Source organism: Amblyraja radiata, chromosome 15 (assembly GCF_010909765.2).
Source record: "Amblyraja radiata isolate CabotCenter1 chromosome 15, sAmbRad1.1.pri, whole genome shotgun sequence".
Taxonomy (NCBI): Eukaryota; Metazoa; Chordata; class Chondrichthyes; order Rajiformes; family Rajidae; genus Amblyraja; species Amblyraja radiata.
Genome location: NC_045970.1, coordinates 48650812 through 48902561, shown reverse-complemented (window position 1 = coordinate 48902561; position 251750 = coordinate 48650812). Strand labels below are relative to the sequence as shown.

Genomic DNA, 251750 nt, shown 5'->3' with positions numbered 1-251750 from the left:
CCCGGGTGGAAAAAGAAGCTTTCACTGCCGGCCCGCGGCCATCTTCTACCGCGGGTGCGGCATGGACTTACCATCTCCCCTGGAGGGGAGCTTCGACCGCCGGCCCTGCAGACTGCGGTGCTTCCGGCTGCGGCACGGCAGGTACTTTAAAACTTTGACCGCCGGCCTGCGGCCTTCACCAGCCTGAAGCCGCGGTCTCTGGTTGGGAAGAGCCGATCCTGGACTCACCTTGACTTTGACTTTGTCCCTTACCATCTGGACTCCCGCAGCAACGGCTGTGGAGGGTGGAGGTCCCGACCACGGGGGGAAATGGAGGAGGACTGGCCAAGCTCTGTGCCTTCCACCACAGTGATGAATGCTGTGGTGGATGTTTGTGTAAATTTTTTATTGTGGTTGTGTTCTTTATTACTGTACCGCTGCTGGCAACCCAAATTCCACCGACCTTGGTTGTGTGGCAATTAAATTATATCTATCTATCTATCTATATCTTCCAGCAGGACAACGACCCTAAACATACAGCCAGAGCTACAATGGAATGGTTTAGATCAAAGCATATTCATGTGTTAGAATGACCCAGTCAAAGTCCAGACCTAAATCCAATTGAGAATCTCTGGCAAGACTTGAAAATTGCTGTTCACAGACGCTCTCCATCCAATCTGACTGAGCTTGAGCTATTTTGCAAAGAAGAATGGGCAAAAATTTCTGTCTCTAGATGTGCAAAGCTGGTAGAGACATACCCCAAAAGACTTGCAGCTGTAATTGCAGTGAAAGGTGGTTCTACAAAGTATTGACTCAGGGGGGCTGAATACTTTTTCACGCCACACTTTTCAGTTTTTTATTTGTAAAAAAATGTGAAAACCATGTATCATTTTCCTTCCACTTCACAATTATGCACCACTATGTGTTGGTCTACCACATAAATCCCAATAAAATACATTTACGTTTGTGGTTGTAACGTAACAAAATGTGGAAAAGTTCAAGGGGTATGAATACTTTTGCAAGCCACTGTATATCTCTCGTTTCCCTTTCCCCGAACTCTGTCTGAAGAAGGGTCTCGGCACGAATCACCACCGAGTCCATTTCTCCAGAGATGCTGCCTGACCCGCTGAGTTGCTCCAGCTCTTTGTGTCAATCTTCACTCTAAATTCGAAGTTCTTTGTTTCTAGTTTGGTTACCCATTTGGTCTGGAACAGATGAGTTTGGCCCGAAGGGACCCTTTCTGTGTCCGAATTAGAGAAATGAGCGGCACGGTGGCTCAGCGGTAGAGCTGCTGCCTTACAGCGTCAGAGACCCGGGTTCGATCCTGACTACGGGTGCTTGTCTGTACGGAGTTTGTACGTTCTCCCCGTGACCTGTGTGGGTGTTTTCTCTGAGATCTTCGGTTTCCTCCCACACTCCAAAGACGTATAGGTTTGTAGATTAATTGATATTAAAAAAAGTAAATTGTCCCCAGTGTGTGTAGGATTGTGTTGATGCGCGGAGATGGGTGGTTGGCACGTACTCGGTGGGCCGAAGGGCCTGTTTACATGCTGCATCTCCAAACCTATCTAACCACTATTAGAGAGCACTTGTTCAATCAGGATCAATAATTGGGAGTGGGGCGCCATCTAGTGTTTGGAAAGTTTCCGTCCATGGACACCAGCCAGTTTCAAATGAAGAAGCCATTTGAAGATGGGTCTCGACCCGAAACGTCACCTATTCCTTCGCTCCATAGATGCTGCCTCGCCCGCTGAGTTTCTCCAGCATTTTTGTCTACAAGCCATTTATATTAATCTGTGAAGAAATTCGTGGGTGTAGCATTAAAAAATGTGATTCCCCCTTTCATAGTTATAGAACACTGTACAAGTCTGAAGAAGGGTTTCGGCCCGAAACGTCGCCTATTTCCTTCGCTCCATAGATGCTGCTGTACCCGCTGAGTTTCCCCAGCAATTTTGTGTACCTACTGTACAATTCAAGTTTAGTTTAGTGTGCTGTTGCGTTCTAACTTCGGCTCTTTAAAAGCTCTTATGAGCTTGTAAGTAACTTTCAAGCTGCAATCATTTTTTAAGGACATGTTAACCCATGTGAATTTTCGGTTACATATAACCATTTAGTTCACTATTGACACGGTTCAGTGTTTGCACTGTTCAGTTATGCCAAAGTTGATTTTCAGTCTTCATAGCCATATTTTTTTGGGGGCTATTTGGATAAGCCAAAATGTTATTATAGAGGTGCTTAAATGTATTTTCTAGTACATAATGTAGCGGCAGATTTTTCATTTCTTTTAGGTAATTAGCACCCTAGCCGCTAATTGAATGAGAATGGATAAGGGGAATATCTTCGGTACGCATGCAAGCTGCCGCAGAGACCTTCAGAGCTTCTCCATTAATAAAGCTTCAACACACAGTTGAAAATGCTACTTTTATAACAACTAAACAGGTTCGCTTCTTAATAAACAGACAACACACAAACTGTTTGGTAGGCCAGTTCAAAACTTTACTTATTATCGGCCGATGGAAGGGAGGGAGAACTCCAGTCAAGTGACCAATGTAGACACTTCACCGTCCTCATCCACTTCTCTGAACAACAGAATTACATTGCATTATATAGTGTTTTTTTGTCACCTTAGCACATTCCACAGACATTAGTCATGGTCAGAGGTACAGGAAAAGGCATCACATCAAAGGCATTTTGTCACAATCCCTTAGATCAGTCTAGCTTCTCCTCTCTTGTCACCTCCTCCCTCATAAACATAGGACACTTGGTTTACGACATCTTACATCCAATACATTAAAGAGATGTAGCTAGCTCCTCTGCTTCCTCTCTCGTCACTTGGTCCCTCATAAACATAGGACACTTGGTTTACGACATCTTACTTCAAAGAGATGACTCTAGCTCTTTCTCTCTTCCTCTCTGTCACCTCCCTCGTCACTTGGGAGACAATGTTATAGTATTTATTATCTCACACACCGCAACCTGAGGCAAGCCTAATTTGACACTAAATATGAGCTGTAAGCTAGCCCAGAAACCAATTTTAATATCTTCTTATTTTTGTAACTTTATTCGGCTTCATCACAGTCTTTTGATGAATATTTTCTTTATTGTAGATAGAAAACAGTAAGATAGATCCAAGGTTTTTCCGACTTGTTACGGCAATCTTCTTCAAACTCCAGCTTATTACTTTAGATATTAGAAAGCTCCTCGTGTCTCCGTAACAATGACATGGTCGAAGAATTTACCTTCTCCATCGTCTGTCCAAACTAATCTGAAAACTAAACTTCTGCGCAAGCAGTTAAGCTGCAAACACACTCAAAAACACGTCATAAATCCCACCCACATTTTTTTTTTTTTTTTTTTTTTTTTTTAACGTTTATTTAACCAGGAGAAGTCTCATTGAGATTAAAAATCTTTTTACAAGAGAGTCCTGGCCAAGACAGGCAGCAGCACAGTTCCACAGTTACAGACAATAATTTAAAAAAAACAACAGAGAACATATAAATAGAGTCACAGTCAGAACATCATCAAACAAAGCATGTACAGACAGAAGAGCCCGCTTCAACATCATTAAGAAGGGATTTAAATCTGTTTATAGAAACCAGCTCCTTAAGTTTCAGTTCATTCTGCAGCTGGTTCCATGCGAAGGGTGCAGCATAACTAAATGCCCTTTTCCCCAGTTCAGTACGGACTTTAGGTACAGTTAGTAAGAACAAGTCCTCAGAGCGAAGCTGATAAGTTCCTGTGCTTTTTTGAATTACATACTTCTGCAGGTATGAAGAAAGAACACCGAGGATAGTCTTATAAATAAGGATATGCCAATGATGGAGTCTGCGGGTGGACAGGGCAAACCATCCAACTTGAGCATACAAAGTGCAGTGGTGCGTGAGGGTTTTAAAATTAGTAACAAATCTCAGTGCTCCGTGGTAGACCGTGTCCAAAGACTGTAGGCATTTTGAAGATGCATTCATATATTATAACGGGCAGTCTAAAATTTAAAGGCACATGCCATCCACAATGACATGCAAAACAGGCCAAATGGCCACTACACATAATACTGGAGAAATAGTTCAGCATTAGACAGGAAGATTTTACTTCGGATTCACGTGAGTGACTACGTGAAGAAGGCCCGTCCAGGCGCATGCTCGTCGTATCGTCAGACGCATAGCGTTGGAAGGAACAGAGCCCTCTCCAAGCGGTGAGTGAAAGAAACCTGAAGGTATGTATTTTACTTTCACTTCAGGTCATTTTCTTCCGTAGAGACTCTGTACTGACAGGCAAGTCTAAAAAATACAGAGAAAAAATGGAAATAAGGGAAGCGCACCGCAGCTAAAAACTCAAGGACTGAATGTTTAAGAGTAGCGGGCGCTCCATTAAAGTCGGCTGGAGAAAACAGCGACTATAAAAAACGGTAGAAAAATACCATTTAAAAACGTATAAGGTATAAGGAACGTAAAGAAAATAGTTCTATAGATTAAACGGATGAGTCGGACCCGGAGATAACATATCAAATCGGATATTCCTCATAGAAAATGAATTTAAAAAGGCACACTCCAAGAAGGAGTACAGTTACCGCGGGCCTAACAGGAGAGCCAGCACCATGGAACACCCAGGAGAGGTCCTGGGAAACGTTGGCCTACAAGTGAGCCAGCACCAGTAATGCCTTAAGAAAAACAATATATGTGTTGGCCTAGCAGAGAGCCCGCACCAGAAAGGTCTGAATAAAGACTATACACGCATTGGTCTACAAGAGACCCAGCGTTAGCAGCAACCTAAAAGGGCTGCCAGAGTATGGCTTCTATGAAGAACCTGTGAGAGGAATACCCGATAAAGGGTTTACTAAGCGTAGGCCTATAGAGAGCCAGCGCAGGAAACACCTGAAGAGAAATACCAGGTGAACCCCACTATGAGGAGGAGGAATATCCAGAAGATTCTGATAATGAACATATGAGGACCTAAGCCAATAATAAAGCCCAAATTACCAGGTCTGGTCCAAATTATTCTCAGGTCCCAGATTGAAGGGACAATCATTGGCAGAAGAAATAGTATTAACTATATTATTGTTTCCCATCAGCTGTAAGAATTGACTATGGATGAGACTATGGATGTGAGATAAGACTTTGCCTTCCATCACAGTGAGGAGGAGATTCACTGTGATGGATGTTCGTGTAAATTGTGTTGTGTCTTGGTTCTTCTTCTTGTTTGTATGACTGCAGAAACCAAATTTCGTTTGAATCTCTGGGTTCAAATGACAACAAATAAATTGTATTGTATTGTATTGTTAAAAAATATGAAATCCCGCAGAATTACGCACTGCTAGCAGTCCCACCAGTAAAATAATGTAATATGGGGCTATTTGGTTACCGCAGTACGTGCTCAAGAAATGAGTTTATAGCGGGTGCTGAGATCAATTGGATCAAGTATTAAAAAATATTAAATGGTTTTTGCCAGAGACCTGGGAGACGAACATGTAATAGGTCACAACAGGATGTTTTGGCACTAATGTGTAATGCACACTTTGAAATAAAATGTATTGTAAAACTGTTATAATACCTAATATACATCCTAAGTTTGCAGGGCTTTGTAAACCATCAAATATATAATTGCCGAACTTACTCTTTGGGAGAAACTCTAGCCAAATTGGTGAAATACCTGAAGGATGAAGCAAAAACCGTGGGGATGATTATATCAACGGTGTTTGGCAGATCAGTTCAAAGGCAATATCCATACCGAAGGGGGGGGGCAAGATACAACATTTGACACCCGTAAACCCTGAGGTAGGTGGGCTGGTCCTGGAAGAAATATTATATGTTCACATTTATAAATTGAGGGGAAGGTTACAATTCTTCCTAAAAGGAATAATGGAAAATACATTTATACTGTACAGTATTATGGGATTTAGAATTGAATTCTATCCACATTTCAATCCTACTCTACATGTTCCAAAGCGAACGCATGTTTCTTTAAAAAAGAGAATAGAAACATTCAAACAGGGCTTGAAATATGAAGTAGGAAAGGGGTTATTGAAAAGACAGTTTATCAAATATCACCAAATTGTATCTAGCAATTCTAGAGCAAATAAGGATGTTGGCTGTAGAATCATTTGTCTAACTAGTCTTAAAAAATGTTGTACAGTGTAAGTATTTCAAAATGGAGACATTACCCATGCTATGCAGCTAATTTCAAAAGAATGCCATATCACCAGCATAGATCTGCAAGATGCATATTACTTTGTGGCTGTGCATGGTAAAAAATTGAAGATATTTAAATCTTAAACTGGACAGAGTGGCTTATTTGGTTGATATATTAATTGTGGGTGACACTCAAGCTACAACAGAAGCATCAGTATCAGAAGTAAGCTAAAAACTTTTCTAAGGCTGGCATTTGTAACATCCAGATAAATCTATATTGTCTCCAAAAATAAAACAATTAATTAATTGGGGTTCACGATTAATTCAGAACACATGATAGTGACTTTACCCAAGGATATAAGCTGCAGTCAATTGAGGGTTGTAGCAAACGCATTACAGAGCATCAACCATCAATTAGACAATTAGAAAAATTAATTTCCCAGGGTTGCGTACTCAAGGTTGCGTCCTCAGCCCCTATTGTACTCCCTGTACACACATGACTGTGTGGCTAGGTTCAGCTCCAACTCAATAATTAAGTTTGCTGATGACACTGTGGTGGTGGGCCTGATCTCAGACAACGACGAGAAGACCTACCGGGAGGAGGTGGCTGATCTAGCACTCTGGTGCCACGATAACAGCCTTCTCTTGAACATCAAAAAAACGAAGGAGCTGATCATGGACTTTAGGAGGGCACATCATCCGAGGACGTACACTCCATTGAGGATAAATGGGGATCCTGTGGATAGGGTGAACTGTTTTTAATATCTGGGAGTCCACATCTCCGAGGATGTGACATGGGCATCACACGCCTCAGCACTCGTGAGTAAAGCAAGGCAGCGCCTTTACCACATCAGGCAATTGAGGAAATTCAGAGTGTCTCCGAGGATCCTCCAGTGCTTCTACGCAGCGGCGGTGGAAAGCATCTTGTCCGGGAACATTACCATCTGGTTTGGGAATTGCTCTGCCAAGAACAAGAAGGTTCTGCAGAGAGTAGTGCGTTCGGCCGAATGCACTATGGGAACTTCACTCGCCCCCCTGCAGGAACTATACAACAGGAGGTGCAACTCCAGAGCAAATAAAATCATGGGAGACCCCTTCCACCCCTGCAACGGACTGTTCCAGCTGCTACGATCAGGCAAACGCCTCCGTTGCCATGCGGTGAGAACGGAGAGGTTGAGAAGGAGTTTCTTCCCAGAGGCCATTCGGACTGTAAACGCCTATCTCACCAGGGACTAACTCTACTGAACGTTTTTCCTTCCATTATTTATTATGTAAAAGAATATGTGTGTTATGATTGTGTTTATAGTTTGTTTGGTTGTTTGGTTGTTTGTCTTTTGCACAAAAGTCCGCGAGCATTGCCACTTTCATTTCACTGCACATCTCGTATGTGTATGTGACAAATAAACTTGACTTGACTTGACTTGACTAATTGCTTCATTTCCAGCTGTATAGTTTGGTCCACTGCATTGTGAGGTTATCCATTTTGGTGGCAAAAACAGGAAAGCAGACTATTATCTAAATGGTGGCCGACTAGGAAAAGGGGAGATGCAGCGAGACCTGGGTGTCATGGTACACCAGTCATTGAAAGTGGACATGCAGGTGCAGCAGGCAGTGAAGAAAGCGAATGGTATGTTAGCTTTCATAGCAAAAGGATTTGAGTATAGGAGCAGGGAGGTTCTACTGCAGTTGTACAGGGTCTTGGTGAGACCACACTTGGAGTATTGCGTACAGTTTTGGTCTCCAAATCTGAGGAAGGACATTATTGCCATAGAGGGAGTGCAGAGAAGGTTCACCAGACTGATTCCTGGGATGTCAGGACTGTCTTATGAAGAAAGACTGGATAGACTTGGTTTATACTCTCTAGAATTTAGGAGATTGAGAGGGGATCTTATAGAAACTTACAAAATTCTTAAGGGGTTGGACAGGCTAGATGCAGGAAGATTGCTCCCGATGTTGGGGAAGTCGAGGACAAGGGGTCACAGCTTAAGGATAAGGGGGAAATCCTTTAAAACTGAGATGAGAAGAACTTTTTTCACACAGAGAGTGGTGAATCTCTGGAACTCCCTGCCACAGAGGGTAGTCGAGGCCAGTTCATTGGCTATATTTAAGAGGGAGTTAGATGTGGCCCTTGTGGCTAAGGGGATCAGAGGGTATGGAGAGAAGGCAGGTACGGGATACTGAGTTGGATGATCAGCCATGATCATATTGAATGGCGGTGCAGGCTCGAAGGGCCGAATGGCCTACTCCTGCACCTAATTTCTATGTTTCTATGTTTCTATTATCAACAACTGCAGCAAGCAAGCAAGCAAAGGAAAATTCTGGTTTAATGACCACCTATACAATTCTACAGACTGATGCAAGTGCGCTAGGTTCAGGCACTACTGATACCATTACCAGTTGTGGAAGTAGATGGATGTGAAGAAGTACCTTTGCTAGCAGCACATGGAATTAACTACCTTGAATTGTTAAGTACATTTCAAATACGGGGCTTAAAGCTTTGCTCTAATGTGCAAAATCTGCATGTGCAGGTTCAGATTGACAATACTATTGCGGTAGCATATGTAAATCACATGGTTGGAATCAAGTCAGAGTCTTGTGACAGATTGGCAAACGTTATCTGGCACTCGGTGGGCGGCGCGACTTTCGTCAGCAGCGGCCTCTGCAGTCCGTCTGTCTTTTAATTATTTTTGTCTCGTTTTTATGTAGTTTTTATTCTTTTTTTTGTCGGGGTATGTGTGTGTGTGGGGGGGGGTTGGGGGTGGGGGGGGGAACTTTAAAATCTTTCCCCTGCACGGGAGACCCGACCTTTTCTTTGTTGGGTCTCCGTTGTCGTTGGGGCTGAGCAACGTGGAGCGGCCTCCAACAGGAACGACCTAGGGCTCCAGTCGCGGAGCTGCGGTCCTACTCACCTTCGTGGAGCTGGCCGAGTCCGAGCGGGTGGAGCTGTGGTGGCGCGCTGCTGCGACCCGACCCCCGGAGATTCGGAGGCTGCAGCTGCGGGTCTGGCGGACGGCAACACCGGGAGCCCGCGGGTCCCTGGTGGGAGACCGCTTTTCGGGGCTTCCGCAGCGGCGACTTCTCCCGCCCGAGTTGCGGGAGAAGTCTGAGCACCTGGAGCGGTGCCTTACATCACCGCCCCGCGCGGCTTGGAATGGCCGCGGGACTTTGGGAGCGCACGCCGGGGCCACCAACACCAAGACCCGGTGTGCTACCTTGCATCTCCCGGCGTGGCTTTAATGGCCGCGGGACAATCGCCATCGCCAGCCGGGGGGCTTTGACTTTGACTCTGACATCGGGGGGGAGTGCAGGGGAGAGATAATTTGTTTTGCCTTCCATCACAGCGATGTGATGGATGTATGTGTAAACTGTGTTGTGTCTCGGGTCTTTTTCATTTTGTAATGTATGGCTGCAGAAACAACATTTCGTTTGGACCTCACGGGGTCCAAATGACAAATAAATTGTATTGTATGTGTTGTATTGTATTGTATTGTATTGTATTCAAAACAGTTGACTTTCAACAATCAACAGTCACTATATACAGTGGAATTGTACACTATCTTGATGGCAGTTCGGTGGATGGAACAGATGCAACCATGTAAAGTATTAATATGTAGCAACTCATTATCTGCAATCCAGAGTATTGGGTCTGGTGCATCCCATAGGCGGCCTGACTTAGTGTATGAAATCCTGCTACTATTAAGCCAAGTGACAAGGAGGGGCAGTGACGTGACTTTGTTGTGGGTCCCAGCACACATTGGTGTTATAGGGAATGAAAAGGTGGATAAATTAGCAAAGGAGGCTGTAAAAAAAAGAAACATAGAGGTAAACTTACAACTATCCAAATCTGAAGGAAAACACATTGTGTGGAAGAAAATAAATCAGGAATGGCAACAATACTGGGAACAGGAGACAAAGGGGAGACACCTCTATTCGCTACAAAACAGAGTGGGCATTACAGCAAGAAGAGGGGGGGGGACAGGAGGGAACAGGTAGTTTAAAACAAGATTGAGGATAGGACACACTCACCTGAACAGCACATTAAAAATATTGGGAAAACACCCTACTGGGCTGTGTGAGGAATGCCATCAGCCGGAAACAGTTCAGCATGCCCTAATTGCATGTAGGAGATATGAGACAGAAAGAGGATTTATGATCATTGAAATGAGGAAAATTGGATTGACAGAAATATCAGTAAAGAACATTCTAGAGTGTGGAGGGAAAGGAAAAGGAATAAAGTTGTTGTTTGATTTCTTGAGGGCCTCTGGGCTTATAAAAAAGATATAATGTAAAGACATGAGTACTGTGGAATGAAGCCAGTAGGTGGCAGCAATGCAACATTGCCGAAAGCCGGCTGCCGTAAAACTCCAAAGAAGAAGAAGCAGTAGAAACATAGAAACATAGAAATTAGGTGCAGGAGTAGGCCATTCGGCCCTTCGAGCCTGCACCGCCATTCAATATGATCATGGCTGATCATCCAACTCAGTATCCCGTACCTGCCTTCTCTCCATACCCTCTGATCCCCTTAGCCACAAGGGCCACATCTAACTCCCTCTTAAATATAGCCAATGAACTGGCCTCGACTACCCTCTGTGGCAGAGAGTTCCAGAGATTCACCACTCTCTGTGTGAAAAAAGTTCTTCTCATCTCGGTTTTAAAGGATTTCCCCCTTATCCTTAAGCTGTGACCCCTTGTCCTGGACTTCCCCAACATCGGGAGCAATCTTCCTGCATCTAGCCTGTCCAACCCCTTAAGAATTTTGTAAGTTTCTATAAGATCCCCTCTCATTCTCCTAAACACAGATGGATGTTAAATCATGACATTTTTATAAAATTGTTGCAAAATATGGAATGCCAGAAATTGACTTGTTTGCATCTAGACTGAACCACCTATTGTGCATTCTCTCTAAATTGCGTTGGAATGTTTTATATGCATTTCCTCCACCTTATTAGTAGTATTAGTAGGTGTCTACAAAAGATCAAGCCGGATGCTGCTTCAGGATTGTTGGTGGTCCCAGATGGGCCTACCAACCATGGTACCCACTAGTGCTAGAAAATGGTCACAGAACCTCGTATGGGTATTCTAAGACAAGAAAACCTACTTGTGCACCGTGTATCGGGTGATTTCATCCTTTACATGATTTTATTGATTTGTAGATTCCAAATGACCATATACCATAGGTAAGGGGGCGCTGTCCTGTGCACGTCTGCCCAGCCAGCAGCTGTCTGTCTTTTCATCGTTTTATTTTTATTTTTAGTTAGTTAAAGTGTTTTGTTTGGAGGTCTAGACTTCTTTATGTGGGGGGTGGGGGGGGGGGAAGGGGGAAACTACCTTTCAGGGTCCCTACCTGGTCGGAGAGGCAGCTTTTCTCCGGGCTGCAGCTTCGACCCGTCCTCGCGGCCTACCAGCGGGCCTGGAGCGGTGTTTCCTGTCGGGGACCGCCCAGAACCTCGGCTTTTGCGGCGGCACCGCGCTGGAGCGCTATCGTGGAGCGGAGCGGGCGATGCCTTGCCCGGGTCGCCGCGCTGGAGCTCCGGTGAGCTGGGACCGCCGGGAATAACATCGCGGAGCTGCGGGACTGTCGAGCGACCAGCTGCGGGCGGCAGCGCCGAACTTTACACCGGGAGCCTGGGATCTCGCGACGAGATCGCCAGTAGTGGAGCTCCAACCGGCGCGGCCTTGTCGGCTTCGGAAGCCGCGGCCTCCAGTAAGGAGGCGGCCGTTCCAGGGTTCCCAGGCCGCTGTGAGGACTCTGCCGATGCCGGAACAACATCACCCGGCGAGAACGGCCAGGAACATCGGGCCTCCGTAGAGGCAACTGTGGAGGCCTCAATAGGCCCGACTATGGGTGAACTGGGGTTGGCGACTGGACTTTGTGCCTTCCCTCATGGTGGGAGCCATTGTGGGGGGATGTTCTTTGTGTTTAAGACTCTCATTGGTGTTATGTCTGTATTCTCTTTTTTTGCGTGCTGCAAAATGACAAAAAGCATTTCACCTCATTACATCTGGGTGTATGTGAATGTGACTAATAAAATACCTTTCATACCTTACCTTTCATACCTCTGAATAGAACTATCAGATCGCACTATGGATGTAATTGCAGGAGCCTGGAGGGATAATAACCAGAAGCAGTACATTTCTTAGATTAAGAAATGGGAAGTGTTTTACTCAAGGCAGGATATTTCATACCACACTGTAGACATATTAGATGTTTAGAATTTCTGTTTACACTGCATTTTATGTCAATTTAAGTTATAGTGCGATCAATACTGCAAGGAGTGCCCTATCTACATATTTTAAGGGCATCAGAACAACAGGTTCTAGGATCACACCAAAGGGGGTTTGTAAGTACATGAAAGGTATTTCAACACCAAACCGCCTAGACCAAGATATACAGAAATCTGGGATGTAAGGTATGTGCTAATGATACTTCAGGAACGGAGTCCCGTTTCAAATTTGTCTTCAGACAAAACTACCATAAGGTAGTCATGCTAATGGCATTGTTTCAGCACAAAGAGTACAGACATCACATAAAGTACGTATAGGTAGAATGGTTATCACAGCGAATGCAATCACATTCTATGTCTATGATTTACTCAAACAGAGCAGACCAGGAGGCACGGGGTGTAAATTGGTTCTTACAGCATAGCCTACGGATCCAAGACTATGTGTAGTCGCACATTTAAAAATGTTACATTTGAAACCACCAAGGACTTAAGAGGTGCAGAATCAACATTATTTATCAGCCATAAAAAACAATCGAGGTGGCTGAAGAAGGAGCTGGTTGATGCAGGAATTAATACTGACAAATTTAAATCTCATTTCCACCAGGGAGGCAGCAACATCGGCGGCCTAGGATTTGGACGTTCCAATAGACCATATCCTCGCGGCCGCAGAAATGGGGAAGTGAACGGATGTTTCACAAGTATTACCATAAACAGATTGCAGACCCTGGTGTATTTAGTGGTACTGTTTTGGATTCAGTATTAAATATTCCCTGGTGATAAAAAAGGGGCCCAAAATGTTTGGTTATGATAAAGATAAACCAGTAACTAATTACATTAATGTTATGGTTGTATATCACTCATTTAGAGTCAATCAATGCAGTGAGACGCCATGGATTGAATCTACGGCATGAAATCACAGAATCTTTAAAATCTTCACGTAGTCACTCGCGTGACTCCGAAGTAAAATAGTAAGATTAAACGAGAACTTACCAGTTTGAAGTTTGATCTTTATTTTATGAGGAGTTACGTTGAAGGACCACGTGCCCTCCGCTCCCACCCTCATAAAGATCAACTGTAAGTTTAACTTTGTTTCACGTAGCTTACTATTATGCTTCGGTAATTATCATCTGTGATTTCGCGCCGCTGCTTTAAAGATTGACGAGCATGCGCCTGGACGGGTCTTCTTCACGTGGTCCCTCAACGTAACTCCTCATAAAATAAAGATCAAACTTCAAACTGGTAAGTTCTCATTTAATCTTAGTATTAGATTTGTAAAATGTATGTTTGGAAGAGCTTGCTGCATTTTTCTATAGCAGCTTTCTTGGGTGGGGAGGGGGGGTTATGTCACTGCCAGTAACATTTTAGCAATTTATATAAAGACATCATTACACACTAGACCCATTGCTTTGTTTTCAGCCTGGCATTTGGTTCATTGTATTTACATTACAACTTAATGTTTTTCTTTATTATGCATAGATCAACACATAAAGCTAGTGAGCTGGAATGTCAAAGGTTTAAACCATCCTGTTAAAAGAAGAAAGGTTTTTTCGCATCTTAAACAACGCAAAACAGAAATAGCCTTCGTGCAAGAAACTCATATCCGTTGCTCAGACAACAGACGTCTCTTGTCAGGTTGGGTGGGGCAGGTGGATCATTGTTCCTTTCAGGTTAAAGCCAGAGGAGTTTCAATCCTTAACAGCCAGAATATTTCCTTTGAGCCATATCATGTGATCTCTGACAAGTTTGGTCGGTATGTAGTTGTGACTGGAAAATTATACAATACACTGGTAGTATTTGTCAATGTGTATGTCCCTAATGTAGACGATGTAGGTTTTTTCGAGCGGTTATTTTCATTGCTTCCAGACCTGGACACATACTCTCTTATAATCGGTGGTGATTTCAATTGTTGGTTAGATCCTCTTTTAGACCGATCCTCTACTAACCCCAGTACAGTAAGTAAATCAGTTTGCTTCATCCAAGCCTTTCTCTCCCATTACGGTGTCTGCGATGTGTGGCGCTCTTTACATCCACAGGATAAGGAATACTCATTTTTCTCACATATGCATCATACGTATTCTAGAATTGACTATTTCTTTCTTGATAACCAAACTTGTACCCCTGGTTCATTCCTGTGCCTATGAGAGTATTGTCATTTCTGACCATGCCCCTATTGCTCTGGCCTTGTCCCTCCAGATCTTCCTCAAAAGAGTAGGCAGTGGCGATTCAATAAAGAGCATTTAGATCTTACTCATCAAATTGGAGAAATTGACAAGCAATATGCGCAAACTCAAAAATCCAACTCTTTATCAAAGACGATTGAAACTCAAAACCAAATTTGACCTACTCACTTCTCACTCAATTGAATACATACTTTAAAAAAATAAAGCCATGTTTTATACATATGGAGATAAAACTGACAAATTACTTGAAAATCAACTTAAAAGTGCTAAAGCGAGACAGAATATTTCTAAAATTCGCACGCCTAATGGCCAGTCCACTTCGGATCACTTGCAAAATTAACGAAGCTTTCGGAGACCTTTATTCTCAGCTTTATACTTCAGAATCTCATCTGGATCATAAGGTAATGCATGACTTTCTGAGCAGTCTAAATATTCCCAAACTCTCATTAGATTTTAGGGAAAGATTGGATGAACCCATATCACAGGCAGAAATAGCTTCAGCCATTTCCTCAACGCAATCAGGCCCCTGACGGCTTCCCGGCAGAGTTTTTAAAAAAGTTCTCTCTACTCCTTTCCCCACAGTTGTGTTCCATTCTATCGTACAATCCTACAGACAAGGTTCTCGTCCTCCATCCTTTGCCGAAGCCCCTATTACTCTTATCGCCAAAAAAGGTAAAGATCCAACCGAATGCGCCTCTTATAGACCCTTCTAAACACAGATGCTAAAATTTTAGCCAAGGTTTTAGCTCGTAGACTAGAGAATGCCCTCCCTGCTGTTATATCTGAGGACCAAACCGGCTTTGTTAAGAGCAGACATTCCTTCTTTAACATCCGTCGATTATTAGATATTGTCTATTCTGCTTCTCAGGATGTACCTGAGTGTGTCGCATCTATTGATGCAGAAAAAGCATTTGAGTGGGTCTCTCTATGGGCTGTTCTAGACAAATTTGGTTTTGGAACGAACTTTATTTCATGGATCAAGTTACTGTACTCTCATCCCACAGCCTCAGTTCGGACTAATTCCCAGCTGTCAAAGTTGGCGATCGCTTCGCCAAACACCTTCACTCGGTTCGGATTAACCAACCTGATCTCCTGGTGGCTCAGCACTTCAACTCCCCCTCCCATTCCGAATCCGACCTTTCTGTCCTGGGTCTCCTCCATGGCCAGAGTGAGGCCTACTCCTGCACCTATTTTCTATGTTTCTATGTATGAAACATAGAATATAGAAAATAGGTGCAGGAGTAGGCCATTCGGCCCTTCAAGCCTGCACCGTCATTCGATATGATCATGGCTGATCATCCAACTCAGTATCCTGTACCTGCCTTCTCTCCATACCCCCTGATTCCTTTAGCCACAAGGGCCACATCTAACTCCCTCTTAAATATAGCCAATGAAGTGGCCTCAACTACCTTCTGTGGCAGAGAATTCCAGAGATTCACCACTCTCTGTGTGAAAAATGTTTTTCTCATCTCGGTCCTAAAAGATTTCCCCCTTATCCTTAAACTGTGACCACTTGTTCTGGACTCCCCCAACATCGGGAACAATCTTCCTGCATCAAGCCTGTCCAACCCCTTAAGAATTTTGTACGTTTCTATAAGATCCTCCCTCAATCTTCTAAATTCTAGCGAGTACAAGCCGAGTCTATCCAGTCTTTCTTCATATGAAAGTCCTGACATCCCAGGAATCAGTCTGGTGAACCTTCTCTGTACTCCCTATATGGCAAGAATGTCTTTCCTCAGATTAGGTGTATGAGGTGGTTGAGCGGGGGAGGGGTGGTTGAGCGGGGGAGGGGTGGTTGAGAGGGGGAGGAGGTGGGGTGGGGGAGACAAGAGAGGGGACATGGGTGGGTGGGGGGGGGGGTGGTGGTGAGATGGTCGGGGCGGCAGAAGGGCGTTAGCAGCCGGGGGGGGGACAAGGATGATAGACACAAAAATGCTGTAGTAACTCAGCGGGCCAGGCAGCATCACTGGAGAGAAGGAATGGGTGACGTTCCTAGTCGAGACCCTTCTTCAGAGTCTTCTCCTTCTCTCCAGAGATGCTGTGTGTCCCGCTGAGTTACTCCGGCATTTTGTGCCCATCTGCGGTGTGAACCCTCACCTGCAGTTCACGGAGGGAGAGTGGGCAACTCACGTGCAGCGACAGGACAACTGCAGCGCCAAGTCGACTAATACTTTACCAGCGGCGACAGGGTGATGGTTGAATTCCTTTGGGGGATGCACATTGTAAAATGGGCAGTGATAATATGGGCGGTTCCTGCAACACGCCGTCTACCTAAACCCTCCACCGGCCCGCACTGAAAATCTCAACCAGGATTCCATTCTTTCATGGAGTATTGCGTACAGTATTGGTCTCCTAATCTGAGGAAAGACATTCTTGCCATAGAGGGAGTAGAGAAGGTTCACCAGACTGATTCCTGGGATGGCAGGACTTTCATATGAAGAAAGACTGGATAGACTCGGCTTGTACATGCTAGAATTTAGAAGTGAGGAGGGATCTTATTAGAAACTTACAAATTTCTTAAGGAGTTGGACAGGCTAGATGCAGGAAGATTATTCCCGCTGTTGGGGAAGTCCAGAACTAGGGGTCACAGTTTAAGGATAAGAGGGAAGTCTTTTAGGACCGAGATGAGAAAATCATTTTTTACACAGTGGTGAATCGGTGGAATTCTCTGCCACAGAAGGTAGTTGAGGCCAGTTCATGGGCTATATTTAAGAGGGAGTTAGATGTGGCCCTTGTTGCTAAAGGGATCAGGGGGTATGGAGAGAAGGCAGGTACAGGATACTGAGTTGGATGAACAGCCATGATCATATCGAATGGCGGTGCAGGCTCGAAGGGCCGAATGGCCTACTCCTGCACCTATTTTCTATGTTTCATCCGAAACACTCACTCACTGCTCCTCTCCCGCCCTTCACAATTACCATTGTGTATTGGTAATTTTCTCTTTGCTCTACCTGTTAGAAACATGCAAAATAGGTGCAGGAGTAGGCCATTCGGCATGGTGGGATAGTAGGCAACTCATCTGCAGTGACAGGGAAAATGCCCAAATTAGCTTCCTGCTACACAAGGCGACTCACTCTATGCAAATCACAGTGGATCTCCCTCTCTCTCTGGGGGTGGGGGGGGGGGAGAGGTGTTTGAGGTGTTTGAGGGGGAGGGTGTGGGGAGAGGTGGGGTGGGGGTCAAGAGGAGGAGTGCGTGAGGTGGGCAGGGCGGCAGTTTGTCACTATCTCTGTACACATGCAGCAATGAACCAACACCTGATTACACCAGGCAGAGGCTGACATGATGGCAGCAGGTGTTAAATTAAATCTGATTTAATATGTACAAAGTGCATGTTACAATTTCATCATTATTTGTTCAAAAACGTGCAGAACAAACATCCATTGCATCAACAGTCAGACTTTGCATAAATAACAGTTTCCCAAAGAGCAACAGATGCAACAATAGTCAATGGGGATCGGATAGATGTTGTATACATAGACTTTGGCAAAGTTTACGACAAGATCCTTATAAAACATAGAAACGTGTCAAGTGTGTGGTGTATTTATCTAGTCCCTTGTTTTTCCATTATCTTGTTGTGTTGTTCTTTTGGTCTCACTGGTAATTGTCCAATTCTCCATATCTCAGGTGACCAGCACTCTAGACTCTTCAGGTGTTCTGTTCAGTTTTATGAAGACTTTGCAGTTTGCCGTCCATGTAGATTGAATCTTCCTCTGCTTTCTCAGCAAGCGTGCCTTTCTGGCAATGTCCACATTCTTTTTGTCAGATGTTCCTTCAACTAGACATCTGATCCCTTCAGTTTTTTTTCTTGCCGTCACAGTGCGGTTTTATGCTTTCTGTCCGCAAGACTTAAATTACTACGATGGCCGGTTTGTCACTCTTGTTTTCCTGAGGGGGAGGGTGACATGCCTCGATGTTGTTATTGCCCTCTTCAATTCCGTTAGCCTGGAGGAAGGCAATCTGTTGTTGCTCCACAGAGTTGGAGTCCAACTCACTATGACTATGAACTGAGGACTTGACGTTGCGGAAACTCGCGACAAATTGCATGGTTTTCTGCTTCAATACTCGCCAGCGATGCAGCGAGAAAGCGAGAATCAGCACTACAACAGGAATGAGCACAACAGCAGCGATCATCCAACCAGTCCACGACCCTGGACAAGAAAAAGTCAGACTAGTCATTAGTGATAGGAGCAGAATTAGGCCACTCGGCCCATCAAGTCTACTCCGCCATTCAATCATGGCTGATCCATCTCTCCCTCCTAACCCCATTCTCCTGCCCTCTCCCCATAACCCCCAACACCCGTATCAAGAATCTCTCAATCTCCACTTTAAAGAACCCAATGACTTTGCCTCCACCGCCGTCTGTGACAATGAACTCTGCAGATTGACCTCCCTCTGACTAAATACATTCCTCATCTCAGTAGTGAACCCTGAGTTCGGAGCTAGAGATGCAGCGTGAAGCCAAGCCATTTGGCCATCGAGTCCATGACGACCAGTGACCACCCTGTACATGAGCTCTAGCCTACACACCGGGGACGATTTACAGAAGCCAATGTCATAGGTAGACAAAAATACTGGAGGAACTCAGCGGGTGAGGCAGCAGCTATGGAGCGAAGGAAACAGACAACGTTTCGGGATGAGACCCTTCTTCAGACTGATGTGAGTGGGGGGGGGGGGGGGCGGGAAGAATGGGGTTAGGAGTGGAATGGTAGGAGTGGTAGCGGTGTGGAATGAGCTTCCAGTGGAAGTGGTGGCGGCAGGTTCGTTGGTATCATTTAAGAATAAATTGGATAGGCATATGGATGAGAAGGGAATGGAGGGTTATGGTATGAGTGCAGGCAGGTGGGACTAAGGGAAAAAAATTGTTCGGCGCGGACTTGTAGGGCCGAGATGGCCTGTTTCCGTGCTGTAATTGTTATATGGTTATATGGTTAAGAAGAAAGGAAGAAGCAGAGACAGTGGGCTGAGACAGAGCTGAGAAGGGGAGGAGAAAGCAGGGACTACCTGAAATGAGAGAAGTCAACGTTCATTCCGCTGGGGTGTAAACTGCCCAAGCGAAATATGAGGTGCTGCTCCTCCAATTTATGGTGGTCCTCACTCTGGCCATGGAGGAGGCCCAGAAAGGTCGGATTCGGAATGGGAGGGGGAGTTGAAGTGCTGAGCCACCAGGAGATCAGGTAGGATAATGCGAACCGAGTGGAGGTGTTTGGCGAAGCGATCGCCAAGCCTACGCTTGGTCTCACCGATGTAGAGCAGCTGACACCTAGAGCAGCGGATGCAATAGATGAGGTTGGAGGAGGTGCAGGTGAACCTCTGCCGCACCTGGAAAGTCTGCTTTGGTCCTTGAATGGAGTCAAGGGGGGAGGTAAAGCGACAAGTGTAACATTTCCTGCGGTTGTGAGGGAAAGTGCCAGGAGAGGGGATGGTTTGGGCGGGAAGGGACAAATTGACCAAGGATTTACGAAGGGAGCGGTCTCTGCGGAAAGCCAAAAGGGGAGGAGATGGGAAAATGTGGCCAGTGGTGGAATCCCGTTGGAGGTGGCAAAAATGTTGGAGGATTATTTGTTGTACGTGACGGCTGGTAGGGTGGAAGATGAGGACAAGGGGGACTCTGCCCTTGTTACGAGTGGGGGGATGGTGAGTGAGAGTAGAGTCACGGGGTATGGAAGAGATCCTGGTGAGAGCCTCATCTATAGTAGAAGAGGGGAACCCCCGTTTCCTGAAGAATGAGGACATCTCCGATGCCCTGGTGTGGAACATCTCATCCTGCGGCAGATGCGGCATAGACGGAGGAATTGGGAATAGGGGATGGAGTCCTTACAGGAAGCAGGATGGGAAGAAGTGTAGTCCAGATAGCCATGGGAGTCAGTGGGTTTATGGTGGATGTCGGTCAGTAGTCTATCACCTGCGATGGAGATAGTGAGGTCTAGAAATGGTAGGGAAATGTCGGAAATGGTCCAGGTGTATTTGAGTGCCAATGTCATGGTCAGACTCCTCCTGAAACTGGAGCCAGGCTCAGTCCCACTCCTTCATCTGACCCACTCACCTCCGAGCGGGGTGTGGCAGAGCAGCTTTGCAGTGACTGCGTGGCTGCTGCAGCAATCTTCTGCGATGCAGGTGTTGTTGTGCTGACCCGTGTTCAGCAGGCGCATAATGGCTCTGGGGAAGGTGGCGTTCCCCACGCCGGGATCCTGCGATCGCCGCTCCCACTGGTAGGTGACGGAGCAGCCGCTGACGGTGAAGCAGTTCAGCGTGAGATGCGACGAGTTGCAGCTGACCCCCACGGTCGGTGTGGACATCGGCTCTGCAAGGCAGCACATTGCAGTCAATATCAGTGTGGGGAGAAGTGCAAAGCCACCTCATGGGTTGGCTGGAGGATCCAAGTTGGCTAATTGAGCAACTAATAAAAAGGCATGGTGTAGCAGAGTGCCCTACGGGGAGCGACCCTGGGTTTAGTTTAGTTTACTGCCACAGTGAAACGATTTTGTTGCATGCTATCCAGTCAGCGGAAAGACTAGACAATAGGTGCGGGAGTAGGCCATTCGGCCCTTCGGGCCAGCACCGCCATTCAATGTGATCATGGCTGATCATCCCCAATCAGTAACCCATTCCTGCCTTCTCCCCATATCCCCTGATTCCACATTCTTTAAGAGCCTATCTAGCTATCTTTTGAAAGCATCCAGAGAACCCGCCTCCACCGCCCTCTGAGGCAGAGAATTCCACAGACTCGCCACTCTCTGTGAGAAAAAGTGTTTCCTCATCTCCGTTCTAAATGGCTTACTCCTTATTCTTAAACTGTGGCCCCTGGTTCTGGACCCTCAACATCGGGAACATGTTTCCTGCCTCTAGCATGTCCAAGCCCTTAACAATCTTATATGTTTCAATGAGATCCCGTCTCATCCTTCTAAACTCCAGAGTGTACAAGCCCAGCTGCTCCATTAACTCAACATGTGACAGTCACGCCATCCCGTGACTTAACCTTTTAAATCTATGCTGCACTCCCTCAGTAGCAAGAATGTCCTTTCTCAAATTAGGGGACCAAAACTGCACACAATACTTCAGCTGTGGTCTCACTAGGGCTCTGTACAACTGCAAAAGGACCTCTTTGCTCCGATATTCGATTCCTCATGTTATAAAAGCCAACATGCCATTCGTTTCTTCACTGCCTGCTGTACCTGCATGCTTACTTTCATAGACTGATGTACAAGGACCCCCCAGATCCCGTTGTACTTCCCCTTTTCCCAACTTGACGCCATTTAGATAGTAATCTGCCATCCTGTTTTTGCTACCAAAGTGGATAATGTCACATTGATCCGCATTAAACTTCATCTGCCATGCATCTGCCCAGTCCCCCAACCTGTGCAAGTCACCCTGCATTCTCATAGCATCCTCCTCACAGTTCACACTGCCACCCAGGTTTGTGTCATCTGCAAATTTGCTAATGTTACTTTGAATCCCTTCATCTAAATCATTGATGTATATTGTAAATAGCTGCGGTCCCAGCACCGAGCCTTGCGGTACCCCACTAGTCACTGCCTGCCATTCTGAAAGGGACCCGTTAAACCCTACTCTTTGTTTCCTGTCTGCCAACCACTTCACAACCATTTAGCCCACTAATCTCCTATGTGGGACCTTATCAAAAGATTTCTGAAACACTACATCCAGGAGCCGGGTAGAGGGGGTCAGGAGATAAAGATACAGTCTGCTGCAGTCTTCATTGATCAGCCCTTAAGGACCAGCTATCCTATTCACTTTAGAATAGTCATGGATAAAGTCAGGGTGGGCCCACTAGTGTAAATTCTGAATTAAGGACATGTGGATATATGGAAGGGTTGAGAGGGATATGGGCCATTGTCCATGTTCACTGGGTCAGCATGGACAATGTGGGCCGAAGGGCCAGTCTGGGTTCTGTACCACTCTCCACGACGCTACTCACCAACTACACGCAGCTCAAAGAGGTCACGGTCGAACAGCTTCCTGCCATAGTAGCTTATCTCGTACGTCCCCTGGTCACCCGGCCCCACGTCCCGCAGCTCGATGAAAGCGTCCCGTCGGAAGATGATCCTGTCCTTGTAGGACGAGATGACAATGTGCGGATACTCTGGGCTGCTAGACTTCCAGCCCAGGATTCCAATATTGGGATTGAGCCGACTCATCACCAACTTCTCCTGGCTGTCATGTCGGAGGGGAAACCTCACCGCCTTACACCGGGTGGTGATGGAGCCCCTGGTGGCTGTCGTTCCTGCTCTGCACAACGCCACAGTGTAGAGGCCTGCAACACAACATGGTCACTGTACCTGCCTGCTTCACCACCGCATGAAAACATTGCCCCTCACATACCTATTGAACCTGGCCCCTCTCACCTTAAACCCACGCCCACTTGTTTAAGTGTTGGAAGGAACTGCAGATGCTGACATTATTCCCTTATCATGTGTCTGTACACTGTAAATGGCTTGAGTGTAATCATGTATTGTCTTTCCACTGACTGGTTAGCACACAACAAAATCTTTTCACTGTACCTCGGCACATGTGACAATAAACTAAACTCAACTGAACTGGTTTAAACCAAAGATACACACAACATTTGGAGTAACTCAGCAGGTCAGGCAGCATCTCTTGAGAAAAGGAATGGGCGACGTTTCGGGTTGAGACACGTTTTCGACCTATTCCTTCTCCCCAGAGATGCTGTCTGTTTCACCGAGTTACTCCAGCTTTTTGTATCTATCTTCAGTTTAAACCAGCATCTGCAGTTCCTTCTTCCACCTATCACTTCACCGGCACCAACCCCCCCCCCCCCCCCCCATCCCTGTGTGTTCCGGCTTTCTCTCCCTTCCCCTCTCTCCCCCATCAGTCTGAAGGGTCGCCTGTCCATTCCCTCCACAGATGCTGCCCGACCCGCTGAGTTCCTCCAGCACTTGGTGTTTTGTGTTGACAAATGTCCACACCCGACCCCGCGGACAGCAGGACCCGCGGGCCGAGTGGCCTCTCTCTGTCTCTGTACCTGCCAGCAGCCGCAGCAGACCCACGGCCTTGCAGTCAGAGGGTCGCATCCTCGCGGTGTCCCGGTCCCGGCCGCTCAACGGGCGCCGACTCCAGGCTGTGGGGATCACCCTAGATTCAAGCCACAAACTGGGATGGAGGAGAAAGAGGGAGATGTCGGACTGAGTGAAAGGCAGCGGTTAGAAACAGTGGGAAAATAGGTGCAGGAGGAGGCCGTTCGGCCCTTCTAGCCAGCACCGCCATTCACTATGATCATGGCTGATCATCCATAATCGGTACTAAGTTCCTGCCTTCTCCCCACATCCCCCGACTCCTTTAGCCCCAAGATTTTTATCGCCGTTTAGAGGGGGGTGAGTTTAAAACGCGATTTTCCCTAGGCTGTTCAAATCGAGGATGTTCAGCCTAGTTAATTATTAACGAAAAATCGCTGGAAGATTCCGTCGCTTTAGCTATTATTACTTTTAAGGGCTTTATCTAATTGTTATAGTAGTTTAAAAATTAACCTCTAAACCCGCGACCGCCGGCAATCGGCCGGATCTCATACAGGGGACAATAGAAGGTAGGCTGTTTATTTTTACATCAAAAAGGGCTTCTTAAGATCCCTATATACAAAGTTGCGAGTAGCTAATTTGGGCCCCATTATATCCCGCAGTATTTTTCTGGACATTTGAGGGCACAAATCTACCGCAATGTGAACGTTCTAAACCAGTGCGTTCACAGGATCCCACTAGAAAGCTGATTTAAATGGACTTTAATTTACAGCAATTGAACACTAAATTCCTTCCATTTGGCCTATAAATGAATGTAAATGAGATTTTTAAATCATGTTTTATTGTGAATTATTTGTGAATATTATTTGGACACTTAGGCTATTTAAAAATGTTAATCATTTATTAAGAAATGGATAGATGTTTAGATCTAGTAATTGAAGTTTGAAATTAGCTACAAGTTCAAGTTCAAGTGAGTTTATTGTCATGTGTCCCTGTATAGGACAATGAAATTCTTACTTTGCTTAAGCACACAGAAAATAGTAGGCATTTACTACAAAACAGATAAATGTGTCCATATACCATGATATAAATATATACACACATGAATAAATAAACTGGTAGTGCAAATAACAGAAAGTGGTTGCTAATAATCAGAGTTTTGTCCGAGCCAGGTTTAATAACCTGATGGCTGAGGGGAAGTAGCTATTCCTGAACCTGGTTGTTGCAGTCTTCAGGCTCCTGTACCTTCTACCTGAAGGTAGCAGGGAGATCAGTGTGTGGCCAGGATGGTGTGGGTCTTTGATGATACTGCCAGCCTTTTTGAGGCAGCGACTGCGATAAATCCCCTCGATGGAAGGAAGGTCAGAGCCGATGATGGACTGGGCAGTGTTTACTACTTTTTGTAATCTTTTCCTCTCCAGGGCGCTCAAATTTCCGAACCAAGCCACGATGCAACCGGTCAGTATGCTCTCGACTGTGCACCTGTAGAAGTTAGAGAGAGTCTTCCTTGACAATCCGACTCTCCGTAATCTTCTTGGGTAACTAACTAATTATATGCTTTAATTTCAGGTCATCCAAGTAAGATTATTTTATATTTGTTTCAGAATGCTTCAATCTATGATAACTGAAAATTTCATTCAGTTCTCTTAATTTTTAAGAAAGTTATGGGCTTTTGACTGTCCACGATCACAGCTTTTTTGTTATGTCCATAGAAAATCAATAGGGAACAAGATGCTAAGTTCAGAGTATGAAAATGGCCATAACTTTTTAAATACTTGAGATATGAAAGTGAATTAGGTGTCAAATTAAACTTCTTTTTATGCTTTATCTGATGGGATAAATTGCAGACTTGATTTTTAAAATCTCAAAATTTTGTAACATTGCTACATCCAGTGCCGTCTGTGGCAGAGAATTCCACAGAGAAACACATGGTGAGGCGATCGGGGCGGCAAGAGGGTCGCTGGCGGCCGGGAGGGGAACCAGGGAAGATAGACACAAAAGACAGCATCCCTGGAGATGGAGAAGTCCCGCCGAGTTTCTCCAGCATTTTGTGTCTATCTTCCCTGTTTCCCCTCCCCCCCCCCCCGGCCGACAACGTCCCCTCCTGCCGCCCTGACCACCTCACCCCCACCCCCTTGTCCATCCATCCACCCCCCCACCCCCCTCCCTCTTGACCCCCCCACCCCCCTCCCTCTTGACCCCCCTCCTCTATTGACCCCACTCTCTCAACCACCTGGCCCACCTCACCCTCAGTGTGAACCCTTTCGTGCAGTTCCATCCGACACGGAGGGACAGTGGGAAACTCACCGGCAGCAACCGGGCAAAAGACAGGAGAGCGCTGAGTTTATTTTTCCCTCTCTCGCATTTAAAAATTGACAACCCGGCTTCTTGCGTTCTGTAACGCCCTAAGTCCAGAATGCAAAGCTGCACTGTTGTTGTCGCGGACTGGAGGGTGACTGGAGGATGACAGCGTTGTTGTGCTGGTTTCAGCCAGGTGAGTTCATTGCTCAGATTTGAAAGAGTAGTGAAATGTAAGAGAAGGTTAAACATAGGAAAGGAGGGGGGACTGATTACTGCAACTCCCTTTACACTGGCATCAGCCAATCTGCCCTGTCCCGCCCAAAGATCCTATACGATCTTTGGTCCCTCCTGCAACTGGTCCAAAACGCAGCAGCTAGACTACTGACGGAAAAGGGACCACATCACCCCGATCCTGGCCTCTCTCCACTGGCTCCCTGTGATCCTCCACCATGTCTACAAAGCCCTCAATGGGCTTGCCCCCACCTACATAAAAAGTCTTCTCACCCACCACTCCACCTCCAGGCCCCTCAGATCGGCCGACTTGGGGTTGCTGAATATCCCACCGTCTAGGCATAAGCTCAGGGGCGACCGCACCTTTGCGGTTGCAGCCCCTAGACTGTGGAACAGCATCCCCTTTCCCATCAGAACTGCCCCCTCCATCGACTCTTTTAAGTCAAGACTAAAGACGTATCTATACTCCCAAGCCTTTCCTGACGTCCTCTGAGTGAGGGCTACATGTATATATGTATGTAGTCTGTTTTGTTGTGCTATTCTTATAACAAATGTAAAGCACTTTGGCCAACGAGAGTTGTTTTTTAAATGTGCTATATAAATAAATGTGACGAGGGGGGAGGGTGGGCTTGGGCAGATGGGTGAAGGGACAAATAGACACTGATGAAAGCCCTGTCACACTGTGCGAGCTGACCCACGAGGTACCCCGAACGAAAGGCTCGTGGTTGTGTACGAGATTCCAAGTGTATGAGCAAGAGTTTAACCGAGTTCCCATGGGTTTGACTAAGTTTGCCGTTTATTTGTAATTTCTGCGATGTTCCAAGTTCGGCTCCCGAGTTACTAAGTTCCTCTCCCGAGTTACTCATGAGTAACTACCAGGGTAGCGGGAGATGGTGGCAGAAATATTGAATGGAACACAAGCCTTGCTGTACTGTAGACTCTGCAGAACCCTGGTGGGTATGAGAGGTTTACAACCACCAAACTTACAAAATTCTTAAGGGGTTGGACAGGCTAGATGCAGGAAGATTATTCCCGATGTTGGGGAAGTCCAGAACTAGGGGTCACAGTTTAAGGATAAGAGGGAAGTCTTTTAGGACTGAGATGAGAAAATCATTTTTTACACAGAGTGTGGTGAATCTGTGGAATTCTCTGCCACAGAAGGTAGTTGAGGCCAGTTCATTGGCTATATTTAAGAGGAAGTTAGATGTGGCCCTTGTGGCTAAAGGGATCAGGGGGTATGGAGAGAAGGCAGGGAAGGGATACTGAGTTGGATGATCAGCCATGATCATATCGAATGGTGGTGCAGGCTCGAAGGGCCGAATGGCCTACTCCTGCACCTATTTTCTATGTTTCATGCGAAACACTCACTCACTGCTCCTCTCCCGCCCTTCACTTTATTCTGCATTGGTAATTTTCTCTTTGCTCTACCTGTTAGAAACATGCAAAATAGGTGCAGGAGTAGGCCATTCGGCATGGTGGGATAGTAGGCAACTCATCTGCAGTGACGGGGAAAATGCCCAAATTAGCTTCCTGCTACACAAGGCGACTCACTCTATGCAAATCACAGTGGATCTCCCTCTCTCTCTCTCTGGGGGGGGGGGGGGGGGGGGGGGGGGGGGGGGGGGAGATGTTTGAGGGGGAGGGTGTGGGGAGAGGTGGGGTGGGGGTCAAGAGGAGGGGTGTGTGAGGTAGTTGAGGCCAGTTCATTGGCTATATTTAAGAGGGAGTTAGATGTGGCCCTTGTGGCTAAAGGGATCAGGGGGTATGGAGAGAAGGCAGGGATGGGATACTGAGTTGGATGATCAGCCATGATCATATTGAATGGCGGTGCAGGCTTGAAGGGCCGAATGGCCTACTCCTGCACCTATTTTCTATGTTTCTAGAGGGATAGAGGCCAAATGTGAGACAAGGTCATCCCTCAGCTTCCTGCACTGCAAAGGAAAAAAAACTCAAACCTATCCGCCTTTTTCTTGCAACCCTAGCCCTCCAGGAAGGACCTAGCTTGGCATTAACAAGTTGGACCGAGGGGGCGGCAAATTCGCCGCGAAATCCATTTATTTATTTATTTATTTTATTATTTATTTCGAACAGAATAAAAGAATAAAAAGCAAGTGTGAAACAGCATACAAAAAACAAAACAAAAATATTTATAAAGTGTCATAAACAATATCTATAATTAAATGAAATCGTATGTGTCCGAAAAGGAGCAGGAAGAAGCCAAAGCTTATTAATTCCCACCCCTTATTCAACTGCTTGTAATGATCATATACAAATTTAGCAGCTATATGTACACCATATGTACACCAGCCACTATATGTACACCAAATTATTTACATTTGAACACTAATCAAGTATTTACAAAGCCATACAAAAAAGAAAAAAAGACAAAGAAAAGAAAAAACCCTCATATACTATACAGTATCTTAGTCATATATACAACCCATCACTCTATAATCACCCTTCCCAATACAATCAGTATAACAAATATCCCACTCACAATCACCTATCCTCATCCCAATATCCTTTTAAACAAGTGTTTTTGTACATCTTTTTAAACTGAATTATGTTTGTGCTAAGTTTTATCTCCTGTTCCAGACCATTCCACAAATTCACACCACAGATTGCTATGCACATACTTTTAAGAGTTGTTCTGACATTGAGTTTTTTTAATTATGTTCCCCTCTCAAATTATACCCACCCTGTCTTTCCATAAACAGTTTTTGTATATTTCTTGGAAGTAAATTATTTCTTGCTTTGTACATGATTTGCGCAGTCTTAAATTTAACCAGATCAGTGAACTTCAGTGTATGTGACTTTAAGAATAATAAATTGGTATGTTCAAGATATCCAACGTTATCGATAATTCTTACTGCTCTTTTTTATAATGTGCATAACGGCTGTAGGTTTGTTTTGTAGGTGTTACCCCATATCTCCACACAGTAACTCAGATATGGCAATATGAGTGTATTATACAGAGTATGTAATGATTTGTGGTCCAGAATGTGTCTTGATTTTCCCAATATTGCTATAGACTTTGCCAGTTTTGCTTTGACGTGGTTTATATGTGGTTTCCAGCAGAATTTGTGGTCTAAGATCACACCAAGAAATTTATTTTCATATACTCTTTCTATACTTATGTTATCTATTTTCAATTGTGCTTGAATTCGATTTAATAACAACCGCAAGTTTTTGAATGGGAAGCTTGCGCATTTTAGTTACGCGTTTTCAACAAGGAAAAGTCGTACAATTACCTCCAGAAATTGAAATTCATGTCTTGACTTAGACAGGAGTTTGAAAATAAATTGGAGATTTTTGGAGAAGATTATTGGCTGCAACCTTCCCTCCATAGATGAACTGTACACTGCAAGGGCCAGGAAGCGAGCGGGCAAGGTCATCTCTGACCCCTCTCACCCTGGCCACAAACTCTTTGAATCACTTCCCTCTGGAAGGCGACTCCGGATTGTCAAAGCTGCCACAGCCAGACATAAAAACAGTTTTTATCCACGAGTAGTTGCTCTACTCAACAGCCAAAAATCTGTTTCCTCCGTATTGATCTGGTATTTTGGTGGTTCACATGCTTGATCAATGGTGTTTCATCATTAATGTTTTATTATTATTAATGTTTAGTCTTTTCTGAGTCATTCGTAACTGTCACTGTATGTCATGTTGTTACTTGTGGGCGGAGCACCAAGGCAAATTCCTTGTATGTGAATACTTGCCCAGTAAACTTACTTACTTACTTACCTCTTCAATATGATCTTGTAGAATACTGATTTTTTTCACAAATATCATTGTTCCCGGCATCCACTCTTGTTTCTAACTTTCCAGCTGAGTGGACAGCTGGGAAAGCTGCTTATTCAAAATCTCACCAAAGTCCTTTGCCATAGCTTGTCTTAAAGATTGTTCTTGTTCTTTTACTTTTCCTTCCATAGTAGCAATAAATCTTTGTCCATCAGATTCCTCCTCAGATTCTTCAGGGGTTGTTTTCTCTGACTCTTGAGCAACCCGCAGTCTGGTTTTTGATCTTGTCTGAGGTACCGTCGGTTTTTGCATTTAAAAGTACCGGTATCCCGTCAATTTGCGGCGAGTTCACACTACAAACCAACTGACTCACATGGCTATCTGGACTACACGTCTTCCCACCCTGCCCCCTGTAAAGACTCCATCCCCTACTCCCAATTCCTCCGCCTACGCCGCATCTGTTCCCAGGATGAGACGTTCCACACCAGGGCATCGGACATGTCCTCGTTCTTCAGGGAACGGGGATTCCCCTCCGCCACCATAGATGAGGCTCGCACCAGGGTCTCATCCATACCCCGCAACACTGCTCTCTCTCCCCATCCCCGCACTCGCAACAAGGGCAGAGTCCCCCTAGTCCTCACCTTTCACCCCACCAGCCGGCAAATACAACACATAATCCTCCGCCATTTCCGCCACCTCCAACGTGACCCCACCACTCGCCACATCTTCCCATCTCCCCCTATGTCTGCCTTCCGCAAAGACCGCTCCCTCCGCAACTCCCTTGTCAATTCTTCCCTTCCCTCCCGTACCACCCCCTCCCCGGGCACTTTCCGTTGCAACCGCAAGAAATGCAACACCTGTCCCTTCACCTCCCCCCTCGACTCCATTCAAGGACCCAAGCAGTCGTTCCAGGTGCGACAAAGGTTCTCCTGTATCTCCTCCAACCTCATCTACTGCATCCGCTGCTCTAGATGTCAGCTGATTTACATCGGGGAGACTAAGCGGAGGTTGGGCGATCGTTTCGCCGAACACCTCCGCTCAGTCCGCAAAAACCTACCTGAACTCCCGGTGGCTCAGCACTTCAACTCCCCCTCCCATTCCCAATCCGACCTCTCTGTCCTGGGTCTCCTCCATTGCCAGAGTGAGCAACACCGGAAATTGGAGGAACAGCACCTCATATTCCGCCTGGGTTGCCTGCGTCCGGATGGCATGAACGTTGAATTCTCCCAATTTTGCTAGCCCTTGCTGTCTCCTCCCCTTCCTTAACCCTCGAGCTGTCTCCTCCCATCCCCCCGCCCTCGGGCTCCTCCTCCTCCCTTTTTCCTTCCTTCTCCCCCCCACCCCCCATCAGTCTGAAGAAGGGTTTCGACCCGAAACGTCGCCTATTTCCTTCACTCCATAGATGCTGCTGCACCCGCTGAATTTCTCCAGCATTTTTGTGTACCTCCTAGCATCTGTGGAGAACATGGATAGGTGACGTTTCACAGAGTGTTGGAGTAACTCAGCGGGTCAGGCAGCATCTGTGGAGAACATGGATAGGTGACGTTTCACAGAGTGCTGGAGTAACTCAGCGGATCAGGCAGCATCTGTGAGGTGGTCGGGGCAGCAAGAGGGGCATTAGTGGCCTGGGGGACGGAAAACAGGGAAGGTAGACACAAAATGCTGGAGTAACTCAGCGAGTCAGGCAGCATCTCTGGATAAAAGGTATAGATGATATTTCGGGTCAAGACCGTTCTTCAGTAATATTCATGATGTGGCATACATAGACATTCCTGAATGTTACCCAAACCATCGTGAGCTACTTTGTTACGGTGCTTGCCCTCTCCTATAACATCTCTGCTGCCTTGGGTGATGCAGGACAGGACACAAGCTTTGGGACACGGTGTGAAACTGTTGCAGTCTGTCCCAGCCTGGTAAAAGCCTGGATGGAGTGGATTTGGAGAGGATGTTTCCACTAGTGGGTGAGTCTAGGACCAGTGGCCAGAATTAAAAGACATTCCTTTTGGAAGGAGATGAGCAGGAATTTCTTAAGTCAGAGTGTGGTGAACTGTGGAATTCATTGCCACAGACAGCTGTGGAGGCCAAGCCAATGGACATTTGTCAGGAGGAGATTGATAGATTCTTGATTGATACGGGTGTCAGAGGTAATTGCGAGATGGCAGGAGAATGGGTTTGAGAGGGAAAGATAGAGTCATAGAGTGATACAGTGTGGAAACAGGCCCTTCAGCCCAGCATGTCCCATCTACACTAGTCCCACCTGCTCACGTTTGATCCATATCCCTCCAAACCTGTCCTATCCATGTACCTGTCTAACTGTTTCTTAAACGTTGCATAGTCCCAGCCTCAACCACCACCTCTGGCAGCTTGTTCCATACACACACCACCCTTTGTGTGAAAAAGATACCCCTCAGATTCCTATTAAATCTTTTCCCCTTCACCTTGAACCTATATCCTCTGGTCCTCGATTCCCCAACTCTGGACAAGAGACTCTGTGCATCTACCAGATCTATTCTTCTCATGATTTTATACACCTCTATTAGATCACCCCTCATCCTCCTGCGCTCCATGGAATAGAGACCCAGCCTACTCAACCTCTTCCTGTAGCTCACACCCTCTAGTCCTGGCGACATCCTTGTAAATCTTCTCTGTACCCTTTCCAGTTTGATGACATCTTTCCTATAACGTGGTGCCCAGAATTGAACACAATATTCTATATGCGGCCTCACCAACTTCTTATACAACTGCAACATGACCTCCCAACTTCGATACTCACCCTGACCCGCTGAGTTACTCCAGCACTCTGTGAAACGTCACAGAAAAGGGCGAGATTAGCAAGTTTGCTGCTGATACAAAAGTAAGTGGTTTTGCAGATAGTGAAGATGGTTGTGAAAGATTGCAGCAGGATCTTGATCGATTGGCCAGGTGGACAGAGGAATGGTTGATGGGATTTAAAACAGAGAAGTGTGAGATGTTGCATTTTGAGACGTCGAACAAAGACAGGACCTACCCAGTGAATGGTAGGCCTCTGGGTAGTGTTGTAGAGCAGAGGCATCTAGGAGTACAGGTGCATGGTCCCTTGAAGGTCGAGTCGCAAGTAGATCAGGTGGTCAAAAAGTATTTTGGCACTTTGGCCTTCATCAGTCCGAGTATTGAGAAGTTGGGAGGTCATGTTGCAGTTGTATAAGACGTCGGTGAGACCGCATTTAGAATATTGTGTTCTGCTCTGGGCATCAAGTTACAGGAGATATATTGTCAAGCTTGAAAGCATGCAGAGAAGATTTACGAGGATGTTGCCAGGACTAGAGGGTGTGAGCTATAGGGAGAGGTTGAGTAGGCTGGGTCTCCATTCCGGGGGAGGGGAACCTTATCATGTTGGAACGCTGGATTAGGTTAGCTGTAATCTAACAAGGCCGCATCCAAGAAACTTCAATTAGATATACTTCAAAATGTGCATTATTTTGTAAAAATTTCACTGCTATGTACTAACTTTAAGAAAATGAAATAAAAAATGTTAATTCTAACGTTAACTAACCTTTTAATGACTTTGTTGTGACTGCTATTTTATGGGAAAGCATTTGAATATTTGGTTGCAACATGGAGGTACGCAGTTTTGGCTAATCTTCTAGATGGGTATCTGCCATTTGTGACCTTAAGGGCGTCTTGATTTGGGTTAGGTAGGAGAACTAATTCGTAATTAGGTAGGAGATTCTACAGTTGCACCATCGAGAGTCTGCTGACGGGCTGCATCACAGTCTGGTACGGGAACTGTTCTGCCCACAGCCGCAAATCTCTACAGAGAGTGTTGAAGGCGGCACACAACACATCACTAGCAACGGTCTCCCGGCCATTCAGGACATTTTCCACCAGTGGTGCCTGTGTCAGGCACACAGCATCATCGAGGACCACAGCCACCCAGCACGCAGACTCTTGTCCTTGTTAGCGTCAGGCAGACGACCCAGGAGCATGGCTGCACGTACCACCAGACTTAAGACCAGTTTTTACCATCATTCCATCAGGCTTCTGAACTCATAGACACATCATAAATGTTGGTTATTTTATTTATTGTTGTCTTTTACCTACCATTGTCACTTTTATCTTATTTTATCTTATTTTTATTCCTGTAATATCATTGCTGAGGTGACCCATTGTCTTGTCAAACACATTTCATTGTCCCGTTGACCCTGTGTTAACTTACATATGACAAATAAAACTGAACTGAACTGAATGTAGATTTGCAGGGATAAATGGTTGAAAAGCAAGAAAGCATTTTTCATGCATGTTGCCGAAGGCGTGGATATTCTACTGCATTTTTCCATATTTCAATCGGATCTTTCTCGGCGTCAAATAAGGACTTTAAAATGTCATCTTCTGAGAGCTCAATTCCATCTGTAGTTCTATAGGAGCCTTGGAGCCAACAACTTGGCAAGGTTGCAATTCCAATTTGAATGCTTAGAAAATGCTAATTTTGTTCAATCTTCTTTTACTCTGGTATTTTAAATACTTTCATTTTAAGATTAAAATTAAAATAATAAGACGAACAAATACATATTTAATTTAAATCTTTTTATTCAAATTTTGAATTTAACAGCAATTTGCATACATACAATGATAACAGACAGTGATAGTCAGGACATAATTGTATGTAAACGACCCTCAAAACCCTTACCCTTACCCACCCTCACCACCCGAATCAGGTCGGGACCAAACGGGGACAAACAACACTCACATACGTACACATTCACACAAATACGATAAGATAAACAAAAAACAAAACAAAAAAAACCAACAACAACAAAAGAAGTGTGGGGGGGGGGGGGTTGAGGGGATAGCAGCTGCAATAAGACAGAGCAGTACATATTAATAAATACATATTAATAAAATAAAAGGATTTATTCTACAAAATATGGATTCATTCATAAGGCCGCATTTAATGGCCTAGAAGGCCGCATGCGGTTCCCCGCCCCTGCTCTATTCCATGGAGCACAGGATATCCTGTATGTTACTGGTTCCCATCGATGGAATGTATGACTTGTTTTCCCTCGTAAATACACTGGTCCTCCCACACTCCAAAGACAGGTCTGTAGGTTAATTGGCTTGGTGTAAAGGTAAGAATGTATAAAGGAAAATGTGTGGATGCAGGGATTGCTGCTCAGTGCGGACTCAGAGGTAGTTGAGGCAGGGACTATTGCAACTTTTGAGAAACAGTTAGACAGGCACATGGATAGGACGGATTTGGAGGGATATGGGCCAAACGCGGGCAGGTGGGACCAGGGACATGTGGGCAAGTTGGGGCTGAACGGCCTGTTTCCGCACCGTATCACTTTCTGACTCTATGTCTCAATGTATATCCAAACTAAACTAAACTAAAGTCTGAAGATCAGTCCTCCAACTTTGCTGACTGATACGAGACAAGAAATTGAAGAACATCTCTTAGCTGCCCAACACACTGAACCTTTGGTTTATCATTGCTCAATGTTCTTCCAGTATGAATTTTGCCCTGAAGTTACTATTTTAAGACGTGCCACAGTGTCAGACACAACTTTAATTATATTAGTTGATACTGAAATCTAATCTCTTTGTAGGTTAGCTTCATGCTACAGTGGCAAAGAACAGAGCAAGGACACTAATGCCCCTGTCCCACTTAGGAAACCTGAACGGAAACCTCTGGAGACTTTGCGCCCCACCCAAGGTATCCGTGCGGTTCCCGGAGGTTTTTGTAAGTCTCCCTACCTGCTTCCACTACCTGCAAGCTCCGGCAACCACCTGCAACCTCCGGGAACCGCACGGAAACCTTGGGTCGCCTGAAAGAGGGACAGGCCCATTAGACCAAACCAATTAACCTACAAACCTGTACATCTTTGGAGGGTGGGAGGAAACCGAAGATCTCGGAGAAAACCCACGCAGGTCACGGGGAGAACTCCAAACATACAGCACCCGTAGTTGGGATTGAACCCTGGTCTCCGGCGCTGCAAGCGCTGTAAGGTAGTAACTCTACCGCTGTGCCACCATGATCGCCCGTAGGTTTAGTGGGAAATGGGCCAGTGTAGATGGGGCACCTGTAACCTATGTCCTCTGGTTCCCGATTCCCCTACTCTGGGCAAGAGACTCTCTGTGCATAATTTTGTACAGCTCTATAAGATCACCCTAAACCTGCGCTCCAAGGAATAAAGTCCTAGCCTGCTCCACCTTTCCCTATAGCTCAGGCCCTCGAGTCCTGGCAACATCCTCGTAAAACTTCTCTGTACCCTTTCCAGCTTGACAACATCTTTCCTCTAACATGGTGCCCAGAACTGAACACAATACTCTAACTTCTAAGTGGAGCAGACAGATTGTGCAGGAAGGAACTGCAGATGTTGGTTGAAACCGAAGATAGACACAAAAAGCTAGAGTAACTGTATCCATATCTCTCATTTCCCTTTCCCCGAACTCTCAGTCTGAAGAAGGGTCTCGGCACGAATCATCACCGAGTCCATTTCTCCAGAGATGCTGCCTGACCCGCTGAGTTGCTCCAGCTCTTTGTGTCAATCTTCACTCTAAATTCGAAGTTCTTTGTTTCTAGTTTGGTTACCCATTTGGTCTGGAACAGATGAGTTTGGCCCGAAGGGCCCCTTTCTGGGTCTTAATAGAGCTGTGTAACACTGTTAGACTTGGCGGCACGGTGGCGCAGCGGTAGAGCTGCTGCCTTACATCGCCAGAGACCCGGGTTCGATCCTGACTACAGGTGTCTGTACGGAGTTTGTACGTTCTCCCCGTGACCTGTGTGGGTCTTTCTCTGAGAACTTCGGTTTCCTCCCACACTCCAAAGACGTATAGGTTTGTAGATTAATTGATATTTAAAAAAGTAAATTGTCCCCAGTGTGTGTAGGATAGTGTTGATGCGCGAGGATCGGTGGTTGGCACGTACTCGGTGGGCTGAAGGGCCTGTTTACATGCTGCATCTCCAAACCTATCTAACCACTATTAGAGAGCACTTGTTCAATCGGGATCAATACTTGGGAGTGGGGCGCCATCTAGTGTTTGGAAAGTTTCCGTCCATGGACACCAGCCAGTTTCAAATGAAGAAGCCATTTGAAGATGGGTCTCGACCCGAAACGTCACCTATTCCTTCGCTCCGTAGATGCTGCCTCGCCCGCTGAGTTTCTCCAGCATTTTTGTCTGCAAGCCATTTAAATTCATCTGTGAAGAAATCCGTGGGTGTAGCATTAAAAAATATGATTCCCCCTTTCATTGTTACAGAACACTGTACAATTCAAGTTTAGTTTAGTTTATTGTCACGTGTACACTTGAGACTTTACTTTATTCTTTGGAGATACAGCGCGGAAACAGGTCCTTCGACGCTGATCAGCGATCACCCCGCACACTAGCACTATCCTACACACACTAGGGATCATTTATAATTTTACCAAAGCCAATTCATCGACAAACCTGTACGTCTTTGGAGTGTGGGAGGAAACTGGGGCACCAGGAGTAAACCCACGCGGTCACGAGGAGAACGTACAAACTCCATCCACTGATCAGTGTAGGCAACTGAACCATCCTGTCAACAACTAGAGAGCGGTCCTGACCGAGCATCTGGTCCTGACTTGAAACATCACTCATCCTTTTTCTCCAGAGATGCTGCCTGACCCGCTGAGTTACTCCAGCGCGTTATGTCTATCTACCACCTACCTAATTGGAGACCCTTGGACTATCTTTAATCGGACCCTATCTTGTCATTCACGTTATCCTATACCTGTACACAGTGGACGGCTTGATTGTAATCAGGTATAGTCTTTTTGCTGACTGGATAGCAAGCAACAAAATAGCTTTTCACTGTACCTCGGTACACATCTTCTTCTTATCGAGTCCACGCACAAGATTAGAAGTTGTTCAGCCAGAGCTGAACACACTTCTCAGCATCTGCATACAATGGTGTCTGTCTTGTCCCTTCTTGTGCGTGGTGGTGGAAAGATTGGTGGAAAAGGGCCGCTCTTTTCTTGACCCCCCACCTCGGTACACATGACAATAATGAACTAAACTAAACTACACTAAACCCTAAGATAGACACAAAGTGCTGGTGGAACTCAACGGATCAGGCAGCATCTCTGGTGAAAAAGGATGGGTGACGTTTCGGGTCAGGTCCCTTCTTCAATAGACAATAGGTGCAGGAGTAGGCCATTCGGCCCTTCGAGCCAGCGCAGTCGTCTTTCTTACAGTTTGGCTTTCTTCCCAACCAATTGTTCAAGCGCTTTTGATTGCAACATGCGCCTTAATTTAGTTCAACAAAGAAACTGACAAGTTACTAAAGAACCGCCATTCAATGTGATCATTCTTCAGATTTCAGCCTTCTTCAGACTTCAGAACTACACCCCACCTGCTTCCTTGGAATCAGCCGGACTGTGATTTCCACATAACTAACGACCAACTTAAGGGAAACAAGAGGCCACAACCAGACCAAGATATAGTCGCACGTGAACTTTCCAACAGTGAAACAGGAATGTCGCAATGTTGGCTTAAAAGGGGAAATTGGGGTTTAGAATGCAGCAAAACATGGAAGGCATTGCAGGAACGTGCATCCACAGCAGATATCCTGCATAAATTTCTAAAAGGCCTTTGAATTTATAGAAATAAGGAACTGCAGACGCTGGTTAATACACAAAAGGACGCACAAAGTGCTGGAGTAACTCGGCGGGTCAGGCGGCATCTCTGGAGGACATTCACAGGTGACATTACGGGTTGGAACCCTTTACCACTCCGTGTTCTCCAGAGATTTAGGGTGGCATGGTGAAGCAGCGGTAGAGTTGCTGCCTTACAGCGTCGAGACACAGGTTTGATCCTGACTACGGGCGCTGTCTGTACGGATGTTTGTAGGTTCTCCATGTGGCTGCGTGGGTTTTCTCTGGGTGCTCCGGCTTCCACCCACACTCCAAAGACATAGAAACATAGAAATTAGGTGCAGGAGTAGGCCATTCGGCCCTTCGAGCCTGCACCGCCATTCAATATGATCATGGCTGATCATCCAACTCAGTATCCCGTACCTGCCTTCTCTCCATACCCTCTGATCCCCTTAGCCACAAGGGCCACATCTAACTCCCTCTTAAATATAGCCAATGAACTGGCCTCAACTACCCTCTGTGGCAGAGAGTTCCAGAGATTCACCACTCTCTGTGTGAAAAAAGTTTTTCTCATCTCGGTTTTAAAGGATTTCCCCCTTATCTTTAAGCTGTGACCCCTTGTCCTGGACTTCCCCAACATCAGGAACAATCTTCCTGCATCTAGCCTGTCCAACCCCTTAAGAATTTTGTAAGTTTCTATAAGATCCCCTCTCAATCTCTTAAATTCTAGAGAGTATAAACCAAGTCTATCCAGTCTTTCTTCATAAGACAGTCCTGACATCCCAGAAATCAGTCTGGTGAACCTTCTCTGCACTCCCTCTATGGCAATAATGTCCTTCCTCAGATTTGGATACCAAAACTGTACGCAATACTCCAGGTGTGGTCTCACCAAGACCCTGTACAACTGCAGTAGAACCTCCCTGCTCCTATACTCAAATCCTTTTGCTATGAAAGCTAACATACCATTCGCTTTCTTCATTGCCTGCTGCACCTGCATGCCTACTTTCAATGACTGGTGTACCATGACACCCAGGTCTCGCTGCATCTCCCCTTTTCCTAATCGGCCACCATTTAGATAATAGTCTGCTTTCCTGTTTTTGCCACCAAAATAGATAACCTCACATTTATCCACATTATACTGCATCTGCCAAACATTTGCCCACTCACCCAGCCTATCCAAGTCACCTTGCAGTCTCCTAGCATCCTCCTCACAGCTAACACTGCCCCCCAGATGTACAAGTTTCTAGGTTAATTGACCTTGGTAAAAATTGTAAATTGTCCCTAGTGTGTAGGCTAGTGCTAGTGTATGGGATGATCGCTGGTTGGAGCGGACTCAGTAGGCTGAAGGGCCTGTTTCCACACTGTATCTCGAATGTAAAGTCTAAAGGTGCTGCCTGACCCACTGAGGAGGTAGTTGAGGCAGGTACTATCGCAACGACTTTACGAAACATGTAGACTGGTACATGGATAGGACAGTTTTAGCGGGATATGGGTCAAATGCAGGTGTGACCTAGTGTGGATGGGTCATGTTGGTCGGTGTGTGCAAGTTGGGCCGAAGGGCCTGTTTCCACACTGTATCGTTGTATCACGGAGTACAGAGAAGGTTCACCAGACTGATTCCTGGGATGTCAGGACTTTCATATGAAGAAAGACTGGATAGACTCGGCTTGTACTCACTAGAATTTAGAAGATTGAGGGGGGATCTTAGAGAAACTTACAAAATTCTTAAGGGGTTGGACAGGCTAGATGCAGGAAGATTGTTCCTGATGTTGGGGAAGTCCAGAACAAGGGGTCACAGTTTAAGGATAAGGGGGAAATCTTTTAGGACCGAGATGAGAAAAACATTTTTCACACAGAGAGTGGTGAATCTCTGGAATTCTCTGCCACAGAAGGTAGTTGCGGCCAGTTCACTGGCAATATTTAAGAGGGAGTTAGATGTGGACCTTGTGGCTAAAGGGATCAGGGGGTATGGAGAGAAGGCAGGTACAGGATACTGAGTTGGATGATCAGCCATGATCATATTGAATGGCGGTGCAGGCTCGAAGGGCCGAATGGCCTACTCCTGCACCTATTTTCTATGTTTCTATTGACTGATCGGAGAAGCGGAGAGGAGGACGGAGGGGGCCGGTGATGGTGGATCCAAGGGCAAGGGCCGGTGAGAGAGTGATCCGGGATCTAACCTTCCGCCCCCATCGAGGTCATCTGTGGGAAGCGACCCCGGGGCACAAAGCCTGAAGTTGACCGTGCGAGGAGAGGGATGATCTGGATGGAGGCGACGGCTGGAGGCCCGGCAGCAGCCTGGGGCTCGCCTGAATCGGGCTCCGCTCCAGAAGACTTAAAATATGGGACCGGACAGGACTCTGAAAACGGCGCCAAAACCTGGCGAATTTTGCATGCGGTCTCGGTGGACTATTTCTACGCACTTTGTACTAATGGGCTATTGTACTTGGGTACGGTGATACTTTACTGAAGTGTTTGCAAAAATAATTTCACTGCACATCTGTGCATGTGTTAATAAAAACCATAGACCATTGATGAGGAGGAATGTTGGAGTCAGGAGAAGATGTCAACACAGGGAGACGAGTACTCCTTGCCAGATTAACTCCCATCTGACGAAGACTCCTGACCCGAAATGTCACCCATTGAATCTGGAGTGAACAAGTCACGACGTAAAACGTCACTTATTGAATCTGTAGAAGGTTCCTGACCCAATATGTCACCTCTCCGTGTTTAGATTAGAGATACAGCACGGAAACAGGCCCTTCGGCCCACCGAGTCCGCACCGACCAGCGATCCCGGCTAACACCAACACTACCCTACACACACTGGGGACAATTTACAATTATACCAAGCCGATTAACCTACAAGCCTGGCAATCTTTGGTGTGTGGGAGGAAACCGAAGATCACGGAGAAAACCCACGCAGGTCACGGGGAGAACGTACAAACTCCGTACAGATGAGCACCCGCGGTCGGGATCGAACCCGGGACCCGGGGCTCTGGCGCCGTGAGGCAGCAACTCTACCGCTGCGCCACCGTGCTGCATCAAGCTCTCCAGAGATGCTACCTATGATTTCAAGAGAGAGCTAGATAGGGCTCTTGAAAATAGCGGAGTCAGGGGATATGGGGAGAAGGCAGGAACGGGGTACTGATTGGGGATGATCAGCCATGATCACATTGAATGGTGGTCCTGGCTTGAAGGGCTGAATGGCCTACTCCTGCACCTATTGTCTATTGACCTGCTGAGTTACTTCAGCACACGGAATCTTTGGTTGTGGTATTCATCTTGCTTATTCATCCCAGGATATTCCCCATTTGGAGTATTTCCAATGGGCAAAGCAACAAAGATTTGCTGGGTAAAATCGACAACGGCAGCAACACATTGTACTGTGGACACAGGAGAAACCGAGATTATGTTTCAGTCCGAAGAGTTGCACAACCAGTTATACCAGTAATTCACTTGTTATTATTTCAGATTTCCAGCCTCTTCCATTTTGAGTTGCTTCTCACTCCAGTTGTTAAGTAAGAATGTTCTCAGCCAGAGACACAAGGAACTGGAGATGCTGGAGTCTTGAACAAAACACAAAGTGCTGGAGTGACCAGCTGAGCAAACTGAGAGAGAGGGTTGAAAAGCATTGCTCAATTTGTCCCAAGATTGCACCAGCGACTGCGGAAGGCTCGGGAGGCCCCGACGATGGGTGAACAACAAAAAGGAGGATGACTGAACTGTTTAAGAAGGAACTGCAGATGCTGGAAAAATCGAAGGTAGACAAAAATGCTGGAGATACTCATCGGGTGAGGCAGCATCTATGGAGTGAAGGAAATAGGCAAAGTTTTGGGTCGAAACCTTTCTTCAGACTGAACTTTGGTGCCTTCCCTCACAGTGGGAAACGTTGATTCCGCTGTGTGGGGATGTTCATGTTAAAGCCTGTCATAGAAACGTAGAAAATAGGTGCAGGAGTAGGCCATTCGGCCCTTCGAGCCTGCACCGCCATTCAATATGATCATGGCTGATCATCCAACTCAGTATCCCGTACCTGCCTTCTCTCCATACCCCCATCGTGTGTTGTGTTCTTTTTTATTCGTGTGGCTGTAAGGTGACCCAAATTTCACCGTACTAATTGGTGCATGTGACAATAAATGTAACTTGAACTTGAACTTGATATATATATATATACACACTTACACGCACATATTCATACACACAAATAAACCCGATAATAGTGCAATAATAACAAAAATAGTCTATGCACGTGCGGTTCAGAGCTTATTTGGTGGTTGTGGTGTTTAATAGCTGAATGGCTGTAGGGAAGAAGCTGTTCCTGAACCTGGACGTTACAGTTTTCAGGCTCCTGTATCTTCTTCCCAATGGCAGGAGTGAAATGAGAGCCTGGCCAGGGCGGTGTGGGTCTCTGACGATGCCGGCTGCCTTTTTGAGGCAGCGACTCCTGTAGATCCCTTCGATGGTGGGGAGGTCAGAGCCGGTGATGGACTGGGCAGTGGTCACAACCTATTTGCAGTCTTTTCTGCTCCTGGACATTCAAGTTGCCGAACCAGGCTGTGATACAACCAGTCAACATGTTGGAGAAAGTTCAGGGGGCGCATGTCGCTAGGATGTAAAGAAATGGCGAAAGCATTTATGTTCAGTGTCCTTGAAGTGTGTTTTTATTCTATTTATCCACGAGTAGTTGCTCTATTCAACAGCCAAAAATCAATAGCCTCCCTTTGATCTGGTACTTTGTTGGTTCACATGCTTGATCAATGGTGTTTTATCATTAATGTTTTATTATTATTCAATGTTTAGTGTTTTCTGAGTCATTCATAACTGTCACTGTATGTCATGTTGTTACTTGTGGGCGGAGCACCAAGGCAAATTCCTTGTATGTGAATACTTGGCCAATAAACTTACTTACTTACTTCTGATATTCATATGGATTATCTGCCTTAAGATGAGAGTTGATCTTAGTTTAGTCTAGTTTATTATTGTCACCTGCACTGAGGTAAAGTGAAAAGCATTTTGTGTTGCTTGCTATCCAGTCAGCAGAAAGACTATAGGGCCCTTGCACGGCAGGCGAGGTCAGGACACCTAACCCGTACTGTTGCCACGCAACGCCCTCTGGAGTACAAGCGGTGAACTTCAGGTAAGTGATAGGTATGGGCAGGGCATGAGCAGAACCCAATTCAAAAGAGATTATTACTTTTCCCGGTGGCTCAGCACTTCAACTCCCCCTCCCATTCCGAATCTGACCTCTCTGTCCTGTGCCTCCTCCATGGCCAGAGTGAGCACCACCGGAAATTGGAGGAGCAGCACCTCATATTCCGCTTGGGCAGTCTGCACCCTAGCGCCATAAACATAGAATTCTCCAATTTCCGGTAGCCCTTGCTGTCTCCTCCCCTTCTCAGCTCTCCCTCAGCCCTCGGGCTCCTCCTCTTCCCTTTTCCTTTCTTCTTCCCACCCTACATCAGTCTGAAGAAGGGTTTCGGCCCGAAACGTTGCCTATTTCCTTCGCTCCATAGATGCTGCCGCACCCGCTGAGTTTCTCCAGCACTTTTGTCTACCTTCTTATTACTTTTCCAGGCAGGCAGAAGTTAACAAGATTAACTTTCCACGGTGCTGTCAGGTTGGAACCCAAACTTCATCTAAAAAATTCCCCTGCTGCAGTGTAAAAGCACCTTCAGGCTGACTTTAAATCATTGTTGGTGCATTGAACTTTCAACCCATTCCAGGAGGCACTGCAACTTAATAAAATATTCATCAGTAATTTTACAGAGAAGAACCTTCAGTCAAACAGTTGCCACAATTGTGCTAGTTGTCATCTCTGATTCACGCACATTGCAAATGTCTAATAAACCGTCTAATGAAACCCAATAATGAAACAAAGAGGGCATTTAATTGAACACCATTTGAGAACACAATTTAATTCCCGAGCAATGACAGACATTGTTTTGGAAGAAAGGACACAAATTCAAGCATTTACCGGAGACCACTTCATTCATTTATGTCGTAACACAGCAAAGGTCCGAGTATGTGTGTGTGTTTAAGAAAGAACTGCAGATGCTGGGAAAATCGAAGGTAGACAAAAAATACTGGAGAAACTCAGCGGGTGAGGCAGCATCTATGGAGCGTAGGAATAGGTGACGTTTCGGGTCGAGACCCTTCTTCAGACTTGAGTATGTGTGTGTGCATCATTTTCTACTATACAATTATAGAACCTACGATTTCATTACCAGAAATGAATGCTTTAATTTTCATAATTAGATAATTCTCACTATTTTTTCCATCTTGATATCTGCACGGCCAATGTTCGCCAACCACGTTAGCTGTTGTTGTCCCTTCGGCTCTCGCTTCTCTCCACCATCATTTCTCCTCACTGTTGTAATTCTGAAGTATGATAAATATCTCTCATGGTTACTGCTACTTCACCAATTTTTTACAGCGCAAAAATTGACCATTTTGGCTTTTTTGTTTACCGGTTAAGAACGTACGTGTTTCATATGTTACTAGTTTATGCCGGAAGCTGCCTTGTACTCCGGAAGGATTGAGCTACTCCGTGCGTCACACCCTTTGACCTTATGACATTCCGTGCAACCCCGCCCTCCACCCCCCCATACAGGATTACAATTGAGCCTTCTTCTTCTTGGTATGGCGTGCACAGCCTAAAGGGCCTGTCCCACTTGGGTGTCATTTGCGCGTCAATTACGCAACATAATTTACGCGTCACGACGCACGCGTGGTGACGTGCACGTGATGTGCGCATAGTGTGCATTACCCGTGCATGGTGCACACTACGCGCGCATGGTGCACATTATCCGTGCATGGTGCGTGGTGATGTAGGCAGTGACGTGCGATCACGCACGGCGCCCCAGGAGTTTGAGATGTACAAAATCTTCGCGCGCCATCTGCGTTACGCGCAAACAACACCCAAGTGGGACAGGCGCTTAAAGTTGTAGGGCAACTTGTTCTATTTGATCTTATTTGATTGTACAATCAAGCCGTCCACATTGCACAGATACAGAATCAAGGCGGATAACATTTAGTGCAAGACAAAGTCCAGTAGAGACCATTGCTGGAGTAACTCAGCGGGTCAGGCAGCATCTGTGGGGAAGCAGCTGCAGGACTGCTTCGACAGGACCAACTGGGATGTGTTTGAACACCGGGACCTGGAGGTGTTCACAGACAGTGTACTGTGTTACATTAAAAACTGCATGGACACGGTCACAGTGGACAAACGCATCCGGGTCTACCCCAACCAGAAGCCCTGGATGACCCGGGAGGTCCAGCAGCTGTTAAAAGAGAGGAACACCGCTTTTAGGTCTGGCGATAGGGCTTTATACAGCACGGCCCGAGCTAACCTGAAGAGAGGCATCAGAGAGGCCAAATCAGACTACAGGAGGAAGATAGAGGACCACCTGGACAGCAACAACAGCAGGCAGGTGTGGCAGGGGATCCAGTACCTCACCAACTACAAGACCAACCTTGGAGCTGCTGAAGGTGACGCCTCGTTGGCAGAGGAGCTGAACCTCTTCTTTGCTCGCTTTGAAGTGGAGCCACCCGAGACAGCCACATCACACCACATGGTCCACAGCAGCCTAACCCTCAAGATAGAGGAGCATGAGGTGAGGCACACGCTGCGGGCCATCAATCCAAGGAAGGCTACTGGACCCGACGGCGTCTCTGGACGCGTGCTGAAGGACTGCGCTGACCAGCTGGCTGGAGTCTGTACGAGGATTTTCAACCAGTCTCTGGCCCAGTCCACTGTTCCACCCTGTCTGAAGTCCGCAACCATAGTCCCCTTGCCCAAAAAAACCCACATTTCCAGCCTCAACGACTACCGGCCAGTCGCACTCACACCAGTGGTGATGAAGTGTTTTGAAAAACTGGTCCGGGGTCACATCACATCACTCCTGCCCCGAAGCTTTGACCCCCACCAGTTTGCGTACAGAGCGAATAGATCTACAGAGGACGCTGTAGCCACAGCTCTCCATGCTGCACTGTCCCACCTGGAGCAGCGGGGGAGCTACGTGCGGATGCTCTTTGTGGACTACAGCTCTGCCTTTAATACCATCCTTCCCCACAAACTGGTGGACAAACTGGGGGACTTGGGACTTCCACACTCCACCTGCATGTGGATAAATAGCTTCCTGTCGGGTCGCAGCCAGAGAGTCAGAGTGGGCCATCACACATCCACGGCCCTCAGCCTCAGTACCGGCTCTCCACAGGGCTGCGTGCTGAGCCCCCTGCTCTACACCATCTACACACATGACTGCATCCCCGCCCACCACAGCAACACCATTGTCAAATTTGCGGATGACACTACGGTGGTGGGACTCATCTCCAGGGGGGACGAGTACGCCTACCGGGATGAGGTGGAGCAGCTGACAGTGTGGTGTGGAGAAAATAACCTGCTCCTTAACACCTTAAAGACCAAGGAGATAATAATAGACTTCAGGAAGAATAAAACGGACATGGTACCATTAGTTATCAGAGGGGACTGTGTGGAGAGGGTGGCGGATTTCCGCTTCCTGGGAATCCATATTGAGGAGGACCTGACGTGGAGCGTGAACACCTCTGCGCTGCTGAAAAAGGTCCAGCAGAGACTGCACTTCCTGAGGGTGCTCAGGAAGAATAACATCACTCAGAGACTGCTGCTGTCCTTTTATCGGTGCTCCATTGAGAGCCTCCTAACATACTGTGTATGCGTATGGTACACCAGCTGCACAGCGGCTCAGAGGAAAGCGCTCCAGAGGGCCATTGACAACGCCCAGAGGATTGTCGGATGCCCTCTCCTTACCTTGGAGGACTTACACAGTTCCCGCTGCATCAAAAAATCCCAGAGTATTATAAAGGACATTTCCCACCCCGGACACTCCCTGTTTGAACTGTTACCGTCAGGCAGACGGTACAGATCTACAAGGACAAACAGACTTAAAAACAGTTTTTACCCCACTGCTATAAAGGCACTAAATGTAGCCGCCAAGGAACGCAGGGGCGATACATACATACATGAAATCGACACAAGGATGTAGGGCTGGGTGTTTATGCGTGCTATTTTTATGATATTTATTTTAGTTGTTTATCTTTTTAAATATTTTACCTTGTATGTATCGTTAGCTTTTAGAAATGTTTGAATGGTGCACTGACTGGCTGACATTTTACAATTTCGTTGTACATGGTTCATGTTACAATGACAATAAAGAAACTATTCTATTCTATTCTAACATGGATAGGTGACGTTTCGGCTCGGGTCTGTTTAGAAGATAGACACTAAATGCTGGAATAACTCAGCGGGACAGGCGACATTGCTGGAGAGAAGGACTGGGTGACTTTTCGGGTCGAGGCAGTTCGGTTTTTAGTTTTTGGAACTAGTACTGCGTGGAAATTCTGCTCTTGTAACTTCGAGAGCAAGAGGAATATATATCAAGGGCGAGGTTTTTTTGTGGTCCGGGAGAGGGGAACTTTGCAATAAGTGGTTTTTGCGAGTGTTTAATTTTGGGGGGGGGTGTAAAATCAGCATCTGCAGTTGCCTGGCGCTCGTTTGTGAGTGAGTTGGCTGCGAGGAGCTGTTGAACAGAAACGTATTTGCCAACCTGCACTTGCTCCAGCCTGCAACTCACATACCAAAGCCCCAGGTCTGTGTGAGTGCGCTGCGCTCGCTGTATAATCCACCCTAACCTCGTCCGATTGGCATGATGTTGCAAAGTTAGAGACAGACACTCCCTGTTTTTTTTTTTTTGCGTGTGTGTGTGTGTGTTGCGGCCACTTTCACAGTCGGAAGGACAGGTTTTTTTTGGTGAAACTTTGAAGGGAGCCCCGGTCAAAGTGCGGAATTGGAATAGTTGTGTTGGAATTGGGCGAGGAAAGTGCAAGTGTACCACTACGACCACCACAAGAAGTGCCTGTGGAGAGGAGGCTACGACCCCTCAAACACCTCTGTTCGCCGTCCTCACTTTGTGAATCCGATGGGAATCCTTTACTCCGAGGTAGGAACACCCATGAACTGGTTATTATTCAAAGGCAGGAGGGCGAGGAGCAATCAATATACGCCTGCTCATGTGAAAATACAAGTACTGGAGAGGCCTCTAGAAAATTATGGGGAAAAGATACATTTATTTACACTTCTAACACAAGGGGGGGGGGGGGGGGTTAGTTGTAACGTTGGAAAGGTAGTTGAAAATAAGTCTTAACGTGTGTAAGAAGGAACTGCAGATGCTGGTTTACACCGAAGATAGACACAAAATGCTGGAGTAACTCAGCTGGTCAGGCAGTATCTCTGCAGAGAAGGATTGGGTTAAAAAACGTATAAACGTCACCTATTCAGGGTATCTCAATGGATACTTTTTTAAGGCAGAGATGGAGAGATTCTTGATTAGTACGGGTGATTAGATGGGTTCTGGGAGAATGGGGTGAGGAGGGAGAGAGAGCAGCCATGATTGAATGGTGGAGTAGACATGATGGGCCGAATGGCCTAATTCTGGTCTCGTATCACTTATGAACATGAACTATCCTTTGTCTCCAGAGATGCTGCCAGACCCGCTGTTACTCCAGCATTTTGTGTCTTATCAGAAGTTTTTTGTGCGTTTGATTTAAGGAGCATAATTAGGCCATTCGGCCCATTGAGTCCACTCCGTCATTCAATCATGGCTGATCGATCTCTCCCTCTCAACCCCTTTCTCCTGCCTTCTCCCCACAAACCCCTGACACCCCGTATTAATCAAGAATCTGTCTATTTCAGTCTAAATCATAGAGTCACACAGCGTGGAGACGGGCCCTTCGGCCCAACTTGGCCACACCGACCAACATGTCCCATCTACACAAGTCCCAACTGCCCGTGTTTAGCCCATTTCATCCATAATGTGTAGGATGAAACTGCAGATGCTGGTTTAAACTGAAGATCGACACAAAATGCTGGAGTCCCCGCTCGGTGCTGGGACCGCAGCTATTTACAATATACATCAATGATTTGGATGAAGGGATTCAAAGTAACATTAGCAAATTTGCAGATGACACAATGCTGGGTGGCAGCGTGAACTGTGAGGAGGTTGCTATGAGAATGCAGGGTGACGTGGACAGGTTGGGGGAGTGGGCAGATGCATGGCAGATGAAGTTTAATGTGGATAAATGTGAGGTTATCTACTTTGGTAGGAAAAAAAAGGGGGGGGGGGAAATTACTATCTAAATGGCGTCAAGTTGGGAAAAGGGGAAGTACGCCGGGATCTGGGGGTCCTTGTACATCAGTCTATGAAAGTAAGCACGCAGGTACAGCAGGCAGTGAATAAAGCAAATGGCATGTTGGCCTTTATAACAAGAGGAATCGAATATAGGAGCAAAGAGGTCCTTCTGCCCTAGTGAGACCACACCTGGAGTATTGTGTGCAGTTTTGGTCCCTAATTTGAAGAAGGACATTCTTGCTATTGAGGGAGTGCAGCGTAGGGAGGCAGGAAACATGTTCCCAATGTTGGGGGAGTCCAGAAACAGGGGCCACAGTTTAAGAATAAGGAGTAAATCATTTAGAATGAAGGCGAGGAAACACTTTTTCTCACAGAGAGTGGTGAATCTGTGGAATTATCTGCCTCGGAGGGCGGTGGAGGCAGCTCCTCTGGATGCTTTCAAGAGAGAGCTAGATAGGACTCTTAAAAATAGCGGAGTCAGGGGATATGGGGAGAAGGCAGGAACGGGGTACTGATTGGGGATGATCAGCCATGATCACATTGAATGGCGGTGCTGGCTCGAAGGGCCAAATGGCCTACTCCTGCACCTATTGTCTATTGTCTATTGTAACTCAGCGGGACAGGCAGCATCTCTGGAGAGAAGGAATGGGTGACGTTTCGGGTCGAGCTTTTTGTGTCTATCTTCCCTCTACACCTAAGACAGATGCAAAATGTTGGAGTAACTCAGCGGGACAGGCAGCATCTCTGGACAAAAGATGGTGTTTGTCCCTGAATCTGAAGGTGTTCGTTTTCACACATCTACACCTTTTGCCCGAAGGGGGAGGGGAGAAGAGGGAGTGGTCAGGGTGCAACGTCTTTTTTTTTAAACGTGCTAGTACCTGCAATCTCTTTACTCTTTTAAAATCAAACTTTTCAAGTGTTAAGAGTATTTAATTGTCATATGTGACAACATGGGAGCAGTACAATTCTGACGCAGCAACATAACAGGCCTGTAAACTCAGTACACACAGATAACAATATAAGCAAATATTCAATAAGTGTAATTATTTAATTTCCCTACTAATTGTGCTGGATTTTGACTGCAATAAAACAAAACTTCTGCACTTTGGGTTCTTCCCGCTTTTTAATGATAAAAATCGTTTGGAAGAAAACTAAATCTAGGTGTTGGTTCTTTATGGCTAAGTGGTTTAGTTTAGTTTAGAGATACAGCATAAAAACAGGCCCCTCGGCCCACCGAGTCTGCACCGACCAGCGATCCCCGCAAATTAAGTGGCCTGTCCCACCTTCACGACCTAATTCACAACCTTTGCCGAGTTTGCCCTTGACTCATACTCACGACATGGTCGTAGGTAGGTCGTAGGTAGGTCGTAGGTAGGTCGTGATGCTAATCGTAGGTACTTGTGGCATCAACATAGAAACATAGAAACATAGAAATTAGGTGCAGGAGTAGGCCATTCGGCCCTTCGAGCCTGCACCGCCATTCAATATGATCATGGCTGATCATCCAACTCAGTATCCCGTACCTGCCTTCTCTCCATACCCTCTGTTCCCATTAGCCACAAGGGCCACATCTAACTCCCTCTTAAATATAGCCAATGAACTGGCCTCGACTACCCTCTGTGGCAGAGAGTTCCAGAGATTCACCACTCTCTGTGTGAAAAAAAGTTCTTCTCATCTCGGTTTTAAAGGATTTCCCCCTTAAGCTGTGATCCCTTGTCCTGGACTTCCCCAACATCGGGAGCAATCTTCCTGCATCTAGCCTGTCCAACCCCTAAGAATTTTATAAGTTTCCATAAGATCCCCTCTCAATCTCCTAAATTCTAGAGAGTATAAACCAAGTCTATCCAGTCTTTCTTCATAAGACAGTCCTGACATCCCAGGAATCAGTCTGGTGAACCTTCTCTGCACTCCCTCTAGGGCAATAATGTCCTTCCTCAGATTTGGAGACCAAAACTGTACGCAATACTCCAGGTGTGGTCTCACCAAGACTCTGTACAACTGCAGTAGAACCTCCCTGCTCCTATACTCAAATCCTTTTGCTATGAAAGCTAACATACCATTCGCTTTCTTCACTGCCTGCTGCACCTGCATGCCTACTTTCAATGACTGGTGTACCATGACACCCAGGTCTCGCTGCATCTCCCCTTTTCCTAGTCGGCCACCATTTAGATAATAGTCTGCTTTCCTGTTTTTGCCACCAAAATGGATAACCTCACATTTATCCACATTATACTGCATCTGCCAAACATTTGCCCACTCACCCAGCCTATCCAAGTCACCTTGCAGTCTCCTAGCATCCTCCTCACAGCTAACACTGCCCCCCAGCTTAGTGTCATCCGCAAACGTGGAGATATTGCCTTCAATTCCCTCATCCAGATCATTAATATATATTGTAAATAGTTGGGGTCCCAGCACTGAGCCTTGCGGTACTAGTCACTGCCTGCCATTGTGAAAAGGACCCGTTTACTCCTACTCTTTGCTTCCTGTTTGCCAGCCAGTTCTCTATCCACATCAATACTGAACCCCCAATGCCGTGTGCTTTAAGTTTGTATACTAATCTCTTATGTGGGACCTTGTCGAAAGCCTTCTGGAAGTCCAGATACACCACATCCACTGGTTCTCCCCTATCCACGCTACTAGTTACATCCTCGAAAAATTCTATAAGATTCGTCAGACATGATTTACCTTTTGTAAATCCATGCTGACTTTGTCCAATGATTTCACCACTTTCCAAATGTGCTGCTATCCCATCTTTAATAACTGACTCTAGTAGTTTCCTCACTACCGATGTTAGACTAACTGGTCTGTAATTCCCCGTTTTCACTCTCCCTCCCTTCTTAAAAAGTGGGGTTACGTTTGCTACCCGCCAATCCTCAGGAACTACTCCAGAATCTAAAGAGTTTTGAAAGATTATTACTAATGCATCCACTATTTCTGGAGCTACTTCCTTAAGTACTCTGGGATGCAGCCTATCTGGCCCTGGGGATTTATCGGCCTTTAATCCATTCAATTTACCCAACACCACTTACCGGCTAACCTGGATTTCACTCAATTCCTCCAACTCCTTTGACCCGCGGTCCCCTGCTATTTCCGGCAGATTATTTATGTCTTCCTTAGTGAAGACAGAACCAAAGTAGTTATTCAATTGGTCCGCCATATCCTTGTTCCCCATGATCAACTCACCTGTTTCTGACTGCAAGGGACCTACATTTGTTTTAACTAATCTCTTTCTTTTCACATATCTATAAAAACGTTTGCAGTCAGTTTTTATGTTCCCTGCCAGTTTTCTTTCATAATCTATTTTTCCTTTCCTAATTAAGCCCTTTGTCCTCCTCTGCTGGTCTCTGAATTTCTCCCAGTCCTCCGGTATGCTGCTTTTTCTGGCTAATTTGTACGCATCATCCTTCGCTTTGATACTATCCCTGATTTCCCTTGTTATCCACAGATGTACTACCTTCCCTGATTTATTCTTTTGCCAAACTGGGATGAACAATTTTTGTAGTTCATCCATGCAGTCTTTAAATGTCTTCCATTGCATATCCACCGTCAACCCTTTTAGAATTAATTGCCAGTCAATCTTGGCCAATTCACGTTTCATACCCTCAAAGTCACCTTTCTTTAAGTTCAGAACCATTGTTTCTGAATTAACAATGTCACTCTCCATCCTAATGAAGAACTCAACCATATTATGGTCACTCTTGCCCAAGGGGGCACGTACAACAAGACTGCTAACTAACCCTTCCTCATTACTCAATACCCAGTCTAAAATAGCCTGCTCTCTCGTTGGTTCCTCTACATGTTGATTTAGATAACTATCCCGCATACATTCCAAGAAATCCTCTTCCTCAGCACCCCTGCCAATTTGATTCACCCAATCTATATGTAGATTGAAGTGACCCATTATAACGGTTTTGCCTTTGTCGCACACATTTCTAATTTCCTGTTTGATACCATCTCCAACTTCACTACTACTGTTAGGTGGCCTGTACACAACACCCACCAGCGTTTTCTGCCCCTTAGTGTTTCGCAGCTCTACCCATACCGATTCCACATCCTCCAAACTAATGTCCCTCCTTTCCATTGCCTTAATCTCCTCTCTAATCAGCAACGCTACCCCACCTCCTTTTCCTTTCTCTCTGACAATAAAGGTATTCAATTCTATCCCTCCTGAATATTGAATATCCCTGGATGTTCAGCTCCCAGCCTTGGTCACCCTGGAGCCATGTCTCCGTGATCCCAACTATATCATAGTCATTAATAGCTATCTGCACATTCAACTCATCCACCTTATTACGAATGCTCCTTGCATTGAGACACAAAGCCTTCAGGCTTGTTTTTATAACACTCTTACCCCTTATACAATTATGTTGAAAAGTGGCCCTTTTTGATTTTTGCCCTGGTTTTGTCTGCCTGCCACTTTTACTTTTCACCTTGCTACCTATTGCTTCTACCCTCATTTTACACCCCTCTGTCTCTACGCTCACACATTTAAGAAACCCTTTCCCTTTAACTCCATCCTCCACTATCCCATTCCACACCCCACCCCCCTTATTCAGTTTAAAACCACCCGTGTAGCAGTGGCAAACCTGCCTGCCAGAATGCTGGTCCCACACCTGTTAAGATGCAATCCGTCCCTTTTGTACAGTTCCCCCTTACCCCAAAACAGATCCCAGTGATCTAAGAATCTAAATCCCTGCCCCGTGCACCAGTTCCTCAGCCACACGTTCAGGTCCCGTATCTCCCTGTTCCTGCTCTCGCCAGCACGAGGAACTGGAAGCAAACCGGAGATAACAACCCTGGAAGTCCTGCTTTTCAGCATTTTTCCGAGCTCTCTAAAGTCACGCTGCAGAATATTCATCCCCTTCTTTCCGACATCGTTTGTGCCGACATGCACTACCACTTCCGGATGTTCACCTTCGCCCTTGAGGATTTTCTGCACTCTGTCCGTGACATCCTGGATCCTGGCACCAGGAAGGCAGCACACCATCCTCGCATCCCGTCTGTTGCCGCAGAAACCCCTGTCCGTACCTCTCACAATGGAATCTCCCACTACAATGGCGTTGCCTGCCTTAGGCCTTTTTGGTTTTGGCTCAACAGCCCTATTCGCATCACAAGCCAGTCCGCCGCCCAGTGTAAACACCTCTTCTGTCCCGACAGCTTCTAAGTGGGTGAACCTGTTCACAAGAGGTACAACACCCGGGGAAGTTGGCATTCCATGCTTCCCTCCCGTTCTCACTGTCTCCCACCTTCTCTCTTCCAGTACCTTAGGTGTAACAATCTTACTGTAGGACTTGTCGAGGAACGACTCCGTTTCTCGGACGAACCGGAGGTCATCCACTTGCTTCTCAAGTTCCCCAACACGGCCCTTCAGGAGCTCTACCTGGATGCATTTCTCGCATTTGTAGCAGCCAGAGGCACCAGCGGTGTCCTTGACCTCCCACATACTGCAAGTATGTTGGGGCGTTTTTCTAGCCTGATGAAAAATGTCCACGAGTAAAAAAGGTCGTGAATTAGGTCGTGAAAGTGGGACAGGCCCATAACACTACCCTACACACAACTAGGGACAATTTACAATTATACCAAGCCAATTCACCTGCAAACCTGTACGTCTTCGGAGTGTGGGAGGAAACCGAAGATCTCGGTGAAAACCCTCGCTGGTCACGGGGAGAAGGTACTAACTCCATACAGAGGAGCATCCGTGGCTGGGATCGAACCTGGGTCTCCGGCGCTGTGAGGCAGCAGAGCTACCACTGCGCCACCGTGCTGTGTGGTATGTGCGGATAAGTTCGGAACGAGGTGAGAAATAAGGTGTGTCAAGCTCCTGGACTACGGGAGCCAAAGCTATTCCGTGGCGACATCCACACTGCAGGGGTTCAGAATGTAAGTGAACCCACTCTGTTGTAAAGGAGGTGTTGGGAGAAGACCGGCAAATCGTTCAGCAGTAAATTGTCCCGTTCCTTCTCTCCAGACATGCTACCTGTCCCGCTGAGTTACTCCAGCACTTTGAGGCTATCTTTGGTGAAAGGCAGCATCTGCAGTTCCTTCCTGCATAGCAAATCATCTCACCTAGTCACGCCCGATAGAAATCTTCCCCTCCCCCCCCCCCCCCCCCCGCACGCTCACCACCATCAAATACCTCTCGTCCAAAATCTGCTGAGTTAAAAAAAAAATCACGAGGGAGGGAGGGGGGAGGAGTGGATGGAGGGGGGGGGGGGGGGGACAGAAGGGAGGAGTGAGGGAGAGAGGAGGGAGAGAGGAGGATGGGCCATGGAACATAGGACAGAGAATAGTACAGCATAGGTACAGGCCCTTCGGCCCACACTGCCTGTGCCGAACATGATGCCAAGTCAAACTGGTCTCATCTGCCTGCACTTGATCCACAACATTCCCTGCATATCCATGTCTACTTTTATTTAGTTTAGTTTCGAGATAAACCGGCCCACCGCGCCCGTGCCGACCAGCGATCACCCCGTACATTAGCACTATCCCACACACACACTTTACAATCTTTACTAAAGCTAATTAACCTACAAACCTGTGCGTCTTTAGAGTGTGGGAGGAAGCCGGATCACCCCGGGGGAAACCCAGGCAGTCACAGGGAGAACGTGCAAACTCCGCACAGACAGCACCCATAGTCGGGATCGGACCTGGGTCTCCAGTGCTGCAAGTGCTGTCAGGCAGCACCTCTACCGCTGCACCACCGTGATACCTTGTGGGTCATAAATTCCATAGGTGGCGCTACGGTGGCTTTGGATCTGACCATTAAAACATCAGTATTCCAACAATGTCAAATCCCTACTTCACCCTCCGTAACTCTTGCAGAGAATGGTGCAGAAGACACAGAGTGCTGGAGTAATTCAGCGGGTCAGGCAGCATCCCTGGAGAACATGGATAGGTTCAGGGCCCTTCTTCAGGCTCCAACATGCTTTTTGAAATGCCTCGGGCCAACTAGAGAATACTCAAGGAAGCTGCTGTTCTTCCATTGGCGCAGGGAGGGGCAGAGTGGCGCAGCGGGCAGAGTCGCTGCCTCATGGCAACTCAGAGGCCAGGGTTCGATTCCGACCCTGGGTGCTGCCCATGCGGAGTTTGCACGTTCCCCCTGTGACCGCGTGGGATTCCTCCGGATGCTCCGGTTTCCTCCCACATTCCAGAGACGTGCGGGTTTGTAGGTTAGTTGGCCCTCTGTAGCCTGGCCCTGGTGTGTAGGGAGTGGATGTGAGAGGGGGATAATGTGGAACTAGTGTGAGCGGGTGATCGATGGTCGGCGTGGACTCGGTGGGCCGAAGGGCCTGTTTCCGTGCTGTATCAGTAAAACAAAACAAAGCTTTGCACCGAGCTGCCTTCACCTTTCCTACTTACGTACTGCTTTTTTTCACAACTTGATTTTGGTTCTGTAATGCAGCTTTAAGTCTGGTATGTGTAGGAAGGAACTGCAGATGCTGCTTTAAACCGAAGAAAGAGTCAAAAAGTCACCAGGTGCGACAAAGGTTCACCTGTATCTCCTCCAACCTCATCTACTGCATCCGCTGCTCTAGATGTCAGCTGATTTACATCGGGGAGACTAAGCGGAGGTTGGGCGATCGTTTCGCCGAACACCTCCGCTCAGTCCGCAATAACCTACCTGAACTCCCGGTGGCTCAGCACTTCAACTTCCCCTCCCATTCCCAATCCGACCTCTCTGTCCTGGGTCTCCTCCATTGCCAGAGTGAGCAACAGCGGAAATTGGAGGAACAGCACCTCATATTCCGTCTGGGGACCTTGCGTCCAGATGGCATTAACATTGAATTCTCCCAATTTTGCTAGCCCTTGCTGTTTCCTCCCCTTCCTTAACCCTCTAGCTGTCTCCTCCCATCCGCCCGCCCTCGGGCTCCTCCTCCTCCTCCCCTTTTCCTTCCTTCTCCCACCCCCCATCAGCCTGAAGAAGGGTTTCGGCCCGAAACGTCGCCTATTTCCTTCGCTCCATAGATGCTGCTGCACCCGCTGAGTTTCTCCAGCAATTTTGTGTACCGCCAAAAAGTCACCGGTGTTTTACGAAGCATTGTTGTTTAGTTTAGTGTAGAGAAACAACGTGGAAACAGGCCCTTCGGCCCATCGACCTTCCACATCGACCAGCTATCCCCGCACATTAACACTACCCTACGCACACCAGGGACAATTTTTACACCTACACCAAGCCAATTACACCACACCTGTACCTCTTTGGAGTGTGGGAGGAAACCGGAGATCTCAAAGAAAACCCACGCGGGTCATGGGGAGAAGGTACAAACTCCGTACAGACAAGCACCCGTGGTCAGGATCGAACCGGGGTCTCAGTCGCTGCAAGCGCTGTAAGGCAGCAACTCTACCGCTGCGCCACCATGGCCAGCCCGGTTGTGAGAGCACAAATTAATCTGGGACACGGACTGCTGGAGTGACACAACAGGTCAGGCAGCATCTCTGGAGAAGGTTTATTTTAGTTTAGTTTAGTTTGGAGGCACAACGCAGAAACAGGCCCTTCGGCCCATCAAGTCCGTGCCTACCAGCCATCTCCACACACTAACACTGTAGGGACAATTAACAATTTTTGCCATGCCAATTAAACTACAGACCTGTACGTCTTTGGATCTGTAGGAGGAAACCGGAGAAAACGCACAGGGGTCACGGGGGGGGAAGTAGAAACTCCGTACAGACAGCACCCTTAGTCAGGATCGAACCCGGGTCACTGGCGCTGTGAGGCAGCAACTCTACCGCTGCACCTGTTTGGTTCTGCATTCTGAATTTATTTTATCTACGCTGCTCGCCATTTAACAGGTGGTGTGTAATTCAAGTTTGAAACGTGTGGCTTGTTTCCTTCAGAAACGAGAATAATGCAATTAATATGGGGAACAACTGTAGTAATACTGTGCTCGTAAGGATGTGGAAATGGTTAACGGGAACCAAAGTTTAAAAAATGGACAAAATGTTTGAAAACTCTCGTCTCTTGACTTTTGTGACCCTGTGACCTTAAAGTGAAAGCGAAGTTTGGGTTAGTTCAACGATATCGCGTGGATTCAGATCATATTCAGATTCAGGTGGGTGACAGGCAATCACCAAGGTGCAGAGTTAAGTAGTGTAACTTTATAGGATGTTATCTTGCATTATCTCGTGGCCTTGTCGGCTTCGGAAGCCACGGTCTCCGGTAAGGAAGCGGCCGTTCCAGGTGTCCCTAGCCGCTGAGAGGACTCTCCCGACACCAGACCAACATCACCCGGTGAGAACGGCCTGGAACATCGGGCCTCTGTAGAGGCAACTGTGGAGGCCTCAATAGGCCCGACTATGGGTGAACTGGGGTTGGGGACTGGACATTGTGCCTTCCCTCATAATGGTAACCATTGTGGGGGGATGTTTCTATGTTAAATGATTCTTAATTTGTTCCGTTTCCAAGATGGCTGCCGGAAGGGAGAGTGAACGCTGGCGCAATTAGCTGCCGCTGCTCTCTCTTTGAATTGTGTCTTTGAATTGTGTATTGTTGATGTCTTTATTATTATTATTTATTTATTTTTGTCGTTATTTTTTGTTTTGTTTCATTCTGCTTACATGTTTTTTATTCTGTTACTAAATTTTGTAAGGTGTCCTTGAGACTCTCTGAAAGGCGCCCATAAATAAAATTTATTATTATTATTATTAAATGTTGCACCATTTGTCCTTTACCTGTACACCGTGGATCGTAATCATGTATAGTCTTCTTTGACTGGAAAGCACAATAAAACGCTTTTCACTCACTGTAACCGCTGTGTACATGTCCCAATGCTTTATCTTCTCACTCACCCCTGTCCCTCTGCACTGTTCTATGTTCCATTACAAGTCAAGACAGGTCAAGAGTGTTTTATTGTCATATGTCCCGGACGGGACAATGAAATTCTTACTTGCTGCAGCACAACAGAATATGTGACTATGTAAACATTGTATATAATGGGGGGGAAAAAAGAAAAAGTTCAATAAATAACAAATATAGTGCAAATAACAAATAATTATATAGTCTTTTGCGGTTCAGAGCTCATAGCTTATTTGTTGTGTTTAATAGCCTGATGGCTGTGGCGAAGAAGCTGTTCCTGAACTTTTTGACTTGCAGTCCATGAAAGAGGGAAACAGGGAAGATGTTGCCAGGAGCCGAAGGTGTGAGCTATAGGGAGAGGATGAGACTCAATTCCATGGAGCGCAGGAGAATGAGGGGTGATCTTACAGAGGTGTACAATACCATGCGGGGAATAGATCGGGTAGATGCACAGAGTCTCTTGCCCAGAGTAGGTGAATCGAGGACCAGAGGACATAGGTTTCAGGTGAAGGGAAAAAATTTAGACAATAGACAATAGGTGCAGGAGTAGACCATTCGGCCCTTTGAGCCAGCACTGCCATTCAATGTGATCATGGCTGATCATCCCCAATCAGTACCCCGTTCCTGCCTTCTCCCCATATCCCCTGATTCCGCTATCTTTAAGAACCCTATCTAGCTCTCTCTTGAAAGTATCCAGAGAACCGGCCTCCACCGCCCTCTGAGGCAGAGAATTCCACAGAACCACCACTCTCTGTGAGAAAATAATGGGAATCTGAGGGGTAACTTTTTCCCACAAAGGGTGGTGGGTGTGTGGAACGAGCTGGCAAAGGAGGTAGTTGAGACTGGGACTATTCTAATGTTTAAGAAACAGTTATACAGTTACATGGATAGAAACATAAAAATAGGTGCAGGAGTAGGCCGTTTGGGCCTTCGAGCCTGCACCGCCATTCAATATGATCATGGCTGATCATCCAAAATCAGTACCCCGTTCTGGCTTTTTCCCCATATCCCTTGATTCCCTTAGCCCTAAGAGCTTTTTCGAACTCTCTCTAGAAAACATCCAGTGAATTGGCCTCCACTGCCCTCTGTGGCAGAGAATTCCACAGATTCACAACTCTCTGGGTTAAAAAGGTTTTCCTCATCTTGCCCTTATTCTTAAACTATGACACCCGGTTCTGGACTTCCCCAACATTGGGAACATGTTTCCTGCATCTACCCTGTTTAATCCTCCAATAATTTTATATGTTTCTATAAGATTCCCTCTCATCCTTCTAATTTGCAGTGATTACAAGGCCAGTCGACCCATTCTTTCATCATATGTCAGTCTTGCCATCCCGGGAATTAACCTGGTGAACCTACGCTGCACTCCCTCAATAGCAATAATGTCCTTCCTCAAATTTGGAGACCAAAACTGCACACAATACTCCAGGTGTGGTCTCACCTGGGCCCTGTACAACTGCAGTAGGACTTCCTTTCTCCTAAACTCAAATCCACTCGCAATGAAGGCCAACGTGCCATTAGCTTTCTTCACTGCCTGCTGTACCTGCATGCTTACTTTCAGTGACTGATGTACAAGCACACCCAGGTCACATTACACCTCCTCTTCTCCTAATCTGACACCATTTAGATAATAATCTGCCTTCCTGTTCTTGCCACCAAAGTGGATAACCTCACATTCATTCACATTAAACTGCATCTGCCATGCTTCTGCCCACTCACCCAACCCATCCAAGTCACCCTGCAGCCTCATAGCATCTTCCCCACAGCAATATATATTGTAAACTGGGATTTATCTGCCTTCAGTCCCAAGTTTGCCAAACACCATTTTCTGACTAATGTGGATTCCCTTCAGTTCCTCCCTCCCACTAGATCCTCAGTCTCCTAATATTTCTGGGAGATTGTTTGTGTCTTCCTTAGTGAAGACAGAACCAAAGTACGTGTTTAACTGTTCTGCCATTTCCTTGTTCCCCATTATAAATTAACCCGTCTCTGATTGTAAGGGACCTACATTCGTCTTCACTAATCTTTTCCTTTTTACATATCTAAAGAAGCTTTCAGTCAGTTTTTATATTTCCCGCCAGCTTTCTTTCATGCTCTTTTCCCCCCTCCTAATTAATGCCTTTGTCCTCCTCTGTTGTGTTCTAAATTTCTCCCAGTTTGGTTTGCCGCTTCTTCTGCCCAATTTAAATGCCTCTTCCTTGGATTTAACACTATCCTTGACTTCCCTCGCCAGCCACGGTTGAGCCGCCATCCCGGTTTTATTTTTTCGCCAGACAGGGATGAACAATTTCTGGAGTTCATCCATGCGGTCTTTAAATCCTTGCCATTGCATCTCCACTGTCAATCCTTTAAGTATAATTTGACCGTCTATCCTGGCCAATTCCCGTCTCATACTTTCAAAGTCTCCTTTATTCAAGTTCAGAACCCTAGTCTCTGAATTAACTGTGTCACTCTCCATCCTAATGCAGAATTCCACCATATTATGGTCACTGTTGCCCAAGGGGCTTTGCACAACAAGATTGCTACAAATCCTTTCTCATTACACCATAGCCAGTCAAGGATGACCTGCCCTCTAGTCGGTTCCTCTACATATTGTTTAAAAAACCCATCCCGTATACATTCCAGGATATCCTCCTCTTCAGCACTGTTACCAATTTGGTTGGCCCAATCTATATGTAGATTAAAGTTACCCATGATAACCGCTGTACCTTTGCTACACACATCCCTAATTTCCTGTTTGATGCTATCCCCAACCTGCTGTTTGGTGGTCTGTATACAACTCCAACAAGTGTTTCCTGCCCTTGGCTATTTCACAGTTCTACACATACCTGGTTCTACAGCATCCAGGCTAATGTCTCTCCGTGCTATTGCATTCATTTCCTCTTTAACCAACACCCCACCTCCTCTTCCTTTCTGTCTATCCTTCCTGAATATCAAATATATTTGATATGTTTAGCTCCCAGCCTTGGTCACCCACAAAAAGCCGGAGTAACTCAGCAGGACAGGCAGCGTCTCTGGAGAGAAGGAATGGGTGACATTTTGGGTCGAGACCTTTCTTCAGAGGTCGCCCTGGAGCCATGTCTCCGTAATTCCGACTATATCATATCCCTTAACTGCTAACTGCCCATTCAATTCATCCACCTTATTCCAAATGTTCCTGGCATTGAGGAACAAAGCTTTCAGGTTAGTTTTTCTTATCTCCCTTCTACCTTTTGCTTCTGTCCTCCTTAAATGGCCCTCTGTCTCCTTGCACTGGTTCCCATCCCCCTGCTCTGTTAGTTTAAACGTGACCTTTCCTACACACTCTTTCCCGTTAACTGCACGCATGCGCTTCCACGTTGTTGTCTCCACCCCCCCACTGTATAGTTTAAACCCACCCGTGCAGCACTACCACACCTACCTGCCGGAATGTCGGTCCCCCTCCAATTAAGGTGCAACCTGTCCCTGTTGCCCAGGTCACCCCTGCCCCAGAAGAGATCCCAGTGATCTAGAAATCTAAATCCCTGCCCCCTGCACCAACTCATCAGCCACACATTCAGCTCCCCTATCTCCCTGTTCCTTCCCTCACTGGCACGAGGTACTTGAAGCAACCCAGAGATAGCCACCCTAGAAGTCCTGCTTTTCAGCCTCCTGCATAGTTCTCGATACTCACGTTGCAGAACCTCCTTCCTCCTCTTACCCACGTCATTTGTGCCCACATGCACAACTACTTCCGGCTGTTTACCTTCCCTCTCGAGGATGTTCTGAAGTCGGTCTGAGGACAGGTTTAGAGGGATATGGGCCAAACGCGGGCAGGTGGGACTAGTGTAGATGGGAGATGTTGGCCGGTGTGGGCAAATTGGGCCGAAGGGCCTATTTCCATGCTTTATGACGATTACACTAAGTCAGCCGGTCGGGCAACATCTTTGGAGAACAGTTTTTTAAATAAAGTTGCTTCCTTGGTTGTTAATTCTGCATGGTCTTTGTTGTAAGACTTTAACACTCCATAATCTGATTTATAGCTACTTAAAATCTCAATGTTTTGGCTTCTGGCTCACCAGTGTCGGCACGGTGGCGCCAGAAGTTGGTAAAGTTGCTGCAGAGACCCGGGTTCGATCCTGACCACGGGTGCTGTCTGTACGGAGTTTGCACGTTCACCCTGTGACCTGCGTGGGTTTTCTCCGAGACCTTCGGTTATCTCCCACACTCCAAAGATGTGCAGGTCTGTAGGTTAATTGGCTTGGTACAAATGAAAAATTGTCCTCGGTGTGTGCAGGATGCAGTTAGTGTGCGGTGATCGCTGGTGGGCGTGGACTCGATGGGCTGAAGGGCCTGTTTCCGCGCTGTATCTCCAAACTAAAAGTAAAAGTGTCCCTCTGCACTGTTCCACGTTATATTTAAAGTTATAGATTCAAAATGAGATGACCTACAGTCCATGAAAGAGGGAAATGGGAAGGATATGGGGAGAAAGCAGAAACTGATTCTGGATGATCAGCCATGATCATATTGAATGACGGTGCTGGCTGCTGCACCTATTTTCTATGTTTCTATTTGTCCTGACCGTGCTGATTTGTTCTCTTTGCTCTGTCCCGCAGCCCATTTGCCAGGCAGCGTATCAGAATGACTTCAGGGATTTGAAGGAGCTACTGATGACAACCAATGTGAACCAGCAAGACTCGCACTATGGGGACACCGCACTGATCGCTGCCTGCAGAGCTGGCAGGCTCGAAATCGCACAATATCTGCTGAGGAAAGAAGCCAACGTCAATCTCAGGAACAAGGTGATCTATGCGTGTGCATTCAGACCTGTACAGTAAACCCTGGCTTGCTATTAATGACCTTTTTATAACGGATTTCAATTATATCTCCATAAAACAAATAGTTACACTGCGAGGGCCAGTCACATTGGCAACGTATTGACATTGACAGGGCATTGACATTGGCAAGGCATTGACAGGGCATTGACATTGGCAAGCCATTGACATTGGTAAGCCATTAACATTGGCAAGGTATTGGCAAGTCATTGGCATTGGCAAAGCATTGGCAGGGCACTGGCATTGAAATTGGCAGGGCATTGACATTGATAAACAATTGATCGATACTTAACACTATTAAATAAACAGCCTTTAGCATTTTTAGCTTGCATTAACTACAATACATTTTTAGCTGTTAAAAATAACTTTGCATTTGAAAATAACTTGTTGTTTCATGGAGTGACTGCTAGGTGTTTGGAGTCACTGACAAGTCACTTACTCAGTTATAAAGGACATTTGGCAATAACAGACAACACCCCCCCCCCCCCCTGGTCCATTAAAATGAGGATTTACCGTACATTCTGTTTACACATCCCTATTCCTGTAAGCTATGAATAATGTGTAAGAAGGAACTGCAGATGCTGGTTGTGTCGATCTTCAGTAATGTTTCCAGTAGCACCAAAAAAAAAGACACAAAGTGCTGGAGTAACTCAGCGGGCCAAACAGCATCTCTGGAGAACATGGATACGTGCCGTTTTGGGTCGGGATCCTTCTTCAGACCGATTGTGCTGGGGGAGAGAAAGCTGGAAGGCCAGTTGATGAAAAGACAAAAGGCGTGAAACAAAGACAGAAGAAGTACAAATTGTGAAGCCAGAGGAAGGAATTTAGGTGGAAGGGGACGAGGGGAGGGGGAAGGAGATAAATGAATGCAAATCCAGGTGGGGCACAGGGAAGTGAAGGGCGGGAATAAAAAAAAATGGGGAAAGGGGGATAAGTGCTTATTTGTAGGTAATTACCTGAAATTGGAGAATTCAAATTTCATATCATTAGGTTGTGAACTACCCAAGTGGAATATGAGGTGCTGTTCCTCCAGTTTGCGTATGGCCTCAATCTGGCAATGGAGGAGGCCCAGGGCAGAGAGGTCAGTGTGGGGATGGGAAGGGGAGTTGAAATGGTTGGCAACCGGGAGATCCAGCAGGCCTTGGCGGACCGAGAGGGAGGAGGGCCATTGGAGAGAGAGCTTGCCTGCAGCGACCCTTCTCTCTCTCCGACGGCCCTGCACACTAAACTATATACCGGATATGCATTCTTGAATAAACATTCTGTTCCTTCACCGACTTTGTCTTCTTCAATTTTAAAGAAAGAGCGGACATGTTTACATTATGCTGTAAGGAGAAGATTCACTTTTCTGGACTACCTGCTGATCATCATCTTGATGCCTGTCTTGCTACTAGGCTACATTATAATGGTAAGTGTTGGCGTGGCTTTCCCCCCAAACTAATGTGCTCAATGGTTCTTTGTTTTTAGACTTTTAGTAGCAATGTTACAAAATTTTGAGATTTTAAAAATCAAGTCTGTAATTTATCCCATCAGATAAAGCATAAAAAGAAGTTTAAATTTTTTTTTTTTTTTTTTTTTAATTTATTTATTAGAAGTAGACATATTATACAATGTAGTTACATATTATAGTAGAAAAAAAACTTTTCAATAACATCAGTCATACATTATTAAAATTTCCTTATCATTACTTCTGCTTCTAGTATTTTTATTTTTTATAGAAGCGAGAGAAAAAAGAGAGGGTAGAAAGTTAACAAATAAAAAAGAAGCAAAAAAAAACACAACAGAAAAACAAGGGAGGTGGAATGGGTTACCGTGTGATACAGCAATGAGAGATGGTTCGTAGGTTATAAAGTATAGAGTATAGTTTTTCATCTGTTCCTGAGTTCAAGTTTCAGCTGGGTCCTCGTGCTGTGCCAGTCTATCCCTTCAGATAGTTAATGAATGGAGCCCAAATGTTATGGAAAAGATCTTGTTTGTCCATTAAGACAAGTCTAATTCTTTCTAAGTATAGGGTCTCCGACATTTCCGTAATCCACATTTGTTCCGTAATCCACAGAAGTTTAATTTGTCACCTAATTCACTTTCATTTCTTCAGTATTAAAAAAGTTATGGCCATTTTCATACTCGGAAATTAGCATCTTGTTCCCTATTGCTTTTCCATTGACTTCACACAAAAGCTGTGATCGAGGACAGTCAAATGGCCATAACTTTCTTAAAAATTAGGAGAACTAAAAGATATTTTCAGTTATTATAGATTGAAGCATTCTGAAACAAATATGAAACAATCTTACTTAGATGACTTGAAATTAAAGCATATAATTAGTTAGTTACCTAATTGTAGCTAATTACAAAATTCAATTACTAGATCTAAACATCTATCAATTTCTTAAGAATAGATTAACATTTTTAAATAGCCTAAGTGTCCAAATAACATTCACACAAGAATTCACAATATAACCTAATTTTTAAATCTCATTGTCATGGATTTATAGGCCAAATGGAAGGAATTTAATGTTTAATACCTGTATAATGGCCATTTAAATCAACTTGCGAGTGGGTTTTTCTGGAACGCTACCATTTGGAACGTTGCGGTTTGCAGTGATTTAGACCCCCATAACGGCAGGAAAAATACTGCCGGTTGGAATGGGACTAAATCACCGTTTCGCAACTTAAAATGTGAACTAAAGGCATCTTAAGGACCACTTTTATACATAAAAATAAACAGCTTTTTTTTACCTGTCACCTACATGAAATCCGTCCCCGTTGTCAGCGTTGACGGCTTTAGAAGCTGATTTTAAAATGACTCCAGCGCTGAACTAGTCGGGCGATTTAAAAAATAAATAAAGAAAGAAATAAAAATACACAGATCGCCCGTCGGAACGATTCTTCAGCAAAAGCTTGCACTCCAACCAAATATAATCCAGGACAAGGTAGGGAAAAAAAAGCGTTTTAACCCCGAGCCCCCCTCAAAGCGCCAAAATCGCGCACATGGCCAGTGGCAGAATTGCAGTGCCGCTGAAGGTAAGTTTGTAACATACCTACTTTTCGAGGTGTAGCGCAGATACGGGCCCTGCAGCCCACCGAGTCCGCTCTGAGCACCGATCACCGGCACACTAACGCTATCCAACACACTAGTGACAATTTAACCAAAGCCACTTAACCTACAAACCTGTAAGTCTTTGAAGCGTGCATTTCTAGAGGTTTAGTTTAGAGATAGTTTAGTCCGCGCCGAACAGCGATCCCCGCACATTAACATTATCTCACACACACACTAGGGACAATTTTTCATTTACCAATCCACTTAACCTCCAAACCTGTACGTCTTTGGAGTGTGGGAGGAAACCAAAGATCTCGGCAAAAACCCACGCAGGTCACGGGGAGAACGTACAAACTCCATACAGACAGCACCCGTAGTCGGGATCGAACGCGGGTCTCAGCAGGTTCATTGTATTGAATATAATCACATATGGTCCACAACCAGGTGTGTTTGCTATCATCCAAACTGGACCTTTGTTATTTTCAGCCTTGTCATTTTGTAGTCATGACTAAGCAGAAAGCTGTTTAGTTTAGGAAGGGACTGCAGATGCTGGTTTATACCGAAGGTAGACACAAAATGCTGAAGTAACTCAGCGGGACAGGCAGCATCCCTGGAGAGAAGGAATGGGTGACGTTTCGGGTCGAGACTGTCTAGGCTGCTTCAGTCTGAAGAAGGGTCTCGACCCGAAGTGTCACCCATGTCTGTCTGCCTGTCCTGCTGAATTACTCCAGCACTTTGTGTTTATCTTAGTTGGTTAGTTTAGCTTAGAGATACAATGAGGCAACAGGCCCTTCGGCCCAACGGGTCCGTGCCGACCAGCGATCCCTGCACACTAGCACTCTCCCACACACTAGGGACAATTTACAATTTCACCGGCCAATTAACCAACAAACCTGTACCTTTGGAGCGTGGGAGGAAATCGGAGCATTCGGAGAAAACCCACGCAGGCCACGGGGAGAGCATACAAACTCCGTAGAGACAGCACCTGTAGTCGGGATCAAACATCGAACACGTGTCTCTGGTGCTGTAAAACAGCAACTCTACCGCTGCGCCACCCTGTTGACTCAGAAGTCCAGAGAAGTAATGTGGTGGTAAATCAATATTTGGGTTTTGCATGCAGATGGAAGTGTGATTTGTACCAGTTACTTTTTGATCAACTCTTTGTTTTTGTACAGGAATCAAAGAAGAGTCGTAATGAAATGTTTATAAAGATACTGCTGAAAGCTAAAGTGGATATAAATGCAACAGACTATGTAAGGACTGGTAAATCTGATTTTACTAATATATTTCTTACATTTAAATTAAATCGAATTGATTCAAGCCTTAAAACTGAGGTAGACCTTGGAAGAATACACATTTTCTCCGGAGTTCTCTAGATAGAACTAATGTACGAGGGATCGTCGGTCGGCGCGGACTCAGTGGGCCGAAGGGCCTGTTTCCACGCTATATATCCGGTTGCTCGCGTTTCCTCCCACATTCCAAAGACGTGTAGGTTTGTAGAAACATAGAAAATAGGATGCAGGAAGATAGATGCCATTCGGCCCTTCGAACCAGCACCGCCATTCAATATGATCATGGCAGATCATCCAAAAGCAGTGCCCCGTTCTTGCTTTCTCCCCAAATCCCATGATTCCGTTAGCCCAAAGAGCTAAATCTAACTATTTCTTGAAAACATCCAGTGAATTGGCCTCCATTGCCTTATGTGGCAGAGAATTCCACAGATTCACAACTCTCTGGGTGAAAAAGTGTTTCCTCAACTCAGTCCTAAATGGCCTACCCCTTATTCTTAAACTGTGACCCCCCTGGTTCTGGACTCCCCCAACATGGGGAACATTTTTCCTGCATCAAGCCTGTCCAATCCCTTAAGAATTTTATATGCTTCTATAAGATCATATAAGATGTAGGTTAATTGACTTTGGTAAAACGATAAATTGTTGCGAGTGTGTGTAGGATAGTGCTAGTGTACGGGATGATTCGCCACGGTGTCAGTGTGCCGATGGGCCTGATTGCACGCTGCATCTCTAAAACTAAACTAATTCCACTTTACATGTTATACTAAACTAAAAGGTAAATTCTAAAATCATCCTGCCTCCCTCAAACTTTGGAAGTGTTTGGTTTCTGTCCGTGACCTTTTGTGCTTTCACTCTCGTTACAGAAAGGTAATTCTGCGCTTCACTACGCTTGCCGAATGAATAATACACGGATTGTCAACGTCCTCATTAAAGCAAATGCAGACACATCCATTGCCAATAAGGTAAGTATTCCACGTTGCTCGTGTGTTGCCTGCACCCCCATTGGATTTGAATATTTGGTCACACAGGTTTAGTATCTGCCTGACACTTCATAGGGTTAGGGCCATAGGATGTCAGGGGTTATGGGGAGAAGGCAGGAAACACTTGAAGGCACCGAGACCCCACTAGCAACCCCTGCACATTAACACTATCCTACACACACACGGGCCAATTTCCCATTTACACCAGGCCAATTAATCTACAAACCTGTACGTCTTTGGAGTGTAGGAGGACCGAAGATCTCGGAGAAATCCCACGCAGGTCACGGGGGGGGGGGGGGGGGGGGGGGGGGACGGACGTACAAACTCTGTAGACAAGCACTTGTGGTCGGGATCAAACCTGGGTCTCTGGCACTGTGAGGCTGCAGCTGTGCCACCGTGCCGCTGCTTTCATTTATCATTATCAATTATCTGCAGTTTTCATGGTTCTTTTACAGAAATTGTTGGAAATATTGATTGAGATTGCCTGTTCACATTTATGTTGCATTTTTTGTTGTTGTCCAGAATGGAGAAACACCTGTTGATATTGCCACAAAATTGAAGTTTCCAAAGATTTTGGCTGCGCTGCACAAGGAATCCTAGAGACTTTCTAGCATGGATGTTTGTACGGAACGAATAAATAACTTCTCTACATCTCGATACGTGGGCAGTCTGACTTTGTACATATGTTCCTGTTTTCTGCAGTATTGGATCTCACCCTCATAGTAACCTGTGTAGTTAGTTCATAGATTCATAGGGTGGAAACAGGCCCTTCGGCCCAACTTGCCCACACCTACTAACATGTCCCAGCTACACCAGTCCCACCTGCCCACATTTGGTCCATATCCCTACAAACGGTTCTATTCATGTACCCGTCTGTTTTGTTAAACGTTGGGATAGTCCCAGCCTCAACTACCTCAACGCTTGTTCCATTAACCCACCACCCTTTGTATGAAAAGGTTACTCCTCAGATTCTTATTAAATCTTTTCACCTTCACCTTAAACCTATGTCTTCTGGTCCTTCATTCACCTATTCTGGGCAAGAGGCTCTGTGCATCTACCCGATCTATTCCTCTCATGATTTTATACACCTCTATAAGATCATTCCTCATCCTACTGCACTCCAAGGAATGGAGACCCAGTCTACTCAACCTCTGCCTACAGCTCAGACTCTCTGGTTCTGGCAACATCCTTATAAAGGGTAGGTAGTCATGTAATTTCCCCCTTCCAGAGATGAGCATTAAATAGGTTTAGTTGAGAGAGATACAATGTGGAAACAGGTCTCCCATATTGAAAATAACATGTTTAATGAATTGAAAAAATAAATATCCAATCCTCAACCTTAATTACTATGTTGCCCTCTATAGCGTTTAGTTTTGTTTAATATTTACATGTGGCATCTTTTAAAGAACTCCCCACCATCGAAGGGATCTACAGGAGTCACTGCCTCAAAAAGGCAGCCAGCATCATCAGAGACCCTGGCCACGCTCTCATTTCACTCCTGCCATCGGGAAGAAGGTACAGAAGCTTGAAAACTAACGTCCAGGTTCAGGAGCAGCTTCTTCCCTACAACTATCAGGCTATTAAACATGACACACTCCGACCAAACCCTGAACTATGAACTGCCTAAGTCTTGGGGCTTAGAATTTTTTGTTTTTACTTATTGAACTTTTTTGTTGTTTAATATGGTGTTAACTGAGTACTATGTTTATATATCTGTCTAGTTTAGTTTAGAGATACAGTGCAGAAACAGTCCCTTCGACCCATGAGTCTGCACTGACCAGCGATCACCCCGCACACTAGCACTATTGTACACACTAGGGACAATTTACAATCTTTACCAAAGCCAATTAACTTACAAACATGTACATCTTTGGAGTATGGGAGGAAACCGGAGCACTCGGAGAAAACCCACCCAGTCATGGGGAGAACGTACTAACTCCATACAGACAAGCACCCATAGTCAGGTTCGAACCCGAGTCTCTGGAGCTGTGAGGCAGCAACTCTACCGCTGCGCCACCGTGCCGCCCTGATGCAAGTAAAAATTTCATTGTTCTGTTTCGGGACGTGACGCAAAAGCACTCTTGACTCACTCTAAGGTCCAAATGCCAAATTGGTTCACCATTATCTCTCGTACATACAACTTACAAATAAAAAAAGTTGTCAAAACAAGCCTTGGTGCTAGATTTTAACGGTTGTTGTTGGAAGCCGAAAGCACAGTAACCTCAAATGTAATCTTTATTGAAGTTGCTCCAGTGTAATGGCAAGACAACTGACAAGGCACTCACAAGTTACATGGAAGACACAATATACAGTAGAGTGTGATAGATCTCACCAGGAACAGTTGTTGATGAACACACTTTATCATCTTGCAGCTCACGAGTGGGATTATATTTTTGATTGGTAATCCACCAGCTTCAAATCACTTCCATATTTAACACCATAGCGATCATGCTCAAGTTGCAGTTAATACCCAACATTTACTATTGCTCAAAAGTAGAAACACAAACTGCAGATGCTGGTTTACACAAAGAGACACAAAGTGCTGGAGTACCACAGCGAGTCAGGCAGCATCTCTGGAGAACAGGGATCGGTGATGTTTGCTGTCGGGACCTTCCTTCAGGGGGGGTGAGAAAGCTGGAAGAGTTGGGGGCACGACAAGCTTGGTTTAGTTTTGAGATGGAAACAGGACCTTCGGCTCATCGTGTCCGTGCTGCCTAACAAGTGTATCTGCACTTGTTATATCCCACACACTCGCAACAATTTACAGAGGCCGATTAACCTACAAACCTGCCGTCTTTTGGGATGTGGGAGGAAACTGGAGGAAACAGTACAAACTCCATACAGACAGCACCCATAGTCAGGATCGAACCCGGGTCTCTGGCACTGTAAGGCAGCAACTCTACCACTGCGCCTGTGTAAGTTTGATACAGTTGAGGATGGGGGGGGGGGGGTTAGGTGATATTTGGAGTTGGAACCCGAAAGGTCACCTCTCCAGGTGCCGCCTGACCCGCTGGGTTACACCAGTCTGAAGAAGGGTCCCGACCTGAAACGTCACTTATCCATGTTCCCCAGAGATGTTGCCTGACCCACTGACTTACTCCAGCGCTCTGCGTATTCATTTACTACCGTTCCAAAGTTCAGCTTTGGATGCTGACACATACTCTCGGCTTGTCGGTTCCAATTAAAATTCCTGAACAAATCCCCACTGATTACAATGCGCTGAACAATGTGGCGTAAACAGCTAATCCACACCCATTATATATGACAATCACACAGTTGTTACTTTGCGGCTGGTCTTACGTATGTCTGAGTCGAGGGCGAGTGTTTTAATGGAGAGAAAGAGAAAAAAATTAGCAACCATGCAGCAAGCAGTAAGATCAACTACATGAGTTTACATGGGCTTTGTAAAATGGTTCCATTAACCCAACAAGAGGGATAGTTCCCTGGAACATTGACCTGATCCATCTTCAAGATGCTCTCATTGTAGAGCAGAGCGATCTAGGAGTACAAGTACAAAGTTTGTTGAAAGTGGTATCGCAGGAGATAGGGTGGTCAAAAAGGCTTTTGGCATTAATCGGCCAGAGCACTGAATATAGAAGTTGGGAGGTCATGTTACAGTTATAGAGGCTGCATTTAGGATATTGTGTTCAGTTTTGGGCACCATGTTACAGGATATTGTCAAGCTGGAAAGGGGGCATGAGGACGTTGCCAGGACTCAAAGGCCTGAGCTATAGGGAGAGGTTGAGCATGCAAGGACTTTATTCCTTGGAGCGCAGGAGGTTGAGGGATGATCTTATAGAGGTGTACAAAATTATGAGAGGAATAGACTGGGCAGATGCACAGAGTAGGGGAATCGAGAACCAGAGGGCATATGTTTAAGGTAAGGGGGGGAAAGATTTAATATAAACCAGAGGAGCAACCTTTTCACACAAAGGGTGATGGATGTATGGAACAAGCTGCCAGAGGAGGTAGTTGAGGCAGGGACTATCGCAACCTTTAAGAAACATTTAGACAGGTACATGGCTAGGACAGGTTTAGTGAGATATGGGGCAAACGCAGGCAGGTGGCACTAGTGTAGAAGGGACATGTTGGTTGGTGTGGGTAAGTTGGGCCGAAGGGCCCGTTTCCACACTGTATGAGTCTATGCTCCGTTGTCCTTCATCTTACTCACACCTTGGGACGTGCACTAAACATTCCGCTCACATGGAAGGTGCACTGAATCCAAATGGTGCCAATAAAAGTACATTAAAAATTAGACTCAAGTCAGCAATGGATAATGTAGCGTACAGTTAATAACTTCCATTAACACAATTCCACACGTACGGTACACAAGTCTTTCAGGTTTAGTACCTGAACCAACATAGGGCTTAGTCTTAACATAATCTACACCAAGTAATTCAAAGCCAGTTTTGTGAAAATCCAAATTTATTTAAGAGATACAGCGCGCAAACAGTCCACGACGACCAGCAATCACCCCGTATCCTACGCACATAAGGGACGATTTTGTGGAAGCCAATTGAAGTACAAACCTGCAAGTCTTTGGAATATGCGAGGAAACCGGAGCTTCCGAAGGAAACCCATGTGGTCACAGGGAGAATGTGCAAACTCAGTACAGACAGCACCTGAGTTCAGGATCGAACCCGGGACGCTGGGGCTGTGAGGCAGCAACTCTACCGCTGCGCTGACCCAAATATTTCAATTGAATAATATTAAGCAACTCGATGATTAAATGATTTTGATTGGGGCATCCATCTTGTGTTTTGGGGCTTCCAGACCTCCTAATCCAACCTCACTGATGAAGGGTCCCGACCCAAAACATCGCCTATTCCTATTCTCCAGCGATGCTGCCTGACACACATTGCTATCTTACTTAAACACAGGGCTCAGGCAGGGGCATCAACATGAGCTACACCATAATTTTGTGTCATTTTCAATTTTTAATTAGACCGTTTACCAACTTTGAATGAAGAGGTGTCGGCTCAGGTTTAACATCAAACATCTATTTCATAAAGTCAATGTTCAGAAATCAAACTAATATTGAAACCTTGATGTTGCCTTAAGTATCAAAATACAGAATTGCTTTAGAAAAATTCAATGGAGAAGGCTTTGTATAATTACCAGACTATCTGAAAGAGAAATCCAGTACAATGATTACATCTGAAATTAAGGCCTCAAAGGAATTCACAGTGTCTTGTTTTCTACATATAATCACCAATGCATTGTCTGGAAGAATAATATCCCATGGCAGTAGCACTATTGTGAGGTCTGCCTGGATTCACAGATGTACTTGCTCCGTGCCAGGGAAACACGAGTAGAAAACTACTGTACATTTTAAAAAGGGGTATATTTAATACAATCAATAGATTAAGTCGGAAGGAACTACAGCTGTTGGTTTACACTGAAGATAAGACACAAAACGCTGGGTGACGTACCGGGTCAAGGAGGGTCTGAAGAAGGGTCTCGACCCGATACATCACTTATTTATTTTCTCTAGAGGTCTGAAGAAGAGTCTCGACTCGAAACGTGACCTATTCCTTTTCTCCAGAGATGCTGCCTGTCCCGCTGAGTCAATCCAGCATTTTGGGTCGATCTTCAGTCAATAGATTTAGCTCGATTCAATTGATGCATTGCAAGTTTTGACACAAGCAATTAAAAAAATAGACATTTTTTTTAACCCCTGTCTTGACATTAATGAAGCTGGTGATTGAGAGATATTTTTACTGGGATCACTCCAAAATAACCACGATGAATCAAGCAACAGTCTAAAAATTCCCCATAACCTTTAGCAGGTTATCAGAGTGAGGGAGTTTGGTACAAAGACACACATTGCTATCTTACTTAAACACAGGGCTCAGGCAGGGGCATCAACTTACCAAAGCTTTAATTACAAAACTGGTATATAGTCTCTTTTTAAAAATTATCTTGGACCATCAATGGTCCTAGTAATGAAGCTGGAAAGGGAAAATATACAAAACACAAAATGGAGTACATTTTGACTCCAGTCATTTCAAAGTGGTTTCGAGCTCACTCATACTTTCTCATCAGATCAATCATTTCCACGTACAGGCGCTTTGGGGCATCCATGCCCCAGATGAAATCCAGATGCTCCCAGTCTGAGAGTTGCTTGTGGTAAATAAGGTTGGGCACTTGGCCCAGTAACATGTTCACGTCCTTGGGATCAGCTAGCCAGTCGCGGCCTCCCGTCCAGATGGCAGTGGGGATATTCATGTATTTTATGTTGTACACGGGCGGTACTGTCTGCTCAAGGGAAGCGAGAAGGAGGATTAGTCATCGAGTCACACAGCAGGGAAACAACCAAATTACGGTCATAAGGTCATTAGTAATAGCAGCAGAATTAGGCCATTCGGCCCATCAAGTCTACTCTGCCATTCAATCATGGCTGATCTATCTCTCCCTCCTAACGCCATTCTCCTGCTTTTCCCCATAACCTCTGATACCCATACTAATCAAGAATCCATCTATATCTGCTTTAAAAATATCCATTGACTTGGCCTCCACAGCCTTTTGGGACAGTTTCTTCCCAGCTGTTATCAGGCAACTGAATCATCCTACCACAACCAGAGAGCAGTGCTGAACTACTATCTACCTCTTTGGTGACCCTCGGACTATTCTTGAGCGGGCTTTGCTGGCTTTACCTTGCACTAAACGTCATTCCTTTATCATGTATCTATACACTGTAAATGAATCGATTGAATTGATTGTCTTTCTGCTGACTGGTTAGCACGCTACAAAAGATTTTAACCGTACCTCGGTACACGTGACAATAAACTAAAACTTGCCCATGCCGACCAAGATGCCCCCTCAATGCCAATCCCAGCTGCCCGCGTTCGGGCCTTATCCATCACCTATCCCTGCACCTGTCCACATATCTTTTATGGACACAAAATGCTGGAGTAAATCAGCAGGACAGATAGGCAGCATCTCTGGAGAGAAGGAATGGGCGACTTTTCGGGTTGAGATCCTTCTTCAGACTGATGTCAGGGGAGAGGGAGACATAGAGATGCGGAAGGGTAAGGTGTGAAAACGAGAGATCAAAAGGGATGAAGGTCAAGGAAAATGAAAACAACCCGAAATGTCACCTCTCCAGAGATGCTGCCTGTCCCGCTGAGTTACTCCAGCATTTTGTGTCTATCTTCGATGTGTACCAGCATCTGCAGTTCCTTCCCACACAAATATCTTTCCAACGCTGTTAACTAACTCAACGACCTCCTTTGGCAGCTTGTTCCATATACCCACTACCCTCTGAATGAAAATAGATATACTCGATCTAATCCCCTCATGATTTTTCTTTACACCTCTAAGATCACCCCTCAACCTCCTGAACGAAGGATTACATTCCTAGCCTGCTCAACCTCTCCCTATAGCTCAAGTCCTGGCAACATTCAGTAAATGGCAACAAGAGTAAATCTTCTCTGCACCCTTTTCAGTTTGACATCTTTCCTATAACACTGTGACCAAAACGGAACACAATACTGTCAACGTGGCCTCACTAATGTCTTATATAACTGTTACATGACCTCCGATAGTTCTGTTATCGCCCTTTCTCACCCAATCCCTACACTCTAGGGGCAAAATACCAGAGGCCAATTAACCTACAAACTCGCATACATTTGAGATGTGGGAGGAAACCGGAGCATTCAGGGGATTTGTGATTTATATCCTGGGATTTCCATGTTAAATCAGACACATGGAAATCCTGAGACTGTTGGTAATTACAGAGCATAATGTTGCAAGTGGCATAGTCACAGTTATAATTTAGACTTTAGAGATGCAGCGTGGAAACAGGCCCTTCAGCCCTCTGAGTCCGCGCCGACCAGCGATCACCCCCGTATCCTGCACACTCGGAACAATGAACCTTCAAACCCGTAGATCTTTGAATGAGGGAGGAAACCGGAGCACCCAGAGAAAACCCACGAGCCGTCCAGACAGCACCCGTAGACAGGATTGAAGCCAGGTCTCTGTTGCCTGAGTATCCGTATGCCCAAAAAGCTTATCTCGTGCAAGACAGCAACTCTACCGCTGTGCCACCGTGACGCCTGCAATAATTGCTCTCCATTTAAACAGTTCTGTCCTTCTATTCTTCCCGCTAAATAGGAGATCCTTGTGTTTATACTTCATTTGTTAATCTTTTACCCACTCACTTCACCTATCTAAATGACTGGAAGACACAAGGAACTGCAGATGATGCTGGTTTTTATAGAAAGTGCTGGAGTATTTCGTAGAAAAAATGAGCTGCAGATGCCTAGCGACAGTATAAATAACCAGAACCAGCTTGCAGGATACAGAATGGCAAAATACATAAAGGCAACACGTTAATCCCCTCCATGGGCCGTTTTCCAGTGCAGTACCTGATTATAGTGATCCATGTTTTTATTTTCGGTACCCCAATCAAACGCCTGAAAATGTCCAGATTTAGCATTCTGTAAAACAAAACATTGCAAGGTCAAAAGATGGCCCCTAACCTGCCTAATATAAGGCACAAGCATAACCGCAGTGGCCTGGGTATCCATGTGCACAAGAAGCGTATCCCATGCAAATCAATGCTCAACACTGTCCAGAATGAAGTGGATAAAGACTTTTATTTTTCAAAATCAGGAGGAAATTAGAGGTCAGAGCCTCAGCATTAAAGGACATTCTTTTAAGAAGGAGATGAGGAGGAATTTCTTTAGTCAGAGGGTGGTGAACCTGTGGAATTCTTTGCCACAGTAGGCTGCGGAGGCAAAGTCAGCGGATATCTTTAAGGCAGAGATAGATAGATTCTTGATTTGTCCGGGTGTCAGAGGTTATGGGGAGAAGGCAGGAGAATGGGGCTAGGAGGTAAAGATAGATCAACCATGAATGAATGGTGGAGTAGACTTGATGGGCTGAGTGGCCTAATTCTACTCCTATCTCTTCTGTTCTTCTGATGATAAGTGCGGCTGTTGAGGGGACGTTGAGTTTGTACCTGGCTCCAGTGGACGATATTCTGCACAGACGTTCCAGCTGGACAGTGGGCTGAATAGACTGGTATTCTGCTCTGGAAAACAGTACATTTACATTGAATCCACTAAAGTTATAGGATGGCTTTACTTTAAATTACAATCACGGCGGAAACAGATATATCAGTCTATGGAAGTGATATTAGACTTTAGAGATATAGCGTGGAAACAGGCCCTTCAGCCCTCCGAGTCCGCGCCGACCAAGGCACTAGCACTGTCCTACACACTGGAGACAATTTTACAATTAACAGAAGCCAATTAACTGCACAGAGGCACAGCAGCAGTTTCTTCGTAAAGGGCCTGTCCCACTTACGCGACCTTTACAGGCGACTGCCGGCACCCGTCATAGGTCGGCGAAATTTTCAACATGTTGAAAATTCAGCGGCGACCAGAAAGACGCTACGACTCTTTGGAGACCTCTCACAACCATAGGAGACCTCTCACGACAATACAGAGGGGGGGAGGGGGGGGGGGGGAAGGACGGACTGGGATGGGAAAGGTCTACGATTATGTTGGCTGCAGGCAAAGTAAAATTAGCAACTCCATAATCAAAGATAATTATTGAGGTGCATTAACGGTGGGTTTTCTCCGGGTGCTCCGGTTTCCTTCCACACTCCAAGATGTACAGGTTTGCAGTTAATTGTAATGGTAAAAGATCCCCAGTGTGTAGGATAGTGCTATTGTACGGGGTGATCGCTGGTCGGCGCAGACTCGGTGGGCCGAAGGGCTTGTTTCCACACTGTATTTCTAAAGTCTAAAGCAAAATAGGTACAGTAAAACTCCAATGACCCACGAGCCAATATTTTCAAACTGCCTGTGATTTGGTACCTGATGACCTGATGCTGCCTTTCGCCTCCCACGCACTCCTGTCCCTGCTCTCTCTTCCCCTCACTGTGACCCGTTTCTCCCTCGCTTCCCCCTCACTGCGACCCCTGTTCCTGCGCTCTCTCTTTCCCCTCACTAGGACCGCTGTTTCTCCCTTTACGCTCACCAGACTCTTCATCCCCTCACTGGTCCCCCTATTCCTTATCTTCCCCTCACTGCGACCATTGTCCCTGTGCTCTCTCTTTCCCCTCACTAGGACCGCTGTTTATCCCTTTACGCTCACCAGACTCTTCATCCTGTTCCCTGTTCCCACTCACTGGTCCCCGTTCCTCCTCTTCCCCTCACTGTGTCCCCTGTTCCTGCGCTCTCTTCCCCTCCCCAGGACCCTGCACTTCCTTGCTCCTCACAGTGGCCCCTTTTCCCACTCCCTTTCCTCCTCACCAATGGCCACTATTCCTGCCCTCTCTTTCCCCTCACCCCGACCTCTAATCGTGCCCTCTCTTTCCCTTCATTGTGTCCCCTGCTACTACCCTCTTTCCCCTCATCAGACCCGTCTTTCCCTCCCTTTGCCCTCACCGGACCCAGTTTCTCTCTCTTTCCCTCACAAGGACCCATTTCTCACTCTCTTTCCCCTCACCCAGTCCCCCGTTCCTGCGTTTCTTGCTCCTCACTGAGACCCGTTCCTTACCTTTCTCCTCTCTGTTTCTGCACTCCCTTTCCCTTTCCCCTCACTGCCACCCCTGTTCCTACCTTCTCTTTAAAAGAACCAACAGTGATTTTATAAAGTGCGTTGGGGCATCAATAAAAATAGCATCCGTAAGAATGGGTCGACTGGGCTTCTATTGACTGGAATTTAGAAGGATAATAATAATAATAATGGATGGGATTTATATAGCGCCTTTCTAATACTCAAGGCGCTTTACATCGCATTATTCATTCACTCCTCAGTCACACTCGGTGGTGGTAAGCTACTTCTGTAGCCACAGCTGCCCTGGGGCAGACTGACGGAAGCGTGGCTGCCAATCTGCGCCTACGGCCCCTCCGACCACCACCAAACACTCACACACATTCACACACATGCAAAGGTGGGTGAAGTGCCTTGCCCAAGGACACAACGACAGTATGCACTCCAAGCGGGATTCGAACCGGCTACCTTCCGGTTGCCAGCCGAACACTTAGCCCATTGTGCCATCTGTCATTTAAGGGATTGGACAGGCTAGATTAAGGAAAAATGTTCCCAATATTGGGGGAGTCCAGAACCAGGGGTCACCGTGTAAGAATAAGAGGTAGGCCATTTAGGACTGAGATGAGGAAAAACTTTTCCACCCAGAGAGTTGTGAATCTGTGGAATTCTCTGCCACAGAAGACAGTGGAGGCTAATTCAATGGATGTTTTCGAGAGCGAGTTAGATTTAGCTCTTAGGGCTAACGGAATCAAGGGATATGGGGATAAAGCAGGAACGGGGAACTGAATTTTTCTGATCGGCCGTGATCATATTGAATGGCGGTGCTGTCCCGAAGGGCCGAATGGCCTACTCCTGCACATATTTTCTATGTTTCTAAGTGTAGAAAATCTGCTGGATCAGCATTAGCGTCCTGAGCTCTCTGCACGAATGGTGATAGACTTTGCACGTTCAACATGTCTTCCAGTGTGCGGACTTCTGCCATGCTTACCATGTTAAGATTCTTTGTATTAAATCCGCTTATTAAAAAGTATACGTTGCCGCACAGCTCCTCGATCAAGAACCGACTGCACACGCGTGTAGCAAACCACGTTACCATCTTGGTCTGCGGAAGGAAATCCTGGTTTCCGAATATTTCCTGAAAAACAAAACAAATATTAGAACATAGGCTTGGATAGAGAGAATGTGGAGCAGATGTTTCCACTAGTGGGACAGTCTAGGACTAGAGGTCATAGCCTCAGAATTAAAGGACGTTCTTTTAGGAAGGAGATGAGGAGGAATATCTTTAGTCATAGGGTGCTGAATCTGTGGAATTATTTGCCACAGAAGGCTGCGGAGGCCATCAGTGGATATATTTAAGTCAGAGATAGATAGATTCTTGATGGTACGGGTGTCAGAGATGTTGGCGAGAAGGCAGGAGATTGGGGTCAGGAGGGAGAGATAGATCAGCCATGATTGAATGGTGGAGTAGATTTGATGGGCCGAATGGCCCAATTCTATTCTAGCATATCTAGCATATGATCTTATGATCGGGCGTAGGGGTAAGGGCGGCACAATTGCTGCCTTTCCGGGCCAGAGCCCCGGGTTCAATCCTGACTACGGGTGCTTGTCTGTACGGAATTTCTACGTTCTCCCCAAGACCTGCGTGGGTTTTCCCCGAGATCAGTTTCCTCCCACACTCCAAAGACATTCAAGTTTGCAGGTTAATTGGCTTGGTGTAAAATTGTCCCTCGTGTGTGTTTAGTGTTATTGTGCGGGGATCGCTGGTTGATGTGGACTCAATGGGCCGAAATACCTGTTTCCACGCCGTATCTCTAAATTAAACTAAACTGTGCAGCACAGGGACAGGCCCTTTGGCCCACAATGTCTGTACTGAACATGATGCCAAGATAAACTAATCTTCTCTGCCTGCACGTGATCCATATCCCTCATTTCCCTGCATATCCATGTGCCTATCTAAAAGCTTCTTAAATGCCCCCATTGTACCTGGCTCCACTCCACCCCACCCACTACTGGCAGCATGTTCCAGACCAATATTTGCCCCATGCATCTTTAACCTTTGCTCCTCTCACCTTAAAGTAGAAACAGGCCATTCGGGCCAACGAGTCTCGTTTCCCCAACTCTGGTCGAGAGACTCTGTGCGTCTACCCAATCTATTCCTCTCATGATTTTGTACACCTCTATAAGATCACCCCTCATCCTCCTGCGCTCCAAGGCCCGTTCAACCTCTCCCTATAGCTCAGGCTTTCGGGTCCTGTCAACATCCTCGTAAATTTTCTCTGACTTTAGACTGCCAACATTTTATACAGAATGTTAAAAAAGAGACTTTTTCCATGCTACACCTCTGAACTGAACATATTTATATGTCAAAATACATCATTAGTTCAGTGGTGGTAACAGAGTTACAGGTGGGATTTCTCGGCTGAATGTTTAATGGGATTCCAAAATTTAAGAGATATATTCCAATGTTCAAGTTTAGTGATACAGCGTGGAAACAAGCCCTTCGGCCCACCAAGTCTGCGCCCGCCAGCGATCCCCGTAAACTCGCTCTATCCTACACATGAGGCACAATTTAGGGACCTGTACGTCTTTGGAGTGTGGGAGGAAACTGGAATATCCGAAGGAAATTCACGCAGTCACAGGGAGAGCGTACAAACTCCGTACAGACAGCAACCGTAGTCAGGATCGAACGTGGGTCTCTGGCGCTGTGAGGTGGCAACTCTACCGCTGCGCCACCGTGCCGCCCCGATAAGGGACGGACATTGAATGATGCTCTTTACCTTTCACATTGAAACCGAAAGCAAGCTGGAGTTTAGGGGCACCTTTAGAGCGCGTGTTCAGGGGATAGAACTAGATATTATTTTTAGAAACAAGGAACTGCAGGCGGTGGTTTACATAAGACAATACAGAGTGCTGGAGTAACTCAGCAGGCCAGGCAGCATCTCAGGAGAACAGAGATAGATGATGTTTTGGGTCGGGACCTTTCTTCAGACTGATTGGGGTGGGCGGAGAGAAAGCTGAAGGTTAATTGGCTGCTGTGAATGGTCCTGAGTGTGTATGGGTGCAAGATTATCAGTGATGAAGGTGTTGATGGGGATGCAAGAGTGTTGGAATGGTGCTTGAAGGGGAGTGCAGATGTAGTGGGCCGAAGGGCCTGTCTCTGTGCTGTATGAATCTGGGAGCCTATATGATAATTTAAACACAACCATTAAACCTTGTGCATTATATCAACTGAACGGCAATAATGAAGAAATAAAAAAAACTGCAGGTGCTGGAATCTTGAGCAAACCACAAAGTGCTGGAGGAACTGGGCTCTACAGTGGCGCAGTTGGTGGAGCTGCTGCCTCGCAGCGCCCGAGACCCGGGTTCGATTATGACCTCTGGTGTTGTCTGTATTCTTCCTGTGACCTACATCCCAAATACATGCAGGTATTTTTTACAAAGTGTCCTAATGTGCAGGGAGCAGATGAGAAAATGGGATAGTTAAGAACCTGTGTGTACAGATGAGTTGTGGAATTCCCTGCCACAGAGGGCGGTGGAGGCCAAATCACTGGATGGATTTAAGAGAGAGTTAGATAGAGCTCTAGGGGTTAGTGGAATCAAGGGATATGGGGAGAAGGCGGGCACGGATTATTGATTGAGGAGGATCAGCCATGATCACAATGAATGGCGGTGCTGGCTCGAAGGGCCAAATGGCCTCCTCCTGCACCTATTTTCTATGATTCTATGTTTCTATGATCGATGGTCGGAATGGACTAGATGGGCCAAAGAACCCGTTTCCCAGCCATATCCTTAAATTAAACTAATTCCAACTCATCCCAACTAAACTCATCTCGACTAAACCTGGCGGGTCAGGCAGCATCTGTGAAGGGAATGGGATATATGAAGTTTCCGGTCGGGACCCTTCTTCAGACAAACATTGAAGCCTGGCAAAAAAAAGAGACAGAAAATCCTGAAGTAACTCCGTGGGTCAGGCAGCATCCCTGGGGAACATGGATGGGTGGCATTTTGGGTTGGGACGCTTGTTTAGCATGATTATAGGGGTGTGGTCAGGGTGAATCACAGCGTTACAGCTGATTTTTGACTGATGTACTCATGTCTTTACTGGTGTCGTTGCTGCAACAAGTGTCCTCTCCCCTTTCTCCAGAGAACCCGTGGAATGGAAAAGATTATTAACTCAGAAATGTCACGGTGCACTTAAACCCCAACCCCATCGAATTCACATAACATTCTTAAGGGATTGGACAGGCTAGATGCAGGAAAAATGTTCCCGATGTTGGGGGAGTCCAGAACCAGGGGTCAGTTTAAGAATAAGGGGTTTAGGACTGAGAAGAGGAATAACTTTTTTCACCCAGAATTTGTGAATTGTGGAATTCACTGGATGTTTTCAAGAGTTAGATATAACTCTTAGGGCTAACGCATTCAAGGGATGTGGGGAGAAAACAGGAACGGGGCACTGATTTTGGATAATCAGCCATGATCATATTGAATGGCGGTGCTGTCTCGAAGGGCCGAATGGCCGACTCCTGCATCTGCTTTCTATGTTTCGATGTTTCTAAAGGCTGGCACAACGCTTTGCTTATGCCCAAGATCAAATACTCACTGAAACAAGATTAAAAAGCAAGAACGTACGTGGATCACGAACTCTGGGAGACGAGCGAGTTTTACCAAAGGGCTGGTGGCATATTTAACCGTCGTGACGGGAGCCAGTCCAAAAAAGACTTTAATCTTCTTTGCCAGCTCCGGCATTTTAGAAAAGGCGATGAAACCTGAGAAGAGAACGACATGAGAAAACTGAACAGCGCCCTTAAAACTCTCGTACAACTTTTATAACTTTGGCCGATTTAAGCAACAACAAAACCAAGCGGAGGGATTCCATTTCCAGTGTGTAAAAAGCACGTAGACCGCAAGACATAGGAGCAGAGTTAGACCATTCGGCCCATCGAGTCTGCTCCACCATTCGATCATGGCCGATCCATCTTTCCCTCTCAACGCCATTTTCCTGCTTTCTCATCGTAACTTTTGACGCCCTGACTACTAAAGAATCTATTAATTAAAAATACCTAATGAATTTTGGCCTCCAACGCTGTCTGATGTAATGAATTCTACAGATTCACCACTATCTTTCGAAAGAAACTCCTCCTCATCTCCATTTTGAAGGAAGGTTCTTTTATTCTAAGACAGTGCCTGCTCTGGTCCTAGACTCTCCCAGTGCTGGAATCCAATCTATCTCGACCTATCTTTATTCGGTAGCTTTCAATGAGACTCTCCCCCCCCCCCCCCCCCCCCCCCATCTCCCATCCTTCTAAACTCCAGCAAGTACGGGCTCAGAGTCATCAAACACTTCTCAAACATTAACCCAATCATCTCTGGGATAATTCTCCTAAATGCAGTTGCAGAATCTGCTCGACTCCACATCCTTAGAAGACTTAGGAAGTTCAGAATGTCCCACAACAACTCCCACCAATCTCCACAGATGAGCCGTAGAAAGCATTTTATCGAGATGCTTCACAGCATGGTTTTGGAACGGCTACAAACAAAACCGCAATTAATTGCAGAGAATTATGGGCACAGCCCTGAGCATCACACAAACCAACCTCCCTTCCATTGACTTAATTTACACCTCAGGCTGCCTCGGCAAGGCCAGCAGCATAATCAAGGATAACATTTCCAACATCTGCAGACTTTATTGTCAAATCAGGGCTAAGCAGCCGGTCAATGCTGAAGACAACTTCAAGGCAGGACTGAAGAATCCAACTCCCTTCCAACTCAACTCAAAGTCAGGCTAATGACTGCCCAGGTTTTCCAGTGGTTGATAAATTATGGCAATGTAGCCTCATTATAAATGGCAGGGTGACTCCTTTAAACATGACTGATTCGACTCAAACTTTTAGCGTTTAGCTCATAATAACAATTAAAAAACAAGACAAAATATATTGACTAATGCAGGCTTCTGACTTACCAATCGTTGTCCCCTGAGAATGACCAACATAGTACAGTTGAGCTTGATCCGTCTTTTTGAGGATGAAGTCTATTACTGCTGGCAAATCCTTGGTGGCCATTTCATCAAAGCTGAACACAAACAAAAAAATCACAACTCAATAGACAACAGGTGCAGGAGTAGGCCATTTGGCCCTTCAAACCAGCACCACCATTCACTGTGATCATGCCTGATCATCCACAATCAGTACCCCGTTCCTGCCTTCTCCCCATGTCTCCGCTATCTTTAAGAGCTCTACCTCAATATTACGTAGTGTGAACACAAGTGCACGCATGCACACTCACGCGCACCTGCTCGCGCTCACCCGTTCCCAGTCACTCTCACACACTCACTCACTCTCACACCAACTCACTCTCACACACTCACTCACTCTCACACACTCACTCTCTCACACACCAACTCACTCTCACACACACTCACTCACTCTCACACACTCACTCACACGCAACTATTTTGTTCTAAATAAAATTTCCTTCGACCTGTTAAGATCAATTAAAATTTATAAAAACAAACACATCAAAACACATACACCCGCTCACACAACTCCAGTAGAGCGCACATCTCCAGACTTAGAGGATCGCACAATCTCACCTCACTATAGTGTTGGACGATCTAATTAGGCTGACCGTCAATACAACATGGAAAAGTCGTACAGATGAGATGTTAAACCAAAGATGTTAAACCAAAGATGTTTAAACCATAGTCCTGCCCCCGTTTTAATTTCCTGTTTCCAAGTGGAAAACCTATTCAAATATGTAGGCCAGTTATCCACCAAGCTGTACATTGGTTAAAACGTATGAAAGGTTATTGCAGTAAAAATAAAAGAAAATATTAGTTACCTGAACCTCCAGAATGCATCCTTATAAACTGGAATGCTTTTGTGTTTTCTGGACCAAGTGTTTCCACGACTGTTTCCGATCCAAACATCGTAGCCAGCATCTGCGAGGATAAACCCCAGGCTGTTTCTGGGCTGATTTGTGACCCAGTTGCTCCCAGCCGCCAGTAAACCGTGCTGAAGAAATACTACCGACCGAGGCCCTAAACAAAGAAAGAAAAAGTTCAATGAACAAGTACTTTGAACATTTAGACAGGGACATGGATAGGAATGGTTTTGAGGGATATGGGCCAAATGCAGGCAGGTGGAACTAGTGTAGATGGGGCATCTCAGTCGACTTGGGCAAGTTGAGCCAAATGGTCTTTTTCGTGCAGTAAGTTAGCCCCTGCAACTATGTTATCTATCTATCTATCTATCTATCTATCTATCTATCTATCTATCTATCTATCTATCTATCTATCTATCTATCTATCTATCTATCTATCTATCTATCTATCTATCTATCTATCTATCTATCTATCTATCTATCTATCTATCTATCTATCTATCTATCTATCTATCTATCTATCTATCTATCTATCTATCTATCTATCTATCTATCTATCTATCTATCTATCTATCTATCTATCTATCTATCTATCTATCTATCTATCTATCTATCTATCTATCTATCTATCTATCTATCTATCTATCTATCTATCTATCTATCTATCTATCTATCTATCTATCTATCTATCTATCTATCTATCTATCTATCTATCTATCTATCTATCTATCTATCTATCTATCTATCTATCTATCTATCTATCTATCTATCTATCTATCTATCTATCTATCTATCTATCTATCTATCTATCTATCTATCTATCTATCTATCTATCTATCTATCTATCTATCTATCTATCTATCTATCTATCTATCTATCTATCTATCTATCTATCTATCTATCTATCTATCTATCTATCTATCTATCTATCTATCTATCTATCTATCTATCTATCTATCTATCTATCTATCTATCTATCTATCTATCTATCTATCTATCTATCTATCTATCTATCTATCTATCTATCTATCTATCTATCTATCTATCTATCTATCTATCTATCTATCTATCTATCTATCTATCTATCTATCTATCTATCTATCTATCTATCTATCTATCTATCTATCTATCTATCTATCTATCTAGCTATCTATCTATCTATCTATCTATCTATCTATCTATCTATCTATCTATCTATCTATCTATCTATCTATCTATCTATCTATCTATCTATCTATCTATCTATCTATCTATCTATCTATCTATCTATCTATCTATCTATCTATCTATCTATCTATCTATCTATCTATCTATCTATCTATCTATCTATCTATCTATCTATCTATCTATCTATCTATCTATCTATCTATCTATCTATCTATCTATCTATCTATCTATCTATCCTATTACTAAAACTCTCATCTTGACCACTTCCGGTCTGCATAGTTTTTAAATTTGCTCAAAAACGGTACCCTATATCGCTAGGATTACTCGCCACCTAACTCGCCGTTCTCCTCTGCTCCAAGAGTCCTGTGCTGGGTCCTGGAGCCAGGAGTGCAGTCGGAGCCGGGGCCGGGAACCGGTGAGCCCAGTGCAAACTGGAGGAACAGCAGTGAACAGAGAGGGAAGAGAAGTCAATATTCATACTGCTGGGGTGTAAGCTGCCTAAGCAGTAAAGATATAGACACAAAATGCTGGAGTAACTCAGCGGGACAGGCAGCATCTCTGGAGAGAAGGAATGGATGACTTTTTGGGTCGTGACCCTTCTTCTGACTTACCAGATTTACCAGGCAAGGTTTTTCCTACACGGGGTGTGGCAAGTCCCTAGAATACGCTGCCGGGGAAGCAGACAGGATAGGCATTTACACATTGGCTTGGACAGGCAGTGAATGGAGAGATATTGACCACGCACAGGTGGATGGAATTATTTTAAATTGGCACAATGGTCGGCACGGACATTGTGGGCCAATCATGCCAACAAAGTTATACATAGAAGGCGGCACAGCGGTGCATTGGTAGAGTTGCTGCCTTACGGTGCCAGAGACCTGGGTTCGATACTGACTACTGGTCCTGTCTGTACGGAGTTTGTACGTTCTCCCTGTGACCACGTGGGTTTGCTCGGGGTGCTTCGGTTTACTCCCACACTTCAACTACGTGAAGATTTGAAGGTTAATTGGCTTAAATAAATTAGCCCCAGTGTGCAGGTTTAAACTAGTGGAAAGGTGGTTGCTGGTTGGTATGGACTCAGTGGTCCAAAGGGCCTGTTATCACGCTGAATCTTTAAAACTAAAGTTGTCTTGTTTAATGTGTGAGGGCAGAATACTTATGGAAGAAAACCATAGAATAATTAGGTTGAAACCACCTTCGGTATTTGGACAGTGACAAGGAATTGGAAATTAAACAGGCTCTCAGCGTTATCTAGAATAAACTGTTGATCAGCCACAATAGAAATGTTTTGGCTGCTTGCATTATCATGCTTGCTGTTCAAATGACCTAAAACGCAGGTGATAAATCTCCAGTGGAAATCTTTTCAGAGAACACTGATTGCCATTCTATGACATAAGTAGTAAAGCATGCCTTGCACTTTACCGCTCATTTTACCACAGAATAGACAAAAACATTGAAGCTCATGCTATTTTTTTTGAGTAATCCTATAATGACGAAAAACTCTGTTACTCTTTGATTCCAGCATGGAAACAGGCCCTTCGGCCCAGCAAGTCCACACTGACCCATTCATACTGGTTCTATGTTATCTCACTGCCGCACTCACTCTCTACAGACTAGGGGCAATTTACAGAGGCCAATTAATCTGCACGTTTTTGGGGTGTGGGAGGCAACCGGAGCACCCGGAGGAAACCCAGGCGGTCACGGGGAGAAGGTGCAAACTCCACACGGACAGTAGCCGAGGTCAGGATCAAACCAGGGACTCTGGTGCTGTGAGGTAGCAGCACTACCAGCTGCGCCACTGTGCGTCGCCTGTCGTTTTGATTAAACTAAGCTACAGTATATTCATTCTCCATAATCTGGATATGTGATTAGCCAAGTGATCAACATTGAAGGAATTGGCCAATACTCCTTTATGGACATTTAAAAAACAATAGCAAAACATTTAGCAGGTTCAGAAGCAAAGTTAAAATCTCAGTTCTGAAGGATCATTTGTAAACACCTGGAGTTGGGGGACCGCTGAGAGGGAGAACAAAGTAGGACCTGACGTGGGGGGGTGGGGGGGAACTGCGAAGAACTAAAGAGGACCATAAATGGAATGTGTTAAAAATAGTTTGTGATAAAATAGGATACTTGTAACTTTGTCCACGCCCTTTATGTGGTGACTCATTGCATACCTCGGGTATGCAAAACAAAGAATATCACCGTGACTTATCACACGTGACACTAAAGTATCATTCACATTCATTCTGCTTTTCCCTTGCCAATGACTTGCTAAGTGCTTCTGATATATTCAGTTTTATTTCTGCTTTCAACCATCTGCGGTTTCTTTGCTTCCATTACTATTTTAGCTTATATTGATCACAAAGACCAAGCTGCCAAGATAGTATAGAACATGGAACGGTGGTGCAGCAATAGAGTTGCTGCCGTACAGCGCCAGAGACCCACGTTCAAGCCTGAGTTTGTACGTTCTCCGTGACCTGTGACGGGTTTTCTCCGAGATCCTCCGTTTCCTCCCAAACAACCAAGACGTACAAATTAATTGGTTTGGTGTAAATGTAAATTGTCCCTAGTGTGTGTAGGATAACGTTAGCATGCGGGGATTGCTGGTCGGCACGGACTCGGTGAGGGGATAGGCCTGTTTCCGGACAGTATCTCTAAAGTAAATAATGCGCATAGTCCTTATCCCTCCAATGGTTTATTTATTATCACGTGTACCAAGGTACGGTGAAATACTTTTTTTGCATACAGTTCAGTATCCCTGTACAGACCATCTCTGTACATGAGCACAATCTCCCAGTTAGTACAGAATGTACAGAACAGTCTATATGCAGGAAGCACCATTTTGGCATCATTTTACAGCCTGTGCTGTCTGTACGGAGTTTGTGCGTTCTCCCTGTGACCTCGTGGGTTTTCTCCAAGTGCTCCGGTTTCCCCCCACGCTCGAAAGAGGTACAGGTTTGTCGGTTAATTTGGCCTTGGTAAAAATTATAAATTGTCTTTAGTGTGTAGGGTCGTGCTAGTGTACGGGGTGATCACTGGTCTTCCATTCCGTGGCCTTTGTCCACATTACATATAGACTCCTGGCGCCACTGAATCTGGAAACGGAACAAGTCTTTCACAGATGACTGAAACTGCAGCTAAACTTCAAGGCACAAGTTATGTGAACGGTTCCTCTTTTCAGGCTGTTGCTGAAATCCATTTTGGTCATATGCTACCTCAAAGCTTAGTTTCTCTCCTCATGACACCAGTGTATGGTGACTCTTTGTGTGCTGGGCCCAGAGGAGGGTCAACTATCATCCACTCTTTTAAATTTCCCACTCTTTTAAATCTCTTTTCTACCTGTAAATAGCTGCATAATGCTGCTGTAACAGCTACATTCTGTATCTTTCCCTTTGCACAATCTATTGTACTTCAGTTTATCTTGATTGTACTTAATGTAAATTATTATCTGACCTGATTCAGCCTGAAGAAGGGTCCCGACCTGAAATGTCATCTATCCATGTTCTCCTGAGATGCTGCCTGATTCGTTCGGTTACTCCGGCACTTTGTGTCCTTTTGTGTAATAACCACCATCTGCAGTTCTTTTATTCTATGTTATCTGATTTGATTGCATAACATCCAAAACAAAGCTTTTCTCTGTAGCGCGGCACACCTGACAATAATAAATTCAAACCTAAACTATTGTGACAAATGTTTCTTCTGCTCTCTTTGATCATAATGTCTACACTAGGCTCCTGTTTGCAGGTTCCATCTGTGATCTTGTGCTGTGTTCGTATGAACATTCTGCCTATACCATTTAGTTTAGTTCAGAAATGTGGGCTGCACAGTGGTGCAGCGGTAGAGTTGCTGCCTTACAGCGCCAGAGACCCAGGTTCGATCATATCTGTATGGAGTTTGTACGTTCCCCCTGTGACCGCATGGGTTTTCTCCGAGTTCTCTCCCACATCCCAAAGACATACAGGTTTAGACATTAATTGGTTTCGGTAAAAATGTAAAATGGCACCTAGTGTGTAGGAGAATGTTAGTGTACGAGGTGATCGATGGACGACGCAGACTCGAGGGCCGAATGGCCTGTTTCTGCACTGTATCTGTAAAACAGAGTTTGAAGTAGGTAGAGTAAAGTCTTAAGGTTTAGTTTAGTTTAGAGAAACAGGCCCTTCGACTCACCGGGTCCGCACCGACTAGCGATCCTCGCACATTAATGCTATCCTCCACACACTAGGGACAATTTACACTTATACAAAGCCAATTAACCTACATCTTTGGAATGTGGGAGGAAACGGAAGATCTCGGAGAAAACCCACATGGTCACGGGGAGATTGTACAAACTCTGTACAGGCAGCACCCGTGGTCAGGATCGAACCTGGGTCTCTGGTGCCGTCAGGCAGCACCTGTATCGCTGCGCCACCGTGCCACCCCTTTAAGGTCTTAGACATAAAGTCTAAAGTCTTAAGTAAAATATGTATTTCAGGTAAAATACACTCTGGATACAGGCCCTTCGGCCCTCTGAATCTGCACTGACCAACAATCACCCTCATACCTATCCTGGGCCCAGCACACAGCTGTAATGAAGAAGGTAATGTGCCAGCGCCTCTATTTTTTGATATTTAAAGAGATTTGGCACATCAGCAAATACTTTCCCGCATTTTCACAGATGCACTGTAGAAAGTACCGACTGATTGCCAATTGCATCGCACACGCGGAACACAAAAGGCTGCAGGGAGTGAGGACTCAAACCAGTCCATCAGGGGCACTGCCTTCCCAACGATTAAAGCAACTACACAGGCTCTGCCTCAAGGCGGCATCAATCATCAAAGACGCTCTTCGGGCCATACACTCTTCTGCTACCATCAGGTAGGAGACACAGAAGCCTGAAGACCTGATGTCCCACCACCAGGTTCAGCAAGCGCTACTTTTCTACAACTGTCAGGTTATTGAAGCAACCCGCACAACCCTAACCCCACCTCAACACCAGAATATCTTTGCACTACTATGGACATACTTTTTTTCCCCTGGTTATTTTTTTCACTAATGTGTTTAGACCATAGACCAGCATTTCTCAACCGGGGTTCCCCGGAACGCTAGGGTTCTGCGAGATGTCTCTAGGGGTTCCGAGAGAAATAATGATAAATAGGCTAATCATATGTAAATGCATTTTTGACTAATTTTTGTGTTTAATTTCATATTCGTCATTATATTATACGCATAAGACATATTCTTGGAAAACCCCATTTATAGAAGTGAAATATTTTTATCTTTCATCTACCACATATAAGCCTTCTTTATTAATACATCAAGTGCCATCTCATGTTACCTTCAGGTGACTTTGTTTCATTTCTTCCATAAGGAATTCTGTTTATAGAAAGGATATAACCATCAGAAGTCATCACATCGTACTCCTCACTGGGATAACCATGGTAGGTGATAAGTTGATACTGGAACAGCAGATAACACAAGATAGTTGTTTAGGGTCTACGCAAAACAAAGCCCAAGTAAGTGATAGGTAAAAGCCCAGGTAAAGGAAAATACCACAGAAATATCCAGGCCCAATCAGAACCACTGAGAACCATCATACGCTCAGTGTTAAATAGAAATCTATTCAAAATAAATCAGGCTGCATCTGCGGAAATGTTGCCTGAACTGTACAAAATCATAAGAGGATGGTGGCGCAGCGGTAGAGTCGCTGCCTTACAGCACCAGCGATGCGGATTTGATCTTGACATTTATAACTATTAGACAGGCCCACGCTTACTTCAGTCAGAATTGGTTGCTTTCCACTGCTGGGAGATTTTGTGGTTCAAACATCACCCCTTCTGCTCTGAAACCCTCAGGCAACCTTCAACCCATTGAAACTTACCAAACAGTGAAAGTCCACGCCGAACATCGATCACCCATTCACACTAGCTCTGTGCTATCCCGCTTTCACATGCACTCATAGGGGCAATTTACAGAGGCCAATTAATCTACAAATCTGCACGTCTTTGGAATTTGGTAGGAAACTGGAGCGCCCGGAGGAAACCCAGGCTGTCACAGAGAGAACATTGGGTCTGGGTCGGAACGGGTCGGTTCCTTTTTTCCCCAGAGATGCTGCCTGACTCGCTGAGTCACTCCAGCATTTTGTGCCCATCTGAAGAAAAACTGTTGTTTGGTTCAGTTTAGAGGTGCAGCATGGAAAGGAGCCATTCGGCCCACTGAGTCCACACCGACCATCGATCACCCATAGACCAGTTCCGGGGGGGGGGGGGGGATTGCAACCTTCACGTTGTCCGCCCTGTTTCGACAAATGGAATCAACCCGGCGTGCACAATCAAATAAGATCAAATAGACCAAGTTGTCCGACAACCTTAGGCTGTGCACGCCATACGCAAGAAGAAGAAGACCAGTTCCAAGTTATCACAGTTTTGTATCTTACACATTAGGGGCAATTTACAGAAGCCAATTAACCTACAAACCTGTACACCCTTGGAGTGTAGAAGGAAACTGGAGCACACTGAGAAAACCCACGCGATCACAGGGAGAAGTTCAAACAGCACCGTATGGACAGCACCCATAGTCAGGATCGATCCTAGGTCTCTGGCTCTGTGAGGCAGCAACTCTACCAATGCGCCACCGTGGCGTCTAAAGTTGTGCGGTTCATATTTGGCTCAGCTGAGAGTAGAGCAACTATCTGTTCAGTCTTGGGCAGGAAATTCAATTAATCTCCTGACATTTCAATTGCACTAGCTTCTTTTTCCTGGGTAAAAACGTCCCCCAAATGACTCCAGCAATCGTGCAATGTGAACAATTAAGGTCAAAAGTGATAGGAGTAGAATTAGGCCATTCGTCCCATCAAGTCTACTCCGCCATTCAACCATGGTTGATCCATCTCTCCCTCCTAACCCCATTCTCCTGCCTTCTCCCCTCTGATACCCGTACTAATCAAGAAATTTGTAACTGCAATTCATTTGCATTGAGATTTTCTATCTCAATGGACTGTAAAGATGTACACGTCTGTAGGTTAATTGGCTTTGGTAAGTTTTCCTTAGTGTGTGTTGGATAGTGTTAATGTGCGGAGATCACTGGTCGGTGGGCCGAGGGGCTTGTTTCCACGCTGTATCTCTAAACTAAACTAAAAACACCAGTTCCCCTTTATTCATGGTACAGCCAGCTTCTTCTAGTCTTGTTTCCCCCAAATCGTTAAATTACACTTAAGATACATTGTTTCCTCAATTGGATTAGTGATTTCTTGGAACTTCAAATAAAGCCTCACATGTATCTGGAATAAGCTGTCCACACACATGTCTCATGTGGGCACTACCAGATCCCTGGAGAGTGGATCCCTTAGAGCAGATCCCTTAGAACAGAGATAAGGAAACACTTTTTCCTCACAGAGAGTGGTGAGTCTGTGGAATTCTCTGCCTCAAAGGGCGGTGGAGGCAGGTTCTCTGGATGCTTTCAAGAGAGAGCTAGATAGGGCTCTTAAAAATAGTGGAGTCAGGGGGTATGGGGAGAAGGCAGGAATGGGGTACTGATTGGGGATGATCATCCATGATCACATTGAATGGTGGTGCTGGCTCGAAGAGCCAAATGGCCTCCTCCTGCACCTATTGTCTATTGAGAGTGGATCCCAGCCTTTTGGTGTCACTGCAAATCCATCCATTCAGAAGCAGCACACTAGATATATATCTAGTAATAACTACACATATCATTTTCATATATATTATAATAATAAAATTGCAATAATCATTTGAACTCCCTTTCCCCTACTGACTCTGTCCTGGGCCTCCTCCATTGCATGAGGCTACACGCAAACTGGAAGAACATCACTTCATATTCCGTTTGGGTGGGTGTGCATCTCTCTCTATCTTTATACATGTGCAGAGAGAGAGGCGCAAGCACACATTGTAAACTACCCATGAGGTGCTGTTCCTCCAGTTTGCATGTGGTCTCACTCTGGCAATGGAGGGGTGTGTGTGCGTGTGCGTGTGTGTATCCACACACATGTGTGCGCGCGCGCGTGTGTATACACACACACACACACATATATATATATACTAGACCAAGTGCAGACACACACATATACATACACACACACACATATATTCTCCAGTGATGCTGCCTGACCTGCTAAGTTAGTCCAGCATATTATCTTTACCAAAAATGCATTGTCAAACTAAGCAATATTACTATCTCTAAAGAGAAACACAACTGTTTAACTTACAATATTCATGTAGGCTTCGGGATCCACGAATGAATCATTGCGAGAGCTGTTTCGCAGCGAGCAAACGTCTCCAAATTGCATTAAAAGCAGCAGCGTCAAAAGTAGATGGATCATCTTCTGTCTGGAGTCAACAAATGGATAATTAATGGTGAAAACACACGTAAGAATCACTTGCACCGAGATTTACGTGTTGAGTAGGAAACAAAAAAAGAGAACTGGGCTAAATGTTTGCATCATACAGGGGGGGGGGGGGGGGGGGGCTTCAGCCCACAGAGGATGTGCACACCAATCAGCAGTTATTACAAATTATCCAAGCAGAAATAAAAACATGTTACGAATGAACAGCTTTAGACAATCATTTTTTTTTAATGAAACTTTACTTTAGTTTTGATTGAGTTGAGTTGATTTGAGTTGCGTTCAGTGATACAGGCCCTTACAACAACCAAGTCCACATCAATCACCCGTACGTAGCGCCCGCCGGGGGCTCCAACAACAAGACCCGGAGCGTGGCCTTGCATCGCCCGGCGTGGCTTTAATGGCCGCGGGACAATTGCCATCGCCCGCCGGGGGCTTTGACTCTGACATCGGGAGGGGAATGGGGAGTGCAGGGGAGAGATAAGTTTTTTTGCCTTCCATCACAGCGAGGAGGAGATGCGCTGTGATGGATGTCTGTGTAAATTGTATTGTGTCTTGGGTCTTTATTTTCATGTGTGTATGACTGCAGAAACAACATTTCATTTGAGCCTCTATGAGGTTCAAGTGACAAATAAATTGTATTGTGTATTGTGTATTGTGTGTACACGCTAGTCCGATGTTATCCCAATAATTATGCAATAGCAATAAATAGCTAGAATCCCAGTCCTCAATATTAGCTCTATTCTATAAACAACATATTTAGCAGCAGCTTATATGGAACAAAGTTAAAACAGATTTTAAGTTGCCTCAGCTGCAATATGAATGGGCAAAATTATTTCCCTCAGGCATTTTTATGAGCAATTGGGCAAATATTTCAATTCTATTCAATGATACTTTATGGTCACATGCACCAAGGTACAGTGGTATACTTTGTTTTGTATACAACCCAGCGCAGTGGGTAGAGCTGTTGCCTCACCGCGCCAGAGACCCGGGTTCGATCCTTACTACGGGTGCTGTCTGTATGGATTTTGCACATTCTCCCCGTGAACTGCATGGGTTTTCTCCGAGATCTTCAGTTTCCTCCCACACTCCAAAGACGTACAGGTTTGTAGGTTCATTGGCTTGGTATCAACACAAAATTGTCACTAGTGTTTGTAGGATAGTGTGTGGTACACAAGAATCGCCACGTTTTGGTGCCGGCAAAGTTACAAAAGTTCACCGAAAAGCCCACCCAGCCGGTCGCTCTTCCCCCCTCCCCTCCCAGTCGCTGCTCCCGCAGCGGTTGTCCTTACTTTTTCCAAACTTTATTTAATATTTAAAACTTGAGACACTAAAATCCAATTTGCTGATTGAAGGATGTGAAGGTTCACTCTGGTCCAAGAGTGCAGAAAAACTCCACTGTTTCTATTGCTTCATCGTGGCTATAAAGAAAATGACTAAATAATGATTAATGCTGATTAATTGTCAGTGGAGCATGATAACATTGTACAGCAATCACATACAAAGTAAAAGTACTGCCACGTTGTGACATTACTAATATTTAAATATACATTTGCCCCACCTATTCTATGATAATCAGGAATTAGGGCAATAATCCTAAAGGTCTTCGCCATCAGAAAACATACAGTGTCTGCCGCTGTCAGTTCTTTGGGAGTTTAGAGATACAGAAGGGAAACAGGCCCTTCAGTCCACACCAACCATCGATCACCCGTTCACACACTGATTCTATGTTATCCCACTTACTCATCTATTCCCTACACACTGGGGGCTATTTACAGGTGCCAATTGAAGTACAAACCCGCACGCCTTTGGGATGTGGGAGGAAACCGGAGCATCCAGAGGAGACCCACGCAGTCACAGGGAGAACGTGCAAACTCCATGCAGACAGTACCTGAGTTTAGGATCAAACCCGGATACCCGGCACTGTGAGGCAGCATCTCTGACAGCTGTGCCGCCCTGATAGGCAATTAGTTTTACTTCATCTTTTCCCCAAGGCCCTTTTTTCCCCTTTGTTTACAGAAACAAAGAAAACAGGTGCCTGCTGATGCCTTTCATGCTTGAAACTGATTTACCACAGCCTTAAATATCCATGCCCACCACCGATTATCCAGCATCCTTGGTTCCAGAGCCTTCCTGGATTATCCGTTTTGCCGAACCAACAGAGGTCACGCCTTTGAGAAGAGTCCAACGGTACCGGAATGTTCTGCCTAGGCTGCCGAGGGGCTGGAATACCGGCCCGCAAAGTCCGTCTTCAAAGTCGGCTATGGGAACAGATCTGCCGGTTCCAGAGCTCCGACCGCAGGTGGAAAATTCGACCCACCGATCGGCCGCGGATGTCAGCTATGGGAACACATCCTCCCTGTGACCGCATGTATTTATTCCAGGTGCTTCAGTTTCCTCCCACATTCCAAAGATGTGTGGGTTTGTAGGTTATTTGGCCCTCTGTAAATTGCCCCTAGTGTGTGTAGGGATTGGATGAGAAAGCGAGATAACATGGAACTAGTGTTAATGGATGATTGATGGTCAGCGTGGATATGATGGGCCGAAGGGCCGTTTCCATGCTATATCTCTAAACTAAACTAAGCTAAACTAAACAACGTTAAACTAAAGCAAATTGCAGCATTTTATTTTAAACAGGTAAATGTTATACCATTGGATAAAATAAAATAGAATGCCTTTAATTCCAAATATTATTGAGGCAAACTTCCAACTAGAACTGGGTTCGACTCAAACTAAGTGGAAAAGTCCAAACTTTGTTTATCTGGAATATAGAGATAACACTGCAAACAGAACCTGCTAATGATATTCAACGAGTAAATCAGATAGCTGCAAAAGAAACAGCAAAACAAAAATTGGGGAATTCAAGAGTTGTTTAGTTTAGTTTAGAGAAAGTGTGTAAACAGGCCCTTCGGCCCACCGATTCCGCACCAACCAGTAATCCCCGCACACATTAACAATACCCTACACACACTAGGGACAATTTTACATTTATACCAAGCCAATGAACCTACAAACTGGTACTTCTTTGGAGTGTGGGAGGAAACCGAAGATCTCGGAGAAAACCCACGCAGGTCACGGGGAGAACATAGAAACTCCATATAGGAGTCAGAATCAAACCCGGTCTCAGGCATTGTAAGGTAGTAGCTCTACCACTACGCCACCATACCGCATATTAAAAACCATTTCTCTTTATGCAGAACTCTCATTAAACAAAACAGGTACATTTTCTCCCTCGATTTATACGAGTATGTAGCATGCAGAAGAACTTAATTGACAACTAACACTTATAAACCCTTCTCACCTGTATCCACCTATCACTTGCCAGGCTTTGTCCCGCGCCCACCTCCTGTCCGGCTTTTCCCCATTGCCACAATCAGTCTGAAGGCGGGTCCCGACCCGAAACGTTGCCTGTCCATGTTCTCCACAGACGCTGCCTGGCCTACTGAGTAAAGGGCCTGACCCACTTTCACGACCTAATTCACAACCTATTTCACTCGTGGACATTTTTCATCAGGCTAGAAAAACGCCCCGACCTACTTGATGCCACGACTACCTACGACTAGCATCACATCCTACCTACGACCTTATGACGACCATGCTGCGAGTATGTCAAGGGAAACTCGGCAGAGGTCGTGAAAGTGGGACAGGCCCTTTACTCCAGCATTTTTATTTTCAGATTGTTTTTTCTTGCTTTCAAGATTCAGTTTTACTCCTCTGCACTAACATCCTCTCACTTATTTTGAAGGTAGGTATAAAGTGCTGCAGTAACTCGGCGGGTCATGCAGCGCCTCTGGAAAAAAAAGGATGAGTAACATTTCAGGTGGGAGCCGCCTTCATACTTTGACCTGTCACCTTTTTCTCCAGAGATACTGCCTGATCCGCTGAGTTACTCCAGCACTTTGTCTACCTTTGGTATAAATCAGCATCTGCAGTTCCTTGTTTCTACTTTTTCACTTATTTCGTCTTGTGAAAACAAAGCATTCATGGCAGCTAATGCTGACACTTAGAGCAGCACATCTTTGGGATGAGTAGGGCACGTTCTTTTTTAAACATAGTGGAGGGTGATGTGCACCTGGACCACTTACTAATCATGAATCTGTCAATCTCCACCTTAAAACTACACAATGACGGCCTCCACAGCCGTCTGTGGCAATGAATTCCACAGATTCACCACCCTCTACACATGCACCATAGAAAGCATTTTAACATGATATGTGTAGTTATTACTAGCTTGGTTTGGGAACAGCTCCATCCAGGACCATAAGAAAATGCAGCGAAATGATGGACACAGCCCAGGCCATCACACCAACCAACCAACCTCCCTTCTATTGACTCCATTTATACCTCACGCTGCCTCAGCAAGGCTAGCAGCATAATCAAGGATGAGTCTCACCATGGTCGCACCCTGGCCACTCCCTCGTCTCCCCTCTCCCATCAGGCAACAGATCTAGAAGTGTGAAAACGCACACCACCAGATTCAGGGACTGTTTCTTCCCAGCTGTTATCAGGCAACTGAATCATCCCACCACAACCAGACAGCAGTGATGAACTACTATCGACCTCTGATGTCCCTCGGACTATCTTTGACCGGGCTTTGTTGGCTTTACGTTATTCCCTTATCATGTATCTATACGCTGTAAATGGATTGATTATAACCACGTATTGTCTTTCTGCTAACTGGTTAACACGCAACAAAAAGTGTTTCACTGTACCTCGGTACACGTGACAATAAACTAAACTGAAACTCTGACTAAAGAAATTTCTCCTCATCTCCTTTCTAAAGGTACGACCTTTTATGCTGAGGCTATGGCCTCTGGTCCTAGACTCTCCCACCAGTGGAAACATCCTCTCCGCATCTACTCTATCCAGGCCTCTCTTAGTGTTCTTAAGGTCATTAACCATACCACTGGAGAGAAACGCTAACTTGTTCAGATTAAATACAAAATCGTTAACTGGCGCCTATTCACAGAACCAGCAGCAACGTGTTTGGAACTGATAACAAGGTCATTGAGAGTGTTTACAGATCTCATGTCATGATATTCCTCAGTTAGGTGGCAACGCAATGATGTGGAGGATTAGTGTGGCGTGACAGAACTACATCAATGGGGTGGATCGCTTGACTGTCCCAATGGAAGCTGAGGCTGTGGGTAACCTGACTCGGATCACACAATGCAAGGTCACGGGTTTCTGACATTGCCCAACGCAACCATCACATCAAAGATAGACACAAAAAGCTGGAGTAACTCAGCGGGACAGGCAACATCTCTGGAGAAAAGGAATAGGTCACGTTTTGGGTCGAGGCACTTCTTCAGACTGAGAGTCGGGGGAAAGGGAAACAAGAGATAGACGGTGATGTAGAGAGATATAGAACAAATGAATGAAAGATATGCAAAAAAAAGTGACGATGATAAAGGAAACAGGTGATTGTTAGCTGTTTGTTAGGTGAGAACGAGTACAATGAGATTCAACAAGATGACTTTGAAGATGGTATGTCTTGGGTGGAGGATAGGATGGAGAGAGAAAGAGATTGCAAGGGTTATTTGAAATTAGAGAAATCAATACTCATACCACTCAGTTGTAAGCTGCCAAGCAAAATATGAGATACTGTCACTCCGATTTGTGTGTGGCCTCACTGACAATGGTGGAGGCCTAGGATAGAAAGGTCAGTATGGGAATGGGAAGGGTAATTAAAGTGTTTGGCAACCAGGAGATCAGGTAAGTCAGGTGAGGCAGAGGTTCACTTGCACCTCCTCCAACCTCATCAACTGTATCCACTGTTCCATGTGTTGACTCCTATAGATCGGCGAGACTAAGCGCAGGCTCGGCGATCATTTCGCTGAACACCTTCGCTCAGTCCGCCTAAACCGAACTGATCTACCGAGGTAGAGTGAAAAGCTTTTGTTGCGTGCTAACCAGTCAGCGGAGAGAATACACATGATTAAAATTGAGTCCTCCACAGTGTGCAGATACAAGGGAATAATGTTAAATAACATTTAGTGCAAGATAAAGTCCAGTAAAGTTCAGTCAAAGATACCAGCACAAAACACATATACAGTAAACCTTCATTTTAACAGACCTCAGCAACTCTATCTCTATGCTACCATAACGCCCATAGTTATAAGCTGCTTTTAACCATTAAAGATAAACTGGCAGAATCTTCAAGCAATGCTTGTGCTGCATAGAGAGGGGAGAATGTTTCAGGGGGTAGAAAGGAACAGCAGATGCTGGTTTATACTGACGATAGACACAAAACACTCGAGTAACTCAGCGAGTCATGCAGCATCTCTGGAGATAAGGAATATGTGACATTTTGGGTCGGAACCCTTCTTCAGATTGAAAAGTGGAGGTAGGGGTAAAATACCAGAACAAATCAGGCAACAAATGACCTCCACTTTTCAATCTGAAAATCCATGGAATTGGTGGAATCCATAATGGCCCATTGCTGTGATAGCAAAAGGGATATAAGGATGCGAACAGTGGAACTGGTAGGACACTAGGGTGGGGGAAGAGAAGGGTGGGGAGGGAAGGCAGAAGTTATATGAAATTAGAGAAAACAGCATTCAGACTGCTGGGTTGTAAGTACCAACAACTCAGTTGCTGAGTTGAGAGCAGAGAAGAGAGGGAAGATAGCAGCCCAAGTGAAATATGAGGTTTCAGAATGTCTGGCACTGCCAAATGGGGAGAGCTTCCCCCTCCCCTACCCCCACTCAGCATAAACAGCACCACAGTCACAGCTGTGGAGTCATTTAAGTTCCTTGGAACCATCATCTCCAGGGACCTTAAATGGGAGGCCATCATCGACTCCACAGTCAAAAAGGCCCAACAGAGGATGTACTTCCTGCGGCAGCAGAGAAAACACAATCTGCCACAGGCAATGATGGTCCAGCTTTATACTGCCATCATAGAGCCTGTGCTCACCTTCGCCATCATGGTCTGGTTTGGCTCAGCCACCCAGCATGACAACCGGAGTCTGCAGCGAATCGTCCGATCAGCCGAGAAGGGTGTTGGCTGCAACCTTCCCCCCGTTGACGAACTGTACACTGCAAGGGCCAGGAAGCGATCGTGCAAGATCATCTCTGACCCCTCTCACCATGGCCACAAACTATTTGAAGCACTTCCCTCTGGAAGGCGACTCCGGACTGTCAAAGCCGCCGCAGCCGGACATAGAAACAGCTTTAGACACAAAATGCTGGAATAACTCAGCGGGACAGGCAGCATCTCTGGAGAGAAGGAATGGGTGACGTTTTGTGTCAAGACCCTTCTTCAGACTGATGTCAGGGGTGGGGGCCGGGACAAAGATATAATACAGGCGGAGATAGTAAAACTGGTGGAAGAACTGGGAAAGGGAAGGGGAGGGAGAGAGAAAGCAAGGGCTATCTGAAGTTAGAGACGTCAATGTTCATAATGCTGGGGTGTAAACTACCCAAGCAAAATATGAGATGCTTTTCCTCCAATTTGCGCTGGGCCTCACTCTGACAATGGAGGAGGCCCAGGACAGAAAGGTCAGATTGGGAATGGGAGGGGAAGTTGCAGTGCTGAGCCAACAAGAGATCAGATAGGTTACGACGTATTGAGCGGAGGTGTTCAGCTAAACGATCGCCGAGCCTGTGCATGGTCTCGCCGATGTAGAGAAGTTGACACCTGGAACAGCGGATACAGTAGATGAGGTTGGAGGAGGTGCATGTGACCCTCTGCCTCACCTAGAAAGACTGTTTGGGTCCTTTGATGGAGCCGAGGGAGGAGGTGCAGGGACAAGTGTTGCATCTCCTGCTGTTGCAGGGGAAAGTACCCGGGGAGGGGGTGGTTTGGTGGGAAGGGACAAGTTGACCAGTGAGTTTCGGAGGGAAAGCAGAAAGGGGTAGAGATGGGAAGATGTGGTTAGTAGGGGGATCCCGTTGGAGGTGGCGAAAATGTTGGAGGATTATATGCTGTATGCGACGGGGGGACAAGGAGGACTCTGTCCTTGTTACGAATGGGGGGCGGTGGAGTAAGAGCGAAGCTACAGGATATCGAGGAGGTCCTAGTGAGAGCCTCATCTATAATGGAACAGGGGAACCCACGTTTCCTAAAGAATGAGGGCATATCCAATGCCCTGGTATGCAACACCTCATCCTGAGCGCAGATGCGGCGTAGACGGAGGAGTTGGGAGTAGGGGAGCAGGAAGCAGGGTGGAAAATCGGACTGATTAATAAATTTGCATATGACAGGAAAATTGGCATAGTTTAGTGTAGAGATACAGAATGCTGGAATAACTCAGCAGGTCAGTCTGAATTGTAACTGTCGACCCGAAACGTCACCTATCCATGTTCCTCAGAGATGCTGCCCGACCTGCTGAGTTACTCCAGCAACTAACTCTCAGTCCCTTTTGAGGAGCAGTCCCACTTTGCATGATGGACATGAGGGGAAGAAGGGCCTGTTAATTGCAGCAGTGCGAGTTCCAGCTTCTTAGAGTCATAGAGTGATACAGTGTGGAATCACTTCGGCCCAACTTACTCACACCGGCCAACAATGTCCCGGCTACACTAGTCTAATATGCCTGTGCTAGGCCCATATCCCTCCAACCCTGTCCTACCCATGTACCTGTCTAACTGTCTCTTAAACAATGGTATAGTCCCAACCTCAACTACCTCCTCTGGCAGCTTGTTCCATACACCCACCACCACCCTTTGTGTGAAAAGGTTACCCCTCAGATTTCTATTAAATCTTTCCCCCTTCACCTTGAACCTATATCCTCTGCTCCTCGATTCCCCTACTCTGGGCAAGAGACTGTGCTTCTCCCCGATCTATTCCTCGCATGATTTTGTACACCTCTATAAGATCACCCCTCATCCTCCTGTGCACCATGGAATAGAGACCCAGCCTACTCAACGGCTCCCTATAGCTCACACCCTCTAGTCCAGGCACTATCCTCGTAAATCTTTTCTGAACCCTTTCAAGCTTGACAATATCTTTCCTATAACATGGTGCCCAGAACTGAGCACAATATTCTAAATGCAGTCTCACTAATGTCTTATACAACTACAACATGAACTCCCAACTTACTATAATCAATTCTGATGAAGGCCAAAATGTCAAAAGCCTTTTTGAACACCTTATCTACCTGCAACTCGATCTTCAGGGAACCATGCACTTGTACTCTTAGGTCCCTCTGCTCTACAACACTACCCAGAGGCCTACCATTTACTGTGTAGGTCCTGCCCTTGTTTGACGTCTTAAATTGCAACACCTCAGACTTCTCTGTATTAAATTCCATCAACCATTCCTCCGCCCACCTGGCCAATCGATCCAGATCCTGCTGCAATTTTCACTATCTTCAAAACCACTCACTTTTGTATAATCAGCAAACTTGCTAATCTTGCCCTGAACGTTGTCATCCAAATCATTGATGTAGATGACAAACAGTAACGGGCCCAGCACCGAACCCTGTGGCACACCACTAGTCACAGGCCTCCAGTCCGAGGAGCAACCTTCCATCATCACCCTCTGCTTCCTTCAATGGAGCAATTTTGCTATCCATTCAGCTATCTCTCCTTGGATCCTATGCGATCTAACCTTCCAGAGCAGCCTACAATGTGGAACCTTGCCGAATCCATGTTACTGAAATCCATGTACACAACATTTACAGCTCTGCCCTCGTCGACCTTTTTGGTCACGTCTTCAAAAAAATCAATCACATTTGTGAGACACGACCTCCCACGTACAAAACCATACTGACTATCCCTAATCAGACCTTTCCCATCCAAATGCCTCACGTGTGGGGGCCTCTACATGCTGATTAAGAAAACTCTCCTGAACACCTTTGGGGAATTTCACCCCATTTAAACCCTTCACACTATGGTTTTCCCAGTCTATATTGGAAAAGTTCATATCCCCTTCTACAACAACCTTATTTGACCTGCAGCTGTCTGCAATCTCCTGGTATATTTATTCTTCTAATTCCCGTTGACTATTCAGGGGTCTGTGTAGACCCCCAAGAACGTGACAATCCCTTTCATGTTCCTCAACTCCACCCATAAAGCTTCACTGGACGAACCGGTTTTTCAACAACACACTCACATTGCTGAACTCGGAGTCCCGTCGCTAGATATCTTTGGTCTCTCCATCCACATTGTTAACCAGTACTCTTCTTACTCTAATGTATGCTTGTTCTGTATTATTTTTTTTTTTAATTCCTATCTTGCACTATGACCAGACGCTAAACTGCATTTCGTTGTACCTATACTTGTATCTGTGCAATGACAATAAAGTTGAATTGAATTGAATTGAATTGAATGTCACCTCTGATCTCTGCCGTGACATCCTCCTGAACCAACAATGGTTCCTTGACAGGTTCCTTTCAGAGTCCAAGCAGCCCACTCTGTTCTGGACTGTCTGGATGTAACTTTACAGTCCCTTTTGAGGGGCCGATGCACTTGGCACGATGGCCAGCATGGACATACTGGGCCGAAGGGTCTGTTTCCCCCCTTTAATTACGAGTTCCAGCGACTTGGGCCAGTTGACAGATTCCTCTCAGAGTCCAAGCAGCCACCCTGTTCGGCACTGACTCAGTGCAACTTTACTGTCCCTGACAGGTCGACTCGTAGGCGGCAACTCGTATTGTGTGGTGGTGGAGGAGTCAACTCTTACCGTGTGGAGGAGGCGGAGGCGGAGGCGGCGGCGGCGGGCGGTACCGGAGCGCGCGGCGGATCCTGGATCCTGCCGGCAGTTGGTGCTCGAGCGAGTGCGAGCCAACACGCGGAAGCGACAGCAGCAGGGGAGGGGGGTGGGGGTGGGGCGACGACGCGCGGCCCCGCGAGCGGCGCGCTCCCGCTTCGGCGATTGTCGCTGACGCGCGCTCCCGCTCGATCCTCCCCACTCAGCAACACGCCGGCGCCCCCGGGCCAATCAGCGCGCGCCGCCACCCCCCACCCCTTTGTCTACGTCACAGTGAGCTGCCGGGAGGGGGGTGGGGTTTGCTGGCGGGCCCGCGTGAACGCGCTTTGCACTGTGCACAGGGGGACATGCCTGTTCACCTGGGGCTGTACACCTCACATTGTAACGAGGGTATCGGTGTGGATTTCCACAAAACGCGCTTGGCACTATGCACAAGGGGACATTTATACCTGGGGCTGTACACCTGGGTCTGTTACATGCACCTTATATATAGTAGGGGCACACACTTATCGCTTGCGTCCAGTATAAATCCACACCAATCTCGTAGCTACATAGAAAAACAGAAAAATAGGTGCAGGAGGAGGCCACCCGGCCCTTCGAGCCAGCACCGCCATTCAATATGATCATGGCTGATCATCTATATTCAGTACCCGTTCCTGCATGCGACCTAACCTTCCAGAGCAGCCGACCATGTGGAACCTTGTCGAATGCCTTACTGAAATCCATGTACACAACATTTACAGCTTGCCCTCATTTACCTTTTTGGTCATGTCTTCAAAAAAATCAATAAGAATTGTGAGACATGACCTCCCACGTATAAAGCCATAATGACTATCCCGAATCAGACCATGCCCATCCAAATGCCTGTATAACCTGCTTCCCCCCCCCCCCCCCTCCCATATCCTTTGATTCCTTTAACCCTAAGAGCTAAATCTAACTCTTGAAAACATCCAGTGAATTGGCCTCGAATGCTTTCTGTGGCAGAGAATTCCAGATAGTCACAACTCTCTGGGTGAAAAAAATTTCCTCATCTCAGTCCTAAATGGCCGACCCCTTATTCTTAACCTGTGACGCCTGTTGGGATATTCCTGGCCTCAACTACCTCCTCTAGCAGCTTGTTGCATACACCCACCAGCCTTTGTGTGAAAAAGTTACTCCTCAGATTCCTATTAAATCTTTTCCCTTTCACTTTAAACCTATGTCCTCTGGACCTCGATTCACCTGCTCTGGGCAAGAGACTGTGCATCTACCCGATCTATTCCTCTCATGATCTTATACACCTCTATAAGATCACCCCTTATTCCCCTGCGCACCAAGGAATAGAGTCCCAGCCTACTCAACATCTCCCTATAGCTCAGACCCTCGAGCCCTGGCAACATCCTTGTAAATCTTCTCTGTACCCTTTCCAGCTTGACAACATCTTTCCTATAACATGGTGTCCAGAACTGAACACGATACTCTAAATGCGGCCTCACGAACGTCTTCTACAACTACGACACGACCTCCCAACTTCTATACTCAAGTTGGTGTGCATTTATACTGAACGTGCTTTGCACTGTGTACAGGGGGACCATGTCTGTACACCTGCAACTGTACACCTGGGTCTGTCTATGGGTCTATGGACACAAAAGGCTGGAGTAACTCAGCGTGGACACAAAAGGTTGGAGTAACTCAGCGGGATAGGCAGCATCTCTGGAGAGAAGGAATGAGTGACGTTTTGGGTTGAGACACTCTTTAGAAGGGTCTCGAACTGAAACATCACCCATTCCTTCTATCCAGAGATGTTGAACATCTTCGATGTAAACCAGCATCTGCAGTTCATTTCCTCCACAAAACCCAAAACTTAGATTGTTTCTCTTTCCACGTATGCTGTCTGACCTGCTGAGTTTTCCCATCTGTGTGGGGACAGTGCCTGAGGCCAGGATTGAACCCTGGTCTCCGGTGCTGTAATGCAGCAGCTCTACCCGCTGTGACACTGTGCCGCCCTGGTGTTGCATTTTTGGGAGGTTGAAAATAAGGAGAAAGTAAACAGTTAATGCTGGCACTTTCTGCAAGTCATAATCACCGAGGAAAAACTGAGACATCTGTCTCGTGATAATTATTTTGTAAGAATACGGCATCAGAAGAAATTATTTAGTCATGGGAGCCACGCAGGATCTTGTGATGGGAGAAGAAGCTGATTATTTCAAGCCCACAAAGCAATCTTTATGAACTACATTGCTGGTGACGCTGTTGGTTGCTCTGCAAGGTTATGTACTCCTAATCACTGATTGTGAGGCCACCTATTCCACCTGTAAAGCGGAATTTATTTTTCCATATTCAGTTGAGTTTAGTTCATTGTCACGTGCACTGAGATACAGTGAAAAGCTTTTGTTGCATGCTAACCAGCCAGCGGAAAGACAATACATGTTTGTGATCGAGCCATTCGCAGTGTAAACATAGAAACATAGAAAATAGGTGCAGGAGTAGGCCATTCGGCCCTTCGAGCCTGCACTGCCATTCGATATGATCATGGCTGATCATCCAACTCAGTATCCCATCCCTGCCTTCTCTCCATACCCCCTGATCCCTTTAGCCACAAGGGCCACATCTAACTCCCTCTTAAATATAGCCAATGAACTGGCCTCAACTACCTTCTGTGGCAGAGAATTCCACAGATTCACCACTCTCTGTGTAAAAAATGATTTTCTCATCTCGGTCCTAAAAGACTTCATTCTTATCCTTAAACTGTGACCCCTAGTTCTGGACTTCCCCAACATCGGGAATAATCTTCCTGCATCTAGCCTGTCCAACCCCTTAAGAATTTTGTAAGTTTCTATAAGATCCCCCCTCAATCTTCTGCATTCTAGCGTGTACAGATACATGATAAGGAATAACTTTTAGTGCAAGGTAAAGCCAGTAACGTCCGATCAAATATAGTCTGAGGCTCACCAATGAGGTGGATATTAGTTCAGGACTGCTCTCAGGTTGTGGTAGGATGGTTCAGTTGTCTGATAACAGCTGGAAATAAACTGTCCCTGAATCTGGAGGTGTACATTTTCACACCTCTTTTTTGTCATCTAAAAAATTTGTTTTAATTGTTCTTTGTTTTCTAAAAGGCAATGAATTAATGAATTGGGGCAGGAGAGCGGGAGAGTTGCTGCCTTACAGTGCCAGAGACCCGGGTTCGCTCCTGACTACAGGTGCTGTCTGTATAGAGTTTGTACGTTCCCCTTGCGACCACGTGGGTTTTTTCCAGGTGCTCGGTTTCCTCCCACATTCCAAAGACGTACAGGTTTGTAGGTTAATTGGCTTTGGTTACATTCTGAATTGTTCTTAGTGTGTAGGAGAGTGCTGGTGTACGGGAATCGCTGATCAGCACGGACTCAGTGGGCCGAAGGGCCTGTTTCCACGTTGCATCTCTAAAGTAAAGTCTAAAAGTAAATTTGTAAAACATAGAATAGTACAGCACAGGAACTGGGCCTTCATCCCACAATATCTTTGCCGAACAGGATGCCAAGATAAACTAATTGCCTCCACACGATATGAAGAAGGGTCCTGATCCAAGACATCACCTATCCATGTTCTCCAGAGATGCTGCTGAGTTACTCCAGCACCTTGTGACTTTTCTTGTAAACAATCACCTGTAGTTCCTTGTGTCCATATTCATAAAGTCATGAGGAATAGTAGAATTAGGCCATTCGGCCCATCAAGTCTACTACGCTATTCAATCATGGCTGATCTATCTCCCTCCTAACCCCATTCTCCTGCCTTCTCCCGATAACCTCTGACACCCGTACTAATCAAGAATCTACCTATCTCCGCCTTAAAAATATCCACTGACTTGGCCTCCACAGCCTTCGGTGGCAAATAATTACAGAGATTCACCACCCTCTGACTAAAGAAATCTCTCCACATCTCCTTCCTAAAAGAACACTGTTTAATTCTGAGGCTATGACCTCTAGTCCTAGACTCTCCCACTAGTGGAAACATTCTCTCCACATCCTCTCTATCCAATTCCTCCATTCCCTGCACATGTGCCTATCTAAATCTGTCTATTGTGCCGATCGATGACCTTCTATCCCTTTTTTCCGCAGATGTGTCTGTCTAAAATCCTCTTAAACACCACTGTCAAAGGTCTCTGAACTGCATCAATGAACTGCAATGCCGGAAGGGAATGTGCATTGAAATTGAGTTACTTGGGCGTTACACTCCACATAAGCGAATAAATGACACTATTTAAATGTTTCAAAGAACTGAAGCATTTCTTTCTGTTGGATTCTGCGACTCTGAGAACAGTCTTTCCGCAGTCATTTGCAGTTATAACATTATTTATAAGATGGCTCAGCAGTAAAGTTCCTGCCTTACAGCGCTAGAGACCCGGGTTCGATCCTGACTACAGGAGATGTCTGTACGGAGTTTGTACGTTCTCCCTGTGACCGCGTGGGTTTTCTCCGGGTGATCCAGTTTCCTCCCATATTCCAAAGACGTTCAGGTTTGTAGATTAATTGGCTTCTGTAAATTGTCCTCAGTGTGTAGGGTAGAACTAGTGTACGGGGTGATTGCTGGTCAGAGCAGACCTGAAGGACCGAAGGGCCCGTTTCCTTGCTGTATCTCTAAAGTTAAACATTTGGACAGGTATATGGGTAGGAAAGGTTTAGAAGGATGTGGGAAGGTGGGGTTTGCATAGATCATGTATTCATGTAAATCATGTATTGTCTTTTCGCTGACTGGTTAGCATGCAACAAAATCTTTTCACTGCATCTCGGTGCATGTGACATAAACTAAAAATGAACTGAAACTGAACTGGACTTGAAAATGGGGTCAAATCAGGCAACTCTGTATGCAGTGTGCTACTGCTATTCACCCTTTACTGTATCTGAGGTGCTTACTTAATATTTAAGTGCTTATGTATAGTGATACCTGTACTGAACTGAATACAAAAATGAATTTCACTGTACCTCCGTATGTGTGACAAATAAACTGTCGTCTGTTGAAAGGTTCTTCCGGACCAACACCTTTGACCACAAGTCCATCGGGCAGTGGTCAGCACGGAATGTCCTGCAGGCACTGCAGGGAAAGGACTCGATGGATCCGGTGGCGTGGTTCCCAGAGCAGACTGCCCAGCTTGTCTGGCAAAATGCCTCATCGCCAGAACTGACCAACAAGCACCAAGACCTGGCTTGGCTGGCGGTGAGGGGAGCCCTCTCAGTTAGATCCTTCCTGCACCGTCGGAACCTCACTACCAGCGCATGCTGCCCCCGGGACGGTTGCTATGGAGAGGAGACGGTTGCCCACCTCTTTGCAGAGTGTGGATTTGCAAAACGAGTCTGGAGAGGTATGAAAGGGTCCCTGGAACGATTTATCCCGAACAGCTCCGTCACAGAGGACTCTGTGATTTACGGACTGTTCCCAGGGACACATTCAGAGACTGACATCGAGTGCTGCTGGAGGGTCATCAACTCGGTGAAAGACGCTCTTTGGTCTGCCCGAGCATTGCTCACCACCCAGCAGAGCGAGATGTCCGTCAGGGAATGTTGCCGACTGGCCCACTGCAGACTGCAGGAGTACGTGCTAAGGGACTCGCTGAAGCTTGGTGCAGCCAACGCCAAGGCTCGGTGGGGGAGGGCCACAGTCTAGGGTCCTTCCGCTGCTGGACATGGGGGGCACGGTATGGTGGAGATGCCCCTCAAATTAAATTAAATTAAGGGAAGGCATCCCACGCCAGGGGGCCACATGAGTGGCACGGGTGGGGGACATTTTTGTGGAACTTTAAAGACATAAACGGTATTGAATTGAACAATCTATAGCCGACGAAAATGTATTTGGAAGATGAAATTTCCGCACTGTGTACACATTGTATATATTTATTACTTGGACAAGGGTCACAGAGTGGCACGGGTGGGGGACTGTTTGGTGAAATTTGACAAATGTAAAAATATTGTACTGAGAAAAAAATTTGTATAGTCTCCGAAAATGTCGGATGAATTTTGTTTGTTTGAATGGTTCAGGAATTGTATATATCTATCAATTGAATAAAGTCTATTTTGAAATTAAAAAAAAAAAATGTGTGACAAATAAAGTGCCATTGACCCTAGAGGGGGCATCTTTGTCGGCATCTTTTGTTGGGCACACTTTTGAAAATGACAGCAACTAATAAATTAAATATGAATTTTTCCAGCAGTTTTGCCTGTCTTTCGCTCACAGTTTTTGGAAACTCACCCCAAAATTTAGAAAGAGCTGGAACTATCTTGACTGCTGCCTGATATTTAGTTTGTTGCGTGGGTAACTACTTAGTTGGACAACATTACAAGGGAGGGAGGGGTTAGAGGGTACATCTGTCTCACGCACTAGAAGGTGGAACAATTTTTAAAAATTATAATTTAAAGCAAGAATTGGGTGAATGACGATGTATTTTCAATTGCCCATGTTACAGTTGTTGCATTGTGTACAAGTTGCAAGGAGCACAAAACAATTAAAGATATACGGCACAAAAACTTGCACATTGTAAGAACAATCTTGGACAGATTTAGCAGAGCTGTCATTTACATCCTATCAGATTTTGGAAATGTAATTAAAAGGAACGGCAGATGCTGGTTTATACCATAGACACAAAATACTGGAGGAACTCAGTCAGGCAGCATCTCTGGGAAAAAATGGATAAGTGGCATTACTTATTCTGAACTTTTTTGTTAGTGTTTACTGTGGCGTTTAACGGAATATTATGTTTACATATCTGTTGTGCTGCTGTAGTTAAGAATTGAATTGCACTATTGTCTATTTATTTGTTTTAATATGGCGAGTGGTGATCTTATAGAGGTGTATAAAACCATGAGAGGAATAGATTGGGGTAGATGCACAGAGTCTCTTGCCCAGAGAATGTAAATCGAGGACCAGAGGGCATAGGTTTAAGGTGAAGGGAAAAATATTTAATAGTCATCTGAGGGGTAACGTATTCACACAAAGGATGGTGGGTGTATGGAACAAACTGCCAGAGGAGGTAGTTGAGTCTATCCCAGCGTTGGACTATCCCAACGTTTAAGAAACATTTATGTTTCATAATGGATAGGACAGGTTTGTTGGGATATGGACCAAATGCAGGCAGGTGGGACTAGTGTAGCTGGGATATGTTGGCCGGTGTGAGCAAGTTGGGCCGAAGGGCCTGTTTCCACACTGTATCACTCTATGTCTCCAATATATGTACTGAACTTTTTTTTGGTGAAGAAGCAGGGTCTGGACCCGAAATGTCACCCATGCCTTCTCTCCAGAGATGCTGCCTCTCCCTCTGAGTTACTCCTGCATTTTGTGTCTATTTGTGTTTATTATGGATTTCACATAATACAATATTTGCATTTCTGTTGTGCTACTGCTGGCAAGATTTTTAAGGTATAATTCTGTTTTGGGGACTCAATATAATAAAACACTGTGGGCTCTCTGGTAGTAGGGAGGTTGTGTCTTGCAGCAACCCCGGGCAAAGCTTCGCTCGGCCAGCCCACAAGGGACGGTCCAGGTGCCACGGCGTGGGGCCGGCGGACTCGGCGGGGTGACCGGTTGAAGCGATGGCCCGGGTGCTGGTGGTCGGCGCCGGCCTGACGGGCGGCCTGTGCGCCGCGCTGCTGCTGCGGGGGCGGATGCGGGTCGCCGTGTGGGAGGCGGCGAGAAGCCCAGGTCCGCGCCACGTGACCGCGGCGGCGGGGTGGTGCAGTTACCCGGGGAGGGCGGCAGGGGGCGAGCGAGCAAGAGGGGAGAGGGGAGAGGGAGGGAGAGAAGGTGGGAGAGGGAGGGTTAGAGAGAGAGAGAGGGAGGGGGAGAGAGGGTTAGAGAGAGAAGATGAGAGAGGGTTAGAGAGAGAGAAGGTGAGAGGGGGAGAGTAGGAGGGAGAGAAGGTGAGAGAGGGAGGGTTAGAGAGAGAGAAGGTGAGAGAGGGAGGGTTAGAGAGAGGGAGGGTTAGAGAGAGAGAAGGTGAGAGGGAGGGTTAGAGAGAGAAGGTGAGGGGGAGAGTAGGAGGGAGAGAAGGTGAGAGGGAGGGTTAGAGAGATAGAAGATGAGAGAGGGAGGGTTAGAGAGAGAGAAGGTGAGAGAGGGAGGGTTAGAGAGAGAGAAGGTGAGAGGGGGAGAGTAGGAGGGAGAGAAGGTGAGAGGGAGGGTTAGAGAGAGAGAAGGTGAGAGAGGGAGGGTTAGAGAGAGAGGTGAGAGAGGGAGGGTTAGAGAGAGAGAAGGTGAGAGAGGGAGGGTTAGAGAGAGAGAATGTGAGAGAGGGAGGGTTAGAGAGAGAGAAGGTGAGGGGGAGAGTAGGAGGGAGAGAAGGTGAGAGAGGGAGGGGGAGAGGGAGGGTTAGAGAGAGAGAGGGGGAGGGGGAGAGGGAGAGAGAGAAGGTGAGGGTGAGGGAGAGAAGGTGAGGGGGAGGGGGAGAGAGGGAGAGTTAGAGAGAGAAGGTGAGAGGGAGGGGGAGAGAGGGAAGGTTAGAGAGAGAGAGAAGGTGGGAGGGAGAGAATGGGAGGGAGAGGTGGGAGAGGGAGAAAGAAGGGGTTGGTGAGAGGGAGGGGGGAGAGAGAGAAGGCGGGAGGGAGGGGGAGAACGTGAGGGGAGGGGGAGAGAGGGAGGGTTAGAGAGAAAAGGAGGGATGGAGGGAGGTGGAAAGGGGGAGGGAAGGGGGATTCGAGAGGGGGAAGGAAGGAGGGGGTGTGAAAGGTGAGGGGGAAGGAAAAAGGGGGCAGGGGGAGAGGAGGACGGGCAGGATGGGATGAGAAGACGAAAAGAGGAGGGTGTGCGGTGGAGGGGAGGGAGTGAAGGAAGAGAAGGGAAGGAACGGGAGAGAATGGTGGGGAGGGGAGGGAGGATGGGTGGAGGGGGAGAGGATGGTGGGGAGAAGGGTGGGTCAGGGTGGGAGGAGAGGGAGGGCAGTGGTGAAAGAGAATGGGGCAGGGAGCGAGAGGGAAAAGGGGGGAGAGGGGGAAAATGGAGAAGAGCCACTACTCCTGGCGGTTTAGTTTGTTTAAAGATACAGAATTGAAACAGAGGGTCCATTGAGACCAAGCCAATGTTCGATCACCCGTTCACACTAGTTCTATGTAATCCCACTTTCGCATCCACTCCCTGCACACTGGAGGCAATTTTAAATGCACCAATAATTAACTTCCAAACCTGCAAGTCTTTGGGACGTAGGGAGGAAACCCACGGGGTCACAGGGAGAACGTGCAAACTCCAAACACAGACAGCACCTGAGGTCAGGATCGAACCCGGGTCTCTAGTGCTGTGAGGCAGCGACTCTACCAGCTGTGCTTATTTTAGTTTTTAGTTTGGAGATACAGCGCGGAAACAGGGCCTTCAGCCCACCGAGTCCGCACCGACCAGCAATCCGCGCACATTAATGCTAGGGACAATTTGACATTTACACCAGGCCAATCAACCGACAAACCTGTACGTCTTTGGAGTGTGGGAGGAAAACGAAGATCTCAGAGAAAACCCACGGGCTCACGGGGAGAACGTACAAATTCCGTACAGACAGCACCTGTAGTTGGGATCGAATCCAGGACTCTGGAGATGTAAGCGCTGTAAGGCAGCAACTCTACAGCTGCGCCACTGTGCCACCACCAAAGGAGGCCGGAGAAAAAGGAATAGGTGACGATTTGGGTTGAGACCCTTCTTCAGGCCGAGAGTCAAGGGAGAGGAAAACTAAATATACTTTGTACCTTTCATCCATTTGTTCTTTATACCTCTTATCTTAAGTGTCCCTCTCCCCTGACTGTCTGAAGAAGGGTCTCAACCCGAAACATCGCCTATTCCTTTTCTCCAGAGATGCTGCCGTACAGACAAGCACCCGTAGTCGGGATCGAACCCGGGTCTCAAATGCTGTAAGGCAGCAACTCTACCGCTGCGCCACCGTGCCTCCTGTGCTGCGATAGCGTTGAAGACTTTGCGCGCTATCGAGGCAAATTGTACCACCCCACACTTCAAGGGTGGTGCAAGAGAGAAGAAGAAATGGAATATAACGTTGCTCTGACAGAGAAGGTGTAGAGAAAAGTGCAGGAACCGCAACCAGGTAGATTGAAACATTGGTGCACAAACTCATGATCGAATCACCGGTACCTCATTGAAATATGTCGAAACGGTAGTAAAGAAAGCAAACTCAATGCTAGCATTTATTTCAGGAGAGCTTGTATATAAAAATAGGGATGCAATTCTGAGGCTCTAGAAGATCCCATTAGGAATATAATGAGCAATTTTGGGCATCAATGTCTGAGGAAAAATATGCTGGCTCTGGAGGGGATCCAGGAGAGGTTTTCAAGAATGATGCCAGGATTGAGTGGGTTAACCTATGATGAGCGTTTATCAGCACACGGCCAGTATTCACTGGAGTTTATACTAATGAGGGGAGACCTCATTGAAACATACAGAATAGCGAAAGGCTCGGATAGAGTGGATGTGGAGAGGATGTTTCCACTAGTGGGAGAGTCTTGGACTAGGGATCAGAGCTTCAGAATCAAAGGACGTTCTTTTAGGATGGAGAAGAGGAGATATTTCTTTAGTCAGAGTGGTTGTGAATCTGGAATTCAATGAGGAGGCCAAGACAGTGGATATTTTTAAGATAGATAGATTCTTGATTAGTACGGGGGTCAGAGGTTATGGGGAGAAGGGGGGAGAATGGGGTTAGGATGAGGAGATAAATCAGCCACGATTGAATGGTGGAGTAGACTTGATGGGCCAAATAGCCTTGTTCTACTCCTATCATTTATGACCTTATATGAACGTGTCATAATTTGCAGAGGAACTGGAAATTTAAGGAAATAAAAACAATCTGAGGGAAAAAAAAGGTACTAACCTATGTTAAACACCTACTGATTCTGGGAAGAAATTCATAGCACCGGTTAATGCTGCTCTGCAGCGTTTACTGTGAATACGATTTTGGAGACGTTTGCAATTCCAAATGATACATCGCTCATGCTTCCAAGCCGATTGTACTGTGGATTAAAACAAAGAAACTGATTGTGTGGGAAGGAACTGTGGATAGGCACAAAATACTGGAGTAACCCAGCAGGTCAGTCAGCATCTCTGGAGAGAAGGAATGGGTTACGTTTCGGGTCGAGACCCTTCAGGCATTCCTACACGACGAACTGCAATCGCTGGTTTCCACTGAAGATAGACACAAAATGCTGGAGTAACTCAGCGGGTCTGGCAGCATCACTGGAGAGAAGGAATAGGTGACGTTTCGGGTTGGAACCCTGAGCCCAGACAGTCTGTGGAAGGGTTCAGACCCGAAACGTCACCTATTTTCCCCAGAGATGTTGCTTGACCCGCTGAGTTGCTCCAGTACTTTGTGGTTATCAAAGGAACTGATTGTTGACTTTAGAAGAGTTATGTCATAAGGGATAAGAGTAGAATTAGGCCATTTGGCCCATCAAGTCTACTCCGCCATTCAATCATGGCTGATCTATCTCTCAAATTCTCCTGCCGAAGGCCGATGATCCACAAACCTGTCTTCATCAATGGGTCGGTGGTGGAGAGAATCAACAACGTCATGTAAATGGGCATGTATATCTCCGAGGATTTGACCTGGACCCCAGCACATTGATTGCAATCGTTAAGAAAACCCATCGCCTCTACTTCCTCACAATATTGACCAACTATATCTTGAACTTCTCCAGGTGTTGGGTAGAGAGCAGATTCACCGGTGGGAATCACGGACTGGTTTGGGAACTCGAACGCCAACCGGATTGGAGATTGTTGCAAAGAGTGCTGAACACCCGCTGATTCTTGGATGAAATTCGTAGCATCGCTCAGTGCTGCTCTTGCAGACGTTTGCAATTCCAAATGATACGTCACTCATGCAGTATGTCATTAGTTCAGCTTGAAGGTAGACACAAAATGCTGGAGTAACAGCGGGGGAACAGGCAGCATATCTGGAGAGAACGAATGGGCGACGTTTCGGGTCGAGACCCATCTTAGTTTAATTTAGAGATACAGCGCGGTAAACAGGCCCTACGGCCCACCGTGTCCGCACCGACCACCGATCCCCGCACACTAACACCATCCTACACACACTAGGGACAATTCACATATTCACCAAGCCAATTAACCTACATAACTACGTCGTTGGAGTGTGGGAGGAAACCGAAGATCTCGGAGAAAACCCACATGGTCATGGGGAGAACGTAAAAACTCCCTACAAACAAGCACCCGTAGTCGGGACTGAACCCGGGTCTCCGGCGTTGCTGGTGCTGTAAGGCAGCAACTCTATCGCTGCGCCGCTCATGTGATTATTGCAAAAAGTGGCCCAGTCCACAGGTATTGACCATCCCACCATCGAAGGGATCTACAGGAGCTGCTGGCTCAAACCTGCCCACCGAGTCCACATCGACCAGCGATCAAGTCAAGTGCATACAAGATGTGCAGTGAAATGAAAGTGGCAATGCCTGCAGGATTGTGCAAAACAACGAACCGAACAGAACCAGTATTTACATTAAAAAAAAGACACAACATTAAATTAGTCCCTGATGAGATCAGAGTTTACAGTCCTAATGGCTTGTGGGAAGAAACTCCGTCTTATCCTCTCTGTTTTCGCAGCGTGACAGGGGAGGCGCTTGTCAGACCATAGCAGCTGGAACAGTTCGTTGCTTGGGTGGTAGGGGTCCCCCATAATGTTGCTGGCTGGATCTGCACCTCCTGGTGTATAGGTCCTGCAGGGGGGTGAGTGTAGTTCCCAGGCCTGTCTACAATGACCTCTGTAGTCATGAAGACACTTGAAAGGCTTGTGCTGGCCAAGCTGAAAAGTATCACTAACCCCTTAGCAGTTTGCATATCGGGCCAATAGATCTGTGGATGACGCAGTCAACCTGGGCCTGCACTTCATCCTCCAGCACCTAGGCCGCCAGGGGACCATGCAAACTATGCGAGGATTTTGTTGATTTTAGCTCTGCATTCAACACCATTGTGCCAGAGCTATTACGCTCCAAACTTTCCAAGTTGACTGTCTCTGAACCCCTCTGTCGGTGGATCACCAACTTCCTGACAGACAGGAAGCAGCATGTGAGGCTGGGAAAGCACATCTCGGACCCGCAAACCCTCAGCATAGGAACATCGCAAGGCTACGTACTTTCTCCTCTACTCTACTCTACACCAATAACTGCACCTCCACTGACTCCTCTGTCAAGCTTCTCAAGTTTGCGGACGACACAACCCTGATTGGACTGATCCAGGATGGGGAGGAATCTGCCTACAGACAGGAAGTGTCACAGCAAGCATCCTGGTGCCATCGCAACAACCTAGAGCTCAATGCTCATGACAGTGGAATTGGTTGTAGACATTAGGAGAGCTCCCCCTCCCCTCACCCCACTCACCATCAACAACACCACAGTCACATCTGTGGAGTCTTTTAAGTTCCTGGGAACCATCATCTCCAAGGACCTTAAGTGGGGGGCTCCCATCGATTCCACAGTCAAAAAGGCACAACAGAGGATGTACTTCCTGCAGCAGCTGAGGAAGCACAATCTGCCACAGGCAATGACGGTCCAATTCTACACGGCCATCGTAGAGTCTGTTCTCACCTTCTCCATCATGGTCTTGTTTGGCTCAGCCACCAAGCACGACACTCGGAGGCTGCAGCGAATCGTCCGATCAGCTGAGAAGGTTATTGGCTGCAACCTTTCCTCCATTGATGAACTGTACACTGCAAGGGCCAGGAAGCGAGCGGGCAAGATCATCTGACCCCTCTCATCCTGACCACAAACTCTTTGAATCACTTCCCTCTGGAAGGCGACTCCGGACTGTCAAAGCTGCCACAGCCAGACATAAAAACAGCTTTTTTCCACGAGTAGTAGCTCTACTCAATAACCAAAAATCTGTAGCCTCCTTTTGCTCTGGTATTTTATTTAACTCACATGTTTAATCAATAATGTTTTATGTATCATTCTTAACTGTCACTGTCATGTTGTCATTTGCGGGCTAAAGGTAGTTCAAAGGTCTCCAATGCGATAGTTGGGAGGTCAGGATCACACTCCAACTGATGAGAAGATTGTTCAGTAGCTCGATAACAACTGAGAAGAATCTCCCTGAATCTGGAGGGAAACGTATTCACACTTCTGTACCTCTTGCATGGTGGGAATGGGGAGAAGAGGGAGTGTCCGGGGTGAGATTGGACCTTGACTATGACGCTGGCCTTGCTGAGGCAGCGTGAAATGTAGATGGAGTCAATGATGAGATGCAAGATGGCGCCGGATTGGAGCAACCCTTTGTAATCTTCCATTGCTCAGATCAGGCACGGAAATCGCTGTCATAACATGGGGGGGACACAATTTCTTGGCGGCCGCACGCGCACACAAGCGAGGCTTCGGCCGTGGGCCCTGTCTAGCATCTTTGCTGTGGACGGTAACATCAGGAGCTGACCTGGTTGGTGACCGACTCCGAACTCCAGCAACAGCAGCTTCGTCCACCCCAAATCATGGGGCTTGAATTGGCCCCTTCACGGAGCCTTCCAGTCCCACCATCCTACTTCCGCCTCTGACTGACACCCCCCTCCTCCAATCATCACACTGAATCATCATGGTCCCCCCTCCCCCCTCATTGCCTGCTGACCAAAGTCTCTCTCGTCCAATCGGCGCCCTCGATCATCAGTCCCACCCCCACTGTCGCGGAAATCAGAGATTTCACTGACACGGAAATCCCGGGGGGGGGACGGGGGGACGCCCCCCCCCCGGGATTTCCGCCCCTGCTCAGAGTGAGAGGGTTACAAGAATGTAAATGTATGCAGAGTCATAAGGAATGTCAATGCTAAACCCAAAACCTTTTTGTTTCAAGGAGGAAGAATGAACACAAGCAGAGATCCGCACGACTCAAACTGCACAGCAGATCTGGGAGCACAGTACATCACAGCGACCCCGTACTTCGCTGAGAAGCATCAAAGGTACTAGTTGAGGTTTCGTTTTAGTTTAGAGATACGGCGCGGAAACAGATCCTTCGGCCCACCGAGTCCGCGCTGACCAGCGATCTCCGCACGCTAGCACTCTCCTACACACACTAGGGACCATTTACAATTTTACCGAAGCCAATTAACCTACAAACCTGTACGTCTTTGGAGTGTGGGAGGAAAACGAAGACCTCAGAGAAAACCCACACAGGTTACGGGGAGAGCGTACAAACTCCATACAGACAGCACCCATGATCATGATGTTCCCTGGTGCTGTAAGTCAGCAACTCTACCACTGCCCCTAGGTTCCACAGTTTCACTAACCTCTGACGAAAGATATTCTTCCTCATCTCCGTCCCAAAGGAACGTCCTTTAAATCTGTCCTTATCTGACACCTTTTTGTCTGCTTTTCATCTCTAGCCATTGTCACTTGCTCCACCTGCCAATGATCCTCCTCCCCCCTTCTCAACTGTATCCACCTATCACTTGCCAGGCTTTGTCTCTCTTCCAGCTTTCTCCCACGTATTACCATCTGTCGGAAGAAGGGTCCTGACCTGAAACGTCGCCTGTCCATTCCCTCATACAGAGTAAATCGCGCTGAATTAGTGGAGTGGTGAGATTTGCAGATTACTTTAGCGGGAACTCTACAGCATAATCAAGGACCAGTCTCAACCCAGTCACTCCCTCTCCTCCCTTCTCATCATCAGGCAAGAGTTACAGAAGTTTGAAATCGCACACCTCCAGATCCAGGGACAGTTTCTTCCCAGCTGTTATCAATATTCTACATGCTCCCCTCAACCAGAGACCGGTCCTGACCACCGATCGACATCATTGGAGACCCTCGAACTATCTTTCATTGGCCTTTCCCGGACTTTATCTTGCACTAAACTTTATCCTGTATCTGTACACTTTGGAAGGCTTGATTGTAATCATGTATAGTCTTGTCGCTGACTGGAGAGCATGCAACAAAAAAAGCTTTTCACTGTATCTCGGCACACGTGACAATAATAAACTAAACTTAATACCAATTGATTCACACACAGAGTGGTGGGTTTATGGAACAAGCATAACAGAGGAGATACTCGAGGGAGATGCAATAACAACACTTAAAAGTCACTTGGACAGGTTCATGGATAGAAATGGTTTAGAGAGATATGGGCCAAACGCAGCAGGGGGGATGATTGGAATTGAGGCATCTTGGTCAGCATTTTAATAATAAAATAAATAAATTGTCAGCACAATAGCATTGCGGTAGAGCTACCTCACAGTGCCAGAGACAAGGATCCGGTCCTGACTATGGGTGTTAGTCCATACGGAGTTTGTACGTTCTCCCCGTGGGTTTTCTCCGAGGTTGTCAGTTTCCTTCCACACTCCAAAGACATACAGGCTTGTGGGCTAATTGGCTTGTTATCAATGTAAAATTGTCCCTAGTGTGTGTAGGATAGTGCGAGTCAGGCCTGCTCATGGATGAACTGAGGCCCAGGCCAATTTCAATTTTAGAGGCCTCCAAATCAAGATCCCTTTGAAGCAGACAGGCATGAGGCCCATGCCAAATAGCACTCGTTGCCCACCCTCTGATAAGGACTGGTGCTAGTGTGCGGTGATCGCTGGCCGGCGCGGTCTCGGTGGGCCGAAGGGCCTGTTAAGAGGGCGTTAGATGTGGCCCTTGTGGCTAAAGGGATCAGGGGGTATGGAGTGAAGGCAGGTACAGGATACTGAGTTGGATGATCAGCCATGATCATATTGAATGGCGATGCAGGCTCGAAGTGCCGAATGGCCTACTCCTGCACCTATTTTCTATGTTTCTATGCCGTATCTCCAAACGAAACTAAATTACGACTTGGCTAATATATCAGATTGCTAATCTGGAAACAATTTTTTTTAAATGCAGCTATATGTTCTTTCTTTCTCAGTTTTTATGAAGAGTTGTTGTCGCGAGGCGTTTTAAAACCTCTTCTTGGTTCCGTGGAAGGAATAACAATAAAAGACGAAGGAATCTGTAACTACATGGCACCCCGAGGGATCTCCTCGATTGTCAAATATTACCTCAGTGACTCAGGTATTGGACGGCAAAATCAACTTTATGATCCTGTTCATTGGGCCAGACTGTTGAGAACAGGTTGTAAAGTTTTACCAGTAGAGGCCTGAAACTGAATGCCAATTAAAGGGGTGATGTCAACAGCTCGTTAATAATTTAATAGGCGCAAGAGGTACAGAAGTTTGAAAACACACCCCGCCCCCGGGAATTCAGGGATTTCTTTCTTTCCAGCTGTTATCAGGACAACTGAATCATCCTCACCAACCAGATAGTGGTCCCGACCTCCCATCTACCCCATTGCAGACTTTTCAAACCATCTTTTGATCAGACTTTACTGGATTTATCTTGCACTAAACAATGGGGACCAGTCATGGGGGGGAACGCCGTGAGGGACAGGGGGGAGAACAAAGGGTGGGGGGGGGGAGGGCACTCTAGTTTTAGAATCCTCTGCCCAGGGGATAAACCTGTGTTAGTTGTTATTGTATTGTTATTGTTGTTATTGTATTTTTTAATGACCACACAGCCAGGCTGGTGGAATTTGTTCTCAGTACAGCTCGATACAGGTCCAACATTGCATCAAACATTCAACTCGTAACGTAGATATACATACAAACAGACACATTTCATAATACATAAGGGCCACGCTTATTCGTATTTCCTCACCGTACGGAGTTTAAAAAGTTAATTGCGGTAGGAATGAAACTGTTTTTGAAACGGGTTGTTTTGGAGGCAATTGACCTGTAACGCCTCCCAGAGGGCAGTAGCTGAAAGGCATAGTGTGCAGGGTGAGTGGGGTCAGTGATGATCTTGCGGGCTTTGTGAAGTGTCCGTTTATGGTAGAGTGATTCAAGTGATGGAAGGGGTAAGCCAATAATGTTTGTTCCGGTCAAGGCGCTGTGCACACGGCAGTCAGCCAACCGTCGCTTGTCTTTTTCTTTTTCATCTTTAATTTTAATTTCAATTTTTGGTGTACCTTCTTGTGCGTTGTGACTGTTGGCAGACCATTTTCCCTCCGGGGATGAATAAAGTTCCATCGTATCGCGTTCACCCATCATTCTCCCTGTGACCGTGTGCGTTGCTCCATCTCCTCCCACGTCCCAAAGACGTGCGGGTTTTTATCAATTAATTGTTCCTCTGTAAAATTACCCCTGGCGTGCCAGGGGAGTGGATGAGAAAGTGGGATAAGGTAGAACTAGTGTGAGCGGGTGATCGATGGGTAGCATGGTCCCGGTGGGCAGAAGGGCCTGTTTCCATGCTTCATCCTTCAATCAATCACAAACTGTTTTTACTACACAGAATACTTGTGCTTGAAGCTACCAATGAAGATAACATTCGTACGGTTTCCATTCTGTATTTAAAAGAAACGGTTCAATCATATGAGCACGTGGCAAATATTTAGTTTTTTTAAAAGAGTTTATTTAACCCTGAGAGCAGTGGGCGTATGGAATGAGCAGCCAGAGGAGATATGTAAGAAAGAACTGCAGATGCTGGTAAAATCGTCGGTAGACCCAAAATGCTAGAGTAACTCAGCGGGCGAGCCTGAAGAAGGGTCACGACCCAAAACATCGCCAATTCCTTCTCTCTATAGATGCTGCTTCACCTGCTGAGTTACTCCAGCATTTTGTGTCTGCCAGAGGAGATAGTTGGGGCAGATACAATAACAACAATTTGAAAGACATTTGGGTAGATACATGGATACAAAAGGTTTGGAGGTACGTATATGGACCACATGCAGGCATATGGGACTAGCTTGGATGGCGCATCTTGGTCAGCATGGACGTGTTGGGCCGAAGGGCCTATTTTCTTTCTGTATGACTCTATAACATGGATGGTGGGCAGAAGGAAGGTTCATCAGTCAGAGTATCAAGTATAGAAGTTGGGAGGTCACGTTGCAGTTGTATAAGACGTTGGTGAGACCGCATTTAGAATATTGTGTTCAGTTCTGGGCACCATGTTATAGGAAAGATATTGCCAAGCTTGAAAGGGTTCAGAAAAGATTTACGAGGATGTTGCCAGGACTAGAGGGTGTGAGCTACAGGGAGAGGTTGAGTAGGCTGGGTCTCAATTCCTTGGAGCACAGGAGGATGAGGGGGTGATCTTATAGAGGTGTGCAAAATCATGAGAGGAATAGATCGGGTAGATGCACAGAGTCTCTTGCCCAGAGTAGGGGAATCAAGCAGCAGAGGACATAGGTTCAAGGTGAAGGGGAAAGATTTAATAGGAATCCGAGGGGTAACTTTTTCACCCAAAGGGTGGTGGGTGTATGGAACAAGCTGCCTGAGGAGGTAGTTGAGGCTGGAACTATCTCATTGTTTAAGAAGCAGTTAGACAGATACATGGATAGGACAAGTTTGGAGGGATATGGACCAAGCGCAGGCAAGTGGGACTAGTGTATCCGGGACATTGTTAGCTGGTGTGGGCAAGTTGGGCCGCAGGGCCTGTTTCCACACTGTATCACTCTATGACTAAAGATGGGGGAATAGTTATTATGGAGGCTGCATTGTCAGGAAGGACCACACAACACGTTGTATTATTTTCGGTAAAACACAAAAGTACTGGAGGAACTCAGAGGGATACCTTGATATTTAACGGAGACAGAAGGAACAACAGATGCTGGAATCTGGAGTAAACAAAATGGTGGAGTAGCTCAAAATGTGTAGGAAGGAACTGCAGATGCTGGTTTAAATCGAAGATAGACACAAGATTCTGGAGTAACTCAGCGGGACAGGCAGGATCTCTGCAGAGAAGGAATGGGTGACGTTTCGGGCCAAGACCCTTCTTCAGACTGAGTAGAAAACCCGGAGAAAGCAGTCACAGGGAGAAGGCACAATCTCCGTACGGGACAGCACTTGAGGTGAGGATCGAACCTGGGTCTCTGGTACTGTCCGGGTCTCTAGCGCTGCGCCACTGTGCTGCCGCCCCCTGCTGGCGATAGATTTCCAAGGCAGGATGGCGTGCCACCCAGCAGGGGGTGGAATTCCAATGTTGTTGCAGCTGTTATCCTTGGCCTCGGTGGCCATGAGTCAGAGTAGCCTGAGTGAATTACTGAGCACATTTTGTGTATTGAACCACCCACGACTCATACCTACTGTAGATACCAGCTGAGCACTTGGTGCATTTTGTGTTCTTAATTCAGATTTCCAGCATCAACTATTATTATGGGTTTAATTTCTCCCAGTTTCATGGTTATTTACATGATCCTAATATCCTAACTTGTAATCCTCCTAAATTGGTTTATTTTAGTTTAGTTTAGACATACAGCGCGGAAACAAGCACCTTTCGGCCCACCAATTTCTTGCCGACCAGCGATCCCCGCACAAGGTTACCCCTTAAAAAGTTGCCTCTTAAAAATACTTCAAACAAAAAACATTGAAATCATACTTCTACAATGCACTAAAACATAATTCTAATACATCAAATTCCAAAATGTCCCTACCATGTCCCTAAATGTCACCCCCCTCCCACACCCTCCCTTCCCCCACTCAGTCGCTCCACTCCCTCGCCGGGTACACCCAAGGCCAGTGATCGCTCAGCCCCCCCCACTTTCAAAAATGCACCGCGGCCCCTGGTTCAGACGGAGAGCACTGCCAGATGTGAGCGGGGAACTGAGGCCATTTGTCCGTAATGTCTGGATCCCAATGCTCAACGCTTCCTGTTTCGGAGTTGGCTAATGTTATTGATTTGTAATTAGCCTGATTTGTAATTAGTTGACTAAACCTTATTTTATTAATCTGGAATATCCAGGGGGATGGGATAAGTGTAATATTAAAATGACATGCAAGATGTCAGGCTGTCTGTCACAACATGCAGCCCAGATAACCCATTATTTCCTTCAGTTAAATACTGGGAAGGTAGCACCATTGTTATTTGCCACTCAACTATTATGTTTGTTTACCTCACTGACTATTTCTAACCCCCCCCCTCCCAAATACCTTTGACAGGTTGAATATAAATGTCCGCAATCTCGTTAATTATTAATTGACCACGTAGATAAACATCCTCAAGGAGTGTAATCAGATGTAAACTGATTCAGATGTGATGTTTAAGAGCTTGTTCAAAGAAGAGAAGAAGAGGCATATTTTAAAGGAGTGACAGAGAATGTGTGAGGAGGTTATTATTTGTCTTTAGTTTTAGCTTGAACCAGGACATCTGAAGATTCAAAGTTTAATATAGTAATTGTGCTGATACTGACCCCAACCAACCAAGTAATGAATATCATCCATTTTTATCAGGTTTTATTTTTCTGATGCCATTAAAATTCACTTGGATTTCAATCACTTCACTGTAAAAGTAATTGGGAATGGGGAGCATTAGAACAAAAATTTGCCCTTGGTACATATTAACTGCGATATAATAATGTATACATGTTGGTAGGTGCAATCAAAACAAAGATCTTTCTATCATTGTTGTGTTATGAATACAACAGAAAATATTATGTATTCTCAAGATCACATAGAATAATATTGCTTAAATATATAGTTATTGGACTTTGCATTTCGGAAAAGTCACAGCTCAGAGGAAGACAGCAAAATACAGAAAATATTGTGGGTGAAAATGACTTCAGGACAGTTTGTTAGGAAAATGAAGGAAATAGTAACAGAATACTTATACAGCTGAGTGAGTATAATTTTATGGATGAGAAATTGTGTTCAACCAATTGATGACTTATTTGACAAAGTAACTAGCATGTTAGATAACAAGAAGCCAATGGATGGAGCAAATTATGTTATACAAAATTAGGTCCGTGAAGTGCCCCATAAAAGATTACCGCATTAGATAAGTACCTGTGGACTCTCCCTCGGTCGCTGCGCTCCTTCGGGCTTGGTCTCTCGCAATTTCTCACTCCCAACTCTCACCCAATGTTGGCAGCCCTGTTAATAGACACAAAAAGCTGGAGTAACTCAGCGGGACAGGCAGCATCTCTGGAGAGAAGGAATGGGTGACGTTTGGTTCGAGACCCTTCTTCAGAGAGGTCTTGACGCGAAACGTCACCCATTCCTTCTCTCCAGAGATGCTGCCTGCCCCGCTGAGTTACTGCAGCTTTTTGTGTCTATCTTTGGTTTAAACCAGCATCTGCAGTTCCTCCCTACGCATCAGGTTATTTGATGTTTTTTTCCCCCATCATAAATCATCATATATGATGGGGGCATTAGGGGGCGGCACAGTGGCGCAGCAGTAGAGCTGCTGCCTTACAGCTCTGCCCAACATCTCAGACTGAAGAAGGGTCACGACCTGAAACGTCACCCATTCCTTCTCTCCAGGGATGCTGTGGGGGGAGGTATTTACGTTAAATTCTATCGTGTTCTTTTTTATTCGTATGGCTGTATGGTAACTCAAATCTCACTGTACCAAAAGGTGCATGTGACAATAAATGCAACTTGAACTTGAACTTGCCTGTCCCGCTGAGTTACTCCAGTACTCCAGCACTTATTCCTTCTCTCCAGCAATGCTGTCTCAGACCCGCTGATTTACCCCAGCTTTTTGTGTCTATCTTCGGTGGAAACCAGCATCTGCAGTTCATTCCCACACATCATCTGTCCATGTTCTCCAGGGATGCTGTCTGACCCGCTGAGTTACTCCAGGCTCTTCTTCTGAAGAAGGGTCCCGACCCGAAACGTCACCTATCCACGATAACCAGAGATGTTGCCTGACCTTTGTGTCTCTCTTGTGCGATAATCAGCAATTGCAGTTCATAGACATAGAAACATAGAAAATAGGTGCAGGAGTAGGCCATTCGGCCCTTCGATCCTGCACCCCCATTCGATATGATCATGGCTGATCATCCAACTCAGTATCCCATCCCTGCCTTCTCTCCATACCCCCTGATCCCTTTAGCCACAAGGGCCACATCTAACTCCCTCTTAAATATAGCCAATGAACTGGCCTCAACTACCTTCTGTGGCAGAGAATTCCACAGATTCACCACTCTCGGTCTCATCTCAGTCCTAAAAGACTTCCCTCTTATCCTTAAACTGTGACCCCTAGTTCTGGACTTCCCCAACATCGGGAATAATCTTCCTGCATCTAGCCTGTCCAACCCCTTAAGAATTTTGTAAGTTTCTATAAGTTTTGTAAGTTTCTCCTTGTTGTTCATGCCTAATTGCTTTCAACATCCAGACGTGCTGTACAATCGCCATGTTACCCGCATCAACCTCAAAGAGGGGAAATTGGAGGTGTGCTGCGACTCGGGCCCTGCGGAAATGTTTGATGCCGTTGTCCTGACGATGCCAGTTCCTCAGATGCTTAAACTGCAAGGAGACATGAAGACCCGTAAGTGCACTTTCTTCCAAATGAAGCAAAGAATCACTATCGCTAACACTTATGCCAACACCAACAAAGGGCGACACGGTCGGGCAGCGGCACAATTGATGCCTCACAGTGCCGGAGACCCGGTTTCGACCCCGACTACGGGTGCTTGTCTGAACGGAGTTTGTACGTTCCCTCCGTGACCTGCGTGGGTTTTCTCCGCGATCTTCGGTTTCCTCCCACACTCCAAAGACCTCCAGGTTTGTAGGTCAATTGACTTGGTATAAAAGTAAATGGTCCCTAGTGTGTGTAGGATAACGTAAGTGTGCGGGGATCGCTGGTCGCTGCAGACTCTTTGGAGTGGATGGGAGGGCGAGATTCTGCGCAGTATCTCTAACTAAACTGAACATAGGATTTGAATTTGTATCAAAACGTATATCGATTCTTGATGTTTTGGTTTTCATAACTCTCACTGGTTGTCTATTACTGTTAAAATTAATATAACAGCAACGCGCTTTAAAAAAAAAGTTAAACAGACAAAATTATATACATTTTTTGTCAATGTGCAAACAATTAGTAGGCAAAAACATGTCTGTTTGAAATTCACACTCCAGGTTGACTGTTCAAGAAGGAACTGCAGATGTTGGAAAAACGAAGGTAGACAAAAGTGCTGGAGAAACTCAGCGGGTGCGGCAGCATCTATGGAACGAAGGAAATAGGCAACGTTTTGGGCCGAAACCCTGAGGGTTTCGGCCCGAAGCGTTGCCTATTTCCTTCGCTCCATAGATGCTGCCGCACCCACTGAGTTTCTCCAGGTTGACAGATCCAGATGGCGGGAAGGTAACTGGGTGGTGTTGTCTGACCCGTGTGAAAAATGTGGAGACAAAACGATATTTGCTGAAGCCAAAGATTTTGGACTATTACAAATCAGGTCCACCTTTTATTTTACCTCAACTGGTGATCTGGCACCTCCTTTAATCCGGCCAAAATTATGAGAGCGCACTTGAAATCACCCCCCCCCCCCCCCCCCCCCCCACCCCGAAAATGTGCTGCTTAGGCCGGGTGAGGCAGCTGATCTTGATGTCATCGGGACTTCCGTGGCCAATCGGCGGGTTGAATCTGCTCCCATGTGGCCAGAGCTCTGGAACTCCAGCCCGGCCGGAGCCGGCAGATCCATTCCCGTAGCCGACTTCCGGGTCTGTTCATAAGTGATGGGAGCAGAATTAGGCCATTTGGCCCATCAAGTCTACCCGCCATTCAATCGTGGCTAATCCATCTCTCCCTGCGAACACCATTTTCCTGCCTTAACTTTGACACCTGTACTATTTAAGAACCTACCTGTCCTTGCCTAAAAAATACCCATTGACTTGCCATCCGCAGTCTGTACACTGTAAATGGCTCGATTGTAATCATGTATTGCGTTTCCGCTGACTCGTTAGCGCAACAAAAGCTTTTCACTGTACCTCGGTACACGTGACAATGAACCAAACTCAAAAGGGGGCCGGATGGTGTGAGAAATGGCTGTGCATTCACGAAGGGCACAGGGAAGAGAGGGAGTCAAAAGTCCAAGGCTGTCGTCCCAAGGGTTAGTAGTTATCTAAAATTTAAGAAGCTTCCCATCCATGTCCTCCAGAGATGCTGCCTTAGCAGCTGAGTTACTCCAGCACTATGTGTCTTTATTTGTAAACCAACATCTGCAGTTCCTTGCGACTGCAAGGACCTCTACTTAGGAATGAAGCTAGCTTCTGTATCAATAGTTCAATGGTGTGGAGTATTTGAAACATAGAAAATAGGTGCAGGAGTAGGCCATTCGGCCCTTCGAGCCTGCACCGCCATTCAATATGATCATGGCTGATCATCCAACTCAGTATCCTGTACCTGCCTTCTCTCCATACCCCCTGATCCCTTTAGCCACAAGGGCCACATCTAACTCCCTCTTAAATATAGCCAATGAACTGGCCTCAACTACCTTCTGTGGCAGAGAGTTCCAGAGATTCACCACTCTCTGTGTGAAAAAAGTTTTCCTCATCTCGGTCCTAAAAGATTTCCCCTTTATCCTTAAACTGTGACCCCTTGTCCTGGACTTCCCCAACATCGGGAACAATCTTCCTTCATCTAGCCTGCCCAACCCCTTAAGAATTTTGTAAGTTTCTATAAGATCCCCCCTCAATCTTCTAAATTCTAGCGAGTACAAGCCGAGTCTATCCAGTCTTTCTTCATATGAAAGTCCTGGTATTGTAGCAACAACACAGTTGCAATCCAGATTACCAGCCTGCAAAACTTACTTTGACTAATATTTTTTTTATGCTTGGGTATACTTTTAAATAATTACCATTTTTAGATTTTCTGCTGTCGACCAATTTTGAAATAGTAGCAAAGCGGTAATACATTATTGCCAAAGGATTTGTCCCTGCAGCTTAAATATTTACAGTCCCTAAAGGTTATGGAGCTGGAAGCATAAACCAGGTCTGCGATAAATTATTTAAAAAAGTAATCTAATGGTTTTGAGTTTGTACGTGTCGCTGTATATCTGCCTGCCTTTCTTTTTTATCCTTTATGTGCAAGGATTATGTTACTGTAAAGCTGAAAAAGCTCTGTACAATTTTGGGTCTAAGCACAGCCGCACAGCGGAAGAGTTTGCTGCCTTACAGCGCCAGAGACCCAGATTCGATCCTGCCTATGGGTGATGTCAGAGTCATAGTGTGTAACAGGCCCTTCGACCCAACATACCCGCACTGGCCAACATGTCCCAGCTACACTAGTCCCACCTACCTGAGTTTGGTCCATATCCCTCCAAACCTGTCCTATCCATGGACCTGTCTAACTGTTTCTTAAACGTTGGGATAGTCCCTGCCTCAACTACCTCCTCTGGCAGCTTGTTCCATACACCCACCTCCCTTTGTGTGAAAATGTTACCCCTCAGATTCCTATTAAGTTTTTTCCCCTTCATCTTAAACCTACAGCATGTCCTCTGGTCCTCGATTCACCTACTCTGGCCAAAAGACTCTGTGCATCTTCCCGATCTATTCCCCTCATGATTTTGTACACCTCTATAAGATCATCCTTCATCCTCCTGCGCTCCAAGGAATACAGACCCAGCCTACTCAACCTCGCCCTATAGCTCAGACCCTCTAGCCCTGGCAACATCCTTGTGAATCTTCTCCGTACCCTTTCCAGCTTGACAGCATATTTTCTATAAAATGGTGCCCAGAACTAAACACAATACTCTAAACGCAGCCTCACCAACATCTTATACAACTGCAATATGACCTCCCAACTTCTATACTCTGATTGAAGAAAACCAAAGTGGCAAAAGCCTTTTTGACCACCTTATCTACCTCCCATTGCACCTTCAAGGAACCATGCACCTGCACTCCTAGATCCCTCTGCTCTACAACAGGTCCCAGAGCTCTTCCATTCATTGTGTAGGTCCAGCCCATGGCAGACATTCCTCCCACATTCCAAAGATGTACAGGTTTGTAGGTTAATTGGCATGGTTAAAAAAAAATTGTAAATTGTCCCTAGTGTGTCGGATCGTGCTATTATCACTGGTCGGCATAGACTCGGTAGGCTGAAGGGCCTGTTTCTGTGCTGTATCTCTAAAGCCTGTAGTTTATCTTGGACATGATTGGTGCCACATAACTGTTTTAAAGTATTTTGCATATCGGTTGATTTTATGTGGATCTGCACATTTTCTACGTTTAAATCACAAAGGGTGGTGGGTGTATGGAACAAGCTGTCAGAGGAGGTAGCTGAGGCTGGGACTATCCCAGCATTTAAAATTCAGTTTGACAAATACATGGATAGGACAGATTTGGAGGGAAATGGACCAAGCGCAGGCAGGTGGAACTAGTGTAGCTGGGGCATGTTGGCTGTTGTGGGCAAGTTGGGCTGAAGGGCCTGTTTCCACACTGTATCTCTCTCTATGACTAAATCTATAAAAATGGATAAGATGTATTAGGAATACAGGCATTTTCTGTTGGAAATTCAACGTTTAGGTTTATTATTGTCACTTGCTTTGGAATACAGTGAAAAGCAACATTTTCACAATTGGATCTCCCAGTTGCCAACCACTTCAACTCCCCTGCCTATTCCTACACTGTCCTTTCTGTCCTGGGCCTCCTTCATTGCTCGAGTGAAGCCACACGCAAACTGGAGGAACAGCACCTCATATTCCATTTGGGCAGCTTATTCCACAGTTTTAGTTAACCCCGCCAACCACTCCCCTCCCCCTTCCCTTTCTCTCCTCACACCTCCCCCACCACTCTCATTCCTTCCTCTGGCTTCACAATTTTCAACTCTTCAATCCTTTTGTCTCACTCCTTTGGTTCTAATCTTCCGGCCTTTGTCCCAACCATCTGCTTAACCCTCCACCCCCCCCCCCGTTTCCGTGCTGCATCTCTAAACTAAAAACTAAAAAGATGCTGCCTGACCCACTGAGTTGCTCCAGCACTTTGTGTCTATCTTCAGATCAGATAATACTACGCTCAGGTACAGCTGCTCCTCGACCTACGATGGGGTTACGTTCCGATAACGTAAACCGAAAATATCGTAAGTCGAAAACGCATTTAATACATTGCGATCACGTGACCGGAAGTGACGAGCGGCTCACCGCGTTTGCCGATCGGAAAGTCGAAATATCGCAAGTCGAAGCATCGTAAACCGGGGAGCACCTGTATCGATCGAGCGAAGGGAAAAGATACAGAAGGCGGAAAGTTACAGACTGCGTTGAACAGAAGGCACGGAGTTAACTTGACAACTCTGACCTAGAGACGGCATGGGCAGCAGAAAGAAGGAGGAAGTAGAGTATTTCAGTAACGTACCGTTGTTCATCAAGGGACACAAGGTGGCAGCATGAGAGAGTCATCAGATGGACTACAGTGCAAGGCAGAGGGCAGACTTTGGTCTGGAAACAATTTTCTGCACTGAAACTCGCCAGGTTAAGCAGCTTCCAAAATTAGCCTCACACGGTTGCTACCTATTCGGTTGAGTCCCTCAGGCCCTGAAAAGTAGACCATTGCTGAACGACATTTGCTAAGCAGGCACTTGCGTCCGAGCCAACGCTGTGTGCAGAGCAACAGAAACAAAACCCTTATGATTCTGACTACTCTCAGTCTCGTGGCCATTTTAAAACAAAAACGCCGGGGGTGTTTTTTTTTTTAAACCCTTCCTCTTGTTCTCAGCTTGGACGGCGTTGCTGAAAAAAACGCGTGATATCTCATCCTGAGTCAGGATTGGCGAACAGAACCAAAATTCTGGCAGGTGGGATCCCAGCTTCGAGACCAGCAAGACTGCTTCATTTATTGCCCAGACATTTCACGTTGAAAAACTCCCATTCTGACCCCGCTCTACTTCCCCTCCTCCTTACGCTCTGATTCCCCTGCTTTGACTCCCCCGTTGATTGTAATTTTGATCCGTAATGGTGGCCCTGACCGCAAATACTCGCGCAATTAAAACCTTGTGAACAGAAACCTCCCCCCCCCCCCCCCCCCCCCCCCCCCCCCCCGTACATATCTCAACCACGTTTAGCCCAGCGCTCCCAGTTGCCTGGCAGATGTCTCGGCAACTTAATTATCCTGTTCAGACCTATATTTAGGTCTTGTGTCGCAGTCTTCCTTTTTGTGCAGTTTATAACCTTTCTCAGGCCCGAACTCCGGAACAGTAGCTGAATTCTACATGAAACAGATGTAGCTGGCAACTTCTTTTGGCAAGATGTGAAAGAGATTGGAGATGAACGGGAAGGGAAAAGATAAGAATCACAGTGGCTGACGGCGTGGAAACAGGCCTTTCCGCCCAACCTGCCCATATCGGGCCTACATGTCCCAGCTACACTAGTCCCACCTGCCTGCGTTTGGCCCGTATCCCTCCAAACCTGTCCTATCCATGCACATGTCAAAACGTTTCTTAAATGTCCTCTCCTCTGGCAGCTCGTGTGGGGAAAAATAAAGTTGCCCCTCAGATTCCCATTAAGGCTCCCCATTGATTAGCTGACGGGTGGAGTAAATGACAAATGATAGAGGTGAAAAGGAGACAAAAGAGTGAAACATATAAAATTCTTAAGGGATTGGACAGGCTAGATGCAGGAAAAATGTTCCCTATGTTGGGGGAATTCCAGAACCAGGAGTCACAGTTTATGAATAGGGGGTAGGCCATTTAGGACTGAGATGAGGAAACACTTTTTCACCCAGAGAGTTAGATTTTACTCTTAATGAGTTCTGTTTTCCATTTAGTTTAGGTTAGTTCAGTTTAGAGATATAGCACGGAAACAGGTCCCACGGCCCACCGAGCCCGCGCCGACCAGCAATCCCCGCACTCTAACACAATCCTACACACACTCTGGATAATTTACAATTTTACCAAGCCAATTAACCTCCAAACCTGTACATCTTTGGAGTGTGGGAAGAAACCCACTTTATTCTTAGAATAAAGGGGAGGTCATTTAAGAGTGAGGTGAGAAAAAACTTTCTCACCCAGAGAGTTGTGAATTTATGGAATTCCCTGCCACAGAGGGCAGTGGAGACCAAGTCACTGGATGGATTTAAGAGAGAGATAGTTAGAGCTCTAGGGGCTAGTGGATATGGGGAGAAGGCAGGCACGGGTTATTGATAGGGGACGATCATCCATGATCACAATGAATGGCGGTGCTGGCTCGAAGGGCCGAATGGCCTCCTCCTGCACCTATTTTCTATGTTTCTATGTTTCTAAACCGGAACATCCCGGTGAAAACCCACGTGGTCACAGGGAGAATGTACAAACTCCGTAATGACAGCACCCGTGATCAGGATTGAACCCGGGTCTCTGGCGCTGTGAAGCAGCACCGCTGCGCCACTGTTCTTCAGTATAAATATTATCACTGACCTACCACCCTTTGTGGAAAAGAAGTTGCCCCTCAGGTTCCCATTAAATCATTCCCTTCTCACCTTAAATATATGTCCTCTGGTTCTTGATTCCCCTACTCTGGGTAAAACACTCTGTGTGTTTACCCAATCTATCCTTCTCATGATTTGGTACACCTCTAAAAGATCACCCCTCATCCTCTTCCTGCGCTCCAAGGAATAGACTCATAGCCTGCTCAACCTCTCCCTATAGCTCAAGCGCTCGAATCCTGGCAACATCCTCGTAAATCTTCTCTGCACCCTTTCCAGCTTGACAACATCTTTCCTATAACATGGTGACCAAGACTGAACAGAATTCTTCACCAATGTCTTGTATAAGTGTAACATAACCTCCCAACATCTATACTCATTGTATACATGTACCTGATATTCACAAGTTATGGGGGTAGAATTAGGCCATTCGGCCCATCGAGTCTACTCTGCCATTCCATCATATGTGATCTCTGCCTCTTAATCCCATTTTCCTGCCTTCTCCCCATAACCCAACACCCGTTCTAATCAAGAATTTGTCCATCTCTGCCTTAAAAATATCGATTGACGGCCTCCACAACCCTCTGTGGCAATGAGTTCCACAGATTAACTACCCTGTGGAACTCATTGACACAGAGGGCTGCAGAGGCCAGGTCAGTTGATATCTTTATGACAGAGATGGACAAATTCTTGATTAACTACCCTCTGACTAAAGAAGTTCCTCCTCATCTCCTTTTTAAAAGAGTGCCCTTTAATTCTGAGGCGATGACCTCTGGTCCTAGACTCTTCCACCAGTGGAAACATCCTCTCCACATCCACTCTATCTAAGCCTTTCATTATTCTGTAAGTTTCAATGAGGTCTCCCCCTCAACCTTCTAAACCCCAGTGAGTAGAGGCCCAGTGCTGTCAAGCGCTCATCATATGCTAACCCACTCATTCCTGGAACCGGAATCCTGAAACGCCTGCAAGTTGTCCTTAAAATAGGAAATTATTCACTGCCCGGATCATTATCACTTTAAAATGCAAAGCATTGCTGCCTCCGACATTGTAACAACAAGGCTTGCATGTGGCTCATAGCCGTTCTCTCAGTACAGAGGCACTGCTGGATTATGTGTCACACTGATCCCAAACAAGTCTCTGCATGTCTTCGGTACCCAGTGCCAATCGACGAGCAAAATTAGACTCCTCGTCCAGTTTAACATTCTGCAGATAAGGATGTTGTGAAGAAAGCAATGTCATCTCCCGTTTTAAAGTATCTCTTTGCCCCACATGTAAGCTATATGCTTTAAGAAGGAACTGCAGATGCTGGAAAATTGAAACTAGACAAAAATGCGGGCGAAACTCAGCGGGTGAGGCAACATCTATGGAGCGAAGGAAATAGGCAACCGAAACGTTGCCTATTTCCTTCGCTTTAATTTTAATTCTGGGTTCAAGGTTTAGAGGGACGTGGGCCAAAGGTAGGCAGGTGGGACTAGTGTCGATGGAACATGTTGGTCGGCGTGGGCAAGTTGGGCCGATGGGCCTGTTTCCATGCTCTATGACTCTATTTGACAATAAACCAAACTAAACTAAAACCCGGAGGACCCGGAGAAGACCCATGCAATCACAGGAAGAACGTTAACTCCCCTCCCCGTTCCCATACTGATCTTTCTGTCCTGGGCCTCGTCCACTGCCTGAGTGAGGCCGCACGCAAACTGGCGGAACGACAGTGGTAGAGTTGCTGCCTTATAGCGCTAGAGACCCGGGTTCGATCCTGACCTTGGGTGCTGTCTGTACGGAGTTTGTACGTTCTCCCTGTGACCACGTGGGTTTTCTCCGGGTGCTCCTGTGTTTGGTTCATTCTCAAACAGGGTCATAGTGTGGAAACAGGCCCTTCGGCCCAACATGCCCAAACAGACCAACATAAGTTCATATGTGATAGGAGTAGTGATAGGAGCATTCGGCCCAGCAAGTCCACTCTGCCATTCAATCACGGCTGGTGTATCTCTCCCTCCTAACCCCATTCTCCTGCCATCTCCCCATAAATCCTGACACACTGACTAATCAAGATTATCTATCTCTGCCTTAAAAAATCTCCATTGACTTGGCCTCCATGGCAATAAATTCCGCAGATTCACCACCCTCTGACTAAACATCTCCCAGATACACTTATCCCACGCCTGCGTTTGGCCCAAAGCTTTCTGTGTCTTGAAACAACCACGATGGTTCGGCGACATTGGGCTTATTGAGCCGTTGATTGCAATGTCAAGAAGTCTATGCTCATGGGCGTTGGCTGATTTTACCAGCCTGGTTACATTTGTGGTCAATGGTGTTAACAAAAGTGCTTTGAAAGAGTATTTGATAGATGCTGCTGCAAAAAGATGAGCTCCTCTTGTAGATTGATCAAAAGTTGCTATCTAGGCTCCAGGGTGGAAAAATCATAGACCGGAGGATACAGCTTAGAGAGTGGGGAAAGGTCTAAAGTGGACGTGCAGCAAAATGTGCAGGAAGGAACTGCAGATGCTGGTTTACATCTAAGATAGGCCCAAAAAGCTGGAGTAGCTCAACGGGCCAGGCAGCATCTCTCGAGAAAAGGAACAGGTGGCGTTTCGGGTCTGAAGAAGGGCCTCGACCATTGTGAACTCCACCTGTCTTTGGTCATCGGTGCCAGCTCTGATTTGTTCCGTACCTTTCCATTCCCTCTAGTCTCCCTCTCCCCTGACTCTCAGTCTGAAGAAGGGTCTCGACCCGAAACGTCACCCAGTGCCTTTCTCCAGAGATGCTGCCTGTCCCGCTGAACATATAAGATTGTTAACGGCTTGGACACGCTAGAGGAAGGAAACATGTTCCCGATGTTGGGGGAGTCCAGAACCAGGGGCCACAGTTTAAGAATAAGGAGTAGGCCATTTAGAACGGAGACGGGGAAACACTTTTTCTCACAGAGAGTGGTGAGTCTGTGGAATTCTCTGCCTCAGAGGGTAGTGGAGACAGGTTCTCTGGATGCTTTCAAGAGAGAGTTAGACAGGGCTCTTAAAAATAGCGGAGTCAGGGGATATGGGGAGAGGGCAGGAATGGGGTACTGATTGGGGATGATCAGCCATGATCACATTGAATGGCGGTGCTGGCTCGAAGGGCCGAATGGCCTACTCCTGCATCTATTGTCTATTGTCTATTGAGTTACTCCAGCTTTTCCGTGTCTATCTTGGATGTGCAGGCAAGTTTTTTTACACAGAGGGTGGCGACTGCCTGGAATGCGCTGCCATGGGTAGTGGCTCAAGCAGATATGACGGCAGCATTTAAACCACTTTGTATCTTGTGTCTGTACACTGTGGACGACTCGATTGTAGTCACGTATTGTCTTCCCGCTGACAGGTTAGCAAGCAACAAAAAAGCTTTTCACTGTACCTCGCTACACGTGACAATAATCTAAACTAAACCTTTTGGATAGGTGCATGGATATGCAGGGAATGGAGGGTGATGGATTATATGTGGACATTGCTGAGTCTTGTGTTCAGTTTTTGTCACTCTGCTATAGGAAGGATGTCATTAAGCTGGAGAGGACTAACAAGGATGTTGCCAGGACTTGCGGGTCTGTGCTATTGTGGTTGGGCAGGCTAGGACTTCATTCATTGGAGTGCAAGAGACCGAGTGGTGATCTTGGGGAGTCATACAGAGTGGAAACAGGCCCTTTGGCCCTACTTGCCCATGCAGACCAACATGCCCCATCTACATTAGTCCCACCTGCCTGCATTTGGCGTGCCTGAAGATGAGTGGCACGGCGGCGCAGCTGGCAAAGTTGCTGCCCGACAGCAGTAGAGACCCCGTTTCGATTCCCACAACGGGTGCTGTCTGCGTGGAGTTTGTACGTTCCCCCTGTGACCACGTGGGTTTTCTTCGGGTGCTCTGGTTTCCTCCCACATTCCACAGACGTGCAGGTGTGTCGGTTAATTGGCTTCCGTGAACTTCCTCTGGTGCGTTGGATGCTGAAGTGGGATAACACAGAACTAGTGTGAACGGGGATCGTTGTTTGGCGAGGACCTAGAGGTCATAAGGTCATAAGGGATAGGAGTAGAATTAGGCCATTCGGCCCATCAAGTCTTCTCCGCCATTCAATCATGGCTGATCTGTCTCTCCCTCTTAACCCCATTCTCCTGCCTTCTCCCCATAACCTCCGACACCCGTACTAATCAAGAAACCTGTACTGATCGAAGGGCCTGTTTCCACGCTGTAGCTGTAAACTAAACTAAAACTCGATGTTCTCCAGAGAGCCGCTTGGTTACTGGAGCACTTTGTGTCTTATTTAATTAGACACAGATGTGGTCATGTAATTTTAGATTGAAAGATGGGAGTTCTTGTGATGAATGACTGCCCATGAACTAGCTGACAACTTGGCTCCATTGCGGAGGTGGAGGGCGTTCAGAGTTTGGGCAATGGAAGGAGCGTTCCTGCCACTTGCCCACAGACTTGGACTTGCTATTTCCAGGACTGCGTCGCGTTAAACTGTTGCAAAGATAATGCAATCACTCAGAGGCAGCTTACAAATTGCCATAAGGACAGAAATGTGACTTTAGACTTTAGAGGTACAGCACTATTATTGTTTGTTTTTTTATTCTCACACACACACACACACACACACACACACACACACACACACACACACACACACACACACACACACACACACACACACACACACACACACACACACACACACACACACACACACACACACACACACACACACACACACACACACACACACACACACACACACACACACACACACACACACACACTGTAACTTGCTGCAAGTAAGAATTTCATTGTTCTGTTTTGGGACATATGACAATAAAACAATCGTGAAACAGGCCCTTCGTCCCACCGTGTCGTGCCGACCAGCGATCACCCTACCACTGGCCTTATGACCCTACCACTGGCCGATATACAAAGTCAAAGTAGCCTTTATTGTCATTCAGACCTTGCGGTCTGAACGAAATTTTGTTGCCTTGCAGTCCGACATATAGTAAAAATGACAAAAACACACAATAAACACAAATTAACATCCACCACAGTGAGTTCACCAGGCACCTCCTCACTGTGATGGAAGGCAAAAGTCTTAAGTCTTTGTCTCATCCCTTCTTATTCTCCCTCTGCGCCGAGGCGATCCAGGCTTCAGATGTTGTGACCCCGCCGGGCGATGGTAAATAATGTCAGTCCCGCGGCTGAATCCGAGCTCCGCGAACGGGCCGGTTCAACTCCGCGGCCCCGGGTTGTCGAAGCTGCCGAAGCTGCCGTCCTCCAGTCCAGCGGACACAGCTGTTGTTGCGGAGGCTCCGGAGAACAGGTCACCAACCTGTGACCTGCGAGCTCCCGTCGATGTCGTCCACTGGGCCCACGGTCGGATCGGGTGGCCGCTCCTGCCGGAACACTGCCCCAGCTCCGAGGCCGGGTCGCCGCTGCCGCTGCCGCTGCCCCAGCTCCGAGGCCGGGTCGCCGCTGCCGCTGCCCCAGCTCCGAGGTCTGGTCGCCGCTGCCCCACCTCCGAGGCCGGGTCACCGCTGCCCCAGCTCCGAGGCCGGGTCGCCGCTGCCCCAGCTCCAAGGCCGGGTGGCCGCTGCCGCTGCCCCAGCTCCGAGGTCTGGTCGCCGCTGCCCCAGCTCCAAGGCCGGGTGGCCGCTGCCGCTGCCCCAGCTCCAAGGCCGGGTGGCCGCTGCCGCTGCCCCAGCTCCGAGGCCGGGTGGCCGCTGCCCCAGCTCCGAGGCCGGGTCGCCGCTGCCCCAGCTCCGAGGCCGGGTCGCCGCTGCCCCAGCTCCGAGGCCGGGTCGCCGCTGCCCCAGCTCCGAGGCCGGGTCGCCGCTGCCGTTGCCCCAGCTCCGAGGCCGCCAGCTCCGCTATTAGGCCTCGGCGCAGGCGGAGACGGGGGATACGACAAGAGAAGTCGCATCCCCCCAAAGGAAGAGACCAAAAACATGTTTCTCCCCCCCACCCACACACATACACAACCTAATAAACCAAAAATTAACTAAAACAGGACAAAAGAACAACAAAAAAAACGAAGAAAACAGACGGACTGCAGGCGAGCCGCAACTGCTAAGGCAGCGCCGCCATCTTGAAGGGTCTACTAGGGTCAATTTGCAATTTTATCGAAGTCAATTAACCTACAAAACTATGCATTTGGCTTGTGGGAGGAAATTGGAGCACCCGGAGAAAAACCACGCAGGTCATGTCAGGGGAGAACGTACAAACTCCGTACATACAGCACCCATAGTCAGGATCGAACCCGGATCTCTGGCGCTGTCAGGCTGCAACTCCACCGCTGCGCCACCGTGCCGCACGACTGCTGGAAATACTCCGCGGGTCCAGTAGCATTCATGGGAAAACAAACCCAGCTAAAATTATGGGTTGGAGACCATTCATCAGAACTGGGAAAATAAGGAACCATGCAGTGGAAACAAGGATCTGCAGGTGCTGATTTGCCAAGGAAAGAGACAGAGTGCTGGAGTAACTGAGCGGGTCAGGCAGCATCTCTGGAGAACATGGATGGGTGATGTTTCGGGTCGGGAACCTTTTTCAATTTAGTTGAAAGTGATAGAGAGGATGGGGGAGGGATATCTCCGCTGGGCTGAGATCAGGGTTGCCATGGGGATAAGGAGTAGATGAGGTCATTTGGTTGCTGGAATAATAGAGGAAGTTAGAGCAAGAACGTGAAAAAATAAGCCATGAGATCGTGCCACCGAGTGTGAGAAAACAAATAAAGGAACTTAGAAAGTTGCAAAATGCAGAGACTGCGACATGCCCAACAGGTCAAGCCAAGCTTTTAGAATTTAGATTTCCGTCAAACTTTAGAGAGAATTTGGGTCTGAAGAAGGGTGCCGACCCAAAAGTCACCTATCCATATAGTTTAGTTTAGAGATACAGAGTGCAATCAGGCTCTTCGGCCTGCCGAGTCCACTCCGACCAGCTGTCCCTGTACACTAATTCAATCCTACACACTGGGGACAGTTTACAGAAGCCAATTAACCTACAAACCTGCACGTCTTTGGAATGTGGGAGGAAACCCAAGCGGTCACAGGGAGAACGTGCAAACTCCACAGGGGCATGCACCTGTAGTCAGGATTGAACCCCAGTCTCCGGCGCTGTAAGGTAGCAACTCTACCACGATCTTATGTAGAAACAAAGAACTGCAGATGCTGGTTAATACACAAAAGGACACAGATTGCATGACTAACTCAGTGCTGGACCCATGTTCTCCAGAGATGCTGCCAGACCCACTGAGTCACTCCAGCACTTTGTGTCTTTTTTTTGTCCTGCATGTCTTATTTCCTGTCTTTCTGCACTTTAACCCTCCTTCCTTCATTTAAAAAAAAATGTATTTCCTCACAAAACCCTGCTCAACAACATTTGTCAGCACTACCTGCCCACATCACCACTTCCATCTCAATGGGATCTTTGTGTAGGAAGGAACTGCAGATGCTGGTTTAAACCAAAGATAGGCACAAAAAGCTGGAGTAGCTCAGGCAGCATCTCTGGAGAGAAGGAATGGGGTCGAGACCCTTCCTCAGACTGAGAGTCACGGGAAAGGGGAACGAGAGATATAGAAGGTACACAGTACAAATGCATGAAAGATATGCAATAACAAATTATGATTAAGGATAGGTGGAGCCCACAAGGGTCCATTGTTGGCTGTGAGTTAGGTGATAACGAGTTGTGCAGACAGAGAAACGTAGCAGGACGACAGTGAACCTAGTACGATGATTAGGGTGGGGGAGGGACGGAGAGAGAGAGGGGGTGCATTGGTTAGTTGAAGTTAGAGAAATCAATATTCATACTGAAGATGGCCACAAAATGCTGGAGTAACTCAGCGGGACAGGCAGCATCTCTGGAGAGAAGGAATGGGTGACGTTTCGGGTCGAGACCCTTCGTCAGTCTGAAAGTCACGGGAAAGAGGAACGGGCGATATAGACGATGATGTAGAGAGATATAGAACAAATGAATGAAAGATATGCAAAAAAAGTAACAATGATAAAGGCAACAGGTCGAGACCCTTCGTCAGACTGAGAGCCATGGGAGAGAGAGACAGAGATATGGAAGGGTTAGGCGTGAAAACTTGAAGTTGGGGAAATCAATGGGATCTTTGTGGCCATGTGAATGAGTGGGGTGCAGTGTGCATGAAGCCAGGAAGTAGTTAATTTATCGAATGTTGCGATGTCTGATTTTTGAACAGGTGGTTGAAAATCTCTTCCTTGTGCTGCAGGAGAGCTGAATTAGGATATTTAAAATTAGCTTGTGCGACAAGATTACTTCCACTTTATCTGGTGTCGAGCAGTGCAAACTGCATGGTCATTTCTCCTTTTAAAGGGCAAAAGAGGAAGCTGACCTTTATAGATAACTGTACACTTGTTTGGTCGTGAGTGGATAGAAACTCAGTGTATTATACGCCATTTGACTCAATTACTTGTGTAGGAAGGAACTGCAGATGTTGCTTTAAACCGAAGATAGACATAAAAAGCTGGAGTAACTCAGCGGGACAGGCAGCAACTCTGGAGAGAAGGAATGGGCGACGCTTCGGGTCGAGACCCTTACTTACTGTGCAGTACATTCTTGTGGACGCAAGGAATTGCAGATCCCATATCCCTCTAAGCCCAACATATGATGAGCGTTTGATGGCACTGGGCCTGTGCTCGCTGGAGATTAGAAGAATGAAGGGGGACCTCATTGAAGCGTACAGAGTAGTGAAAGGCCTGGATAGAGTGGATGTGGAGAGGATGTTTCCACTAGTGGGAGAGTCTAGGACCAGGGGCCATAGCCTCAGAATTAAAAGACATTCCTTTAGGAAGGAGATGAGGAATTTCTCCAGTCAGAGGATGGTCTTCTTCTTCTTCTTGCTTATGGCGTGCACAGCCTAATGTTGTAAGACAACTTGTTCTGTTTGATCTTCTGTTTGTGCACGCCAGGTTGATTGCATTTGTTGAAATGGGGTGGACCACGTGAAGGTTGCAATCTCCCACGCCTCAGAGGATGGTGATTCTGTGGAATTGTTTGCCACAGAAGACTGGAGGCCAGGTCAATGGAATTTTTTAAGGCACAATTAGATTCTTGATTAGTACGGGTGTCAGGGGTTATGGAGAGAAGGCAGGAGAATGGGGTTAGGAGGGAGAGATAGATCGGCCACGGTTGAATGGCGGAGTAGACTTGATGGGCCGAATGGCCTAATTTTTCTCCTATCACTCATGACCTTATAACATGTCCTATCCATGTACCTGTCTAAATGTTTCCTAAATGCTGCGATAGTACCTGCCTCAACTAACTGCTCTGGCAGCTCGTTCCACACACTCACCACCCTTTGTGTGATAAGTTACTCCTCAGGTTGCTATTAAATCTTTTCCCCCTCACCTTAAACCTATGTCCACTGGATCTCGATTCCCCTACTCTGGGCACGAGACTCTGTGCTTCTACCTGATCTATTCCTCTCATGATTTTGTAATAATAATAATAATAAATTTTATTTGTGGGCGCCTTTCAAAAGTCTCAAGGACACCTTACAAAGATTAACAAGAATAATAAAACATATAATCGGAATAAAATAAATAATAAAGACATCACCAATACACAAATTAAAAACAGAATTCGATCCAAAGACAAAAAATCAAAAACACAATGTGAAGAGAGAGCAGCGGCAGCCAAACCGCGCCAGCGTACACTCTCCCTTCCGACAGCCATCTTGGACAGAGACTAACATGTTTACTTACACACAAAAAAAATCATCCCCCCACAATGGTTACCACTGTGGGGGAAGGCACAATGTCCAGTCCCCATCCCCAGTTCACCCAAAGTCAGGCCTATTGAGGCCTCCGCTATTGCCTCTACGGAGGCCCGATGTTCCTGGCCGTTCTGGCCGGGTGCTGTTGCCCCGGCGTCGGGAGAGTCCACTCAGGGGCTGGGCCACCTGGAACGGCCGCTTCCTAACTGGGGACCGCGGCTTCCGAAGCCGACAAGGCTTCTATTTGTAATGTACACCTCTATTTGATCACCCGTCATCCTCCTGCGCTCCAAGGAATAAAGTCTGAGAGTGCTCAACCTCTCCCTGTAGCTCAGGCCCTCGAGTCCTGATTTTCTGATGTTGTTTTGACTCCCTATCAGTTTTCCTGCAGCATTTAGGTGTTCTTGAAATGCTGGAGTAACTCAGCGGGTCAGGCAGCACCTTTGGAGGACATGGATAAGTGACATTTCAGGTCGGCGCTCTTGTAGTCTACACAAGATTGCAGCATCTGCAGTTCCTTATGTCTACGTGGCAAGTACTTACTGCAACCAAAGAGAGTCCATAGAAATGCAAAGTTACAATACAATACAATACAATACCATTTATTTATCATTTGTAATTTGTCAAGTTAAGGTCAGTGTTGTGCATTGTTCAAGGTCTGGATGGTTTACTTTAGACTTAGACTTTAGAGATACAGCGTGGAAACAGGTCCCTTGGCCCACAGAGTCCGCGCCGACCAGCGATCCCTGCGCACTAGCACTGTGCTACACACACTGGGGAAAATTTTCAAATTACAGAAGCCAATTGACTACAAACCTGTACGTCTTTGGAGTGTGGGAGGAAACCGGAGCACCCGGAGAAAACCCACGCAGGTGACAGGTTGAACATACAAAGTCCGTACAGACAGCACCCGTAGTCAGGATCGAACCCGGGTCTGTGACGCTGTGAGGCGGCAGCTCTACAGCTGTGCCACCGTGCCGCCCCTTGCTACGTCCCTGCGCTAACTTTTTAAAAGAAAAAACAAATATGCTGCACAAAAGCTCAGCCCTATCGCCACTGGTATCTCGAACGGTTGTTTAAAAGCATTTCTAATTGCTTTTAAAATGAGGTGAAATCACGCAGATTAAAACGCCTTCTCGGTTCAGTCCGTCTTTTGGCGACCGCCGTTTTAACAGTTCTCTCCGGTTTGTACCCTGGGATTTGCCCCCCTCCCATTCCCTGGGGGCCATTGTGGCTTCCCTGGCAGAGGCTTTGGCATCTGTGAGATGTAGATCTAGCAAACAAAAGAGATCGCAATCTTGTGGCTTGTTTTCTGACGTGGGGGCAACGCCCAGTTCTAAGCGTCCCGCAAACAAACAGCTGGGGAAAATGTCACAAAAATAAACTTGAGGAAAATATATATATTCCCCCCCCCCCCCCAGAATATACATTCACAAGAAGCAAATCATAATGCAAGGTCACAGTTGTAGAAACAAGGAACTGCAGATGCTGGTTTACACAAAAGGATACAAAGTGCTTGGGCAGCCAACAACCCAGCTCTATACTTCCTTCTCACCTTCCCCAAGCTAACAATGATCTATTCTCCATTTTCCTTGATCTACATTCCCTTTGATGTCTCCCTCTCACACCTCGCACTTCCTTACCTCTGTATCTCCCTCTCCACTGGCTCTCAGTCTGTCGAAGGGTCTCGACCCCAAACGTCACCCGTTCCTTCTCTCCAGAGATGCTGCCTGACCCGCTGAGTTACTCCAGCATCATCAGTATGAATATTGATTTCTCTAACTTCAAGTTATTGATTTCTAAATATTGATTTCTCTCTCCGTACCTCCCCCCACTCTGATCGTCGTACTAGTTTCACTGTCGTCCTAGTGAGTTTCACTGTTTGTATCCGCTCGTTATCACCTTCTCCACTGCCAACAATGGACCATTGTGGGCTCCACCTTTCCTTGACCTTCGTTGCTGGCTTTGATTTGTCCTCTTGCGTACCTTTCATTCATTTGTTCTATGTACATTTTCATATCTCTCCCCTGACTCTCAGTCTGAAGAAGGGTCTCGACCTGAATCTTCACCTATTCCTTTTCTCCAGAGAAGCTGCCTGGCACGCTGAGCTTCCCCAACTTTTTGTGTCTATCTGCTGGAGTAACTCAGCGGGCCAGGCAGCATCCCTGGAATAATATGAAGTCTGAAGAAAGGTCTCGACCACAAATGTCACATGTTCCTCTTCTCCAGAGATGCTGCCTGACCTGCTGAGTTACTCCAGCGTTTTGTGTCTGTCTCTGGACTAATATAGATAGGTGACGTTTTGGGTTGGGACCTTTCTTCATTCTGATATACCTAACCTTCAGACTTATAACCTATTTAGTCTAGTTTAGAGATATAACATGGAAACAGACTCTTTAGGCCAATTTATAACTCTTCAATCCTTTTGTCACACACCTGTCTTTTCTACTCTGGCATTTGTCCAACCATCTGCCTATCAACTAACCCCCTCGCCTTGGTCCACCTATTACTAGCCATGTTCTGTCCTGCCCCTTCTCTCTTCCTCCTTTCTTACCTGTTTCACCCCCCCCTCCCCCCGGCAATTAGTCTGAAGAAGGTCATAAGGCATAGGAGTAGAATTAGGCCATTCAACCCATTAGGTCTATTCCGCCATTCAATCATGGCTGATCTATCTCTCCCTCATAAACACATTCTCCTGCCTTCTCCCTATAACCTTTGACACCCGTACGAACCAAGAATCTATCTATCTCTGCCGTAAAAAATACCCACTGACTTCGGCTCCACAGCCTTCTGTGGCAAAGAATTCCACAGATCCACCACCCTCTAAAGAAATTTCTCCTCATCTCATTCCTAAAAGAACGTCCCGACCCAAAACGTCATCTATCCATGTTACTCCAGAGGTGTGCCTGTCCCGCTGAGTTACTCCAGTACTCTTAATATAGTAATGCATAATTTAAAAATTTCCAGCTCATTTTTAGTTTTAATTTTCAGATATTGGAGCAGCTTAAAAGGAGATGCAGTCCGATCTTATTTTTAATGCTGGCATAAAGTGGCTCCAGAATTATCAACTTGGAGAAGTTAAGAGTTAAGGATGGCTGCTCAGGGTTTTAACAAACAAATACTGAATCCATTAATTTGGGCATTTCCTTGTTTACTTTACTTCAGACTGTACTGTAGTTTAAAGATATATCAGGCGCTTCGGTTCACTGAGCCCACACCAAAATGCGATCACCCCGTTACACTAACCTGCACACGAGGGACAATTGTAACAAAGCCAATTAACCTCCAAATCTGTACGTCTTTGGAGTGTGGGAGAAAACCGGAGCACCCGGAGCAAACCCACACGTTCAAGGGAAGAACGTATAAACTCCGTCAGGCCACAGTCAGGATCGAACCCGGGCCTCTGGCGCTGCAAGGCAGCAACTCTACCGCTGTGCCACCGTTCCACTGGCATTTCAGCAAAGCGCCATCAGTCTGAAGAAGGGTCTCGACCGGAAACGTCACCCATTCCTTCTCTCCAGAGATGCTGTCTGTCCTGCTGAGTCATGACCGGAAATCCCGGGAGGGACAGGGGGGCACGCCCCTCCCATGTTTTGTAATCCGGATATTGAAATTCGGCGAAAAGAAATCTATGAAAATCTCCACTTTCTGTGAGGCATTCAGGGGTGTCATGTAAAGCGCTTGTTAAATGTCACTATTGTAGCGCGTGTCTTGGAATAAAGCACGAAGTCGTGTTTAGAGAGACACTTTTTATTCTGATCCTCCCGGTTGTAGGGAAGACCAAACGAGAGAAAGATGGCACCCAAACCCCAGCCTTTAAAGCCTCCGGCTAAGGGCCGCCTCCGGACTGAACCACTCCTGTGCCGAGGGGTTCGACACTAAGGTGGCACGACCCTTGGGAGCCGCCACAGGACCCCCCCCCCCAGAACCAGAGGCACGAAACGCACCGGCGGGCGAACGACCCGGCCGGCCCGTGTGCGGAAGTTAGCCGCTCGTGGGGCTTGCGGAGGCATAGGTGGAGGGACAGGACGAGGGACCGGCGGGAGGACAGGTGGAGTGACAGGCGGAGGGAGCCGTGAAGGGGGGCGCCCTCGAGGCCGAGGTTGGGCAACCAGCACCGGCTGGTCAATGTCCAGGTGTGTATACTCAAACAACAGGCACGGCGTGTGCCCGTCTAGTAGAGCCACCATCTCCTTTAGGAGGGTAGATGGCCGCCGGTCGCCCAGGCCCCCCATATGCAGGATCCTACCTGCCCGCTCCATCCTACTCAGTCCGTAAATCTGGAGCAGGAGCTCTTTCAGGCCGAGGTATTTATTATTGTCCGGGGGGTCTGCGAGGAAGTCCGTGACCTCTTCAACCGCATCCTGGTCGAGGGCTCCCACCAGGTAGTAGAAGCGGGTGGCATCGACCGTGATGCCCCGCAGGTTGAACTGGGCCTCCGCCTGCTGGAACCAGATGAGCGGCCGGGTGGTCCAGAACTTGGGCAGTTTTACGGAGACCGCATCCAGAGACAGGGCCAGGCCGGCCTGTGAGGAGGTAGGGCTTTCTCTGTTCTCCATCATGACGCCAATGGAGCGTCGGGGTCACCAATGTAGCGCGTGTCTTGGAATAAAGCACGAAGTCGTGTTTAGAGAGACACTTTTTATTCTGATCCTCCCGGTTGTAGGGAAGACCAAACGAGAGAAAGATGGCACCCAAACCCCAGCCTTTAAAGCCTCCGGCTAAGGGCCGCCTCCGGACTGAACCACTCCTGTGCCGAGGGGTTCGACACTAAGGTGGCACGACCCTTGGGAGCCGCCACACTATTAACATCGTATTAACACGATGTGTCACCAATTGTGTTTTGACCTTCAAGTATTACTGAAGGTATTCACGGAGAATTTATTTAATGCTGTCTGATGCGGGTACAATTACCATTTGAACTAATGGGATGTATTGGTGGATGGGAAAGATTTAAACGGGTATCGGATTTAAACGGGTCAGGTCATTAAGGACTCCGGTCGAACGGGTTTCATGGCTGGCTTGCAGGTAAGTCCCTCATTCACGGTCACTCACGTTATTTAGTATTTTTTTCCCATCTCTCTCTCTCTTTCTCTCCCCCCTTCAAGGTTGGTTCTTCTGTTTGACATTATTTGCTTCAGTTTTATTTGTTTGTGTTATTTATCACATTGTAGCTTTTGAAAGATTCAAGCGGGTATCAGACGCTTTCTATGGGCTGAATCGGCCCATTCGCGGGGCCTTTCTTCTCCCGGCGCGGCTTAAAATCAAACTGCTGCATCAAGGCGATCGCGGCTCCTGATGTTGAAGCCCTCGCTGGTCGATTTTAAGCCGCGCCGGGCGATGAAAGGCCCCATGAACGGGCCGATTCAAGCCCCACGATTCGGGGTGGACGAAGCTGCTGTTACTGGAGTTTGGAGTCGGTCACCAACCGGGTTAGCTCCTGATGTTCCGTCCACAGGGCCCATGGTTGATGCCTCGCGTGCGTGTGTGCGCATGCGCGCGCGGGTGGCCACCAAGAAATTGTGTCCCCCCCCATGTTTTGATAGCGATTTCCGCCCCTGCGCTGAGTTACTCCAGCTTTTTGTGTCTACCTGCAGTTCCTAATGGCTACAAGCAACTCCCTCCATCAGATCACAGGGACACCCAGTGATATTTCACCCCGAATTTCAACATCTGTTTAAGCTTTAGATGATACTTTTTTTTGTCAGCATTTTATTAAAATAGAACATACATTAAAAGAAAGGGCTTGAATTAGGAAAAAATGAAAACATTTTCTTACCGATTTTGTGTGGAAAGATGTGGTGAAAAGATATTAATCGCCATTTAGAACAAAAGGTAGAGCTGTCTAATTGTCTCATTGACTGTTTGGCATTTTTTGCATCTCTGTTGATCTTTCTCAGTGCAAATTAGTCATTTATATTGGGCAGTAATACTGAGGACACAGATTTGACAGTGAACAAAACTGACACAAAGTGCTGGAGTAACTCAGCAGGCCAGGCAGTATCCTGCATGATGATAGAAATAAGGAACTGCAGAACTACAGTGGAAACATATACAGTGCTGGTTTATTGCGAAGATAGACACAAAGTGCTGGAGTAACGCAGTGGGTCAGGCAGCATCACTGGAGAATAAGGATGGATGACGTTTCGGGTCGGGACACTTCCTCAGACTGAAAGTATGTGGGGGGGGGGGGGGGGTTGAAGAGCTGGATGCGAGAAAAGACTAGGACCAAATCAGGGTCAGCAAGAAATGATCTCAGGCCCTAGTGGGCCCATTGTTGGCTCAGGAAGGTGTGATCTCAAGAAGGATGCCTGAGGTTATTTGAGGCTGACCCAGGTTGGTCCTGGACTTGTCTCACCTCCGGCTCTTCATCTTCCACCCCCACTCCCATCCCTTACGTTCCCGACCCAAAACATCACCTGTTCTTTTTCTCCAGAGATGCTGCCTGACCCACTGAGTTACTCCAGCATTTTGTGGCTATCTTCGGTTGAAAACCAGCATCTGCAGTTTTTTCCCACGCACGCACACATATGCATACATACATACACAGAAAACAAACATACATGCACACACGGACATGCACACATATGTGCGCACACACAGCACTCAGACACATGCACATACACACACCAAAACACACGCACACACACACACAAACACAAACACATCAATATACAGACATGTACTCACCAACACACGCACATCAATATACAGACATGCACTCACCAACACACACACACCCCCACACACCAACACACGCACACACACACACCAACACACACCAACACACACACACACACACACACACGCACGCACACACACACACACACACACACACACACACACACCAACACACACCAACACACACACACACACCAACACACACGCACACACACACCAACACACACAAGCTCACACACACACACCAGCTCACACACACACACCAGCACACACACACACACACACACACACACACACACACACACACACACACACACACACACACACACACACACACACACAAACACAAACACACACACACACCAACACACATGCACACCAACACACACACACACACCAACACACATGCACACCAACACACACACACACACACACACACACACACACACACACACACACAAACACAAACACACACACACACCAACACACATGCACACCAACACACACACACACACCAACACACAAACAACAACGCGCACACACACACACACAAACACAAACACAAACACACACACACCAACACACATGCACACCAACACACACACCAACACACAAACAACAACGCGCACACACAGCCTTGTCTCTGTGCAGCTCTTTGGCAGTGACTCCACGATTAAATCTTAAGTATAAAATGATCTCCAAAGATAGTAGCTGTGATGGAATGCACAAGATGGAAGAGAAACCAAAAGCTTACGTTTATCATCGGTTCACTCTGGACAAATTAAATTGATTTTTGTTGATCTAAAAACGCAGATTACTACTGGACGAGACCAATTGCAATGCCTATACCATCTGGTACCGATTAAATGTCCGGATGATGTCATCGTTTATTCATTCATGGGAATATGTGGGTCACTCACAAGTCCAGAACTTGTCTGTCTCTAGTTACGTCTGCAAATATTTTCCCCAGGGTGGTAATGTCATAAGGTCATAAGGAAAACGAGTAGAATTAGGTCTTTCGGCCCATCAAGTCTACTCCACCATTCAATCATGGCTAATCTATCTCTCCCTCCTAACCCCATTCTCCTGCCTTCTCCCCATAATCTCTGACACCTGTATTAATCAAAAATCCATCTACCTCTGCCTTAAAAATATCCATTGACTTGGCCTCCACAGCCTTCTGTGGCAAAGAATTCCACAGATTCACCACCCTCTGACTAAAGATATTTCTCCTCATCTCCTTCCTAAAAGAATGTCCTTTAATTCTGAGGCTATGACCTCTTGTCCTAGACTCTCCCACTAGTGGAAACATCCTCCCAACATCCACTCTATCCAAGCCTTTCACTATTCTGTACGTTTCAATGAGGTCCCCCCCTCATTCTTCTAAACTCCAGCGAGTACAGGTCCGGTGCCATCAAACGCTCATCGTAGGATAACCCACTCATTCCTGGGATCGTTCTTGTACACCTCCACTGGACCCTCCCTCTCCAGAGCCAGCGCATCCTTCCTCGGATATGGTGCCCAAAACTGCTCACAATGTGTCAAAGACTAGAGGGCATAATGAGAGCTATAAGGAAGATGGGATACGAGATTTTTCACACGGAGGATGGTGGGTGCCTGGAACAAGGTGACAGGGTTGATGGTGGAGCCAGATGCCGATCCTTTCATTGAATATCTTCGTTCAGTCCGCCGAAACCTACCTGATCTCCCGGTTGCTGAAGACTTTAACTCCCCCTCCCATTCCCACACTGACCTTTCTGTCCTGGGCCTCCTCCATTGTCAGAGTGAGGCCCAACGCAAATTGGAGGAACAGCATCTCATATTTCACTAAGGTAGATTGCAACCCCAGTGGCATGAATATTGACTTCTCCAACTTCAAGTAAACCTTGCTTTCCCCCCTCTCCCCCTTCCTGGTTCTCCGACTAGTCTGACTGTCCCACTGATCAAATGTTATATCTGCAGGCATCATTGTCACCTTCCCCCAGCTAACACTGATCTAGTCTACATTTCCTTGAACTGCATCCCCTTTGATGTCTAGTTCTCACATCTTACCCTTCCTTATCTCTCTGTCCCTCTCCCCTGACTCTCAGTCTGAAGGTGAGAGGGGAAAAGTTTAAAGGAGATGTGCGGGGCAAGTATTTTTACACACCGAGTAGTGGTGGGCTGGAAAATGTTGCAAGGGTAGGAGGTAGATAGGATAGAGGGATTTAAGAGTCTTGGCACATCGATATGCAGGAAATAGTGGGATATGAATCACGTGGGCGGCACGGAGGCACAGCGGTACAGCTGCTGCCTCACAGCTCTAGAGATTCATGTTCGATTCTGACTACGGGTGCTGTCCTTACGGAGTTTGCACGTTCTCCCCGTGACCATGTGGGTTTCCTCCGGGTGCTCGGGTTTCCTCCCACACTCCAGAGACGTGCAAATTTGTACGTTAATTGGCATCTATATCAAATTGTCCCTGGTGTGTAGGAAAGAACTAGTGTATGTGTGATCTCTGTTCGGCGCGGACACGGTGGGCTGAAGTGCCTGGTCCCGTGCTGTAACTCTAACACTTCTCCGTGGATTGTCACCTTGTCGTGGTGGAGAAGCTTGTGTGGTCCTGAGATGCTGAGAGCGATGCCGTCTGGAGCTATGCTCCTGGTAGGGCCACCCATGGCGGTAAGGTGGAGGGGGAGGTCTCTGACAAAGAGCAATCCAACCAAGACCTCAACGGTGGAACAGGCGAAGGACGATGGCTGACCTTGGTGGAGCGTCACAACGGCTGGGAAGGCGAATGACGGCTGCAGCAGAAAAGGGTCTCCGGTCGTCTTGGACTCCATGCCACTGGATCCTGACCCAGATCTGTCAAGGACCGTGTGTGTGGTGGCTGTTACCCATGAGAGGACATTCATACTCATTTCGAGTGACCGCCGATGAACTCTAATACCAAAGCTAAAACTTGCAGGCAGGTGAGATTTGTTTAACTGGGCATCATATTTGACGTGGTCAATGTGGGCCGAAGAGCCTGTCCCTGTACTGTACATTCCTGCAAGATGGTTTTTGCAAGGAGATACAGGAACTGTCGTGAGGTTGACATCACAACTCATGTTGGAATTGTAGGTAGACACAAAAAACTGGAGTAACTCAGCGGGACAGGCAGCATCTCCAGAGGAGAAGGAATGGGTGACGTTTCGGGCCGAGATCCTTCTTCACAATTCACACCACCCTTCCATGGTGCCCGCCCAGAATAGGCCATGGTGCCCGCCTGAAGACGCGAAGGATCGTCGGGCAGCGGGGGCCCAACTGAAGGCTCGTTGGACCATGGACCCATCCAAAGGCTCGTCGGGAGTAACCGGGAGGGAGCTGGAGACGTCGGATGCGAAGATCAAGGGCCGGTTTGTGGGGGTGGGGGGGGGGGGGAATTGGGCTAATGCCTCCGACCTCTTCTACGTCAGCTACAGGAGCCCGCACATGTAAAATAGGCGTAGAGAATTTTACTGTGCAGTTGCATATGTGACGAATAAACACCATTGAACCATTGAACTAATGTTCACTGGCACATCTAATACAAATGAGCCTTTCAGCCAAAGTCAAAGCATTTCTCATCTTGTAATACTTAGAGCTCTTCGTAAGGGATTAATTGACTCCAGAAAACAACAACTGCAAAGCAATGCAACTTTTACAAACTCCGGCCTTTCTTGATGTTGTCTGTTCTTGGTCTTTCTAATTCCTCCCTATAACACATAGAAGGGAGGGGTGGGGGTTGGTGTTTATTGGTTAGTTTAGAGATACAGCAGGGAAACAGGCCCTTTGCCCCGCGCTGACCAGCGATCCCCGCACAATAACACTATCCTACACACACTGGGGACAATTTACATCTATACCGAAGCCATTTAACCTACAAACCTGCACGTCTTTGGAGTGTGGGAGGAACCCGGGGATCGGGAATTGTATAGGGCTCTGGTGAGACCACATCTGGAGTATTGTGTACAGTTTTGGTCTCCTAATTTGAGGAAGGACATCCTTGCGATTGAGGCAGTGCAGCGTAGGTTCACGAGATTGATCCCTGGGATGGCGGGACTGTCATATGAGGAAAGATTGAAAAGACTAGGCTTGTAGTCACTGGAGTTTAGAAGGATGAGGGGGCATCTTATAGAAACATATAAAATTATAAAAGGACTGGACAAGCTAGATGCAGGAAAAATGTTCCCAATGTTGGGCGAGACCAGAACCAGGGGCCACAGTCTTAGAATAAAGGGGAGGCCATTTAAGACTGAGGTGAGAAAAAACTTTTTCACCCAGAGAGTTGTGAATTTGTGGAATTCCCTGCCACAGAGGGCAGTGGAGGCCAAATGACTGGATGGATTTAAGAGTTAGATATAGCTCTAGGGGCTATTGAAATCAAGGGATATGGGGAGAAGGCAGGCACGGGTTATTGATTGGGGACGATCAGCCAAGATCGCAATGAATGGCGGTGCCGGCTCGAAGGGCCGAATGGCCTTCTCCTGCACCAATATTTTCTATGTTCCTATGTTTCTATCTCGGAGAAAAGCAACGCAGGTCACGGGGAGAACATACAAACTGCGTACGGACAGCACCCATAGTCGGGATCGAACCCGGGTCTCTGGCACTGCTAGTCCTGTGAGGCACCAACTCAACCCACTGTGCCACCATGCCGCCCAGTAGCGGTTAGCTATCTGCAATTGGAGAATTCAACATTCATACCATTGGGTAGCAAGTTACATTGCATCAGTTGGCCGGCTACAAAACATGATTCAAGATCTAACTACCCCTCATCAGAAATTTCAAGTTCATTACTCCCCACTTTCCTGCCACCCAAGTTAGACTAGGATACACTGAACTTTCCTCCTGAGCCTCGTCCTTACACTGCCCCGGGACTGAGAATCTGTGGAGCCTTGCAGCTTTGGAGGAGTGATGTGCTTTACCACTTGAGGCCTGCTTTGGTGGAGGCAGTGACACGAGTATCACATTGTCACATTCGGCGGCACGGTGGCGCAGTGGTAGCCCTACTTCGCTACAGCGTCAGAGACCCGGGTTCGATCCTGACTACGGGCGCTGTCGGTACTGAGTTTGTACGTTCTCCCCTGATGCGACCTGCTTGAGTTTTCTCCGAGTGCTCCGGTTTCCTCCCACGCTCCAAAAACGTACAGGTTTGTCAGTCATTTGGCTTCAGTAAATTGTCCCTCGTGTGTGTAGGATAGTGGGGGAATGCTGGTCGGCACGGACTCAGTGGGCTGTCAAGCAATCTGAAGACGTACAGATTTGGCTTGGTACAATGTAAATTGTTCCTAGTGTGTAGGATAGTGGTAGTGTATGGGGTGATCGCTGGTCGGTGCGGACTCGGTGGGCTGAAGTGCCTGTATCTCTAAATTAAACTAAACTAAATTCCTTCAATCCTGTGCAGCTTTTATTACTTCTCCCCGACATACTGTCATCCAAAGGTCTCCCTCCCTGACTTTAGACTTTAGAGATACAGCACGGAAACAGGTCTTTTAATCCAACAAGTCCGTGCCGACCAGCGATCACCCCGTACACTAGCACTACCCTACACACTGGGGACAATTTACAATTTTACCGAAGCCAATTAACCTACAAACATGCACGTCTTTGGAGTGTGGGAGGAAACCGGAGCACCCGGAAAAACCCCACCCGTTCGCAGGGAGAACGTACAAAATCCGTACAGACAGCGCTCGTAGTCAGATCGAACCTGGGTCCCTGGCGCTGTAAGGCAGGAACTCTACCGCTGCGCACGTGCTTGTCTTCACCTGCATCAAAGCTGGTTGTCACCTGTGTTAAACTCTGCTGCTGAACAAGATGTGTGAGCCCATAATAGTGAATGTGATATCTTTTACAAAGCCTTTTTGTGCAAAAGGGTTAACTGCATACAAACTCCAGCACCACAAAACTCTTTTAAGCTTGGTTGATTTTCTGAAGAGGAGAGAGAAAATAACCACAAGCAAAAACCGAGAAGGAGAGAAGCTTGAGAGATATATTTCAGGCAACAGGGGCGGCACGGTGACACAGCCTCACTACGCCAGAGACCCGGATTTAATCCAGACTACGGGCGCTGTCCGTACGGAGTTTGTACGTTCTCCCGGTGACTGGGAGGGTTATCCCTGGGTTTAGTTTAGTTTAGAGATACAATGCGGGCACAGGCCCTTCAGCCCACCGAATCCGCGCCGACCAGCGATCCCTGCACATTAACACTCTCCTACACACTAAGGTCATAAGGAATAGTGCAATTAGGCCATTAGGCCCATCAAGTCTACTCTGCCATTCAATCATGGCTGATCTATCTCTCCCTCCTAACCCCATTCTCCTGCCTTCTCCCCATAACCTCTGACACCCGTACTAATTAAGAATCTATCTATCTCTGCATTAAAAATATCCACTGACTTGGCCTCCACAGCCTTCTGTGACAAAGAATTCCACAGATTCACCACCCTCTGACTATAGAAATTTCTCCTCATCTCCATCCTAAATGAATGTTCTTTAATTCTGAGGCTACGACCTCTAGTCCTAGACTTTCCTACTAGTGGAAACATCCTCTCCACATCCACTCAATCCAAGCCTTTCACTATTCTGAAACTGGAGCTTCCGGAGAAAAAAACCCCTGCAGGTCACGGGGAGAACGTGCAAACTCCGTACAGACAGCGCCGATGGTCAGGATCGAACTCGTGTCTCTCGCGCTGTAAGGCAGCAACTCTACCACTGCGTTGCCGTGCTGCCCACGGGTGCTCCGGTTTTCTCCCACACTCCAAAGACCTACAGGCTTCCAGCTGAATTGGCATCGGTAAAGATAGTAAATTGTCGGTGGCGTGTGTAGAATAGTGCAAGTGTACGGGGATCGCAGGTTGACGCGGACTCGGTGGGCCGAAGGGCCTGTGTCCGAGCTGCAGCTCTAAACTAAACTAAACTACAAGGGGAGCAGTTTTATTTATCGCACTCGTACTCGTAACTGACAAGGATTAAACAGTTGAAGCTTGCAGGGATCCTGCAGAAAACCAGCGAGTTGCCAACTCATAATCATTCCAACGCCCACTGTGTGTGTGTGTGAAACCTCGGGGCTGGCACAGGGCCATGCAAGATGCAGCCGGCTGACGTTCTTTGAAGAACACACAAACATATTTGACAATGTTTTTTACAAAGGATGCTCATTGCCTGGAATTCCCACAAAGCAGGAAGTGTTCCTGATCCCCTATCACTCGGCACGGTGACGCAGTGGTAGAGTTGCTGCCTCGCAGCGCCAGAGACCCGGGTTCCATCCTGACCTTCTGTGCTGTCTGTACGGAGCTTGCACGTTCTCCCCGTGGGTTTTCTCCGGGTGCTCCGGTTTCCCCCCACACTCCAAAGACGTACAGGTTTGTACGTCAGTCCATCAGTCTGAAGAAGGGTTTCGGCCCGAAACGTTGCCTATTTCCTTCGCTCCATAGATGCTGCCTCACCCGCTGAGTTTCTCCAGCATTTTTGTCTACCTTCAGGCTTGTTGGTTAATTGGCTTTGGTAAAAAATTTAATTGTCCCTAGTGTGTGTAGGATAGTGCTAGTGTACAGGCTCTGCTGACTGGATACCACATTCCCAGGATTGATTAATTCATTATTCATTAACCTATGAATAGCGTTTAATGGCACTGGGCCTGTACTCGCTAGAGTTTAGAAGAATGAGGGAGGACCTCATTGAAACATACAGAATAATGAAAGGCTTGGATAGAGTGGATGTGGAGAGGATGTTTCCACTAGTGGGAGAGTCTAGAACTAGAGGTCATAGCCACAGAATTAAAAGATGTTCTTTTAGGAAGGAGATGAGGAGAATTTTTTTTAGTCAGAGGGTGGTGAATCTGGAATTCTTTGCCACAGAAGGTTGTGGTGGATATTTTTAAGGCAGAGATTCTTGTTTTGTATGTGTGTGAGGGGTTATGGGGAGAAAGCAGGAGGATGGGTTAGGAGGCAGAGATAGATCAGCCATGATTGAATGGCGGAGTAGACTTGATGGGCCAAATGGCCTAATTACACTCCTATTCCTTATGACCTTAAAAGCTTTTCACTGTACACGTGACAATATAGTAATCTAACTTGGAAACTTGGTGGGCTCCTTCGGAATGTGCTCTTTGGAATTTCCGAGATAGAGTGGAGACACAAGGAACGGTGGATGCTGGAACTTGAGCGAAACACAAGCTCTCCTCTCCCTATCTGACACCATTTTCGTCTCCTTGCCATTTCTAGCCTTGTCACTTAATCCACCCATCTGTCAATTAAACTGCTCTCACCTGTGTGTAGGAATGAACTGCAGATGCTGGATTGCACTGAAGATAGACGCAAAATGCTGGAGTAACTCAGTGAGTCAGGCAACATCTCTGGAGAGAAGGAATAGGTGAAGTTTCTGGTCGAGACCTTCTTCTGAAGAAATGTCACCTATTCCTTTTCAGAAGAAGGTTTCACCCCGAAACGTCATCTACTCCGTTTCTCCAGACATTCTGCCTGACCGGCTGAGTTACTCCAGCATTTTGTGTCTATCCTCCTCTGCTGTATCCACCGGTCACCTACCATGGGCTTTGTCCCTTCCCCAGATAGTCACAAAATGCTGGAGTAACTCAAGAGGGACAAGCAGCAACTGTGGGGGGGAAGGAATGGGTGTCGTTTTGGGTCGAGACCCTTCTTCCAACTGAAAGTCACGGGAAAGGGGAACGAGAGATATTGACGATGATGGAGAGAGATATGGAACAAATGAATGAAAGATATGCAAAAACGTAACGATGATAAGGGAAACAGGTAATTGTTAGCTGAAGCTAAGTGAGAATGAAACGCTGGTGTGATTTGGATGGGGGAGGGGAGGGAATTAGAGGGAATACAGGGGTTACTTGAGGTTAGAGAAATCAATATTCATACTGCTGAATTGTAAACTGTCTAAGTGAAATATGGCATGCTGTTCCTCAAATTTCTGTTTGGCCTCACTCTGACAATGGATGAGGACATGGACAGAAAGGTCAGTGTGGGAATGGGAATTAAAGTGTTTAGCAACCGGGAGATCAGGCCGGTCCCACCTCCACGTCCCTTTCCCACCTTTCCTCCTCCTACTGCAATCCGTCTGAAGCAGCGTCCTGATCCAAAACGTCCTTTCCCTCCACAGATGCTGCCTGACCCGCTGAGTACTTCCAGCACTTTGTGTTTTGTCCAAGAAAGAGTGGATCATTTTACAAAGTAGATTTCGATTTTCTGGGTTTATGCTGCATCAATTCAAACTAATTAATCATCACAGTTTTTAGATTAATTAAACAGTTATGGAAAACATTCTTTAATTGGGGTGATCCATAATCCAAAAGACCATTAGAGCTAAAATTGGGGAGTGTCTCATTAATCAATAGTTGGTTGAATCCAACCTGCTTCTCTTGAGAATAGGTGAATACAGAGTGTTTTTGAGGCATTTAAAACATTAAAAGGAGTTTGATTAGATTGGAAGTGAGGATATCTGAAGCATGGGGACGTAATCTGAGGTACACAAAAAAGCTGGAGAAACTCAGCGGGTGCAGCAGCATCTATGGAGCGAAGGAAATAGGCAACGTTTCGGGCCGAAACGTTGCCTATTTCCTTCGCTCCATAGATGCTGCTGCACCCGCCGAGTTTCTCCAGCTTTTTTGTGTACCTTCGATTTTCCAGCATCTGCAGTTCCTTCTTAAACAAAGGGACGTAATCTTAGTTTAGTTTGATTCAGAGACACAACGTGGAAACACATCCTTCGGCCCACCGGGTCCACGCCGGCCATTGATCACCTGAACACTCGTTTCTATGTTATCTCACATTCTCAACCACTCCCTGCACATTGAGGCCAATTTACTTAACAAACCTTCACATCTTCCCGCGTCTTCGGGACGTGGGAGGAAACCGGAGCACCCGGTGGAAAGCCGTGATATTGCAGGGAGAACGTGCAAACTCCCAAGATGGCGCCCAACCCAGGGGACTGTTTGAGTGCTCGCCACACAAGCAGATCTACAAACTCATATTACAATCGCTCCACACTCTTAAATCTCTACTCCGACAGCAACATTTCTTATTCCCTTATCACAGATTAAGAATAAGGGGTAAGCCATTTAGAACGGAGATGAGGAAACACATTTTCACACAGAGAGTTGCGAGTCTGTGGAATTCTCTGCCTCAGAGGGCAATGGAGGCCGGTTCTCTGGATACTTTCAAGAGAGAGTTAGATAGGGCTCTTAAAGATAGCGGAGAGAGCGCTAGATAGGGCCCTCTATGTTCAATACCATAAATGATAATGGCCAATGTACCGAAAGCCTTCTTGACCACCCTATCCACCTATGACACCACTTTCAGGGAAGTGTGTACCTTTACTCCTAGATCCCTCTGCCCGACAACAATTATAAGAGAATGATTCCAGGAATGAGTGGGTTAGCATACGTTGAGCTTTTGACAGCACTGGGCCTCTACTAGCTGCAGTTTGGAAAGTTGAGGGGGGAGACCTCATTGAAACTTACAGAATGATGAAAGGCTTAGATAGAGTGGATGTGGAAAGGATGTTTCCACTGGTGGGAGAGTCAATTTGCTCGTCGATTGGCACTGGGTACCGAAGACATGCAGAGACTTGTTTGGGATCAGTGTGTCACATAATCCAGCAGTACCTCTGTACTGTGAGAACGGCTATGAGCCACATGCAAGCCTTGTTGTTACAATGTCGGAGGCAGCAATTCTTTGCATTTTAAAGTGATAATGATCCGGGCAGTGAATAATTTCCTATTTTAAGGACAACTTGCAGGCGTTTCTGGATTCCGATTCCAGGAATGAGTGGGTTAGCATATGATGAGCGCTTGACAGCACTGGGCCTCTACTCGCTGGAGTTTAGAAGGTTGAGGGGGAACTCATTGAAACTTACAGAATAATGAAAGGCATAAATAGAGTGGATGTGGAGAGGATGTTTCCACTGGTGGAAGAGTCTAGGACCAGAGGTCATAGCCTCAGAATTAAAGGGCGCTCTTTTAGAAAGGAGGCGAGGAGGAACTTCTTTAGTCAGAGGGTAGGTAATCTGTGGAACTCATCGCCACAGAGGGCTGTGGAGGACAAGTCATTTTTACAGCAGAGATGGACAGATTCTTTATTAGAATGGGTGTCAAGCTTTATGGAGGAAGGCAGGAAAATGGGATTGGGAGGCAGGGGTCAGCCATGATTGAATGGCAGAGTAGACTCATTGGGCCGAATGGCCTAATTCTACCCCTAAAACCTGAACTTGTGAACATTTTTACAGACATTCATACGCATATTTTGAAATCTTTAATCGTCTTGGCATCGCAATTATTTGGGAAGAGATTTGGTGGTCCCGGTGCTCGAAATTATCTCACTATCGGTCCTCTTGAACTCCTTTTTGGTCCTGATTACAGGCGCGGTCTGTACAGAGTTTGTACATTCTCCCTGTGACCGTGTGGGTTTTCTCCGGGTGCTCCGGTTTCCTACTACCTCCCAAATACGTGCAGGTTTGTAGGTTAATTAGCTTCTGTAAATTGTCTCTCGTTTGTATGACTGAACTACTGTCTGGGTGATCATGGTCGGTGTGGACCGAAGGGCCTGTTTCCACGCTGTATCTCCAAACTAAACTAATCAATCAACTGTGGCGATAAATCAATTTAAAATAACGTGGAATAAACTGAGAAAAACAATACATTCAAAAGCTGGTGGAGCTGCTGCCTCACGGCACCGGAGACCCGAGTTCTATCCTATCTTTAGGTGCTGTCTATATGGAGCTTTAGTTTAGTTTATTGTCACGTGTACCGAGGTACAGTGAAAAGTTTTTGTTGTGTGTCAACCAGTTAGCTGAAAGACTGTACATGATTCCGCTCAACCCATTTACAGTGTATAGACACATGATAGACAGTGGAAAATAGATAATAGACAATAGGTGCAGCAGTAGGCCATTCGGTCCTTCGAGCCAGCACCGCCATTCAATGTGATCATGGCTGATCATCCCCAATCAGTACCCCGTTCCTGCCTTCTCCCTATATCCCCTGACTCCGCTATCTTTAAGAGCCCAATCTAGCTCTCTCTTGAAAATATCCAGAGAACTGAGGCAGAGAGTTCCATAGACTCACAACTCTCTGTGTGTAAAAGTGTTTCCTCATCTCCATTCTAAATGGCTTATCGCGTATTCTTAAACTGAGGCCCCTGGTTCTGGACTGCCCCAACATCGGGAACATGTTTCCTGCCTCTAGCGTGTCCAAACCCTTAATAATCTTATATGTTTCAAAAAGATGCCCTCTCATCCTTCTAAACTCCAGAGTGTACAAGCCCAGCCGCTCCATTCTCTCAGCATATGACAGTCCCGCGATCCTGGGAATTAACCTTGTAAACCTACGCTGCACGTCTTTGGAATGCGGGTGGAAACCGGAGCTCCCAGAGAAAATCCACGCGGTCACGGGGAGAACGTACACACTCCGTACAGACAAGCACCCGTAATCAGGATCAAGCCCGGGTCTCTGGTGGGGTAAGGCAATAGCTCCTCCGCTGCGCCACCGTGCCGCCCTAGACTGCTCTCCGGTTGTTGGTAGGATGGTTCAGTTGCCTGATAACAGCTGGGTTGGGAGAGTGCCGTTGGGATTATACATGTGCAAGCCGTGGCTTTAACATGGCCATATCCCTGATAAACTCTGTTGCCCTGTGGAACGTCTTGTAAAGTAGCTCTTGCCGGGACAGGCAGCATCTCTGGCGGGAAGGAATGGGTGACGTTTCGGGTCGAGACCCTTCTTCAGACTGAGGGTCGGTCTGAAGAAGGGTCTCGACCAGAAACGTCACCCATTCCTTCTCTCCAGAGATGCCGCCTGTCCCACTGAGCTACTCCAGCATTTAGTGTCTATCTTCGGTGTGAACCAGCATCTGCGGTACCTTCGCACACACTAATTCCAAGAGCTCTCCCGAGTTTAAAAAAAATCAAACTCGTGGTAAGCATGAAGAATGAACGTAGCGGGTGCGTCGGAGCTCGGGGACGTCTCTTAGCGCTAACGGCAGGTACTCGGGAAGACTCGCTAAAGGCAGGCAAGCACGGGAAGACTGGTGAATATTTTTCAACAAGATGAAAAATGTCCACGAGAGCCCAGAGTACCGACGAGCGGCCATTACCGTAAATGCCTGAGTTCGAATCCGGGCAAACTCTGGAGAGCTCTTGGAATGAACTCGTACCGTGGGACAGGGGTTTTACTCTTCTGCCACTGGTTCCCTCCGTCATTCCCCGCACTCCTTGTTACTCCTGGCGCACGAGAGTGATTGATTTCGAGAATGAAAGGACTCATTGACACAGCGACGACTCGTAAATACATTTGCAGTGGTCAAACCCCATTAGACTGACTGTAAAGAGCCAATCCAAAGCATCAATCGGCTTCATTGTTAAGGAGAGCCGGTGCCTCTGCCAAGAAATTGGGGAAAGTTTCTCCTAATGAGAGAACAAGAGAGCTTGAATGATCTTTTTTGGGCTCAGCGCCCGGAGCCGTCCCATCCGACGATACACAACTGTTCCATGTGTTTTTGTGTGTCTCACCTCTCCTTTTCTTCCTCTTCTTCTATCTCTGTCTCGCAAGAGGCGGTGGGGGGGGAAGAGGAGAGGAGCAAAAAAACCCATCAATGACCTAAAGATCCCCTGTAATGAATCCGTGGAGATCACAACAGATCTCGACAAACGTGACCTTCCACACTGCCTGGTCGTCGGCAGGAGAATGAACAGCCGTCCCTCTGTTTGTGGGCCTGTCTATTGGCTCCAGAAACACGCAGCGCCTCATTAACGACCATTAACTGGAATCTCATGAAAGGCCTTTTTGACAGGATGGCCCTTGCCGATTGTTTCTATCTTCTGGAGTGAGCAGGGGGTTTTCCCACAGACCTCGTGCAGCGGATTAAGAGCCTTTTAATCACCGACCAAGGCCAACAGCGACGCACAGAACCACTTTTTGCCACAGACATAACAGGGCGGCACGGTGGCGATCGGCGGTGGAGTTGCCGCGGTAGAGGGGCAATTAGCCTTCAAACCCGCCCGTCTTTGGGATGTGGAGGGATATCGAGGCCATTCGGTACATGGTGACATCATCTTAGTTTAGTTTAATTTAGACTAGAGGTTCTGCATGGAAACAGGCCCTTCGGCCCACCGAGTCCATGTTGACCATCGATCACCCATTCACACAGTGGCACAGCGGTAGACTTGCTGCCTCACAGTGCCAGAGACCCGGGTTCCATCCTGACTACGGGTGCTGTCTGTACGGAGTTTGTACGTTGTTCCCTCCCTGTGACTTCGTGGGACTGTCATATGTTGATAGAATGGAGCGGCTGGGCTTGTATACACTGGATTTTAGGACGAGAGGGCATCTTATTGAAACATATCAGATTATTGAGTGATTGAACACGCTCGAAGCAGGAAACATGTTTCCGATGTTGGGGGAGTCTAGAACCAGGGGCCACAGTTTAAGAACAAGGGGTAGGCCATTTAGAACGGAGATGAGGAAACACTTTTTCATCCAGAGAGTTGTGAATCTGTGGAATTCTCTGCATCAGAAGGCAGTGGAGGTCAATTCACTGGATGCATTCAAGAGAGAGTTAGATAGAGCTCTTAAAGATAGCGGAGTCAGGGCTTATGGTGAGGAACGGGGTACAGAATGTGGATGATCAGCCATGATCATAGTGAATGGCGGTGCTGGCTCGAAGGGCCGAATGGCCTCCTCCTGCACCTATTGTCTATTGCCTATTGTCTCCGGGTGCTCCGGTTTCCTCCCTCATCCCAAAGACGTGTAGATTTGTGGATTAATTGGCTATAAATTGTCCCTAGTGTGTAGGATAGAACTAGTGTACGGGTGATCTCTGGTAAGCGGGGACTCGGTGGGCTGAAGGGCCCGTTTCTACGCTGTATCTCTAATCTCAACTAAACTAATTCAAAATAAATTGGCACCTCCTCTATCCTTATCTCACACCTTTTGTTCTTGCATCTCTGGCCTTTGTCCAACTGTTAGCCTGGTTGAACCTCACCTATCTATATCCACCTAATCACTTCCCTGGCTTTCTCCTGCTTTCTTTCAGATTTATACCCCCCACCACCCCCCCTCCTCTCCATTCCCCCCCACCCCTCTCCATTCCCCCCCACCCCTCTCCATTCCCCCCCACCCCTCTCCATTCCCCCCCACCCCTCCCCTCCAAACCCCGCCCACCACAATCAGACTGGAAACTCCACCTATCCATGTTCTCTGGACATGCTGCCTGATCTGCTGAGGTACTCCAGCACTTTGTGTCTTTTTATGAACCAGCATCTGCATCTCCTCCTGCTTCTCTTTAAAACCCTTTAATATAGGGCGGCATGGTGACACAACTGTAGAGTTGCGGCCTTACGGAGACCCGACTTCAATCCTGACAACGGGTGATTTCTGTACAGAGTTTGTACGTTCTCTCAGTGACTGGGTGAGTTTTCTCCGGGTGCTCCGGTTTCCTCCCACATCTTAAAGACGTGCAGGTTTGCAGGCTAATTGGCTTCTGTAAATTGTCCCCGCTGTGTCGGATAGAACTAGTGTGATCGGGTGAGGCGCGGACTCGGTGGGCCGAAGGGCCTGTTTCCACTCTGTATCTCTAAACTAAACTAAGCTAAACTAAGCTAAGCTAAACTAAACCAAAAGCTAACCTGCTGCAAGTAAGAATTTCAGTGTTCCCTTTCAGGACATACGACAATAAAACACTCTTGAATGTTGACAATGTGGCTCATGGCTGATTGCATGTGTTCCTGTTTAGCAATTTAATTGTCCCATCTTTAAACGAACATGGATTTAAAATACCATGCCTTTTTCTTAGATTCTTACAGCGTGGAAACGGGCCCCTCGGCCCAACTTGACCACACCAACCAACATGTCCTATCTGCACTAGTCCCACCTACCTGCATTTGCCCCATATACCTCTAAACTTGTCCTATCCCTGTACCTGCCTGAACGTACTCCGGGCAAAAGACCCAATGTATCCCTCCATGCTGTTGTACACCTCTACAAGATCAAAATTGGTGCAGCACAGAAGTAGCACCCAAGTGCCTTTTAGACAATAGACAATAGGTGCAGGAGTAGACCATTCGAGCCAGCACCGCCATTCAATGTGATCATGGCTGATCATCCCCAATCAGTACCCCGTTCCTGCCTTCTCCCCATATCCCCTGACACCGCTATTTTTAAGAGCCCTATCTAGCTCTCTCTTGAAAGCATCCAGAGAACCCACCTCCACTGCCCTCTGAGGCAGAGAATTCCACAGACTGTTAAATGCTGTTATTGTACCTGCCTCAACTACTTCCTCCAGCAGCTCATTCCTCATACCCACCACCACCTGCGAGAAGAAGTCACCTCTCAGGTTCCTATTAAATCTTCCCTCCCCCCTCACCTTAAACCTATGTCCTCTGATTCACGATTCCCCTACTCTGGGCAAGAGACTCTGTGCATTTTCCCCGCTCTGTTCCCCTCACGACTTTGTACACATGGTTGAGTTAATGTCAAGTGAACCATAATCCATATTCTGTTCTGCATCGCAATTTATTCAAATATTCTTCATTTCCATGACGTGACTCTCAGCGAACTTTGAGAGTCTCCTCTCATTCCAGCAGATTTTGTGTGGGTGTCTTTTCTGTTCCCAGGCATGTTAGTAATTCATGTGCAGCCTAGGCTCCATATTCCATCGTGAATAGCTCTCCTCTCGCCTGTCACTTCAGTGACACACTGAGGACTGTTCTGTTGGCGGTGTCCCCGAAGTTCAGCTGTGGTCGGTAGCTCTCAATGCCCCATTATGCTGCACCTCCAATATTTATTCCAGTAATTCATTCCAACGACTACAAAGGAATTAATTGGAGAGGTTAAATTAAAACACAGAGTGCTGTAGTAACTCAGCGGGTCAGTTACATATCAGCTATACATCAACTAAGACCGATACACGCGCACGCGCGCACACACACACACACACACACACACACACACACACACACACACACACACACACACACACACACACACACACACACACACACACACACACACACACACACACACACACACACACACACACACAAAGAACAGCTTCCCAGCTGTTATCAGGCAACTGAATCATCCTACCACAACCAGAGAGCTATGCTGAACAACTATCTACCTCTTTGATGACCCTCGGACTATCCTTGATCGGACTTTGCTGGCTTTACCTAGCACTAAACGTTATTCCCTGATCATGTATCTATACACTGTAAATGGATCGATTGTAATCAAGTATTGTCTTTCCGCTGACTGGTTAGCACGCAGCAAAAGCTTTTCGCTGTACCTCGGTACACGTGACAACAAACAAGACACAAATGATGGAGTAACTCAGCGGGACAGGCAGCATCTCTGGATAGAAAGAATGGGCGACGTTTCGGATCAAGAATCTTTTTCAGCATTCAGTAAACCATCCAGAAAACCAGCATCTGCACTTCCTTCCTGCGTGTATCAACTATGCTCCGGTTTTCTACCACACCACAAAGATGTACAGGTTTGTAGGTTAATTGGTTTGGTAAAATTGTAAATTGTCCCTAGTGGGTGTAGGATAGTGGTAGTGTGCGGGGATCGCTGGTCGGCGCGGGCTGTGTCTATAAACTAAACGAAATGAAACTATATTGATTTATTTCTATATTTTATATATATATATACACTGATTTTTTTTGGTTCTTTATTATGGGTTTTACAATGTTTACATATTCTGCTGCGCTGCTGCAAGTAAGGACTTCAATATCCCGTTTCGGGACATATCACAATAAACACTCTTGACTATTGACTCTTGAAAACAAAATGGAGCAAAACAAATCGAAATCTTTAGTTCAACCAAAGACAGTCGAACGATGTTTCATGTTTCTGAGGTTGCTGGTTGCTACGTTATTCGTCAACCTGGTGGTCATGGTTTTCAGTCTCTTGTACCTTCTTCCTTCTTCAATAACGTTTAGGTTAGTTTTGTTTGGAGATGCAATGCGGAAACAGGCCCTTCGGCCCACTGGGTCCGTGGCGACCAGCGATCCCCACACTTTAACACTAATCTACACACACTAGGGACAATTTACAATTATACCACGCCAATTAACCTACAAACCTGTACGTCTTTGGGTTGTGGGAGTGTAAATATGCTCCTAAAGCTTACCCCCCTTGGTCTAGTTCAGTAAAACACTAAGTCAAGCACTGGACCAACTAAACTTTATTTTTGAACGAACAATAAATCCCCTATACGATAATACCTAAACCAGCGCGGGTTCGATTCTTGTCTCCGCCTGGTCAAGCCCTTCAGCCTCGTGCAAGCAGACACGTCCAAAAGGTCACGCAGTCCCAAGTGCCCTTCCAGAAGATCGACTATGATCCAAGTGGGGGCTACCTTTTATAGGTCAACGAACCATGAGGGGCCGAACTATATAGGGGTGGCTCCCCTTACATCACACATATCGATTACATTAAAGTATTATTGACAGTCCCCCAACCCAATTACAAAGAGTCCCAATACAATGTTTCTCCAGAAGCTTCTGGAAGGAAGTCAGCTAACTGAATAATGCAACATTTACCCTGGCAGTACAAACAATTCAGCCAGGGCTTCACACTTCAGCCAATCATCAAACAGCAGGATAACTGTCCTGCAACATTATTAACATTATTTACAATCCCTTTGCAGCAATCCAATCAAACCAATGCACCTACAACAGAGTTTCTCTGCAGAGTCCTCATACATTTTATCAATTGGGAGGACATCTGGACCTCACCTTATCTGATGTATTGATCTGGGTCCTAGACTTCCTGGCACCAGCTTGCAACTTGAGGCTTCTTACAGAAAAAGGCTAACAGGCCTTGTAGATGCATAAATCCTTTGCTTTATGGTAGCTCTGTTTTGGCCAGGATTTACAGGAGAAAACCAAACATATAAGATTATTAAGGATTTGGACACGCTAGAGACAGGAAACATTCCCGATGTTGGGGTAGTCCAGAGGCAGGGGGCACAGATTAAGAATAAGGGGTAAGCCATTTAGAACGGAGATGAGGAAATACCTTTTCACACAGAGAGTTGTGAGTGTGGAATTCTCTGCCTCAGAGGCCAGTGGAGGCCGGTTCTCTAGATGCTTTCAAGAGAGAGTTAGATAGAGCTCTTAAAGATAGCGGAGTCAAGGGACATGTGGAGAAAGCAGGTACGGGGTACTGATGATCAGCCATGATCATATTGAATGGCGGTGCTGGCTCCTGCACATATTGTCTATTGTCTATGTAAAGATGCAGATACACACACAATGTTGGAGTAACTCAGCAGGACAGGCAGCATCTCTGGAGAGAAGGAATGGGCGACATTTCGGGGTAAGACCCTTCTTCAGACTGATGTCAGGGGAGTGGGCAGGACAGAGATAGAATGTAGTCGGAGATTGGTGAGAGAACTGGGAAGGGAGAGGAGATGGAGAGAGAGGGAAAGCAAGGGCTATTTGAAGTTAGAGAAGTCAATGTTCATACCGCTGGGGTGTAAGCTACCCAAGCGAAATATGAGGTGCTGTTTCTGCAGTTTGCGCTGGGCCTCACTCTGACAATGGAGGAGGCCCAGGACAGAAAGGTCAGATTGGGAATGGGAGGGGGAGTTAAAATGCTGAGCAACCGGGAGATCAGGTAGGCTAAGCTGGACTGCGCTTGGTCTCGCCGATGTACAGGAGTTGACACCTGGAACAGCGGATACAGAAGATGAGGTTGGAGGAGGTGCATGTGAACCTCTGCCTCACCTGAAAAGACTGTTGGAGTCCTTGGATGGAGTCGAGGAGGGGGAGGAGGGGCTAAAGGGACAGATGTTGCATCTCTGCGGAGGCTGGGGAAAGTACCTGCGGAGGAGGGGGTGGTTTGGGTGGGAAGGGACGAGTTGACCAGGGAGTTGCAGAGGGAACGGTCTCTGCAGAAAGCAGAAAGGGGTGGAGATGGGAAGGTGTGGCTAGTGGTGCGATCCCGTTGGAGGTGGTGAAAATGTTGGAGGATTATAAGCTGCATGTGACGACTGATGGGGTGGAAGGTGTGGACAAGGAGGACTCGGTCATTGTTACGAATAGGGGGAGGGGGTGCAAGAGCGGTGCTGCTGGATATCGAGGAGACGCTAGTGAGAACCTCATCTATAATGGAAGAGGGGAACCCCCGTTTCCTAAAGAATGAGAACATCTCTGATGAAAGGTTTTCTTCATCGGAGAGGGTTTATTTTTGATAGGCAGATGGTTGGACAATGACCCTAGATGAAAAGATAGCAGGTTTGTCCAGTTCTGGGCACTGTGTTACAGGAAATATGTTGTCAAGCTGGATAAGGTACAGAGAAGATTTACGAGGATGTTGCCAGGACTAGAGGGTCTGAGCTATAGGGACAAGTTGAGTAAGGTGGGATTCCTTGGAGAGCAGGAATTTGAGGGGTGATCTTATAGTCCACCGAGTTCGCGCCAACCATCGATCACCAATACACAAGCTCTGTCCTACACACCAGGGACAATTTACAGAAGCCAATTTAAGGGCCTGTCCCACTTACGCGACCTTGGCTCACAAATTACGCGACCTCGTGGCCGCTTGAGGCCTACGGGCACCGTATGGCCGCATGGGGCCGGTCCTACTTGGAAGCGCGGAGGGGTATGGAGTTGCGCGGGGCTGGTCCCGACATTGCGCGGGGCTCTGAAATTCCTGCAGTGACCGAAATCTTCGCGCACCAAAGGCCAGTCGGCCTGCGTACACACGCAGGCGCATTGCGGTCTTGACGTCATAGGCAGCGTCTTGACGCGTACGCAGCGTCTTGACGACGTACGCCTAGCGCGTGGCGTTGTGTGATGACATCACCGCCCGACGCCGTGCGACGCCCAAATTCAGTTGGCCCGCCTCCTGCCCAGCTGATTTGTAAGCATGACGTAAATGATGTCACGCGCGAACTTCGCGCGACCTCCGCTTCCGGTTGGTCGTGCCAAACGCACGCAATCGCATGCAAGTGGGACAGGCCCATAACCTACTAACCTGCAGCTCTTTGGAGTGTGGGAGGAAACCAGAGAAAATCCATGTGGTCACAGGGAGAACGTACAAACTCCGTACAGACAGTTCCCGTAGTTATGATTGAACCCGGGGCTCTGGCGCTGTAAGGCGGCAACTCTTACCGCTGCGCCACCATGCCGCCTCCAATCGATAGGCAAGGGTTATGATTGGGACCTTTCTTCAGGGATCCATACTTTTATATTCAGCTACTTAATGGTGTGTGAAATGCCATGACTATTTGCTAATTGAAAACCTATTGCGCCAATATGTGGCAGTGAACTGTGGAGACTCATAATGAATCCAGCATTTATGTTTGCGTAAGCATAATGTTTTTAGTAGCAAGAGTATGCAAACGGAATTTGGAGAGCAGCGAAAGAACACAGAATTAAGAAGATATTTCATGAATTCAGAAATTTTCGATGTTCTTCACAATGAACAGAGCTTGCGATGTTATTAGAAACAAGGAACTGCAGATGCTGGTTTACAAACGAGGACACAAAGTGCTGGAGTAACTCAGCGAGTCAGGCAGCATCTCTGGCAAACATGGATAGGCAACGTTTCGGGTAGAGACCCTGCTTCAGACTATCAAGGATAGGTGATGTTTCAGGTCAGGACCCTTCTTCAGACTAAGTGATGTTTTGGGTCGGGAAGAAGGGTCAACAAAGTTCAGTCTGAAGAAAGGTCCCGACCCGAAACGTCACCGATCCATTTCCTCCAAAGATTCAGCCTGACCTGATGAGTTACTCCAGCACTTTGTGTTTATCTTTGGAATAAACCGCATCTGCAGTTCCTTCTTATTGCATAGACACAATATTTTGTAGTCATTGCATAGTTAGACAATAGACAATAGGTGCAGGAGTAGGCCATTTGGCCCTTCGAGCCAGCACTGCCATTCAATGTGATCATGGCTGATCATCCCCAATTAGCACCCCGTTCCTGCCTTCTCCCCATATCCCCTGACTCCGCAATCTTTAAGAACCCTATCTAGCTCTCTCTTGAAAGCATCCAGAGAACCTGCCTCCACCGCCCTCTGAGGCAGAGAATTCCACTGATTCACAACTCTCCGTGAGAAATTAGAAAATCATCTTCTAATTAAATTGAGAACTTATTGAGGTTATTATTTTAATTTAGCTTAGTTCAGAGATACGGCGCGTAAAAAAGCCCTTTGACCCACAGAGCCCACGCCAACTAGCACTATCCTACACACTAGGGACAATTTACAATCTTTACTGAAGTCAATTAACAAACGTGTTTGTTACCTTGCAATGTGTTTGCCCAATTGGCTTGGCTTTTTAAAGGGCTTTCTGCACGTCTTTGGAATGTGGGAGGAAACCGGAGCACCCAGAGAAAACTCATGCAGTCACGGGGAGAATGTACAAACTCCATACAGACAGCACCCGTAGTCAGGATTGAACCTGGTTCTCTGGCGCTTTAAGGCAGCAACTCTACCGCTGCGCCACCGTGCTGCCCTTACGCGGCTAAAAAGTGGCTAAGGAGCATAACACAAAAATGAGCATGACATTTTCTTTTTCGATCTTTTGATTTACAATTTAGTTTAGTTTTGTTTATTGCCACGTGCACCGAGGTACAGTGAAAGATTTTGTTGTTGCGTGCTATCCAGTCATCGGAAGGACTATATATGATTACATGACTATATGTGATTCCCAATCACTGTGCTTATTTCGATGTTTAAAAAAAACGCAATTAAGGGCGATCACGGTGGTGCAGCGGTAGAGTTGCTGCCTCACACCGCTTACGGCGCCAGAGACCCGGGTTCGATCCCGACCACGGGTGCTGTCTGTACGGAGTTTGTACGTTCTCCCCGTGAATTGCGAGGGTTTTCTCCAAGATCTTCGGTTTCCTCCAACACTCCAAAGATTTACAGGTATGTAGATAAAGTGGCTTGGTATAAGTGTAAACTGTCCCTAGTGTGTGTAGGGTAGTGTTAATGTGCGGGGATCACTGGTCAGTGCGGACCCGGTGGGCCAAAGGGCCTGTTTCCGTGCTGTAAAGCTAAAACTAAAAAACTAAAACAATGGCTCTTGGGTTTGTCTCCTCCTCTGTTTTGCCAACCGAACCCAGGCAGGGGACCCTGCGATTTAGTTAGTTTCAATACAGTTCATTTTATTGTCACGTGTACCGAGGTACAGTGAAAAGCTTTTGTTGGGTTTTGTTCTGTGGATGGTAATAACGAGGAACCGCGTGGTAATAACGTGGATGCTGGTTTTTGCACCAAAGAAAGACACAAAGTGCTGGAGTAACTCAGCGAGTCAGGCGGCATCTAATGTGAGGAAGGACATTCTTGCCATAGAGGGAGTACAGAGAAGGTTCACCAGACTGATTCCTGGGATGTCAGGACTTTCATATGAAGAAAGACTGGATAGACTCGGTTTGTACTCGCTAGAATTTAGAAGATTGAGGGGGGATCTTATAGAAACTTACAAAATTCTTGAGGGGTTGGACAGGCTAGATGCAGGAAGATTGTTCCCGATGTTGGGGAAGTCCAGAACAAGGGGTCACAGTTTAAGGATAAAGGGGAAATCATTTAGGACTGAGATGAGAAAAACATTTTTTACACAGAGAGTGGTGAATCTCTGGAATTCTCTGCCACAGAATGTAGTTGAGGCCAGTTCATTGGCTATATTTAAGATGTGGCCCTTGTGGCTAAAGGGATCAGGGGGTATGAAGAGAAAGCAGGTACAGGATACTGAGTTGGATGATCAGCCATGATCATATTGAATGGCGGTGCAGGCTCGAAGGGCCGAATGGCCTACTCCTGCACCTATTTTCTCTGTTTCTATGTTTCTATCTCTGGAGGACACGGATAGGCGACGTTTCACTAGTTTCACTCATCCACCTTTCCACGCTAACACTAAAACTAAACAAAAAAAGTCATCTGAAACTGCAAAGTCTGTTCCAAGATCAGCAAATCGGACATCTCGAGTGCAATCTAACACACTGAAGAAGGGTCTCGACCCTAGACGTCACCCATTCCTTCTCTCCAGAGTTGCTGCCTGTCCCGCTGAGTTACTCCAGCTTTTTGTGTCTATCTACAGTGTACCAGCTCTGACACGTTCAAAGGGACATTCGATTCCCGGCAACATATTTACAGCCGCATTAGAAAACGATGAAGGTTGAGATATCAGCACCAGGGATCCCACAGCAGAAACGGTGGATCCCAGCCACGCTGAATTTGCACAGATGCGACCTCTGGGGCAGCTGGCAGCCAGCCCCCTTTCTGGAAGGTTCTGAAGCAGTAACGGCAAAAGACAAAAATAAAGTCGGGACTTCATGGAATTAAATGACTCCTTCTGGAGTGACATGGATTACAAGCCTCGTGTGGGAAGGCTGAGAGCCATTAACATGTGGGTGGAAGTGACTTCATCAGTAAAGACTGCTGAGAAAGAGAGAGAGAGCGTGCATGTTGCCCTTGCCAATTGATGTATATGACGCAGGCAATTCTCGAAAAATGGTACCAAAGAATAAAGTCGTGGAGATGAAAATTGAAAATGGTGTTTTCTAGCGCTGGTCCACTCTAATGTCGATCACAGCAGCAGCATAACACCTTGTGGAGGGAGGGGTGTCATTTATTGTTCCACGAGCCGCTGCTGCTTTAAACACCTGACCATTCCCCCCTTTCGCCACGGCCCACACATACAAAGTCAAAGAAATGCCCCTTGTTAACCCGTTGAGACAACATCTGCCGAAACAAAGAACGGCAGATGCTGGTTTATACACAGGAGGATCGATGGGGTCTACAGGAGTCGCTGCCTCAAATAGGCAGCCGGCATCATCAGAGACCCACACCACCCTGGCCACGCACTCATTTCACTCCTGCCGTCGGCAATAAGGCATAAGAGCCTGAAAACTGTAACGTCCAGGTTTAGGAACAGCCTCTTCTCCACCGAGGTACAGCGAACAGCTTTTGTGACCTACTAACCAGTCAGCGGAAAGACAATAGATGTCATTACAATCAAACCACCCACAGTGTATGGATACAGAGTTGACGTGGATAAGCTTTTCCCATTGAGAGTAGGGAAGATTCAAAAGGACATGACTTGAGAATTAAGGGACAGATGTTTAGGGGTAACATTAGGGGGAACTTCTTTACTCAGAGAGGGGTAGCTGTGTGGAATGAGCTTCCAGTAGAAGTGGTGGAGGCAGGTTCGATTTTATCATTTAAAAATAAATTGGATAGGTATATGGACGGGAAGGGAATGGAGGGTTATGATCTGAGTGCAGGTAGATGGGACTAGGGGAAACTAGGCCGAGATGGCCTGTTTCCGTGCTGTAATTGTTATATGGTTATAGTGTACGGATATGTAATAAAGGGAATCAAATACGTGATAAAGGGAATAACCTTCAGTGCGATATAAAGCCAGTAAAGTCCAATAAAAAATACTCAGAGGGTTTCCAATGAGGTAGATAGTAGTTCAGGACTGCTCTCAAGTTGTTGATAGGTTGGTTCAGCTATAGTCATAGAGTGATACAGTGTGGAAACAGGCCCTTCGGCCCAACTTGCCCACACCGGCCAACATGTCCCAGCTACACTAATCCCATCTGCCTGCGTTTGGTCAATATCCCTCCAAACCCGTCCTATCCATGTAACTCGATAACTGTTACCTGATAATATTTCCTGACAACATAAAATGAATAACTGATATGTGTGTGTATATATATATATATATATATATCATGTATCTATACACTGTAAAAGGATCAAATGTAAACACGTATTGTCTTTCTGCTGACTGGGTTAGCACACAACAAAAGCTTTTCACTCTACCTCGGTACACGTGACAATAAACTAAGCAATAAAATACATTTATAATTTGTAAGAAAGAACTGCAGATGGTTTAAATCGAAGGTAGACACAAAATGCTGGAGGAACTCAGCGGGTGAGGCAGCATCTCTGGAGAGAAGGAATGGGCGACATCTATGTCCCGCCCCCTCCCGACATCAGTCTGAAGAAGTGTCTCGGCCCGAAACGTCGCCCATTCCTTCTCTCCAGAAAATAAATTTGTAAAATATATATATTGAGGCAATTGAGGACATTCAGAGTGTCTCCGAGGATCCTCCAGTGCTTCTACTCAGCGGCTGTGGAAAGCATCTTGTCCGGAAATATTACCATCTGGTTTGGGAATTGCTCTTCCCAGGACAAGAAGGCTCTGCAGAGAGTAGTGCGTTCGGCCGAACACACTATGGGAACTTCACTCGCCCCCCTGCAGGAACTATACATCAGGAAGTGCAACTCCAGAGCCAATAAAATCATGGGAGACCCCTTCCACCCCTGCAACGGACTGTTCCAGCTGCTACCGTCAGGCAAACGCCTCCGTTGCCATACTGTGAGAACGGAGAGGTTGAGAAGGAGTTTCTTCCCAGAGGCCATTAGGACTGTAAACTCCTATCTCACCAGGGACTAACTTTTACTGTACCACTCTACTGCTTTTTTTAAAATTGCTGTTTTTCCCCTTTTTTCTTCCGCCCACAATATTTAATATGTAAAATAATATGTGATTCACCTCCAACGTGACCCCACCACTCGACACATCTTCCCATCTCCCCCTATGTCTGCCTTCCGCAAAGACCGCTCCCTCCGCAACTCCCTTGTCAATTCTTCCCTTCCCTCCCGTACCACCCCCTCCCGGGCACTTTCCGTTGCAACCGCAAGAAATGCACCACCTGTCCCTTCACCTCCCCCCTCGACTCCATTCAAGGACCCAAGCAGTCGTTCCAGGTGCGACAGAGGTTCACCTGTATCTCCTCCAACCTCATCTACTGCATCCGCTGCTCTAGATGTCAGCTGATTTACATCGGGAAGACTAAGCGGAGGTTGGGCGATCGTTTCGTTGAACACCTCCGCTCAGTCTGCAATAACCTACCTGAACTCCCGGTGGCTCAGCACTTCAACTCCCCCTCCCATTCCCAATCCGACCTCTCTGTCCTGGGTCTCCTCCATTGCCAGAGTGAGCAACACCGGAAATTGGAGGAACAGCACCTCATATTCCGCCTGGGTTGCTTGCGTCCGGATGGCATGAACGTTGAATTCTCCCAATTTTGCTAGCCCTTGCTGTCTCCTCCCCTTCCTTACCCCTCGAGCTGTCTCCTCCCATCCCCCCTGCCCTCGGGCTCCTCCTCCTCCCTTTTTCCTTCCTTCTCCCCCCCAACCCCCATCAGTCTGAAGAAGGGTTTCGGCCCGAAACGTCGCCTATTTCCTTCGCTCCATAGATGCTGCTGCACCCGCTGAGTTTCTCCAGCATTTTTGTGTACCTTCGATCTTCCAGCATCTGCAGTTCCTTCTTGAACACTGTGATTCTGTTCCATTCTGTTTGTAGTTTGTTTGGTTGTTTGTTTGTTTGTCTTTTTGCACAAAGTCCGCGAGCATTGCCACTTTTCATTTCACTGCACATCTCGTATGTGTATGTGACGAATAAACTTGACTTGACTTGATATATATATATATGTATATAAAGTGCTGGAGTAACTCAGCGGGTCAGGCTGCATTTCTGGAGAACGTGGATGGGTGACGTTTTGGGCCGTGACCCTTCTTCGGAGGCTTCTTCTGAAGAAACGTCCCGACCCGAAGCGTCGCCTATCCACGTTCTCCAGAGATGCCGCCTGACCCGCTGAGTTGCTCCAGCCCTCTGTGTCCCTTCGAGGCAACATCTGTTCTCAGTTAGAGTGCCGCAGTCGATGACAATCCTAAAGTCTCGCGCAACCCTTTTAAAAAAAAATTGTTACTGTGTTTTTTTGTTTGTCTGAGGGAACTTTGCAGTTCCAGCTAACTTTAAAGTTCCAGCTAACTTAAATTGTGTTTTTTTAATTTTAAATAGAAGGGATTGGGAAGGGGGAACTTCGGGAATGTGTAGAAACTCAGAGGGACAGAAGGAAGGTCAACGAGAAAGGGTGAGAGTGAGATCAGAGGGGAAGTGCTCGGAAAAGGAGAACGACCAAGCTAGTTCCCCAGAGATACGTTGCTATAAAAGTATCTAAACATACAGATTGAATGGATCAAGGGGCCACAGTGAAGGAGGGAAGGGGGAGGTGGGGGTGGGGGGGAAGGGGGGATGGGGGGGGGGGGGGGATGTGGACCAGGCCCATCACATGATTTAACAGGAAATATTATTTACATATTTACAGTCAAAATGGTAAATTACTATTTATGTAAGTCATAAGTTCAGAAGGGATAGATGCAGAATTAGGCCATTCTGCCCATCGAGTCTACTCCGCCACTCAATCACGGCTGATCTATCTCTCCCTCCTAACCCCATTCTCCTGCCTTCTCCCCATAATCCCTGACACCCGTACTAATCAAGAATCGATCTATCTCTGCCTTAAAAATATATACCGACTTGGCCTCCACAGCCGTCTGTGGCAATGAGTTCCACAAATTCACCACCCTCTGACTAAAGAAATTCCTCCTCATCTCCTTCGTAAAGGGACGTCCTTTAATTCTGAGGCTGTGGCCTCTGGTCCGAGACTCTCCCACTAGTGGAAATGTCCTCTCCACATCCACTCTATCCAGGCCTTTCACTATTCGGTAAATTTCAATGAGGTCCTCAACTTTCTAAACTCCAGGGAGTACAGGCCCAGTGCTGTCAAACGCTCATCATATGTTAACCCACTCATTCCTGGGATCATTCTCGTAAACCCTTTGCACGTTCTCCCTGTGTTTTCCAGAGTGGGTTTCCTCCGAGTGTCCTGGTTTCCTCCCGCAGCAGGGGAGTTTGTTGGTTAAACGGCCTCTGTACAATTGCCCAGACTATGCAGGAAGTGGATGCAAGAGTGGGATAACATGGAACTGGTGTGTACGGTTGATCGATGGTCGGCATGGACTCGGTGGGCCGAAGGGCCTGTTTCCATGCTGTATCTCTAAACTAAACTAAACTAAACTAAACTCGAAACTAAACTGAAGAAAGGTCTCGACCCGAAAGGTCACCCATTCCTTCTATCCAGAGATGCCGCCTGTCCCGCTGAGTTACTCCAGCATTTTGGGTCTATCTTCAGTGTAAACCAGCAACTGCAAACAAAAATAGAAGTCAAATAAAGCAAATTAATAGATTAGAAAGTGCCGGAGTATCTTAGCGGGTCAGGCAAATTCTCTTGAGGACATAGACAGAGAAGGTTTCAGGTCGGGACCCTTTTTCAGACTCTAGTTTTCTACGCAAGATTCCAACATCTGCAGTTCCTTGTGTCTGCAAAGCAAATGACTGCGTTCCCATTAGCAAGGGCGAGACACTCAGCTCTAAATAAAAACCATCAAATGATTTTGGTGAGTCCTCTCCAAAGGCATTAAAAACCGCAAGATGCATTTTCATATCATCCTGACTGGATGCCAGGCATATTCTCCGGTTTCCTGAAGCAACACTTGGAAAAAATAAACTTTTAAAGGGGCCACAGAACATTCTAGCAATCCCCTTGTGACACTATATTTTGTTGACTGAAAACGATTGTATACTAACGAGTCATCGAGTCATAGAGTGACACAGTGTGGAAACAGGCCCTTCGGCCCAACTTGCCCACGCCGGCCCAACATGTCCCAGCTACATTAGTCCCACCTGCCTGCGCCTGGTCCATATCCCTCCAAACTTGTCCTATCCATGTCCCTAGACACACAATGCTGGAGTAACTCAGCGGGTGACGCAGCATCTCTGGAGAGAAGGAATGGGCGACGTTTCGGGTCGACACCCTTCTTCAGACTGATGTCAGGGGAGGGGGGCGGGACAAAGATAGAATGTAGGCAGAGACAGTAAGACTAATGGGAGAACTGGGAAGGGGAAGCGGATGGAGAGAGAAAGCCCGGGCTATCTGAAGTTAGAGTAGTCAATGTCCACACCGCTGGGGTGTAAACTACCCAAGCAAAATATGAGGTGCTGTTCCTCCAATTTGCGCTGGGCCTCACTCTGACAGTGGAGGAGGCTCAGGCCAGAAAGGTCAGATTGGGAAAGGGAGAGGGAGTTGAAGTGCTGAGCCACTGGGAGATCAGGTAGGTTAAGACGGACTGAGCGGAGGTGTTCAGCGAAACGATCGCCGAGCCTGCACTTGGTCTCGCCGAAGTAGAGAAGTTAAGACCAAGACCCCAACTGCACTTTATCCAACAAAATGTCTACTATCCACGTACCTGTCTAACTGTTTCTTAAACGCTGGGACAGTCCCTGCCTCAACTACCTTCTCTGGCAACTTGTTCCATACACCCACCACCCTCTGTGTGAAAAAGTTACCCCTCAGATTCCTATTAAATAATTTCCCCTTCACCTTGAACCTATGTCCCCTGGTCCTCGGTTCCCCTACTCTGGGCAAGAGATTCTGTGCATCTACCCGATCTATTCCTCTCATGATTCCCCTATCAGGTGCTCTGCAGAGTGCATCTGTCTGCACTCTGATCACGTAGTAACAGTAACAGTGTCCGGGGGAATTCCGTGGCTGAGACCATCCATTCCTCCAAGATGAAGTAGAGGCACAGCCAAGGGAGTAACGGAGGGACCTAAAAGGAAAGGATCTAAATATAAACCAATGATACAGAGATGCAGCCATCATCGCCCTCCTGCAGGCATTCCACGGGTCATAAGGTCATAAGTAATAGGAATAGAATTAGGCCATTCGGCCCGTCAAGTCTACTCCGCCATTCAATCATGGCTGATCTATCTAACCCCATTTTCCTGCCTTCTCCCCAAAACCATTGACACCCGCACTGATCAAAAATCGATTTACCTCTGCCTTAAAATATATTCACTGGCTCTGCCTCCACAGCCTTCAGTGGTGAAGAATTCCACAGATTCACCACCCTCTGACTAAAGAAATTTCTCCTCATTTCTTTCCTAAATAAAACGTCCTTTAATTCTGAGGCTATGACCTCTAGTCCTAGACTCTCCCACTAGTGGAAACATCGTCTCCTCACATCCACTCTATCCAAGCCTTTCACTATTCTGTACGTTCCAATGAGGTCCCCCCCCCCCCCCTCATTCTGCTAAACTCCAGCGAGTGCAGGCCCAGTGCTGACAAACGCTCATCGTAGGTTAACCTACTCATTCCTGGGATCATTCTTGTATACTTCCTCTTTGCCCTGTTCAGAGCCAGCACATATTTCGTCGGATACAAGGCCCAAAATTGTTAGTACAGGCAAATTGCCGAACACAGGCCCAGTGCCGACAAACTGGAGTTCCTCGTTTGTACCTATTCATTTTTGGCAATTGTCTCTCACCTCCTCTTCCAAAGGTGCTGAGGCATGCAGGGTATAATTCCACGAGTGTTTGCCTTCCTCGCGAGTATCAACAGCCTCTACAGGGGTGGGAGAATGCAACCTTCACGTGGTCCGCCCTGTTTCGACGAATGCAATCAACCTGGCGTGCACAATCAAATAAGATCAAATAGAACAAGTTGTCCTACAACTTTAGGCTGTGCACGCCATATGCAAGAAAAAGAAGAACAGCCTCTACAGCCATAGCGAGCTGCACAGTCGCCTATGAAATGTGTAGGAATTAACTGCTGATGCTGGTTTACACCGAAGACAGGCACAATGTGTTGGAGTAACTCGGCGGGACAGGCAGCATCTCTGGAGAGAAGGAATAGTTTTGTCTTTGTTTAGTTTAGCGATACAGTGCGGAAACAGGCCCTTCTACCAACACTATCCTACACGCACTGGGGATAATTGTTACATTCACACAAAGCCAATGAACCTATAAACTTGTACGTCTTTGGAGTGTGGGAGGAAACCGAAGATCTAGTAGAAAACACACGCGGGTCACGGGGAGAACATGCAGACTCCATACAGACAGCACCCGTGGTCAGGATTGAACCCGGGTCTCTGGCGCTGTAAGGCAGCAACTCTACCACAGCGCCACCGTGCCGCCTGTAAATTACATTCACCCATTCCTTCTCTCCAGAGATGCTGCCTGTCCCGCCGAGTTGCTCCAGCATGTTGTGTCTAACTTCACAGTTGCCTTTGATCATCCTTCCATCCAGTTTAGTTTATTGTCACGTGCTCCGAGGTACAGTGAAAAGCCTTTGTTGCCTGCTAACCAGCCAGCGGAAAGACAAGACATGATTACAATCGAGCCGTTCACAGTGTGTAGATACACGATAGGGGAATAACGTTTAGTGCAAGGTAAAGCCAGTAAAGTCCGATCAAAGCTAAACACAAAAAGCTGGAGTAACTCAGCGAGTCCGACAGCACCTCTGGAGAACATAGATAGTTTGTGTTTCGGTCGGGGACCTTCGTCAGAATGAAAATGGATAGGTGATGTTTCCAGTTGTACCATTGTGTCTTTTCAAGGGGTCTGCCCAAGTCTGGTTTGCTGAACGGCACCAAGGGGATTAGTTCATCTTTAAAGCCTTTTTTAGACTCCACATTTTTAACAACTTTGGACTTGAGTCACATTTTGATTTTAGAGATACAACGTGGAAACAGGCCCTTCGGCCCGCCGAAAAGTCATCTATTCAAGTTCAGTCCGAAGAAGGGTTCTAACCCTGAACGTCACCTACCCATGTTCTCCAGAGATGCTGCCTGACCCGCTGAGTTATTCTAGCAGTTTGTGTCTTGTTTTGTAAACCAGCATCTGTAGTTCCTTGCTTGTACAGTGAAGAAACTTTGCTTTGCTTACAATTCAGTAAAATCCCAGTTTAATCTACTTTTCCGACCCACACACTTGTGTGATTGCGCCTTTATATGGTACATTTTTTACTGAACTGTGTGCAAATATTGAATTTTATAGTTCAACGACTAGGGTGGGGGAGGGACAGAGAGAGAGAGAGAGAGAGGGGACGCAAGGGTTACTTGAAGTTAGAGAAATCAATATTCATCGTGCAGGGTTGTAAGCTGCCCAAGTGGGTTCTCAACTGGATAGTGGGTAAACACCAATGCTGACTGATACCACAAAAATATACTGTTACCCGCTTTGATACAGCAACCCATGAAAGGATGACTATAGTTCACGGCATATTATTCGAAAATGTATACAATAATATTATTCTCAATAAATTAATGTATTTCGGGCTCACTTGAAACCACAGCGAAACTTGTGGAGCCAGGAGTCACATTTAGCAGGTGAGTAGAAAAAAAAATATGAAAGTGCTTTATTTAGTTTAGTTTAGAGATAAGTTCACACGTTCATAACTTATAGGAGCAGAATTAGGCCATTCGGCCCATCATGTACTCTGCCATTCAATCATGGCTGATCTATCTCTCCCTCCTAACCCCATTCTCCTGCCTTCTCCCCACAATCCCTGACACCCCTACTAATCAAGAATCTATCTAGCTTTGCCTTAAAGATATCCACTGACTTGGCCTCCACAGCCTCTGTGGCAAAGAATTACACAGATTCACCACCCGCTGACTCCAGAAATTCCTCCTCATCTCCTTTCTAAAAGAACGTCCTTTTATTCTGAGGCTATGACCTCTAGTCCTGGAATCTCCCACTAGTGGACACATCCTCTCCACATCCGTGCTATCCAAGCCTTTCACTATTCCATATGTTTCAATGAGGTACCCCTTCATCCTTCTAAAGATACAGCGTGGAAACAGGCCCTTTGCGGCCCACCAAGTCCGCACCATCCTGCGATCACCTGAACCCGAGTTCTATATTATCCCAGTTTCACATCCTACACACAGGGGCCAATTTACAGAAGCCAATTAACCTACAAATCGCTGACATCCCTGCAAAATGGGAGGGAACCAGAGCACCTGGACGAAACCCACGCGGTCACAGAGAGAATGTGCAAACTCCTCACAGACAGCACCCGTAGCCAGGTCTCTAGTGCTGTGAGGCAGCAACTCTACCGCTGAACCACCGTGCTCCCCTTTTTGTTTGTTTTATGTTTTTGTTTCGATGTTGTTTTGTAAAACCAATGTGCCGATTTCTGGTGTTTATTCATAAGGTGTGGCTTTAGTGTCAGGTCTTGTATTATTGTCCACATTCCAGCTTGCTATAGTCCACCACCTCCCTCTGGAACCCCCACAGTCTAGGCTGGGAAATTTGTCCTTGAGCATCATAGAGTCACACAGCGTGAAAACAGGCCCCTCAGCCCAACTCGCCCACACCGGCCAATATGCCCCATCTACACTAGTCCCACCTGACTACATTTGGCCCATATCCCTCCAAACCTGTCCTATCCATGTACCTGTCTAATTGTTTCTTAAATGTTGTGATAGTCCCTGCCTCACCTACCTCCTCTGGCAGCTTGTTCCATACTCCCACCACCCTTTGTGTGAATAAGTTACCCCTCAGATTCCTATTAAATCTTTCCCCTTCACCTTAAACCTTTGTCCTCTGGTTCTCGATTTTCCTTACTCTGGGCAAGAGACTCTGTGCGTCTACCCGATTTATTCCTCTCATGATTTTATACACTTCTATAAGATCACCCCTCATCCTCTTGCACGCCTGCTCAACCTCTCCCTGTAACTCCGGCCCTCGAGAACTGGCAACATCCTCGTAAATCTTCTCTGTACCCTTTCCAGCTTGACAACATCTTTCCTAGAACATGTTGCCCAGAACCGAACACAATACTCTAAATGCGGTCTAAATTCCAACTTTAGTGTGGTTAAATATGGAGTTTCAGCAACTTAAAACAAGAACAGCGAGAGAATGAGAATGTATTTCCAAGTCAGGAAGGTGAGTAATTTGAAGGGAACTTGGAGCTATCACAACTCTGGTTCAGTGATAGAGGTCGTATGTTTGGCAGTGGCTGTTTAGAGTCGAAACAAGGAACTGCAGATGCGGGAATCTTGGGTAGAACGCAACATGCAGAAACAAGGAACTGCAGATGCTGATTTACACACAAAAAAAAGACACAAAGTGCTGGAGTAACTCAGCGGGAAGGGCAGCATTATGGACAGGTCCAGATCGGGTCAGGACATGGACATGGACGTGTGATGTTTTGGGTCAGGATTAGTCCAATGTTATTAGAAGTGTTAAGAGTCTTAACTTGGCCATAACTTGGCTCATTGTCCTGGTGGCGGGTGGCACTGGGTTCGTGTTTCTGGGGGGCTGGCGATGTTGTCGGTGTTTAGTTGTGCATATGATGATAGACTAAACTTAAGTTGACTTGAAAAGACACAACGTGCTGAGTGTGAGTCGGGTTTCACTCATTATCACCTTCCCCACAGCCAACAATGGACCATTGTGGACTCCACCTTTCCTTGACCATCAGTGCTTTTTGCAAACATTTCATTCACTTGTTCATGAACAAATGAATGAAATTACCAGTTGCGAGTTTGTACGTTCTCCCCGTGACCTGCGTGGATTTTCTCCGGGTGCTCCGGTTTCCTCCCACGCTGCAAAAACGTACGTGTTTGTAGGTTAATTGGCCTCAGTGAAGATTGTAAATTGTCCCGAGTGTGTGTGGGATAGTGTTCGTGTGTGGGGGTGGATGGGTGATCGGCGTGGACACAGTTGGCTGAAGGGCCTGTTTCTGCGCTGTATCTCTAACCTAGCTCTAAACTAAAATGCAGATTTTTGTAAACCCATCTGGTCCGAAGAAATCGTCTGAATATGGAGTAAGAGTTCATTTCTATAGCAGCAGTGGGGTCTATCTGGACAGGAAATTGTTAATCTTATCTTTTGTAGCAGTGCCCTATAAAAGTATTTCTGTGGGCGGCAGGCGTTTAAATATAATGCTGATCTTTTGCATGTGGGTTAAGTGTCATAAGATAAAAGGGGTCAAAAGGAGACTAAAGATGTTGCTGTCTATATTTAATTTAAACTTAATTGCGTACAGTTTATGAGCTGATCTGGCGTACAGATGTGAAACTATGTTCTTCTATTTTTCGCAAATTACAAGAAACCTACAATTAATATTGATGTAATTCCAATAGGATCCTGGATATAACTAGCAAGCAAAGGAGAATTCATGACATCAATGTTAATCACGATGGGAATAAATAGAGTGAATGTAACAGAATCTCTTCATGAGGGGGAGGGGATTTAAGGAACAGAGGACATGGGTTTTCACTCAGAGGGTGGTGGGTAAATGGAACGAGCTGCCAGAGGAGGTAATTGAGGCAGGGTTAGTTAGTTTAGTTCAGAGATACAGCTTGAAAACAGACCCTTCGGCCCACCCATGTCCGCGCCGACCAGCGATCCCTGTACACAAGCACTATCCTACACACTCGGGATAATTTACAATATTTACCGACGACAAAGTAACCTCAAGTCAAGTCAAGTCAAGAGAGTTTATTGTCATGTGTCTCAGATAGGACAATGAAATTCTTGCTTGACCTACAAACCCACGCGGGTCACGGGGAGAACGTACAAACACCGTACAGATAGCACCCGTAGCCGGGATCCAACCCGGGTCTCTGGCGCTGTGAGGCAGCAACTCTGCTGCTGCGCCACCGTGCCAGTACTATAAATGGAATATGGACAGGAATATGGACAGGAAAGAATGAGAGGGATATGGGTCAAACACAGGCAAATGGGATTAGTTTAGATGGAGCATCATAGCCGGCATGGATCAGTTGCACCATTGGGCCTGTTCCTGTGTTGTGTGACTCTATGACCATAACATCTTCTAGCCAAAGAGTCACAGAGTGATACAGTGTGGAAACAGGCCCTTGGGCCCAACTTGCCCACAATGACCAACATGTCCCAGCTGCACTATCCCACCGGCCTGCATTTGGTCCATATCCCTCCAAATCTGTCCTATCCATGTACCTGCCTAACTGTTTCTTAAACGTTGGGATAGACCCTGCCTCAACTACCTCCTCTGGCAGCTCGTTCCATACACCCAACACCCTTTGTGTGAAAAATGTTCCCCTAAGATCTTCCTATTAAATCTTTTACCCTTCACCTTAAACCTATGTCCTATGGTTCTCGATTCACATTCTCTGGGCAATAGACTCTGTGCATCTACCCAATCTATTCCTCTCATGATTTTATGCACCTCTATAAGATCACCCCTTATCCTCCTGCGCTCCAGGGAATAGTGTCCCAGCCTACTCAACCTCTCCCTATAGCTCAGACCCTCGAGCCCTGGCAACATCCTCGTAAATCATCCCTGTACCCTTTCCAGCTTGACAACATCTTTCCTGTAACTTGGTGCTCAGAACTGAACACAATCCTCTACATGCGGTCTCACCAACGTCTTATACATCTGCAACATGACCTCCCAACTTCTATACTCAATACTCTGACTGATGAAGGCCAATGTACCAAACGCCTTCTTGACCACCTTATCTACCTGCGATTTGACCTTCAAGGAACCATGCACCTGCACTCCTAGATCCCTCTGCTCTACAACACTCCCCAGAGCCCTACCATTCACTGTGTAGGTCCTGCCCAAGTTAGACTTCCCAAAATGCAACAACTCACAATTTTCTGTATACGTTGGATTTCGACAGGTTTTGAAAAAAGAGAGGCTTTGCTCTCTGTTTCTCCAAGTGAACACTTTATTCACGTGGTTCTGAGCAGTACACACAAGGTCTGTTCTGGAGACTATTCTCCAGAGATGCTGCCCGTCCCGCTGAGTTACTCCAGCTTTTTGTGTCTATCTACAGTTTAACCCAGCATCTGCAGTTCCTTCCTACAAAAGACTGTTCTGGATCTCATCTTATAGAGGTGTACAAAATCTTGAGAGGAATAGATCGGGTAGATAGAGTCTCTTGCCCAGAGTAGGTGAATCGAGGACCAGAGGACACAGGTTGAAAGTGAGGGGAGGAAAGATTTAATAAGAACCTTCGGTGTAACTTTTTCACACAGAGGATGGTAGGTGTGTGGAACGAGTTGCCGGAGGAGGTAGTTGAGGCAGGTACTATCGCAACGTTTAAGAAACATTCCGGCAGGTACATGGATAGGACAGGTTTAGAGGGATATGGACCAAACGCAGGCAGATGGGACTAGTGTAAATGGGACATGTTGACTGGTGTGGGCAAGTTGGACAGATGGGCCTGTTTCTACACTGTATGACATTATGACTGTAACTCATACCTTGTTTGATGGGCTCTGCCAGGCTATCATAGGAGAACTGTAGCTTGTTGCCCCTCAGGTTCCTATTAAATCTTCCCCTTTTCACCTTAAACCTATGTCCTCTGGTTCTTTATTCCCCTACTCTGCATAAAAGACTTTGTGCATTTATCCTTTCCATTCTCCTCATGATTTTGTACACCTCTGTAAGATCATCCCTGTGCTCCAAGGAATCTCTGTGCTCTGAGTCGCGGCCCACTCAACCTCTCCCTGTAGCTCAGGCCCTCGAGTCCTGGCAACAGCCTCGTAAATCTTAACTGCAGCCCATCCAGCTTAACACCTTTCAGATAACAGGGTGGTCAGAATTGAAGGTAATATTCCAAATGTGGCCTCACCAAGGCTTTCGAAAGCCATATATTCCCTGGGCTGTAAATAGATAGTCAAAGTAGTCAGTAGACAAGAGTGTAGGAAGGAACTGCGGATGCTGGTTTAAACCGAAGATAGACACAAAATGCTGTAGTGACTCAGTAGGTCAGACAACATCCCTGGAGAAAAGGTACAGGTGACATTTCGGGTCGAGACCCTTCTTCAGACTGAATGTCACCTATTCCTTTTCTCCAGAGATGCTGTCTGACCCACTGAGTTACTCCAGCTTTTTGTGTCTATCAATAAATAGTCAAGAGTGTTTAATTGTCAATAGTAACGACAATGGAACAATGAAATACTTACAATAATAATAATAATATCTTTATTATTATTTTTTTTTTAAATTGTCATTGCACATAAGTGCAATGTTTCTTGCAGTAACATAACAGGAAAAGCATCTCATATTTCGCTTGGGCAGCTTACAGCCCAGTGGTATAAGGTTTCTCTCACTCCCTCTCTCTCTATCCCAGCCCCACCCGTCACACCAGCTTCTCGTTCTCACCTAACAAACAGCTAACAATGACCTGTTTCCCTCATCACTGTTACTTTTTTGCATTCCTTTCATTCATTTGTTCTATATCTCTCCACATCACCGTCTATATCTCTCGTTTCCCTCTCCCCTGACTCTAGTCTGAGGAAGGCTCTTGACCCGAAACGTCACCCATTCCTTCTCACCAGAGATGCTGCCTGTCCCGCTGAGTTGCTCCAGCATCTTGTGTCTACAACAGGCCCATAAACACAATGCATATAGATAGTATGTAATAAACAAAAAAAAAATCAGTAAATTAATACCCCAATATTAATGCAACCCCCTCCCCACCCCCCGCCCAAGTCCTTGTGTAACCCAAGACAGGCTATAATTCATCAGTTGGTGTTGTGTGGTGTTCAGGAGCCTGATGGTAGTCGGGAAGAGTGTTTGACGGCACTGGGCCTGTACTCGCTGGAATTTATAAGAATGAAGGGGGTACCTCATTGAAACGTACACAATAGTGAAAGGCCTGGATAGAGTGGATATGGAGAGTCTAGGACTAGAGATCAGAGCCGTAGAATTAAAGGATGTTCTTGTAGGAAGGAGATGAGGAGGAATTTCTTTTGTCAGAGGGTGGTGAATCTGTGGAATTCTTTTCCGCAAAAGGCTGTGGAGGCTGAGACAATGGATATTTTTAAGGCAGAGATAGATAGATTCTTGATTAGTGCGGGTGTCAGGGGTTATGGGGAGAAGGCATGACAATGGGGTTAGGAGGGAGAGATAGATCAGCCATGATTGAATGCCAGAGTAGACTTGATGGGCCGAATGGATTAATTCTGCTCCGATTACTTATGACCTTATGACCTTAAGAATCTATTTTTGTAGTTGGGACCTCAGAGCAGGCCAAACTCTTGCATGTTTGCCTTTGTTAACTTGCCTGGTACAGATGGCAGCCCAGTTGCTTTAAATAGGTTAACACCTCAGCACTGTGGTTGAAAGAATATCATACTGTAATAGCTGCAGCGTTTTCTGACCTTTAATCCTTACCACACTGGAGGTTTTCTCATGTTTTGATGTCTGTTGTGCACTTTAGGAAGCCAGACGAAATATGTGTGGTACGACATTGTTAATAATGGTTGCTCATTAGGAACAAAAAGAACATAAACTGGAACGGAACCAAGTTTCGGAGCGTTTAGAATTTTAGACTTTAGGCTTGAGAGATACAGTGCAGAAACAGGCCCTTCGGCCCACCCTGTCCATGCCAACCAGCGATCACCCTGTACACTAGTACACTAGCACTATCCTACACACTAGGAACAATTTTCAATTTTACTAAAGCAAATTAAGTGCATAAGTTGTAGGACCAGTATTAGGCCATTCGGCCCATCAAGCCTACTCCACCATTCGATCTATCATACCCTCTCAACCCCATTCCCCTGCCTTCTCCCTATAACCTTTGATAACATTACTAATCAATAACCGATCAATCTCCACCGTAAAATTATGGATTAACCGTCTCCGCAGCCTTCTGTAACAATTAATTCCACAGATTCACCACCTACTGACTAAAAAAATTCCTCCTCATCTCCTTTCTGAACGTATGTCCTTTTATTCTGAGGCTGTGCCCTCTGGTCCTAGACTCTCCCACTAGTGGAAACATCCTCTCCACATCCACTCTGTTCAAGCATTTCACTATTCGGTAAATTTCAATGAGGTTCCCCCCCTTCCAACCCCCCCACCTCATCCTTCTAAACTCCAGTGAGTACAGGCCCAGCACAGGCAAATGCTCATCATATGGTTATCTAATCATCCCCCGGGATTATTCTCGTAATACCTCCTCAGTAAAGATATTGCTCAAAATCTTTTGTACTTCGACATTTATTTTGTCACGTTAATGGACATCGATAATCCAGAAAAGGCACCGACAAGCTAGTAGTAAAGAATAAACAAGATACACACAAAAAGCTGGAGTAACTCAGCGGGTCAGGCAGCATCTCTGGAGAGAAGGAATGGGTGTTGTTTCAGGTCGAGACACTTCTCTCCAGAAATCCTGCCTATCGCGGGGAAGCGGGGTTATGGAGGGAGGGAGGGAGTGACTGAGGGTAGGGGAAAGAAGATGGAGGGAGAGGTGAGGGAGGGAGTGTGGGAGGGGGAGGAGGAGAGGGGAAAGAAGAGGGAGGGTGAAGAGGAGGGGGAGGGAGATGAGGGGGAATGGAGGAGGATAGGGGTAGGAAGAGCGACGGTGAGGCGCAGTTGGGGGACGGTTGCCGTGGCTCGCATCGCAATGGAGATCTCTGGCGTCACAACGGGAACTCCTCAGCCGTGCCTGCGCAGTTGGGGGCTATGGGTGAGTGGTGGAGTATTGCCTTGGTGGACGGGGCCCAACGGGTCCGCACCTGGTCTAGTGGAAATTAAAACGAGAGATGGGCAAGAAAACTGGGTGGCGGCACCTTACAGCACCAGAGACCCGGGTTCGACCTTGACTATGGGTGCAGTCTGTACAATTTGTACATTCTCCCCGTGGCCTGCGCGGGGGTTTTCTCCGGGATCTCCGGTTTCCTCCCGCACTCCGAAGACATACAGGTTTGCGGTTAATTGCCTTGGTGTAAATGTAAAAATTGTCCCTTGTGCGCATGGGGTTAGTGTTGATGTGCGGGGACCGCTGGTCGACACGAACCCGGTGGGCCGAAGGGCCTGTTTCAGCGCGCTGTACCTCTAAACCAAACTGAACTGAAAACCACCAAGGTGGTAGCACCCATGTTAATAAAACCTGAACAAGGACCTGTGTGTGTTAAAAATCATTCCGGATTCAGCGGCTGGCCTGAGATGAAGGGAGCATTCTGGTTTTGTTTCCTTTGGTAAGACATCAATTTACTCCGTTTTATTTATTTCTGGCAAGCAGTTAAAACAAGCACAGGCTGGCCAATGACTGGTGCGACATCCAGGGCAAGCCGGCCCCGGCTTGTCGACCTTGTAAGGCAAGGAGTTACAGTAACGATTGCGGTGGGACATGACATCTTCCTCAACTTCAGCGGCAGCAAGAGGCAGCTCCCGATGATTTTTACATCACAGGTGATAGGAAAACTAGACGCAACTTGTACATTTGGCAGCATTGTTGACTTTAGGCCTGCCAGGGAGCTCAGGATAGGAAATAAATTCTTGAGCGCAGTTTGAAGAACATTTGCCCTCCCACACGACATTATATTTAGATTTTTTTTTCTCTCTCCAGTTGAATAAAATGCAATTTTTCGGCTTCTTTTGGAGCCCACTGCGTCTTTCTGTTTTTCGAGTGGAAAAGCTGTTTACTCTGGAAGGCCCGACGGAGATCGTATACATAAGAAACGCAGTCACAGGAAATTCAATCTAAATTTCATTTTGTTTGTTGTGAGGCCAACTCAGAACAGGTTGGATTCAATATTTATAGGAGGCGGCAAGGAAACAGGAAGTGGGGGAGGGGAGGAGGGGGTGAGGTGAGGTGGGGAGGGGGGAGTTAAACGCTCCATTTCTCCATTACTTTCCCCAGAGAAGGGTCAAGTTGGGAGAGAGACTTGCTGCCAAGCAGGAAGTCCAATGGATGTGGAGTCTTGTCAGGGAATGGGATGGACAGTATATCTTGAACCGAAGAGAGACACAAAGTGCTGGAGCAACTCAGCGGGTCAGGCAGCACCTCTGGAGAAAAGGAATTGGTGACCAGGAATGAGTAGGTTAACCTACGGTGAGCGTTTGTCGGCACAGGGCCTGTACTCGCTGGAGTTTAGGAGAATGAGGGGGGACCTCATTGAACCATACAGAATAGTGAAAAGCCTGGATAGAGTGGATGTGGAGAGGATGTTTCCACTGGTGGGTGAGTCTAGGACTAGAGGTCATAGTCTCAGAATTAAAGGACGTTCTTTTAGCAAGAAGATGAGGAGAAATTTATTTAGTCAGAGGGTGGTGAATCTGCGGAATTCTTTGCCACAGAAGGCTGTGGAGGCCAAGTCAGTGGATATTTTTAAGGCAGAGATAGATGGATTTTTGATTAGTACGGGTGTCAGGGGTTATGGGGAGAAGGCAGGAGAATGGGGTTGAGAGGGAAAGATAGATCAGCCACGATTGAATGATGGAATAGACTAGATGGGCCGAATGGGCTAATTCTACTCCTATAATAGACAATAGGTGCAGGAGTAGGCCATTCGACCCTTCGGCCATTCACTGTGATCATGGCTGATCATCCCCAATCAGTACCCCGTTCCTGCAATCTCCCCATATCCCCTAACTCCGCTATTTTTAAGAGCCCACCTCTGCTAACTTATGAATTTAGTTTTGTTCAGTTTAGTTTATGGTCATGTGTACTGAGTTTAGTTTAGTTTTTTAGTTTAGTTTAGAGATACAGCGCGGAAACAGACCCTCTCGGCCCACCGGGTCCTCACCGAGCAGCGATCCCCGCACATCAACACTATCCTACACACACGAGGGACAATTTTCACATTTACCAAGCCAATTTACTTACAGGCGTGTACATCTTTGGAGTGTGGGGGGAAACCAATGATCTCGGAGAAAACGCACGCAGGCCACGGGGAGAACGTACAAACTCCATACATGCAGCACATGTAGTTGAGAGCGAACCCGGGTCTCCGGCGCTGCAAGCGCTGTAAGGCAGCAACTCTACCTCTGCGCCACCGTGGCCGTCCAATGCTTACAGTGGAAAGCTTTTTTATTGCGTGCTGTCCAGTCGTGATCGCTGGGCGGCGCGGACTCAGCGGTCCGAAGGGTCCCCCCTTTTTCATGCTGTATCTCTTAATGGGTTGTCCCATGAGCATGCGATTGCATGCGCCAAGCGCGACATAACGTGGTCGCTTGAGCCGTACGGCCTCGCGGGGCAGGTCCCACTTCGATCGCCGGAGCCGTATGGAGTTGCTGGTCCCGACATCGCGCGGGGCTCCGAAAAACTGAGAATCCAAAAATTCCGCGCGGCAACGGCCTGCCGGCCCGCAGCCGCATTGAGGCCGTACGAACCGCCTCGACGGGCATGCGCAGCGTCTCGACACAGCGTACGCAGCGTCTTGACGGCGTACGCCTAGCGCGAACTTCCCGCGGACTTCACGTCAACTCGTATGGGATCACTCGACCTCCGCGCAGCCCCCGCTTCCGGTTTGGTCGCGCTTGCCGCATGCAGTCGCATGCTCGTGAGACAGGCCCTTAAATCACCTGGAAATTCCACACCCATGGTCAGGATTGAACCAGGATCGCTGGAACAGTGAGGCAGTAGAACCACTGCTCTCTGTGCTACCCCCCTGAGTTCTCTCCCGGTGGCCTGGATAATATTTATCCTTCAGCCAAATAAGAAATGTACATAATTAGGTCATGCGCTCATTATTATTTATGGGTCCTAGCTGTGTGTAAATTGGCCGCTGCTCTCCCCACTGTACAAACGTGAATGAAATTAGACTCGTTCATTGACAGTAGCGTTCTGTCACGAGAAGTGCCATTCAGATGTGAGAATATGCTTTCCGTTTTCCAAAAATGTAAAATTGCAAATGCGCACACAACATATATGCGGTCTTTTGTAGGAAGGAACTGCAGATGCTGGTTTAAACGGGAGATAGACACGAAAAGCTGGAGTAACGTAGTGGGACAGCCAGCATCTCTGGAGAGAAGGAATGGTGATGTTTCGGGTCGAGACCCTTCTTCAGACTAGTCTTTCGGGTGTAGTCTGTCGGTTCGAGAACCCTTCTTCAGAAGAACCCTTCTTCTTCATCAGTTTAAAGAAGGGTTTCGGCCCGAAACGTTGCCTATCTCCTTCGCTCCATAGATGCTGCTGCACCCGCTGAGTTTCTCCAGCATTTTTGTGTATCTTCGATTTTCCAGCATCTGCAGTTCCTTCTTAAACCCTTCTTCAGACTAGTCCGAAATGTCACCCATTCCTTCTCCCCAGAGATGCTGCCTTTTCCCGCTGAGTTACTCCAGCTTTTTTTTGTGTCCACCTTATGTGTGCTCATCCATGCAAACATCTGTTTTATCATTTAATTGAAAGTCGTAATACTCAAGCCAAGCTGTGAAGCAACGTCTGACGCCCGACGTCACTCTGCCAAGTCGTATAAAACCAACATTTAAAGGTATCTTGGCAGGGGAGGCATGATAAAGTTCACCGTGTTGTTCGGCAAATCTGTAACACCACAATCCGACGTCAATGTGCAGGGAATGGAGGGATGTGGATCGCGAGCAGGCAGAGGAGATTAGTTTACCCTGGCGTTATGTACGGCACAGACATTGTGGGCCGAAGGGCTTGTGCTACACTGTGTCGCACAGTCATAGAGGCATACAGTGTGTAAACCAGGCCTTCGGCCCAACTTGTCCACGCCGACCAACACGCCCCATCCATACTAGTCCCACCTGCCTGCATATGTGCCCATATCCCTCCAAACCCGTCCCATCCACGTTCCAGTCTATAGAGAGACACAAAGTGCCGGAGTAAATCAGCGGGTCAGGCAGAATCTCTGGAGAAAAGGTATGGGTGACGTTTCGGGCCGGGACCCTTCCTCAGACTGACCTAAAACGTCACCCATCCTTTTTCTCCAGGGATGCTGCCCGACCCGCTGAGTTACTCCAGCATTTTGTGTCTATATTTGGTATAAACCAGCATCAACAGAACCTTGTTTCCACATGTATCTGCTCAACTAACTCCTCCAGCAGCTCGATTCATATACCTACCACTCTTTGTGTAAAACGTCACCCCTCAGGTTCCTATTAAATCTTTCCCCCCTCACCTTAAACCTATGGCTTAATGGTTCTATGACAAGATTTCACTTTACAAGATGTTTGTGTTCTCTGCGCACAATGAACTTTGGAGGAAAGGTCTGTGGTTGCTCACTTTCTCCGTTTATTAGAGTCATAGCATCATACAGCCATTCGGCCCAACTTGCCCATGCCGACCAAGATGTCCCATCTACATTAGTCCCACCTGCCTGCGTTTTGGCCCATATCTGTCTAAACTTTTCCTATCAATGTACCTGTCCAAATGTCTTATAAATGTTGTTATAATATTTGTCTCAACCTCCGGCTCAGCGGTAGAGCTACTGCCTCACAGCGCTAGAGACCCGGGATCGATCCTGACCTCCAGTGCTGTCCGCGTGGAGTTTGCACGTTATCCCAGTGACCACGTGGGTTTCCTCCTGGTGTTCCGTTTCACCCCACATGCTAAAGATCTGTGGGTTTGTTGGTTAATTGGCCTTTAAAAATTGCCCCCAGTGAGCCGGGAGTGGATGCGAGAGTGGAATAACATGGAACAAGTGTGTGCGGGTGATCGATGGTCGGCGTGGACTCGGTGGGAATAAGGGCCTGGTTCACTGCTCCATCTCTCAACTCAGCTAAAGTTAACAAAATGGCCATCTATCATTGACAACAGAGGAGTCAGATTCTACTGTACATTTTTGGCAGCCTATGCTTAAGTGAAGAAGCCAATCTTTCAGATTTGGCTCACAAAACTGTATAGATATCTAACAGCTCCCAGATTTCATCAGGCACATGCCAAGTAGTTATATAACCATTACTTGAATGTTTCTGACCTCCTTTGACTACCTGAAGGATGTGGAAACTTTGGAGAGGGTGCAGAAGAGGTCTAACCAGAATGGTTAGAGGACATTAGTTTAGTTTAGAGACACAGCGCAGAAACAGGCCCTTCGGCCCACCGAGTCCGCGTCGACCAGCGATCCCTGCACACTCACACTACCCCACACACACCTGGGACAATTTTTTACACTTGTACCGAACTAATTAACCTACAAACCTGTACGTCTTTGGAGTGTGGGAGGAAACCGAAGCTCTCGGAGAAAACCCACGCAGGTCACGGGGAGAACGTACAAACTCCGTACAGACAAGCACCCGTGGTCGGGATCGAACCCGGGTCTCCAGCACTGCAAGGGCGGTAAGGCAGCAACTCTACCGCTGCGCCACCGTGCCTCCCCTTACTGGCCGCAAGGACAGGTTGGACAATCAGGGATGGTTTTCTCTGGAATGTCGCAGGTTGAGGCCGGCACGGTAGACTTGCTGCCTTACGGCGCCAGAGACCCGGGTTCGATCCTGACAATGGGTGCTTGTCGGTACGGAGTTTGTCCGTTCTCCCCATGACCTGCGTGGGTTTTCCCCAGGAGCTCCCACACTCCAAATACGTACAGGTTTGTAGGTTAATTGCTTTGGGTAAAATTGGCCCTAGCGTGTGTAGGATAGTGTTAATGTGCAGGGGATCGCTGGTCGGCGCTGTGGGCCGAAGGGCCAGTTTCTGCGCTGTATCTCTAAACTGAGCAAAGAGAAGTATATAAAATTATGAGAGGCAGAGATAGGATAGACATTCAGAACCTTTTTCCCAAGGCGGAAATGTCAAAGACTAAAGGACATAGCTTTAAGGTGAGAGGGACCAAGTTTAGTGTAGTTTAGTTTAGTTTAGAGATACAGCACGGAACAGGCCCTTCAGCCCACCGAGTCCGCACTGCCCAGCGATCCCCGTACACCAGCACTATCCCACCCACTAGGGACAATTTATAATCTGTACCGAAGCCAATCAACCTACAAACCTGTACGTAGTTGGAGTGTGGGAGTATGAAACCGGAGAAAATGCACGTGGTCACGGGGGGAACGTACAAACTCCGTACAGACAGCACCCATAGTCGGGATCGAACCCAGGTCTCTGCCGCCGTAAGGCAACACCTCTACCGCTGCGCCACCGTGCTGCACATGCACTTTTCTGAAGCAGTTTGCGCTAATCGGAGATTGTGTTCAGGTAAGGCGATACTTTACTGAACTGTATGCAAAAAAAAGAATTCATTGTCCTTTGACCATTCCACTTAAAGTAGATTTGATTAGCAGTTGATTCTGGACCAGAGTGTTTCAGTATTCCTTCACGTCACAATTGCCACCTTTAGACTTCCTGACTGTGACTGTGACTGTGACTGCTTTGGATGTGGCACGGTGGCACAGCGGTAGAGTTGCTGCCTTAACAGCGCCAGAGACCCGGGTTCGTTCCTGACCACGGGCGCTGTCTGTATGGAGTTTGTACGTTCTCCCCGTGACCTGCGTGGGTTTTTTTCCGGGTGCCCCAGTCTCCTCCCACACTCCAAAGACGCACAGGTTTGTGAGGTTAATCGGCTTGGTAAAAGTGTAAATTGTCCCTCTTGTGTGTAGGACTGTGCAAGTGTACGGGGTGATCACTGGTCGGCGCGGACTCAGTGGGCCTAAGGGCCTGTTTCCTCGCTGTATCTCTAAAGTCCAAAGACTTCACCCTCCCCTCGCTCTTTGAGATCCATCGGCTGTTCTATCCTTGGAGAAAATGAATAGACGACGTTTCGGGTCGAGACCCTTCTTCAAGGTCTCAACCTGAAACATCACCCATTCCTTCTCTCTGCCTGTCCCGCTGAGTTACTCCAGCGTTTTGTGTCTATCTTCGGTTTTGCAGTTCCTTCCTACACATTTTGTCAGCTGCACCATCCTCATTGTCCTGTTATGATCTCACCTCCTATTAGCAAGATATTTATTGGGGCAATAAAATTTTAATACTGTGGGCTTTCATAGTCAATCTAGTGGTACAGAAGCGCATTTGTGTTGCTAACCTATTTCAAATACATTAAAGGACTGATGGGTTTAAATGCTCGTTCAGTGTTGATTGTGGATTGTCAGCGTGGATTGTGCACAATAGATCTTGTCTCCTGAGAACCGGCTTGATGTTACTTAAGCTCAATTTATATTTGACCCCTAACACCCATCAGAGGCACGGCTCACCCACCCCATCTGTCTGCTGGATTTCAACCCCAGCCTCATTAATAAACACTCGATAATGCATTGGTGTGAAGCAGTCGTAATTCAGATAGCACAGTGGCACAGCTGATAGAGCCCCTTCCCCGCAGCGACAGTGAGCTCGGTTCGATCCTGACCTCGGGTGCTGTCTGTGTGTGGAGTTTGCACGTTCTCCCCGTGACCGCGTGGGTTTCTTCCGGGTGCTCCGGTTTCCTCCCTAAGATGTGCGGGGTTTAGGTCAATTGGCCTCTGTAAAATTGTCGTGGTGGAGAAGCTCGTGGGTTCCTGAGATCCTGAGAGCGATGCCGTCTGGAGCTGGTAGGGCCACCCATGGCAGTAAGGTCGAGGGGGGAGGTCTCTGACAAAGACCTCAACGGTGGAACAGGCGGAGGACGATGGCTGACCTTAGTGGGGCGTCACAACGGCTGGGAAGGCGGATGAAGGCTGCAGCAGAAAAGGGTCTCCGGTCGTCTTGGACTCCATGCCACTGGATCCTGACCCAGATCTGTCAAGGACCGTGGGGTGGCTGTCTGTGCACCAGTCTCCCCACGTTAAACAAAGTCACGCACAGGCATCCTCCATATAGGGAATAGCACCCTGGAGACACCCATGGTCACCCATGGGGCCTAAGAAGGAAAAATAAAATCCTAGTGTGTAGGGAGTGAATGAGAAAGTGGGATGACATTGAATTAGTGTGAACGGTAGATCGATGGCCAGTGTGGACTCGATGGGCCGAAGGACCTGTTTTTATGCAGCATCTCTAAACTAAACTAAACTAGTCAAAGAAACATTAATTGGGTATGTTATAAATAAATAATGATTTTAGGTCACAACTCAAAACAGTGAACAGATACCAGGGTTTGATCCTAACTGAAGGCGCTGTCTGTGTGGAGTGTGCACGTTCTCCCCATGACCCCGTTTTCTCCGGTTGCTCCTGTTTCCTCTCACATTCCAAAGATGTGCGGATCTGTGGAAGGGTCTCGACCCGAAACGTCACCAATTCCTTCTCTCCATAGATGCTGCCTCACCTGCTAAGTTACTCCAGCATTGTGTGTCTATCTTCGACTTTACCAGCATCTGCAGTTCTTTCTTACATGGATCTGCAGGTTAATTGGCCTTTGTAAAAATGCCTCAAAGCGTGTCATGAGTGGCTGAGAAAGTGGGATAAGATAGAACTAGTGTGAACTCGGTGGGCCGAAGGGCCTGTTTCCATAGACACTAAATGCTGGAGTAACCCAGCAGTTTCTCTGGAGAAAATGGACTGGTGGCGTTTTCAGGCTGGGACACTTCTTCAGATTGATTGTAGATGGGGACGGACTGGAAGCAAGAAAATAACCAGGACAAAGCAGGGCTGGCAACAGGTAGGGAGGTTCCCTGATAGTCCGATTGTTGGCTTGGGACAGTGGGATCCCAGGACGGATACATCATTGTGAACTATGGAACTGTGGCACTGGTTGACCGACTTTTAATGGAGGAAGGGGGGAGGGTGGAGGGGAGTGTTTGTGTAAGTTGCCTAAAATTAGAGGTTTCATACGTCCGTTCATACCACTGGGTTTTAAGCTACCCAAGCGAAATATGAGGTGCACGCTGTATTTCTAATGTAATCTAAACTAGGCAAAACTAGTTCTGCGGCACGGTGGCGCAGTGGTAGAATTGCTGCCTTACAGCGCTTGCAGCGCCGCAAACCCGGGTTCGATCCAGACCACGGGGTGCTGTCTGTACGGAGTCTGCACGTTCTTCCCGTGACCCACGTGGATTTTCCCCGAGATCTTCGGTTTCCTCCCACACTCCAACGACATACAGGTTTGTAGGTTAATTGGCTTGGTATGAGTGTGTAAATAGTCCCTAAGGTAGTCACAAAAAGCTGGAGTAACCCAGGTCGACAGAATTCTCTCCAGAGATGCTGCCCGTCCCGCTGAGTTACTCCAGCTTTTTGTATCTACGTTTGGTTTAAACCAGCATCTGCAGTTCCTTCCTTCCCTGTAAATAGTCCCTGGTGTGTGGTGTTGTGCGAGTATGCAGGGATCGCCGGTCGGCGTGGACTCGGTGGGCCGAAGGGCCTGTTTCCACGCTGCATTTCTAAACTAAACGAAATATTAATTGCATCTGTTGTATCCAGACAATTTGATTTTGGGTCACAACCTCTCTCATCTTTCTTTCCACAGTTATAAGCGAGTCACAAAGGCAAAGACTAGAAGCTGTAAGATTCTCCTCACGGTTTGCGTTGGCCCTATTCTACGAAGCAGGCACTTGTATTGATGAGCCCTGGGCCGCAAAGTATATCGTCGACAATCCCTGCATCCGCTTCATTTCCATCGACAGTAAGAAGCGCAGTTCAGGTCAGTTCTGCCATTCTTCTTCCCCGTAACAACAGGTAAAGAGCGGACATTTTAAAGGTATCCCGTTGTCACAGATGTGCCATTGTTTTCCACGCCTCTGGATGGTGCATATAGTTGGAGTCATACAGCTTGGAAACATGCCCTTCTGCCCAACTTGCCCATACTGACCAACATGTCCCATCTAATCTAGTGCGGCACGCTGGCGCAGCGGTAGAGCTGCTGCCTCACAGCGCCAGAGACCCGGGTTCGATCCCGACTACGGGTGCTGTCTGTACGGAGTTTGTACGTTCCCCCCCTGACCTGCGTGGGTTTTCCCCGGGTGCTCCGGTTTCCACCCACGCTCCAAAGACGTGCAGGTTTGCAGGTTAATTGGCTTCAGTCAATTGTAAATTGTCCCTAGTGTGTAGGATAGTGTTAGTGTGCGGCGATTGCTGGTTGGCGCAGACTTGGTGGGCCGAAGGGCCGGTTTTAGAGCTGTATCTCTAAAACTAAAACAAAAATAAATACTAGTCCCACCTGCCTGCGTTTGGCCCATATCCCTCTAAACCTGTCCTATCCATGCACCCGTCTATGTGTTGCTTAAATGCTGTGATCGTCCCTGCTTCAACTACCTCCTGCGGCAGCTCGATGCATACACCTACCACCCTTTGTATCGAAACCCCTCAGGTTCCTATCAAATCTGTCGGCTGTATTGAAAGAAATCAGAGAAGCCAAAGTGTAGAAACAAGGAACTGCAGATGCTGGTTCACAAAAAAAAGACACAAAGTGCTGGAGTAACTCAGCAGTCAGGCAGCATCTCTAGAGAACATGGATAGGTGATGTTTTGGGTCAGGATCCTTCTTGTGACATATTATCCTTTCTTCATCATGACTATCTGAAGAATTTGTGTCAAAAGAAAGAACTGCAGATAGTGGTTTACACAAAAGGACACAGAGTGCTGGAGTAACTCAGCGGGTCAGGCAGCAGCTCTTGAGAGCATGTACATTTTTAGTTTTCGTTTTTTAGTTTTTGTGATAGAGATGCCCCGCGCCGACCAGCGGTCGCCCCGTACACTAGTTCTATCCTACACACGAGAGGCAATTTACAGTGCGGGTGGAAACCGGAGTGCCTGGAGAAAACCCACGCAGGTCACAGGGTAGAACGTACAAACTCCTCACAGACAGCACCCAAGGTCGGGATCGAACCCGGGTCTCTGGCACTGCAAGGCAGCGACTCTACCGCTGCGCCACCGTGCCGCCCGCTAGGGTCTATGTGTCTAAGTGACTCTCTCAAAGCCTTTTAATTGTCACAAGTTTAGTTTAGAGATAGAGCGTGGAAACAGGCCCTTCGGCCCATCGAGTCCATGCTGACAAGTGATCGTCGCACACTTACACTATCCTACACGCAATGGAGACAATTTGCAATTACACCAAGTCAATTAACCTACAATCCTGTAGGTCTTTGGAGTGTGGGAGGAAACCGGAGTCACTGTTGTCAGTGCCTCCATCACCTCACCTGGCAGCATCTTCCAGGCACCCTCCACGCCTCTCTAAAAAGACCTGCCTTTAAACATCTCCTTTAAACTCTGCTCCCTCTCACCTTGAAACTATGCCCCCTATACTTTGACATTTCCACTCTGACCGTCTAAATCTCTCATAATCATACACACTTCTATCAGAATAGACACAAAAGTAACTCAGCAGGACTAGACCCAAAACGTCACCCATTCCTTCTCTCCGGAGATGCTGCCTGTCCTGGCAGCAAGTCTCTCTCTCTCAATCTGTCCCTTCTTTGTGGCAAGTAAAGGGAGCGTTTAACTCCCCCGCTCCCCCACTCCCCACCTCTTCAGACTGAAGAAGGGTCTCGACCGAAAACGTCACCCATTCCTTCACTCCAGAGATGCTGCCTGTCCCGCTGAGTAACTCCAGCATTTTGTTTCCTTTGGAGTGCGGGTGGGGCACCCGGAGAAAACCCACGCAGGTCGCGGGGTAGAACGTACAAACTCCGTACAGACAGCACCCTAGGTCAGGATCGAACCCGGGTCTCTGGCGGTGTGAGGCAGCGACTCTACCACTTCACCGCCCCAGATGGGTGCCGTTTCGGGTCGAGTCCCTTCTTCAGACACAATAATTATTTGTACCCTTCCTTCTGTTGGGGCCGTGTAGAGTCGCCTGAAGTTGGGCCCTCGGTGGTCGTTCACACCACGGTTCAATTTGGAGCGGAAAATGTGGATAAAGAGAAGGGAGACGTGGAACCTCTGATCCTCGAGCAACTGCAGAAGGTGCTGCCAGCACTTCCAAAGCCCACCAGCATCAAGTGCCGCAAGTGGAGATTCTCACAGGTAACCTGCCCTCAGTCGAGCTCTCCAGTTCCCATCTGAAATCAAATCTGTGCAGGAAAAATGTTCCCGATGATGGGGGAGTCCAGAACCAGGGGCCACAGTCTAAGAATAAAGGGGTAGGCCATTTAGAACTGAGATGAGAAAAAACTTTTCACCCAGAGAGTTGTGAATTTGTGGAATTCTCTGCCACAGAGGGCGGTGGAGGCCAATTCACTGGATGAATTGAAAAGAGAGTTACATAGAGCTCTAGGGGCTGGCGGAATCAAGGGATATGGGGAGAAGGCAGGCACGGGTTACTGATTGTGGATGATCACCCATGATCACAATGAATGGCGGTGCTGGCTCGAAGGGTCAAATGTCCTCCTCCTGCACCTATTTTCAATGTTTCTCGTTTTAGTTTAGTTTAGTTTAGAGATACAGCGAGGAAAGACGACCCTCGACCCACCACGTCCGCGCCGACCAGCGATCTCCGCACATCAACACTATCCTACACACACGAGGGACAATTCACAATTGGCCGACAAACCTGTACGTCTAAACTACGTCTAGAAATTGAGGGCTCAAACATTTGGCCGGGTGCTGGTTCAAACCGAAGATAGACACAAAATCCCGGAGTAACTCAGGCGGCATCTCTGGAGGAAAGGAATAGGTGACGTTTCCGGTCGAGACCCTTCTTCAGACATTTGCTGAACTGCATCCCAAAAATAGGAACGTCATCGCTAGGAGGCACAATAATGTACCATTGAACTCACGGCTATATATATATATATATATATACATATATATAGCCGTGAGTTCAGTTGTATAATATATATATTTGGTTCAATATACATATATATATATATGGTTCAATAGGCGGGAGGAGATAAATTATGATCTTTTCGAGGTCATCAAGGTGGAGGAATTGTTTTATTTTAGCTATCGTCCGAAGCTAGCTTTTACCACGGCATTGACTTGTTTGTCAAATTTCAGTGCTGAGTCAAATATCACGCCGAGGTTTTTGACGTGAGGTTTGAGTAGTGGGGTAAGGCTGCCTGCTATCATTTTGATTGAGTCCGAGGGGCCGAGAAGGATGACCTCAGACTTACTCTCATCTAGTCGTTTCTCTTATCCCTAACCAGTCTGAAGAAAGGTCTTGATCCGAAACGTCACCCATTCCTTCTATCCAGAGATGCTGCCCGTACCCGCTGAGTTACTCCAGCTTTTTGTCTCTACCAGTGGTATGAACGTGGATTTATCTAACTTGGTAACCCTTGCATTTACTCTCTCTCCGTCTCTCCCCCACCCTAGTTGTCGTACTAGTTTCACTGTTGTCCTGTTGAGTTTCATTGTCTATATAACTCGTTATCACCTAGCCCACAGCCCGCTTCCATCATCATTGTTGTTTTTTATATATATCATTCATTCATTTGTTCTATATCACCGTCTATATCTCTCGTTTCCCTTTACCCTGACTCTCAGTCTGAAGAAGGGTCTCGACCAGAAACGTCACCCATTCCCTCTTCAGAGATGCGTCCTGCCCCGCTGAGTTACTCCAGCTTTTTGTGTCTATCTTCGGTTTCAACCAGCATCTGCAGTTCCTTCTTACACATATATTTCTATTTATATATATATTTGTGATTTTCTTGCAGGTCACTGAGGCAGTCTCCAGTGATCCAGGGCAAATGACCCTCAGCATTCAGCCACTGCTGGTGGTAGGGGGAGACAGCTTTACCCATTCCAATTTTGACGGCTGTGTGGAGTCGGCCTTGGCTGTCTTGAATGTATTCAAATGTCATTTTTAAGTTCAGTTTACTTTATTGTCACGTGGGAAGTTTTTGTTGCGTGCTAACCAGTCAGCAGGAAGCCAATACATGATTACAATCAAGCCATTCGCAGTGTACAGATATCCATCTTGTATCTAAGTATTTGAATGAAGGAAGGAATGAATAAATGAATGAATAGACAATAGACAATAGGTGCAGGAGTAGGCCATTCGGCCCTTCGAGCCAGCACCACCATTCAATGTGATCATGGCTGATCATCACCAATCAGTACCCCGTTCTTGCCTTCTCCCCATATCCCCTGACTCCGCTATCTTTAAGAGCCCCATCTAGCTCTCTCTTGAAAGTATCCAGAGAACCGGCCTCCACCGCCCCCTGAGGCAGAGAATTCCACAGACTCACAACTCTCTGTGTGAAAAAGTGTTTCCTCGTCTCCGTTCTAAATGGCTTACCCCTTATTCTTAAACTGTGGCTCCTGGTTCTGTACTCCCCGAACATCAGGAGCATGTTTCCTGCCTCTAGCGTGTCCAGTCCCTTAATAATCTTATATGTTTCAATAAGATCCCATCTCATCCTTCTAAATTCCAGAGTGTACAAGCCTAGACGCTCCATTCTCTCAGCATATGACAGTCCCGCCATCCCGGGAATTAATCTTGTAAACCTACGCTGCACTCCCTCAATAGCAAGAATGTCCTTCCTCAAATTAGGGGACCAAAACTGCACACAATACTCCAGGTGTGGTCTCACTAGGGCTCTGTACAACTGCAGAAGGACCTCTTTGCTCCTATATTCGATTCCTCTTGTTATAAAGGCCAACATGAATGAGTGCTAGGGCTCTGTACAACTGCAGAAGGACCTCTTTGCTCCTATATTCGATTCCTCTTGTTATAAAGGCCAACATGAATGAGTGAGTGAATGAATGAATGAACAATACTTTAGGCGCAGTGAAATCCTTTGTATTGGATACAATACACAAGGTATGCAAAGAGTGGCCACATATAGGACGTTGACAAAGTTACAAAAGTATTCACTACAGTCCGATGGTCTCTCTTTGTTCTCCTGGCGGCCTCCACGCCCCCCACCACGGTGACACAGTGGCGCAGCGGTAGAGTTGCTGCCTCACAGCGCCAGAGACCCGAGTTCGATCCTGACTATGGGTGCTGTCTGTACGGAGTTGGTATGTTCTCCCTGTGACCTGCGTGGGTTTTTTCCGAGATCTTTCGGTCCCCCCCCCCCCAAACTCCAAAGACGTACAGGTTTGTACATTAATTAGCTTGGTATAAAATGTAAAATTGTCCCTAGTGAGTATAGGATAGCGTTAACGTGCGGGGATCATAAGGTCATAAGGGATAGGATAGAATTAGGCCATTCAGCCCATCAAGTCTACTCCGCCATTCAATCGTGGCTGATCTATCTCTCCCTCCTAACCCCATTCTCCTGCCTGCTCCCCATAACCTCTGACACCCGTACTAATCAAAAATCTATCTATCTCTGCCTTATCTTTGGCCAGCATAGACTCAGTGGGCCGAAGGACCTGTTTCCACGCTGTATCGCTAAACTAAACTAAACTAAACTGAACCATGTAGGAAGGAACTGCAGATGCTGATTTACACCGAAGATAGACACAAAACGCTGGAGTAACTCAGCGGGACAGGCACCATCTCTGGCGGGAAGGAATGGCTGACGTTTCCAGTTTCCTTCTTCAGACCCGAAACTAAACTAAACCACACTGGCTTCTTGGTTCTCTTTGTGGAACTCCCACAACTGTTCCCTCTTTGTTAATTTAAGTTAGAGATACAGCGCGGAAACAGGCTCTTCGACCCACCGAGTCTGCACCGACCAGCGATCCCCGCACACTAACACCACCCTACCCACACTGGGGACAATTGTTACATTTATACCCGGCCAATTAACCTAAAAAAAACGAAAATCTTGGAGAAAACCCACGTGGTCACGGGGAGAACGTACAGATCCCGTAGCCTGGATCGAACCCGGGCTGTAAGCACCGTAATGCCCCTGTCCCACTTAGGAAACCTGCACGGAAACCTCTGGAGACTTTGCGCCCCACCCAAGGTTTCCGTGCGGTTCCCGGAGGTTGCAGGTGGTTGCCGGAGGTTGCAGGTAGTGGAGGCAGGTAGTGGAGACTGACAAAAACCCTCCGGGAACCGCAGGGAAACCTTGGGTGGGGCGCAAAGTCTCCAGTGTTTTCCGTTCAGGTTTCCTAAGTGGGACAGGGGCGTAAGGCAGCAACTCTGCCACTGCGCCACCGTGCCCCAGCGGCGGGTCCCTCTCTGTCCTCGACCGACCTCCGACCTCCGACCCCGACCCCACGCCTCCGGACTCGGCGAGTATTCCAACCCCCTTAACGGGCGTTCAGAGAAGGGATGGATCCAAAAGGCCCTCTGATGAAATTTGGCACACAGCTCACGTTTGCATTTGATCTCGAACATAATGGGAACATGTGTTAGGCATTTGAGAGCAGGGAGAATGTGCGGAGCAAGCCAAAGAAACATGACTACCAGCAGAGGCAATGCAAGGGGGAGAAAAACACAATGATCTGTGCACAGTGACTAACGCTATTAATCAGAACTTCAGAACATGCATCTGTCAGCCAATTTTCACACTGCATGTTCCATGTAATGTAACATTCAATCACTATTTGTTCTCAACTGCCAACCCAAGTGAAATTTCCGTTTCCAAAGAGGAACACACTTTGCAATTTTCTTCAGATTTCACAGAGTGACACAGTGTGGAAAATAGGCCCTTCGGCCCAACTAGCCCACGTCGACCAACATTCCCCAGCTACACTAGTCCCAGCTGCCTGCATCTGGTCCATATCCCTTTAAACCTATCCTATCCATGTACCCGTCCAAAATGTTTCTTAAACGTTGCGATTGTACCAGCCTCAACTACCTCCTCCGACAGCTCGTTCCATACACCCACCGCCCTTTGTGTAAAAAGGTTACTGCTCAGGTTCCTATTAAAACTTTTTCCCCTCTCACGGTAAACCTATGTCCCTTCTCAATTCCCCTACGCTGGGCAAGATGACTCTGTGCATGTACCCGATCTATTCCTCTCATGATTTTATACACCTCTATAAGATCACCCCTCATCCTCCTGCGCTCCAAGAGGTAGAGACCCAGCCTGGTCAACCTCTCCCTATAGCCCGGACCCTCTAGTCCTGACACCATCCATGAAAATCTTCTCTGTACCCATTCCAGCTTGGCGACATCTTTCCTGTAACACGGTGCCATTTTACATTATTTCTCAGATTCAGATTCAGATTCAGATTCAAACTTTATTGTCATTGTGCAGTGTACAGTACAGAGACAACGAAATGCAGTTAGCATCTCCCTAGAAGAACGACATAGAATATGAGCAATTTCTGAAAGGGAAAGCGTCTGCCACGCCATTAATTAGACGAACAAACGACAATTAGAAGGGTGGGGACATGCTGTCTTTAGACTGCAGAGGAACAGCATGGAAACAGGCCCTTCGGCCCATCGAGTCCGTGCCGACCAGCAACCACCGACCACCGTACACCAGCACTATCCTCCACACACTGGGGAAACATTTATAATTTTATCAACCTACAAACCTGCACGTCTTTGGGATGTGGGAGGAAACCTTGGAGCTACCGGAGACCACCCACGCGGTCACAGGGAGAACGTGCAAACTCCGTACAGACAGCACCGGAGGTCAGGATCGAACCCAGGTCTCTGGCGCAGGAAGGCAACAGCTCTACCACTGCGCCACCGTGCCGCCCGAACTAGAGTGAATGGGTGATCAATGGTCAACGAGGAGTTGGTGGGCCGAAGGGCCTGTTTCCATGCTGACCCTCTAAATTAAACTAAACTAAGATGATGTCACTATGTACCGTCTGCCCCCACTATCCCTCCACATCCCAAAGACGTGCGGGTTTGAAGGCTAATTGCCCCTATTGTGTAGGGAGTGGAGGCAAAAGTAGGGTCGGCCTGGACTGCGTGGGCCGAAATTCCTATTTCCACACTGCATCGCCAAAAAGAAAACTGCCGGAGGCGGGAATTCATTTGTTAATTTTAGATTTGTGCACTTTACAATATTTTTTTTTCCCTGTGTGTCAGCATTTGGACTGTATACTCTGGGCAAGCGGCTTAACATTGAACACAGTGGCTTCCACATCACACTTAGTGCTTGGCATGTGGCAGATCGATGTTACTGGTGTTAAAAACTTGTGTTAAGATAGTTAAAATATTTGCCTGTTTCCCAACACTGGGTGGAGTGGTGGCCTTGCAACGCCGGAAACCCGGGTTCGATCCGTACGGAGTGCGTACGTTCTCCCCGTGACCCGCCTGGGTTTCCTCCGAGGTCTTCGGATTCCTCCCACACTCCAAAGACGTACAGGTTTGTCAGTTAATTGGCTTGGTGTATGTGTAAATTGTCCCTAGAGTGTGTATGATAGTGTTAATTTGTGGGGATCACTGGTCAGTGCAGAGTCGGTGGGCCGATGGGCCTGTTTCCGCGCTGTATCTCTAAAGTAAACTAGACTAAACTTCACTTTTTTCCTTCTCTATTTTAGTTTAGTTTAATTTAGAGATACAGCACGGAAACAGGCCCTTCGGCCCACCGAGTCCGTGCCGACCAGCGATCCCCGCACACGTAGCATCAACCTGCACACCAGGAACAATTTACAATTTTACAACTTACAATAAGCGAGTTCGGTATTTCAACTGCGCATGCCCAGGTCATAGGTCACTCGAGATAAACATTCTCGGCAGCTGAGCTGCTCCGTGTATACGGACCTGAGTTTCATCCGTAGTCAGGATCGAACCCGGGTCTCCGGCGCTGCAAGCGCGGTTGAATTGCTACTGGAGTGAGCGACACTACTTCTCCCTTCTCCACTGGTCCATGCAGAAATCCCAGCCGTGGCAATCTAATGTGCACAAACTGCTTGTGACAAAAGACGTGCGTGAGAGGGCCAATTTCTCGGCATTAATATCGGAGTTTGGGCGGAGGTGATGACATGTCGGATGGTGGGGACTATTCACAGGAAGGGAAAGGCCTCAGGGTACAAACCAGAACCAAGGGCCTGTTTCTGTGCTGGGTCCCGAGACCAAATGAATCTAACTAGGTAAAGGTGAGTCATCGGAGGATGCAGGGAGGATGGACAGGGGAACAGGTGGGGTTGGAGGGAGGAAGGAAAGTTGTCTGGGACCAAATTCTGGGACCAAAAAGAACTAGGGGGCTTAGGTGTGAGGGGAAAGATTCAATAAGAACCCTCAGGTTCAACTTTTTTCACACAGTGAGTGGTGGGGAAGTTACTAAGGCAGGTATAATAACAATGTTTTGAAAGACATTTGGACATGTGCATTGATAGGAACTCTCTCTCTCTCTCCATCCTGGTTGAGGTAGGGCACTATCACAACATTTAAAAACATTTGGACATGTACATGGATAGGAGAGGTTTAGAGAGATGTGGGCCAAACGCAGGCAGGTGGGACAAGTATAGATGGGGTGTGTTGGTCGGCGTTGGCTAGTTGGGCCGAAGGGCCTGTTTCCACGCTGTATGCCTATGATTCTTGTGCTTTTGAAAGGAAAATCTAACGTGACGATTAAGGGCAGCACAGTGGCACAGCAGAGACTCAGGTTCGATCCTGACTGCAGGTGCTGTCTGTCTGGAGTTTATACTTTCTCCCCGTGACCTGCGTTGGTTTTCCCCGCCCACACTCCAAAAACATACAGGTTTGTAGGTTAATTTGGCTTTGGTAAAAAGATTGCAAAATTGTCCCTAGTGTGTCGGATAGCTTCTTCTTATCTAGTCCACGCACAAGGGATGTCAGGACTTTCATATGAAGAAAGACTGGATAGACTCGGCTTGTACTCACTAGAATTTAGAAGATTGAGGGGGGATCTTATAGAAACTTACAAAATTCTTAAGGGGTTGGACAGGCTAGATGCAGGAAGATTGTTCCTGATGTTGGGGAAGTCCAGAACAAGGGGTCACAGTTTAAGGATAAGGGGGAAATCTTTTAGGACCGAGATGAGAAAAACATTTTTCACACAGAGAGTGGTGAATCTCTGGAATTCTCTGCCACAGAAGGTAGTTGAGGCTATATTTAATATATTGGCTATATTTAAGAGGGAGCTAGATGTGGCCCTTGTGGCTAAAGGGATCAGGGGGTATGGAAAGAAGGCAGGTGCAGGATACTGAGTTGGATGATCAGCCATGATCATATTGAATGACGGTGCAGGTTCGAAGGGCCGAATGGCCTACTCCTGCACCTATTTTCTATGTTTCTATTAGAAGTTGTGCAGCCAGAGCATTATAATGTTGTGCTTAGAAGTTGTGCAACCAGAGCATTATCCACATATAATGGTGCCTGTCTTGTCGCTTCTTGTGCTTCTTGTGCGTGGTGGTGGAAAGATTGGTGGAAACAGAGCCGCGACGCGTCTTTCCTTGAGCCCTAGGAGAGTGCTAGTGAACGGGGATCGCTGGTCGGTGAGGACTCGGTGGGCCGGAGGGCCTGCATCCACGCAGTATCTCTAAACTAATCTATACTAAACTGGAGATAAGACAAAAGTGCTGGAGAAACTCAGCGGGTGCAGCAGCATCTATGGAGCGAAGGAAATAGGCAACGTTTCGGGCCGAAACACTTCATCAGACTGATGGACAAAGTGTTGAAGAAGGAACTGCAGATTTGTCTACCTTCCATTTTCCAGCATCTGCAGTTCCTTCTTAAACTAAACTGGAAGTGGTGAAGATAAACTTTTAAAACAACAGTAGTTACGCACATGATGTGACGTAAGTTCAACGCGGAATGATTTTATGACCATACATTTGGTTTTTGGAGCAGCCGCTGGAGTTTGTGCAGCCCAGATTGGCGCAGCTTGTAAAGGCAATAAGACTGTTTCACATCACTTCAGTGATCTTTGCGAGGAAACAGAGAGATGGTTGAAGTCTGCTGGGCCTTCTGCTTCCCAAAAGACAGGTTTTATCTGGCACATGTGCTGGGATTGTTGCTGAGAAGCAGCGTTGGAATTCCTCTGTGCAGCCCGTGCCAGCAATGTAAATAGTTACTGCTCCACGCTCGTCATTCACAGTAGGTTCATACTTGCAGCTGAGCAATTGGTCAACCCTGCCCAAAGAAACTTGTCTTGTCTTTTAAAAAAAAACCTTTCCCACAGAGAGTCGTAGAGTGACACAGTGTGGAAACGGGCCCCTCGGCCCAACATGCCCATGCCGACCAACGTGCCCCATCTACACTTATAGAGTCACAGCGTGGAAACAGGCTCCTCAGCCCAACATGTCCACGCCGACCAACGTGCCCCATCTACACTCATAGAGTCACACAGCGTGGAAACGGGCCCCTCGGCCCAACATGCCCACACCGACCAACGTGCCCAATCTACACTGGTCCCGCCTGCCTGCGTGCGGTCCATATCCCTCGGAACCTGTCCTATCCATGCACCTGTTCAATACTTTTTAAATGCTGTGATTTTGAACGTTGTGATCGGAAATGCTCCAATTTCCTAAGATGTGCAGGTTTGTAGCCGTTAATTGGCCTCTATAAAATTGCCTCGAGAGTTTAGTTTAAGTTAGAGAGACAGTGCAGAAACAGGCCCTTCGGCCCACCGTGTCCATGCCGGCCTTCAGTCACCCATTCCCCCACTAGTGCCACGTTAGACCACTTTCCCATCCACTGCCGGCACGCCAGGGCCAATTTTACCAGAAGCCGATTAACCTACAAACCCCACCCCACGTGGGGCCTTTGGGACGTGGGAGGAATCCGGAGCGCCCGGAGGAAACCCACGCAGTCACCGGGAGAGCGTGCAAACTCCACACACACACAGACAACACCAGAGGTCAGGATCGAACCCGGATCTCTGGCTCTGTGAGGCAGGAACGCTACCCGTCCTTACAACATCTGGGGTTGATGTTCACACTTCCAGAGCGAAGGCTACAAAAAACCAGAGACTCACAGACAGTCAGGAGAGTTTGCAAGCATGAGTATAGGAGCAGGTAGGTTCTACTGCAGTTGTACAGGGTCTTGGTGAGACCACACCTGGAGTATTGCGTACAGTTTTGGTCTCCTAATCTGAAGAAGGACATTCTTGGCATAGAGGGGGTACAGAGAAGGTTCACCACACTGATTCCTGGGATGGCAGGACTTTCATATGAAGAAAGACTGGATAGACTCGGCTTGTACTCGCTAGAATTTAGAAGATTGAGGGGGGATCTTATAGAAACTTACAAAATTCTTTAGGGGTTGGACAGGCTAGATGCAGGAAGATTGTTCCCGATGTTGGGGAAGTCCAGAACAAGGGGTCACAGTTTAAGGATAAGGGGGAAATCTTTTAGGTCCGAGATGAGAAAAACATTTTTCACACAGAGAGTGGTGAATCTCTGGAATTCTCTGCCACAGAAGGTAGTTGAGGCCAGTTCATTGGCTATATTTAAGAGGGAGTTAGATGTGGCCCTTGTGGCTAAAGGGATCAGGGGGTATGGAGAGAAGGCAGGTACAGGATACTGAGTTGGATGATCAGCCATGATCATATTGAATGGGGTGCAGGCTCGAAGGGCCGAATGGCCTACTCCTGCACCTATTGTCTATGTTTCTATGTTCACCGTGAGTAGATTAGTTTAAATTCCGTTTTTAGTTTTATTTTAGTCTAGTCTCGTTTAAAGATACAGCACGGAAACAGGCGCTTCAGACCACCGTGTCCGCGCCGACCAGCGATCGCCCCGCACGCTAGCGCTATCCTACACGCACCAGTGGCCAATTATACACAAACCAATTATCCCACAAACTTGTACGTCTTTGGGACGTGAGCGGGAACCGGAGCACCCGGAGGAAACCCACGCCGTCACAGGGAGAACGTGCAAACTCTTTATAGACAGTCAGCACCCTATGGTCTGAAGAAGAGTCTCGACCCGAAACGTCACCCATTCCTTCTCTCCAGAGATGCTGCCTGTCCCGCTGAGTTACTCCAGCTTTTAGTGCCTATCTTCGGTTCAAACCAGCGTGTGCAGTTGCTTCCTACACCCTGTAGTCAGGATCGAACCCAGGTCGTTCGAGCTTTAAGGCTGCAACTCTATCAGCTGCACCACCGTGTTGCCTGTTGGCAACTCTCCTGAAGATTATTAGCAAAGATCCTATAGCGAGCAAGATAGATCACTCGACGAAAAAGACGTAGTACGGTCATGGGCTGATTCATGGGTAATTTTCGGCCCCATTTCAGTAACCAGCTTCCGTCTCTGTACCAAAGATCCTATAGGATACTAGTGCGGAGACGGAAGCCGATTACGGAAACATTGAATTGAATCCTTTATTTGTCATTCAGACCTTTCGGTCTGAACGAAATGCTGTTGCCTGCAGCCATACATGTAATAATAACAAAACACAATAAACACAAATTAACATCCACCACAGTGAGTTCACCAAACACCTCCTCACTGTGATGGAGGCAAAAGTCTTAGAGTTACTGTCTCTTCCCTCCTCTTCTCCCTCTGCGCCGAGGCGTTACCCCACCGGGCGATGGCGGCCCGGGGGTGGTCGAAGCTGCCCGCAGCTGTTGCAACGGGTGCTCCGGAAAACAGGCACCAGCCTGTGACCTGCGAGCTCCCGACATTGTCCTCCACTGGCCCGCGGCCGAGCCCCGGATCCAGGTCGCCGCCGCCAGAACGCCGCCTCAGCCGCCGTAGCACCGTCTCAGCCCCGCACCGGGCTGCCCCCACGGGAGCACCTTCCAGACGGTAGCCGTGCCGGCCGCACAGGAGTGTCTCAGCCCCGCACCGGGCTGCCCCCACGGAAGCACCTTCCAGCCGGGAGCCAGTCCGCCCTCACGGCAGCGTCTCAGCCCCGCACCGGGCTGCTCACACGGGAGCGTCTTCCAGCCAGTAGCCGTGCCGGCCGCACAGGAGTGTCTCAGCTCCGCGCCGTCCGCCCTCACCGGAGCGCCGAGTCGTGCCGCTACCCGGACGTCGCCACAGCTCGAAGACGGCCAGCCTCGCGTTGGTGAGTCCTGGCTGGCTCTACCTCCGGACCCTCGAGGTCGGTCGCAGGTTGGAGGCCGCCAGCTCCGCCATTAGGCCTCAGCGCAGACGGGGGAAGAGAAGGGGGATACGACAAAAAGTCGCATTCCCCCGAAGGGAGAGACAGAAAGCTCTGTTTCACCCTCCCCCCACACACATAACACCACCTAATAACCAAAAAAAATTCTAAACTAGACAAAAAAAAACGACATCCTCGTAAAAATAAAAGTTATTTGGTAAAAATCTTCTCCTCATTTTCAGAATTTTAATTTATTAACAGAAACTGTTCCCCAGCAACGTTGATTACACTGCGAGTCGGGTCGGGTCGGGTCCGGCTACGGAAATGGGTGAAAAAAAGGCCCACGTTCCGTTCCGTTGCGTACTACACGTCAGCCCATTGCATTTAGCAGGAGTGGTCTATCTTGCTCCGCTATAGGATCTTTGATTATTAGGGTGTGGATGAGGAACAAGGAACAAGGGATGCTGATTAATCGATGGAAACCTTATGCTGATACACCTTCTAAGTACTTGACAAAGATTGAGGGTTTATACAATTTTACACAGATTATATGGCCAGTTTCACGTAAAAATCCTGAACAAAATACGAATGAGACAGGGCGGCCATGATGGTGCAACGGTAGAGTTGCTGCCTTACTGCGCTTGTAGCGCCAGAGACCCGGGTTCGATCCCGACTACAGGTGCTGCCTGTACGGAGTTTGTACGTTCTCCCCGTGACCAGCGTGGGTTTTCTCCGAGACCTTCGGTTTCCGCCCACACTCCAAAGACGTGCAGGTTTGTAAGTTAATTGGCTTTGGTATAATTGTAAAATTGTCCCTCGTGTGAGTGGAATAGTGTTAATGTGCGGTGATCGCTGGTCGGTGCGGACTCGGTGGGCCGAAGGGCCTGTTTCCGTGCTGTATCTCTAAACTGAGTGAGTATTTGGCCTTTAGCTTGGTTTAAACTAGTGTGTTTTATACATTACAGCGTGCGTTATAAAGATCTTAGATTTCAAATATTGAAGGGTCTCGATCCAAAATTCCACCTCCCCATCTTCTCCAGACGTGCTGCCTGACTCGCTGAATTATTCCAGCATTTGTGACCTTTCAAACATGTCAGCTTGTCGGGTTTAAAACCCAAATATCCCGAGGGCCGCACAGTGGTGCAGCAGGTAGAGCCGCTGCCTCAGCGCCAGAGAGCCGGGTTCCATCCAGACTTTGGATGCTGTTTGTGCGGAGTTTGCACGTTCTCCCTATGACCGCGTGGGTTCCCTCCGGGTGCTCCAGTTCCCTGACCGCCGGCCAGCGATCCTCCCGTACACATGCACTTTCCGACACACACTAGGGACACTGTTTACAAGTTTACCAATTAACCTACAAACCTGGAGTGTGGGAGGAAACCGGAGCACCAGGAGAAAACCCACGCAGGTCACAGGGAGAACGTGCAAACTCCGTACGGACAGCACCCTCCGTCACACAGAGACCAGGAGCTTTTTAGTTTTGTTTAGAGATACTGCGCGGAGACAGGCCCATTGGCCCACTGAGTCCGCACCGACCAGCGATCCCTGCACATTAGCACTATCCCACACACACTAGAGACAGTTTACAATTATGCCAAGCCAATTAACCTACAAAACGAAGTTTTTGGCGTGTGGGAGGAAACCAGAGTTCCCGGAGAAAACCCACGCAGGTCATGGGGAGAACGTACAAACTCCGTACGGGCAGCACCCGCGGTCGGGATGGAACCCGGGTCTCTGGCGCTGTAAGGCAGCAAATCTACCGCTGCGCCACCGTGCGTGCAAGGATTTCACTGTACAGTGCATACGTGACATTAAAGAACACATTGAAAATTGAAGTGCGGAGGAAGGAACTGCAGATGCTGGATTAAATCGAAGATAGGCACAAAATGCTGGAGCAACTCAGCGGGACAAGCTGCATCTCCAGAGAGAAGGAATGGGTGACGTTTCAGGTCGAGACCCTGCTTCAGACTGATGCCAGGGGAGTGGGAGGTACATAGATAAGGAAGTGCAAGGTGTGAAAAGGGGACGTTGAATCTTGGTTCCCCTGGCCTGGGTAAAAGACTTAGTTGGCAGTAACTCCACCGCTGCGCCACCGTGCACCCTGGTATGTTATCATTATGTCCGTAGATCACTTGGAGGAAACTAGATGGGCTGAAGTTCTGAGGTGATGGAACGTCATGAGAAGATCGCAATGGATTGACTCAGCAGCCTTGGTTGAACATGGTTGCAAGAGCTTAATGCTTGTGCCAGCTGTGTCCTTATCGGCAAAGGTGGGACCATGTATTGGGCTACATCTTCCTGTTTAATCATTCACCAATATTTCAGATATGGTCAGATTCTGGGCCTTTGATCTGATCGTCAGCCCACCGCCAGAGTCTTGGCATGCGGTTAAAGTCAGGAATTGGGAATACATTCCCCGAACCCATTGGACCTGAGAAGCAGAGTAGGGAAGTGACAATATTACCAAACACATTAAACAGATCAAAACGCAAACAGAAAAAAAAATGAAAAGATTACAAAAGGAAGATAAAACAATTAAAACAACATCTAAAGGTCCAAAGTTCAAGGTGCGCACCAGACACAAGATTGAAAGAACGATAAAAGAAAGAAAGAAGAAATGAAAGAGCAAAGGAAGGGTGGAGTTGCTGACTTACAGCGACAGAGATCCGGGTTCGATCCTGACTACGGGCGCTGGCTGTACGGGGTTTGAACGTGTGGGGTTTCTCCGGGAGCTCCGGTTTCCTCCCACACACTCAAAAGACGTACAGGTCTGTAGGTTAATTGGCTTCGGTAAATTTGTAAATTGGCCCTGGTGTGTGTAGGGTAGTGTTAATGTGCGGGCAATGTTGGCCAGCCCGGACTCGGTGGGCCGAAGGGCCTGTTTCCCACGCAGTATCTCTAAACTAATCTAAACTAAACTAAAGTAAATCAAGAGGACACTAAGCGTGGATCTTCATAAAGGGATAATCTTCTTTATTTCTCTATTTAATGGCAATTTCTGAATTAATGTGCAATAATTCATAAACTGTTGGATAATTTTCTTCTATAAAGTACAATGTTAAAACCACAGATCATAATGAAGAGAGGATTTGGAAATTAAGATGTGAATTGATGGAATGGATCGGAAGATACAGCAAGGAAACAGGCCCTTCGACCCACTGGGTCCATGCCGACCATCGATCGCCCGCTCACACTTACATAGAAACATAGAAACATATAAAATAGGTGCAGGAGTAGGCCATTCAGCCCTTCGAGCCTGCACCGCCATTCAATATGATCATGGCTGATCATCCAACTCAGTATCCTGTACCTGCCTTCTCTCCATACCCCCTGATCCCTTTAGCCACAAGGGCCACATCTAACTCCCTCTTAAATATAGCCAATGAACTGGCCTCAACTACCTTCTGTGGCAGAGAATTCCAGAGATTCACCACACTCTGTGTGAAAATGTTTTTCCTCATCTCGGTCCTAAAAGATTTCCCCCTTATCCTTAAACTGTGACCCCTTGTTCTGGACTTCCCCAACATCGGGAACAATCTTCCTGCATCTAGCCTGTCCAACCCCTTAAGAATTTTGTACGTTTCTATAAGATCCCCCCTCAATCTTCTAAATTCTAGCGAGTACAAGCCGAGTCTATCCAGTCTTTCTTCATATGAAAGTCCTGACATTCCAGGAATCAGTCTGGTGAACCTTCTCTGTACTACTAGTTCTATCTAATCCCACTTTCTCATCCACTCCCTACACACGAGGGGGAAATTTACAGAGGCCAATTAACCTACAACACCCGCACGTCTTTGGGATGTGGGAGGAAAGTGGAACAACCGCGATCATAAGATCATGAGGGATGGTAGATTAAGGCCATTTGGCACATCGAGACTACGCCATTCAATCATGGCTGATCTATCTCTCCTTCCTAACCCCCATTCTCCTGCCTTCTCCCTGTAACCTCTGACACCTGAACACAGGTACCCTCTGTCACAGGGAAAACGTGCAAACTCCACACAGCCGGCACTATCTCTAAAGTAAACTAAACTAAAAAATCACCGGAGGTCAGGCCTGTATATGACTGACATGCAGTATGATGAAAGAATGGGTCGACTGGGCTTCTATTCACTGGAATTTAGATGGATGAGAGGGGATCTTATAGAAACATATAACATTCTTAAAGGATTGGACAGGCTAGATGCATGAAAAATGTTCCCGATGTTGGGGGCGTCCAGAACCAGGGGTCACAGTTTAAGAATCAGGGGTAGACCATTTAGGACTGAGATGAGGGAAAAAATTTCACCCAGAGAGTTGTGAATCTGTGGAATTCTCTGCCACAGAATGCAGTGGAGGCCAATTCACTGGATGTTTTCAAGGGAGAGTTAGATTTAGCTGTTAGGGCTAAAGGAATCAAGGGATATGGGGTACTGATTTTAAATGATAAGCCCTCCCTTCACCACCTCCAGTTCAAATTCCATTTGGAATATTTTGGAGGACCAAGAAACCAAGAACCAAGAATGGTCGTATTGAATGGCGGTGCTGACTCGAAGGGCCGAATGGCCTACTCTTGCAGCTATGTTTCTATGTACATGGGTCACTGATGGTGTAAGGCAGCAACTCTACCAGCTGTGCCCACTCTGCCACACATGTATGTGCGTGGGAAAAAAAACTTATCCTCAAATTTTGGAAAAATGCACCCACCCCAACCCTTAAAATGTGGATCACAAGCATGTCGGAAACGTTACATCTCGAAGATATGAGATTCGTCCTAGCAGGAAAATCAGAGCAATTCTTAAAGATATGGTCTCCTTTCATCGATTTATTACAGGTATAATATGGTGCAACATAACTCGGTGAATTAACCGTTTCAGAACTGGGTGAGGGGTGTGGAAAAATATGAAGTAGGTATATCCCTTTTCTTTTCTGTTCTGTTTTTTTTCTTTCTTTTTTCTTTCTTTTTCTTTTTCCTTTCTTTTTTCCTCTTTTTTTTTTACATCTTTATGGGATCTTTCTCCCTATCCTTCCACAAACTATCAATTGTTAACACATCAATACTTTCCTTAATCTTCTCTTTTCTCTCTTTTTTTTGCTTCTGCTATTTCCCCATTGTTAAATTTAATACTAGAAGTTGTACACGAAATGTATTACGTTTATATGCCATGGATTATACTACTGTACATTGCTCCTAATAAAAATATTAATAAAAAATATTAATTAAAAATTGTATGTGCGTGGGTACCCGAGCTTCACGTACGCCACTTGCAGAGCGAATGCTACAAATGAACAGAGACAGCGCTGGTCAGAAGACTTTCCAGGCATGTTTACTGTGAATATTTTAGTTTAGAGAATACAGCTTGGATTCAGTCAGGATCGAACCCGGGGCTTCTGGCGCTGTGAGGCAGTAGCTCGACCAGGAAATAAGGTCATAACGGATAGGAGTAGAATCATGCCATTCAGCCCATCGAGTCTACTCCGCCATTCAATCATGGCTGATCAATCTCTCCCTCCTAACCCCCATTCTCCTGCCTTCTCCCCATAACCCCTGACACATGTACTAATCAAGAATCTATCTATCTATCTCGGCGTGCATATTTCCGAAGATCTCGCCTGGTCCCAGAACACTGCTGCAATCAAAAGAAAGCACATCAGCACCTCTACTTCCTGAGAAGATTACGGAGAGTCGGTATGTCGAGGAGGACTCTCTCGAACTTCTACAGGTGCACAGTAGAGAGCATGCTGACAGGTTGCATCGTGGCCTGGTTCGGCAACTTGTGCGCCCAGGAGCGGAAAGGACTGCAAAAAGTAGTAAACACTGCCCAGTCCATCATCGGCTCTGACCTCCCTACCATCGAGGGGATCTACCGCAGTCGCTGCCTCAAAAAGGCTGGCAGCATCATCAAGGACCCACACCATCCTGGCCACACACTTATCTCTCCACTGCCTTCAGGTGGAAGGTACAGGAGCCTGAAGACTGCAACGTCCAGGTTCAGGAATAGCTGCTTCCCCACTGCCATCAGGCTATTAAACTCAACTCAAACAAAATCTGAACTTTAATTAGCCTACTGTACTTTATATGTTTCTTTATGTGTGTATATATATATATTCAATGGTATATGGACACACTGATCTGTTCTGTATTATTTATGCCTGCAATATTCTGTTGTGCTGAAAGCAAAGCAAGAATTTCATTGTCCTATCTGGGACACATGACAATAAACTCTCTTGAATCTTAAAAATATCCACCGTCTTGGTCTCCACACCCTTCTGTGGCAAAGAATTCCCACAGATTCACCACCCTCTGACCAAAGAAATTCCTCGTCATCTCCTTCCTAAAAGAACGTCCTCTAATTCTGAGGCTATGACCTTTGTTCCTTGACTCTCCCACTAGTGGAAACACCCTCTCCAAATATCTGGAAACACCCATGTGCCTTCTTGTGTGACTTTCATCATCGCACGGAGAATTGCTGGAGGCTTATCTCTGAACAAGGTGCTGTTCATGACAGTCAGGCAAGGAATGATTGCGAAGGGACTTTAGACTGTCGGCTCTGGGAGTGGCCATCAATGGGCAGTCATGAGATGCTGTAATATTGGATTGGAATGCCGGATGGGTAAGCTCACCGCTTACGAGATACAGTACGGAAAAAGGCCCTTCGGCCCACCGAGTCGGCACCGACCAGTGATCACCCAACACACTAGCGCTATCCCACACACGAGGGACAATTAACCTACAAATTGGGTCTCGACCCGAAACGTCACTGAATCAAGGAATATGTGGAGAAAGCAGGAACAGGGTACAGATTCTGGATGATGTTCATAGTGAATAGCGGTGCTGGCTCAAAGGGCCGAATGGCCTACTCCTGCACCTAGTTTCTATGCCTGCCCCACTGAGTTACACCGACAAACCTGAGCGTCTTTGGAATGTGGGAGGAAACCGGAGCACCCGGAGAAAACCCACGGGGAGGGCGTGCAAACTCCGAACAGACAGCGCCAGTGGTCGGGAATGAACCCGAGTCTCTACCGCTGCGCCACCGTGCCACTGCTTACATAGAACACAGTACAGGAACAGGCCCTTGTGCCCACGATATCTGTGCTGAACTTGGTGCCATTAAACTGATCCCATCTGCCTGTAGATATGTCTTTGGGATGTGGGAGCAAACCAAGGCACCAGGAGGAAATCCATGTGGTCACAGGGAGAACGTGCAACCTCCACAGAGGCAGTACCTGAGGTCAGGATTGAACCCGGGTCCCTGGCGCCTCCCCCACCCTAGTCGTCCTGCCACTTCCACTGTTCGCATCCTTCGTACCGCGCTCGTTCTCACACTTTCCCCAGCCAACACCTCATGTCCTGGTGTCGAGACAACAACCTTTCTCTCAACATCAGCAAGACAAAGGAGATTGCGATCGACTTCAGGAAGTGAAGCGGCACACATACCCCGGTTTGCATTGACGGCGCAGAAGTGGAGAGGGTTGAAAACGTCAAGCTCGTCGGAGTTAAAATCACCAACAACTTCTCCTGGACCACTCACATTGAAGCAACGACCAAGAAAGCACACCAACGCCTCTACTTCCTTAGAAGGCTTAGGAAGTTTGGCAAATCCCCAACAACTCTCACCAACTTCTACAGATGCACCATCGAAAGCATTTTATCGGGATGCATCACAGCTTGGTTTGGGAACAGCTCCATCCAAGGCCGCAATACAAATTGCCGCGAATTGTGGACGCAGCTCAGACCATCACACAAACCGATCTCCTTTCCATTGTGCAGTCTTGGTCCCCTAATTTGAGGAAGGACATTCTTGCTATTGAGGGAGTGCAGCGTAGGTTTACAAGGTTAATTCCCGGGATGGCGGGACTGTCATATGCTGAGAGAATGGACCGGCTGGGCTTGTACACTCTGGAGTTTAGAAGGATGAGAGGGTATCTTATTGAAACATATAAGATTGTTAAGGGTTTGGACACGCTAGAGGCAGGAAATGTGTTCCCGATGTTGGGGGAGTCCAGAACCAGGGGCCACAGTTTAAGAATAAGGGGTAAACCATTTAGAACGGAGACGAGGAAACACTTTTTCTCACAGAGAGTTGTGAGTGTGAAATTTTCTGCCTCAGAGGTGGAGGCAGGTTCTCTGGATACTGTCAAGAGAGAGCTAGATAGGGCTCTTAAAGGTAGCGGAGTCAGGGGATATGGGGAGAAGGCAGGAACGGGATACTGATTGGGGATGATCAGCCATGATCACATTGAATGGCGGTGCTGGCTCGAAGGGCCGTATGACCTACTCCTACACCCATTGTCTATTGTCTACTGACTCTGTTGATACCTTACGCTGCCTCGGCAAGGCCAGCAGCATAATCAAGGATGAGTCGCACCCTGGCCACTCCCTCTTCTCCCTTCTCCCTTGACCAGACTTTGTTGGCTTTACCTTGCACTAAACGTTATTCCCTGTAAATAGATCGATCGTAATCATGTATTCGTTTTCTGCTGACTGGTTAGCACGCAACAAAAGGCTTTTCACTGTACCTTGGTACACGTGACACTAAACAGAACTAAACGGATCATTATGGGGGCTACCCTTCCTGAGGTCATCTTTGTCCGGCCCTGATTTGTTCTGGCCTTTCCCTGTCTCCAATTTAATGCCCCCTCCCATCTCTACTTTCAGTCTGAAGAAGGATTCTGACCCGAAACGTCACCTATCGTTTTTCTCCAGAGATGCTGCCTGACCCGCTGAGTTACTCCAGCATTTGGTGTCTTCCTTCAGTATAAACCAGCATCTGTTGTTCTTTCCTTCACAGCAACATGGTTCTTGACCCAAACAAGTGGCGCAACGGTAAAGTGGCTGCCTCACAGCGCCAGGGACCCAGGTTCGATCCTGACCACGGGTGCTGTCTGTGTGGAGTTTGTAGGTTCCCCCTTGAGACCGCGTGGGTTTTCTCCGGGTGCTCCGGTTTCTTTCCACATCCCAAAGACGTGCAGGCTTGCAGGTCAATTGACTTCTGTAAATCGCCCCCTAGTGTGCAGGATGTGGGATAAAGTGGAATGTAGTGGGCGGGTTCAGTCAATGAGGGGTGATCATTTGAGAACCAGAGGTCAGGGGTGGAGCAGCGGTGGAGGACATTGCTTGTCCAGGCCGACCCCGCCACACCACCAGGACAACAGACCTTCACCGTCAGGTCAAGAACCTTGTGCTTACAACAACTGGGACTTGAAAATGGCGGCAAACTGGCGACTCTGGATATTGTCTCAATGTACTACTGGTACACACTTGTACTGTATCTGTGATGCTGGTCTAATGTGTATCTCAGCGTTTATGTGCGGTGATACTTGTACTGAACTGCATACAAAAATTATAGTTGAAAAATAAAGCACCATACCACGGTGAGGGGAGAGGGGAAGATTTATAGGAACCTGAGGGGTAACCTTTTCACACACAGGGTGGTAGGTGTATGGAACAAGCTGCTGGGGGAGGTAGTTGAAGCCAGGACGTATAAGAAACATTTAGACAGGTACATGGATAGAGGGATATGGGCCAAATGCAGTCAGGTGGGACCTAGTGCAGATGGGACATGTTGGTCGGCGTGGGCATGTTGGGCCTGTTTCCACACTAGATGACTATTGCTCTATGATCAATGGTCGGCATGGACTCATTAGGCTGAAGTGTCTGTTTCCACGCTGTATCTCTAAACTAAACTAAACTGGACTGTAATGTAAAACATGTATTGACTTCAAATTCTGGATTACAGTCTACTGTCTAAACAAACCCACATCATCATTGCATAACTGCAATAGTGTATTATTTCCTGTCAACAGTTCAAGAATTCTGTTGATATGCCAGGGAAAGAAGATGCCAAGTAAGAAAAGTAGACAGCAACACTAAAGCAAGATGCACTGCAGACTAAGGTACAGCAGGCAGCGAAGAAAGCTAATGGCATGTTGGCCTTCACAGCGAGAGGATTTGAGTATAGGAGCAAGGAGGTCCTGCTGCAGTTGTACAGGGTCCTGGTGAGACCACACCTGGAGGATTGTGTGCGGATTTGGTCTCCTAATTTGAGGAAGCACATTATTGCTATTGAGGGAGTGCAGCGTAGGTTCACCAGGTTAATTCCCGGGATGGCGGGACTGACATATGAGGAAAGAATGGATTGATCGGGCTTATATTCACTGGAATTTAGAAAGGTGAGAGGGGATCTTATAGAAACATATAACATTCATAAGGGATTGGAAAGGCTAGATGCAGGAAAAATGTTCCCAATGTTGGGGGAGTCCAGAACCAGGAGTCACAGTTTAATAATAAGGGGCAGGTCATTTAGGACTGAGATGGGGAAAAACTTTTTCATCCAGAGAGTTGTTAATCTGTGGAATTCTCTGCCACAGAAGGCAGTGGAGGCCAATTCACTGGATGTTTTCAAGAGAGAGTTAGATTTAGCTCTTAGGGCTAACGGAATCAAGGGATGTGGGGAAAAAACAGGAACAGGGTACTGATTTTGGATGATCGGCCATGATCATATTGAATGGCGGTGCTGGAAACAGGCCCTTCGACCCACTGAGTCCGCACTGACCATCGATCCCCGCACATTAACACTATCCTGCACACACTAGGGACAATTTCCCAAGCCAATTAACCTGCAAACCTGTACGTCTTTGAAGTGTGGGAGGCAACCAAAGATCTCGGGATGAAAACCCACGCAGGTCACGGGGAGAACGCACAAACTCCGTATAGACAAGCACACGTAGTTGGGGTCGACCCCGGGTCTCTGGCACTGTAAGGCAGCAACTCTACCGCTGTGCCACCTTGCCACCCTAGCTGTGTACTATACCATTAACCATTGCCAGTTCTTGGCATTCACTCTATACTTTACCCCTACATTCAACTCCTCACACTCGCTCGGATTAAACTCCATCTGCCATTTCTCTGCCCATTTCTACAGCTGATCTACATCCCGTTAATATTATGTGACAGCCACCCTCACTGTCTGCAACTCCAGCAATCATGGTGTTGTCTGCAAACTTACTAACCAGTCCATCCACATATGTATGTATGTATGTTATTGAAGGATGAGAGGGTATCTTATTGAAACATAAGATTATAAAGGGTTTGGACACGCTAGAGGCAGGAAACATGTTCCCGATGTTGGGTGTATCCAGAACCAGGGGCCACAGTTTAAGAATAAGGGGGAAGCCATTTAGAACGGAGACGAGGAAACACTTTTTCACACAGAGTTGTGAGTCTCTTAAATTCTCTGCCTCAGAGAGCGCAAGAGAGAGACTCTTAAAGATAGTGGAGTCAGGGGATATGGAGAGAAGGCAGGAACGGGGATACTGATTGGGGACGATCAGCCATGATCGCATTGAATGGCGGTGCTGGCTCGAAGGGCCGAATGGCCTACTCCTGCACCTATTGCCTATTGTCTATGTATATATGCAGATGCACACAAAATGCTGGAGTAACTCAGTGGGACAGGCAGCATCTCTGGAGTGAAGGAGTGGGTGACGTTTCGGGTCGAGACCCTTCTTCAGACGGGTTGAGACCGAATCGTCACATCCATTCCATCCTTCCAGAGATGCCGCCTGTCCCGTTGAGTTCCACCAGCATTTTGTGCCGATCATTCTGGTGAACCTCCCCTGAACCCTTTGCACGCCACTCCTGTAACGGGTGACCATGCAAAAGTCCAAATGCCGGAGGCCAACTTGTCGCGCTGTCTCACACGATGCAGCTTTGTAGGGCTTTGGCGAGGCTGCATTCGGAGTCTTGTGTGTTAAACTGAGATTCTTTTCTTGGCAGCACCCTAGCGATTGTGATAAGAAAACGGTGACGTCAAGAGGGTATGTTCACTGGCTAGAATATAATGTTCACTTCACTCACAATGGTGATTAGTTCACGCATGTGTCTGTATGACATTACTGATTACCGAGGAACAGTCTGTACATTCTACAGCCTCCCATGGATCTCAAGTTGACACCTGAGCTCGTCAAGCTTCATCAGTTCATGAGTTCTAGGAGCAGAATGAGGCCATTCGGTCCATCAAGTCTACTCCGCCATTCAATAATGGCTGTTCTACCTCTCCCTCTCCCTCTCAACCCAATCCTCCTGCCTTCCCCCCATAACCCCTGACACCCATACTAATCCAGAATCTGTCAACCTGCGCCTTAAAAATATCCACTGACTTGGCCTCCACAGCCATAAGTGGCAAAGAATTCCACAGATTCACCACCCTCCGACTATAGAAATTCCTCCTCATCTCCTCTCTAATGCCCCTGTCCCACTTCGGAAACCTGAACGGAAACCTGAACGGAAACCTCTGGAGACTTTGCGCCCCACCCAAGGTTTCCGTGCAGTTCCCGGAGGTTTTTGTCAGTCTCCACTACCTGCTTCCACTACCTGCAACCTCCGGCAACCACCTGCAACCTCCGGGAACCACACGGAAACCTTGGGTGGGGCACAAAGTCTCCAGAGGTTTCTGTTCAGGTTTCCCAAGTGGGACAGGGGCATTAAGGTACGTCCTTTTATTCTCAGGCTGTGGCCTCTGCTCCTAGACTCCCCCACTAGTGGAAACATCCTCTCCACGTCCACTCTATCCAGGCCTTTCTCTGTCCGGTAAGTTTCTACGAGGTCTTTCTAGACTCCAGCCAGGACAGGCCCCAGCACCTTCAAACGCTCTTCATCCGTTAGTGAACCCATTCATTCCTGGGGTCGTTCCAGTAAACCTCCTCTGAACCTGCTCCAACGCCAGCACATCCCTCCTCAGATGCGGTGCTTTCCAAACCTTCCACCCGCACACAATCCACCACTCCAACAAGCTCGTTCTCCAAACCCAAGCCAAGATTGGAAGGCGCGCCGCAGATAACGCGCTCTGGAAAGAAACATCTGTTAAAATGTACTAATATTTAAGGATGAGAGTGCAATAGTTCAAACTGAATTCCAATCCAAATTACAACGTCACACTTGTTCACTTTGGCGACGAGACAGCTGCCTATCTCTCGAAAGGGCCCAATAGATGTAGAATAATTGGTCCCACATGTGGCCTGCAGCTGCCTGTTTTCCTGTTCCATCAAGCGGTTTTAATGACTTATTTACAGAAAAAGTAAACTATGTTTTTACAACCTACGCTCAACTTTATTTGTCGATGGCATGTGAATGGAATTTGTGGCAGGCACTTCAGTTTAGTTTAGTTTAGTTTGGAGATTGAGAGGGAAAGATAGCACAGCCACGACTGAACGGCGGGGTAGACTTTATGGGCCGAATGGCCTGATTCTGCTCCTATAATTTCCTAACGTCTGTAGTTCTCTCAGAGTGAATGAGCAGATTAAAGAGGCTTGCACGGCATGTATTTTTACACAGAGGGTGGTGGGTGCTGGAATGCACTGCCAAGTGTGGTGGTGGAGGCTGATACGACAGTGGTGTTTTAAGAGGCTTTTAAATAGGTACATGGATATAGAAACATAGAAAATAGGTGCAGGAGTAGGCCATTCGGCCCTTCGAGCGAACACCGCCATTCAATATGATCATGGCTGATCATCCAAAATCAGTACCCCGTTCCTGCTTTCTCCCCATATCCCTTGATTCCGTTAGCCCTAAGAGCTATATCTAACTCTCTCTTGAATACATAATATGCAGAAATTTAGTTTGGTTTAGAGATACAGCGTGGGAAACAGGCCCTTCAGCCCACAGAGTCCACGCTGACCAGCGTTGTAAATATTGTAACTAGTTGAATAAATCATTTTTGGTTAAAAAAAAGTGGGCGGCTCAGCCAGACCCTCCTATGCTGTGGCCAGTCAGGCCTGCAGTGGACGGCCCAGCTGGGTCCTTCTTCACAGCGACCCGCCGCGTTAAAATGGGGTCAAATTCAAATGAAATTTTGTGTAAAAACTATTAAAACGAAACGAAGAGAAAAATAGAGAGCGGAAAAATAAAGAGAAAGTTGGGGAAAAAAAATTCAAAGTGTAAGATTTTACCCCGTGAAACTTTCCAGAGTTTTACGTGCACAGTAGCTGGGTCACAGAGGTCATTGAAAACGGCTCATGTTTTACAAAAAGGCCTCAGAAAAAAACTGAATTTATTTTGCAAAGATGTTTATTTCTCTACATTTCGAACAGCCTGCCACGGTCATTTTTTTAATGACGTTTATTCAGGGAGGGATTTGTAAAAACATGCGGCATTGAACACAGACTCTAAACAAAAACGCTCTCGAATGGAAAGCAAGTACCGCTAAGTCCAAGATAATAACCAAGCACAAGTTTTACAATTTTGATGGCACATCTTCTGCCAACCGAGGCTCCTAGTCTGGCTGAAGTGAGGCTAAACACATATTGGAGGAACAGCATCTCATATTTCGCTTGGGCAGCTTACAATCCTGTGGTATGAATATTGATTTCTCTAACTTTAAGTACCCCCGGCATTCCCTCTCTCTCTATCACACCCCCACCCAAGTCTCATCAGCTTCATATGAAGAAAGACTGGATAGACTCGGCTTGTACTCGCTAGAATTTAGAAGATTGAGGGGGGATCTTATAGAAACGTACAAAATTCTTAAGGGGTTGGACAGGCTAGATGCAGGAAGATTGTTCCTGATGTTGGGGAAGTCCAGAACAAGGGGTCACAGTTTAAGGATAAGGGGGAAATCTTTTAGGACGAGATGAGAAAAACTTTTGTCACACAGAGAGTGGTGAATCTGTGGAATTCTCTGCCACAGAAGTTGAGGCCAGTTAATTGGCTATATTTAAGAGGGAGTTAGATGTGGCACTTGTGGCTAAAGGTATCAGGGGGTATGGAGAGAGGGCAGGTACAGGATACTGAGTTGGATGATCAGCCATGATCATATTGAATGGCGGTGCAGGCTCGAAGGGCCGAATGGCCTACTCCTGCACCTATTTTCTATGTTTCTATGTTTCTTCTCGTTTTCACCCAACAAACAGCAAACAATGACCTGTTTCCTTTATCATTGTAACTTTTTCTGCATGTCTTTCATTCATTTGTTCTTAATCTCTCGACATCTTCATCTTTATCTCCCGTTTCCCTTTCCCATGATTTCAGTCTGAAGAAGGGTCTCGACCCGAAACGTCACCCATTCCTTCTCTCCAGAGATGCTGCCTGTCCCGCTGAGTTACTCCAGCATTTTACGTCTATCTTCTGAAGAAGACTCTGCTGGACATGCAAGTCAAACAATTAGAGAAGCAATCTGCAAATGTAAGGTTAAATTCTGAATGAATTTAAATTCAATTATTAGCATAGTTTAGAGATACAGCATGGAAACAGGCCTTTCGGCCCACCGAGTGCGCGCCAACCAGCAATCCCCGCACACTAACACTATCCTGCACACTAGGGATACATTTTACCAAAGTCAATTAACCTACAAATCTGTACATCTTTCAAATGTGGGAGGAAACCGGAGCACCCGGAAAAAACCCACGCGGTCACGGGGAGAACGTACAAACTCCGTACAGACAGCATCCGCGGTCGGAATCTAACGTGGGTCTCTGGCGCTGTAAGGCAGCGACTCTACCTCTGCCCGTTCTGAAATTCAGGAAACAAATGCATTTGAAGCTGATTGACTCAACTTCTTAGTCTTATCCTGTTTCTTTCTCAGCTCTTCAACAACAAAGTTTGTAGAGACAGTTTGCTAATTAATAGATTTAGAAGAGGCAAGTGATATTTAATACAAGTGAAAGAGTGTTGTCGATGGGCAGCACGGCAGCGCAGTGGTAGAGTTGCTGCTTCACAACGTTAAAGCCCCGGGTTTGATCCTGACTATGCATGCTGTCCGTACAGAGTTTGTACATGACTACGTGGAGGTGTCTCCGGATGCTCCGGTTTCCTCCCACATCCCAAAGACAAACAAGTTTGTCGGCTCATTTGGCTTTGGTAAAAATTGTAAATTGTCCCTGGTGTGTGTAGGATAGCGTTAGTGTGCGCGGGGATCGCTGGTCGGCGCGGGCCAGGTGGGCCGAAGGGCCTGTTTCCACGCTGCATCTCTAAAGTCTAAAGTGATCAGCTGAATCAACATAGTGCTTATTTATTTGACAACAACTGATTCAAAAATATGATCTTATTTTCTTTATTCCCCCAAATTATTCATCCCCTTTTCGGCAATTGTACATTACTGCCGCCCAGAGCCAAAATTCTTGACCACGTTACTTATTAAACTCTGGGTGTGGGATTTATGGTGTTAGGTTGTAACATTTATCCCGCAACGAATCTTGATATAAAATGACTGTGTGTGTTTGCTTACTGTTAGTAAGCAATGAAATATGATTCATTGTGAAAAATGGGAATTACAAGTCACCGTGGCAAACTGCACCCAATCTTCCAATGATTCGATGATGCTTTAATGTGACATAGAAACATAGAACAAGGGTGCAGGAGTCAGCCCTTGGAGCCAGCACCGCCATTCAATATGATCATGGCTGATCATCTAATACCAGTGGACAAAAATGCTGGAGAAACTCAGCGGGTGAGGCAGCATCTATGGAGCGAAGGAAATAGGCCGAAACCCTTCTTCAGACTTTCAGGAAGAAGAATAGCCGTGTATGGCGCCAGATAGCCGCTCGGTATCTATATCCGGCTTGGGTCCGAACTGGGAGGTAGGGAACTTGAGCTGGAAGCCATGAGGTACAAGATGGAGGCACAGGCAAGTCCAGAGAAAGCAAACGTGGCTGTGGAACCGGGTCTGGGTTAGGATGTGGTCGTAGAGTTGGAGGGAAGGGGGTATCACAGAGAGGGGGCAGTCAGTGACGAGGTTATTAAACTGTCTTCGGAGGGAGGAGGAGAACTTCTTCAAAGTAGTCATACCTTGAGGAAAGTTCGCAGTGGAGTAGACAAAATGTTTAAGGAGGAACTGCAGAGGCTGGAAAATCGAAGGTAGACAAAAATGCTGGAGAAACTCAGCGGGTGAAGCAGCATCTATCGGTGAAATGATTTGTTTTTGTATACAACACGGTAAATTCACACAGCAGCCCTCACCGAGGCTGTAGACAAAGAATCGGCACGTTTCTGCCGCTGACAAAGCTACAAATATTCACCGCATCTGACATTATACGTGATGTTTGTAGATGTTTGGTTTTAATAAAAGTCATGTGACAATAAACTGTCATTGAATTGGGGCAGCACGGTGGCGCAGCGGTAGAGTTGCTGCCTTACAGCGCTTGCGGCGCCAGAGACCTGGGTTCGATCCCAACTACGGCTGCTGTCTGCACGGAGTTTGTGCGTTCTCCCCGTGACCCGCGTGGGCTTTCTCAGAGATCTTCGGTTTCCTCCCACACTCCAAAGACGTGCAGGTCTGTAGGTTAATTGACTTGGTGTATGTGTAAAAATTGTTCCGAGTGTGTGGGTCGGCACGGACTCGGTGGGCCGAAGGGCCTGTTTCCGTGCTTTCTCTATAAACTATACTCAATTAAATGGTTTATCAAGTTTAAATACAGATTTGAATGAACCTTTAAGGCCGAATAGTGAAAGGCTCGGGTAGAGTGGATGTGGAGAGGATGTTTCCGCTAGTGGGAGAGTCTAGGACCAGAGGCCATAGCCTCAGAATCAAAGGAACTTCTTTTAGGAAGGAAATGAGGAGAAATCTCTTTAGTCAGAGGTGGTGAATCTGTGGAATTCTTGGCCACAGAAGGCTGTGGAGGCCAAGTCAATGGATATTTTTAAGGCGAAGAGAGATAGATTCTTGATTAGTGCGGGTGTCAGGGGTTATGGGGAGAAGGCAGGAGAATGGGGTTAGGAGGGAGAGATAGATCAGCCATGATTGAATGGTGGAGTAGACTTGATGGGCCGAATGGCCTAATTCTGCTCCTATCACTTAAGAAATCATGAAGTTATGAGTTGAACTTAATGAATGAATGAATGAATGAATATGTTTATTGGCCAAGTATTCACATACAAGGAATTTGCCTTGGTGCTCCGCCCGCAAGTGACAACATGATATATAGTGACAGTTAGCAATGTCACATAAAACATTGAACATTAATAATAAAACATGTGAATTAAATGAAATACCAGAACAAAAGGAGGCTACAGAATTTTGGTTATTCAGTAGAGCTACTACTCGTGGGAAAAAAAGCCGTTTTTATGTCTGGCTGTGGCAGCTTTGAAAGTCCGGAGTCGCCTTCCAGAGGGAAGTGATTCAAAGAGTTTGTGGCCAGGGTGAGAGGGGTCAGAGATGATCTTACCCGCTCACTTCCTGGCCCTTGCAGTGTACAGTTCGTCAATGGAGGGAAGGATGCAGTCAATGCCATGACAAGAAAGGGAAATACAAAGTGCTGGAGTAACTCAGCAGGTCAGGCAGAATTCTCTGGAGAACATGGATAGCTGATGTTTCGGGTTGAGACAGACTGATTGTGGAGGGGGCGGGGGATGAAAGCTGGAAGAGGGGAGAGGCAGGACAAAGCATAGCGGGTAAACTCAATGAGATTTGAGATTTGCAGGGCAAGTAGTTCTTGTACAAAGCGTGGTGTGTGCCTGGAACATGCTGCCGGGGAGGATGGAGGCTGATGTACGAGAGTCACCCATTCCTTCTCTCTGGCGATGTTGCCTGTCCCGCTGAGTTACTCCAACTCTATCATAGGCTGGTACAGTATGTATTGCCTGGTCCTGTACGCACTGAGAGCTGGCGGTGTGCAGTCTCTCCTGACACCAGTCTGCCGCAGCAATTCTGTTTAAACCAGCATCTGGAGTTCCTTCATACACAATAAAAAACAGCCCCCAACACAAACCTGACAACCCAAGAACTCATGGAACAAATCATTTTAGCTGTCACTTATTAACCCGGGTCAGATGGAGCAAATATCACGTCTGCCCCACATTGTAGTACTTGGAGGTTTGCCCATTCCCAGCGTTGGTTGATCACCCTGCAGAATATCCAGTCAGCTTCACCATCAATGGGGTTCTAACACTGACAATGCACCTCATCCTCACAACACGATTCCCACATCAAGCAAAGTGAGTGCAGGAAGGAGTAGCAGATGCCGGTTTACACCGAAGATAGAATTAAAGGACGTTCCTTTAGGAAAGAGATGAGGAGAAATTTCTTCAGTCAGAGGGTGGTGAACCTGTGGACTTCTTTGCCACAGGGGGCTGTGGAGGCCAAGTCAGTGGATATTTTCAAGGCAGAGATAGATAGATTCTTGATTAGTACGGGTGTGAGAGGTTATGGGGAGAAGGCAGGAGAACGGCGTTGAGAGGGAGCGACAGATCAGCCATGGTTGAATGGCCGAGCAGACTTGATGGGCCGAATGGCCCAATTCTGCTCCCAAGTCTGATGCTACCTGGATCTCTGGCGCAGTGAGGCAGCAGCTGAGTCACTGCGCCGCCCCCATGGTGTTAAATCTTTGCACGATACACTACATTTAATGGGTAAAATGAACACAAGGAACAAGGCAAGGTACAAAATGTTCCCCATGTTGGGGGAGTCCACAACCAGGGGTCACAGCTTGAGGATAAGGGGTAGGCAATCTAGGACTGAGATGAGGAATAACTTTTTCACCCCGAGAGTTGTGAATCTGTGGAATTCTCTGCCAATTCACTGTGGAGACCAATTCACTGGAAGTTTTCAAGAGAGAGTTAGATGTAGCTCTTAGGGCTAATGGAATCAAGGGATATGGGGAGAAGGCAGGAACGGGGTACTGATTCTGGATGATCGGCCATGATCATATTCGGCTCGAAGGGCCGAATGGCCTACCCCTGAACCTATTTTCTATGTTTCTAAGGAACATATCACTGTAAAGGTATTTGGCAGACCGCAAAACTGGACTTTGTTACCAGAGGGTTATCATATAAACATGCACTTGATAAATACACTTATTAGACATTTGCTTAAGTCACTCAATAGCAAGAGCTGTAAAAACTGAAAAAGCCCCTCTATAAATCCAGAACTTTGCTGCGTTATATGATCCGAGCTGTGTCAATATTAACTGGCCTTGGCTCTCCTGGGTTGGAGCAGCAACGCTGGCCCGAGTATCGGCTCTAGTTTACTGTCAGTAAACTCCTCCTTAAAGTGCACATCCAACAGGAATGCAATTAGGCTCAAACAGCCCTGTGCTGCTGTAGAGTGATACAGTGTGGAAACAGGCCCTGTGGCCCAGCTTGCCCCACACCAGCCAACATGTCCCAGCTACACTAGTCCCCACCTGCCTGCGTTTGGTTCATATCCCTCCAAACCTGACCATGTACGGTACCTGTCTGTTTCTTCAACGTTGGGATAGTCCCAGCCTCAACTACCTCCTCTGGCAGCTTGTTCCAGACACCCACCTCCCTTTGTGTGAAACAGTTACCCCTCACATTCCTATTAAAACTTTTCCCCTTCACCTTAAAACCTTCTTGTCCTCGATTCCCCCACTCTGGGCAAGAGACTCTGTGCATCTACCCGTTCTATTCCTCTTATGATTTTATACACCTCTATAAGATCACCCCTCATCCTTCTGTGCTCCAGGGAATAGAGTCCCAGCCTACTCAACCTCTCCCTATAACTCAGACCCTCTAGTCCTGGCAATATCTTCGTAAATCTTCTCTGTACCTTTTCCAGCTCGATAATAGCTCAATAACATGGTGCCCAAAACTGAACACAATATTCTACATGCGGTCTCACCAACGTCTTATACAACTGCAACATGACCTCCCATCTTCTACACTCAATACTCTGACTGATGAAGGCCAAAGTGCCAAAAGCCTTTTTGAGCACCCTATCTACCTGCGACTCGTCCTTCTAGGAACCATGCACCTGCATTCCTAGATCCCTCTGCTCTACAACACTACCCAGAGGCCTACCATTTACTGTGTAGGTCCTGCCCTTGTTCGACATCCCAAACTGCAACACCTCACACTTCTCTGTATTACATTCCATCAACCATTCCTCCGCCCGCCTGGCCAATCGATCCAGATCCTGCTGCAATCTTTCACAACCATCTTCACTATCTGCCCTTCTCTCTATTAAATCACTATGATTTTCTTTCAAACTACCTGTAGTGTGATTCTTAAATACCACCCCCAAAATGAATCATTGTTTCATAGCAGAAACAAAAGTTGCAGAATTGTTTGTGGAAGAAATATAATCAAAACTACAAACGGTGGCGCAGAGGTAGAATTGCTGCCTTTCAGTGTCAGATCCTGGGTTCGATCCCGACTACGGGTGTTGTCTGTATGGAGTTTGCACGTTTGACCCGCGTGGGTTTTCTCCGGGTGCTCCCATTTCCTCCCACATTCCAAAGGCATATGGATTTATAGGCTACTTGGCTTGGTATCATTGTAAGTTGTCTCTAGCGAGTGTAGGATAGAGCTAGTGTAGGAGGATCGCCAGTAGGCACGGACTCGGTGGGCTGAAGGGCCTGTAGAAAAAGAAGTCTGAAGGAGGGTCTCGACCGTACACGTCACCCATTCCTTGTCCCCAGAGATGCTGCCTGGCCCGCTGAGTTACTCCAGCATTTAATGTCTCTCTTCTTAAACTAATCTTCAGTCAGGAGCTTAACACACTAACAGCATTCATGCATGGTCATTATCTGGTGAATTTTAGGACACCTCTCCTCATGCGTCACTGCTAAGATTCATTTTTCTTTTGTCCATTTGTGAATTGCCCTGGGATGATTCGTCCATCAATAGACTTCCATTAATGGAAATCACTTTGGGTAATAGTCAACCCTTGAGGAGATCAAATTTCAAGACCAAAATCGATAGGAATTCGTAAGGAGAGGCAGTGACCACTCCTTCGGGCAGTTCAATAATTTATTCGCAACCTTTGAACCTGATTAATCTCCAGTCTTAATAAGCCATGAATTCACGGGCTTCATTGTTGATCTGAATTATATCAAACATAGGAACATTAGACTGGAAAGGAGGAGGCTAAGTCAATGGCTATTTTGATGGGATGTCACAGTGGCGCAGCGGTAGAGTTGGTGCCTTGCAGCGCTTGCAGTGCCTGAGACCCGGGTTCGATCCTGACTTCAGGTGCTGTCTGTACGGAGTTTGTACGTTCTCCCCATGACCCTGCGTGGGTTTTCTCCTCGATCTCCGGCTTCCTCCCACACTCCAAAGACGTGCAGGTTTGTAGGTTAATTGACTTGCTACTGTATAATCGTATAAATGTAAAATAGCATTATTTATTTATCTGTTTATTTATTTATTTAATTGATTTTTAAAAAACATTTTAGTTTGCTAAAAAGTTTTGTTCTGGAGGCCTTTTATTCTTTTTATGTGGGGGAACGGGGAGGGGGAGGGGGGAAACAGGGAAACCATTTTTTCCAGCCCCTACCTGGGCAAGGATGCGTCCTTCCTCCGAGCTGCATCTTCGCCTCCTCCTCGCGGCCTACCATTTGGATTGGCGCGGCCTTTCCTGCCGGAGACCGGCCAGAGCTTGGAGCTGCAGCTTCAGCACTGAGATACCATCGCGGAGCGGGGCGACACCTTACCCTGGTCGCCGTCTTGGAGCTCCGGAGGGCAGGGACTGTCGACTTCAACATCGTGGAGCTGTGGTCTGCGGAGCTTCCATCCGCGGTGGCGCTGACTTTATCAACGCAGATCTCTCGCCGAGGTCGCCATTGTTGGAGCTCCGCCCAGCCCGACCTGTGCATTTCGGGAGCCGCGGTCTCCAGGAGGAAGCGGCCGTTTTGGAACTCCAAGCCGCTGAGAGCGTTCTTCTGTTCCAACGCCGGAGTTCCATCATTCCGGCGAGAGGGCCTGAAACATCGGGCCGCCTTTGTGGCGACTGCGGAGGCTTCAATAGGCCCCGACCACGGGCGAACAGAGGAAGTGGACTGAACTTTGCTGCCTTCCCTCACAGTGGGAAACGTTGATCCCGCTGTGGGGGGGGGCGGGGATATTTTTATGTTTAATGTTAAATTCTATAATGTTGTGTTTATTTTATTCGTGTGCTGCAATGCAACTCAAATTGCACCACACCAATTGGTGTATGTGACAATAAATGTCCTTTCTCCTTTGTCCCTAGTGTGTGTGTAGAATAGTGTTGGTGTGCGGGGATCGTTGGTCAGCGCGGACTCGGTGGGCCGAATGGCCTGCTTCCGCGCTGTATCTCTAAACTAAACTAAAAATGCGGAGGCTGACAGATTCTTGATTAGTACGGATGCCAGGGGTTATGGGGAGAAGGGGTTGAGAGAGACAGATAGAGCAGCCAAGATCGAATGGCAGAGCAGACTTGATGGGCTGAATGGCTTAATTCTGCTCAAAGAACTTATGAATATGAATATTATGGTAAATTTGATCATCGTGTCTTGGAACGATTCACCATGATATTTGCCATGTCAATGTGTCACGTGTTTGTGGATCCAAGTGTGCAGTTTGGTTCAGGTTCACAGGGCTGCCAACTCTCACGCTTTGAGCGTGAGACTCACGCCCTCAAGCAAACTCTCACGCCCTCACGCTCATCAGAGATTTCTCACGCTCAGTTGTGAGAAATGTTGTGATCAACGAAAATGTCAAAACTCGGATAAACTGCATGGTCCGCAGGTGTTGGAGAGCCGGGGCTGAGGGAGGGATGGGAGCAGAACCAGCGGCGGGAACAGGTGCGGGGAGTCGGGACGGATGAGTGTTTGCCGCGGCCGGCGTGTCGCTCGCTGCAGCTCTGGCCGTGGAGCAGCTCCGGACAGTGCGAGTGTCCCGGGCCGCGGAGCCGTCGGAAGCGTCGCTGCCGCTAGAGTCTCTGTGCCGAAGGGACAGACTCTCAAAGTGAGGTGGAGAGAGAGAGAGAGGAGAAGGAGACAGGGAGACAGTGGGGAGTGAGAGAGGGGGGTGGGGGGGGGGGGGGGTGAGAAGAGAGAGAGGGGAGAGACAGGGGGGGGCGTGAATGGAGAGAAAGAAGAGGGAGAAGGGGGGTGGGGAGAGAGGTAGGGGAGAGAGAGGGGGGAGAGTGAGGTGAGAGAGGGGGGGGTGAGAGAGGGGTGAGAGGGAAGAAAGAGGGAAGAGAGAGAGGGGGTGGAGAGGGAGGAGAGGGTAGGAGAGAATGGGAGAGAGAAGGGGAAGAGAGAGGGGTGGTAAAAGAGAGAGGGGGAGAGGGGGAAAGAGAGAAACGGGGGAAAGAGAGAGATAGGGGGGCAAAGAAAAAGAGATAGAGAGAGGAGAAAGAGAGGGGAGAGAGGGCAAGGGGAAGAGTGAGGTAGGAGGGAGAAATGGGGAAGAGAGGAGGAGAGAGGGGGGAAGAGAGAGAGGTGAGAGGAGAGACACAGAGAGCGGGGAGAGTGTGTGGAGAGGGAGAGAGAGGGGGAGATAGAGAGGGAGGGAGAAAGAGGTTGGGGGAAGCGAGGGGGAGAGAGAGGGGGAGAGAGAAGAGGGGGAGAGAGAGAAGAGGGGGAGAGAGAGAAGAAAGAGAGGGGGAGAGAGAGTTAGGGGAAAGAGAGGGGAGAGAGAGGGAGAGGGGGAGAGAGGGGAGAAGGGACAAGAGAGAGGGGGGAGAGTAAGGTGGGAGGGAGAGAGGGGGGAAGAGAGGGGGGAAGAGAGGGGGGGAAGAGAGGGGGGAAGAGAGAGAGGGGGGAGAGGGAAGGGGAAAGAGTGAGAGGGGGAGACAGGGGAGAGAGGGGGTGAGAGGAGAGACAGAGAGGGAGAGAGGAGAGAGAGAGGGGAAAGAGAGGGGGAGGGGAGAGATAGAGGGGGGAGAGAGAGAGAGAGGGGGGTTGAGAGGAGAGAGAGCGGAAGAGAGGGGGGAGAGAGAGAGAGTCTCTGTGTCGAATTTGCCCAGGTGACCGGCATGGATCAGGCTGCAGCTCAGTGCATCCTGGAGGACAACCAGTGGCTGCTGGAAGTAAGTACCAAGCACTGGGTAGAAACGGTGGAAGATAGTGGACTTCAAATGGGGGTGGTTGGAGAAAGCATCCTGCTTGCCTGCTAGATTTTCACTTACTGTAACTGCAGGGAAAATGTTCCCGATGCTGGGGGAGTTCAGAACCAGGGGTCACAGTTTAAGAATAAAGGGGGGGGGGGCAGTTAGGACTGAGATGAGGACAAACTTTCTTCACGTAGAGAGTTGTGAATCTGTGGAATTCTCTGCCACAGAAGGCAGTGCAGGCCAATTCACTGGATGTTTTCAAGAGAGAGTTACATTTAGTTCTTGGGGCTAACGACATCAAGGGATATGGGGAAAAAACAGGAAAGAGGTACTGATTTTAGATGAATAGCCATGATCATATTGAATGGCAGTGCTGGCTCGAAGGGCCGATGGCCTATTCCTGCACCTATTTTCAATGTTTCTAACCTTGAGTATATGGCAATAAAACTCGATCACTTGATTTTGAAGCATTCATGCATGTTGGAGGTATAATGTAGTCATAGAGTGATACAGTGTGAAAACAGGCCCTTCGGCACAACTTGCCCACACCTGCCAACATGTCCCAGCTACACTACCTGCTTTTGGTCCATACCTCCAAACCTGTCCTATCTATGTATCAGTCTAACTTTTTCTTAAATGTTGGGATGGTCCCTGCCTCAACTACCTCCTCTGGCAGCTTGTTCCATACACCCATCACCCTTTGTGTGGATAAAGTTACCCCTTAAAAAGTTACCTCTTAAAAATACTTCATACAAAAAACATTGAAATCATATTTCTACAGTGCATTAAAACATGATTTTAATAGATCAAATTTCAAAAAGTTCCTATGCAGGCACAGGATAAATATTCCTACCCTTCTTCCACACCCTCTCCCCACTCGGTTGCTCCACTCCCTCACCGGGTACCCCCAAGGCCAGTGATCAGTGTTCGCACAGCCTCCCCCCTTTCAAAAACGCTCCAATCCATTTTAAAGCATATATATTGCATTCAAGTGTAAGTTATAAGACTCGCTACAGTATGCACCATATTGCACAATTTCAAGCTGAAAAATATGATAAATGTTCCGTACCAATGGGAGGGGGGCACCCTCCTCCCCTCCCCCCCCCGGTCGCGATGCTCCCTCGGGCTTGGTCTCTCGCAAATTTCTCACTCCCAACTCTCACCCAATGTTGGCAGCCCTGGGTTCATTACTGTCACGTGTACCAAGGTATAGTGAAAAGCTTCAGAGTCATAGAGAGTCAGAGTCATACAGCATGGAAACAGGCCCTTCGGCCTGACTTGTTCATGCCGGCCTAGATGCCCCATCAACACTGATCCCACCTGGTAGCGTTTAGCCCATATCCCTCTTAACCCCTCTCCACGTACCTGTCCTGAAGTCTTTAAAAGTTGTTCTAGTTTCCTCCACAACTACCTCCTCTGGCCACCTGTTCCATATATATCCATAACCCTATGTGCAAGAAAGTTGCCCCTCAGCTTCCTATTAAATCCTTCCCCCTCTCGCCTTAAACCTATGTCCGCTGGTTCTTGATTCCCCTCCCCTGGGTAAAGGACTATGTGTATTTACACTCCCTATTCTCTCATGATTTTATACATGATTTGTTTTGTATGCTATCCAAATAAGTCTGCTCCAAGGAGAAAAATCCAGCTTTCCTGCCTGAAATGAACATGCCTGAAATCTTATATTTATCCCAGAACTGAACACAATACTCCGAATACGGTCTCACCGACGTCTTAAAACAACTGCAACATGACCTCCCAACTTCTATACTCAATACTCTGACTGATGAAGGCCAACATGCCCACCGCTTTTTTGGCCACCCTATCTACCTGCGGACTCCACCTTCAAGGAACATGACCTTCCAACTTCTACAGTCATGGCAACATCTCGATGGAATGCAATGGCATTGTGTTTATTAAAAACCGTTTAATCTGAACTCATGCAGGCACAGGATAAATATTCCAGCACACCCTTGACATGTTACTTTGGAAATCTTTAGGGAGGTGAATTAATCAAGGTGTAGAATTCTGCCTCTAACCTGCTCACATAGACACAGTGGTTGCTTCATTTGTGTTTCTGGTCAATACTGAACCCAGGGGACGTTGATGATGGAGAATTCAGTAATGGCAATGGGGTTAAATGTCAAAGGTAGATAGTAAGATTCTCTCATGTGGGATTCAGTGACGTCAGTTGATAAGTGCAGCTATAACATTTTATAATTGTGGGTAGGACACTATTAATGGCTCATTGAGAGCCTATCATTCATCTTTGTATCAAAGGATTACAGTACCTTTGAGAAACAAATGATCGGAGTGTTGAGTTGTTTGATTCAGTCAGGTTTAGCTGCATTTCGTAGTTCAGTTTACAGTAGTTTACAGTTTAGAGATGCAGCACGGAAACAGGCCCTGTGGCCCACCAAGTCCACGCCGACCAGCAATGCCCGTGCACTAACGGCAACCTGCAATCAAGGGACAATTTGCAATGTACAGAAGCCAAATTAACCCACAAACCTGAACATCTTTGGCGTGTGGGAGAAAGCCGGGGAAAACCCCACGCGGGTCACGGGGAGAACGTGCAAACTCCGTACGGACAGCACCCGTAGTCAGGATCGAACCCGGGACTCAGGCGCTGCAAGCGCTGTAAGGCACCCGCTTCACCGTTGCGCCACCGTGCCTAAATGAGAAAGTTAATTAGGGCTGATTATTTTCCGACATTTTCAATGTCCTCCCACACTCCAAAGACGTACAGATTTGTAGGTTCATTGACTTGGTAGCAATGTAAATTGACTCCAGAGTGAGTGTGAGTGTGAGTGTGTGTGATGGCGTTAATGTGCGGGGATCGCTGGACGGTCTCAGTGGGCCGAAGGGCCTGTTTCACGCTGTATCTCTAAACCAAGCTAATTTACACTGTCACATTTCACTGGAATGCCTGACTTGCCCTTTTAAGGTGAAAAGATATGCCTATAGCTTGTGGTATTATTACCCACCACCAACATTGGAAAATAAAACCCACAAGAGAGACCATTTTTCCTCCCTAGTTAAGGATTTCCTCATATTTTCCATTGGAATGTTTATGAAATGGACATTTGCAATGTTATTTGGTAAAATAACCTTCACACCACCCCTTCAAAATATTTTAACAAGGATGATTTATGTAAAACTAACATTTGCTGGGGAGTGATTATAATGCAAATTTATGTTCACAAAGCTTACATTTGACTTGAAAGTATATATTGGTGCGTAAAGTTCACTGCTCTCCACATCTCATAGGAATTGGACGAATTAATCTCTATGTTCTATTTTCCACACATTTAAGCTTTACAATAGCACCGGCACTCAGTGTCTGATGAAGGGACCACACTCAAAATGTCACCTCTCCATCCCCTCCACCGATGCTGCCAATGAGTCCCTCCGGGGATGGCAGCATAGTGCACAGCGGTAGAGTTGCTGTCTTACAGCGCCAGAGACCCAGGTTCGAGCCTGACCACGGGTGCTGTCTGTACGGAGTTTGTACGTTCTCCGGGTGCTCTGCTTTCCTTCCACACTTTAGACGTCCAGGTTTGTAGGTTGATTGGATGCGGTAAAAATTGTAAGTGTGTGTGTGTTTTTGTGTGTGTGTGTTTTTGTGTGTGTGTGTGCTTGTGTGTGTGTGTGTGCTTTTGTGTGAGTGTGTGTGAGTGTGTGTGTGTGTTTTTGTGTGTGTGTGTGTTTTTGTGTGTGAGTGTGTGCTTTTGTGTGTGTCTGTGTGTATGTGTGTGTTTTTGTGTGTGTGTGTGTTTTTGTGTGTGTGTATCTCTGTGTTTGTGTCATTGTGTGTCTTTATGTGTCTGTGTATGTGTGTGTGTACATGTGTGTGCGTACATGCATGATCGCTGGTCGGCGTGGACGCACTGCATCTCTAAACTAAACTTTTACAGAGGTTTGCACAACTCTGAGTATGTTGGTCTGAGGAATCACTAATAAAAAATGAATGAAACCTGACAAACGAGAATTGCTTTAAGGATTTTTTTTTCCTTAACAATTTAAATAAGCTGCAAAATTACGTGACATTTTGCAAACTCAAAATCCTAAAGCACAATGGAGATAAATTCAAAGATCATAAGACTTTGGAGTAGAATTAGGCCATTCGGCCCTTCGGGTCTGCCCTGCCATTTGATCATGGCTGATCTATTTTACCCTCTCTTGTTTTCTCCCCGTAACCTATGACGCCCTTACTAATCGAGAATCTGTCAGTCTGCGCTTTTAAAGATACCCATTGACTTGGCCTCCACAGCCGTCTGCAGCAATGAATTCCAGTTTCACCATCCTCTGGCTAACGAAATTCCTCCTCATCTCCATTGTAAAGGTACGTCCTTTTATTCTGAGGCTGTGTCCTCTGGTCTTAGACTCTCCGAGATATTTAGAGGAACGACTCAGTTGAAAATAAAAATGAGAGGGAGGTGATAATCTGGCCCTTTAATTTTTTTTGTATCTGTTCTGGTTTTTATAAAAAGGATTTAATTTAGTTTAGTTTATTGTCATGTGAATCGAGGTTCAGTGAAAAGCTTTTGTTGCGTGTCATGAGAGGCATAGATGATAGGGTGAACAGTCAGATTCTTTTTCCCCCCAGAATGAAGCAATGAAATACTAGAGGGCAAAATTTAAATGAGATGCATGGGGTTTGTTTTGAATAGTTTCATATTGCAAATAGCATTGTAAATACTTGAATAAATCTATTTTTGGTCTAAAACGATGCACGGGGCAAGTGTCTTTTTCACACAGAGGGTGGTTAGTGCCCGGAATGCACTGCAAGAGGTGGTGTTTGAAGCAGAAACATGAATGGCATTTACAAGACTTTGGGATACGCAGGGCATGGAGGGATGTGGGCTATGTGCAAGCAGATAAGTGATGGTCTTGGCATCATGTTTGGCAGACATGGTGGGCCGAAGGGCCTGTTCTTGTGCTGTACTCTATGGACGACCGTCTATCTCAGCACAATTCTGTTGCAATATCCTGCAGGTTTTTGGGTTTTAAACAAACATGATAATTAAGCTCCGTGGTGCCCATAGTGTAAAAAATTCTGAACATTCACACAGAGGGAAGAAAGCTCATTTGCTCCTCAATCTCCCTAAACCCTGTTCTGAGACTGCAACCGCCACAGTCTAGACTCCTCTGCCAGTGGCTAATATCATTCCCATATCCACTCCGTTGATTCCTGTACCGAGAGCTCTTCATTCTTCAGTGAATTCAATCCTGGTCCGCTCAATTTCTCTTCAGACGGCAAATCCACCACCCCGGAATCAATCTAGTGAATCTTTATTGTATTCCATATACAGCAGGCACATTGTCATTTAGTTAGGAAGACCAATGCAATATAACAGGTGCAGTCTCACCAACGCCCTATAATAATTACAATCAGTGTTTAATTACAAGACGTTTTTAGTGTAAAGTCCAATGTACCATATTCCCTCCCAATTGCTTGCTGTGTCTGTAGGCTGGCTTCGTGTAGGTGACTTGTATGAAGTTTTGCCCACTAAGTTATAGGAAAGATGTTGTCAAGCTTGAAAGGGATGAGAGATGATTTACCAAGATGTTGCCAGGACCTGAGGGGCTGAGCTAAAGGGGGGGGGGGGGGGGGGCTGAGCTAAAGAGAGGGGTCGAACAGGCTCGGAATATATTCCTTGGAGAGCAGGAGGATGGGGAGGTGATCTCATAGAGGTGTACAAAATCATGAGAGGAATAGATGGTGGATTTTGCCTTGGAGAATGAGGGATTCGAAAACCAGAGGACGTAGGTTTAAGGTTGGGGGGGATTTAATGGGAATCGGAGGAGGTACTTTTATTTACACAAAGGCTGGTGGACGTATGGAACAGGTACTGTCACAATGTTTAAGAAACATTTAGATAGGTACATGGATAGGACAGGTTTAGAGGGATATGGGCCTAAAGCAGGCAGGTGGGACGAGTGCAGATGGGACATGTTGGTAGGCATGGACAAGTTGGGCTGAAGGGCCTGTTTCCACACTGTACGACTATGTTAAAGTGGCTGACAAGTCAAAAATACCTGCACCTAGATACCTGTGCCTAGGCACCTGCACCTAGGTACTTTTGAACATCAACTTTTCCAAATTTGTCATCACAGACACTAATTTTCTTTTCGGGACACTTAAACGGATGTCCTCAAAACCTCCGCCTTCAAAACCCCTTTGTATTCTTGGCCAATGAATTTGCTTACCGATATCACCTTGCAGCATCTTAACAGCCTCAGAATCCAGCTTGGTTTTGTATCAACAACAAACTTGGATATAGAACATTTAGTTCCCCTCGGTCAAATAAATCACAAGTCATAGGAGCAGAAGTAGGCCATTCGGCCCATCAAGTCTACTCTGTCATTCAATCAGGGCTGATCTATCTTTCCCTCTCAACCCCATTCTCCTGCCTTCTCCCCATAACCCCTGACACCCGCACTCATCAAGAATCTATCAATCTCCGCCTTAAAAATATCCATTGACTTGGCCTCCACAGCCGTCAGAGGCAATGAATTCCACAGATTCACCACCCTCTGACGAAAGTGAGCCCTCCTCATCTCCTTTCTAAAAGTGCTTCTTTTAATTCTGAGGCTGTGCCCTTTGGTCCGAGACTCTCCCACTAGTGGAAACATCCTATCCACATCCACTCTATACAGGCCTTTCGCTATTCGGTACGTTTCAATGAGGTCCCCTCTCATTCTTTTAAACTCCTGCGAGTACAGGCCCAGTGCCGTCAAATGCTCATATTGTATGTTATATGTTAAATAGTTGGGCACCAAGTAATGATTTCTACAGTACTCGGTCAGTCAGACCCTACAGACCTGCAATGCTACTACCCTCCCCTCCCCCACCACATTTTGTTATGTCCGCCAACAAGTTCTCACTCAAAGGTACACAAAAGGCTATCTACAAGTTCTCACTCAATCCGTGCCAATATATCACTTCCAGTCCACGCGTTCTAACCTCTTTAACAAAAGCCTTCTGTAAACCTTGTCAAATTGTTTCTCCACCCTTCAAGACTCCACAGTAGTCGAGTACAGTTTTGCATTCATGACTCCATGTGACTCTGCTTGACACTGTCATTCTTTCTCCGAGCGTTCTTACATTGTATCTTTCCTTATAACTCCACCATTTTCCCCTACCTCTGAGATGTTAACAGTTATGTCCAAGATAAGTTAATGACTAATGTCCAAGACACATCACGTGCCCTTCGTCTCTTCAATGACTTCAGTTTTCCAGGCCCCTGTTCCTCCATCTTGACTATGGACATCCAGTAATTCTACGACCAAGTTAAAGCCCAACGTTTCTTCCCAGAATGCAGAACCAGCCAATTCCTCTCTACGAACTCTCTCCTCCATCTAACGATTGGACAGGTCCATGGATAGGGCAGGTTTAGGTTATGGGCCAAGCGCTGGGCAGATGGGACTAGTGTCGACGGGTTATGTTGGTCAGTGTGACCAAGTTGGACCGAAGGGCCTGTTTCCATGCTATACGATGCTAATACAGGAATCTTACAATTAGAAGGCTGAGCTTTAAGGGAGTCAACGTTTTTGAAGGAGATGCATGGGGCTTTTTTCTTTAAAGACAAGAGGTGGTGAGTGCCTGGAATGCACTGACTGAGGTGGTGGTTGAAACAGATACAATAGTGGCATTTAAATCTTTTAAATAGGCATATGGATATGCAGGGAATGGAGGGATATGGATTATGCACAGGTACATAAATGATGGTCTGGGCATCATGTTGGGTACAGACAATGTGGGGTGAAGGGCCCCACTGTCCCTGCACTGTTCATCTAATATATTCTTTTATTATCTATCTGGATTACAGACAGTTCATGACTACGGGTGCTATCTGTACTGAGTTTGTACGTTCCCCCCGTGGGTTTTCTCCGAGATCTTCAGTTTCCTCCCACACTCCAGACGTACAGGTTTGTAGGTTAATTGGCTTGGTACAAAGTGTAAATTATCCCCAGTGTCTGTGTAGGGTAGTGTTAATGTGCAGGGATCGCTGGTCGGCACGGACTCGGTGGGCCGAAGAGCCTGTTTCCGCGCTGTATCTTTAAACTAAACTTAAGAAGTTCCAAAGCACCTCCTAATGTACAAAGAATGCTGATTTTTTTTTTAGTATTCAAAGTCAGCATTTCCTGCCAGGAATCCGCGCCAGATTGAGTCAAACACAAATCTAGGTTTTGATGCTGATGACATCAGCTTGCAGCCACTTTGGAATGTTAATGGGACGCTATCTGTTAAAAAGCAGGGAGCAATGTTAGAGTTGATCTATGTTGTTATTTTAAAACAGCCCATGTCAGGAGATTTACTTATCTTTGTATACTGGATGAAACTTTAGAAAGACTTTCGAGGTGCAGTGTTGGAAAAAGGCCCTTCAGCCCACTGAGTCCATGCGGGCATCGATCACCATACAAAACCTAACTCTCTCTTGAAAACATCCATTGAATTGGCCTCCACTGCCTTTTGTGGCAGAGAATTCCACAGATTCACAACTCTCTGGGTGTAAAAGTTTTTCCTCATCTCAGTCCTAAATGGCCGACCCCTTATTCTTAAACTGTGATCCC

At 46.9% G+C, this 251750-nt stretch overlaps 4 protein-coding genes across 7 annotated transcripts; 2 read left to right on the top strand and 2 right to left on the bottom strand.

The window, feature by feature from the left end:
- Window positions 1-17806: 17806 nt before the first annotated feature.
- Window positions 17807-25836, bottom strand: LOC116981362. The gene is made up of 5 exons (XM_033034373.1): window positions 25806-25836; window positions 23510-23637; window positions 22445-22780; window positions 20555-20812; window positions 17807-18659 (listed from the first exon to the last, which is right to left on the bottom strand). The coding sequence occupies exons 2-5, from the start codon at window positions 23556-23558 to the stop codon at window positions 18358-18360; spliced, it is 945 nt and encodes a 314-aa protein (XP_032890264.1). The 5' UTR covers window positions 23559-23637; window positions 25806-25836; the 3' UTR covers window positions 17807-18357.
- Window positions 25837-47923: 22087 nt separating this feature from the next.
- On the top strand, window positions 47924-70084 carry ankrd22 (ankyrin repeat domain 22). Its single transcript, XM_033034372.1, has 7 exons — window positions 47924-47993; window positions 48255-48344; window positions 63900-64085; window positions 65419-65526; window positions 68331-68408; window positions 69311-69409; window positions 69950-70084. Exons 2-7 carry the CDS (start codon window positions 48324-48326, stop codon window positions 70025-70027), a joined length of 570 nt encoding a protein of 189 aa, XP_032890263.1. The 5' UTR covers window positions 47924-47993; window positions 48255-48323; the 3' UTR covers window positions 70028-70084.
- On the bottom strand, window positions 67860-107135 carry LOC116981359 (putative lysosomal acid lipase/cholesteryl ester hydrolase). 4 transcript variants are annotated; one of them, XR_004414219.1, is made up of 11 exons: window positions 106944-107135; window positions 96183-96303; window positions 93297-93417; window positions 86774-86972; window positions 85896-86005; window positions 84566-84702; window positions 80925-81071; window positions 78393-78464; window positions 77797-77868; window positions 74329-75685; window positions 67860-67872 (listed from the first exon to the last, which is right to left on the bottom strand). XR_004414219.1 is itself a non-coding variant. In XM_033034369.1 (10 exons), the coding sequence occupies exons 2-10, from the start codon at window positions 96294-96296 to the stop codon at window positions 75452-75454; spliced, it is 1206 nt and encodes a 401-aa protein (XP_032890260.1). In that variant the 5' UTR covers window positions 96297-96303; window positions 106944-107135; the 3' UTR covers window positions 73835-75451. The 4 variants fall into 4 exon arrangements, 1 of the variants encoding a protein (XP_032890260.1); XR_004414217.1 differs by lacking the exon at window positions 67860-67872 and adding an exon at window positions 72424-72437; XR_004414218.1 differs by lacking the exon at window positions 67860-67872 and adding an exon at window positions 73835-74288.
- Window positions 107136-114437: 7302 nt separating this feature from the next.
- On the top strand, window positions 114438-208522 carry rnls (renalase, FAD dependent amine oxidase). The gene is made up of 7 exons (XM_033034371.1): window positions 114438-114617; window positions 121743-121848; window positions 123765-123910; window positions 130007-130159; window positions 204158-204331; window positions 206476-206651; window positions 208283-208522. The coding sequence occupies exons 1-7, from the start codon at window positions 114509-114511 to the stop codon at window positions 208433-208435; spliced, it is 1017 nt and encodes a 338-aa protein (XP_032890262.1). The 5' UTR covers window positions 114438-114508; the 3' UTR covers window positions 208436-208522.
- The last annotated feature ends 43228 nt before the right edge of the window (window positions 208523-251750 follow it).

Excerpts from the sequence above, each read along its gene's own strand:
- ankrd22 (XM_033034372.1), top strand. The coding sequence starts at position 48,324 with ATGGGAATCCTTTACTCCGAG. Across the intron at positions 65,527-68,330 it reads TACTAGGCTACATTATAATG|GAATCAAAGAAGAGTCGTAA; the intron begins GTAAGTGTTGGC and ends GTTTTTGTACAG. Across the intron at positions 68,409-69,310 it reads ATATAAATGCAACAGACTAT|AAAGGTAATTCTGCGCTTCA; the intron begins GTAAGGACTGGT and ends CTCTCGTTACAG.
- LOC116981359 (XM_033034369.1), bottom strand. The coding sequence starts at position 96,296 with ATGATCCATCTACTTTTGACGCTGCTGCTTTTAATGCAATTTGGAGAC. Across the intron at positions 78,465-80,924 it reads ATACAAAGAATCTTAACATG|AGCAGAATACCAGTCTATTC; the intron begins GTAAGCATGGCA and ends ACTGTTTTCCAG. Across the intron at positions 75,686-77,796 it reads ACATGGATCACTATAATCAG|ACAGTACCGCCCGTGTACAA; the intron begins GTACTGCACTGG and ends TCCCTTGAGCAG.
- LOC116981362 (XM_033034373.1), bottom strand. The coding sequence starts at position 23,558 with ATGCGACCCTCTGACTGCAAGGCCGTGGGTCTGCTGCGGCTGCTGGCA. Across the intron at positions 20,813-22,444 it reads CTTTGAGCTGCGTGTAGTTG|AGCCGATGTCCACACCGACC; the intron begins GTGAGTAGCGTC and ends GCTGCCTTGCAG. Across the intron at positions 18,660-20,554 it reads CTGCCACACCCCGCTCGGAG|GGTCGTGGACTGGTTGGATG; the intron begins GTGAGTGGGTCA and ends TTTCTTGTCCAG.
- rnls (XM_033034371.1), top strand. The coding sequence starts at position 114,509 with ATGGCCCGGGTGCTGGTGGTCGGCGCCGGCCTGACGGGCGGCCTGTGC. Across the intron at positions 204,332-206,475 it reads CAGTAAGAAGCGCAGTTCAG|AGTCGCCTGAAGTTGGGCCC; the intron begins GTCAGTTCTGCC and ends GGGGCCGTGTAG. Across the intron at positions 206,652-208,282 it reads GCAAGTGGAGATTCTCACAG|GTCACTGAGGCAGTCTCCAG; the intron begins GTAACCTGCCCT and ends ATTTTCTTGCAG.